This window comes from Schistocerca cancellata, chromosome 2 (genome assembly GCF_023864275.1).
Source record: "Schistocerca cancellata isolate TAMUIC-IGC-003103 chromosome 2, iqSchCanc2.1, whole genome shotgun sequence".
In the NCBI taxonomy this organism is placed as follows: Eukaryota; Metazoa; Arthropoda; class Insecta; order Orthoptera; family Acrididae; genus Schistocerca; species Schistocerca cancellata.
The window spans coordinates 605,887,689-606,176,046 of NC_064627.1; the positions used below are offsets into that span (position 1 = coordinate 605,887,689).

At 42.0% G+C, this 288,358-nt stretch overlaps 1 protein-coding gene across 2 annotated transcripts; it reads right to left on the minus strand.

Annotated features, from left to right (window-relative positions):
* Positions 1 to 24,588: 24,588 nt before the first annotated feature.
* LOC126162259 (toll-like receptor 2 type-2) lies at positions 24,589 to 234,540 on the minus strand. 2 transcript variants are annotated; one of them, XM_049918650.1, is made up of 7 exons: positions 234,358 to 234,540; positions 135,823 to 136,101; positions 122,714 to 122,950; positions 68,500 to 68,837; positions 65,351 to 66,446; positions 28,626 to 28,815; positions 24,589 to 24,995 (listed from the first exon to the last, which is right to left on the minus strand). In XM_049918650.1, the coding sequence occupies exons 1-7, from the start codon at positions 234,489 to 234,491 to the stop codon at positions 24,714 to 24,716; spliced, it is 2,556 nt and encodes an 851-aa protein (XP_049774607.1). In that variant the 5' UTR covers positions 234,492 to 234,540; the 3' UTR covers positions 24,589 to 24,713. The 2 variants fall into 2 exon arrangements, with proteins under 2 accessions (XP_049774607.1, XP_049774608.1); XM_049918651.1 differs by lacking the exon at positions 135,823 to 136,101 and having other exon boundaries at positions 234,358 to 234,539.
* Positions 234,541 to 288,358: the final 53,818 nt, after the last annotated feature.

Sequence of the window (288,358 nt, forward strand, 5' to 3'; positions counted from 1 at the left end):
TGATTACAAAATTTTCATTAAACCTATGAATCATACTTAGGATAGTTTCTTTCTTTTTGCAATTTAGTAGTTAGTTTTTCTTTCAGGCATAATGTACGAGAGATATGCAGACATTATGTATTTGTTTTCCACTGTAAAGATAAGTTTTCTTTTCAGTATACAGAGAATTTAGCTATAGTATGAATGATTTCTTTTAAAATTTTTTTAATTTTTATTTAGTTGATAGTAACTTCAATCAGGTTTCACAATGCATAATGACCATGGGTTAGTAACTCAAATGAATCTGGTCTATGGCAAGATATTTTTTTCTTATGTCAATTTAACAATCTCAATGTATGTTTGCATTTGTTTTTTTTACTCGCTGAGCTGAAGTCATGCTGTTCGGAAGGGGTAACCCGTTCTCAGTTTTAAAAGGACGCATATCACTTTGTTTCAATCTTTTGTGATGAACATTGTCTTTAAAATTGTACTATTGTTGTAACATACCTGTGTATGTAAATTATGTTGTATCAATTGTTGCTCGCGAAGTTACCAACTGAGCGAATGCCTTTCAGTTACAAGCACATCAACAAGTGTTAAAGTCCATCTGAAAGATGACGAGCATAAGTTGACACAGCAGCTCCAGTTGGATTTGTGTATAGTGCATTCTAGGGTTGTTGATAGAAATGAAGAACACCTTACGACTTCCGAATATTTCGAATTCAGGACAGAGAATTAGAAAGAACTTTAATCTTAGATTCTATTTCAGCTCAGCATAGATCAAACACCTTTTCCACGGAACTTACACTGACTCTTATTTTCATGTTAACCATATGCGGAAAACCATAATACCCACGAGGAGACAGTGAAATGGGAATAGAATGCAATCAGTTACCCGGAGATGACTGATAGAAGGGAATCGTAGATGGGCGTAAATCAACGCGTCGACGGTTCACCTCAAGACACAGAAGATTAACAGTGTTGTGTTTCTTTTGTGAACAGTGTTTAAATTCATTCAACAAAAAAAAAAATCCATATTGTAATTATTTTTTTTATTTTCCATTGTAATTCAATTAATTATCTTTGCAAATGAGAAATACGAGGATGGTAAATCTACCCCGAGGTTTTCCTTGGTTTTCCTTTGTGGGGCTTGGCCGAATGGCTAGATTATCCGTTTGAGACATCCCAAGGCGAGTGACAGAAGCTTTGAGTGATGATGAAAAAGGTTTCTGATCACATCTCATGCCATCCTCGACAAATGAATAAAAGCAGCATGTAAGCTATGCATATATGCTGCATCAGGAATTCAGAACAGCCTTTGTCAGCAGTATATGCACCCAAATCTATAATTTACATTTAGATAGTCATTCACTAATACCAAATATCATAAGAAATACAGTGGACATTAATACTCTAGTGGACTTTAATACAGCGTCATAAACAATCATCGATATAGTGTTGTGTGAACGCTCGTGTTTGTTTTTGCCCAAAAACGTTCGTCCACAAGAGGGGCATATATGATGTATCATGCAGCGTAACTTGCTGTGACAGTGCGAGAGAGAGACAAAGATATTGTTTATTACTCTGTGGCGGTCAGCGCTCACATAATTATTCTTAGGATATAGTTTTTTTTGTTTTGTTCTTGTTAAGAGTAATTTGAGGAGAGGAGAGCCATTCTTGTGATGTAAATTCGACGCCATTGCGAGTTTGTGATTCATATTGTAAAATATAAGTGCATATGGAAGGAAATCAGTTAATAGAACAATAAAAATATTGTTCATATCAAGAAGGTACGTCTTATTATACACCCAGCGATATACTACTATTGTGATCTACTAATATCCCATAGCCGAGAACAGTTCCGACGGGAGCGTTCAGTTCTAGTGAAATAGTTCGATGATTTCTTCGGAAAAGAAGTCACTTCATGGATTATTCAAATCCACAATAGTAACTGGACATTTCTCAGAACTGAAAGCAATCTGATTGCTATGCAACAGAGCCCCGAAGAATATTTCTCCGTACTTTGGTTACCACTTTCAGCTCAACACGGTATCTGCAGCATCTGGAGCAGATTTCTACAACAGCGGAAGAGTGTAATCGCTATCAGTTTCACACACCGCCCTGTGTACGCTGTATGTATTTACCCACAACAGTGAACAAACAGTTACTCACACACATAGAAATCAATACTAGGTGGTGTGGAGAACCATTTCAGTATAAAGGCCCTGTAGAGCTAAATAGTAATTAGCCTAGTAATAATAGGAGTCTTTATAAGACAAACCATTCAGCTTCACCATTTGACTGGGGTGGAATGGTGTAGTCACGATGTAGTGGATGCCTGAGCTGGCACAAAACTACTGGAACTCGGCAGTGAAAAACTGTGGTCCATTTTAAACAAAAACTTGTAGGCAAGGCCTGGATTGTGGAACAAGCTGTGATGGAGTCCATCAGCACTATGAATGGAAATTTACTAAAGGCTTCCACAATGATGAGCCAACTTGTGTCCCAAAATGGGCCCTCTAAATCAAGTGTAATCTTTGCCATGGTGCACAAGGTCTAGGCCAGACGAAGAACTTTTGAGGTGGGGCCGCCTCATTTTTGGCCCAAGTGTTAACAGTGAGGAGTCAACTGTTCAATGAGTTGATCCATGCCACGCCATGTGCAGTGATGATATGGCAACTGCTTCATGCGAACAACACCCTAGTGCCCTCGATTAAGGAGAGGGAGCACTGACTGCTGAAGAACAGAAGGAATCGACACTTGAGCTGAATCCGAGTCTGTACACAACAGAATCACACCCTGTTGGACCTTGAGATCATGCTGGTGAGCAGAGTAGCAATGAACCAAAGGATTTTGAATTTGGCGTGCTGAATGTGGCCAGCCATTGTGAATGAAATGCAGCAAATTACACAAAACAGGATCAGAGACCATGACATGAGCAATCGGGTGATAATCGAGAGGAAAGTTCTGCGCCATACCCAAGTCCTGGACATTCAAGAAACAACAAAAACAGCCATAGAATCAAAATTAGAATCAGGGCCAATAGGAGGACAGGAAAATGTGTCAACATTGGCATGTTTAGCCATGCACCAATAGAAAATTTTGTGTTGGTAATTGGACAAAAACGAGTCCACCACTGAAGTTTCTGTGCAGTGCCCTGTAGAATAGCCTTGGATGGACTAAACAAGGTTTGCAGAGGCTTGTCATCTGTCACCAGGAAGAATTTGCGAACAATCACGAACTGTTGAAATTTTGTTACACCATGCACTATGCCAGTGACTTCCTTCTCAATCTGAGAGTAGTTCCATTGAGTATATGTTAACAGTTTGTAAGCAATGGTAATTGGATGGTTGCGAGAACTGTCTCTGTGGGCAAAATGACCCCAGTGCCATGAGAAGAGGCATCAACAGCTAAAACAACAGGCTTTGTCGGGTCAAAATGTGCAAGACAGTCATCGTGAAGCTATGGGTAACAGATCATACAATCTTCGTATTAGGAACCTTTGTATATAAACTCTATATTTATTAAGAACACTGTACACAACACACCATCATGTGCCAAGTGCCAGAATGAAACTAAGAACAAACCATGATGGCCGCATGCATTTGAAAAAGTCAAAGATTTTGGTAGTTCACTCAATTCTGGTGTTTGAAGACCCCACAGACTCCTCCACCTCCCATCCCTCCCTAGTGTGGAGCAAGGGAAGAGGTGGTGATGTAGGTTGGAGTGGTCATGTCGAAAGATGTCCCCACAGGGAAAGAGGGTCTGTGGGTGTAGTTGCCATTAATTATGAAGTTGCATAGCCACATAGGTTGGTGGAGCAGGCGGCCGAACTGAGAAACTGGGATCGTGTGGCCCATCGAGGTGGGGGCGCGGTGCACCATTAGTGGAACGTGAATAGAGAGGTGTCCGTCATCATCAATTGAGATGGTGATGGCTGTCTCCTCAGCATGTGGAGGGATTGCTAATGCATGGAGGAGCATGACATGGGTTATCAAATCATCCAGTGTGCATGGGGGGTGTTTAGGATGAACAGTGTGCCATCATGTAGCTGCAGAGAGAGGATGATGACAGGAAAGGATGACACATTGATGTGGAAGATGGCAATGCATGTGTCATTGGATGGCATTGGCTGGTCAGCAGAATCACTGGGGTGCAGGGAAGGCGAGAGGAATCCTTCACATGCCACCTCCAAGCTGGGTGGAGGACATGAAGAACTAGCATCACACACATTGTCACACACACTATCAGAGCCAGAAGGAGAGCTCGGCTCATTAGGAGCACTGCAGGTGAGAGATCACACATAAGTGAAATCGGGGGGTGGGGGGTGGGGAGTGAGTCATCCTCCAAATTTACGTCTTCGTTGGGCCGACAAGCTGGTTTGAGGTACAAGATGGACAGTGTTTGTTTTTTCCCATGGAGCAGAATGTCAAATGATCTGTGGTGAGTGGCGTAACACTTTATGTGGGCTTGAGTAGGGGGAGAGGGGGGGGATGCAGTGCAGGTCACACCATGTCATCATGCAACATCACATAGTCACAAATGTGTAGGTGTTTGTGCATGAAGACGTGAGGGCTTGTGAGTGCCCTTGGCGGTGGGAGGCATACCTGTGCGGCGAAGTGTTGGACACATTCTACTAGCATCGTACGTTCAGACTGTGCAGTCTTTGATGAATTGCACCAGAAGTATGAGAGGTTCCCCATACAATAAGTCTGCTATGGAGGCTTTTAAATCCTCTTTGTAAGCTATACGGATGCCAATTAGGACTGACGAGAGAGTCTCTGCCCAAGACTTGTCATGGCAGATCAGTGCAGCTTTTAAAGTGTGGTGCCAGTGCTCAACCAACACAGATTGGAAAAAAAAGCCTCAAATTGTCATCTCTGGTCCATTGTGACCAAAGAAAGGCAGCTGAACTGTGTGATCCAGGAAGTGATAAAGGCCCATGTGACAGAGTTGGCTGCTATATCTGTGACCAGAATGGCCTTGACCCATGACTAACATGGTGAATCATAGGATGTGTCAAAAAGCCTCTGAAGGAGGAGCAGGCCAACCATGACAAGATGTACTTGACGGGACCTGCCTTTGGGAATGTCAACCGAGCCCAATGGTGTGTAGTGTGGCGTTCAATCTTTGAGTGTTGGCAGAGTATACATGCATGAGACTAATTTTTGCAGTCTGCCCTAACTCCTGTCTATATGAAATGCTCTGTTATCAGGCACATGGTGGCCCGAATACTTGGATGTGCAAGGTCATGGATAGCAGCAAATATCTTACAGCACAAGACCACCAGAAACAGAGGATGGGCTGTGCCTGTGGAAATGTCACAGAGGACCTGCAGGGAAGAACTTGGAATTCAGCAAGGCTCAATTGAGAGTGAGGCTGACTCACAGTGTAGTAATTGCTGTATGTCATCATCTGTCTGTTGCTGGGCTGCTAGTTCATCAAAGTCACAAGAGAACGAGATTTACCAACTCATGAAATGTAGTTGATGACATTGTTGTCCACATCCATGATGTAACAGGCATTGGTGTTGAAGTGACATATTAGGTTCATGTGTTGGAAGCTTCAGGGAGGGAAGTCAGCTGTTGGGTTACGCACTGCATCGGCCAGCAGCTTGTGGTCGGTATACATAGTCACTGACCTACCCTTGAAGTCCTTGCAGAACTGTCAAACTGCTTCACAAATGGCAAAACATTCTCAGTCAAAAGTGGACCATTTATGCTGGGAGGCAGACTTGTTTTGTGAGAAGAAACAAAGTTGTTGCACGGGACCCTCGACCTGCTGAAGGAACACAGCTCTGATGGCTGTATCACTCATGTCTGCCATGATCGACATTGGAGCACTGGAGACTGGGGGCACAAGAGTGACAGTGTTCTTGAGTGCAGTTTTTAATGCATCGAATGCGTGTCACATGTTGTTACAGCACAGAACCTTGCGAAGTCTGGAAGTGTTCTTTCTCACAAGTGCATCAGTGAATGGTGCTTCCAGGAACCAGCATGTGGGATGTGTTGTAGAAAAAAGTTTATCATGCCTAGAAAATGGCATAGATCACAGTAAGTCTCAGGCAGAGGAAGGTCATGGATAAAGGTGACTCGTTCCAACGTGGGGCAGATTCCTTCCGCAGAGACAGTACAGCCTAGGAATGTCACACTAGCAGCTCACACTTGCGATTTGTCATTACTGATCACAACTCTATTCTTGGAGAGTATATTAAGGACTCTTGACAGATGTTGTACATGGTCCTTGGAGGTAGTTGACAAAATAAGAATACCGTCTAGATATGCGTAACAGTATGGGAGTGAGAATAGTATGGAATCAATATAATGTTGCCAGGTCTGTGCAGCGTTTTTCAGGCCATATGGTTTGTAGCAATACTTATAAAGTCCGAAAGGGGTGATTATTGCAGTCTTTGGTATATTGTCCTTCTGCATTGGGATCTGGTGGTGTGCTTTCTGACAGTCTATAACACTGAAAACTCGCACTCTGTGGAGCTGTTGGGTGAATTCCTGTCTGTGCAGTATCAGGTAGTTATCTAATAGTGTCTGGACATCCAGTTGTTGGTAGTTTCCAAAAAATGAAATGAACCATCCTGCTTAGGAACTAAGTGGATTGGTGAGGATCGGTTACTGTTGGACAGGTGGACAATACCAAAGTCTAGCAGTTCTTGTATGGCAGTTTTTGGATGTTGCAATTTTGTGGCATTAAGGAATCGAGCCTTATGGTGTGCTGATGGGCCTTCTGTGGTGTTCAATTGGTGACAAGTACCATTAGCAATTGCACCTATCACCAATGGGATCCCCTGAGCAGCAACAGTGGGGGCAGATGTAGGAACACTCGCGACAGTAGACATTGGAATGTCACTGACCTGCAGGAGTAGGCATTGCAGTGAGGGTGTCTGTGGCATCTGAGCTATGGCACTATTGGTGTTATCATGTCCCTACGATGTGCCCGTGTCATCTGCTACCTTGAGTGTGCATGTCAGGTCAGCTGATGTAGTGGCGATCAGCTGTTGTAGGTGAGTGTCCTCGGCCCAAAGGTTGGTGGCCTCATGGCGCTGAGTTGTTAGTTGGGCCAGGGTGGCAGTGAGCTCTGCAGTGAGGCGTGCACATTCAATTGTAGTGGCAGACAGGGTGTCACAGTGGGCAGTGGGCAGTGGGCAGTGGAGTGGTAATGAAGGCCCCTGCTGGTAGTGTAGCATGGTGCAGGAGGCCTCCTGCTTCAAGGTCCGGTGAGAACCCGGAGTTGCATAGGAAATCCATTCCGACGACAGGGCAGTTGACATCTCAAATTCATAATGTTCAGCTGCAGTGTAAGGTGGATGAGAGATGCAGATGATGTTTGGCCAAGCCATGGACGCAAATTGCAGAGTTGTTGGCTGCCCGGAACTGCATAGAAGTTTGCAAGAGTGCAGGCAGAGTGCTTGACTTGAGAATGGTGCTAGCATCATTGCCCATCTCTACAAGGAAATGGAACATACTGATCCTGTTGTAGATTTCTCTACAAGGAAATGGAACATACTGATCCTGTCATAGATTTCTCTACAAGGAAATGGAACGTACTGATCCTGTCGTAGATGCACAGTCTACCGGCGTGATGGGTGGCAGGAGTGGTCAGCAGAGGATGTGATCAGCAATCTGAAGTTTCAGTGCAACTCGTGGCACCTATTTGGACTCACACTTCAACATACTGATCCTGTCATAGATTTCTCTACAAGGAAATGGAACGTACTGATCCTGTCGTAGATGCACAGTCTACCGGCGTGATGGGTGGCAGGAGTGGTCAGCAGAGGATGTGATCAGCAATCTGAAGTTTCAGTGCAACTCGTGGCACCTATTTGGACTCACACTTCGCATTCGGTTAGATGTAGGGCATGCGACAAGAACGTGCGGCGTCGCCTTGCCAATCTTCACAAGCCTCATTGTTGAGTACTGCTTGGGTGATGTAGGCTGCTGCTGAGGCAGAGACAGCAATATTTGTTGAGCAGAAACTATCACTGATAGCAGTTGATTCACGGAGTTCAAAAGTGAAGACATATTCTATGCCTGAAACTGTATAAGCAGTGTAAAATTGGCACCGAAAGTGCTGTGGCAGTATGTGGCAAATTTGGTGCAGCCATGTTAAACACGCAATATTAGTACCAACAAAACAAAAGAAACACAAATGCAAATGAATACCAACTCCATGATCTGCAACAAAAAAGTCCACGTACAAACCCAGGTGCGGGTACTGCCATGTAAAAGCAACAGGTAAATTTTTCAATTATTTCACAGAATCTGTAGCGAGAGACCTCATTGCCAACTTACTGTTTTGTCTCTGGTGATGACAACAGTAATTTGTAGACTAGGAAGCAGGAGACAGACCAGGTTAGGTCAGTACACTACAGAATATCAATAGACAGTGCTATAATTGAGTAATCAAACACATTTACTTATCTTTTGAGAAACAGTCATGCAGAACATTAACAAGCATTTCCAATCTCTGAATAAAGTCTTTTGTCAACTCAACGGTAAACTACCTTTCTAGCTGTGCTGTTTCTGACAGACCTAACTAACTATAATGTTGACAGCATATGCCCCTTGGGGCTTAGCTGTTGAACTGAGGTGACAATCTGCACTGACAAACTGCTCTCTGATCGCTGTCTTTAGTGTCTATGCCAGTGCCAGAGAGGGCACTTGTGTTGTGCAGTCTTCCCAGAAATGGGAGGTGGAGCATCTTATTTGTGTACACTGTTACACTGGCACCACCCCTGGGAGTCTGCAGATACTGATGTTCATGTTGACAGGTTTTTGACAGCTAGTGCATGAGTGGTGTCTTATGGTGCCACTACAATTACTATTCAACATTAACAGCAAAGGACCCAACCAGCTACTCTGGGGTACACCCAAAATTAATTCTACATTTCCATACAACTCTCCATCCTAGATAACATGCTGCATCCTTGCTAACAAGAAATGCCTAATCCAGTCACATACTTTGTTAGATACCGTGTATGTTCATACTTTTGATAATAAGCGTAGGTGTGATATGAAGTCTATCTGACTGCCTCGATCCATGGCTTTCAGAATGTAATGTGTTTTACATGATATCTGTCTTTGAAATCCATGCTGGTTGACAAGGAGGGGGTCATTCTGTTCGAGATACCTCATTATATTTGAGCTCAGAATGTGTTCTAAGGTTCTACAATAAATGAATGGCAAGATTATTGGATGGTGTTTCTCAATACCACTGACACTAATATCTACTTCACTCACCTTTTCAGTGGCATAAGAATTTAGTTGGGTAATACCTCTGTTGTAAAGGAACATTTGAAAACCGAGTTAAGCATTTCTGCTTTTGCTTTGCTACTCTCAGCTTCAGTTCCAGTCTTGTCCATGAGTGACTGGACACTAACTTTGGTGCCAGTAACAGCCATTACATATGACCAGAATTTCTTTGGATTTTATGAAAGGTCATTTGACAATATACTACTACAGTAGTCACTGAAGGCTCCACAAGTTTCTCTCTTGACTGCCACTATTGGGTACATATTTATCTAGAGCATGGTTAACTGTAGTTTTAAACTTGAGCCATAGTTCCTCTACATATTCCTGTCTTGAGCTAAAAGTTTCAGTTTCCTCATTGTAGTATCATACTGTTGTTCCTTTGTCTAGAGTGCTGAACATATAAATCTTCCTGCTTGTTTTAGTTGCCCTTTGTGTCTTGGTATTCACTGTTGCTGTAACTGCCTCATGGTCACTGATATCAGTCCTGATGTGGACTTCCTCAAGGAGATCAGGTCTGTATGTTGCCGTTAAATCTAATATATTTCCTTCATGAGTGGGATTCTGAACTATCTCTTCTAGATAATTTATAGAGTATGTGTTTAGTAATTTTTCATGATATGTCTTGTCATGCACACTACTAAAAAAACTATAGTTATCCCAATTGATTGTTAGGTGATTAAAGTCTCTTCCAGTGATTACAGCATCATTAGGGAACTTATGTACAAGTGATCTGAGGTTTTCTATTAAGTTAATCAACTTTGATTCCATAGGAAACCAGTGTGCACAGTGACTACAAGGAAGGATAGGAACACAGCAATTAGTTGCAATCGTACTGCCTTTTTATTATTCTTACTAACTATGTCAGCTATAAATATCCATCTTCAGTGCAGTTGTGTGAGTTACAGTCCAACAAATTTGCAGGCACTGTACTGCTGTATAGGCAGAAATCCAGTTGGCAGGCTGTGCACACATCTGCTATTGTATTGGCAGGCTAGGTGGCATCTGGTGGCGGAATTGAACACAAACTTTATGTGCAAACTATGAAGTACCACACATACAAATCTGGTAGTTATAGCAGTATTTTAACCATGTTGTGAATTTTAATGTAAATCTTCTTAGAGACCAGATGGCTCCTATTTATTATTGTAGGGTATCAAATTTGCCTCTGTTCCATTATTAATTAATATACAAGGTGTCTCATTTGTTATGAACATCTAATATAACAATCTGTCCAGAAAAAAAATTAAAAAAAAATGTATCAAGCAAATGTAGTTATCAGAGGGACATAAACTAGCATGACTGCCTTTTTGTAACTTTGTTCATTACAAAGACATGAAGTGCAGTACTTCTTTTTTAAATAACACCCTATATTTTGTATTCCATAGACCACTTCCACTCCTCAAGACTTATTCAAAAACATATCATTTTGTGCCAGTCACATAAACATGAGGTAACTGACATAATGTAATGGAGGTGATGTTAGTAAAAAAATGGGAACACAAAGAAAATGCACGCTGGTCATTCAGTCAACCATCTTCAGTTGAAGGTTAGTGTGGGTACAGTGTGCACCTTTGAAGATAACATAGAACAATTACTCTTCTATGGAAAATGAAAGTTAGCAGAAAAGTAATTGCAATCATGTTTTCTTATTTACAATACAAGTACATGTAGTACAGTTCTCCATTACTTTTTCAATGATATGGTCTATACAGTAATGACATTGCTTGGTTCAAAATTGCACCGGCATTACTTTCCTCTAATTATGGTTGACAGTAGGCACAATGCTACTCAGGATAGGGACTGAGCAGAGACTGATATCCTGACAAGAACACATGTTTCCAACAAACTTTTTTTTTGTCTTGTTGTGATTGGACATTTCAATCTAAGGCATTGCAGTCATCTTAGAAATTACACAGAGAAATTTGCCGCAGTTACTATTATTACTTATATTGCAATGAATCCATTTATGAGTACACAGCAGCTTGAGCAAGAGATTAGTATTACTATGCTACCAGTTCCATCCTTATCATGTACACTCACACCAAGAATTGCTCATTTTCCAGAATCATGAACAGTTCTGTTAATGGGCACAGCAGCAAATCCTTACCAACCAAACCTCCTTATTTGATGTTCTTTTTACTGATGAGTGTTGCTTCTCAAACGAAGGTAAAAACAAAGTGCATGCATTATTAATCCAGTGAAAGCCCATTATGGCTTAGACAGGTGGAACGTAAGCATCAATAGAAAGTTATTGTCTGTTGTAGGGTGCTTGGTACTACAATTATTGACCCTTATTTCATCAATGGCAATTTAAATGGCAGGATATATGCCACTTACTCACATGAATGCTTCCTTGCCCATTGGATGAAGTGCTGCTGAGAACCAGAATGGTTATTTGGTACTAACACAATGATATCCAGCACATAATGCCTTGCTTGCATGTCGTGTTCTGGACCAAAGTTATACTGTGAGATGTAATGGCCTTGGAGTAACAGTGAATTTGCCTGCTCAATCATTTGGCTTAACTCACGGGACCTTTTTTCTTTGAATATGCATAAAATATTTTGACACCAAGCACATGCCTACTGCAGTAGCACAAGTTTATATGGCAACTAGCTCTGCAGATGACAAAGAAATTGATGAAATGTATGATGAGATAAAAGAAATTATTCAGGTAGCGAAGGGAGACGAAATTTTAATAGTCATGGGTGACTCGAATTCGAGAGTAGGAAAAGGGAGAGAAGGATACGTAGTAGGTGAATATGGATTGGGGCTAAGAAATGAAAGAGGAAGCCACCTGGTAGAATTTTGCACAGAGCATAACTTAATCATAGCTAACACTTGGTTCAAGAATCATGAAAGAAGGTTGTATGCATGGAAGAACCCTGGAGATACTAAAAGGTATCAGATAGATTATATAATGGTAAGACAGAGATTTAGGAACCAGGTTTTAAATTGTAAGACATTTCCAGGGGCAGATGTGGACTCTGGCCACAATCTATTGGTTATGAACTGTAGATTAAAACTCAAGAAACTGCAAAAAGGTGGGAATTTATGGAGATAGGACCTGGATAAACTGAAAGAACCAGAGATTGTACAGAGTTTCAGGGAGAGTGTAAGGGAACAATTGTCAGGAATGGGGGAAAGAAATACAGTAGGAGAAGAAGAATGGGTAGCTTTGAGGGATGAAATAGTGAAGGCAGCAGAGGAACAAGTTGGTAAAAAGACGAGGGCTAGTAGAAATCCTTGGGTAACAGAAGAAATATTGAATTTAATTGATGAAAGGAGAAAATATAAAAATGCAGTAAATGAAGCAGGCAAAAAGGAATACAAATGTCTCTAAAATGATATCGACAGGAAGTGCAAAATGGCTAAGCAGGGATGGCTAGAGGACAAATGTAAGGATGTAGAGGCTTATCTCACTAGGGGTTAGATAGACACTGCATACAGGAAAATTAAAGAGACCTTTGGAGAAAAGAGAACCACTTGCATGAATATCAAGAGCTTTGATGGAAACCCAGTTCTAAGCAAAGAAGGGAAAGCAGAAAGGTGGAAGGAGTATATAGAGGCTCTATACAAGGGCGATGTACTTGAGGACAATATTATGGAAATGGAAGAGGATGTAGATGAAGATGAAATGGGAGATATGATACTGCGTGAAGAGCTTGACAGAGCACTGAAAGACCTGAGTCGAAACAAGGCCCCCAGAGTAGACAACATTCCATTAGAACTACTGACAGCCTTGGGAGAGCCAGTCTTGACAAAACTCTACCATCTGGTGAGCAAGATGTATGAAACAGCCGAAATACCCTCAGACTTCAAGAAGAATATAATAATTCCAATCCCAAAGAAAGGAGGTGTTGACAGATGTGAAAATTACTGAACTATCAGTTTAATAAGTCACAGCTGCAAAATACTAACACGAATTCTTTACAGATGAATGGAAAAACTGATAGAAGCCGACGTCAGGGAAGATCAGTTTGGATTCCGTAGAAATGTTGGAACACATGAGGCAATACTGACCCTACAACTTATCTTAGAAGAAAGATTAGGAAAGGCAAACCTACATTTGTAGCATTTGCAGACTTACAGAAAGCTTTTGACGATGTTGATTGGAATACTCTCTTTCAAATTCTGAAGGTGGCGGGGGTAAAATACGGGGAGCGAAAGGCTATTTACAATTTGTACAGAAAGCAGATGGCAGTTATAAGAGTCGAGGGGTATGAAAGGGAAGCAGTGGTTGGGAAGTGAGTGACACAGGGTTGTAGCCTATCCCTGATGTTATTCAATCTGTATATTGAGCAACCAATAAAGGAAACAAAAGAAAAGTTCGGAGTAGGTATTAAAATACATGGAGAAGAAATAAAAACTTTGAGGTTCGCCGAGGACATTGTAATTCTGTCAGAGACAGCAAAGGACTTTTGGAAGAGCAGTTGAACGGAATGGACAGTGTCTTGAAAGGAGGGTATAAGATGAACATCAACAAAAGCAAAACAAGGATAATGGAATGTGGTTGAATTAAGTCGGGTGATCCTGAGGGAATTAGATTAGGAAATGAGACACTTAAAGTAGTAAAGGAGTTTTGCTATTTGGGGAGCAAAATAACTGATGATGGTCGAAGTAGAGAAGATATAAAATGGCAAGGAAGGTGTTTCTGAAGAAGAAAAATTTGTTAACATCAAGTATAGATTTAAATGTCAGGAAGTCGTTTCTGAAAGTATTTGTATGGAGTTTAGCCATGTATGGAAGTGAAACATGGATGATAAATAGTTTAGACAAGAAGAGAATAGAAGCTTTCAATATGTGGTGCTACAGAAGAATGCTGAAGATTAGATGGGTAGATCACATAACTAATGAGGAATTATTGAATAGAATTGGGGAGAAGAGGAGCTTGTGGCACAACTTGACTAGAAGAAGGGAGCGGTTGGTAGGACATGTTCTGAGGCATCAAGGGATCACCAATTTAGTATTGGAGGGCAGCATGGAGGGTAAAAATCGTAGAGGGAGACCAAGAGCTGAATACACTAAGGAGATTCAAAAGGATGTGGGCTGCAGTAGGTACTGGGAGATGAAGAAGCTTGCACAGGATAGAGTAGCATGGAGAGCTGCATCAAACCAATCTCAGGACTGAAGACCACAACAACAACACAAGTTACTAAGTTGATTGTTGTGTTTGTGTGATTTGTTTTTGAACAGGTGTTCAGGAGAGGAAGTGGGTTACTGAATAAAATGTATAGGCTGCTTTATAATAAACAAAGGTACAAGGAGGCAATCATGCTAGCTAAACAATGTTTACTTTGTTTCTTGACAAAAAGATGTATGTGTACTGTTGAGTAGTTGTCAAAATACCAAGTTTTTGGAAGAGGTCTGTGCAAGATGTTCTAGAACTAACACCATATATAATTCATACAATACTTTTCTGTATTCTGAAAATACCATTCCTGTAAGTTGAATTTCTCCCAAAAATTATTTTTGTTGTTTCTAAATCACCTACAGCATAATCATGCATACTGCAGATATGGCCAAATCAAGGCACTTGATAATTATGTTGTGTTTCTACAATTGAGATTGTTATGCTCAAACGCTTAACACATTATTTGCATACTTTGTGAAGTTCAATGAGAGACAGTGAATTGTATTCTGTGAGTCTTGTTAAAATTTTACTGTAAGCCTTTTGACTTGAACTATTCATTGATATTTGCAAATATTTTACTAGATGCCGTTTCAGTAACATGACAGGCCCTGCTTGCTCTGCACCAAGTACAAACTTAGCGTCTTCTGACAATGCAAGTGGAAGATCATTTACATATAATAGAAACAACACAGGACCTATAATAGTTACTTGCAGTATACCTTTCTGATTGCCTCAGATTCTGAACATGATTGATATGCAACTGATATACTTTACTTTCTGCCAAGCATACAGTATTAAAACAATGAATGTGTTGTGCATACTATTCTATGTTGCAGCTACGCTCTGCAAACTAGAACATGGTAGAGGGTACTCCCTTTTGTACGAATTAGGGCATCTTACTGTTTCATTGACATATGGAGTGCAGGAAGATTTGTTTCATAACTGCCTCTTCACACAGTTTAATTAGTCTAAGCTTTTCTTTGTGGTCCATACAGGAGTGATAAATGGAAGGTTGTAGTATATTCCTCAATTACCTACTGGTTCTTGAAACTTTGTAATTGGGCTTTCACAGGATAGTTTGCATCTGTCATTGATAGCCTAGTCCGCCTTTGTAGAGTAGCGGTAGCTTTACCGCCTACCACGCAGGGGGCCTGGGTTTGATTCTCGGCAGGGAACTGGGTGTTGTGTGTCCTTCATCATCATTTTCCTCATCACTGACTCGCAAGTCACCGATGTGGTGTCACCTAAAAACTGCCATCTACTCTAACTACTACTGAGCTTATGTGATTATTCCATTTCATGTCCCTATGAATTGTTAAACCCAGTTATATGTATGTTTTTTACTGATTCAATTATGATTCATAGATATTGTAGTTAAGGATATTACATCTCTTTATTTTATTAGATGCACAATTTTACTTTTCTGAAGAAACTGCCAATCTTTGCACCAATTTGAAATCCAGTTAAAATCTTACTGAGTATTTATGCAGCTTTTTTCAGACTGTATTTCATTATAGATAATGCATCCTCTTAATATTGTCCATAATGTCACTAATATGCCTTATTTATGAACAACAACAATTGCAGCAAACTCCCATGGAGGACATGTGAGGTTACATCCACATCTGTCAATGACTCTCTATTCAAGGTAAGATGCTGTTTCTCCCTAACAAGAAATCCTCAGTCCAGTTACTAAGGTCACTTGATACCTAATATGATATTACTTTTGATAATAATCATACATTATTCATAGGTGCAGCACTGAGATAAATGCTTTCCAGAAGTGAAAAAATATAGCATTTATGTAACTACCTCAAGCCATGGATTTCAGGATGTCTTGTGAGAAAATAATAAGTTTGGTTTGCGTGACCAATGTTTTTGGAATTCATGATGTTTGGCATGGAGTACGTCATTCTGATCAAAATACTTCATTATTTTTGAGGTCAGAATGTGTTAACTGATATTACGACTGATGAATGTCAATAATTTTTGACAGTGGTTTCTCTTTATTTATTTACATATCAAGTTAAGTAGGACCAAATTGAGGAGCAAATCTCCAAGGTCATGGAATGTGTCAGTACATGAAATTACAACATTCAAGTAATAACACATAAGAATAAATGTTTATGAACCCGAAAAAGTCAGTCCATACATTTAAGTAAACGCAATCAGCAATACAACAAGAAGCAGCTTAATCTCTTAAGGGGCTCCTAGACAGAATAGGAGTGACCCAGGAGGAAACTCTTCAGTTTTGATTTGAAAGTGCATGGATTACAGCTAAGATTTTTGAATTCGAGTGGTAGCTTATTGAAAATGGATGCAGCAGTATATTGCACATCTTTCTGCACAGAACTTAAGGAAGTCCAATCCAAATGAAGGTTTGTTTTCTGCTGAGTATTAACTGAGTGAAAGCCACTTGTTCTTGGAAATAAGCTAATATTGTTAACAGGAAACAACAGTAAGGACTATATATTGAGAGGCCAATGTCAAAATACCAAGACTTGTGAACAGGGGTCGACAAGAGGTTTGTGAACTTACACCACTCATTGCCCGAAGCACCCGTTTCTGAGCCAAAAATATTCTTTTATAATAGGAAGAGTTACCCCAAAATATAATTCCATACGGCATAAGTGAATGAAAATAAGGAAAGTAGACTAACTTTCATGTCGAATGATCACTCATTTCAGGTACTGTTCGAATAGTAAAAATGGCAGCATTAAGTCTTTGAACAAGATCCTGAATGTGGGCTTTCCTTGATGGCTTACTATCTATCTGAACACCTAGAAATTTGAACTGTTTAGTTTCACTAATCATATGCCCATTCTGCGAAATTAAAATGACAGGTTTTGTTGAATTGTGTGTTAGAAACTGTAAGAACTGAGTCTTACTGTGATTTAATGTTAGTTTATTTTCTACAAACCATGAACTGAGGTCATGTACTGCTCTATTTGAAACCAAGCCAATGTTGCACACAACATCCTTTACTACCAAGCTAGTGTCATCAGCAAACAGAAATATTTTAGAGTTACCCGTAATACTAGAGGGCATATCATTTATATAAATAAGGAACAGGAGTGGCCCCAACACTGATCCCTGGGGCACTCCCCACTTGACAGTACCCCACTCAGATTCCACATTACAGCCCTTATCAACATTGTGAATAATGACCTTTTGCTGCCTGTTGCTAAAGTAAGAGGTGAACCAATTGTGAGCTACTCCCCGTATTCCATAGTGCTCCAATTTCTGGACCAATATTTTGTGATCAACACAATCAAATGCCTTAGTTAAATCAAAAAATATGCCAAGCATTCGAAACTTTGTGCTTAGCCCATCCAGTAACTCACAGAGAAAAGAGAATATAGCATTCTCAGATCTTAAATGACTTCTAAAGCCAAATTGTACATTTGATAGCAAATCGTATGATATAAAATGGTCAATTATCCTTACATACACAGCCTTTTCAATAACTTTTGCAAACACTGACGGCATAGAAATAGGTCTAAAATTATCTACATTCTCCCTTTCTCCCTTTTTATACAGCGGCTTTACTACTGAGTACTTTTGATCACTCAGGAAACTGACCAGTCCTAAAGGAAAAATGACAAATATGGCTAAATACAGGGCTAACATGTACAGCACAGTACTTTAATATTCTGCTAGACACTCCATCATAACCATGATAGTACTTAGTCTTCAGTGATTTAATTATTGACTCAATCTCCCTTTTGTCTGTATCACAGAGGAGTATTTCAGACATCAGTCTCGGGAAGGCATTTTCCAAGAGAGTTATATGATTTCCTGTAGAAACTAAATTTTTATTTAATTCACCAGCAATGCTCAGAAAATTATTGTTAAATACTGTACAGATATCTGATTTATCAGTAACAGAAATATTTTTACTGCGAACTAACTTTATATTGTCAACCTTGTGCTGCTGACCAGACACTTCCTTCACAACTGACCATATGGTTTTAATTTTATCCTGTGAATTAGCAATTCTATTTGCATACCACATACTCTTTGCCTTCCTAATAACATTTTTAAGCACCTTACAATACTGTTTGTAATGGGCTAATGTAGCTTGATTGTGACTACTTGTAACATTTTGATATAATTCCCACTTTGTTCTGCATGATGTCCTTATCCCACTATCAGCCATCTGGGTTGCCTATTACTGCTAGTACCCCTTTTAGAATATTCTAATGGAAAGCAACTCAAAGAGCATGAGAAATGTGTTAAGGAAAGCATTGTATTTATCATCTATGTTATCGGCACTATAAACACCCTGCCACTATTGTTCCTTGACAAAGTTAAAAATCTCTCTATTGCTATTAGATTAACTTTCCTACATAGTTTGTAATTAAATGTGACGTTTGTTTGAGTACTAAAGCCTTTTAGTGTTAAAATTTGTGTATCATGGTCGGAAAGGCCATTCACCCTTTTACTAACAGAATGCCCATCTAGTAATGAAGAATGAATAAAAATGTTGTCTGTGGCTGTGCTACTGTTCCCCTGCACCATAGTTGGAAAAAATGCAGTCTGCATTAGATCATATGAATTTAAGAGATCTACCAACATCCTTTTTCTTGCACCATCATATACAAAATCTATATTGAAGTCACCACATATAACTAGTTTCTGGTACTTCCTACAAAGTGAATCAAGAACCCTCTCTAGCTTGAGCAGAAATGCTCTGAAGTCAGAGTTAGGGGACCTATAAACAAAAACAATTAGAATTTTAGCTTCACTAAATTCAACTGCCCCTGCACAACATTCACATATCTGTTCAGTGCAGTGCCGTGATATGTCTATGGACTCAAATGGAATACTGATTTTTACGTACATAGCCACTCCCCCACCCCACAAGGAACTCCTTGAAAAACAGCCAGCTAATCTGTATCCTGGTAAAGGAAGCCTCTGAATTGTCAAATTATTTAAGTGGTCCTCTGAATACCAACAATTTCATAGTCAACATCTATAAGCAGTTCACAAACTTTATCTTTGATACCTCTTATATTTTGATGAAATATGCTAATTCCTTCTCTACTTGGAAACATTATATCCTCTGAAGGTGAGTCCTTAGTTAGATGGACTTCCTTTAAGCAGGTGTACCTGTCAGCTGCCTTCAGTCTAGAAAAGGTGCAGCTCTAACACCAACTAATACAGGAATTTTTCCATGTTACAAGTGTATCTCAGTCTGTATTGTGCAAATTCTTCCTGAATTACTCAAATCTTTTTTCATTTATCGCTTTAGTAGTTTTCCAATTCTTTTGTTTTGAAGCCTTGTGCTCTCATGTTATTTGTCTGGAATTGTATCCTTTCTTAATGTAAGTGGTGACGTCTCCTTTCTCCATACCTGATATGCAGTAACATGTCGCTAAGTTATATCGATCTGTATTCAGCATCCCTACGCAGTGATTAAATGATGCTTAGAAAAACGTGTTACATCTAGAGGATTTGCAGGTTGCAGTTTATTTGAATATTTCAGGCCTTCATTGATTTTATTTTTTAACTTTCCAATAATTTGGTGCACATAGATTACTTCTAACATTTTTATCACCCTGAAAGCTGGGTTTCCCCTAAAACAGGTGCTGTAAAAGTTGATGGATAGGAATTACTAAATCACTCCTGCATATTTAATAATAGTAATAAAAAACAAAAAAATAAAAAATAAAAAACCTTATACATGTTCAGCATGTAGTTACATTTACAAATTAATTTGTGATGTGTGACTAAAATGACTCATTCCATATTAGGGTGATTTATCATGCAAACAATCCATGGAACATGAAACCAACTAACTCAGTGACTCTTGGGATATTTCCATCAAGTAACTGTGTCCATCCCCCTCCACTTCTGTGTGTACACTCACCTTTAAAGATTTTGCTATCAACCCAGCCTATTTCCCTTTCACTTTTGTATTGAGATTTGGGCCATGGGTCAAAGTCCCACCTGTCAATAGTGTCAACAGAAACTAAAACCATGTTCAATTCCATAACTGGCAGAAGGAACCAATCTATCACCATATTGATCTGATTCACGGAACTGTTCAACTGCACACAATCATTATGCCTCAAAACAAGAACAAAAAAGATTTGTTTAGTTCACTGCCAAAGTTCTATTTAACAGGTCATTTACAGTCCTGTAGGCATTATCTCTGTTAGTGCTATTTCCTCCTCCAAGCACTATAGTATCACATGATCTTAATTTCCAAAATCCTTCCACAGAGAAACTGATAGCCTCTACTACATGGTTAAGGTGTGCACTTACTCTGAAGAAGTTTGTGAGCTTCTTCGTGTGTCCTAAATTTTACTGCAACAACTAGTCCACACCTCTTATATACCTGCTATCTAACAGCAGAATTTTCCTCCTGTTTCCTATAAATAGGTTTCTATTAAACCACTATTCCATGTCTAAATCAGCTAGCAGGAGAAATCTTTTTGTTGGTGAAGTGAAACTGTCCAATGCTGTTTTGTTTTTGTGGTCTCTATATCTTGCTGCCACTTCCAATTTCTCATTACCCTTTTCCTCCAGTAACCTGTCCAGTAGCCTTCTAGCATTGTCAAGCTTTGCCTTAAGACACATAATTTTTTTCTCATGTTCAGCTATTTTCCTGTTGCATGCACAGACACTACAATACCATGGAAGAGTCTCACTTAATTCACCCTTTCCCATGTCACTGTATTTCTTCCAACAAAGCCATCCATCACAACAGATGCACTGCACTCCCAAACTAGCATTCCTACTACAGTTCAAACACTTCAATTCCACATGAAGAACTTCATCTTACCTGGTAGCAGCAGGCATAGGCAAATACCATCTTTTGGAACCAGAAGTCCCTTTTTACAGTGAATGAAAGAAGAGGTGACAATTTTAATGCTTTGTCTTAAGAGGGTGGGCAAAAATTTGGAAACACCACATATTTCCATGTGTAATACAGTGTAGGAAAGCTGCTTGCATCCAAAACAGCTTCAGTCATCTTAGAATGGATAAATGCAGGTCTTGTATGGTTTTCAAGGGAATCTTATGGTAATGATAATGGAGGTAGGTTGGTATCATGTGCCAATTTCCTGTTATGGACATTTGCACTACTGGTGAGTGGTTTTGGAATTCCAGCTTACCCTGCAGTTCCCTGCTCCTGGAGTTTCCTTCACACTGTTTTGGTGTTGACAGGATTTGTGAGTGCAACAGCCAGCTCTGCAGTGACTTTGGAGTTATCTCCTCTTATTTATTTGTCACAGTCTTTTTCATTGACCTTCTGTCATGATCACACACCACATACTTTTCTCCACATTGTGACTTAGTGGATGATGTTTTTCCATTTATCCTATATGCCGTATAAATCTTTGATATTGTGCATCTTGAAACACCACAAAGTTCAGTTACCTTGGTGATGGAAGCACCCACCATACGTACACCTATAACTTGCCAACATTTGAATTTACTTGGCTCTGCTATAGTGCACTCACAACAACACAGAACACTGTTCTGACCATATCTGACATTTGCAACATACTGAGGACATTCCACAGATGCCGTTCATGGTCAGATACAACTGCGCAACCTGCAGGCTCGGATAGCATCTGCATTTATGTTCAAGTACGCATTTCTCGTGGTGTTTCCATATTTTTGTTCAACCCCTGTATGTACTTTACAGGGAAAAGCAGAAAAAAGAAAATGTTTTTTCTTGACATTATGATCTTATTATGAGGGCAAGTTCTTACAAAGAACATTTTCATATTACATAGTAATCCATTATCATTTTATCTCACAACAATTAGATCTTAACACTCTAAGCGCCAAGCCCGTAAAATTTACGGGCCTGGGATCGCGCGAAAATCACCAAGCCCGTAAAATTTACGGGCCGCTACATTTAATTTCATTCAAAACACTGCAACGTTATTTCTACGGGTTTGGCCAGCGCTATACGTTTTTCAGATGTTTATTAACAAAATGCGTCCATAGATGTCACGGCAGCGCTGTAATTCATGTTAAAACTTATCTTTGCGTTCTCAGTCTGTATATCATTCAGTTGTTTGTCATCATGTTTCGGCGCGGTTTATCAGACGCAGAAATTGCGGATTTGATCAATCATAGCGACACTCTGGATAATGTAGAGAGTGATTCAGACGATTCTGAATGCAATGGTGTGTTTGAAGGTACGTATTTCCGAATTTTCCACGTAATTGTGCAGTACGCACATATCTGTTGAACATGTGTAAACGATGTATGTAGTTACACATAATGTGATATTCTTTTTAGAAGACGAGATTGATGACAGTTTGTCTTCAGATGAAGACGAGAATGATGTTGAAGGTGTTGCTTCAAATCCAGCAGCTGTGCCGTATCCGAAAGACAGTGAGTGGACTGCAGTTGACACCTACCGACCTCTGCCTGTCAACACGACACCCAGGCAGATACTAGTGGATATTGATGAGTCGAGTTCTGTACTGGATTGCAGTAAAGTGTTCCTTACTGACAGTGACGTAAATGAACTCAAGAGACAGACAAATTTGTATGCATCACAGACAATACAGAAGAAAAGAAGAGGAAATAATCTGAAGCCCCATTCAGTTTTGAGTTCGTGGAAGCCAGTGACTATAAGTGAGATGAGGCGTTTCTTGGGTATTATTTTCCACATGTGTGTTTCGAAAAAGCCCAAAATTGCGGACCATTGGAGCACTAATCCTGTTCTTAGTTGTAACTTTTGTCCCCATGTCATGAGCCGTTTGCGTTTCACTCAGATACTGTCATGCTTGCATCTTGTTGACAATTCAAATCAGAAAAAACCAGGCGAAGATGGATTTCATCCACTTTACAAAGTTTTGCCATATTATAATAATTTGAAGGAGCGATGTATCCAGGCATATCGTCCCTCAGAAAAAGTGACAATTGATGAAGGAATTTGCCCATTTCGAGGTCGTGTGAGTTTCCGTGTTTACATGCAAAATAAGCCTCATAAGTATGGACTGAAAGTATATGCTGTTGCTGAAGCCAGTAGTGGCTATGTTGTAAATTTTGAAGTTTATGCTGGTAAGCATATTGTTGACAATTCTTCGTCTGCGGTTATTTTGCGATTGTTGTCTGACAGCAGCTTGCTGAATAAAGGCCACACTGTGTATTTAGATCGATTTTATTCCAGTCCAGAGCTATTTCAGCAACTGGCAGAGAAAGGCACTGGAGCTGTTGGTACTGTGAACAAATCCAGGAAAGGATTGCCTAAAGATTTAGTATCTGCTAAGCTGAAAAAGGGCGAAATGTCTTTTCGGCGTAAAGATAATGTATTGGCAATGAAGTGGAAAGATAAGAGAGATGTGTATACATTGTCTACAAGGCATCAAGCAACATTTGGTACGCATACTAAGAGAAATGGGTCTGTAGTATTGAAACCACTTCAGGTACTTGATTACAACCTCAATAAAATTGGAGTGGATATTGGAGACCAACGCCTGCAGTACAATCCGTTCCAGCACAGAACTGTGAAATGGTGGCGAAAATTATATTTCCATTTGCTGCTTATGGGAGTATCAAATGCATTTTGGCTGTACAATGCAGTGCACAGGAAGAAAATTACAATAACAGACTTTATAACAGTGCTTGCAGTTCAGCTTGTTGAAGACGACACACTTGAATTCATTCCAAGAAATGAAGGAACTGTAGGTCGGCTAACAAAGAGACATTTTTTGCAGCACATACCTGCAACTACTAAGAAGTATGCTGCTCGTGTGTGTCACGTGTGCAGTTCCAGGAGCAAGAAACAGAGTGGCAAGGCTTCTCGCAAAGAGACACGATACGAATGTGAACAGTGTGGCGTTGCACTCTGCCTGGAACCTTGCTTTAAAATTTTCCACACTAAAAAACAATATGATTCTGTGTGAAATTTATATGTAATACTGTATACTATCAGAAACATGTAATGTAGTGCCACAATTTTGGTTAAAAATAAATCACAATTGTATTCCCTTATTCGTATGACTTTTTCTAAATTCTTAAAACATCTAAGTGATTTCTATAACTGTACCTTAAAGCTGTGCATTGTAAAGTAGTTTCTTTCACTCAGAATTAAAGTAGAAATGTGCAGCTTCAAGATGGTACCAAATTTGCCACAATCCAAACAGTAGATTTGATGCAGTAATTTTTTTAATATTGGTAAAATTGCCCGGTTTCTAGGGACGGGTGCATAAAATAGGCCTGGTACAGAGAGTGTTAAAAGCAAATGTTGCATGTAGACAAAAGAGTAGAAAAAACTGGAAGTTTTGTACAAAGAAAGAAGCTATACACTTTGTAAAATTGAGAGGAACATAATCATTTTCAAGCATTACACATGTTCTTCTTAATCAGGAAATTGATTCTGCATCATGGTGCAGGTTGTGTCCAGCTTTAATCTGAGCAATACTTGGACCCAAAGATTTTCGAAGTCTCTTCCACAGATTAATTTCTGTTTCACTACTCATGTCTTCAGGAACTGGCCATTCTAGGTAAGTTCGAGTATCCATTAGGTAACGTAGGTGTCTTGGCAACTTCTGTCGTTCAAGCCGCTCTAGTTCAATGAAAATCAAGAATTCACGGTCCTCAGCAAACACTTTATGGTTGGCCATTTCAAGTTCCCATTGGCACCACTGAAAAAATAGTGAAACAATTATAATGATTAGAATAACTATATATTATACTGATATTAAGAACTATTGATCACTAGGTGGCAGCAGACAAAAACAAACATAAAAGTTACACAGACACTAACTTTTGGAACAAGAAACTTCTTAGAATGAATTTTCACTCTACAGCGGAATGTGCGCTGATATGAAACTTCCTGGCAGATTAAAACTGTGTGCCAGACCGAGGCTCGAACTCGGGACCTTTGCCTTTCGCGGGCAAGTGGTCTACCGAGTGAACTACCCAAGCACGACTCACGCCCCGTCCTCACAGCTTTACATCGGCCAGTACCTCGTCTCCTACCTTCCAAACTTTACAGAAGCTCTCCTGCGAACCCTGCAGAACTAGCACTCCTGAAAGAAAGGATATTGCGGAGTCTCAGTCCGGCACACAGTTTTAATCTGCCAGGAAGTTTCATATCAGTGCACACTCCGCTGTAGAGTGAAAATTCATTCTAGAAACATCCCCCAGGCTGTGGCTAAGCCATGTCTCCGCAATATCCTTTCTTTCAGGAGTGCTAGTTCTGCAGCGTTCACAGGAGAGCTTCTGTAAAGTTTGGAAGGTAGGAGACGAGGTACTGGCCGATGTAAAGCTGTGAGGACAGGGCGTGAGTCGTGCTTGGGTAGCTCAGTCGGTAGAGCACTTGCCCGCGAAAGGCAAAGGTCCCGAGATCGAGTCTCGGTCCAGCACACAGTTTTAATCTGCCAGGAAGTTTCAAGAAACTCCTTTTCGTATTAACATGGAAGAAAGGGATCGAGGAAATGGGGCTAAGCAGGTAGGTCATCAAAGCTCCTGAAACCCATAGCAACCCGCTGAGATAATATGAATAAAGCTTGACATAGTATAATCTTTCCCTACTGTATTTCTATTGACCAGTACACCTCAGTGACAGTGCTACATTGCCCCATTTTCTTCGACAGTTTACTTTGTTTTGCAAAGGAAGACAATTTTGATTATTATCTTTTGTTAATTCTCATGTCTGCAGTCAACTGAAGAGCAGTAGTGTCAGCTATGTTTATGTAATGTCAGTTTAACTATTATGTAGGCCTACTTTAAGCAGATAATTTCTCATTTCTAGCAGAATTATACTGTTGCTCCCATTATTAGTAAGCACACAAAATAAAATCATATTACAAATCATTACTGGAGACTTTACAGAATATGGAACAAATACAAAGAATATGTCTGGGGAACCAAAATTATCATCAAGAATATCAGAAACTTGATCTCTGCAATAAAATATCAAAATATTTCAATAGGCTTAAATGTGACAAACTGATGAATCATAATTATTAAACTGAATGACACTAAGACTTCCAGATGAATTTATTCTACTCTTTTGTGGAGTATATGATATTCACATATCATACATACAATTACTTTAATGCACAGTTTTCTAGGAAAGAAAAAAATTATGTGCATGTGTTCACAATTTTCATTCTCCTCTTTTAGTATGATATTTGCTGGATACACAATCATTTTGACTAAATATGTTAACTAAGTCATATTAGGCACAGCAAAGACAGAGGTTGAATAGGTGTATAATTAGTCATAATTGATTCAGACTGGACAGCATATTCTGCAATTGATAAATTGTGATTGAAAAACTGGATGGTTGCAAACTGATGACACTTGCATTACAGGTATGGCCAAAGCTGTTCTTTTCTGAGATTGTATTTCTTAACTCACTAGCATGAATGGTGTTACACTCTGTCACAGACTGGGCAGTGACTTTGCCGTTTAGTTTATCAGAACTTTAATAACACTATACAGTAGAATGTAGCTGTCTACTGTACCACATTAAGCAAGGGTAGCAGATAAAATTGACATTGTGTTGGGTGGGAAATTTGAATAGCCAGAATCATTCCAAAGACACATGCAAATTTCATGAATCATATTTCACTTCCCTATATGTAGATATTGTATGAAACATCTGAGACTGTAAATTCCTGAAACTTGAAAAGAATTTCCTCATTTTATGTTATGATTAACATTTGTACAACACAATCCCACAGGCAAGCAAATGTTTTTAGAAAATGTGCAGTTCTTCTTTCATTAAAAAAAAAAAATCCATTCTAATATTAATCACAAACAGAGGAGCAGTATTTGAAGACCGATTATATAATCATCTTAAACGCTACTTTATTGAAAGGGATGGTACATCAATCCAGAGTTTCCTAAAAACTACAGCCCAGCATCTGAATTTTTCACTTGTCGTGTGCTCATTTCTTATTGAGTATCTCTGAACATTCATACTAATGTACTAATATTAATACGTATTTGTAAATAAGGTCACATTTGTAGTTTGTAGGGAATTTTTGTCTACTTATCTACATCACTTGTTGTTTACGAATGAATAGAGAGGGAATTATCAGTTTCTGTGTCACATACTGGTCTCCTGCGAATCCTCCTTACTGTTACAACTGTTTTCATGATGTATCATCTATCTGTAAATGATTACAACATCTGTAAACAAGTGGGAAATCTTGTATTCATGTCTGTAAATTAGGAGCAACATGAACACCATCATGCTTTCTTGAAATGTATCTCATAATATTCATTATTAGTTTCTGTCCAGAATGTCACACTAAACTTATCTGACAAGCAGCCAGTGATCCAATCGTACTGCATCAGATATCCCATAAATATGGTTTTTATACCTGTCTCGGATCTCTGATTTAACCTAATGTACGTATAACATAACATCTACATCCACAGCTCACAATTATGCTGTCTCCTTTACACAAAAAATTCTTGTTCTGCTGTAACTAGAAAAGCACATACTGAACATTTATGCTGTCCCATTGTAGTGTTTAGTGCAGAATGCATCAGTCACATATCTCAATGTCATCATTTATGGAAGTAATGGCAGAAATTATATTCATCAATTTTTTTTCAGTACACTACCTGGAAAATTCTTTAATGTTCTTTTAATGTACACAGTGGAATATCCAGGATGGAATTTAACAATATTATGAAAGGAAAGTTGCCACTCACCATGTAGTGGAGATGGTGAGTCGCAGATAGGCACAACAAAAGACTGTCACCAACAAGCTTTTGGCCAGCAAAGCCTTCATCGAAAATAGACAACAGACACACACATGCAGCATGCCCACACACACACACACACACACACACGCAAACGCAACTCTCACACACACATAACTGCAGTCTCTGGCAACTGAAGCCACACTGCCAGTGTGACTTCAGTTGCCAGAGACTGCAGTCATGCGTGTGAGTTGTATTTGCATGAATGTGTGTGTGTTTGTTGTCTATTTTCTATTTTTGATGAAGGCCTTGCTGGCCAAAAGCTTATTTGTTACAGTCTTCTTGTTGTGCCAATCTGCGACTCAGCATCTCCGCTACATGGTGAGTGACAACTTTCCTTTCATAATATTGTTTTAATATACACAGATATACAACATTCTTGTAAAGTCACTGTGATAAGAGGAGGTGGGAAAGAGCAGGTGAGAAAAGAGGCATGAGAGGTAGAGGGAGAGGGGGAGGGGAGGGAGGGATGGAGAGAGAGAGAGAGAGAGAGAGAGAGAGAGAGAGAATTCAAAGATAATTTGAATAATGCAGTATTTGCAACTTACTTGGCTATTTACAAAATTAGTTGTAAGGATTATGATCGTGTTCTTGCTTTGTTGCATAAAGCTTGCTATATTTCTTGAAATCACTGAACCTAGTATAAAGTCTCTTTCATGAAGACATAACATATATTTTTCTGGTCCATTCTCTAGTTGAGGCACTAACTTTTTGATAACCCAGTTTCTGTCCTTTCCACTGTGGATAGCAAGAAAACAAAATATAAACTATGACATATATACAAATATATGTTTAGAGTTATAACATATGGTAGCAAAAATGTAATAACTAAATGTGAACTGTAATCTGAGTTCAGTAAAAGACTTAACAAATTCATTTTAAATCACTGCATTACTTAAATTCTTATTGACAGAAAGGTGAGTGGTGATGGAGCAATGACTGTTCGTTACAAGGTAAGAAAACTAAATGGAATAAGTTGTGACAGTTACATTTGATTTAAAAAGTGTGATTGGGGAATGGTGAGTTACGCAGATTGCATTCTGTAAAATAATGAAATAGGGTTTACTTTACATGCTTCTCACTAATAAATTGAGAATATTCATTAATTTCTGGTGAACACTCACTAGTCAAATTTTATAGTGTAACCATACATACATTAGCAGACAAAATATCTTCTTTTGCTTACAGGCACCAGTAAAGATATACTACAAGATGCATTGTTCTGTTTAAATAGCAGTAGTGCAACTAATGCATTATTAGATATTGGGTTGTGTTTGGACTCTAATTATCAAGTTAATGATGATCTACATTTGAAATTGTTAATAAATCCTTGAACACTTAGAACACAATTTAAAAAATGATTTAAGCCTTGATGGTAAATATTTCAATCTGAGTGGCTTACAACCTACCCATAGTAGAACTACTCAGCTATAGCTAAAGGACCTCTGTGTTCAATATGTGTTTTGTTTAGACCTCCAGAACAGTGGGATCTACAAGGACAGTTCATCATTTCTCCTTGCCTTAAATTTTAAAAGTTTCATTAAGCTGCATAATCTCAAGCAAAAAGTAAATGGCATCATGATGAGTTGTATTCTTCAAAAACATTTGAACACGTCACAGACAAAAAGGGACTGAGTGTCCATGAATGCTTAAATACAGTATATCACAAGGAAGTTGAAGAAAAGAGTGTGAATCTTCACTCAGTTGTATCAATATTTTTATTTTGCACACAGCATGATTTTTCACTTCTTGGAAAAGTCAATGATGATTCTGTTTTCACAGATATACTGCTGTTTCAAGCTGACTCTGGAAATGAAATTTTGAAAAATCACTTAGAGGTGGGAGGTAAAACCTCCAGTACATACTCATCAAATTCAAATTGAACTGATTGAAACTTCTAGTGGTGTTCTAAGAAACAAAATAATAGAGTAGGCAAAGCACAATTCTATTTTTTCAGTTCTGCTGATGAGAATACTGACATAAGTGATACACAACAATTAGCAATTGGAGATTGATATCTGTGTTATGCTCAAGGTAACTCCAAGAGTTGAAAGCAAAAGCCATTTCAGGGACTGATTAATTCTTCTCGGGGTATCAGCCGAGTGGTGGCGTTGTCTTATCACAATGTTTCAATGAGTTTCGTATCCATCATCTTCTGGCAAAAAAGATGATGGGTACAAAACTCATTGAAACGTTGTGACAAGACAACACAACCACTTGGCTGATAACCCAAGAAGAATTCATCAGAGGAATATGCCAAGAAATATTGCAATCACATACATTTCAGGGACTATTATTAAGTTTTTAGAAGATAGTAACTTCAATTTAAACAAACTTGTTGGTCAAGGATACAACAGCTGTGCTGCAATGGCTGGTCTAAAACATTATTAGAGACAAATATCCCACAGCCCTAGTCTTCCACTGTGCAAGCCATATATTAAATGTCATCAATGAACTGAATTGAGAAATGCTGGTGGTACAACACTGAACATGGTACATTTTTTTTTTTTTTGCAAGTACACTGCGGCAACATAAAATCCCATACGTTCCTCCCTTCTGTGAAATAGTGGACAGCAAAGTACAAGAGTATCAGAAAATTTTCTGAGAAGCTTATTACTGTTATGAAAGCTCTAGAAGAACTTTTGCACAATGCATCAAGCCTGAAAATGTAAATCAAAGGATACATCTCTACACTACTGCAACAAGCCCAGCATATATTGTGATGCTCTTAGTGATTGCTGCCTATTTTGTCAAACTCAAACCCATGTGCAACCAATCATTATAAGTAAATATGAACGTAAAGACAATTCATAACCACCTAAATAAATTAACAGCTGTGTTCTGATTGCACCTTGATAACACCTTGAGAGAGTTCAGAATCATCTTCAGAAAGCTAAAAAAATTGTCAAGAACTGGATATTGAATTTAAACTCCTTAAGTGGTGGCAAGACCAACCTACAGATCAAATCAACCATCTGAAAATACAGAAGAATTCTACAGAATATTTGTCTTCACCTCATACTTAGACTGTAAATGATATATGTTGTTGTTGTCTTGTGGTCTTCAGTCCAGAGACTGGTTTGATGCAGCTCTCCATGCTACTCTGTGCTGTGCAAGCCTCTTCATCTCTGAGCCACTAGTGCAACCTACATCCTTCTGAATCTGCTTAGTGTATTCATCTCTTGCTCTCCCTCTACAACTTTTACTCTCCACACTTCCGTTCAATTCTAAATTGGCGATCTGTTGGTGCCTTAGAACGTGTCCTACCAACTGATTCCTTCTTCTAGTCAAGTTGTGCCACAAATTTCTCTTCTCTCCAATTCCATTCAATACCTCCTCATTATTTATATGATCTACCCATCTAATCTTCAGCATTCTCCTGTAGCACCACATTTCGAAAGCTTCTATTCTCTTCTTGTCCAAACTATTTATCTTTCATTTTTCACTTCCACACATGGCTACACTCCATACAGATACTTTCAGAAATGACTTCCTGACACGTAAATCTATATTTGATGTTAATAAATTTCTCTTCTTCAGAAATGCTTTCTTTGCCATTGCCAGTCTACATTTTATATCCTCTCTACTCTGACCATCATCAGTTATTTTGCTCCCAAAACTACATTCCATTATCCTCGTTTTGCTTTTGTTGATGTTTATCTTATATCTTCCTTTCAAGACACTGTCCATTCTGTTCAACTGCTCTTCCAGGTCATTTGCTATCTCTGACAGAATTACAATGTCATCAGCAAACCTCAAAGTTTTTATTTCTTCCCCATGGATTTTAATTCCTACTCCGAATTTTTCTTTTGTTTCCTTTACTGTTTGCTCAACACACAGACTGAATAATATCATGGATAGGCTACAATCATGTCTCACTCCCTTCCCAACCACTGCTTCCCTTTCATGCCCCTCGACTCTTAAAATTGCACTGGCACTGTACTTCATTTTATGCCACTTGATGTATGTAACATGGCAACTCTGACTCATTGAGAAGAACTGTCACCTTTCTCTCAGTTTTATCCATAGGATTGGCATCTATCTGTTGGAGTGTAACAACCTAATGCTAGTTGCTGGATTGAGCCATGAAGATGATTTACTTTCCAAGTGATCTGTAATCTTGATGCTGTCAGTGATAGCTTTTACCTTAACTATTTTCTTGTATACTCACCTTACTTAAAGTTTTTTTAAGCAGTTGACCTGCTATGCAGTGCCATCAATTCATGCCATACAAGTTTGCCATCTTTTGCTGAGGGTCAAGGGCTGGAAGAAAGCCTTGTAGTATTCAAGATGCTAAATGACATAACCACTCTTTAAATACATCTATATTTTATTGCTCCTATGTAACAATTCCCCCCCCCCCCCCCCCCCCCCCCCCCATGAACCATGGACCTTGCCGTTGGTGGGGAGACTTGCGTGCCTCAGCGATACAGATAGCCGTACCGTAGGTACAACCACAACGGAGGGGTATCTGTTGAGAGGCCAGACAAACATGTGGTTCCTGAAGAGGGGCAGCAGCCTTTTCAGTAGTTGCAAGGGCAACAGTCTGGATGATTGACTGATCTGGCCTTGTAACAATAACCAAAATGGCCTTGCTGTGCTGGTACTGCGAACGGCTGAAAGCAAGGGGAAACTACGGCCGTAATTTTTCCCGAGGGCATGCAGCTTTACTGTATGATTAAATGATGATGGCGTCCTCTTGGGTAAAATATTCCGGAGGTAAAATAGCCCCCCATTCGGATCTCCGGGCGGGAAGTACTCAAGAGGATGTCGTTATCAGGAGAAAGAAAACTGGCGTTCTACGGATCGGAGCGTGGAGTGTCAGATCCCTTAATCGGGCAGGTAGGTTAGAAAATTTAAAAAGGGAAATGGATAGGTTAAAGTTAGATATAGTGGGAATTAGTGAAGTTCGGTGGCAGGAGGAACAAGACTTCTGGTCAGGTGACTACAGGGTTATAAACACAAAGTCAAATAGGGGTAATGCAGGAGTAGGTTTAATAATGAATAGAAAAATAGGAGTGCGGGTAAGCTACTACAAACAGCATAGTGAACGCATTATTGTGGCCAAGATAGATATGAAGCCCACTCCTACTACAGTAGTACAAGTTTATATGCCAACTAGCTCTGCAGATGATGAAGAAATTGAAGAAATGTATGATGAAATAAAAGAAATTATTCAGATAGTGAAGGGAGACGAAAATTTAATAGTCATGGGTGACTGGAATTCGAGTGTAGGAAAAGGGAGAGAAGGAAACGTAGTAGGTGAATATGGATTGGGGCTAAGAAATGAAAGAGGGAGCCGCCTGGTAGAATTTTGCACAGAGCACAACTTAATCATAGCTAACACTTGGTTTAAGAATCATGATAGAAGGTTGTATACATGGAAGAACCCTGGAGATACTAAAAGGTATCAGATAGATTATATAATGGTAAGACAGAGATTTAGGAACCAAGTTTTAAATTGTAAGACATTTCCAGGGGCAGATGTGGACTCTGACCACAATCTATTGGTAATGACCTGTAGATTAAAACTGAAGAAACTGCAAAAAGGTGGGAATTTAAGGAGATGGGACCTGGATAAACTGAAAGAACCAGAGGTTGTACAGAGTTTCAGGGTGAGCATAAGGGAACAATTGACAGGAATGGGGGAAAGAAATACAGTAGAAGAAGAATGGGTAGCTTTGAGGGATGAAGTAGTGAAGGCAGCAGAGGATCAAGTTGGTAAAAAGACGAGGGCTAGTAGAAATCCTTGGGTAACAGAAGAAATATTGAATTTAATTGATGAAAGGAGAAAATATAAAAATGCAGTAAGTGAAGCAGGCAAAAAGGAATACAAACGTCTCAAAAATGAGATCGACAGGAAGTGCAAAATGGCTAAGCAGGGATGGCTAGAGGACAAATGTAAGGATGTAGAGGCTTATCTCACTAGGGGTAAGATAGATACTGCCTACAGGAAAATTAAAGAGACCTTTGGAGATAAGAGAACCACTTGTATGAACATCAAGAGCTCAGATGGAAACCCAGTTCTAAGCAAAGAAGGGAAAGCAGAAAGGTGGAAGGAGTATATAGAGGGTCTATACAAGGGCGATGAACTTGAGGACAATATTATGGAAATGGAAGAGGATGTAGATGAAGATGAAATGGGAGATACGATACTGCGTGAAGAGTTTGACAGATCACTGAAAGACCTGAGTCGAAACAAGGCCCTCGGAGTAGACAACATTCCATTGGAACTACTGACGGCCTTGGGAGAGCCAGTCCTGACAAAACTCTACCATCTGGTGAGCAAGATGTATGAAACAGGCGAAATACCATCAGACTTCAAGAAGAATATAATAATTCCAATCCCAAAGAAAGCAGGTGTTGACAGATGTGAAAATTACCGAACAATCAGTTTAATAAGCCACAGCTGCAAAATACTAACACGAATTCTTTACAGATGAATGGAAAAACTGGTAGAATCCAACCTCGGGGAAGATCAGTTTGGATTCCGTAGAAATGTTGGAACACATGAGGCAATACTGACCTTACGACTTATCTTAGAAGAAAGATTAAGGAAAGGCAAACCTATGTTTCTAGCATTTGTAGACTTAGAGAAAGCTTTTGATAATGTTGACTGGAATACTCTCTTTCAAATTCTAAAGGTGGCAGGGGTAAAATACAGGGAGCGAAAGGCTATTTACAATTTGTACAGAAACCAGATTGCAGTTATAAGAGTCGAGGGACATGAAAGGGAAGCAGTGGTTAAGAAGGGAGTAAGACAGGGTTGTAGCCTCTCCCCGATGTTATTCAATCTGTATATTGAGCAAGCAGTAAAGGAAACAAAAGAAAAATTCGGAGTAGGTATTAAAATCCATGGAGAAGAAATAAAAACGTTGAGGTTCGCCGATGACATTGTAATTCTGTCAGAGACAGCAAAGGACTTGGAAGAGCAGTTGAATGGAATGGATGGTGTCTTGAAGGGAGGATATAAGATGAACATCAACAAAAGCAAAACGAGGATAATGGAATGTAGTCGAATTAAGTCGGGTGATGTTGAGGGTATTAGATTAGGAAATGAGACACTTAAAGTAGTAAAGGAGTTTTGCTATTTGGGGAGCAATATAACTGATGATGGTCGAAGTAGAGCGTTTCTGAAGAAGAGAAATTTGTTAACATCGAGTATAGATTTAAGTGTCAGGAAGTCATTTCTGAAAGTATTTGTATGGAGTGTAGCCATGTATGGAAGTGAAACATGGATGGTAAATAGTTTGGACAAGAAGAGAACAGAAGCTTTTGAAATGTGGTGCTACAGAAGAATGCTGAAGATTAGATGGGTAGATCACATAACTAATGAGGAAGTATTGAATAGGATTGGGGAGAAGAGAAGTTTGTGGCACAACTTGACCAGAAGAAGGGATCGGTTGGTAGGACATGTTCTGAGGCATCAAGGGATCACCAATTTAGTATTGGAGGGCAGCATGGAGGGTAAAAATCGTAGGGGGAGACCAAGAGATGAATACACTAAGCAGATTCAGAAGGATGTAGGTTGCAGTAGGTACTGGGAGATGATGAAGCTTGCACAGGATAGAGTAGCATGGAGAGCTGCATCAAACCAGTCTCAGGACTGAAGACCATAACAACAACAACATGTAACAATTGTAATGTTGGGTGAACAGATCTCTTATTAAAAACAACATATCTGAAGAGATTCTTAGAACAGAACAATAGATTCTCAGATCAGAATAGAATGACATCTCTCTTAAGCCTCTGTCTTTTCTGGGTGTTGTCATTGCCGGCAGCACCTCTTATTCTCTGCCTTTCTAAACACTGCCAAGCTGTGATGTCAAAGTAGAAGTGACACCACCACAGCAGGGGGGACACTTGACTGCTGTCCCACTTTGCCAGGGTCCTGTGCTCACACTTCTTTCACCATGGGTGCATGCGCAGTGGGAAGTTCTCTACTTACAGACTATACAAACAACATTTTTACATGAACATCTTTTATTGGCTTGAGAAAAAGAAGTGTAACATATCCTGCCAGTAAAATTAAAGATGTCATGTAAAATAACTTACTTAACTAATTATCATCCTTTTACAACCTTTAACATTTTGCTAAATTTTTATTACTATCAGAGTTAAGCTCTCTTAAGACCAGGCTCCTTTCCCATTCACACAATAAAAAAAAAAACATGTCTGACCATATCTGTTGTCTCAGTTATTTAACGTTTTGACTATTTTGGCTTGACAATAGTAAACATCATATTATTTAGTTTTGTGATAGAGAATGACATCTCATATATTAATAGAATATTAAGAGAATGTTCCAAATGCTATGACTGGCTTGAGGAGCACTTACAGAAACTAGCTGAACCAAAAATACAAGAGTCTTGGATCTACTACCACTAAACCTATTTTTTTTGGGTGACATTGTAAAACACTGGAAGGAATTTCTAAAGTTCAAACCAGACAATGGAAGTTCCAGGCAGGAATGTCAACAATGTAGGAAAAGGTAGATTCCTACTTACCATCAAGAAGACACATTAAGTTGCAGACAGGCACAATTACAAGACACTTGCATAAAGCTTTCAGTCACAGCCTTCATCAGTAAAAGAGAGACAAGTACTATTAAAACACACAAGCAACCACATCTGAGGCACATGACTGCCAACTCCAGCATCTCGGGCCAGAATGCCAGCCAATTAATTGGAAACCGCCAACTCCAGCATTTAGGGCCGGAATGCAACTATCATGTGGGATGCAAGCAGCAATCTGGAGGAGAGGGGAAGGGATAGTACCATATGGGTGGGGAGAGAGATGAAACCTGTCTGTGGAGTATGTAGGGACTAGACTGCCAACAGGCACAGTTTCAAGAGGCTGTAGGACAGGGAGGTGGGGAAAAAAGGAGCAAAAAGGGAGAGGAGCATGGAAGGGCTGCAAATAAACAGGGTGGGGGATGAGAATGGGAAGGAGATGATAGGACAGAGGGGGATGGAAACTGTTGGGTGGATGCTGTGATGACAGTATGTTACTGTAGGCCGAGGCCAGGATAATTATGGAGCAGAGAATGTGTTGTAAGGATTAACTCCTATCTGTGCAGTTTAGAAAAGCTGGTGGTGGAGGGAAGAATCCAGATGGCTTGGGTAGTGAAGCATCCATTGAAATCAAGTGTGTGATGTTTAGCTGCATGTTGTGCCATGGGGTGGTCTACTTTGCCACAATTTGGTGGTGGCCATTCATCTTGGTTGAAAGCTGGTTGGTAGTCATACCAATATAAAAAATGATTGCAGCAGAGCTGGCAAATGTCATGACTGCTTTCGCAGGTGGCCTGGCCCCTGATGGGATAGGATAAACCTGTGACAGTACTGGAATAGGACACGCTAGGTGGGTGGATTGGGCAGGTTTTGCACCTGGGTTTTCCACAGGGATATGATCCTTGCAGCAAGGGGCTGGAATTGGGAGTGGCATAGGGATAGACTAATTGTGGAGGTTGGGCTGGCGACAGCCAGGGAAGTTATCTTGAGTAGGATGTCCCTCATTTCAAGGCATACTGAAAGGTAACCAATGTCATGGCAAAGGATGTGGTGCAGTTGTTCCATTCCAGGTTGGTACTGGGTGGTAAAGGGGACACTCCTTTGTGGACAGTACTTCGGGATGTTGGGAGGAGTGGGAGTGCAAGGGGAAATGGCATGGGAGAGCTGTTTGCAGACTAGGTGTGGGGGATAGTGTCTGTCTGTAAAGGCCTTGGTGAGCCTGTCAGCATACTGAGTGAGGGAGTTTTTGTCACCCCAGATGTACTATCCCCAGGTGGCCAGGATGTATGGGTAAGATTTTTTGGTGCGAAAGGGATAACAGCTGTCAAAATGCGGGTACTGTTGGTGGTTGGTGGGTTTAAAAGTGTGTAGATGGAGCCATCAGAGGAGGAGGAGGTCACATCTATGAAGGTGGCACATTGTATTGAGGAGGACCATGTGACAGGGATGGCAGAGGTGTTAAGGTTGTGAAGGAATGAAGGTACGGTGTCTTGGCCCTGAGTCTAGAACATGAAGATATCATTAATAAGCCTGAACCAGACCAAGGGCTTGGTGTTTTGTGAGGCTAGGTAGGTTTCCCATAGATGGCCCTTAAAAAGGCTGCCATAGGTGGGTGCCATGTGGGTGCCCATGGCTGTGCTGCTGATTTGTTTGCATACCTTTCCTTCAAAGGTGAAGTAGTAGTGGGTTAGTAAGGTGTATAAGGAATAAGGTAGTGGGTTTGGAGTATGAAGGTAATTGGGGAAGGCAGTGTTCAATAGTGGTAAGACCAGATGTTTCTGTTATCCAGTCACAATTTTGAAGCAATTTAAGGAAGTGTTACCCAAGGTTTGGGGTGATACCACTTAAGTTATGTTTATTTTTAAACATTTACAACAGGAAGCTGTAGTTTAGAGTTCCAAATTGCAAAATAAGTTTAAGACATTGTACCAATATGACATGGCATTAAAGGTGAATTTAAATGTCCCAGTGACTAAAGAAAATATAGTGAATATGATTGAAAATTTAGCTTGGAAAAATATTTAAGATATAAATAATAGGACGATGATGATCTGAGCTTTGAAATCAGTATACCTACAGACTAGGTAAATACAGGTAGTGGCCCTAAGCTGTGTTTATGTTTTAAACATTATAGTAATAAGTATATGAACCATAATGAATATCTGAGTGTGGTATGAAGCAATGAATGCTGTCTACGTTGTGTATTATGTCAATTATCATCACTTAAAGGAGGAAAGTTTGTTAGTAGTAAAATCTGTACTGTTTCACACATTCTGAGTTACATAGATGCACACCATTTATTAGGAAAAAGTGTACTTATTAACATAAAAATAAAATATAAAGACTTGAGATGTGTCTGTTCTCCTGACTATGGAGGAGTCTATTATAAATGAAGAGCACTTACTATGTACCTACATGTTTAGTTTGACATTGATACTACTTCAGAATATTTTATGATCTGAAGATGGCAGTAGCCAAAACTGGTAATAGTGAAGTGTAAAATTTGTGTGATCAAGATGGACCAGTAAAATAAAGTGCCAAAATATGATTATGGACTCATGTTCAGACTCAATGTCTTCAATTTATAAATGATTTTGAGGGCATGAAGATCATTATGGATGTGATGTGCTTCATGTTACCAGTCACAGACCTGGAAAAAGGACATTTATTTATCTCAAAATTATTTACATAAAGTTATACAATGATAGTTACTTTAATTATTTACATGATGTGAAGTTAGCCTTAAAATTCTTATCTGTTCATTGGTCTGTCAATGAGGGTAATTTGAATGTAAATTTATGTATTTATGTAACTTAAGAAATGTTATTACATGTAGATCTGTTTTTGTCTGCTGTAGCAGAAAGTATAGTGCTAAATGTAATTGCTGGTTCAGCAACAAAGCATAAGATTGAAGTTGGAAAATTTTTTCACAAGTGCTATGGCATTGCCCAGTATTAAACCTAGTATTCACTTTGTTAAAATTCAACACTAAGTAGATATTATGAGTGTTGAAGATTTATTTTAGGGATGTGTAAGACATTCTGTACATGAGCTTGCAGCATCACTAGTAAGAGAAATGACAAAAAATTTATCTTAAACAAAATGAAGTTAAACAATAATAAGATACTGATACAAATTTGTGCTCATTTGCAAATTTGGTGGAGCGACATCTGTTGACAGCATGAATTAATTGCTTTGTTCCATCATATTTAGTTTTTTATGAAGCAATTACTATCTCCTCAACTATCCTGTTGTCTTAACAAATTACATGCTTTATTTTAGTAAAAAATATGTGCTGTTGTATGTTTTGTACATATGATTTTCTACCTTTTTTCCTTCTCTTGTAATGATTGAGTTTTGTATGTTTTTTGTTGGGGATGTTATGTAATATCAGTTGTTAAGTATGTACTATAAGTCATTAAATGCAGACATACATATGACCAAGTGCATACATTGGTCAATGGTAATATAATGAGGAACTATCAACTTACAAACTGATGTCTAAAAATTAGTTTCTACTAACATGTTATTACCCAATCTCTATTGGCTACTCAAAGGCGTGTATTTAGGTAGTTAGGATCAATTTTAAGGCCTGTGCAGGTGAAGACAAGACAAGTTCATTCTGTAGGGTGAGCTGATCACACTTTATCCTTTGGTGTCTCAGTGAAGAACCCATCAAGAAGGATACGTTGTGGTGGGAGGTGTGTGGTGGGTATCGGTATTTGTCTTCTTTATTTCTTCAGCCTAACTTACTTTTTCTTACTTTTCATTTCATTTTTCTCCAACAGGAGTACCGATTCTATCTTCCCTCTGTCCAGATTCATATGTTTCTTCATGGAAACCATTCTTTTACTTGTGCAACATTGTTGTAATTACAAGCTGTTTTCACAGGTAAAACTGAAAGATTATTCAAGTAATCTAGGGTAACAAATGTTCAACATACTGACACGGATAGTAACTTTTTTTCATATGATAAACAAGAGTATCATTTGTATTTTGATCTGAAATTAAATGTTAACAATGTAAAATAAACAGGTGGGTAAAGGAAGGGAGCTAATCCCCATCCCTAAAGGAAACTGTGATGTGCTAATATATCATGATATAGTATAACCAGGCAACTTGTTGGGCTGTGGTGGATAGAATTAGTGTTGCCACTAGCAAGAGAGTGTCGAGTGCTAATAATTTATTTAACAAATAAGGAGCAAAAGTAGTCTATAGGACTCATATTACCTTCAATAAAAGTGCATAAAATATTTATTTAAATGGATGGCTCGTGATAGGTATTAATATATTATGTCTTTTAATGTGAAATGGAGTAATTAAAGAGCCATTAAGTAAAGGTTTTGTATCTCATAATTATTAAAAGAGAGGAAGTAGAGATTAAAAACAGTTGTAGGAGTATTCCCAGTAGCAGACGAGAAGCTACATTATCATATATATAAATGATTAATGGAAAATCTCATATAAAGATGTGAAACAAATACTAACAAAGAGATAGAGGGGCTGGCCAGTACTTACCTCAGCTCAGTACAGCCGATAGATACACATAAAACAGAACCGAAAATTTACATTCCTAGCTTTCAGAACAAATGTTCCTTCATCAGGGAGGAGAGAGGGGAAAGAAAGGGAAGAAGGGAAAGGAGATCCTCTGACAACCATGCCTCCATCCTTGCTACCCTCCCTATTTTCCTTTCCCTGTTGCTTCATAGCCTGGGTTGTGAGTAACTGAATCTCCTTTCCCTTCTTCCCTTTCTTTCCCCTCTCTCCTCCCTGATGAAGGAACATTTGTTCCAAAAGCTAGGAATGTAAATTTTCGGTTCTGTTTTATGTGTATCTATCGGCTGTACTGAGCTGAGGTAAGTACTGGCCAGCCTCTCTATCTCTTTGTTAGTATTTATCATATATATAGTAAGTATTGGTGTAGATTTATGAAGAACCACTACCCCAGACATGTAACAGGTCCTTCTGGATGCTACAAAGAGCACAGGGTGCAGCCAGCTGCGGGTGGTGGCTCATGTTGATACCAATGATGTGTGTTGCTTTGGATTGGAAGAGATTCTCTGTAGTTTCGAGCAGTTATCTGAAGTTTGCGATATGAAAGCAGGGCTGATTATGGACTTATGGTACAGAGCCAAGTGGAGGGTCTGAATCAGAGGCTCAGATACTTCTGCAACTGTGTAGGCTGCAGATTCCTTGACTTGCTCAATAGGGTGCTGGGATTTCAGGTTCCGCTAAATAGGTCAGGAGTCCATTACATACAGGGGGCAGCTACACATGTGGCAGGGGCTATGTGGTGTGGACTGGACAGTTTTTCGTTTTTGGTTAGACTGTCTTGGGGAAACACAAAAAGGGCTTCAGTCTCAAAGGTTGCAGGTGCAACACAGCAAAAATGTAGATCTAGGACCCATTGGTCTAACAGTTGAAAATTGTTGCAGCTGTGTCAGGTAAGTACAAGAGCACCAAATGGCAATAGGGAGCACTGATGCTCAAACCATTATAGGCACTCAAAACTGGCTAAGGCTGGAGACAAGTTCAGCCAAAGTTATTTTGAAAGACATAACAGTATTTAGAAAGGAGAGGCTAAAAACAGCTGTCGGTGGCATGTTTGTTGCTGTTGGAAGTAGTTTACCTTATAGAAAAATTGAAGTAGATAGTTGTTGTGGGTTTGTATGGGTAGAGGCCATTCCCGGCAACTGAAATATAATAACAATTGGAGCCTTTTACTGACCTCCCAACTCTGATGATACAATTGCTGAAAGGTTCAAAGAAAACTCGAGTCTGACTTCAAACAGTAATTGACTCATACAATTATAGTTGGTGGTGTCTTCAATTTAGCCTTGATATGTTGGCAAAACTACATGTTTAAATCCAGAAATAGGCATAAAACATCATCTGAAATTGTGCTAAATACATTCTCTGGAATTCCTTTTGAGCAATTAGTGCATGAGACAACTCGAATAGTACACAATTGTGAAAACACACCTGTCCTCTTAACAACAAATAATCCTGTGCTACAGTCTTCTGACTGGTTTGATGTGGCCCACCATGGATTCCTCACGTGTGCCAACCTCTTCATCTCAGAGTAGCACTTGCAACCTATATCCTCAATTATTTTCTGCATGTATTCCAATCTCTGTTTTCCTCTATAGTTCATGTCCCCTACAGCTCCCTCTAGTACCATGGATGCAGTAGCCACCAGAAATATTGCGGGAGGTGCACATTGGCACGGCGTGTCACGGACGGTAGTTGCCGCAAGTAGAGTCCCGTCCACCAGAGGGCACGCGAGAATTCGGACGCGACCTCTGCCGGCGTAACAACAACAACAACTCATTCAGCACGGGCCGTGCCCATTCAGTCAACATCGGGCCTGCCTAGGACTCAGTCCTGGTCTATGCTAAGTGAAGTGCTACGTAAATGTGAACCGTGTTATTACACAATTGGCGACAAGTAGGGTCGTTTTTTCGTGTGTTGCGTCGTTGTTCCAGTTTCGCGGCTTATCCGCGGCATGGAGGATTTAGTGCGGGTTTTGGTTGAGCAGCAGACGGAGATCATGGCCACCATGAAACAGGTGCTTCCGGTATTGCTCTCCACGCCGTCTGCTCCAGTGCCGTTCCCTCCTCCCTTTCCCCCATATGACGAGACGGTGGAGGATTGGGACGCGTATGAACATCGCCTTCGGCAGCATTTCCAGGTGTTTCATGTTGCCGATGTGGAGGTATGTCGTGCTCTTTTCTTGTCTTGGATATCTCCCTCGCTGTATCAAGTTTTGCGGCAGCTAGCACTGTTGCAGGAACACTCGTCCTTGTCTTTTGATGCATTGTGTTCATTATTGTCTTCATATTATTGCCGCCGCATGCATGTTGTGGTGGCTAGGGTCGAGTTCTATCAATGCAAGAAACAGCCCCATCAGTCTTACCAGGCGTGGGCCGCTACCCTGCATGGTCTTAGTTGCAAGTGTCATTTTGTCACGGAGCAGGTGCGAGAGTCGTATGGCCACGTTATGGTGCACTACGTCATTGTTCGTTTGGCCCCTGATAGGGAGGTCCGGCAACGGGCCCTACAGTTAGAAGACCTTTCCCTCGAGGAAGTCCTGCCCATTGCTCAATCGTATGAAGTCTCTCACAGTTGGAAGCGTGGTGCGACGTCGTGGCGGTTCAAGGCGGCGCGGCCGCGTCCACTGCACCCGGGGTGGACGACGTGCTAGCCATACAATCTGGCCGTTACGGCTGCTCCCGCACGGCGCATAAACAGAGTTCCGGCCGCCGGCCCCTGTTACCGTCCTGTGCGTCGTGCAATATACATCACGATCAGTCGGAGTGCCCCCAGTGTTGGGCCGTTTGCCACAAATGTAATAAAAAAGGACACATTGCTAAAGGTTTCCGCTCAGCCTCAAAAGAATTGAAGGAAGCAGTAACAGAGGACATGGACGTTGACATTCAGGAAGTTTCATCGGGTCAGGCTCCCGACGCATCGGCCCACAAACTCTTTATCGAGGTATTGGTCCAGTCACGCCGATTACAACTGCAAGTAGATACGGGCGCAGTGGTTTCTTTGTTGAATGCACAAACTTACTCCGACCTTGGGTCGCCCCCATTAGCGCCAGTTTACCGGCGTCTACGCGGTTATGGTCAACAGTTCATTCCCCTACTGGGTCAATTCACTACCGACGTGACTTACAAATCAGTCACTCGGCCTATTACTTTTATTGTTGTCAGTGATGCGAGCTCCGCTAACCTTTTTGGCTTGGATGCCTTTCAAGCTTTTGGGTTTTCTATCACTGACACCATACAGTTGGTCTCCGAAGACGTTCCCTATCAATTATTAGAATCTTTGATCTCTGACTTTCCGGATATCTTTGAGGAGGGCCTGGGGCGTGTTTCAGACTTTGAAGCTCACTTAACGTTGAAGGCGTCGGCTCGCCCGCATTTTCTGCGCGCGAGGCAGATCCCCTTGGCTCTCCGCCCTCAGGTAAAAGAAGAGCTAGACCGGCTGACAGCCCTAGGGGTCGTTCTTCCCATTTCTTCTAGTGAGTGGGCTTCGCCCCTCGTTATTGTCAGGGAACCCTCAGGAAAGTTACGTCTTTGTGGCGATTTCAAGACCACCATTAATTCCCAATTGGTGGTGGACACCTATCCTTTGCCCTGTGCTGATGAATTGTTCTCCGCCATCGCAGGAGGCCAATATTTTTCGAAAATCGATCTTTCGGAGGCTTATCATCAGATACCTCTTGATGAGGACTCCCAACAGCTGGCAGTTGTCAACACTCCGTTTGGCCTTTACCAATACCAGCGGTTGGCCTTCGGAATCTCCAGTGCCCCGGCGATATTCCAGCGTTATCTTGAGCATGTCACGCCAACAATCCCTCATTGTATTAATTACCTGGACGACATAATTGTCACGGGCCGCAGCACGAAGGAACACTTGCACAACCTTCGCACCCTCTTTCTCAAATTCAGGTCCGTGGGCTTGTGTTGCAACCTGCGTAAGTCAAACTTCTTCCAACCGTCCATTGAGTAAGTGGGCTACACAATCTCTCGGCACAGCGTCCAGCCGCTAGGAAGTTTGGTCCAAGGTATCATCAACCTTCCGCGGCCCGCTTCGCTGAAGGAGTTACAAGCTTTTTTAGGCAAGATTGCATATTACCACCAGTTCATTCCCAGGGCTTCCACCATCACCCGCCCCCTGTACTGCCTTCTGCACAAAGGTGTTCCTTTTGATTGGTCGCCTGCATGCGAGCGAGTGTTCACCTCGTTGAAAGGCCTCCTCACGTCAGCGCCGTGTTTGGCTACTTTTGACCCCCATAAGCCATTGGTCCTGGCTACGGATGCTTCGCAGTATGGGGTAGGGGCGGTCCTGGCCCATTGCAACTCAGATGGTTCCGAGCAGCCACTGGCGTTTGCGTCTAAAACTCTTAGTCCCGCACAGGCCCATTACTCCCAGGTGGAAAAAGAGGCTTTGGCCATTGTCTACGCTGTTACCAAGTTTCACCCTTTCTTGTATGGCACGAAGTTTCAGTTAATCACTGACCATAAGCCATTAGTATCGTTATTTGGCCCCGCCTCTCAGATTCCGGATAGGGCGGCCCACAGACTACAGCGCTGGGCCTTGTTCCTTTCTAAGTACCATTATGACATTCATTTTCGCCCTACCGGACAGCATGCCAACGCAGACGCTCTTTCCCGTCTTCCGGTGGGCCCGGATCCTAAGTTCGATTGAGAGGAGATTATGTGTTTTCATTTGGATGTGGCGTCCCACCAAGCGGTTGATGGCTTCCCGATCACTAGTTCTAGAGTTGCCAAGGAAACGGCAGCTGACCCGGTTCTCCAGCGAGTGGTTCGCCTCATTCAGCAGGGTTGGTCATCCCGACCTCCAGGCCGGGCCTCGGACCCTCTTCGTAATTATTTTGTTCTACGAGACCGCCTCTCCATCTTGGAAGGTGTTCTCCTTCTGGCTGCCGATGATACAGCTCCTTGCGTGGTTGTTCCTGCAAGTTTGCAACAGGAAGTCCTCACGTTATTACATGAGGGGCACTGGGGTGTTTCCCGTACTAAAACCTTGGCTCGCCGACATGTGTACTGGCCCGGTATTGACAGAGAAATTGAGCACTTGGTGGCCGCCTGTTCCCAGTGTGTGAGCCAATAGGCATCTCCCAGGTCAGCGTTCTCTTCCTGGCTGCCTGCAACCCAGGCATGGGAACCTGTTCACATTGATTTTGCGGGCCCGTTTCTCAATGGCTTTTGGTTCATTGTCATTGATGCTTATTCCTGATTTCCATATGTGGTTCACTGCTCCTCAACCACTTCAGAGGTTGTTATCCAGGCACTAGCAAAAATCTTTTCTGTGGAAGGTCTGCCAGTCACCCTGGTCTCAGACAATGGACCTCAGTTTATGTCGCAGACCTTCCAGGATTTTTGTAGGCGCTTCGGTATTCAGCATTTTTGCTCTCCCCCCTTTCTTCCACAATCGAATGGGGAAGCCGAGCGCAGGGTGCGCACGTTTAAGACACAGCTGAAAAAGCATGTGCACGAATTTCCTGCGGAGGAGGCATTGACGTTTTTCCTGACGGCATACCGGACCACACCTATGGGAGAACGCAGCCCCGCAGAGCTCCTTCACGGGCGCCAACCTAGGACTCTGCTGCATCTCCTTCGGCCCGGTCCTCACCAGTCTTCGCAAAACAGAGTACCCAGCTTTCCACCAGGTACGTCGGTCCGGGCACGTGGGTTTGGTCGCAATCCACGTTGGATACCAGTGGTGGTCCTACGCCAAAATGGCCGCCGGCTCTATACCTTGCAGATGGGGGATCGGGAGGTATGTCGTCACCAAAATCAGCTTCGTCCATGTTTGGCCTCCACCTTCTGACCCCTCGGGCACCGGCTTCCCCATTGCCAGCACCTGTGTTGGTTTCTCAGGGGATGCTACCACCCCTCCCCCCTGTGATTCCGCCGCACCGCGATGGCTCTCCGCCTTGGCAGCCTCCGGTCGCTCCAGCACTGGCATCGTCATCATTAGCGATGCCCCAGCAAGAGCCTGCCCCCCTCGCTGGCCCGGTTGTTCAGCAGGCTGGTTCACCTGCGGTCGTCCCTTCCCCATCGTCCCCACCACTGGGTCTTGCCCCTCCCGGGGTGGACCAGGATCCAGAGTTCGATGGCCTGTCTCCCATTCTGTCCCGGGTTCCGGTGGTGGGACGACGGGGGCCTCTTCGTGTGGGTCACTTCCAGCCGTATTCGAAGGTTCCGGCTCGAGGGTTGGCAGATCCCCTTCCGATGGACGTGGAGGTTGTCACTCCTGCACGACGCTCCACCTTCCGACGCAGTGGATCACAGTGGCTTCACCCCCCGAAGGAAGAGGAGTGCAGTAGCCACCATAAATATCGCGGGAGACGCACATCAGCACGGTGCGTCACAGACGGTAGTTGCCGCAAGTAGAGTCCCGTCAACCAGAGGGCATGCGAGAATTCAGACGCGACCTCTGCCAGCATAACAACAACAACAACTCAGGCAACATGGGCCGTGCCCAGTCAGTCAACATCGGGCCTGCCTAGGACTCAGTTCCGGTCTATGCTAAGTGAAGTGCTACGTAAACGTGAACCGTGTTATTACAATGGAAGTCATTGATTCATGTCTTAAGATGTCCTATCATACTGTCCCTTCTCCTTATCAGTTTTTTCCACATATTCCTTTCCTCTCCGACTCTGCGCAGAACCTCCTCATTCCTTACCTTATCAATCCACCTGATTTTCAACATTTGTCTGTAGCACCACATCTCAAATGCTTTGATTCTCTTCTGTTCCAGTTTTCCCACAGTCCATGTTTCACTACCATTCATGCTGTACTCCAGACGTACATTCTCAGAAATGTCTTCCTCAAATTAAGGCCGATATTTGATATCAGTAGACTTCTCTTGGCCAGCAATGCCCTTTTTACCATTGCTAGTCTGCTTTTGGTGTCCTACTTGCTCCATCCATCATTGGTTATTTTACTGCCTAGGTAGAAGAGTTCCTTAACTTCATCTACTTCATGACCATCAATCCTGATGTTAAGTTTCTCACTGTTCTCATTTCTACTATTATCATTACCTTTGTCTTTCTTCAATTTATTCTTAATTCATGCTCTATACTCATTAGACTGTTCATACCATTCAGAAGATCATGTAATTCTTCTTCACTTTCACTCAGGATAGCAATGTCACCAGTGAACTGAGTCATTGATATCCTTACACTTTGAATTTTAATTGCATCATTGCTTCCTCGATGTACAGATTGAGCAGTAGGGGTGAAAGGCTACATCCTTGTCTTACACCCTTCTTAATATGAGCACTTTGTTCTTGGTCGTCCACTCTTATTATTCCCTCTTGGCTGTTGTACATATTGTATATGACCCGTCTCTCCCTATATCTTACCCCTACATTTTTCAGAATTTCAAACATCTTGCACCATTTTAACATTGCTGAATGCTTTTTCCAGGTTGACAAATCCTATGAATGTGTCTTGATTTTTCTTTAGTCTTGCTTCCATTATGTCAGAATTGCCTCCATTATGTCAGAATTGCCTCTCTTGTGCCTTTACTTTCCTAAAGTCAAACTGATTGTTATCTAGTGCATCCTCAATTTTCTTTACCATTCTTCTGTATATTATTCTTGTAAGTAACTCGGATGCATGAACTGTTAAGCTGATTGAGCCATAATTCTCGCACTTCTCAGCTCTTGCCATCTATGGAATTGTGAGGATGATGCTTTTCCGAAAGTCAGATGGTATGTCACCAGACTCATACATTCTACACACCAATGTGAATAGTCCGTTTTGTTGCCACTTCCCCCAATGATTTTAGAAATTCTGATGGAATGTTATCCATTCCTTCTGCCTTATTTGATCTTAAGTCCTCCAAAGCTCTTTCAAATTCTGATTCTAATACTGGATCCCCTATCTCTTCTAAACCGACTCCTGTTTCTTCTTCTATCACATCAGGCATATCTTCCCCCTCATAGAGTCTTTCAATGTATTCTTCCCACCTATCCGCTCTCTCCTTTGCATTTAACAGTGGAATTCCCATTGCACTCTTAATGTTATCAGACTTGCTTTTAATGTCACTGAAAGTAATTTTGACTTTCCTGTATGTTGAATCTGTCCTTCTGACAATCATTTCTTTTTCAATTTCTTTACATTTTTCCTGCAGCCATTTTGTCTTAGCTTCCCTGCACTTACTATTTATTTTATTCCTCAGAGACTTACATTTCTCTATTTCTGAGTTTCACAGAAAATTTTTGTACTTCCTCCTTTCAGCGATCAATTGAAGTATTTCTTCTGTTACCCATGGTTTCTTCGCAGTTACCTTCTTTGTATCTATGTTTTCCTTCCCAACTTCTGTGATGGCCCTTTTTAGAGATAATAATGAGCATCAAAACAGATACAGGGATTCATGACTACAGAACTGTTTTAGCAAGACTGAATACCGTAACACCTAAATCCACTAAAATTGGACAAAAAAATATCTATTCAAAAAAGTGGATAAGAATTCACTTGGTGCCTTCCTGAGAGGCAATCCCCTCTCATTCCAAATTAACATTGTAAATGCAGACCAGATGTGGGTTGAATTCAAAGAAATAGTATTGACAACAACTGAGAGGTTTATACTGAATAAATTAACAAAAGATGGAGCTGATTCTAAAAAAAAAAAAAAAAAAAAAAAAAAAAAAAAAAAAAAAAAAAAAAAAAAAAAAAAAAAACATGCCAAATTCAAATGAACACAAAAACCCCAAGATTGGTGATCTTTTACAGAAGCTCAAAATTTTGTGGATACTTCAATGTGAGATGCTTATAATACTTTCCCCAACAAAACTTTTGTCTCAAAACCTGGCAGTCAATCCAAAGAGATTTGGGTTGTATGTAAAGTATGATAGTGACAAGACACAATCAATGTCTTCTCTGCATGATAGCAGTGGAAATACTATCAATGATGCAGTAGCCACCAGAAAGATCGTGGGAGGCGCACATCGGCACGGCGCGTCACGGACGGTAGTTGCCGCAAGTAAAGTTCCGTCCATCAGAGGGCACACAAGAATTCGGCCGCGCCCTCTGCCGGCGGAACAACAACAACTCGGGCAGCATGGGCCATGCCCAGTCAGTTTACATCGGGCATGCCTAGCAGACAGTTCCGAGTCTACACTATGTGAAGTGTGACGGACAACGTGAATCGTGTTACTACAAATGACAATGCTGCTAAAGCAGAGTTATGATATGGGATCCTTACCAGATAGGATTAACAGAGTACATTGATAAAGTTCAAAAAAGGGCAGCACGTTTTGTATTATTGAGAAATAGGGGAGAGAGTGTCACGTACATGATACAGGATATGGGGTGCACATCATTAAAACAAAGGTGTTTCTCATTGTGGTGGGATGTTCTCATGAAATATCAATCACCATCTGCCTCCTCTGACTGTAAAAATATTTTGTTGATGCCATCCTACACAGGGAGAAATAATCATCATAATAAAATAAGGGAACTAAGAGCTTGCAAAGAAAGACATAGGTGTTTGCTTTTTCCATGAGTTGTTTGAGTGTGTAATAATAGAGAATTAGTATGAAGATACCGTATTTACTCAAATCTAAGCCGCACTTTTTTTCCGGTTTTTGTAATCCAAAAAACCGCCTGCGGCTTAGAATCGAGTGCAAAGCAAGCTGAAGTTCTGAAAAATGTAGATAGGTGCCGCCACAACTAACTTCTGCCGTCGAATATATGTACCGCTACACAGGCATCCTTTGTAGACACAAAGATAAATACTGGCGCCAAAACCTCTGCGTCAGTAAATAAAATTAAAAAAAAAAAAAAAAAAAATTGGAAGACGAGCTTTTTTTCTCCGCCCGAGTTTCGACCACTGCATTTTCATACATTATCCAACGAAGTAAATACAAATTCCGTATTGTTCATCTTCGAATTTCAATGTACTACGAAAATCCGACTGGTAATACTGGGATTTTTGTCAATATGGCCAACTCTACGTTCTGAATTTTTTCCTACCTGTGAGAAGAGATGGTTGCTAATAGGAACCTGATGAAATGTGAATCACATGCAGTATTCTCTTCACCATAAGAATAATACGAATATAAACATTTTGCCATGTATTCTTTCGTGTTTGCTTCTATCCTACGAAACTAGAGTGAGACAACAGCAAACGCGGCAGAACATACGTATCGTGTCATGTTCATATTCGTATTACTCTTATGCCTAATAGTGATATAGTCAGAAATGAAGCACGGCAACTGACTAGATTTTTAAATCTAAGATGACTAATTTCTGTGCAGAATTTGAGGTACTAAAGAAGCGGCCGCAAAGATTTTCAAACGGAGAAAAATTTTCGCCAAACTCTCATTCAGAACATGTTCTATCATACGCAGTCTATTATTTGGTTCTTGTTGATCATTATCAAAGAAAGCAGCAGTGTAAGTAACAACAAATAGCAGTCTCTTGCCATTGTTTCGCTAATGAGACGATTCCTCTCTTTTTTTTAATTGTAGGCGGCGGTAGCGCGCACAAAAGCAAGCCATGCCGCGAGCAGCGACAGGCCATAAACACGCACTATCAGAATGCGACAACAAAGCATGACACAGTACAGTAATGCATTTTCAGCTTGGAGTGACTGACGTAAACACCTATAACATAGAAAACGCCACTTATCAGATCAAAGCAAAATAAGCAATCGATTCATCAAAGCAAAATAAGCAATCGATTCAAACCAGATGAAGCGCGTGAAAAAGGAAGGCATCCGTATAAATACGGACGGAGTGCCTGACGCATAGCAATGGCTACCTGGTAAAGCTTAACTGCTAAGCTTTCGACTCGAACCAAACTACTGTAGCTGTATCGTCATTCATTCGACCTAAATTGTGTCTCATATTACAATGGACCAACTTTGTTTCGATTTGGAGGTGCGGCCTAAAACTTCTCTCTCCCCTTGAATTTCGAGTCTCAAATTTCAGGCGCGGCTTAGATTTGGGAATTTTTTTTTCCTTTATTTCGAGTCTAATTTTTCAGGTGCGGCTTAGATTCGAGTGCGGCTTACATTCGAGTAAATACGGTAGTTCAATGAACCCTCTGCCAGACACATAAGTGCAATTTTCAGAGTAACTGTGTAGATGTAGAAGAAGAAAGTAAGGTAGAACAGTTTAATCCCAGTCATCTCAAGCTGAACTTTCTCATGATTCTTTTAGTGTGAGAGAAAAGTGACCACTTCGATGATCAAGATAGATAAACACAGTAATCTGGTAACAATAAATAGATCTTTGGTGAATATCCTTTGACAACAAATGCAAGAATGTTATGCATGATAAAAGGGAAAATGAATATAGAAAGGATAACATAAGAGAAGGGTCTGTATTGAAAGAATGTGCACGAGTTATGGAATAGTGAAAGATTGCAAAAGAAGGAGTTAGTAACACACGTTTGAAGTGATTGTTTAGTGTCAATATATTACAGAGATATCACTGGCTGGAAGGTATAAAAAGTAGAAGATGAGCATATGTTAAAACTGTTGAAATGTGGTGTATCCAATTTGGTGTATGTATAGGACAGAGGCAGGACCCACAGAAGGGATGATCTAATCCTTGTTAAGGTGAATCATTGGAAGGAATGAAGTGACTATATAATGAATGTGGTCAGGAGTACAGGTTAGATGGAACTGTGGAAGGGATGGCCTATGTCTAGGCCAGGTGAATTCACAGAGGGAATGACCTGAACCATTTTTATATGGAAGGATAAGAGAGAGGAGCACTCATGTAGTAAAGATGTTAATTTACGTACACATTATTAGCCCACTGAAGTAGGCCTAAGAAGAGTCCTTATAAAGGTAGGAAACTGTAGTGTGACTGTGAGTTTCACTAATGAAGTATTCTCCAAAACAGTCAACATAAAATGGAATTATGTGGGCAAGCATTGAATTTCGAATTTTTGTTTCTGAAAATATTGAGTTACAACAAATCTGAGATTTGAAATCGTGGAACATAGCTTGGAGTGAAATGTCAGCATGTAACTCCTTACGGTAAATAAAGACATACACCTTTTCTATCTCAACAAATTTAACAACTTTGTGCTGTTAAATGATTTTAAAACATTTAAAAACAAATTAAGGGCAAATATCTCTCAAGAGGTTTATTTATACACAAAACAGCGTAACTGTTAAGCAAATTGATGAGACACAATATCTTCTGCTCAAGTAACCTGCATTACATAATAACACCTATCTATCACAAAACTAAATAATATGATGTTTACTATTGTCAAGCCAAAATAGTCAAAAAGTTAAATAACTGAGACAACAGATATGATCAGACATGCTTTTTTTGTTGTGTGAATGGGAAAGGAGCCTGGTCTTAAGAGACCTTAACTCTGATAGTAATAAAAATTTAGCAAAACGTTAAAGGTTGTAAAAGGATGATAATTAGTTAGGTAAGTTATTTTACATGACATCTTTAATCTTACTGGCGGGATATGTTACACTTCTTTCTCTCAAGCCAATAAAAGATGTTCATGTAAAAATGTTGTTTGTATAGTCTGTAAGTAGAAAACTTCCCACTGTGCATGCACCCATGGTGAAAGAAGTGTGAGCACAGGACCCTGGCAAAGTGGGACAGCAGTCAAGTGTCCTCCCTGCTGTGGTGGTGTCACTTCTACTTTGACATCACAGCTTGGCAGTGTTTAGAAAGGCAGAGAATAAGAGGTGCTGCTGGCAATGACAACACCCAGAAAAGACAGAGGCTTAAGAGAGATGTCATTCTATTCTGATCTGAGAATCTATTGTTCTGTTCTAAGAATCTCTTCAGATACGTTGTTTTTAATAAGAGATCTGTTCACTCAACATTGCAATTGTTACATAGGAGCAACAAAATATAGAAGATGTATTTAAAGAGTGGTTATGTTATTTAGCATCTTGAATACTACAAAGCTTTCTTCCAGCCCTTGACCGTCTGCGAAAGGTGGCAAAGTTGTATGGCATGAATTGATGGCACTGCATAGCAGGTCAACTGCTTAAAAAACTTTAAGTAAGGTGAGTATACAAGAAAATAGTTAAGGTAAAAGCTATCACTGACAGCATCAAGATTACAGATCACTTGGAAAGTAAAACGTCTTCATGGCTCAATCCAGCAACTGGCATTAGGTTGTTACACTCCGACAGGTAGATGTCAATCCTATTGATAAAACTGAGAGAAAGGTGACAGTTCTTCTCAATGAGTCAGAGTTGCCATGTTACATCAAGTGGATAAAATGAACTACACTGCCACCATGACGACATGGCCTTCCTAATAGGATAATTAGTAACCTAATACCTAGTAGCAAAAGACCATAAATGCATTCTCAGTGAAGAAGTGGGGAATTTTATTTATTCCATTCCACTGTAGCTTATTACCTATAATAACAGGCTGCATTTATTCTTACACAAATTATGTGCTGACATTAATACTTTATTTTATCCTACACAGTACGGCTTCCCATCACCATAACTATTTCTGCTATCAATAATAATAATAGTAATAATAATAATAAATTATTTAAAAATACTGTTTCTACTATGGAAAAAAAGAACAGCTCCTACTACAGGCCTATGTCTGCTACTGTTATAATAACTACATTTTTGTAAGTCTCATTCCACAATGCACTCCATTGCTCCCTGGTCCATAGGCATGCTCTGCCACTTCTTTGGACACTGTGGACGGTGTTGTGGTTGCATCTGATAATTGCATCTGCCTCTTCTATTGTTTGTTGACTCCTTGGCAGCAGGGAAGGATTCCCATGTCCCAAGGGAGCACTATTTCACTGTAAAGAGCACAGCCACATGTCCATCCACATCAGCTTGATCTAGTACCCTGGATGGCAAGAAATGGTCCATGGCTGTGTTTCTCTCTGGTGTTGTTATGTGGGTTGCCTATGGTGTTGGTTCTTTTGCCACAATTGTCGACCTCAGTTGCCTTAGCTATGTTGCTTCTTGATATTCTGTCGCAACCTCTACAGTGCAGGAGATGGGAGTTGACTGATAAGATAATGAATTACCCAAGCCTTTTTCAAAATAGCGATATTGTCTGAGATCTGGCATTCATTTCACAACACAATATCTCCTTGCCATTGGATCTTCCATGCTCATTTAGTTGCAGCTGATCAGTATCAGCAACATTGGCAGAAGGTCTGTCTTCTGTCTGTTCAATGACAGTAGGCAGTGTAGGGACAATGACCAGTCAAGAAGTGTGTCAGGCCCCTTGAGGGATTAAGGTGCTTCATTCCCAGTCTTTGTTTTGTATTTGGCAGAAAGCCATAGGTCTGCCTCACTGCTTGAGTATCATCCCATAAGTTGTGCCACAGGTGAAGGATCTGTTTCTGAATTTGTTAATTGCTTGTTAATTCTTATCAAATTCAGCATTTCATGATATTGTTGTTTTTTCAGACAATACAAATGACAGATGTTTCTCCATATCTGGAGACTGAGTGCCATATGCAGTATTACTTGCAATGCCTCAACTGAAACAACAACAAAATCTCCTGTCAACGGAAGAAGTATTCCACGTTGCACCTTGTTAAGTATCCATACTGGTGTTATGAGAAGTCTGTAGGCTTAAGCATTCTCACAGTATCCCATGACTGAGCGAGATGGCGCAGTGGTTAGCACACTGGACTCGCATTCGGGAGGACGACGGTTCAATCCCGTCTCCGGCCATCCTGATTTAGGTTTTCCGTGATTTCCCTAAATCGCTTCAGGCAAATGCCAGGATGGTTCCTTTGAAAGGGCACGGCTGATTTCCTTCCCCATTCTTCCCTCACCCGAGCTTGCGCTCCATCTCTAATGACCTCGTTGTCGACGGGACGTTAAACGCTGATCTCTTCCTCCTCCTCCTCCTCTAGTATCCCATGATCACAGTTAAGGTAGCTCCATGATATGTTTTTATTGTTTGTATTGCCAGCTTATAATTGTAACTGACAAGACCAATTATTTTGTCCATCATATTCCTGGCTCTCTTGCTCATTTTTTCAATAAGTGCACTACAATTTTGTCATTCACCCAAGAAGACATTTTAGTATCTGGTGAAGGACTTTCTCTTTATAGACCTGTCACTTGATTTCATGATTGGGTCTTTTAAAAGATTCCCTTTTAACAGTATTCACATGGTCTTTTCAGGTGAAACAGACAGTTTGACTCCTTGTCACTACTAATGTAATTGTTTCCTCAGCAGCTTCCCTTCAAAAGGATCCTCAGATAGAGTTGGCATAAATATAAAATTACGCACGTATGAAGGGTTTGCAGAACTTCATCACAGATGCTGTCAGGGTCAGGTGAATTATTCCTTTTCAGTTTCAGGATTTCTTTTCTCACCTCCTCTTCCAAAAATGAATTAACTATCCTGTCCCCAAAGTATGATTTCCTTCTTTTGTTCCACAATTCTCTATGTTCATCAAATCTGTCCACTGCAGTATCATCTGGAAAGAGAGAGCCCATTGGTAACTGTGCAGATTGCTGTCAGTTTTCTGTCTTGCTGCCATCTGCCCATTTTTGAGTGGGGAAGTAGAAATGAAATGAAATGATCATGTGGCAATATTGACTGGGAGGCCTCATTCAGGGAAGTTCTTCGGCTGCTGCAAGTCTTATTTCAGGTGATACCACACTGGGCAATTTGTGTGTTGTGATGATGAGGACAATACAACACCCAGTCCATAAGCAGAGAAAATCTCCAACCCAGCTGGTAATCAAACCCGGGCCTTCTGCATGGTAGGCAAACACGTTACCCCTCAGCTAAGCAGGTGGACAGTGGGAAATTGCAAACACCATATTCACAATTTTCCTTGTAATGTAGCAGAATGTGAAAATACATTAAGAACAGATCTATTGCAAGCTGAGCTTCCTATATAACTCACTATATATGTGAAGTATATTCAGGATCTTTTGTATCAATGTTATTGATATAAAAGATATACTTTACAATATAATTCAATAACTTGGAATGTAATCTGATCCTAACAGAGCAAATATCATACCAAAAACATTTTTATTAGTTCCAGAACATAAAGAAACAGTGATTTTGTAATATCACTATTTCTCAAGGAAATGGACAATATGCAACAAAATAATGCTGAAAACATGTTAACACTAAAAATTATCCAGAAATTACAATGTAATCAACAAACAAGCTGACACAACTGTTTACAGCAGACATTTCATAAAATTTGGATCTGAAAACATATGTATGTCAAATTACTGATTATTTAAAACTTGTTACTGTTATTTGTCAAACAAAATCTCTCGTTTCCTACACTGTTGACATTCCTACCTGGGGTTCCCATTGTTTCAAAATTTTGTAATCAGTTTCGTGAAAGCTCAGATTTCAACTGTAATTTTGGTCTTGTACAATTCTACCAATACACAGAAAGCTTTTGTAAATGTTGTATGTTATATATGCACCAGTGCTGGTAGCCACATTTGTTCAGTCTATGTCGATATTTGTAAAACAAATAGGCGAAAGTTAAGTCACAATGTGTCAGCTACATCATTTAAAAATTACAGTTCCACAAAAACTGTCTTTATAATGCACAGTGTGGATGACAGGCATGTTTTTAAAAAAGAAAATACACTCCTGGAAATGGAAAAAAGAACACATTGACACCGGTGTGTCAGACCCACCATACTTGCTCCAGACACTGCGAGAGGGCTGTACAAGCAATGATCACACGCATGGCACAGCGGACACACCAGGAACCGCGGTGTTGGCCGTCGAATGGCGCTAGCTGCGCAGCATTTGTGCACCGCCGCCGTCAGTGTCAGCCAGTTTGCCATGGCATACGGAGCTCCATCGCAGTCTTTAACACTGGTAGCATCCTGCGACAGCGTGGACGTGAACCGTATGTGCAGTTGACGGACTTTGAGCGAGGGCGTATAGTGGGCATGCGGGAGGCCGGGTGGACGTACCGCCGAATTGCTCAACACGTGGGGCGTGAGGTCTCCACAGTACATCGATGTTGTCGCCAGTGGTCAGCGGAAGGTGCACGTGCCCGTTGACCTGGGACCGGACCGCAGTGACACAGGATGCACGCCAAGACCATAGGATCCTACGCAGTGCCGTAGGGGACCGCACCGCCACTTGCCAGCAAATTAGGGACACTGTTGCTCCTGGGGTATTGGCGAGGACCATTAGCAACCATCTCCATGAAGCTGGGCTACGGTCCCGCACACCGTTAGGCCGTCTTCCGCTCACGCCCCAACATCGTGCAGCCCGCCTCCAGTGGTGTCGCGACAGGTGTGAATGGAGGGACGAATGGAGACGTGTCGTCTTCAGCGATGAGAGTCGCTTCTGCCTTGGTGCCAATGATGGTCGTATGCGTGTTTGGCGCCGTGCAGGTGAGCGCCACAATCAGGACTGCATACGACCGAGGCACACAGGGCCAACACCCGGCATCATGGTGTGGGGAGCGATCTCCTACACTGGCCGTACACCACTGGTGATCGTCGAGGGGACACTGAATAGTGCACGGTACATCCAAACCGCCATCGAACCCATCGTTCTACCATTCCTAGACCGGCAAGGGAACTTGCTGTTCCAACAGGACAATGCACGTCCGCATGTATCCCGTGCCACCCAACGTGCTCTAGAAGGTGTAAGTCAACTACCCTGGCCAGCAAGATCTCCGGATCTGTCCACCATTGAGCATGTTTGGGACTGGATGAAGCGTCGTCTCACGCGGTCTGCACGTCCAGCACAAACGCTGGTCCAACTGAGGCGCCAGGTGGAAATGGCATGGCAAGCCATTCCACAGGACTACATCCAGCATCTCTACGATCCTCTCCATGGGAGAATAGCAGCCTGCATTGCTGCAAAAGGTGGATATACACTGTACTAATGCCGACATTGTGCATGCTCTGTTGCCTGTGTGTATGTGCCTGTGGTTCTGTCAGTGTGATCATGTGATGTATCTGACCCCAGGAATGTGTCAATAAAGTTTCCCCTTCCTGGGACAATGAATTCACGGTGTTCTTATTTCAATTTCCAGGAGTGTATATATACATTTTTTGAGGAGTTACACCACCCATTTGTCAAAAAGCAAATATTATGGTTAAGTATTAAAGAGTGTTCCCAGAAACATGACAACATTATATATTGACTTTTTTCACAATCTCAGTCAACTGCAGCTCCAGGATATGGATATTATGGTAACTTTTCAAAGAAATCCCCATCTTCACAGGAGTCCTACTTTCTGATTCGTTCAATGTAATCACAGAAAGGTTCAAAGATTGCTTCAAACAACTTTTTAGGTGTATTCTGATGGTAACTCATTTCCTGTTCGTCAGAAAATATTATGAACAAACCGGTGTCATGGCAATGGGTAGTCCATTATCACCTGTTGTGATGAACTTATTCACGGAACAAGCAAAGGCACCAGAATCCACTAAGTTGAAACCAACATATTTCTATCAGTATGTGGATGACACATTTTTGGTGTCCGCAGCTCGTGGTCGTGTGGCAGCGTTCTCGCTTCCCACGCCCGGGTTCCCGGGTTCGATTCCCAGCGGGGTCAGGGATTTTCTCTGCCTCGTGATGACTGGGTGTTGTGTGATGTCCTTAGGTTAGTTAGGTTTAAGTAGTTCTAAGTTCTAGGGGCCCCGATGACCATAGATGTTAAGTACCATAGTGCTCAGAGCCATTTGAACCATTTGAACCATTTTTGGTGTGGCCACATGGAGTGCAGAAACTTGTCAGAGTTCCTGGAACATTTAAACTCTATTCATTGTAATATAAAATTCATAATGAACTTGAAAAAAAAGGGCAAGCTATCTTTACGTGACATGTTAGCTAAGAGAAGAACAGACAAGGAGGGATGCAAGGAACATCAGCAACACACCTGCCTAAAATAACCAAAGAAATCAACTGTTGCTGAGAACTGTATTGAATAAAATCGTGAAGCAATATATGAAGGACTGGGACTGTGGTACAGATGCTGAGTTCCTGGGACAGAATAATTAAGGAGTGTATTGAAATAAGGATATCAGAAAACCTAATAAAAAGGGATGTAGGATTCAATTTAAACAAGGATCTGTGTGTAGCACTCAGATTATTAAAATCTCACCAGCCATCACATCCAGAAGAGCTGGAATATACTGAGAGAATTTGCTTTTCATGAAATATCCGTGTGGTCTCTGAAGATCATAAGAGCATTAACGGACATAGTGAGCAACGTGTCATTAGCGACAGAATTATACCAGCCGAAAGTGGCACTCCTTTTAACCTGTGAATATCTGCCTCCCCATGAGTTTTGCATACTCTAGAAAGTAAACAGCCAAATAATTGTGGCAAGGAGAATTGTCAATATTATGACTGCTCATTTCATCTGCAGCAATTTAAGCTGTCCTCTTAGGTTCATATCTAGACACACACCCAGAAATTACTATAGCCAAATATTTATTTCACCTTCATTTTCTAATGAGACAGAAATATAAATAACATTGAGTATTGCAGCACATACTTGAACATTCATAATACATTACCAGAATGTCTTAAAAACATAAAGGCAGAAAAAATAAATTAGCATGTAGTGGGATGCGAACCTACTTCCTTTGACGCTGCAATCCACATCCTTATCCACTAAGCTACACTGAAGACATGCAGTTTTTATTTTTTGTGTCAGTTATCATAGTATGTACCTACTGAAGGCTTATATTGTTGATGTATCATTATTCGACATTTAATTTTAAGGCTGACATGTTTGCTATAAATCTTCACTGTGCCATTGCCCCAAAATGGCATACTGCAAGTTATAATAGAAAACATCTAAATACGCCAAAGTCAATATGGCTTATGCCACATTGAGTGACATGATATTTTGACACCACTTCCATTGGTGTAATTCTGCTTTTTACATGTACTTAGTGGCAGTCAGGAATCCAACTCTGCTATAAATAGTACAGCGAGATCAACAGTGGTTCACAATCTGGTTAGGGCCTGTGCAGTGAATAGATATAAGATCAAAACATACAGCACCTGAGGACAACAGCTAGGTTGGTCATTGAAATATTATGCCAAAAATGGAAACAATAACTCAGCAGAACCTCTGGAAGCACGCCGTTAAGCATTAACAAGGCTTTCCATTTGAGTATGCTGAAGGTTTTTTCTAAGTATCGGCTAAGAGATGCTTATTGAAATGTCCCAAAGAGTATTTATGACAATGCCATCAACTGCAGCAAGTTGTGAACTATCTGTATGAAGTCTGGACAAGGGGAGCAAGGGGAGGGTGGGTGTAACTTTGTCAGTTCTGCCAAGTAGTCAGGATTACTTAAGTGTGGCTCTGGTTTTCAGGACAGGATACTGCCCACAAAAATAAGATGAACAAGTTTTTGCAAGAAACGTTATGTGAAACTAGATGTAGCTTCTTATTGAGCCCCTATTAGCACACGATAAGTAATGCTGGTCATTGTAACATTGATCATTGTACAGAGTTCTTAAAATCATCAGGCACCTACTTTCGTATTATAAGAGGTGATCAAAAAGTTTCTGTTCAAAGGTCATACAGCCAAGAATCAGTCTGCCAATTGACTAAATTTGCCATGAGCACTGAGGCAATTATCTCACTGACACTCCAGATTGAAGATACCCATTTGGTAAAACACCATGTCCTGCTGGATGAAGAAGTCCGTAACCTGGCTGCTGCACATACCCATGTGACAGGAACTGTTGACCCTTCAAGGCTTTTCTTAAGGGACCTAAGGAGTAATAATATGAAGTGGAGAGATCAGGACTGTTGGGCAGTGCTCAAGTGCCTCCCACTTGAGTTAGCATAACTTCTGTGTTACAACATTTGCAATACGGAGACGTGTTATCGTGTAGCAGCAACAGCCCTTGTTGCAGTACCCCTTCCACAACAGTGGTTTTAGACAGACATGCTGTCTTATATACATCCTTCACTTTCCACTGGATGTCCACTGGTGTTTTTCCCTAAGCAGCCAAGAAAACAAGAACAGCACATGGGTCCTGCTTGGATGCATTTGCCAATAATGTTACCATAGTTCATGATTCTGCATTTACTGCACACATGACAGAAAGACATGAATGCCACATTAACTCCGTGCCTATATGTCAGTATTTATAAACCCTCATCGGAGTCATGCCAAATTGCATATAAACTTTAGCAGTGTTCTCAAATGGAAACATATTGATCAACCCTTATGTAAGAAGTATAGTTCTAGATTATGTAAAGTTACTACAAAATCTATGCAGAGAAGGGCAGCATGAATGGTCACAGGTTTGTTTGATCCATCAGAGAGCATCACAGAGATGCTGAAGAAACTGAACTGGCAGAGTCTTGAAGATAGATGCAAACTATCCCAAGACAGCCTCCTTGCAAAATTTTAAGAATTGGCATTAAACGATGACACTAGGAATATACTACAACCCCATATGTAGCACTTTCATAGGGAATGTAGGGACAGGATGAGATTGATTACAACACACACAGTGGCACTTAAATGATCATTCTTGCTGTGTTCCACATGTGAATGGGGTGAAAAAGAAACCTGGTACCCTCTGCCCCGCACTTCAAAGTGGCTTACAGAGTACAGATGTAGATGTAGTGTAGATCAAAACATTTTCATCTGATGTCCAAAATAAATAATTCTGAGTAAAAAACAAAACAGGTATGTGCTGTTAAAAGAGAAATGAGGAATTACTAAACGAAACTCAATTACATTTTATGCAAGTAGCAGTAATACATTTGAAGGCATCACACTCAATCCTTATCATTACTACATAGATAAACAACAGAAAACAAAACTTACTGGCCGCTAGAATGGTGAAATGATGAACTACAATTAAATGAATGGTGTGGGTTCAATAATAAATATCAGAATAGCATACTTTATATTATTTCCAGAATGAATCAGTAATGCTTAATTTGAAACTACCCATGTCACATGTAACAGTAACTATAGCTTTAACACTTTAACTGTCTGCAATATTATATTTTTAAAGACGAAGGAGGGAGAGGCAAGTTTTGCGAGGTACAAGGCAATCTTTTCTGTGTTTAATAGTGTTATTAATGTAGTAAGTTTATGACCATAAAACATTACAGTAATTTCATAGTGAATGGAAATGAAGAACAGTCTAATATATGCGAAAGGATAGATGACCACTCATCTGACATAAGACATAATGAGCAGCTGACAGGCATGTATAAAGGGTAGTAAGTTGCTTAATTTTTGGAAAAAGTTTTCTTCTGAATTAAAGGGTATTTTGTACACTTGTGTGTGTGTGTGTTTGTGTTGTAGCTCAGAAGAGGTACTTTATCTGAAACCTAAACAATTTTATCGACTTTTCTGCAAGTCCATACTGCAAGGTCATCTAGTTGTTGAATAGTCATCTATCTCTATATATAGTGTGTCCATAATTAAATTTCCAGCTTGAAAATGGTGTAGAAGGAGAACCACTGCTCAGGATGATATCAAATTTGAACAGCATATTATTGATTAAAGGGAAAACATTATTTAAAAAAAAAGAGATTAATGACAATTTTACCAATAGATGCCACTGTAAGTATATTAACTTTAATGGGCCAACTACAAATGACAGATGAATTGCAGTACAATCCCTAGTTTGAGCTGCACATTACACCATCGATATTGTTCCATGTGCCTGACAGCACAAGTTCAGCAGTCAACAGTTGTGGCACTGTTAGTTGGGTGAGCCTATCCACCATGGTAAGATCATACCACATTGGATGGGAAAAATGGTTTTTAGTTGTTCTGAGGCTAAAAACTGCATAAAAAGTAAAATGACATTGGTTTTTAGCTGCCATGGGGACAAAAACCACATAAAAGCAAAATAACATCAGTTGTAATTGTCGTGGGGCGAAAAACCAAATAAAAATCAAAATGACATCAGTGACTGACACAAGACATGTTCAATATGCTGTCCACCATGAAATCGAGAAATGGCATTTTCCACACCAGATTAAAGTGTCTCGGGGATCATATTAAGACTGTGTTGCACAGTGCATGCCTTCAGTTCAGCTATGTTCATAATTTGACCACTGAACACAATGTTTTTCAGATAACTTCACAGCCAGAAGTCACACAGATTAAGATCAGGTGATCTGCACATACAGGCTGTACAGAAATGACTGCTGATAAGTTTAGCATTTCCAAAATTTCTCTGCAGCAGTGCCTTTACTGGTTGTACAATGTATGGACAAGTGCCATCTTGTATAAGAATGATCCTACCCACACATCCATGCTGTTGAAGGGTTAGAACGATGATGGTGCACAAAAGGACTCTCATAGCACTTAACAGTGATGGTACAGGTAACAGAATCTGCAGGACTCACCTCCTCAAAAAAATTTGGCCCTACGATAAGAAATGCTGTCAATCCACACCATGCAGTCACCTTTGCAGAATGAAGTGGTATTGAGTGGAGTGTGTGGGGTTTTTTTATTGCCCATCTTCTACAATGCTGCATATTGACATGTTCTCAGGGGTGGAAATGGGCTTTACCTGTCCACAGAATGTTCCATGGCCATTCCTTGTCCATTTCCATGCAGGGAATAAATTCTGCAGCAAACATTTGCCCTGCTGGTAGGTCAGCAGGAAGCTACTCTGAAACATGGGTAATTTTGCATAGATAGCAATGCAGGATGTTTTGTAGGATTTTATGCACTGTGCTCACAGGCATGTTCAACAAATGAGAAATTCCCAGTGCACCACATGTTTGCACACCACCTCTCTACCCTCCTGTAATGCAGTGGCCACATCTTCAACAGATGTCAGATCTTCTGCTCTCCTCCCTCTGCCAAACTGTGCTTCAAAAGAAACTGTTTTTTTTTAATAATTTGGTAATCACTTTTTCCAGACCTGAAATTGGTCCAATGCCTTTTTTCATATCCCTGAGTATTCAGAACTTCTGCAGGGCCACTGATGCACAGTCACCATTCTTGCAAAAGAGCTTTCCAGCAGTGCACAATCCTTCATGGAGTCATGTTAGCCATCTTGGGCACAAACTGAGGCACAGCTGTGTGCTGCACATCTGTGATGTGCATATTCTGACACTTGCAGCACCATATGTTCATCAGACTTTAATTTTCTTCCCCATGATGTTTCTCCTTGAGTCAATAAAATGCTGTTCAAATTTAATGTCATTCTGAGCAGTCTGTGCCTTTCTACAGTGTTCTGAAACTGGAACTTTTAAGTATGAACACCCTGTATATATTAATACTGGTAGTTGATGAAAAATTGTTGTTATTTATTCTTACCTGTAGCTGACAAATGCATCATACTGGAAATTTCTTGTCATTGCTGCATTCGCCAGTCTCAACTTTCTTATCTTCACAAGATGTAGTATGTATGTTATTTCATATCGGTAAAAATGCAAAATGAATATTGAGAAAGCTCCTAAAGCAATAACTGTGAGCAATGGAACACCAATTAAAATTATATAATTTGGCTCACAATGTGAAAATTCATCGACAGAAACAATAAGCCTTTTTGCAAGATTTTCAGGATGGACACAAGTTAAGTCATCATGTTTTCCATGATTTAATAAATTAGGGTGGTATTTTGTTTCATTGATTGACAGGAGCCAACCTCTGAAATCTGGCACTGAACAGTCAGAGCAGTCAAATGGATTCCCTCCCAAGTCAAGTTCCTGGAGGTATTCAAATGATTTTTGCATTTCCTCAGTTACAACATTGATCTTACAGTCTGAAATATCAAGTCTTGATAGCCATACATTGTTAGGATTATCATTTAACAAAAATATATTCGAATTATTCCAAGGGTAAATATCATTTCCTTTTAGGACCACAAATTCTGCTGATCCAGTCTCCACAATACCTTCAGGACTATCAAAATTGTTGTAAGACAAATCTAAAACTCTAATACCATCTGGGAGATGTAGTCTAAGATGTTTGTTTAAATTATTGTGGGACAGTTGCACAGTTTCCAAGTGAGACATTTCTACAAAAATATCACTGGGCAAGGTATACAGACCATTATATGACAAATCTAAGAACTGAAGTTCTTTCTGATGTCTTAATGGACTTTTGTTGTCTGTAGGCTCCAGCTCAAAAAGTGAGCAATCACTGACATTAAGAAAGTGTAGCTGTACCTCACTGCTAAGATTCCCTATGAAAGCAGACAAATCACCTATGGGATTAGCAGCTAGATTTAACCATTTAAGATTACTCATTGAGGAAAGTACTGTAGTGTAATATGAAAAATTAATTGCATTGTGTGACAGATCAAGAGTCACCAAATTTTGAATTCGCTTCACTCCTTGTGGTATAGCTGTCAAGCTGTTGTTTTCCAGGCTCAGTGATAGCAGGTTCTGAGTGGAGAAAATAATTTTTTCTGAAACAGAAATAGAGCAATTGTTGATGCTGATTGCTGAAGGTTTTTAAATTTAAGCTGTTTTACTGAATAACATTACTACATATTAGTATTATGTTGCTGGTACATACCTGTGCATAAAACAAAAATTCAAGAATTTTGAAAAAATATACAAGTGAGATATTGAAATGTTATGAATTTCAGTGTATTCAAATTATATAAAAGAGAGTTAGTATTAATTTTATAAGCAGAACATACCCAGGAAGTACTGTTTAGTAAAAGAATTCTCACAAACAATGCGAAAGAAAAAAGCTGAGACAGAGGAATAAAAATACTACAGGAAATATGGTACTCAGGATAGTAGTTATGTATAACAACAACTAAAAGGTCATATGAGTCCATACAAATAATTTTATCATCCTACAAGGTATAAAACATGTTGTCACAAACATCAATCAGAGCGAACTAACTGCAGATCCAGAGAGGTTAGTTGAGCTACCTCAGGGCAGTGATACTGTTCTGGGAAAGAAAACATACAACTAAGTTTTATTAAAGACTGGAAATTGCTGCTTGTGCTTCTCCTACCCAAGAAAAGTTTTACAAATTTAGCTGATTGCACAAATTTCAGGAAAATAAATGTACAAAGCTATTATTTCTTGTGCTGTATTAGTATTTCTGAACAAAATGCTCAAATGACTTGACTGCAGTTTTCTCCATCTTGTGTGTGTGTGTGTGTGTGTGTGTGTGTGTGTGTGTGTGTGTGTGTTTGAGAGAGAGAGAGAGAGAGAGAGAGAGAGAGAGAGAAATCATTCATCTCTCTGTATTCATATATCTTTACATCTGCATTTATATGCAATAATATGATCTTGAATATGTAGAATATTTTACCCTGAGATTTGTATGCTGCATTTATACTTTTAAAATCATCCACATAACATTACTGAGATTTTACACAAACACAGATAGGATCCACCATCTTGCTTAATAAAGGATTGGGATAGGTAAGTAACCAGGCAACACTCAGCAGTTATCTACCTGTAAATAAAGGTACAAGTGCGGTTCAGAAAATAGATCACAATAACTCATAGAGTCTCTTGATTCTTTCAAATCTCTATTATTATCCTTGGCTCTTTGAAATTCCTATTATAGCCACATCAGATGATCATAGCATTAGATCTTTGCCATTAATTATGAAATTACTGATGTCACAGAAATACAAACATAGAAGTGCACTGAATGATACAGTTCACTTGAGCTGCATGCTGCTAATATAATCTCAATAAATCAGAGTAAGCTTCATGAAGAAGGCTTGATAAAGACTGGAAAAATGTGTGTGATGAGCAGTTATGTAAGTGACTATGAATCACAGATGCCACATATGAATTCTGATTTATGAAAATCATTGCATTTTACTGGATGATATTACTGATGAAGTGTCCATCTTCCTACCAGTATTTGTGTGCTAATCAGTCAACGCAAGACATGTTTATACTGGGTAGCATGGCAGCTCACAGAAGATTGAAAATCTGCTTGAGAGGGACTATGTATCATGCATTTGGCACAGTTCAATGTGACAGAAAAGCCAGTCCTGCACTACAGCATTGTAGGAAGTGATAGATCAATGCACCATACAATTCTAAAGGTAAAGCAAGAAACACATTTTTTCCATAGAAACACATTTTTTCCGTATCACCTAAAAACATCAGAACTGCTTTAACATTGGAAAAATAATGATGATGATTTATTGGGACCATACACAATTATGTATTTCAATTGTCTTGACAAGAGAGCCAAATAGTGATTCACTGGGGTTATTACAGGGAGCAATTTGCAAAATATGACCCACATGTTGCTGCATGACAGTGTCCAACTACAATCACTTAACAGCATGCACAAATTGTGGCACTAGAGATGAAAGCCTCTGAATATCTCTCCTCTGGGTCTGTTTGAATAGCAAATTGTTTATATTTGTTTTACATCAGTTAAGTATCTTGGAATGGAGTTTTTCAGTGATTAATCTAGTTACATTACTTTCTGAATCACTCTTGTATTACCAGTAGCAAATAACACATACCTGCTTCATCAGTGCTAAGTTCTGAGCCCACTAATTTTAATTCTTCCATCTTCTGCTGTTCACTCATTGCAAAGTTGGTTAAGTTTGTATTTATTAAAACTAATCTTTTAAATGTTGTATTTGTAATAAGTGGTTGAAGATAGTGTGGTGTGTCCAAAAAGAGGCCTTTCTGAACCTCTACATGTAATGTGATGTTTTCTGCTTTCAGTTTCTTGAGATGAATTTCTCTGAAATTATCCCAATACTTTTTGGTGTACGGCCCATCACTATGTGCTTCTTTGTAATCTGGCAGCAAAATCTTCTGAGAAACATGGGCTGATTTGATACAACCAGTGCTCCTGTATTAACAAAGAACAACACACTTCAATTTACATTACACACTGTAGGTTCTTGGTGAAACATTATATCAATAAAATGAAACGAATTTTTTCCTTGTTTCTCAAGGCAGTTTCTTTTGAACTGATTGGCATTCCCAGTTTTTTGATTCCTGATAGATGGGAGCTTGAGGAATACTTTTTCATCAAAGTACATAACTCCACTCTCACTGTATACAAGAAGGTAACAATTAAGAATTTTTTATGTTCTGTATTGTGATACACCTGAAACTTGTTTTCAAGATCAGTAAGAAACACTATTAAGGAGTAAATGCACTGGGAAATGAGTGGAGTGCAAATATTCCAAGGTCCTTAAAGAGACCTATAATGTGCAGCTATTTATTTTCCACAGTAGTCATACTTCCCATTTATTATGAATAAACACTTTACTTGCTTCTGGTGCACTGCTCTAGAAGATAATTCCATAAGATGACAGGGAGTCTTGAAGAGCAAAACATTCTACATAGGGCCTCATGATTAGTTTCTCTCTGTGTTAACTCCATTTTTACTTTTATTTATTTATTAGTATTGGTCCTGTGTATCATACAATTTGTACAGTAAAGTACATCATGATATAGGACAAGTCAGTTTGAAAATTATGTTGAGATGGTGTATGATGAGAGATGATGGTAATGGTACATAACTCACATAGCAGAATAAATATAGGATTTGTAGACAAAATATAAAAAGATGGTGTGTGATGAGAGATTACAGTGGTGGTACATACTACACACAGCTGAATACATATAAGAGATGCAGTCAGAATATGAATAACATACAATAGTTAAATTATCTTACTAAGTAGAAATACCTACAAGTGAATAAACAGCTTATTGCAAGTAATTAAAATTTTGTGGTACATACTTCACATAGCAGAATACATATCTGAGATACAGACAGAATGTAAATAAGATACAACGATTAAATTATCTTACTAAGTAGAGATAACTACAAGCGAATAAACAGCTTATTCCAAGTAATTAAAATTTTCTTTTGTCATCTAGGTGAACATGAAGGAATTTTATGTAGTATTTCATTTAGTGCAAGAGAATTAATATGTACTTCTAGTGCTAACACATAATTTTGCTGGTCTGAAATCACATCATATGAGTATGAGATTAAGACAAACTGTTTGCTGTGAACCTTTTACAAGCCCGTTCGGCAATCATCTGAGCTTTGTAAGATAAGCTTGAGTTCAGAACCTGGATTAGTATGCTTACGTCATCAGCAGAGATTACAATTTTTGAATCATTATTTAAAATCACTGGAAGACCATTTACATAGGTTAACAACAAGAGCAGATCCTGTATCAATCCTGATAAAATCCAACACTTTATGTTCCCTCATTTAAGTCTGTCAATGTGACTCTCTGCTTTTTGTTATGAAGGTGAGACTCGTCCATGAAAGAGGGTTGTCATTCGTGCAACAACATTTGAGCTGGGCAAGAAGAATTTGTGGTCAACACAATCACAAGCATGAAACAGAATATTCCAACAGTGTTACAGTAATGAGACAAACCATTATGACCAGCTGGCACCATGTAGCACAGGATGTCTACGCAGGTCATGCTATTTTCATAAATTACAGTGGATTGTAGGCATGGGGATTCACTGTCATACCCTCAAACCACTGTAACATGATTCTGGCCTTACCATGCAGACAGTTATCTTGGTGGAAAATGCCTTCATCTTCAGGGAAGACATCAAGCATGAAGGAATGCTGGTGCTCTGCAACAGTGTTGATGTAATCCACAGCTGTCATGGTGCCTTTGATTGCTACCACAGCTCACAAGGGCCCCAGACAAATGTCCCCCACAGCATAATACTGCCTCCACCAGCATGTGTCTGTGGTGTGGTGCATGTTTCAAGCAGCCACTCCACTGGATAATGGTGTATGACAATCAACCTGGTGTAACAACAAATGTGATTCATCCAACCAGGCACCATGTTTTCACTGATCCATTGTCCAATCTCTGTGATCCCATGCACACTTCAGTTATGGGATCAACATGGGATTACACATGCCAAAGGTGAGCTTTGAAACACTTGTGCCCTCACTAGCATTGTGCTGTCATCAGGTCTGTTACAGATTGCTGCCTATCCAGATATAAATAGTGTTCATGCCTTTGACTTCCATGTTTCCAACATCCTTCATCTACCTTCCATAGATACTCACGATAGTAGCATGAGAACATTTAACCAGATTCACTGTTTATAAGATGTTCATTACCAGGTACCAGCTCATAACAATCTGCCCCTTGTCAAATTCATTTATCTTAGTGGATTTCATTTATGACCTGTATCATCACTAGCATGAGTCTCCATTCATCACTGCTTTGTTTATATACTTTCCTTACTGCAACACGTGCCAAAAACATCATCAGATAGCAATCAATCTCATTGTCGGCAGTGATCATAATAATTTTGTCTCATCAGCTCTTGTCTAGTTGAGAGATAGTTGCCTACATGGGGAAGCGTTTATGAATACCAGTAGAGAGGAAATTAACAATTTCTGCTCTGAAAAATGAGACAATATTCTAACATGCACCACGTTCTCAAAAAAGTTTGAAAAGGCTGGAAGGAGTGATATAGACCTGTTATCAAAGCTGATTTCCCATCTGCAGTATTATAGATGAGTGTTACTACAGAATGATTAAAGCTGTCAGGAAATGTGTGCTGACATCAACTGTTCCCAGAGGTTTGGCATAAGTTTTATGCTCACACATTATGACTAAAACTCCATGCAATTTGCACATTTATTTATCATATGTATGAAAGCTGACTTCCAAATTATATTTTGTATGCAAGTGCATGTGCCATATTTGTATGCTGAATTCTAGATTCAAATATTTTCCTGTTCACATCGGTTTTGCATCACCTCTCATTGATTGTGTCAATGCAAATTTGTATTGTGATATATTGCAAAATTTTGAACATTTGTAAATGCCGCAATAAACTCATACCGATACTATGAGGGTCACTCCAAAAGACATGCACACTATTTTTTTAAAAATCCATCTTTTATTCTACATGTTTGAAAGTTTTACAGTGTGTAGATACATGCTTTAGGAACAATATTTTCATTTCTCCACATAATTTCCATCCCTCTCAACTGCCTTATGCCATCTTGGAACCAGCGCCTGTATACCCGCACAGTAAAATTCTGGACCAACCTGTTGGAGCCACTGTTTGGCAGTGTGCACAAGGGAGCCTTCATCTTCAAACCTTGTTCCACGAAGAGAGTTTTTCAGTTTCCCAAAGAGATGATAGTCACACGGAGCCAGGTCAGGACTGTAAGGTGGGTGTTTCAGTGTTGTCCATCTGAGTTTTGTGATCGCTCCCATGGTTTTTTGACTGACATGTGGCCGTGCATTGTCGTGCAACAGCAAAACATCCTGCTTTTGCCGATGTTGTTTAACACCACTCAGTTGAGCTTGAAGTTTCTTCAGTGTCATCACATATGCATCAGAATACTTGGCATGAGGTCCACAAGCAAGAGTCCTTCGGAATTGAAAAACACCGTAGCCATAACTTTCCTGCAGAAGGTGTGGTTTTAAATTTTTTTTTCTTGGGTGAATTTGCATGATGCCACTCCATTGACTGCCTCTTTGTCTCTGGTGAAAAATGATGGAGCCATGTTTCATCACCTGTCACAATTCTTCCAAGACATTCATCTCCACCATTCTTGTACTGTTCCAAAAGTTCATTGCATACAATTTTTCTTGTTTCTTTGTGAGCCACTGTCAACATCCTTGGAACCCACCTGGCACAAACCTTCTTTAACACCAACATTTTCAGTATTCTGCAAAAACTTCCTTCCCCTATCCCAAAATAGCATGACAATTCGTTCACTGTGATGCGTCTGTCAGCAGTCACCAATTTGTTAACTCTCAGCACATTGTCTGGAGTGTGTGCAGTATGAGGCCTGCCACCGCAAGGACAATCCTCAATATTGCCGTGCCCGCTTTCATCACGTAACCTGCTTGACAACCGACTAACCGAACTACGATCGACAGCAGCATCTCCATACACCTTTTTCAACCTCTTGTGGATGTTTCCCACTGTCTCATTTTCACAGCACAGGAATTCTATGACAGCACGTTGCTTCTGACGAACATCAAGTGTAGCAGCCATCTTGAAGACATGCTGTGACAGCACCACTCATGGGAACAGGTTGAACTAAGGTTGAAAACAAGCGGGAAGGATGTATCTGCACAATGTAAAACTTTCACACATGCAGAATGAAAACTGTATTTTTACAAAAATAGTGTGCATTTCTTTTGGAGTGACCCTCGTGTTATCATCAATTGTAGGCCTAGGCCCAAACTTAAATTGTAAATCTAAAGTTCATCAGCGATGATTTTCCGTGGACATGTCATGGTTGTTTACGTGATGAAACGGCCAATCTTGTAAGTGCAGTTGATACAAAAAACGAAATTATAAAGTTACTACGAAGTGACATTGAGGCATTAAAAACCGAACTTTCAACCATCGAGAAAGAAAACGATACATTAATACAAGAAAAGAAGTCCTGTGTGTGTAAAAGCCATCAAACGGAAAAGCAAGAAGATCGCGAAAATATGAATGACCGATCGTACTTTAAAAACAACATTTCAAGTGTTCCCGTTGATGTCTCGGTAAACTCAGTACGCCAAAAACCGGAAGATAAATATAAGAGGAAGGTGGTGACATACAGCAAAAGGAAAAACAAGGCGACAGATACACAACAAAAGGAAAATGACTTTTTAATAATTGGCGATTCGCTGCTGAAGAATATCGCTGTCCCCAATTGCAAGATCGACGTACGACCTTGTATTAGAACGCATCAACTCGGTAAACATTTTAAAAATATGGTAAATGCAAGACAAGATACTACAGAACCAGATTCTGAAACCAGACATAACTATAATGGGGTGTTTATACATGTTGGAACGAATTCGTTAAGGAGCAGCAGTGAGGAAGAAATGGCAAGAGAAACAAGAAACATGATTCGTTCTGTAAGAAATATGTATGCAGGATCTCGTCTGATACTTAGCGGAATCATAAACAGAAGGTCGGTGAGTGAAAAATATATCGCCAAAATAAACTGTGCTCTTAAAGAACAATGTGATCGTCTTGGGGCAATTTTTATAGACCCAAACAAATTCCTATGTGAAAACTCACTAGCGAAGGATGGCTTGCATTTAAATAGACTGGGGTCTGTAACGTTCATCAGAATGTTTGCAGATGTCTGCAAAATCATTAGATGCAAGGGAAACTAATATGGCCTGAAGGGAGTGAAAAATCATACACTCCAGCCGGAAAAGAAAAATATAAGCACCATACAAAAAAAGACGATACTAAAGAATTTGCCCCAGAATACAGCTCACAACATGTAAACCAACAAAAGAAAAATTACATAAAAGTACTTCATCAAAATATTCAATACTTTGGTAACAAAAAATTAGAAGCAGAAGTACTCCTGAGTGAAGTAAGACCAGACATATTATGCATAAGTGAACATGGACTAACTGAAAGTAAAATACATAATGTGGCATTAAAGGACTACAAACTAGCTAGTTACTTCTGCAGATCTAAATATAAGGGTGGTGGCGTTTGTATATATATTAAAACAGGTACTCTATCAAAGAATGTAAACAGTGAAGCCGCTACATTTCCCATAGCTAGAGAAAAAGACTTTGAAGTTACTGGTATAGTGGCAGAGGATTTTAGAGTGTTTTGTGTGTACAGGTCACCATGTGGCAATATTAGCATCTTTCTAAAAAAAAGTTGCTAGCTTATTGAGAATGAATATGAAGAGAAATTTTATTATATGTGGAGACTTCAACATTGACATGGGAAAAGACACAAAAATGAGACAGGATTTTGAAGAATTGTTAATACAGCATAACATGAAAGTGACAATAACTGCACCAACAAGAGTGACTTCACAAAGTGAGCCAATTATTGACAACATAATTACTAATATGTGTAACTATGAGTCACATGTAGTTCAGACAGAAATATCTGATCATCATGGACAACTAATCAGCTTTTGCAGAAGTAATGACACAGTATCATAACCAAAACAAACAACCAAAGAAATTAGGATCATCAGTGAACAAAATATCAACATCTTTAGAACAATGTTAAGTAAGGAAACCTGGAATGAAACCCTACAGGCCCAGAGTGTCAATGAAAAATATGATGCATTTATTTCAACAATTAAGTACCATTTTAATGTAGCATTTCCCAAAGTAAAGAGACAAGAAAGGCAGCAAGATCAAACACAGTGGATTACCAGTGAAATACTAGAACAGCGAAGGAAGCTTCAGGACATGAGATGGATGGGTGAAGCTGAAAACTGTAAAATGTTAAAAAAGAAGTATAGAAAAACAATAAGAGAAGCGAAAGCAAGAGCAATTGACACCACTATAGCGAACTCAAAAAACAAGGCAAAGGCAGCTTGGAATGCACTCAATGCTGAAAGAAAGGAAAAAGATGGGTCAAACAAAGAAGAAGGTATTAAATCAATTAAAGTAGACAACACAGTGGTCACAGATGGTATGGAAATACCAAACATACTGAATAATAATTATATCAGTGTAGTAGAAAACCTAAAATTGGAAAGAAATAGTAAAAAGCAGAAGGGTATTAAGGTACCAAAAAGATCATGCAGTACTATGTTCTTAAGACCAGTCATGGAAGCTGAACTGCGGAAAACTATACAGAAACTGAAGTCCAAGAAATCAGCTGGTGATGATGAAATATCAAATCATGTAATAAAGCTGGTATGTGAGGAGATAATAACACCACTGCTGAACATAGCAAACTGTTCTTTCAGAGATGCAATTTTTCCAGAAAAACTGAAGATAACGAAGGTAATGCCAGTGTACAAGAAAGGGTGTAAGGATGATCCCAACAACTACAGACCAGTTTCACTGATATCAGGTTTCTCAAAAATCCTAGAAATGCTTATGTATACCAGATTAGTTAACTATTTGGACAAACATAACATTCTTGTGACCTCACAACATGGTTTCAGAAAGGGTAAATCTATAGAATCAGCAATTGTCAGTCTAACAGAATACATTTTACAGTCCTTCGATGAGAAAAAGGTTGTCTCTGCAATGTTTCTGGATCTTTCAAAGGCATTTGACACCATTGACCATGAAATGCTGATACAAAAATTAAGCAACTATGGCATTCAGGGGCAACCAGGTGAATGGATACAATCATACTTGTGCAACCGCAAGCAGTATGTATCATTAGGAAACTTGTACCAATCAGAAACCAAATCCATCAAATATGGAGTGCTGCAGGGTTTGGTAATGGGGCCATTGTTATTTAATGTATTTGTTAATGATATAGGTGTTGAGGAGGAAGAAAAGAAAATATTGTATGCTGATGACATGGCAATACTAAATAGTGACCAAAATATGGAACAGCTTGAGAGAAGAGCATACATATCTGCAAATGTCACAGCTCAATGGCTGTTGGAAAATGAACTGGTTATAAATCTAAAAAAGACTATGTATGCAGTGTTTAAAAACAAGGAAAAGGCTGTAGACGTGGATTTAGAGGTTGATGGAACAAGGCTGGAAGAAGTAGAATCTGCTAGATTCTTAAGTATTCTTGTGGATAATGAACTGAAATGGAAAAAAAAAATATTAATAATGTCTGTAAGAAACTGAGCTCTGTCATATTCTTAATGATGCAGCTATCACAGTATTCAGACAAGAACCTTCTGTGTACAGTGTATCATGGACTTTTTGAACCATACTTACAGTATGGAGTGACTGTGTGGGGAAACTCAAACAAACAAGAGACAAAACGAGTGTTCACATTACAAAAAAAAAAAAAAAAAAAGCAATTAGGGCCATTTTAAGAAGAAAGACCTCTGAAACATGCAGAAACTGTTTCAAGAATTTAGGTATCTTAACTTTTTCATTGTTGTATATATACAAAACAATAATGTACATCACAAAAGGTAGTGAGGACTGGATTACAAATGCTAGTGTACACACCCACAATACAAGAAAGAAGAATGAAGTACGGAGCATACCCCACCGACTGGCAATGCTAGAAAAAGGATCCCAGTACTCTGGTATCAGACTACTAAGAAGTCTGCCCAAAACCCTGCAAGATAGTGTACTTCACAATGACCTTCCAAAGAAACTTAAAGGCTATCTCATTGAAAAAGAGTTTTACAGTGTTGCAGAATACTTATGCCATTAAATTTGTATATATTGTTACTCATTATCAGTGATGTAAAAATGTAAGCTAAAGGTGTAGAAAAATAAGTGATAAAGAATGTTAATACTTTGACATGTCCTATATTACACATACATTTACTGTACACAATGTAATCTTACAGGATCAAATAAAATTCAATTCAATTCAATTCAATTCAATTCTCATTTAGAAAATTTTGACAACAGTTGGCCTACCCATGTTCATAAACAATTGTGCTCTGACTTCATTGTACAATTTGCATGAGAGATCAGTTTGCTTTTGAGAATTTCCAGACATTCACAAAAGCATATTTTTGAAAATTCTTGTGAGTTAGAACTGTTGTGGATAATAATTTATGTCATAGCAAATCAATCTTTGTGATTTACTTTTATAGTCAACTAACATATCGTATTACCATCTACCTTCACCTTTCAAGAGGAGTTTATAGTACCTACATTTATTGTCAGCTAACATAATTTTCTCATTTATTAGCGACTATAACATAAAAAAGTTAGGAAATGGTTTTTACCACAGTTAATTCTGTTGGCTTAAGAGACATCTCCTTTCCTGTACTAATTGCTTCACTACTTAAAGGTGGGTGTGAGATGTGCTTGCTTGTGTGTTTGAATGTGTGTCTCTCTTTTACTGATGAAGACTGTGGCCAAAAGTTTTAAGTATGTGTCTTTTAATCATGCTTGTCTGCAAGGTGATGTGTCCTCTTTACAGTAAGCAGCACTCTGTCAAGGAACATAGAATAAGCAATCTGTCTTTTCCTACATTGTTGATATTTCTACCTGGAGTTTCCATTTATGATTTGCCAAACAGCTTTCTTCCATCCTATAACCCTGTGACGTTTTCCTTTGTTACTCTTCTCTATAGCAGCATTACTCTCCTCAGTGTCTCTTCCTTCTCTACTTTCCTGTGTTTATTCACCGCCTTCTAAACCGCATCCACTTGCGAGCCGTACTGTCTCAACGATCATCCGCACATAACACACACTTTCCGATGGCACTGATTGTTGAAGCAGCTTCTAATGCCCCAGATCCTTTCCTCCATTAGTTATAATTATATTTATTCCTATTGATTCCACTTTCCACTTCATCCCTCATTCTGACGTACTTTACCGCTTTATTTTCTACATTGTTTGGTTTCCACACCTGCTCGTGCCACACGAAATTTTGATCCTCGACCTAACCCTTACCCCCCCCCCCCCCAATACTTCTCCCTTTACTTATTGCAACACACATGCGCTCTCATACCTCATCACTCCTTTTCGCCCACCTTTCTGTATTTTTTAACGTAGTTGTGCCTATTTTTACATGGTTTCACGCGGTTTCATGTACTTGCACTTATTTTGACGTGCCTGTGCGTGTTTCTGCGTGTCTTTACATATTTTTTATGCATCTTTACGCGTATTTTCTCTTATCCAGCTCCTCTCCAGTGCAGTAATGTGTTCATTGTAAATAAGTATTTAGTAGTTGTATTACACGTTTATTACCTTATAAATAAAAAACTTTTTTATTTTAAATTTCGTGCATTAGTATTTGTAAAATGATTCTTTCATATAGCGTTCATTAAAAAATGATGACTATGCCACTTGAGACCTGTGGAATGGTTCATTAGCTTATTTGTTTGAGTTGTAAATATTTGTCATGCATTGTTGTTTTTCTGACATGTTCTACATCCTGGAGGACCTCCTCACTACGGATCAATTGGAATGAAAGTAAATCTAATCTAATCTCACAACCATCAAGACCTATTTTGCCCATTTATACGTCATTCTCGTTTCCTTTACACCATCCATTTCACAACGGACCCTTGCTCCATCTTTCTGCACCATTCACAAAAGTATCCTTTTCTATGGCTAAAACGCAGTCCCATATCCTGTTTCTCAAATGCTGACAAAACTATGGAATCCCCCCAAATGACCTAGCTGTAAAGATTTCTTTCTCTGGATCCCACCCCCTCCTTCCACAGTGACCCACGCCTTTTCAAATTATGCCAATCCCTGGCGCTCACAAACCTGGTAGTGGGGGGAGGGGGGGGGGGGGCGGGAAATCTCCATGGCACAAGCATCCCACAACCATCTCACAACCACTTCTGCTCCTCTGCAATCCCTACTCCATAAATCACATCACTGAAATTGATTCCCTTCCTCTCCAGCATCTGGAGGAGCATTCCAGACACAACCCCTATAAGTTATCCAACCTGATGACATCCTACTGCTGCCACAGTATGAACCACTGTGACTCCCTTGAAGAAGGTCTCCGCCAATTAACTGATGCCTCCACCTATAAACTCTGCCAGAGTGATCCCAGAACACCTCCCCTGAATCCATTTCCTTCCTCACCCCTATGACACCAAAATCCACAACCCAACAATCCTGGTTGCCCTATTGTGGCTGGTTACTGTATCCCCCACTAAAGAATTTCAGCCTTCATTGACTGACACCTCCAACCAATTGCCCATAATCTAACCTCCCACATCAAAGACACTAACCACTTCCTTCAATGACTCTCCACCATCCCTACCCCTTTACCTCCTATACCCCTACTCGTCACTGTTGACACCACCTCCCTATACATCAATATCCCGTATGTCCGTGGTCTTACTGCTACTGAACCATACCTTTCCCAGCGTCCTTCAGACTCCAAACCCACTACCTCATTCCTCAACAACTTACTAACTTTATCCGAACTCACAGCTACTTCTCATTTGAAGTGAAGGTATATAAACAAATCCATGGCACAGCCATGGGCACCCACATCGCACCCTCCTTTGCCAGCCTTATTGTGGTCCATCTAGAGGAGACCTTGCTAGCCTGCCAAAACACCAAACCCATAGTCTGGTTCAGGTTCATTGATATTTTCATGATCTGGACACAGGGTCAAAACACTCTTTGTTCCTAGACAACCTCAACACCTTCTCTCCCATCCACTTCATATGGTCCACCTCAACCCAGGGTGCCACCTTTCTAGATGTTGACCTTCTCCTCTCTGATCACTCCATCCACATCCCTGTCCACATTAAATCTGCCAACCACCAACAATACCTGCATTTTGACATCTGTCATCCCTTTCACACCAAAAATCCCCTCCCGTACAGCCTGTCCACCTGGGGGGCAGTGTATCTGCAGTGACAAAAGTTCTCTGCTCAGTAAGCTGAACGTCTCACAAATGCCTTCACAGCCAGGCACTATCCCCCAGACCAAAGCCTTCACAGACAGGCTCTATCCCCCAGACCTAGTCCACGGAAAGATCTCCCCTGCCATTTTCCCTCTCATCCTCAATCCTCCCACCACCTCCAAGAACCAGCCACAAAGGAGTCTCCCCTTCATTACCCACTTCATTACCCAGTACCACCCCTGGACTGGAACAACTGAACCAAATCCTTTGCATGGCTTTGATTACCTTTTGTCATGCCCTGAAATGAGGGACATCCTATCCTACCTGAGATACTTCCCACCCTTCCTAAAGTGGTGTTCCATCACCCACCCGACCTCCACAGCATCCTAGTCCACCTCTATGCCACTCCTAATCCCAACCTCTTGCCACAAGGATAATATCCCTATGGAAAACCCAGGTGCAAAACCTGCCCAATTCACCCACCCAGCACTTTCTTTTCCATTCCTGTCACAGGTTTATCCTGCCCCATCCCTCCACCACCAGCTTTTCTGAACTGCACAGATGGGAGTTATCCTTACAGCTCATTCTCTGCTCTGTAACTATCCCAACCTCAACCTACAGTAACATACTGCCCCCAAACTCTCTACCCAACAGTTTCCATCCTCTCTGTCCTATTATCTCCTTCCCATTCTCATCTCCTACCCTGTTTATTTGCAGCCCTCTACCAATGCATCCACTTGTCTATCCCCACTCCTCTCCTTTTTTTCTCCCACCTCCCTGCCCCACAAACTCCTGACACTGCACCTGTTGGCAGTCTAGTCCATGCACACTCCATCAGTTTGTCTCTCTCCCCAGGCCGTAAACTATTACCCCTTCCCCTTCCCCACCCCCTCCAGATTGCTGCTTCCATCCTACGTGATCTACGCGATAGTTGCATTCTGGTCCGAGATGCTGGAGTTGGCGATCGTGTGTGTGTGAGGTGTGCTTGCTTGTGTGTGTGAATGGTGTATGTCTCTCTTGTACTGATGAAGCTTTAAGTAAGTGTCTTATTTGTGCCTGTCTGCAACCTTATGTGTCTTCTTTACGATAAGTAACACTCTCTCGTTACCTATATTGTTAAAGTGAATTAGTCATATTTTAGCTCAACAGATTAAAAGATAATCCGCAGGCTTTGTTTAAAGATATTTGTTTATTGTCCAGTAAAACATTGTCCCAGCCGCAATATAGTCCCACTGTGAATGTTGTTCTAAAACACGGGATGAGTTAGTTGATGTTCATAAGTGGCTGGAAATCATCCTGACAACTGTCAAATGATTGGCACCTGCTGTGAGATGTCATGAGTCATGTACCAGAGTTACCAAAGATATTTCAAGTAATACCCTCTCCAGTGAATCCTGTCTCCCTGCAGGAAGTATGGGGTCTGTCACTACTCGTCCACTTGATTTCAACTGGACTAGTGTGCCAGCGGTGGTATAGGGATTATGTTCAGGTTAGAGAGAGACCAGGGAGGACTCAGTATGTCCTCCTAACCAACTGGTTCGACATGCTGTCTTCCTTTGAAACTGAAACTGAGCCAGAGAAATTTACTTCAGCCGCTGGGAACCCTGCTATGTGCTGTGTCAAGAAGAGTCAAGTGCAAAAGGGTAGGAGTCTATTAATCATCAGTAGTTCAAACATACAACAAATAATGGTACTCTTTAGGGAGTGGCAGCAAGAAACAGGAAGGGAACACCAAAAGCATTCAGTGTTTATGCCTGAAAGCCTCATTCAGCATGTTGAAAAGATTATTCTAACAGTCACAGAAGTAACAGTGTACAATAATCTGCAGATTGTGTCACACACTGGAACAAATGATGCCTGTAATCAGGGCACTGAGGTCACACTTGGATCATTACAGTGAGTGGCAGAGAAGGTTGAGAAGACCAGTGTTGTGCACGGAGTTTCAACAAAGCCATATTTTGCAGTATTGCCCTCAAAACTGATTGTGGCTCCCTGGATGTGAGCCGAGTGGAAGGACTGGATCAGAGGCTATGAAGATTCTGTGACAAGCTGGGCTGCAACTTCCTAAAACTCTCCATCCAGTCTAGATGGATACAGCTGTAGGAGACCCAGATATGGCATGGGTGACAGTATCAAAATCCTATTAATTAACTGTAAAAACATTAGCAACAAAATCCCAGAGTGTGAAGCACTCTTGAAAAGCAGTGAAGTTCACATAATTCTAGGCAGAGAAAGCTGATTAAAATCTGAATTTTATAGCAGTGGCATTTTTGGGGAAAGTTTATGTGCATATTGAAAGGACAGCATAATGGGACACTGAAGTGGTGTATTTGTAGCAGTAGACAAGAAACTCAAATCTACCCAGTTGGAAATTGAAGCTGCATGCAAAATTGTGTGAGGAAGACTCAGTATCAGTGGTGGGAATAAAATCGTAATTGGATCCATCTGTCAACCACCAGACTCACCTCCTGAAGTAACAAAAACTTTAGAGAAAAATCTGTTTCCTTGTGTATAAGTTCCCCATCAGTTGGTAGAAAGTTCACGATGGGAGGGACCCTCCAGTGTACACAGTCACAGTAAAGAAACTTCTAAAGAAACAGTGACTACTGCATAATAGGTATAAAAGAAGGCATAGGGCTATGTGTTTGGGAGTCAAGAGAGCAATGTATAAATCCTTCAGTGGCTACCACAGCAGAATATTGTCAAATGATCTTTCACAAAACCCCAAGAAATTTGGATCATATGTAAAGGCCATTAGTGGCACCAAAGTTAGTGTACAGTCCCTAGCGAATGAGACAGTTTCCAAAATGGAGGGTAGCAAAGCAAAAGCTGAAATGTTTAATTCTGTTTTCAAATGTTCCTTTACAAAGGAAAACCCAGGAGTATTGCCTAAATTTAATCCTTGTACCATTGAAAAGGTGAGTGAAATAAGTATTAGTGTCAGTGATTTTGAGAAACAACTGAAATCGTTGAAATTGAACAAAGCTCCAGGGTCTGATGGAATCCCTATTAGACTCTGTCCTGAATTTGGAGCTGAGTTAACCCCATTTCTAAGTATAATCTATTGTAGACCCCTCAAACAAAAACCATGCCCTGTAATTTGAAGTAACCACAGGTCACATCGTCTACACAAAGGATAGCAGAAGTGATCCACAAGACTACCATCCAATTACTCTTGACATCAATTTTTCGTAACTCTTAGAACATATTCTGAGCTCAAACACAGTGAGATGTCTCATATTGAATGACCTCCTCCGTGCCAATCAGCTTTGATTTCAAAAACATCATCATGTGAAACTGAACTCAGTTTCCTTGCATGACATATTGAAAGCTTTGGATCAAAGCAGTCAGGCAGATGCAGTATTTATTGATTTCCAAAAAGCATTTGACTCAGTACCACATCTACACTTATTGTCAGAAGTGCAATCATATGGGGTATCAAGTGAAATTTGTGACTGGACTGAGGACTTTTTGTAGGGAGGATGCAGTATGTTGCCATGGATGGAGAGTCATTGTCAGAGGTTGAATTAAGTTCTTGTGCTGCCCCAGGGAAGAGTGCTGGGACCTTTTCTGTTCAAGTTGTATATTAATAGCCTTGCAGAGAATATTAATAGTAACCTCAAACTTTTTCCAGATGAAGTAGTTATCTATGAAGAAGTACTGCCTGAAAGAAACTGCATAATATTCAGTTGGATTCTTATAAGGTTTCAAAGTGTTTCAGAGATTGGCAACTTGCTTTAAATGTTCAGAAATGTAAATCTGTACACTTCACAAACTGGAAAATGTTGTACCCTATGACTATAATATCAATGAGTAACAGTTGGAATTCACCAACTCATATGTCATTGGTGAAGCAGGAGGCAAACTTCAGTTTATTTCTACAATACTGGGGAAGTGCAATCAGTCTACAAAGGAGGTTGCTTACAAATCACTCATGCGAGCCATTCTAGAACATTGCTCAAGTGTGTGGGGTCCATGCCAGATAGTACTAACAGGAAATATTGAATGTATTCAGAGAAGGGCAGCATGGATGGTCACAGGTTTGTTTGACCCATGGGAGAGTGTCATTTGGAAAGTGAACTGGTAGACTCTTGAAGACAGATGTAAACTATCACGGGAAAATCTACTAAGAATGTTTCAAGAAATGGCTTTAAATCATAACTAGGAATATACTACAACCTCCTACATATTGCCCACATATGGATTGTGAAGACAAGATCAGAATACTTACAGCATACACACATGCTTTCAAACAAACAATCTTACCATGCTGCAATTGGTACAATGGGACATACCCTCTGCAATGCACTTTACAGTGGCTTGCAGAGTACATGTAGATGTAGATAAAGAAACTTCTAAAGAAACAGAGACTACTGCATAATAGGTGTAAAACAAAGCATCAGGCTAAAATAGAGAGATGCTAAACAAAACACATTTGACTATCTAGAGAGCAATGCTTGAAGCCTTCATTGACTACCATAGTAAATAGAGACTGTTAGTACAACCAACTTAAGTGTTCAGTCATTAATGGATGAGACAGGAACTGAAATTGTGAATATTAAGGCAAAATCAGAAATGCTTAAATTGTTTTCAAACTTCCACCACAAAGGAAAAGGCAGAATTGCCTGAATTTAATCCTCATACCACTGAAAAGATAACTGAAGTAAATGACACTGTCAGTGGCACTGAGAAACAGCTGAAATCATCAAAATTGTACAAATCTCCAGAGCCTGATGGAGTCTGTATCACATTCTGTACTGAATTTGCAGCTGAGTTAGTCTGTCTCTTAACCACAATCTATCTTGGATCCCTTGAACAAAAAACTGTGCCCAGTAGTTGAAAAAAAGCACAGGTCACATAAATTTTCAAGAATGTTAATAGGAGTGACCCAAAAAATGACTGTCCAATATTCTTGATATTGCTTCAGTGAAGAATCTTAGAACATATTCTCAGCTCAAACATAATGAGGTATGCCGACTGTCATGGATTCCGGAGACATCGATCATGGGAAACCCAACTCTTGGTTTTCTCATATGATGTACTGGAAGCTTTGAATCAGGGCAGTCAGGTAGACACAGTATTTCTTGATTTTAAAAAAGCATTTGACTCAGTACCACATCTACACTTATATTCAAAAGTACGATCATATGGGGTATCAAGCGAAATTTATGACTGGACTGAGGACTTTTTGTAGGGAGGATGCAGTATTTTATTTGGGATGGAGAGTCATTGTCAGATGTAGAAGTAAATTTGGGTCTGCCCCAGGGAAGTGTGTTGAGACCCTTACTATTGATGATGTACATTAATGACCTTGCAGACTATATTAATTGTAACCTCAGATTTTTTACAGATGATGCAGTTATCTACAATGAAGCAGTGTCTGAAAGAAGCTGCATAAATATTCAGTTGGATTGTGATAAGATTTCAAAGTGTTGCTGAGACTAGCAACTTGCTTTAAATGTTCAGAAATGTAAAACTGTGCACTTCACAAAATGAAAAAAAAAAAAAAAAAGTTGCATCCTATGACTATAATATCAATGACTGACAGTTGGAATTGGCCAACTCATAAAAACACCAGGGTGTGAAATTTTGTAAGGATGTGAAACATAATAACCACATAGACTCTGTCATTGTTGAAGCAGGAGGCAAACTTCAGAATACTGGGGAAACTGAATCAGTCTACAAAGGAGACAGCTTACAAATCATTCATGTGACCCATTTTGGAATATTGATCAAGTGTTTGGGACCCATACTGGATGCGACTAACAGGGGGTATTGAATGTATACAGAGAAGGGCAGCATGAATAGTCGCAGGTTTGTTTCACCCATGGGAGAGTGTCACAGAGATGCTGAAGAAACTGAACAGGTTGAATCTTGAAAGTAGATGTAAACTGTCCCAAGAAGGCCTACTTACAAAATTTCAAGAAATGGCTTTAAATGATGACTCTAGGAATATACTACAAAACCCTACATATTGCTCCCAAAGTGTTCATGAGGACAAGATTAGATTAATTACAGTATACACAGAGGCATTTACAGTCATCCTTCCCACACTCCATATGCACCTTGAATGAGGAAGAATGCTAATAACTGGTAGAATGAGACATACTTTTTACCGTGCACTACAAAGTGGTTTGCAGAGTGCTGATGTAGACTTCCTGCAGCCCAAAAATTTCCTCAGTAGGTGTCAACATGGACCTTGCAAACAACAGTCAAGTAAAGTACAGCTCTCTTTTTGTCCATGAGGCCTAGAATACAGTAGATACCAGAACCCAGATTGATGCCATGCTACTTTCAGAGTGAGGTGGCACCATAGTTAGCACACTGGACTCGCATTCAGGAGGAGGACATTTCAAATCGATGTCCCACCATCCAGATTCAGCCTTTCTGTAATTTTCCTAAGTTACTCCAGGCAGATGCTAAGATGGTTCCTTTGAAAGACCCTGCCCGATTTTCTTCCCCATCCTTGAAACAATCTGAGCTTGTTCTCCATCTCTAATAACCTCGTTGATGGGATGTTAAACTCTAATCTTCCTTCTTCCTTCAATGTTCCTTGACTTCCAGAAAGTTCACAGATACAGTTCCATACTGTTGCCTAGTGAAAAAAAATAAGAGCATACAGAAAATCAGACCATCTTTGTCACTTGATTGAAGAGTTCCTAGTAAATAGAAAACAGCATGTCATTCATAACAGAGCTAAATCTTCAGACATATATGTAACTTCAGGGAGAGTTGTAAGATTGATACTGTTGACAGTATCTATAAATCACATAGTGGGAAATGTTTGAAGCTCAATGAAGCTGATCTGGGACAATACCATTGTATACAGAGCAGTTGCAACACTAGAACATTGTAGCAAAGTGTAGGAAGATCTACAGAGGACCAGTGCTCATGTGATGAATATGAAGTTGACTCTCAACATAACAAAATGTAACATTCTGCACATAAATAGGTGGAAAGACCAATTACAATATGATTATACTATTTGCTGAACAATCACTGGAAGCATCCACATTCATTAAATATCAAGGAATATGAGTGGTCTACAGCTACCAGTTTAAGGCTTAATCTCACAAAGACTCATATTATGCACTTTCAAGCAAGCAAGCCTTTGGCACCAGAAGTTGATGTTAATGGTCATACACTGAATGAAGCGCAGAGTAAAATTCATTGTTGTCTAGCTGGATAATAAGTTAGAATGGAGTAATATCTGGATAAATGGATCAAGAAGCTCAGTTCAGCATGTTATGCCCTTAGAAGCACCTCTCATTGCATTGACTTAAACATAAGAGTATGGGTTATTTAGCACATTTTCAATCCCTGTTGTCTTATGGTTTTGTCTTCTGAGGTGGTGATCTAAAGTAAGTAAAGTTCTTATTCAGCAGAAGAGGATAGTGAGAATATTGTCTAAAGTATATAAGGGTACATTTCGCAGAAGTGTTTCTGATGGTCTTGGAGTTCTTACACTTACTTTCCAATACATTTGCTCCTCAACTGTTTCAACTAAATTGTGATGTACACAGTCGCAATACAAGACATAACAACAATTTTCACGACTCCTTGTCTAGAGTTCAGAATGGAGGTAAGTAGTCTGGAGGTGAAATATTCAATAATCTCCCTTCTAGTAGAAAGTAAGAAATTGGAAATGTCTACCAATTAAAAATAAAAACATATCTTGTTAGTCACTTTTTATACAAATTATCTGAGTATGTTGATTCAGAGACTGAAAAGTTCTGTTACGCAGGCAGCAATGTTGTTTTTATAAGACTGCTTGACAAGTAATACTGGGACGCAATATTAATAAATCTAAAAAACATATGTTTTTAAAATACTGTTGTAATCAAGTAAATATTCTACATCTTTATCTATGTCATTACTCTGCTATTCAAAGTTAAGTGCCTGGCAGATGGTTCAATGAGCCATCTTCAAGCTGTCTCTCTACCATTCCACTCTCGAACGGTGCGCAGGAAAAATGAGCACTTAAATTTTTCTGTGCAACCCCTGATTTGTCTTATTTTATCATGATAATCTTTTCTCCCTATGTAGATGGGTGCCAACAGAATGTTTTCGCAATCTGAGGAGAAAACTTCATGAGAAGATTCCATTGCAATGAAAAACACCTTTGTTTTAATGATTGCCACTCCAATTCAAGTATAATATCTGTGGGATTATCTCCGCTATTTTGTGATAATACAAAATGAACTGCCCTTCTTTAAACTTTTTCAATATCATCGGTCAGTTCCACCTGATACAGATCCCACACTGCACAGCAATACTCCAGAATAGGGTGGACAATTGTAGTGTAAGCAGTCCCTGTAGTAGATCTGTAGCACCTTCTAAGCTACTAATGGCAGCTTAATACCAGCTGTATAGGAAATCTGAAGGGGCAGTTGCTGTTTCAAAGTAGCAGCTTCTTTACTAATTAAGAATGAACAGCACTAAGCAATATAGTGACAGCTTATTGTTAATACAGTATACAGAATAAATTTCTATGTCTTTGCCTTACATTAATGTATACCTTGACTTTTTCCTCATCCTTGAAGGTTCTCCTTCTTGTTGGACTCCATGGAACAAAATGAATGAATGAACTGAGAGTTGTTGGAAGAATCCCCAGGAAGTGTACACCATCCATGAAAGTGGTAACCTACAATACCCTCCTTCTACTCCTGCTTGACTATTGTTCATCAGTCTGGGATCCTTACCTGATAGGACTAATAAAGGAAATTGAAAAGATTGTAAGAAGAGCAGTGCATTTTGCCACAGGTTCATTTATTACGCAGGAAATCATCAGGGGATGCTCATCTGACCCCATTGGTAAATGCAAGAGAAGCACTGTGCATCATGGTGAGGTTTACTGTCAAATTATGAGATCTTATATTCTTGGGAGTTCTGCCTACATATGTCTTGTAAAACCATCTTGAAGGTAAAATGAGGATCACCAACAATTAATCTTCCTTTGCATCATTCATGAATGGAAGAAGAATGGAAGGAAGTGACAGTTGTACACAAAGTACCCTCTGCCACACACAATAAGATGACTTGCAGAATACAGATGCAGAAGTAGACATAGATGCAATCACTGAATCTGGTAACCAATGATTTCAGTATTTATCATTTCTGTTGCAGCTGTACTTTAGGGGCTCATTTACGAGTAATTTGTATCACAATTTTTATTTGTCTTTTTGTTTGATGAAGTTCTAGACTTTTTGTGTTTTATTCTTCAGGAGTTTTGTGTTTTCAGCATAGCACCTGTGTTTCACTTTTTAATAACTGACTGGAGGATTTTAAAATACTGGTGATGATGCAGTTTCAACTCTTGACTACAGCTTGACCTGTGAGTTATGTAGGAATACATAGCAATCATTCTTCTTGCATTTTGTATGCAAAATGGAACAGGAAGAAACCTTAATGGGGAGTACCCACTGTCATACACTTCACAATAGTTTGCAGAGTACATAAGAAGATGTAGATGTACATGAAGTTATACTTAAGGAAGAGTAAGATTTTCCTTTGCATTCTTTGCCTAACAAAATCTTCCCTGCATTCTTTCCATAATTTCTCTCTAAACACTGTGAATGAGTAATTGTTTTTGGTTATGTGATACAATACATTTTTCTATGATTTGAATGCAGCTGCTCAGCATATTTTATTGTTAACATTTAGCCACCATGCTCAGGTAAACAACTGACTGCTGATTTTACATCTAGGTCACTGATTGTACTTTGGTTTAAAAACAGATTATAAATGGCTGTTACACTATATCCTTCAGTGCTCATGAGCAATCTCATTGCAGTAAATAATACATAGTTGGGGCTTGACTGTTATGAGTGTCTGACAGAAAATCAACATTAAAGTCTTTACAGACATTGATTCTCTATTTAAATCAGCTCAATCTTATGAAGCTTAAAGTGTTTTGGTGCCTATTAAACTAGCAGTGAAACTTCTGATGTTTTCTCCTAAAGAAAGTCTAGGAAACATTTTGGAAATCTCTGAAATAGGGTGGAAGCTGCATCAGTTAGACTGGACAGTTCTGGTAATAAAGTTATGCAAGCAGCCTGCTGTTTGCAATGCAGCAAAGTAAGGTGTGAGGCATTAATCAGATATGCGTTTGAATACTCTTCTCTTTTTTGATTGATTTTCAAAGCACAGAATTAATGTATTCACAGACCACCTTATGCATCAATAAATACTGTGAGAAAGAAAGGCTGTATGGTATGAGGAAAATTTAGAAACTGCAACAAACAACTTCAAATAAATATCAACTGTGTCTTTCAACTGGTGTGGAACTGTGCAATATGGAATAGAGGTGAGAAAGCATTTGTCTACAACAACAGGAAGGAGAATAGACAGAGAAAATGGCCATACTACAGTGTTAATGCAGTAAAACATGAAAAATATACTAAACCAACAAGAACAAAGCAAAATCAGCTTGTGAAAATAAAAAAACATGTTAAAGGAATGAGTGACAAGTGTCCTTCACAAAATGTCCACAGTCAGTGTTGATTCCTGTACTAAATGTTTTGGGGAGGAAAGAAATTATTTGAGTAGAATGTAATGGAATGCAAAATTTTTGATGCAGTAAAGAGTATCCATCAGTGATGGTCAATGAAAAATTTGCAAGAGAATGAAAATTTGCTTAGTGTAAGGCCAGAACTCAAGTTCAGATTTCTTATGTATAAGGCTATTTAGTATAACTGAGAAAGATGCAGCTCTTTTCCAAAGTAGCAGTATTCCTAATGATTAACTGGCTTACATTTTGCTGGCATAAACACAAATAGTATCAAACAGTACAGTGATAATTTGTTGTTAATAGAGTGTACATACTCAGTTTCTATTGCCGTCTTGTTTCTTGTTCATAGAAATTAGTTGAACAGTTGTTACAGGGAGAAAAGAGTAGGAGAAGATGGGAAGGCAAGATAGACCCCTCCTAATGTGTCTCTTAAAACTGGGTATGGGGAGAGTGTAGATGTATTTGTATAGATGTGGTACCATACCACAGCTGGAAATTAGAGGGAGAACAATGGGGTTGTCAAATTCAACTTTGTGGGATATATAGTACCCATAGTGTTGTTCTATGTGTTTAAGGAGCAAGAGAGAGCAATAAGCTGGTAATAGATTTGTGTAAGTAAAGGTAAATGTATGTGGAAAGCAAGGCAGGGAGCATGGTGTTCAAGGATTTGGAGAGACTTATAGAACTTTGGCAGAGCAGATGTTTAGGCTCTATTGTCAGAGAAAGAGAATGGACACACGAAGGCTTTGAAGGCTTTGTAGATGGGGAGAGTGGTGGAGGTATGCAGTCCCATGTTAGGCAGATAGTAGTTTAAGTATATTGTAGACTTTTCGTTTGATGGTTAATAGGTGGAGTTTTCACATTAATTTAATGTCAAGGGTTAGTCAAAGTTATTTTAGTGTGTTAGCTAATTGTGTAAGATGGTTATAAATGGTTTGGAAAAGTCATGGAGGTGGAAGCTGGGGGGGGGGTTCATCATTTTGGATGGGCTTATCTTCAGGAGCCATTGGTTGTGTCGAGAGGTGGACTGAGGTGGAATTGAAGGGATCATTTGGATTTGTGGATGGTATTGGAAAGGGCTAGGAAGGCAGTCTCACTGGAATATTATAAGATATAAACAAGAGGTGGTGGTTTAGGCATGGCAGCAGTATAAAGAATATAAGAGTGGTGATGTACAGTACCTTTGGAACTCTCCTGGAGTAGGATTAAAGATGTGGACAAAGGGTTGTTTATGGTACAAAGGGATGGTGAGTTAATGTTTTGTGGTGGATTTAATTAATTAGAAGTGTACAGATCTGGAGTTCGAAGAGGAGACTGGAATGCTACACTTAAGTTACTAAAGTAATGGAATAGCAATGTGCACATATACACATGGAAGTGGTATTGCGTATACAAGGTATAAAAGAGCTGTGCATTGGCAGAGCTGTCATTTGTATGCAGGTGATTCATGTGAAAAGCTTCCCAAGATGATTGCGGCTGTACAATGGAAATTAACAGACTGTGAACATGGAATGGTAATGGAGCTAGACACATGGGACAGTCCATTGCAGAAAGTGTTAGGGAGTTCAATATTCCAAGATCTGCAGTGTCAAGAGAGTGCTGAGAATACAAAATTTCAGGATTACCTCTCACCATGGGCAATACAGTGGCCAACGGCCTTCACTTAATGGCCGAGAGCAGTAGTGTTTGTGTAGAGTTGAGAGTGGTAACACTACATGAAATGACCACAGAAATCAATGTGGGATGTATTACAAACACATTCATTAGGATAGTGCAGTGAAATTTGTCATTAATGGGCTATGGCAACAGATAACCAATGTGAATGCCTTTGCTAACAGCACATCATCACCTGCAGCACCTCTTCTGGGCTTGTGACCATATCAATTGGAACCTAGATGTTGAGAAAACAGTGATCTGATCAGACTAGTCAAGATTCAAGTTGGTAAGAGCTGATGGTTGCCATTTGAGTGTGGCACAGATTCCATAAAGCCATGTACAAATATCGTCAACAACACACTGAGCAACCTGGTGGGGGCTCCTTAATGGTGTGGGCTCTGTTTACACGGAATGGACTGTGTCCTCTGGTCCAAATGAGCTGCTCATTGACTGGAAATGACTATTTTCAGCTACCACTGCAGCCATTAATGGATTTCATGTTCCCAAACAGCAACAGAATTTTTATGGATGATTATGCACCATATCACAGGCCACAATTGTTTGAAATTGGTTTGAAGAACATTCTGGGCAATTCAAGCGAATGATTTGGCCATCCAGATTGCCCAACATGAATCCCATCAAACATTTATGGTACATAATCGAGAGGTCAGTTCATGTACAGAATCCTGCACTGGTAACACTTTTGAAATTATGGACGGCTGTGGAGGCAGCATGCCTCAATATTTCTGGAGGGTACTTCCAATGATCTGTCGAGTCCATGTCATGTCAAGTTTCTGCGCTATGCCGGGTAAAATGGGGACCAATACAATATTAGGAGGTATCCCATGACCTTTGTAATCTCAGTGTATACTGAGTTACAGGCTTTTTCAAGGTAATTTCATACAAAAATGGAAGATTTGTAGTTAATACACACATGAAATAGCAGACAGGTGAGGTACAGGAGCTGATCATCAGAGGAGAAGTTGAGATCGAAGCCACATGTTTAATAGTACGTGATAGATACTTGTTGAGATGTTTATGGATGTGTTGTGAGTGGATCAATTCAGAGACGCTGCCAAACACTGAGGTGAGGCCAATGGATTGATATGAGTAGATTTCTCTGACAGGTTAGTTAGATTTGAGATAAAGGAGAATTCAGAAAGTTTTCTAGAACTCAGGAAAGTGTTGTTGGGAGAATAACATTAGGGAGAGTGGCAAGGATTGCTAGTAAGGAATGTGGGCATTCTTTCAAGTATTTATGGTTGATATGAGTCACCAGAAGAGATGTTTCATTTTTCATGATGTATGTGACTTACATATTTTTCTGTATTTGGTGTGTTAAATTCTGCTTGTGGGATGTTGATCAGGTACTGGAATCAAGAGTAAAATTTGGGCAAAAGTACTGATGTGTCCATTGACTGTTGGGCGAAAGGAATAAGGTATCAAAAAATATCATTGAGAGAGGGGGCAAAGTGCACTGTGATTAGCTGCACAAACATCATCAGCCAAAGAGTCATTATTACATAGATGTGGCTAGTAGGATGCAGAGTTTTTGCCACTGAGACAGGGGAAAGCTTTCCAATAGTTAGAGAAGTTTATAGATAGTGTGGGTTTGTGAGCTCCCGTCTCTCAGCAACAACATTAATGTTAAAAGTTGCAGCTGAAGTAGCAGAGGGTCGGGTGTATATGCAGCCTGCTAGAAATTTTTGTTTTTGACATTAACAATTTGTCAGCTAGGTTCATATGAGCATGCAGTATAGCTAGCAGTATTATACATCAGAACGGGAGTGGATAGTAAGGCGCAGAGTTTTCGCCATCGAGACAGGGAAAGCTTTCCAGCTGTTAGAGGAGTTTATAGATAGTGCGGTTTTGTGAGCTCCCCACTCCTAGTAACAATATTAATAATGAAAGCTGCTGTTGAAACAGCAGAGAGTCAGGTGTATGTGCAACCTGCTAGAAATTTTGGCGTTTTAACTTTAATAATTCATCAGCAAGTTTCATATATATATGCAGTATAGCTAGCAGTATTATACATCAGGTCTGAATGCAGTGGACTGCCATACCAAGAACTGATCAGATGTGGGTACTCAATTTCAAAGTCTGAAAGCTCAAGGAAAATTGAAAATTAAAGTTCATTTGTATTTTCATTGTATTTGCATTTCTTTATTCATCCTGTAAATCACGATTAAGTACATAGTGTGTGCAAATGATATAGGATAAGTCAGGTTTGATAGACTACTTACAAGTTTATACCTGCTGTGATTTGGAAAACAACAGTTGATATATGTTGAATAGTGGCAACATAGCTATAAAAACAATAAGATGATTGAAAGAATAGTATTGTTAAGAATCATTACACGATTAATTACACTACATTTTCTTGGTGCAAGTACATTGCAATTTTGAAATGTACTTAAAACTTACACTATTTCATATAAATTGAGGGAATCACAGATTGCTATAGATATTGCAGTGGTTGTAATGACTGAATGTCTCATAGCAATTTTTATTTCTTGAGAAGCAATAGCGGCTGGTTCAACGTTGTGTTTCCAGATTGCGTGAAACGTTGATCTTTTCACATTCAAGACAAGCAGCTGGTGAAAACTGTCGTAGAAATAAATTGTATTTATATGCATTCTTAAATTTTGTTTTCGTTATCCTTGATCACTGGTGACCACACATTAATAATAGCTCACAACAGTTGTGAGTGAAACCCAGCTGACTCGGTAGTAATTTTTACATGCACCGCTAAAACCATGCAAAATTATGCATATAAATTAATAAATTGTGTCTAGCAATAAATGAAATGGGGAAAAGCCTTTTCAGTTTTAAAAAAACGTTCCCTTTTCTTGCTTTTTGAGCAGCAAAGACCTTCAACAGTTTCTCTGTGTTGAGTGAACCTACACTCTTTCTTTCCCCTCCTATGAGGGTTGTCCATAAAATAAGGTTTCCAGTATTTTTCATAGTAAAAAACATGTTTATTGACATTGAATAATACATCTATGGAAAGCTTAGACTTTTACCTATTTTTTTGACTTAATGGCCTTTAAGATCAATCGTATTTGCTTGCGGTGTACCATGCATTCCACCCCAGCGTTTCTTCAATTCAGAGAGGAGATGGAAGTACTTGGGGCTGTTTATGGGCTGCAGGGCGGATGTGTGAAAGTATCCCATCCAAATTTGTTGATGAGATTGGCTGTGACGCAATGTGCGCACGAGTGTTATGCTGACGGAACCACATTCTCTTCATGAGCATGCCTCTCCTCTTGTTTTGGATCGGGTGGCGAAGGTTTTCCAACCTTTCACAGTGGCACTCTGCAGTGATTATCCTACCGGCAGGCAGGATCTCGTACAACAGTAACCCCTTCCTGTCACCAAACACGATTGCCGTCACTTTGCCGGCGGTCAGTGTTTGTTTAAACTTCTGTGGCTTCAGCGATGCTGGATGTTTCGCCTGGCAGGATTGTTGTTTTGTTTCCAGTGTTGTTTAGTGGACCCAGGTCTCGTCCTCAGTGACAACAGAGTCCAAGAATTCCTGGCCATCAGTTGCATAAGCCTGCAGAAATTTGCGGGCTGCTTCCACACATTTCCGTTCGTGGTCTTCCGTAAGTATTCTTGGGACCCACCTTCCACAAGCCTTGACACACACTAAATGGTCTGTGACAATTTTGTCAATGCTGGTCTTGCTGACATCAGGGATCATCTCGCAGAGCTCCCGAACCATCACCCTTCGATCTTTCAGCATTGCTTCTCCTACTTTCGTCATCTCATCTGAAACCGATGGCCGTCGAGAACGTTGTTCGTTATGGACGTCTGTACGCCAGTCTCTGAATTCTCTCCACCATTTGCGCACACGTTATACGCTCATACATGTTTCTCCGTAGACTTCATCTAGTTGGGAATAAATGTCCACTGGCGAAGCCTTTTTTGCACACAAAAACGAATCACAGACTGTAATGCGCACCTGGCATGAGACGTCAGTGGAAGCTCCGTCGCTATCAGCCGACAAGCCAAGATTGATCGTCGCAGACAACTCGCCAGGGCGGGAAATAGATCCCGCGTAATAGCATTCCTCACGAATGCAGGTTCTTGGGAACCTTATTTTATGGACAACACTCGTATTATGGGAAGACTTCTTAGCTACTCGTTGCTCATTGAAGATCTGAGATAGTTTCTAATGATCTTTAACTTGGAAAAGCTACTTTCCACAGAAGCGACAGACACTGGCATGCACAAAAATATTCTTAACACAGTAGTTACACTTGGGAAAACGTCTTGAACGTTCATTTCGAATATGTAGCCTACTGAAATATTTCTAAACATGTGTTCACAGTTTGTGGAAGCATAGGGAATAACAATTCCAATTCAGTTGCAAGACCCTGCGAATGTGTGTCCCCTAAACACATTTCAGGGTCTCTCAAAGCTTTTGCAAAATTTGTACATGCTCTGCTATTTCTTTGTTGCCAGGTTCTTAGTGTCAAAATAACACTAACCACGTCACAGCAGTTACTGAGCTGCTGAAACCTTTCTTTCAAAGACATAATAGCGAAGTCTGCCACAACATAGAAGTAGTTTCGCCTTAAGCGGCTCTGTTCCCCTGGAATGGGTTCATCCTTATTTTCGTAAGAAAACTGCCTTTTAATGGTTGCAAATCTGGATTCTGTTAACTCAGCAACATTTCCTAAACATGCAGACAATTCCTCTGCTTCTTTCTTAGCCTTTCCTGGCTCTATATTCTTCAATTTTCATACCTTCTTGCTGAACTGCTTTGTTGACTTTGTTGACATGGCAAAGGAAATTATGCCATATCACAGCACACAAAGAAAACTTAAGTTTTGAAATTTATTTCAACTGTCCAGTTCCTTCACTGAAACACACTGGAACATTTTTGCACGCGTTCTTTAACTCTGTTAATGCAAGCTCAGATCTTACAACCAGAACATTTTCATTCCTTGCCTCCCATCTTGTATCACAAAGAAGCTTCAGAGTCAGATTTACGTGATACTTGAGTGCTTCCCAGAGGCAAAAAAAAAAAAAAAAAAAAGAAAAAGAATCTTTGAACTACGAGGGCAGTTCAATAAGTAATGCAACACATTTTTTTTCTGAAACAGGGGTTGTTTTATTCAGCATTGAAATACACCAGGTTATTCCCCAATCTTTTAGCTACACGACACTATTTTTCAACGTAATCTCCATTCAATGCTACGGCATTACGCCACCTTGAAATGAGGGCCTGTATGCCTGCACGGTACCATTCCACTGGTCGATGTCGGAGCCAACTTCGTACTGCATCAATAACTTCTTCATCATCCGCGTAGTGCCTCCCACGGATTGCGTCCTTCATTGGGCCAAACATATGGAAATCCGACGGTGCGAGATCGGGGCTGTAGGGTGCATGAGGAAGAACAGTCCACTGAAGTTTTGTGAGCTCCTCTCGGGTGCGAAGACTTGTGTGAGGTCTTGCGTTGTCATGAAGAAGGAGAAGTTCGTTCAGATTTTTGTGCCTACGAACACGCTGAAGTCGTTTCTTCAATTTCTGAAGAGTAGCACAATACATTTCAGAGTTGATCATTTGACCACGGGGAAGGACATTGAACAGAATAACCCCTTCAGCGTCCCAGAAGACTGTAACCATGACTTTACCGGCTGAGGGTATGGCTTTAAACTTTTTCTTGGTAGGGGAGTGGGTGTGGCGCCACTCCATTGATTGCCGTTTTGTTTCAGGTTCGAAGTGATGAACCCATGTTTCATCGCCTGTAACAATCTTTGACAAGAAATTGTCACCCTCAGCCACATGACGAGCAAGCAATTCCGCACAGATGGTTCTCCTTTGCTCTTTATTGTGTTCGGCTAGACAACGAGGGACCCAGCGGGAACAAACCTTTGAATATCCCAACTGGTGAACAATTGTGACAGCACTACCAACAGAGATGTCAAGTTGAGCACTGAGTTGTTTGATGGTGATCCGTCGATCATCTCGAACGAGTGTGTTCGCACGCTTTGCCCAATGACTCACCATGCTTTTGTCCACTGCCAGGTCACCGTAGACATTCTGCAAGCGCCTATGAATATCTGAGATGCCCTGGTTTTCCGCCAAAAGAAACTCGATCACTGCCCGTTGTTTGCAACGCACATCCGTTACAGACGCCATTTTAACAGCTCCGTACAGCGCTGCCACCTGTCGGAAGTCAATGAAACTATACGAGACGAAGCGGGAATGTTTGAAAATATTCCACAAGAAATTTCCGGTTTTTTCAACCAAAATTGGCCGAGAAAAAAAATGTGTTGCATTACTTATTGAACTGCCCTCGTATACAAAATGTTGCGCAGTTATAGATGATTTAACCGCTTCACCAACAACCAAGTTCAAGCTATGAGCACAGCAAGGGATCCAATGAGTTTTGAATGTTCTTCAGTGACACGAGACTCAGTACCACTCTTGTTGCCCTTCATGTTACTCCCGTTGTAATATTGTCCCATACAGTCAGCACGTGTTATGCCAAGGTTATGTAGCAGAGTCTACGCAGGACACGGTGAGCGATACGCAGTGACCAATTTTAGTCTAAACCGCCGGGCGAGTTAATTCGTTTGTTCAGAAGGGGAGGCCGACAATGTTTGCCACCTTTCAGCCAGTCGGCGATGACAGAATAGAGGTGCATGTCCTGCAATTTTTCTCAAACGATTTTATGGAAACTATTCGGAAAAAATTCATTTTTGCGCTACTTATAGCATTATATGTCAGGTTCATGATGATGTGACCATCATTTCGTTATGGGTCATAGTTATTGTGATATTTACATGGAAGTAAGACATTGCAACAAATTCGAAAACGTTTGCACTGAAAAATAAATGTCGCTATGATTTTGCGTTTGGTGCGTATTACATAATATATTGCTGTGTATGAAATTCAGCTACCATATAGAATTTTTCTTTAGACTTGGGTAGAGGTATCTGTCACCAATCTCGAAAAAACTGATCTGACGTAACTCACTCATTTGCGATCGCGTCACGCCAGTGTTAAAACCAGAGTGAAATATCCACAACATTCCTCATCTTGCATTAATGGTTTGCAAAATATCGAAATGGGATTTTGGAAAGTGATAGCACACAAAGAGAATAGTATTTTGCCTTATGTTTATTATACAAAACTTAATAATCTAGCGTATTATTCCACTAATTACACACTTTTTAATGAAATAATTTAATTTTTAAGGGCCATCGATAGCTGGTGAAATGAGAAATGCTATGGCTTTGGGAACAACACACACTATCGGCCATTAAAATTGCTACACCAAGAAGAAATGCAGATGATAAATGGGTATTCATTGGACAAATATATTATACTAGAACTGACATGTGATTACATTTTCACGCAATTTGGGTGCATAGATCCTGAGAAATCAGTACCCAGAGCAACCACCTCTGGCTGTAATAACGGCCTTTATACGACTGGGCATTGAGTCAAACAGAGCTTGGATGGCGTGTGCAGGTACAGCTGCCCATGTAGCTTCAACACGATACCACAGTTCATCAAGATTAGTGACTGGCGTATTGTGACGAGCCAGTTGTTCGGCCACCATTGACCTGACGTTTGCAATTGGTGAGGGATCTGGAGAATGTGCTGGCCAGGGCAGCAGTCGAACATTTTTTGTATCTAGAAAGGCCCGTACAGGACCTGCAACATGCGGTCGTGCATTATCCTGCTGAAATGTAGGGTTTCGCAGGGATTGAATGAAGGGTAGGGATACGGGTCGTAACACATATGAAATGTAACGTCCTCTGTTCAAAGTGCCGTCAATGCGAACAAGAGGTGACCAAGACATGTAACCAATGGCACCCCATACCATCACGCCGGGTGATACGCCAGTATGGTAATGATGAATACACGCTTCCAATGTGTGTTCACCGCGATGTCGCCAAACATGGATGCAACGATCATGATGCTGTAAACAGAACCTGGATTCATCCAAAACATTAAAACTATATTTCGACATTCGTGCGCACAGGTTCGTCATTAAGTACACCATCGCAGGCGCTCCTGTCTGTGATGCAGCGTCAAGGGTAACCGCAGCCATGGTCTCCGAGCTGATAGTCCCTGCTACTGCAAACGTCGTCGAACTGTTCGTGCAGATGGTTGTTGTTTTGCAAACGTCCCCATCTGTTGACCCAGGGATCGAGACGTGGCTACACGATCCGTTACAGCCATCTCGACTGCTAGTGATACGAGGTCGTTGGGATCCAGCACGGCGTTCCGTATTACCCTCCTAAACCCAACCATTCCATGTTCTGCAAACAGTCATTGGATCTCGACCGAAGCGAGCAGCATTGTCGCGATACGATAAACCGCAATCGCAATAGGTTAAAATCCGACCTTTGTCAAAGTCGGGAACGTGATGGTACGCATTTCTCCTCCTTACACGAGGCATCACAACAAAGTTTAACCAGGCAACGCCAGTCAACTGCTATTTGTGTATGAGAAATCGGTTGGAAAGTTTCCTCATGTCAGCACGTTGTAGGTGTCGCCACCGGCGCGAACCTTGTGTGAATGCTCTGAAAAGCTAATCATTTGCATATCACAGCATCTTCTTCCTGTCGGTTAAACTTCGCGTCTGTAGCACGTCATCTTCGTGGTGTAGCAATTTTAATGGCCAGTAGTGTAATTGAAGACATTTAATCTTTATTTTGTACTGACAATGTGCTTTTTCATAAGCTACTTTTCCTCCATTCCTCACTTAATAAACGTAATAAACCACTGTTTCAGAATTCTCTCGTAACTGTGTCAGCACAACATGTCAAATAGAGAATCTCCATCACTACCGCTCTCCCTATACGTGCACTGCTAACTGTGCAGTTACCTGCCGTGGTATTCTGTGCGGGTTCTATCTGTAGTAAAAATTCTCTAAGACCCTTTTCAGTAGTGCTGTTTGCTTAAAAAAAACCAAAATAATGTTCTTCAGAAACAACTGGTTTGGAAAACACCTGTACCATTGTTAAACTCACACTTAACTGTTCCTTGTGACTTAAATCTGGTGTACAGTCCAGTATTATTGAATAATATTTATTTTCGAAAATGATATCTTCCGTGATACACGCAATCTCATCAGAAATTATAGTAATGATTTCATTTTGTAAATCCTTTCTTAACCAAGTAACCAGAGTTCCACGTTTAGTCACACGATTAATATGATCAGTTAATACAAGATCGAACTTGACTATTAATTCTGTTGTCCGCCCCAGTAGCTGAGTGGTCAGCGTGACGGATTGCCGTCCTCCGGGCCCGGGTTCGATTCCCGGCTGGGTCGGAGATTTTCTCCGCTCAGGGACTGGGTGTTGTGTTGTGTTCATCATCATTTCATCCCCATCCGGCGTGCAGGTCGCCCAATGTGGCGCCGAATGTAATAAGACCTGCGCCAAGGCGGCCGGACCTGCCCCGCGAGGGGCCTCCCGGCCAATGACGCCAAACGCTCATCATCATCATTAATTCTGTTTGCCCTAAAAAGTTTCTATTACTTGGATTTTCTAACATTTCATGGTCGCCTCTTAATAGAAGATTTCTTTTGGCAAGGAAACATATAATGGAAAATAACCTTAACAAAACACATCTCTACCTCTATTCTTCCTGGTCACTTTGATCTTGAGTTGCGCGAGCAAATAATTTTCAGTTTTTAATTCTTTGCGAAAGCTCTTTCCACTTGCAATAGTATGATTGCGGTACAGTGTGTCGTTAGAGAGAACTTTTGACAAGTTTTGGCAGCCACTTAAACCATTTCTTGTGATAGTGTCAGTACTCGAATTGAATGACTCGTAATGAAATCAATACGCAGCATCTTCTGTTCAAAATTATACGAGCCACATTTGCTTAACTTTTTCATTACTTGAAAGATGGCGGAAGCAATGAAAAACAGTAAAACATCATCTTCTTTCCCTGTCCACAGAAAATGTGACACTTTCTTCACTAATTTCTTGTGGGCCTTCCTTAATTGTTCTCAGCCTAAAATTTTCATTTATAATATCTGGCCACGTTCCTGGATAACTAGGATCATCAGTGACCTGAAAGATGTTGCCTTCCTTGGATGACCTTAGTTTCTCTCGTAGGTCTTGGCCTGCTACGGTTTCTTCTTAAGTAACACTGTTATTAGCTATTTTTCGCTAGTGGAACAACTTCATCAGCCACTTCCTTCATGCTTGCATGGAACATGTGAATCTTCAGCATTATCAACTAATGAGGCTTTAGTAACGTTACATTCTTTCATATCACGCTGTACATTCACTGAAACACTGTCAATTTAGTTTAAAAATTTATTTAATGAACCCTTTTGCCGTTACTGCTATTTTAGGTTATGTCACAACTATGTTTTCTCTCTGTGGCACCTTTTAGTGTTTAAGGTCCATTCCTTATGCTAGCATTATAAAAAATCACAGGTTCCGATAGCACCAGACACAGTCCACAGACTGCCTTCGTACTTCACACGCGACTGAATTGCTGAATCAAGATAACCGAAAACATTACAGCCCTTAACTCGAACACGCCCACTTGTGGATTAGCAGTGGAAATCCCAAACCACTTGCTGGCCTACACGGCGCACTTTATCTAGCAGGCAAGGCATACCGCGCCGGTCAGCGACATCAAGCATTTCTGGTATTTCTGCACAGGTTGGTGACCGCCTGCAACAGAAATGGAAATCTCTGTTTTCGTCAGTTCACTGGCAGGGCGACTGATGTGGCATTAATCGAAGCTGCCCAGTTTAAGAAAGAATAGAATCAAGAGGAAAATTTCTCTGGACAGCAGGAGTAGTGCGAATAAAGGCTGTTACCATTCTAAATTTGAAGATTTTTTTGTTTTAACAGGAAACCAGACTTTATTAAGTAAGGACAAATATTTACAGGGCTCATGGCAGGTCACCCGAAGCTCGGGGTCACCCACGACTGTGGTGATTGATGTAGCCTTAAACCGACCGTGAGCACAATTGACGAGCCTGACATCTGAACAAATGTGTAGCTCTTCAACAAACTACTAGAAATAGAAATGAAGGACACTGATGATGCAAAACATAGAAAATTGAAAAACACAACCTACATTCTAGTGAATTCCGGCGCCTATGGAATACCCATATTCGTTGATTCCGAGGATATTAATGTGTATGTAATTTTTTATGATTTAAGTTGCATAAACATATTTTTTATAAAATAAAATGCAAATGATGCACTGTAGTTAATTAACCTTCACATTACGAGTAAGTACCTCCTCTACGCATTACTTATTTTCAGGAATAATCACTGAAACGCTTTGTTTTGAAATGCGAAATAAATAGTTGAAACTGGTACATAAGTTGTGGTTTTCAGCTGCCGTAAAGAAATGTTTTTGCCAGTCGCATCACTGCAGTTTCATAAGCAGAAAATCCAAGATCTCGCTGTGACTTTCTTCTGAAATCTGCAAACAAATCGTTGTCGTCGCTTTGTACTTCTCGTATCTCTGTTATTTATTTTCTTCTTTATCTACACTTGCTTCTGAGTTTTCTTTTTCTGTCGCCTTTTCATCACAGTAAACGCAGCACAAGTTCCCAAACAAAGAAGGGGATCCAGAGCAGGCAACTTGCGCAACGAGGCGACATGTGGACACGAAAGCATACATGCGTTCTTTCCGCAAATTTTTGTGTATACCCTTAAACGCCCGCCCGTCTGCAACTGCACACGAGAAAGGAGGCATCCTACGGACAAACCTTTGCACCAGTCAAAATATAATGTACTCGTAGTCTGCGAACAGCTACCGCCCTAGAATGATGAATTAAGATAGAGTTTAACAAATAGCTTAAAATTTACACTCTTTCACACCCGGCGCATCCGATATGCCGCCCGAAAATGTGTCTCCAGCGTTACCTATTGTCAAACTCACTTCTAGGCGCACAGTCCGGAACCGACTGCTACGGTCGCAGGTTCGAATCCTGCCTCGGGCATGGATGTGTGTGATGTCCTTAGGTTAGTTAGGTTTAAGTAGTTCTAAGTTCTAGGGGACTGATGACCACAGATGTTAAGTCCCATAGTGATCAGAGCCATTTGAACCATTTGATTCAAACTCACCGCCGAGACTGCGACAGCGACCGCGATTGAGACACAAAAGGCCGTGCAGAACTGGCCCCGTCTCGCTCGTACAGCGTCGCTGACGTCACACTTCGCTATTAGTCACAACGAAATTACTTTTGCAATCACTATTCAAACTTTGCAGATTAAACATTAAAACTATATTTGTATAAAGAAAGCCCCCTCTCCTGCTGTCATTTGCCGCCCACAAACTACATTACCGGTACAAGTCTATTTTCTCTTGCTGTTAACAAAATACACACTGAAAACATTTTGCAATGTTAGATTAAGCCGGGCTTCTACAGGCATGACTTATAAGTGAACCGCACGCACCACGACTCTTACATGCAAGCTAATATTTCCACGAGCTGGTTACGCTACTCCCAAGATGGTGGCAAGTGAAATTATTCGTGAGGAGTTGCGCTATTTTTAGCCGAAGAGCTTATAATGTTGTGTATGGAAATGGGCATCTCGTAGGAATCGTTTGCAAAACATGCAGTCCGCTAATAAGGAAGTTATCAGCCGAGGACGACCTTCCATTCGAAAATCACTTTCGAATGAGTAAAATCAATTTTGAAATCTTTTTGATCCATATTTCTGGCTCTACACGAAATTCTAATAAACGTATGCAAGGTGCTGTGTAGCTATCATTAAATTATAAGTGATATTGAAATATCTGACAGCTGGAGTCACTGCAATAAACGAAGCGCATTCTGAAGAACGCAATTTCTAAATTTTTATGTTACCTGTAATAAACTGAAAGTTCAAGGCTTTTGTCCCAAGAATTCGGCTTTGCTTTTATTTTTAGAATTATTCAGTGTTCTCACGGGTCACAGGTCCTGTAAATATACTTTTTATACCAGTATGGTACTTAATATTGTAACCTAACTTTGTATTACTGTGTGAATAGTCATTACTCAACGACAGCGCCAATTCGAAAACTCTTACATTGACAAAGGATTTTAGTGAGGATTAAAGTAGTTTTAAACCTCTATAGCCACAAATAAATTTCCATTTCACCGTAATTCACTCTAAGGGGAAAAAAGACGCACTATGAAGGAATTATCCGAATGGGATGTAAATAGATAGAGTTAATCTTGGATACGATAGACACTGAAAGGTTTGCGTAAGCAGACCACTAAAGGGGACTCCACAACAAAGGAGAGGAGACCCTGCTAAACATAAGACCAGTGAAAACAAACACTTTACAGCTATAACTGGTCCTATAGTTTGTAGCTATGATGGTTCAAATGGCTCTGAGCACTATGGGACTTAACTGCTGTGGTCATCAGTCCCCTAGAACGTAGAACTACTTAAACCTAACTAAACTAAGGACATCATACACATCCACGGCCAAGGCAGGATTCGAACCTGCGACCGTAGCGGGTAGCTATGAAACTTGCTTGCTGTAAGAGGGCTGCCAGGTTCGATTTCTGGGCTCGAGAAAGGTGTCTGTGTAGAAGAGTGATTGTGTCTGACCCAAGCAATACGCACAAGGGCCAAAGCATATTAATCATCTTTCTCAAGGCATATCAGCATATAACAGCTAATTTATTAAAAACACATAATGCACCAGTTCGTGCTTCAAAACTGGCAGTATTAGATAAATGCTATTATATCTTTGACTGCAATAAAGAACAATGAATTTAATGAATACAGTAAATGATGTTCCGTTAAACCTACGTTATGGACTGACAGATCTTTATAACCGCATTATTCACAATACATAGGCCCAAATGTATGTCCGCCTTGTTAGATGCATTGATGTGAGCTCCTCTCGGTATTAGCACGGACATCTCCTAACATCGCTGCAGATACTGAAGCGCAAGCATCACTATTCGTTCTTGTTCTTGTAACATTGTTGAGATATTCCCGAACGCCTCTACACTAATGGGGTGATGCACCATCGTGCTAAAACCAGTGCCTCACAGCTAACCGAAGTGGGATGTCTTCTAGGAGAGGCCCAGGGTTCAGCTCGTTCTATAGGAGTTGAAAATACAGTCGACCAGTTAGCCTGGGAGGCAAATAAACTGGTCCTTTGCTGTGGTCTCCTAGAATGCAGCACCTACGTTAACACCCCAATGCGCTTGCATGCGAGTGATGTGGTCGTAATCAGTGAGGGTTTGCACGATCCAAACAATGTGTATTGTCTCTATTGGCAGAGGCGTGAAATAGCATTCATTTCCCCATAAAACCTGCCTGATGTAATCCGGAGCCGGCCGGAGTGGCCGAGCGGTTAAAGGCGCTACAGTCTGGAACCGCACGACCGCTACGGTCGCAGGTTCGAATCCTGCCTCGGGCATGGATGTGTGTGATGTCCTTAGGTTAGTTAGGTTTAAGTAGTTCTAAGTTCTAGGGGACTTATGACCACAGCAGTTGAGTCCCATAGTGCTCAGAGCCATTTGAACCATTTTTTGTAATCCGGATTTGCGGCTACTTTATTTACGAGACGTCGGCACAAGGATACCCGATTTTGGAAATCGTTTCCATATATTTGTTACTGTAGCTGCTGCTTACTGGTAGAAGCCGACCTCGGGGAAGATCAGTTTGGATTCCGTAGAAATGTTGGAACACGTGAGGCAATACTGACCTTACGACTTACCTTAGAAGAAAGATTAAGGAAAGGTAAACCTACGTTTTTAGTATTTGTAGACTTACAGAAAGCTTTTGACAATGAGGGACACGAAAGGGAAGCAGTGGTTGGGAAGGGAGTGAGACAAGGTTGCAGCCTCTCCCCGATATTATTCAATCTGTATATTGAGCAAGCAGTAAAGGAAACAACAGAAAAATTCGGAGTAGGTATTAAAATCCACGGAGAAGAAATAAAAATTTTGAGGTTCGCCGATGACATTGTAATTTTGTCAGAGACAGCAAAGGACTTGGAAGAGCAGTTGAATGGAATGGACAGTGTCTTGAAAGGAGGGTATAAGATGAACGTCAACAAAAGCAAAACGAGGATAATGGAATGTAGTCGAATTAAGTCGGGTGATGCTGAGGGAATTAGATTAGGAAATGAGACACTTAAAGTAGTAAAGGAGTTTTGCTATTTGGGGAGCAAAATAACTGATGAAGGTCGCAGTAGAGAGGATATAAAATGTAGACTGCCAATGGCAAGGAAAGCGTTTCTGAAGAAGAGAAATTTGTTAACATCGAGTATAGATTTAAGTGTCAGGAAGTCGTTTATGAAAGTATTTGTATGGAGTGTAGCCATGTATGGAAGTGAAACATGGACGATAAATAGTTTGGACAGGAAGAGAATAGAAGCTTTCAAAATGTGGTGCTACAGAAGAATGCTGAAGATTAGATGGGTAGATCACATAACTAATGTGGAGGTATTGAATAGAATTGGGGAGAAGAGGAGTTTGTGGCACAACTTGACAAGAAGAAGGGACCGGTTGGTAGGACTTTTTCTGAGGCATCAAGGGATCAGAAATTTAGCATTGGAGGGCAGCGTGGAGGGTAAAAATCGTAGAGGGAGACCAAGAGATGAATACACTAATCAGATTCAGAAGGATGTAGGATGCAGTAAGTACTGGGAGATGAAGAAGCTTGCACAGGATAGAGTAGCATGGAGAGCTGCAGCAAACCAGTCTCAGGACTGAAGACTACAACAAGAACAACAACAAGGTGCTGCTTAAAGAAATGCCATTTTCGTTCCTCCAGAATCGTTTGTACCGAAGACCTCGATATACCCAGGTCCTCTGCAGTTTTTCTTTGACCTAATTACGACGAGAAATAGGTATTATTGGGCGAGATCTGATGAAATTCATAATTTTAATAATAATGACCTTAATAGTATTAATATTATTACTATTAGAGGTGCAAATAATGCCGCAACCTAAATGCAACAGCGCGATAACAGGTTCGTTTATACTACATTGTATGTAAGCGTTTTTTTTATTTTTTTTTTTTATTTTAAGCTATGCCTACCGTGTGTGTGATGTGCTCCAAAATACTGAATAACGTTCCGGGCACGAGCGGGTGTATCGTGGATTTGTTTTTTCACGACAATCTGTACCTGGAAAGCTCCCTCGGTTCATGCGCAGAAGGTAGATGTTACGTTGGAAAACATTGTGAATACAGCCTTTGGGTCTCGGCTGCATTGCGGTGCATCTCCCCATAGAGCAGTATCATATCGGTGTTGTCTTCACTGGAGTACATTGTAGTTGTTACCTGTATGACTTTAAGACCTGACACGAACTACAAACAGACGGCCATGCGACATTATCAGAGCAGAATCAGGAGAAAAACGCACGCAGACGGCGGCACAGCTCGGTGGACGTTCACTTGTACGTGCACTTCCTCTTTGGATAGCAGCAACGATGCAACCCTTTTGGTTGGTTGGTTGGTTTGGGGAAGGAGACCAGACAGCGTGGTCATCGGTCTCATCGGATTAGGGAAGGATGGGGAAGGAAGTCGGCCGTGCCCATTCAGAGGAACCATCCCGGCATTTGCCTGTAGTGATTTAGGGAAATCACGGAAAACCTAAATCAGGATGGCCGGACGCGGGATTGAACCGTCGACCTCCCGAATGCGAGTCCAGCAACCCTTTTGGCACTAACGTATGCGGGAAGCATAGAACTACAGAGGACGGCTTGCTTGCGCCACCTGGTACAGACAAGCAAATGATTACAATTTCGGAGAAATTGGATGATTTACTCAAGAGAAAGAGATTCACAAATTGCACAGGTCAGTAATGTGTTGCTTTACCTCTGGCCCATATGGAAGCAGTTCTTTGGTTTGGCATTGATTGACAGAGTTCTTGAATGTCCTCCTGACGGATACTGTGCCAAATTCTATCCGATTGGCGTCTAAGATCGTCAAATTCCCGAGCTGGTTGGAGGGCCCCCATAATTCTCCAAGCGTTCTCATTGGGGGGGTGGGGGGGGTGGGGGGTGGAAGGGGCGGAGGGTGAGATCCGGCGACCTAGCTGGCCTAGGTAGGGTTTGGCATTCACGAAGAAATCAGTTACTTCAGACGTACGCAGGTGGTTGTTACCTTGCTGAAATGTAAGCCCAGGGTGGCTTGCCATGAAGGGCAACAGAATGGGTTATAGATTATCGTCGACGTACTGCTGTGCTGTAATGGTGCTGTGGATGACAACCAAAGAGGTTCTGCTATGAAATGAAATGCCAACCCAGACCATTACTCCTGGCCCGCCATATGGTGGGCGACAGGTGTCTCCAGGAACGTCTTCGGCCTGGAATTTCGTTGACTGGAGTAGCACTGTCTTCAGTGATGAATCCTGCTTCAAACTGAGTCCTGATGATCCGCCAGAGCCTCTGTTCCCTCTTCTGCTGTTGAACCTCGCCAATGGGCCATTGCTATTCCTCTCCAGTCTCCTGCCTCTGTGACGGGTAATTATTTAGTAATATATATGAACCTCCCCACAAAGGTGTACAGCCAGCTCACGTGCTCGGCTCGACCGGCGTGCAAAATCCAGTTGTGCATCCCCAGAGATAACATTCTAGCCGATGAGATCGTTGGTGGAGGCGGAGAAGAGAGCGGTGGCAAAGGGGTGTCCACTACTCTGAGCACTGGCGTGTATCTGCCAAAGCCCCTGCTTTACCTTCTACTGTTGAACCAGGCCTGTGAGCAGGTCTTCTTTCTCCCCAGTTGTTCCACAAACATAACACATAAATAGCAGATTCTGACTCTTAATTCATATCTATAATTTATAATATATGGTGTGTCGTTGATCCCCAAGAGCAGTTATATTTCTGAAACTTCCATAACAACGAGAGTCAAGTCAGCAACGATAAACAGGAGGTTTTCTTATTTGTTGTAGTCACGTTACCAATACTGTGACCAGGTTTACCGTTTGTCACATGGGAGAATCCGAAATGCAATTCTCACTTTGAAAATGTGAGTATTCTTGTGTGCAGTGTTTAAAGTGTGAAGTCAATATGTTCGATAACTCAGTGCAGAGGCTTAGGGAGAGTGGTTTCTCTTCCATGTCACTTGAAGATAAGCTCCGTATCATGGACTTTGAGATACCGACGTGGAAGAAAAATAAAAATACAAGTAAAAAAAATGTAAGAATTTTCAAACAGGTCATTTATGGGAAAGTTGATTAGATATTTAGTTATGGTATCACAAACAAATTGTACTTTTTTCCGTGTTTGTTGTTTGCAAAAGAAAATATGGAGTGTGAAATGACTTTGACGCTAATAGGCATTGATGATCTCTGTCATTTATCGTAGAAGATAAAGAAACATGGGTGGTCTAAATCATATATGACTGAACAGCTAGGGCAGGGTCTTTTAGGGAAACACAATAGTAGACAATGATACACAATCTCCTTGACCTTCTCAGGCAACGAACCACCTTCAAAGACCAAGATGAAGGCCCTGGTATCCACTCTATTGTCTTTTGGTCCCCAATGGACACAACGGACAAAATGCACGCCTTATCACTCCGAATTAGCGAGAACTCGTCATCAGTCTGTAAAAGGAGATCTCAGTGGAAAATGATACCCTGTACCATATTCAGACTTTCATGGAGGTAGTTGTTACAGGTATACGACCCAGGTTGTCACAGACGAGCAACATTCATGATTGAGTGGGGGAGGCTATTTTAAGCAGAACAGAGCCACTTTTCATTTCTGAAATCGCTGCCTCTTCCCCAAATCTGTTCTCGAGACGTTCAATGAAGGACAAAGGCTTTTTAATCAAAAAGGAATGCCTGTCCGTCCTAGAAGAAACTAAGTATGGGAGGAGTATTTCTCGCCTTCTCCTTAAGCCCTACGTTCCTCCCATGGCGTAGCCAGGGCAGGGAACATTTTGGGGTCGTACCTCTCCGCATTTTAATCTGCCTTTGACTAGGCCTAGAAGAGACTACTGGGGCTGAGTGGCCACCAATTAAAGGAAGTTTGATTGACTTCATGTGCCAATCTTCCACTCTGGTACCATCCACTCCAAACAGGGGCTCTCTCTATGGACCCCACCCAGCCACAGTAATGGGTACCTGACCAGTAAACCATTGCCTGGAGGCCCCATGCCCCAGCCATGATGGGCACATACTCCATGGCTTGCATGGGGAGTTTCCAACAGAGGCACCAACAGTGCAATCCCTGTAGGGTTATGGGGCTACCACCGTGCAGGTGTATGACGTTCTCCCCCCCCTCCCCCCCACACACAATGGGGCGACCATCCCTGCCTCATCAGCACGTCTGCAAAATTTAGAGAAGAAGTAGCAAATCCAACGGAAAGGTAGAGAGAAAACAAAAAAAATGACAAGAAGCTAGACTTGCAGTACGGAACAGGAAGCAGCAAGGTCTGGAACCCCGCAGTGGCCAAACACATACTTAAAACAGAGATATGAGCTCTTCTGGGGCAATCCGTCAGTGAGAACACTCTCTGCATATTGGCGTTGTGACCCGGAAGAGAGAAAACAAAGAATGTCACAGAGTTCACATTCCGCTTCAGGTTCACGTCGACCTCTTTTCATTGACGGAAATTATCTGGTGCATTCATCTTCAATGGGTGTTTTCCGTTTTTTTTTTTTTTTTCATGGCCTTAAAAATTTTAAATACACTCGGTGAATCTGACCACTTATAAGAATATCAGACTGCATGTAATGGATTCCTAGCATATTCTTCTTCTTAAAACATAGAACGTTGAACAAGATTCTTTCCAGTACTCTAGTTGAAAAGGAAGTGGTGACACCAGAAGAACATAGAGAGAGAGACGATAATTTCGATAGTTTACTTACTTCTCACTAAGGTAAAATGTAATCGAAAACTTTTGAGACTCGACCATTGAAATTAATCGAAGTTTAAAGAAATCGGGTGGGTGTTTAAATTGTATTTCCTTGATATCTATATGAAGAGATTACTTTTTAAAAATGCGGGAGTTTTACTCAGCTGGACAGGTCATTTTCTACAGTACTCAAATTCGAGACAGTCATGGTTTTCCAAGACCTATGGCAAACCTATCCGCATGTAAACTGACTTACAAAAGTAGTGGTGGAGGAATGCACTTGTAAGTAATTCAGGCCTGTGGAAATCCGGCTTTACACAAATAAAACATGTTTATAAATTAATGTATAAATTAAGAGATGAGTTATCGCAAATCTTTTTTGCAACCTTTCACCTAGTGCCCACGGAATTAGCAAAACATGTGCGTTACTCACATGGCAAAAGTCTTTATTCAAATGGTTCAGATGGCTCTGAGCGCTATGGGACTTAACATCTTAGGTCATCAGTCCCCCAAAACGTAGAACTACTTAAACCTAACTAACCTAAGGACATCACACACATCCAGGTTCGAATCCTGTGAACATCATATGCTGTTTCCATGTACCGCGCCAATGCTGGATATGGTTGACTTTCGGCCATCTAGTACCTGTGCACGGAACCAACATTGTGAGTGTTCCTCCAGGTTGCTTAGTAAACCCTTTTTCTAAAATTCTTTATTCAATCATTATTATTATACAAATTAACCTACTACCTAAATACATTAGTAGGTCCTATTTTTAACTATTACAATTTAAATCTGCAGCTTTACTTTCTAACACTACAGGTTAATACTATAATACCTTCACCACTATGGGGATTATTCTACTGTTATTTACTACGCATGTTGTTTTGATTATTGGATTGAAATTTTCTGCTACTGTTAGACTTTGATACTAATTTTAACAAGTTACTATAACTACTCTACCTGCAGCGTCACAGGTGTGCCAGAAAATAGAAACCTAATTTTGGTGGCCTTTCCCACTGAGCTAATCCCAGTGGGAGTGCCCCTGCACTGGGCTGGCCGATGACTTAGTCGCTGCAGTTCTATACTAATCTTATTATCCTAATTCTGAACCTATAACTAATCTATATCCACTGTCATAATCGATGCGTTGTCAAGTCCGGTGATGATATACTAACCCCCCCCCCCCCCCACCTAATCCTAAAACATGGCGGGTTCCAGCCGTGAGGCGGCTGGCCAAGTCCATGTCCTGGCGGAACAGGGAGGGTGTACGGAGCGTAAGTCTGGTGTTTTTCATTGGTTGTTTCTCAGGTACTCTTTGAGGACTTTGCCTGAGATTGCATCTGCTAGGTTATTCAGGACGTTAAAAGTGTCTTCTTGCCTGAGCAAGTGGTGCGTGTCGTTGTTTTGTAGTTGTTCCCTAAATTGTTGTGCAACGTCGTCGAAGAGGGGGCACTCGCACATCACATGGTCTGGGGTGCCCTGCACTGCTCCACAGTCACACGCTGGTGTTGCCCTCTTCCCGAACCGACACAAATATGTCGGGTAGGGTCTATGCCCAGTAAGAAAGTGCAGCAAGCCTCTAGTTGGTTTGATGTATGTAAGTTTTAAACATTCCTGTATGTTTGGAAATAACTCATGTGTTCTTCGCCCTGTCTCATCGTTATTCCAAAGATCCTGCCATAATTCAATCCCCCTTCTTTTAATACTTGGTTTATCTCCTACATATACAGCCATGATTTCTTCTATTTTTTCTCTTCTGTCCTTCTTTATCTGATACCAGGTGGCCTGTTCCCTTATTTTTATGTCCATTGGACATAACCCCATTAGTACTAAAAGTACACCTCCCGGAGTTGTTCTATATGCGCCTATTGAACGTAGGAGCATATTTCGCTGCACTCTTCTTACGGCCGTGGCAGGCATGACCCTCGTGAGCCTGTGTGCCCAGGCCGCTGACCCGTAACCTAGTATGGATGTAAGAATGCTGTTGTGATACAATTTGATTAGATCAGGTGGGAGATGGAATCTTTTGTGTCCTATTCCGATTAAATTGTTTAGTACTGTTAGTGATCTCTGTGTTACCGTGTCAATATGTGATGCATAGTTCCACCTCTCGTCGACGATAACACCAAGGTATCGGGCCTCTCGGCGCCTGAGAACCGGCAAGCCGTTTATTCTAACTGTTGGATTTCTTAGTAGTTGACCTCTGAGTAATAGGTAGGTGGACTTATTAGGTGCGATGGTCATTTTTGTTTTGTGACACCATGTGGTCAATATTGCTATCGCTCTCTCTACCTTTGGCTCTAAATCTTCGCGGCTACGGCCATCGACCAGCAGGAGGAGGTCGTCTGCGTAGGCTATGACCTCTAGCACATCTTCACTGCTATTTAGTTCGTCTAAGAGTGGCTCCATATTTATGTCCCAAAAGAGAGGCCCCAGGACGGAGCCCTGAGGACACCCCTTGGTAATTTTCTTGCTGACTTTGTCGCTAGGGGCCGATAGCCAGACCTCCCTTTCTTCACAATAGCTCCTGAGACAACCATACAACGGCCCTAGACACTCCTTCTCCCGCAGGCAGGATGATGTCCACCGTGATGCCGACAACGTACTTGTGCGGGGCAGAGTCACAGACATCCGCAGCCAGGGCGATTGCGTCAGACGCCGATCGCCCCGACCGAAAACCGAATTGTCTGTCACCCATCCCGCACAGGACTCGGTGTGCAGCCAGTCTGTCTGCTAGCAACCTCTCAAAAAGCTTGCCGAACAGGTCCAGTAAACAGATGGTTCTGTACCCTTTTGCTCCTAGTCATCATTAGTCATCGCACCACTTGGATGTTTGTTCCTCTGTCCCTACATCTACAAGAAATGATGTACCACGTGCGGTAATATAACACAGCATAAGAACAATGGTCGTAAACAGATACCAACCGACAGACCGGAGACGAGTGTCACGACATGTCAACGGCAGGAGTTGCCGCTCTCGAGCAGTTTCTGTGCGAACACTGCATAGTAGATGCATGAAATAGACATTTGCAGTTGGGTACCTTGTAAAAGACCTTTGCTCACAACAGAATATAAAGTCTTCAACGCACCAAACAACCAGAAACTGACGGTAGGCGTATAGTGTGGTCTAAGGAGCCGGGCGTTTGTCTCTTCAGATGATATAAGACGATGAGTACGCGCCGACCGGTGTGACCGAGCGGTTCTAGGCGCTTCAGTCTAGAAACGCGCGACCGCTACGGTCGCAGGTTCGAATCCAGCCTCGTGCATGGCTGTGTGTGATGTCCTTAGGTTAGTTTCCTTTAAGTAGTTCTAAGTTCTAGGGGACTCATGACCTCAGATGTTAAGTCCCATAGTGCTCAGAACCATTTTTGATGAGTACGCCGACGACCCAATGAGGCGTTTAGTCCGCTGTCTGCCCAAGGTGATACTGAGACGTTTGGGGGATGTTCTTCATATCGTGACGTGGGGCCATTCAGACGCTTTCGAGATAAAGCCCGAGAATAACATGGGCAAAACATTATTTTAAAAGGACCGTGCCCGAGTATAGGTTGGGGCGCGATTTTCTCGACGTGCGAGCCACCTATCGCTCGAAAACTGGACTCATTTCCCACGAGAACAACGTACGGACGTCAGTTGAGCGCGCGATGCCGATGAGTGCGGACAACGGAACGCGCGCTTCCGAGCCAGCCGGCTCGGTCGCGCCGGGGCTGGCCGCTGGCCGGTCGGTGGGGCCTGCCCCGCCGGCCGTCCCGGCGGCCGCTCCCCACAGGACGGGTACAGTGGCGACGACCCCTGCAACGCCAACGGATTCTGACAGGCAACATAATGAGGACGGGACCACGACGAGCGATACGCGAATGCAGAGCGGAGGACAACATACGTCAAACCCCTCTGACGAGAGACATCAGACAACACAGAACGATCGGCAACAACGGGAACTGAGACGTGAAATACAACACATGATTCTGCAAAGTCAGCAAGTATACGACAACCGCACTAGTACAGTTCCTCCTTCACAGCATGAAGACCAAATAGACAGCGTGGAACAATTTTCTCCACCAGACGACGACGACGACGAAATGGAGGGAGTCTCCTCTGAAGAAGTTTGGACCATGCAGCCCACCGACGGAGAGGGCGATTTTACACTAGTTCGCCAAAGAAAACGGCCTAACGCTTCTCCTAAGCAGACAACTCTCGGAAGCGACAACGTCCAGAAGAACTGAAAACTTCCAACCGTTATGCGGCTATTGCGGCGGAAGATACTACAGATGCTCCAGAACGTATGGACCAGACGAGTGATGTCAATCTCGATGCAGATAAAGAGGGGACAGATAGCTCTGGCCGGAACTTACTACGCAAAGTCCCGCCCGTTACTATTTACCATTCCAAGAACTACATGGAACTCAACAAGGCGCTGAAAGCGAATATTGACGGCAGTCTTAAGGCCATCTACCAACGAGACAGGATCAAATATCACTTTGACTCCTATGAAGATCAACGGCGGGCTATCAATTTCTTTGTGTCGAATGACATCCACTTTTTTACACATCAGGCCGCGGAGGACAAGGACCTCAAAATGGTTGTCAAACGTCTACCTGCCGAAGTTACGGAGGAAGAACTGAAAGACGCACTGATAGAGAAGGGTTTCCCTGTCATCATCGTCCACCAGTTTAAAAATCGAGATGACAAGACGAAGGAATTACGACCTCAAGATGCTTACTGTGTCACGTTGCCAGCCCAAAAGGAAAACTACAAGATTTACGACATCAAATACCTTCTATATACTAAAGTCGTTATTGAAACCTACAACAGACAAGAAGGACCTGTTCAATGTCGCCACTGCCAGCGATTCGAACATACAGCTAATTATTGCAGCTTGCCTGCTCGCTGCGTTCGATGTGGAGGGCAACACCGATCTTCAGCATGTACTCATCCCCGAGGGGCTCCGCCGAAATATGCTAACTGTGAAAAGGACCATCCTGCCACGTGGCGTGGCTGCCAGAAGTACCAGGAACTTCTCAGGAAATACACACAACGGTCTTCCCCGCAGCCCTCTCAACGGAGGACTCGTGTAATACGGAACTCCAACCTGACGCCACACCCTCCGCCCCACCGTCAGCAAACGCCACAAGAACAGCCGGCGGCGACACGGCAGCCAGTAACACAGCCTCCTCCTGAACCACTTCCACCTCGACAGCACCGCCAGCGTTATTCATACGCCCACGTAGCATCACCACGCCGACCGGAACCGGAAACCTACGTCTCACCAGCTCATTTGATGCAATCTATAGCTCCAGCGCTCTCTGATGTCGCGAAACTTCTCACCGCCGTGCAGCAACAACTAGTGGGGATACTTTCTTTAATCGAAAGTGTATTGAAGGCCTTTGGAACACCTTAAGATGGATCGCCCTGGGACCACGAGAAACCTGAAAATCTGTATATGGAACGCCAACGGAATGAAACACAAGAAAACAGAATTCACTGAATTTTTACAACGTCACAAAATCGACATCGCACTTGTATCGGAGACGCACCTTCGTCCAACAACTGATCTCAGATTTCGTAACATGTACGTCTATAGAACGGACAGACAAGGCCAACGAGGTGGAGGGACTGCAGTTCTGCTTAAAAGGGAACTGCGGCACCATCATGAAACACTACCACACCTCCAACATCTGGAGGCAACAGCAGTAACGGTTCGATCGGCGGCAGGCAACATCACTTTCATTGCGGCGTACAACAGCCCCGGAAAAAACCTGGAGCCAGACGACCTACGGAGTATCTTCACCTATTTTGACAAAATCTTCCTAGGAGGTGACCTTAATAGCAAGCACGTCGCGTGGAATTCCCGGCGTACGAACCCTCGTGGACGAACTTTGATTGCCATGGAAGAAGTACTGGGCATCACAGTCCATGGCCCACGAGAGCCCACACGGATTCCTTACGTCGATCGGCAAGAAGCAGACGTCCTAGATATTGCTGTCATCAAAAATATTGAGACGAACCTCCAGCTCCGCACCGTCGACGATCTTTCGTCCGACCACCGACCTGTTATCAGTATAGTGGAAAACGCAACGGCCAACCTTCCGCCCCCAACCTCACAAAATCTGAACTGGGGTCAATTTCGGACATATCTTGACAACAATATCTGCCCGACGCAGGACGTTTCAACACCGGAAGCCATCGACATCGCGGTACAAACTTTGACGCAGAAGATAAAGGTAGCCAAACGGAGGGCAACTACTCACACGGTCTACCCTGTAGTAGCTTTCGACGAGTTCCCGCCTCTACTCCAAGAACTGAAGACACAGAGAAACAAGAGCAGGCGACGTTGGCTCCGCTATAGAAACCCGATCGATCGACGAGAAACACACGTCTTAACACGAGAACTGCACAGGAGAGTGGCCGAGTGGCGACAGCAGGTCTGGGAAGATAAGATGGATGAATTCTTACTTCGAACCAAGAACGAATGGCAGGTAGTCAAGAACATACGACACCAGCGGCCACCTAAACGAGCCATCAGAGGACCAGATGGCCTCCTCTATGACGAACTCGCCCAGGCAGAGCTGTATGCTACGACTTACCAAGAACAGATGTCTACACCAGCGACCCCCGTGAACGACGTCCGCCTGCAAGAACAGGAAGCCGTCGTTACAGCAGCACGGACTGCTCTTCGTGCTGCGCCTGTGCAGAGCCGCCCACAACTCACCACACCAGCAGAGATCCGTAAAATTATCCGGAAGACTCGGAATAATGCGCCGGGCAACGACTCCATAAGCAACACCGATTTGAAACAGTTGCCCAGGAAGCTAACTGTGCTCCTTACCCGAATTCTCAACAGCTGCCTTCTGCAGGGATATTTTCCTACGGCATGGAAGACGGCTCGAGTAGTTCCAATACCCAAGTCAGGTAAAGACCCAGCAGAACCCAACAGTTACCGGCCAATTAGCCTCTTGCCGACCCTTGGCAAGGTGCTCGAGAGAGTGCTGTTGCAGAGGCTCCATGGCACGCTTACAGCGCATGATGTTATACGACCCGAACAATTCGGTTTCAAGGACAAGTTGTCTGCCGAACTTCAACTTCTACGGATCACCGAACGCATACAAGAAGGATACAACAAGCAGCACTTCACGATTGGTGTCTTCCTTGACATCGAAAAAGCTTACGATAAGGTGTGGCGGCCCAACCTTATCGTCAAACTGCATCGCACTACCCCTATTGCGGATTTTTACATTAGACTCATAGACAGCTTTCTGCAGGACAGGAAACTGTATGTCCGAGTCGACGATAAAAACTCCGAAGTGAAACTGATCTCCGCAAGAATTCCGCAGGGCTCTGTCATTTCGCCTCTACTTTTCAACTTATATATAAATGACATCCCAACAGTCCCCCTTGTTACGGCGAGTTTTTATGCGGACGATACGGCCTTTCTGACAACTGGACGACACTTGGACCAGCTAATCGCTAGGATGCAACGGCAACTTGCTGTAATGGAACGCTGGGCGCTGCAAAATAAGATAACGATCAACCCGACGAAGACGGCAGCAGTTCTGTTCACACGGAGGAAACCAGTTCTGAACGACAGACTCCAAATAGCTGACCAATTTATCCCATGGTCACCGGGAGTGAAGTATCTCGGTGTCTACCTTGACAAAAAATTACTCTTTACGCAGCATATTGACGACAAGAAGACGGCAGCCCAGAAGATGGCCAGGTCGTTGATTCCGTTCCTGAAGAGTAAGTATCTCAACCCTAAGAGTAAACTCCAATTGTATAAGGCAACGGTGGAACCCACAATGTTGTATGGCTCCACCTCGTGGGGAACTACGTGCGTCTCCAACTACAACAAACTCCAAGCGCTGCAAAACATTTGCTATCGATGGATCACAGGAGCTCCATGATGGACAAGAAACGTCGACATCCGCACCGCACTCCACGAGACCACTATACAAGAGAAGGTCCGTGACAAGGCTCTACGAGTTTTTGACAAGATCGATGCCCTTAGGGACGAAGTTCGAGAATTACAATCGGTAGGAACGGTAAATCCTGCAAGATGGCACAAGTATCGCGTACCGAAGTCAATAACGTTTCACCCCCCATAGGCAATCTGTGATAACACGAGGAAGCAGTCACACATAACAGCCTTGACACATTTCACCCTCCACAGGAGATAGACATCACCAAAGACAGCAGGCTAAAGGGCTCATTGCGTGCCCAAGCCTAACTGAATGCGTAATAAATAAAGTGTTTTCCTTTTATCCTTACATCCCATCCTAGAAGAATAAGTCATCAAGGATGATCTCTTCAGTCCACACTACACACACACATAAAAAAAAAAGTACGGACGTCTCGCAACCTGTCTCTTGATTGGTGCTGCCTTCTGTTGTCAATTTCAAGAATTATTTCGAAAGAAAAGTTAGCGAATGTAAAAGCTGGAGTCGCGAATGGCTGAGCCAATATGTGGTCGCATTAACTCAGCGTTAGGTTTCGCAGTTTGCTGTAATTCTGCTACAAATGCGTCACGTTTGTTGGCTGAGCAAGAAATTTTGAAAGTTCAAGCGCGAGAAATTGCTGAACATCTCACATCAAACTTTTTTCTTGTAAGGATAATTGTATTTTCTGTCACAATTATTTTAAATTTGTAATCTTTCAAAGAAAGAGAAACAGGCTAAATCCTTGTGTAGTATGTATGACTCTTGAAGATACACCAATTACATGTGTGCCAGTTACGTTTTAGATAATAGCATAAATGGTCAGTTTCCATGGTCTGATATTCTTCTAACAAGGGAACCTCCCCATCGCACCCCCCTCATATTTAGTTATAAGTTGGCACAGTGGATAGGCCTTGAAAAACTGAGCACAGATCAATCGAGAAAACAGGAAGAAGTTGTGTGGAACTATGAAAAAAATAAGCAAAGTATACAAACTGAGTAGTCCATGCGCTACATAGGCAACATCAAGGATAGTGTTAGCTCAGGAGCGCCGTAGTCCCGTGGTTAGCGTGAGCAGCTGCGGAAAGGGAGGTCCTCTGTTCAAGTCTTCCCTCGAATGAAAAATTTACTTTCTTTATTTTCGCAAAGTTATGATCTGTCCGTCCGTTCATTGACGTCTCTGTTCACTGTAATAAGTTCAGTGTCTGTGTTTTGTGACCGCACCGCAAAACCGTGCGATTAGTAGACGAAAGGACGTGCCTCTCCAATGGGAACCGAAAACATTTGATCGCAAGGTCATAGGTAAACCGATTACCCAACAGGAAAACACGTCTGATATATTCTACACGACACTGGTGACGGCATGTGCGTCACATGACAGGAATATGTTGTCAACCCACCTAACTCGCACTCGGCGAATGGGCAAAAAGATTCTTCTACCTTGCCCGATTTAGGTTTTCTTGTGGATGTGATAATCACTCCCAAAAAAGTGATGAAAACATAAGAGCAGTTACCTCGCATCGGACGGACGTACGGACAGATAATAATCGTCTGAAATAAAAAAATAAACTTTTCACACGAGGGAAGACTTGAACTAAGGACCTCTCGTTCCGCAGCTGCTCATGCTAACCACGGGACCACGGTGCTCCTGAACTTGCACTGTCCTTGTTGTTGCATATGTTGCGCATGGACTACTCAGTTTGTATAGTTCGCATATTTTTTTCATAGTTCCACACAACTTTTTCCTGTTTTCTCAATTTATCTGTGTTCAGTTTTTCAAGGCCTATCCACTGTGCCAACTTAAAACTAAACCTGAGGGGGGCGCGATGGGGAGGTTCCCTTGTAAGTGGCCGGTCTCCAATGTGTTAAGGTTACAGTGAAAGTGAACCAGGATTTTTGTTTCAACGTTGTTGACGACCAAGTGCCGCCCTTTCTTCTATATGTTATGATGAAAATACTATGGACACTCCCATCTTGCAAGATGATACTAGTTATGTTCACAAGGTTGAGTTGGATTGTTTGGTGGAAGAGACAAAACTGCGAGGTCATCGGTCTCATCGGATTAGGGAAGGAAGTCGGTCGTGCCCTTTCAAAGGAACCATCCCGGCATTTGCCTGGAGCGATTTAGGGAAATCACGGAAAACCTAAATCAGGATGGCCGGACGCGGGATTGAACCGTCGTCCTCCCGAATTATGTTCACAAGGCTGTACGTACATGTTCGTGGTTTGATGAGCACTTAGGCACCCAGTTCACCTCGGCTGGTCCGCTATATCATGAAATCTTAATCCTACAGAACATGTCTGATACTGTCTGTAACAGCAGGTGCTATGTAGCTAACAATATGACAGTAATTAGGTAGCTCACTGGATATGACATATCTGCAGAAACTTGTGGATTCTCTTCCGTGCCAAATAGTGGCTGTTATCAACGCTAGGTGTGACGTTACACGGTAAGCTAATTATTTGTCTTTTGTGCTGAAGTCTTACCATTTCCGGCCAGACATCAATTGTACACAGGAACATCAATATCTTTCTCCGGCTAGATATGCAGACAGTAGTAGACTACGCCCTTTTATAAAGAACAGAAAGATGGAAAAGGGAAACTCTCGAGACAGTCTACGAACCTTTGCTGGTACCAGCATGTGGCATTGACGGTCGTCGCCACGGCTGACGTCGTTAGCGGGTAGGTTGCGGAGGCGCGGAACTCCTTCACAGGGTACAGCAGGTAGACACCGAAGCTGTCCAGGTGCGGCCTCTGGCGACTCCAGTCAACGGCGGAGTTGTTCTCCACTTTGCTCACCTCGATGGCTGACAGCGACCAGCACACGTCCCGGTCGCCGCTGATGCTGCTTTCAGAGAAACTGTAGCAAAAAGCACAGCTCACACTACACAGTCATTCATTTATGCACACATGGTAATCTATACATCTCATCATCCAGTATGACCTTTACTGATCAGAAACAAGGCAAGATATAGCCTCTTTCGTTACCCTAAAGCTTACTCCCTCTAGGACACGGTCCAACTTTTCTGAATTTGACAAATTATTTAACTTTGTGGCGGATGCCCTTGCCGACGCAACAGGCATCAAGGTGAGTGGAATGAAGTAGCTTGCATATCTGTCCATGTAAACTTCGCTCTGTATGTTTTTGCATTTCAACTGTTTGCTCTAAGGAGGAATTTCGGGTACTAGGCCAGCTTTTGCCTAAACGAACGTGGCAAACTGCCTAAAAACCGGCATGGATTTGACCAGGGTCTGACTTACCTCCGTGTCTCACAAACTAGTGCAATGTGCCTTATGCTATACGAGCAGGTGAAACAAGACAAATTAACAGAGCAAAATGGCTGTTAGAATTTATTTGTACAGCCACTGTTTACAATCAACTAACGTTAATCTTATATGAGCTCTGAGTGGGAGTCAAATAAAACCTTAAAAGTGTAATTAAAAATCGACATTTTGCGCCATAGTTCTGTAAGTTGACAGTACTGTTATCAATGATGTAACAAATGCCCTACAGGCGGCGGTATACTATAAACAGGAGAAACACGGACATAGTACCAGTTCAAAATAGCTGCCCCACTTACGACATGCATCAAGGAAGAACAGTGTCCGGTCATACGTTTTCTGAACAGTGAAGATACCAAGCTATTGAAATCAATTGGTAAATGAAGATACAGTTGGTTGATAAATGTTTATCACTGGAGCAAGTGTACGAATGGAGTTGAAAATTCTAGACGCTCAGCAGCCGGGTAAGGTACACTCCACTGTGACACCAGTCTACAGCAGCAGTTGAAGCCGCTATGGTGCAAAATCGCTGGGTGGTGGTGGATGAAACTGCCGCAAATCTGAACATTGGCCATGGCGTCACACATAACATGATTCATGAGGTGCTTAAGTTTCACAAAGTGTCTGCAAGAGGGTGCCACAGCAGCTCACTCCAGAACATTCTGCCACCTCCGTCACACCCACCAATCCTCGCACTGAGTGATTTCTACGTGTTTGGACCCCTCAAAGAGGCAATGAGAGAAAGAAATTTCATTCCGATGAAAAAGGTGGCATCAGATTGTGCACGAGTGACTATGCGCACGATCCCCCCCTGAGGAGTATGTACACTTTCTATCCAATGAAGGAAGAGTGTTGAACAACAGGGAGACTATGTCGAAAAAAAATAAACTTATGTTCCACTTTTGTTCAATCATTTGACACCCGCTAGTACTTATGTTAAAGCAGCTGAGCTCTGTTTCACATCTACTACGCTTGAAGTACATTTTACATGACTACATCCACGTACTGCTCCTCACGAAGTGCATTCTTAGTCGCTTTATTGGTCTTCTGTTATGCTGCGAGAAACCCAGCGAGCACGCACCTCTGAGTACCCCAGCTGGTGGACGAGTGTGACAGTACTATGAACAGAGACGTCCAGTTGAGCAGCGAGTTGGTTGACTGTGATCCGTCGATCACCTCGAATGAGAGTGTCCGCACGTTGCAACAATGCAGCAGTCCTAGCTGTGTGCGGCCAGCCGGCACGCGGGAGTTCGGACAGGTTTGTGCGACTTTGTTGCAATGATGACAGACGCTTCGCCCAACAAGTCACTGTCCTTTTATTCACTACAATGTCTCCGTAGACATTCAGCAAGCGCCTATGAATATCTTCGATGCTCCAGTTTTCCACCAAAAGAAACTCAATGACAGCTCTCTGCCTGGAAAGCACCTCCGTTACAGAGGCCATTTTGAAGGCTACGTATAGTGCTGCCACATATCGGAACTTCATGAAACTATAGGCGCTGAAGCGGGAATGTTCCGCGATGCCCCACAACGAATTCCACATTTCTACAACCGAAATAGAATAGGCCTCGAAAAAAATGAATGCCCGTCGTAAACGTAGCGCTGAGCTTACTGCAAATCAGTTATTGAAACTTAAAAAAAACGCAGTATTTATAGGCTGTAACAAAAATGTACAGGACAAATTGCAGGACATTCCTCACACCCAGACAAAGAAATTATGTTATATGAACATGGTAAGGAAACGTTTTGTCTCCATGTTACAACTCATTTTCTCCAACTTATTAATCATGGGAAAGACGCACGAACGGCAAGCAGCAGCATACCAGTTGCAAACCTTTCCCACAGGAGACGTTCATTGTGCCCTGGGCATTAATACATGCATCAACTGTCAGTCGTAGTGAATCTCGGATGCGCTGACGTATCCCTGGAGTATTGCGTATGGTTTCACAGCATTCCATAATACGGGCACGGAGAGTCTGAACATCTTGTAGAACGTCTTGTATTGGGGTTCCATACACAAGAGCTTTCAAATAGCCCCATAAATAAAAGTCCAGTGGATTTAGGTCCGAGGAGCGTGGAGGCCAGGCAATTGGTCCTTTTCTATCTATCCACCCGTCACCGACTCTGTTATTTAGAAGCCGAATCATGGGGAACAGGCACTCTAGGTGACGTCTGGTTACGTTCAGCACATCCAGTGTTTTGTTTTACATTTCCCTGTTGCCATGCGACGTTCGCCGTTGCTTGTTTACAGATAACATCAGCTATTCTGGCGATCAGTACGACCGTTGTAAGCACACGGACTACTGTGTAGAGTTTATCACAGACTTGGCTCGTGCAATGGCAATTCTGCAGAGATGGCACATGCCCTTTTCATGTATGAATCTGCTGACAGCAATGGTACTCACGCTTAGTGTGTGTATCTGGAGAGATTTCCAGGACGAAGGTGCGCCAACAGGAAAACATTTGAAGCCAATGATGGTCGTCTTAGGGAACATGCTGCATTCAAACCACATATTCGCGAGCGGAGAAGGCCTAGAAGCACGAGGACACCTCAGTGGAAGGTGGCAATTCTTCTTGCAGTTGACGACGACCCTAGTGCCAGTACAAGACATGTAACTGCAACACTGAATGTTGACAACATGAATCTCTGGCGACTGTTACACGAGGAGCAGCTGTATCCCTACCAGACACAGTGCGTGCAGGCACTATCAGCAGCTGAGTTTCCTGCACGGGTATTCTTTTGCGGCCGCACGGGGTAGCCGCGAGGTCTCAGGCGCCTTGTCACGGTTCGCGCGGCTCTCCCCGTGGGAGGTTCGAGTCCTCTCTCGGGCATGGGTGTGTGTGTTGTCCTTAGCGTAAGTTAGATTAAGCAGTGTATAAGCCTAGGGACCGATGACCTCAGCAGTTTGGTCCCAAAGGATCTTACCACAAAAAAAAAAAAAAAAAAAAAAAAAACAAACAAACTTATGCGAATGGTTTATTCAACAAAGTGTCAACCCTTATTTTAGTGCAACGGTGCCTGTTCACACATGAAGCGTCGTTTCAACGAGATCATATTGTAAATTTTCACAATCAGCAAGTATGGGCAGACATCAATCCTCAAGCAACTGTTCAAGAAAGTCATCAACAAAGATTTTTTGTCAATGTTTGGGCCGTCATTATTGACGACTGTTTGGTCGGGCCTGACTTTCTTCCACCTGGGCTCAACGGACAAAGTCATCATAATTTCGTAGAGAATGTTCTATCTGTTCTGTTAGCAGATGTGACTTTAGCTGTTCGACAAAACATGTATGTCATGCTCAGTGGACCCCTCCTCATTTTAGTGTTAATGAGTTGGAGAAAATGAGTTGTAACATGAAATAAAGCCTCTCCAGACCCATGTTCATATAACATAATTTCTTCGTCTACGTCTGAGGAATGTGTCCTACAATTTTTGTTACAGGTTCTGCTTGCAAAATATTTTTGTTGGAGAACTAAGTTTTAAACAACTGTATTAAGATTAAATTGATTGTTTTAAATAAAAAAAAATGTAGAGACCATTCAATGCTTTTCAGATCTTTCAAATAGATACCGGCACTATAGTAAATCAGTTGCAGGAATGCTCGTCGTCTTGACCGGATTAAATTCCTTAAAGATCTTTTTGGCAGCCGTTTCAGGGGATATGTGCTCTGAAATTGGCGTACACCCTTACAAATTATGGCAATCGTTGACATGTGTTTGATATGTAAAGTAGATTCTAAAGAGTCTCAAAAGGCATGCCACAGTTGTTACACCATGCAGACTCCCATCCCTCTTCCTCCTCCAGCCCTATCTCAAATGACCTCGACTTTCGAGGAAGTATCATAGTCTAATCTTCCTCCAAACAATACCAAAAAACCTCCAAGCTCACCGCCCCTGCCACACAGATGAATCCCCGACAACAGTGTCACATAACCCTCACTCCAAGAGAGACTACTTACTTATTATACATAACGGCCTGTTAAATGGTATTTTACAATATGCCAAATTTTGTATCTATAATTATATTTCTACACCCATTTTCGGTAAAATAATAAAATCCCTACGCTATAAAATAAAGCAAAATACCATTATTACTATTTTCAATATTTAGAACCATTGTTCCTCAGTTGGTACTTCAGTTATTTAGAGTGTCCATAAAAGAATATGTCAGTTTCAATGGTAGATTATAATGGTTTAATTTAGTCTATTTACTACAAGTCATACATCAAATTGAAGGTAAACTAGCCTAGTTTTTCCTACAAATGTTCAATATGTACACCTTTAGTTATACGGCATAAGAGTACATCCAACATAAAATCCAATTCTTCCCACACTTTGCTTAATGAGTTTGGAGTAATGGAAGCAATGGCCTATTAATCTCTGTGCCCCATCCTGGCAAATCGTTAGGTACTGGCGGAACGTATACACGATCTTTTATAAAGCCCCAAAGGAAAAAAATCGTATGGCATGACATCAGGCGAACATGTGGGCAGCGGAAAAGAGTTCTGTCATATTGACCATTACGACCAATCCAACGGTCACGGACTTCGATGTTCAATCATTTCGTACAAAGAGATGCCAATGGGGAGGGGCTCCATCTTGTTGCCAAATAAGTTTTTCAGGTTCGCTTACTACTTGGACAAAAGAGTCATTTTTGCAACATATGCAGGTAATCCACAAATGTCACAGTAGCATCGGAGGAAAAAAAAAAGAATCTGTAAGTCAGGGACTTGTGTTCAACAGTATATTACGATGCCGATCCTGATTAATTAAATTTACGATTCCATTTTTCAACTATTTTTTTCGAAAACTGTAACTCTGACGTTCAGTAGGAGAGTCTAAAATAGGATCGATGTATTGTACGAGCATATTCATTTATAATTTCATTCGTTTTCATGTTTTATACAATATTTTGGGAACCTATTATTATCTCTGATTTTAAAGAAGTTAATTATCCAATAAATTCCGATTGTTTCCTTCGCCTGTAGCTGGCACAAATCTGGTGTTTTGCAATGTTTGACCGCAGATACACCGTTCCAAAATTGTGTTCAAAAGTATAATTACATAATTTTTACAAATTTTGTTTATATTCTGAATCACGTTTTCTCGGTAAGAGTTAATTCAAGCTTAGAAAATAAATATTTGTTTATTTTTAGTTTTGAAAAGACATAGACATTAACGCTGTAAAAATGTTCCGCTGGTGCTTTCCACGAAAGAGTTGTGCTACCTTTCTAGCCTATAGTGTTTCATGTAAGAAAGTCTAGGTTCAGCTTTCGAGGAGAACAATATTGCCGATGTTATGGAGTGGAGTTTTATTTTTGCCTGATTGCTGTGAAGTCAGTGTGAAAAATGAATGTCATTTTTATCTAATTCTACGACTGTTAATGAAACGTGGAAGCTGAAATGCATTGCATAACTCCCGTTTGGAATTCGTATTCATTTAACTGTGGTTCTCTTTTCAGCGAAGTTCATTAAGTTATGGCGGATTTGGAAATAAACCACAATGTATTCAAACTGTGAATTAATATATTCGCTTATATGTATAAACCCGTACTTCAAGACTCATCCCTTAAAGTGTATTAAGACGAAGAAATGAGCCGCAGATTCTTCGAAAAATCAAGATCAGTATCGAAATCGTTTTTGATTAGTGCAACAATCATTTTATAAACCGATATCTTACATAGGTGTTTCCCATCGCATTCTGTTTGACATTTACAAATCAGATAGTTCTGGCAAAGAAATGCATATACTTCACTTTACATTATTGTAATATATTTTTTGTGATTGGACTGAGGGAATGGTACTGTTAGACAGCAGATAAAATCTCTTTGATATCATACAGGTTCATGAGGAAGTGCTGACCTCCAGGTACGAATATTATGGGTATTTATATTCCCACTTAGATGAAAAGTTGCCTGATCACTGAACACCACACGATCAAGAAAGCAATCTCCTCACTGCAACACTCCACTTGCGAAGTTATACCATAGTCATCTGTCTTTATAGCATGTATCAACTGTAACCAGTATGGACACGTATGTAAACGTTTTCATAAAAGCTTCCACACTGTCGTCTTTGGCAACTGAAGTTCAAGACTTATTTCCAAACAGACTTCTTAGGACTATTATGTTAATATGTTTTGACGCAGTCAACATCCACTTCAGACACTTTTGGTTGTCCCATGTTTTTCCCTTTACACGCGCATTTGGTCGTTTCGAATTGATTGTGCCATCGGCAGATGTTTTTACCACATGAGGGATCACTATTAAACTTCAAACAAAACGCACGTTGACCTGAAATAACAGATTCGCTTTTAGTAAGATGCAGGCCACAAAACACTTTACACTCAGGAATCGCCATTTTGCATATGTTGCGCTGCAAGTGCGAAAACAACATAGCAGTTCTCGTACATGCACTTATCTAAAATTGTTTTAGATTTTTCTGTAATTGTGGCCTTGACCCAACACTCTACCACGCTTACATTTAGTAGTATTAAAATTTGTAACTGGGGCATTCTTTTACGGACCATTTGTATCTATGACGCAGATAAGAAAAATCCTTCTTTTACAACTCAATGTTTTATTTTTACACAATCAAACAATTTTCGCCTATTCATGCATGGCTTCATCAATGATCTATAATATAAAGAAAAGTATTTAACTATATAAATCTCTAGTAATTTTGGCAGATCATTTATATTATCTACCTGTTTACAAATATATGGTTGTGTTTCATCATTTACAATCATTTTTCTGTCCTTTTCGTGTAACCATGTGTTCTTCTGTAGCTACTAAATGGATACAGTACTAGTTTCCAATTAATAGGTCACATGTATACGTCTCACTTCTTGTAATCTATCCAAGAACATGTGCAGCCTGCTACAATATAGATTACATGTGGTGTAAAGTATAAATGTAACATATAAGATGAACATCAACAAAAGCAAAACGAGGATAATAGACTGTAGTCGAATTAAGTTGGGTGATGCTGAGGGAATTAGATTAGGAAATGAGACACTTAATGTAGTAAAGGAGTTTTGCTATTTGGGGAGCAAAATAACTGACGATGGTCGAAGTGGAGAGGATATAAAATGTAGACTGGCAATGGCAAGGAAAGCGTTTCTGAAGAAGAGAAATTTGTTAACATCGAATATAGATTTAAGTATCAGGAAGTCATTTCTGAAAGTATTTGTATGGAGTGTAGCCATGCATGGAAGTGAAACATGGACGACAAATTTTTTGTACAAGAAGAGAATAGAAGCTTTCGAAATGTGGTGCTACAGAAGAATGCTGAAGATTAGATGGGTAGATCACAAAACTAATGAGGAGGTATGGAATAGAATTGGGGAGAAGAGATGTTTGTGGCACAACTTGACTAGAAGAAGGGATCGGTTGGTAGGGCATGTTCTGAGGCATCAACAGATCACCAATTTAGTGTTGGAGGGCAGCGTGGAAGGTAAAAATCGTAGAGGGAGACCAAGAGATGAATACACTAAGCAGATTCAAAAGGATGTCGGCTGCAGTAGATATTGGGAGATAAAGAAGCTTGCACAGGATAGAGTAGAATGGAGAGCTGCATCAAACCAGTCTCAGGACTGAAGACCACAACAACAACAACAACTGGGTACTTGTACTGTGTCCATATAGTACACGAAAGAATCCTAGGATAAATAAAAAGACAGAAAAATAAATGTAAGTGCAAAATCGTAACCACATATTTGTAGATAGATAATTTAAATGAACTGACAAGATTCACTACTGATCTCCTAACAAAACAAGTATACTTAAATAATTTTCATTATATTATAGATCACTGATGATGCCTAGCATTAATAGGTGGAACAGCTTTCGTAATATATACAAGTAAAAGATTCAGTCGCAATAAACGGAATTTTTAAAACTACAGGAAAAATGCTATAACGATTACCGCTTCTACTGCTAATAGTATGCTACTGTGTCTACATATTCCTAAGTCTACGATATTATTATTACTTCTACTAACTTAAAAATACTCACTTCGCTTGATCTTTATTTTAATTTGTTTTCTGAGAACATTCTAGATCACTCGATAACATTCGACAACATCTTAAAAATGAACGTTCAAAGAATCATAAAAATGTTAGTATTTCAAGGTCAAAAATTTAACTTTGTATCACTTTCACTTTTGTTTGATCCGCTCTAATCGAGTTCTAAAAGTATACTGACACATGTGTCTCTGCATCGCCTATATCTATCTTTCTGAGCTGGAATGTATACCCACCATAACAGGAACATTCGAGAACATTCTCAAACATTGTGAAAAATTTTAGAACATTCTAAAACAGTCCCAAAACTTCTGAAAGATACAATAATATTCTTGAACATTCTACAACTATTCGTCACGAGAGAACCAGCAACTGGATTTATATTTAAAATAATTCTCATCTATTCCTCAGTCTCAGTTGTATATTTTCAATTACGTGAGATTTAATTAAAAATGTGCAACTGAGGCTGAAGAATAAATGAGAACTGTTTTGAATTCTCGAACATTCTAGGAGGAAGAACTTTGCCCAGTGTCGGTCACTTCAGCACTCGATACCCAGAAGCTCCATTCTCCTCCATAACAAGTCCACTGGTAAGATGCCCTTTTTAGACATCCTTATCTTCTAATCCAATTATCTGCAGTTCCCAACCGAAACCTTTTTCATGGATGGTGAGTGAACAGCTAAGCAACATTCACGAACAAACTACGTTTACATTTCTTGTATACCAGCTTAGCGCCCGCTGCATCGTTCGCGTCTCCGCAGTAATTACAGCAAAAATTAATGTATTAAAGAACTCCTTCTTTTTCTATGCAATTTTGACAACGCCGGTTTGTCGTGGTGACTGTTAAATAGCAGCTTCCTTTGATTAGTTCACAAATTGCAACGCCTTCTGAACTTTTCAGACTAATTAAGGCAAGAAATCATGATCTTCTCGGAATGTACAACTGACCAAACCGCTATTCTGGTTATTGGAATCGGAGGTGTTTTTTTCCGTTTAGGTTTAAGAATGTTGTAATATAACGATTTATCTTCAAAAAAATTTGCATCGTCTATTTCAGCCCCTTAGGGGGTGATGGTTGGTGGTTGGGTGGTTTGTGGAGGTTAAAGGGACCAGACTACAAAGGCCATCGGTGAATTTACGAAAGTGTTGAAAGATGTATTTTTATATTTCGGACCGAAAACCTATTAACAATTTTGCTTATTAAATTGCAGTCATGGATTCATATTTGTAATGTCATTACAAGACTTATCTCACGCTGCGACCCAGAAGAACTTAAAAGAATAAGTAGATAATTTCAAAGAAGCATGAAAGTTTGAACGTCCATGTACAAATGTAAACTGATGATGAAATGTATTCGTTTGATGACGTAAATTCTTTTCTTACTTAAATGTGCTTTTCCTCATTCTCCTATGTGAAAAATGCCTCATTATTTTAGAAAGATCAATATTTCGTGTTCTTTCATTTTCTACGTAACTAAAATACATCCGCATCTTCACCTGTACTCTGTGAATCACCGTAAACTATGTGATAGAGGCCATTATTTACTGAACCGCACATGCAAGTGTGTTCCTCTTGCATTCGCGGTTGGAGCGTGGGAAGAATGGACACTTCTGCTCCTCTGTGCCAGCTGTTATTTCCGTAATTTTATCTGCGCAGTCTCAACGGGATAGGCACGCAGGGGGCTGAAATATGAGGTTTGGTGTGTTGCAGGTTCTTGAGAGAAGTGCGGCGCATTTATCGGGGTTCTGAAAGCTGAGATTTGTCAACATTTCTGTTACACTCTCTCGCCAGTCAACTAACTTGTGACCATTCGTCCCACGCTTCTCGTACTGATACTGTTTCCAAACCGGATAACCATTACTGATTCACTGCAGTATGTAAATATTCTTAAAAAAGTTTATCTTTGAAAAAGAGCGTTCAGACTTTGTAACAGTCGTGGGTATGTTAGATACATCAGGACATCTTTAAAAGAGAAATGTCACCGAGAGACCTAAGTTCTCATTTTTAATGTATTCGTCACAGGCGATAAGAAAAAGATTCTACTGTTACTTATGCGTCTGTAATGTATTTCATTCCTTAAAACCAGTCATTTAGTTGCGAACCGCAGTGTGAACCGCGCCTTACAGTAAACATATCACAACGCGACGTTGCCCTCAACAATACAAGGGCCTCTGCAGCGGCGCATGCCGCTGCGAGCAACATGAATGTATCCGTCCCTCGTCGCCAAACCCTCTAAATGCAGAAAGATTACAGCGCACCGATAGCAATCAGAAAGTACGCTATTAACAAACGTGTGAGTTCCGCCAATCCGTGGACCCAAAACACACGGGAGTAATCTATTGCACCTTTATGCGGACGCATGAAATTAACTCTCAGAGACGTGTATATTTATTGAAAATGGAAGCCTTCGACACAGGAGTTATGTTCAGAGTAATGTTAACTGTGCAAACCAGTCACCTAGACTGTTTACCAAGGTTTGTCTGTGGCAGTTTGTGTTGGGGGAGTATGAATTTTATAAATGTTATAGTCACAGTAAAAATGGAATAGTGTCAATTGTGCATTGTCAAACACAGCTTTTGTGCCAATGGATCTCTGTATTCGCTCATACAGACATTGCTAGAAATGTTGCATGTGTCGCCGTGGTGTCTAGAAAGAGTTTTTACCACGCACATAAAAAATAATACAGTCTTATAAAATTTCTAACGATTATAAACGAATTTCAAACATTAAGATTTATTTTTGTCAGAGGACTAATTTGCTCTTCCAATCAAATTGATGTTATAAAAGGAATCAAATGAGACTGGAAATTGTTGTTTCTGGTTATGTGTAACTAGCCGTAAATAAGGATAGTCAGCTTTCATCTTTGTGCCACTGCAGTTTGCATCTGAAATCCCAGTAAAACGCGTCCACGTATTCTAGACTTCTCGCCTCCCTAGTACTGAATCGGTAGAGAACGCTGAAATTCGAGCTGCTAATATGTTGGCTCTTTCCGCTGCCTACTAGAATCACCTGATAGTGTGTGCAATAGGCATTACACTACAGTGGTCATTGTTTAATACAACGTTTCATTGAGCAGTGACTGACAGGAGTAGCTGTTTTGATGGTAGCCGGAAGACGATGTATGACTTTGGACTGAATTCACTTGTTTCTAGTCTCTCACGATCTTATCTTTCAATATCGACTATTAAGTATCTTCTTTGAACGTGTTGATAAATTTAAACCATTTCATATTCAGCTACGTATAACTTATTTGTGATCTTTAACTCCGCGTGTTATGTCTGTTTTCGTTTCGCAAGTTACGTTTGCTTTTGCTTATGAGTGCACAGACGCACTGAATAAGCCGTTCTCTGCTATCTAAAGTTGACTAAATTATTCGCATATCTTTACGTCAGAATGATTTCCCAGAATGAACATTGATATTATTTCAATATAGGGAAAGACTTCTCTTGATTGTTCGAATTTACTAATTTTTCCATTTTAATTTTTAATTATTTTCTTCGTGTTCTTCTTTTGACAGTGAACATGACAATGTGTCATGATGTTTGAATTCGGCCGGCCGGAGTGGCCGAGTTCGGGACGGCTCTTCTTCCACGTAATTTACCCTGGAAGGAACACACATCAAGGATTTACTGAATGATTAATTTGGGTCTGGGAAATGATGATGAGGAACCGGCTGCAGAAGAAGAAAATGTGCATGCTGAACTGCCACCAGTTGAAGGTGACAGCGAAGGTGCTAAATTGTGCTACTGCTAAAGACTCATTCTTTGAATGCTGTAATTTATGACTGCAATTATCTGTCACCTTATTTATGTCCTTAGGTTAGTTAGGTTTAAGTAGTTCTAAGTTCTAGAGGACTGATAACCTCAGAAATTAAGTCCCATAGTGCTCAGAGCCATTTGAATCATATTTTGTTTGAATTCGAATTAATGAGTGGCCCGTTACGAATTTTAATTTTGTGTTCAAGTTTTGTAAGGCGTCTACCTGAAGGGATGCCCGGACCTAAAAGATGTTCCATACTGAGTCAGTGGCCCAACAATAGTCACGTCCGCAGAGGAAATTCCCATTCCACTGCATTCCTCTGCAGTGCCTTCTCTGCTGACGCATTATTTTGTTCCTTTCCTGCTTATTCCGTGTAAATTTGCTGTGTAAGGACAGTACCCTCTTAAGGGCTTATAGTATCATAAGACGAATCTTTGTTTTTGATTGACTTTGGAGGGGTTTGGGATATAACCTACAAAATTTGGGTGCAGCCTAGTGATTATTAGGGTTGTAACCACATTCTACCAAGTCGAGTGCCACCACACCAGTTGACGATTATCAGTTACGGAGGTGGATGTAATTTTATATTCAGTGATGTGATAAAATTCAACTTTTTAGTTTCGTTGCTGCAACAAATAGCAAATCGAGAAGTGATGGGTACCGGTACCTTGTATCTGGTATTTCGGAGAGAGTCATGTTGACGAGCACAGCGAAACCGTAGGATGCGAAGGGCTTGTAGTCGAGCGCTCGGTAGAGGAGGTAGCAGCGGAGCTGGCCCTCGCTGGTCATCTCTGGGCACTCGAGGTCGGCGTCTTCGAGGTACTCGTAGGGGCAGCTGCTGCCGCCGCCTATGAGAGCAGCGTGGGCAGTGCCGTCCACCTCCGGCGTCGCCTCCGCGGCCCCCAGCAGCAGCAACAGCACTGCCGCTGCCACGCATCTGTAGGCACTATGGATCAGGATGCAAGTCTACTAAGCTGGTTTCCACAAATCACGGAAAACCAAGAAATCAATAACTCAGGAAAACAAAGCAACAGACCAGAGAACGCTGTGCAGTGTTGCGCCAACCTAGTGAGTCAGTGGTGGCGCATGGATTTCTTGATCCATGAAGTTCCAGGGATACAACTGTAACCATATCGTCCTTTTTGCTGATATTTCGATTGCAAAACGTTGAATCATCTTCTGAGTCAGCCGTAAGACCGACTTCACAGGCGTCCACCTAACTCACAGACTCGGAAAGTATACCAAAACACGTGCTGCTAAGACATGCATTTCCTGTACACCCTCTACAGCATCAACAGATACCCTGATGATGATCGAATCCCAAAAAGGATGAGATTGATGCCAGCATTTCACCACTGCCATAGTCGTTACAGTGGTCCATCTGAATGCAGTGTACTGCGACAGTTGCTTGGTTGGACAGTAAAAGTCATGTACAGCGTCAATGTTCCAAGCAACATTCTTGAACGGTTTATGAGGTTTGTCCAACGTAGGAAAGTCCAAATTTAAACGAGATTTTACATACGCCACCTACGACAACTGCTCCTTTGTCGATGAAGACGAACTGGTACTTTGTAAGGCAGTTATGTATAAAATTCCACGTGAATGTGGACTTTCCTACATCGAAAAAATGGCACGTATCATTCAAGAACTATACATGGAACATTAATGCTTCAACCGCCTGCTACACGCCAGCAAGCCAGTGGTAGAAGAACATTGCACTGAGATGGGCCACTCCATGGATTACGGCACTGTCCAAATACTGGCATCCAGTTCATCGTTCTTGGATTCAGTCATCAAGTTCTATATTGAAATCTGCCTGAGAAAGGTCTTATTCAGCTGCGATATCCACTTCGGTTTGGATAAAGTATGGAATCCAGCAATTACAATTATCAACTCATAGACAACGATACATGGCCCCTTTATAGTCTGATGCATAAGACCGGAGTTCATCACCAGGTATGTCCATCGTAGAGGGCACATATCTCTACAGCCCAACTGGTAAGTCTTCAACAGCTACTGTCTGTGGCCGCATTCACATTGGTGCCTTACACAAATATAGAAGGCACGTGAAAGAGCTGTACCAATCAGACGTTTTGGATCCAAAATATAGCAACAAAAGAAGAATTAGTTACAGCTACAATCCCTGAATTTCATGGACCAGAAGTGTCCAATATAATCCCATCATCTCTACATGGAAGACCACTACATGTCTGTGATGAATGAAGAAATACGATATGCGAGCGGAAGAAGACATTTACGATAGCTATCTTGATCGAATAACGTGGAGGAATCGTTTAGTGGACGAATTGCGATGGTCGGCCGTTGGCAGGTTGGAGTGGTCAGAGTCGGTGAGAGATGGTCAATTGGTTCGTAGACTGTAGTAGCCATTTCTAACTTTGGTTTTGACAATCAAGAAGCGTAGCTGAGAGCTATGGTACATGCTGACAGCTGGTAATTCCTGTCATGCATTTGAAGAATTAGGACAGGGAGTGTAATTTAAATACAGACTGGACATGTTGCGGCCTTCGAATGGCCATTTAATCAAATCTTTATTTTTTATTTATTTATTTATTTGGAAATTGGTGGTAACGTGTTATGGGACCAAACTGCTGAGGTCATCGGTCTCTAAGCTTACGCACTACTTCATCTAACTTAACTAACTCACGCTAAGGGCAACACACACACCCATGTGGAGGGAGGACTCGTACCTCCGACGGGGGTAGCCGCGCGGACCGTGACAAGGCGCCTGAGACCGGGCTCTACCCCGCGCAGCTTTTCACCATGTCCTGTGCGCTTAAGGCTATACGATGGATAGTGGTATGAAAACTAACTTACCAGGCAGATGTCTCTTGCTCACTACTCATCACAGGAAATAAAGATCACGGAGGATAATCCAATAAGTACACTGAGTCGCCTATCAATGAAGGACCATTTCCTTTATGAATGAATCTTTTTCTAGCGTACAAAGTGACAGCGGTGGATTTTGATTTTGTGAGAAGCCGAAACCTGATCTTATCCACGAAATACCTGTAAGGACATAGTTCCGGAAGAGACTTTGTGTCTGTATGTGGTATATTTTTAGGAGGACGGATAGACCCCATGTCGATGTATGCAGAACTGTGACTGCTCAAGTCTACAGAGACGACGTCCTTGATGTTTATGCATTCTCTTGTACCGACGCATAAGGCCATGGTTTCATTTCACGAGATGACGACGCTCGATTACAGAAGGATCATCCCATGAACGAATATCTTCAACAGAAAGCAATTTCACAACGGAATGACCAGCAAGATATCCCAAACTTACTGCAACGTTTGGCATACTGCTGACAAAAACGGAAGATTACGACTTAAAGTAGTTCTATCGACGTCGAGGTCAGTTTGGATGGAGAACAGGTTCCGGCAGAAATAAGTTAGCGCGGAAATGTAAAACAGAAACATTGGAGGGTGAGGGAAGGCATTTTGATTGTGGAAATTACGATCGATCACGTCTACCAGCTAAAGGGTGGATCTCCACATTGTGCACAAAGCACGCCATAACCCCTTCACATCTGCTCCTCCAGTCCGAGGGCAAGTGATTAACTCCCTACGACACTCAGTGTCGTCCCGCACAGTTTATCGGACACTAGCAGCAGCTGGGCTAGGGAATTACCGTTCCATATGTAGGCCGCCTTTAACACCATAACACAAACGGCTGCTTTTGAATTGGTGCCATGTCAGGCTGTTACGTTAAATTATACTGTTCTCTTCTCGTGGCTGCGGTTTCGCCGTTGTTTTGGGGGATTGCTGAAATGAGTACCCGATCTTCCCCCTGTCGCTTACTTGTATAGCCGTTAATAAACTACAAAAGGGACAGTTCCAACACCTAGTATAGTAAATACGAAGACACATTGTACTTGCCCTACACGCGTCCCCAATTCCCACAAGAACAATCCCTTCGCTTATGACATCCTACTTCGAACAGTGCGTTTGCATCTGACCATTCAAGGCTTGATGAGACTTCATTCAGCTTTAGACTGTAGGGTGACTGCAGTAGAGTATGGAGAAGACAATGATTCTATACTGTAAGTGCATTCACTTATACTTCGTCTGCGGGCACAAAAACAGACAAAATTCTAATTTCTGCCCTCCACAAGAGGAAAAAATAGGAAAATAACAAGGTTGGAAAAGTGTTTGGATATTCTTAAACTACATGGTTCTTAAGCTGTATGAGGTGCAACCGTGCGCGAGATCCAGACAAAAAGGTTTGAGTTCTGTAGTGCAGTTGCCATCTCTGCGCAATAAGTGCCAAGCCAGGGAGACGAAGGTTATTTTGGCTGAGTCCTACGCTGTTAAGAGTTTGTTCCTGCGACCAGTCTGATGGTTGTTTGCGAAACTTTCCTACAACCATGTTTATGTTAATAATATAAAAAGGTGAAATTTAAGTTCAAAAAATATTGACTAGATAACTACAAACGTTTAAGATAAAATGAACTTTGTGTATTTCGTGTCAAGTTTACTTATTAGGGCACAACACCTTCTCAGACTCAGCTAATGAGTTGTATCAAAAATGGAACTTTTCCAATCTTGACCCCACTTGTATAAATTTCTGCGGCCATCCATGCCTGTGTGTCCAAGTTCTAGATAGATTATGCAGTGACAGTGATCATATGAGATAGTATTGTAATGTCTCCGTCTGTCGGTAGAGATGCATGGATCTAAAATGTAAGCCACTGTGAAGCTATTATGAAGTAGCGTAAGCATGATAGATTTCCTTGGCATGAGGTACCGACATTCACTTGGCAATACGTACTGGTCTGGTTAAAAAATGGTTCAAATGGCTCTGAGGACTATGGGACTTAACATCTGAGGTCACCAGTCTCCTAGAACTTAGAACTACTTAAACCTAACTAACCTAAGGACATCACACACATCCATGCCCGAGGCAGGATTCGAACCTGCGACCGTAGCGGTCGCGCGGTTCCAGACTGTAGCGCCTAGAACCGCTCGGCCACCGCGGCCAGCCATACTGGTCTGGTAAAACTTGTTTCGTGCACACCACACTACCTGTTTGACGTAGAAACTTGTTACCATGAATCAAATTTGCACTCTAAAGTGAATTCTAAGTCGGACGTACTAGAGGGAATGTTACCCAGTGTAACGAAAATCTTATGAAAATAGTGCACCAAGTGAGTCCGTTTCTTACAGAAGGCGGCAACAATTTTTCTCTTCGAACGGAGAACGTAACCAACAAATGGGGATGCTGATCCCCCTCATCTTTGGACAACACTTTCATTTATGTACATTATTATTTCACTTTCTATGCATATCTGATGAATGTAATTACGATAACTTTTTAAACGTGAGGATGCAGGCGCACCACGGGCACCTCTTTAATTCCTTTCTCCCTAAGGTAAGAATCATCCGAATGGAATGGTCTGCACTGTCCGCTGACACGATTCCGCCTGAGCATGCTTGGAACCAGTTGAAACTTGCCATGCGCCACTGCAGGAACCATCCTTATACACTGTTGATACTATGACCTCAAGAGCGCTATAACTGAGTAGTAGATCAGACATGAACAGTGACGTCTCGACCAAACAGTGGACAGCAAGCCAAGGAGGCTCCAAGCACGCCACAACCCACGGAATAGAGCAACATGGTGCTGTATTATACTCAGCAGTTACTTCTGTACTTTCGTACGGTTTACTTTTTCAATTGTTCGCACTCGTGAATCTTGGCCCACGTAAGTTCGCAGATGGTGCAAAACCTTTTTTAGCCGATCTTCTAGCGAATTAGAAAGCTATGTAACACGTACGAAAAGAATTTTCTTCGCAATAGCAAAATCCACAGAATCTCATTTTAGATGTGATACATCCTCTCAGAGCCTCTTCCTTGCTCCGCAGACGCTGGTGAAAGCTGCCTGTTTGGTCGAATCCGTCTGCTCTACTAACAACGTGATAGGGTCAAATAACACAGCACTACGCCAGGGCCGAGAGAGCGTAAATTCGCCGCTAGGGAGACGAAACATACAGCATTCCAATTACTGTTTGCTTAGGAGAAAGCATATGAAAACTAGAGAATAAGGCATATTAATTTTTATTTCAGAATAATACATCACTAACAGATCATAATCGGATAACTTACACTGTTGTTGTTGTGGTCTTCAGTCCCGAGACTGGTTTGATGCAGCTCTCCCTGCTACTCTGTGCTGTGCAAGCCTCTTCATCTCCGAGTAACTACTGCAACCTACATCCTTCTGAATCTGCTTAGCGTATTCATCTCTTGCTCTCCCTCTACGATTTTTGGCCTCCACGCTTCCGTCAATTCATAAACTGGTGATCCGTTTGTGCCTCAGAACGTGTCCTACCAACTGAATCCTTTTTCTAGTCAAGTCGTGCAACAAATTCCTCTTCTCCACAGTTCTATTCAGCACCTCCTCATTAGTTACGTGATCTACCCATCTAATCTTCAGTATTCATCTGTAGCACCACATTTCGAAAGCATCTATTCTCTTCTTGTCTACACTGTTTATCGTCCATGTTTGACTTCCATAAGTGGCTACACTCCACACAAATACTTTCGGAAAGGATTTCCTGACATTTAAATCTATACTCGATGTTAACAAATTTCTCTTCTTCAGAAACGCTTTCCAAGCCATAGTCAGTTTACATTTTATATCCTGTCTACTTCGTCCATCATCACTTATTCTGTTCCCTAAATAGCAAAACTCATCTGCTACTTTAAGTGTCACATTTCCTAATCTAATTCCCTCAGCATCAACAAATTTAATTCGACTAAATTCCATTCTCCTCGTTTTGCTGTTGTTGATGTTCATTTTATATCCTCCTTTCAAGACACTGTCCATTCCGTTCAGCTGCTCTTCCAGGTCCTTTGTTGTCTCTGAGAGAATTACAATGTCGTCGGCAAACCTCAAAATTTTTATTTCTTCTCCATGGAATTTAATTTCCACTCTAAATTTTTCCTTTGTTTCCTTTACTTCTTGCTCAATATACAGATTGAATAACATCGGGGATAGGTTACAACCCTGTCTCACTCTCTTCTCAACCACTGCTTCCCTTTCATTCCCCTCGATTCTTATAGCTGCCATCTGGTATCTGTACAAATTGTAAAAACCTTTTCGTTCCCTGTCTTTTACACCTGCCACCTTCAGAATTACAAAGAGAGTATTCCAGTCAACATTGTCAAAAGCTTTTTCTAAGTCTACAAATACTAGAAACGTAGATTTGCCTTTCCTTAATATATCTTCTAAGATAAGCCGTATGGCCAGTATTGCCTCACGTGTTCCAACATTTCTACAGAATCCAAACTGAGCTTTCCCGAGATCGGCTTCTGCCAGTTCTTCTATTCTTCTGTAAAGAATTCGTGTTAGTATTTTGCAACCATGACTTATTTAACTGACAGTTCGGTAATTTTCTCACCTGTCAACAGCTGCTTTGTTTTGGAATGGAATTACTTCATTCTTGTTGAAGTCTGAAGGTATTTTGCCTGTCTCATACATCTTGTTCACCAGAGGGAAGAGTTTTGTCATGGCTAGCTCTCCCAAGGCTATCAGCAGTTATAATGGAATGTTCTCTTCTCTCGGGGGCTTCTGGTGACTAATCTCTTCGAGTGCTCTGTCAAATTCTTCACGCAGTATCATATCTCCTATTTCATCTTCATCTACGTCCTCTTCCATTACCATAATATAGCCCTCACGTCCATCGCCCTTGTGTAGGTCCTCTATATTGTATACTCCTTCCAGCTTTCTGCTTTTCCTTCTTTGCTTAGGATTCGTTTTCCATCTGAGCTCTTGATATTCGTACAGATTCTATTTTCTCCAAAGATCTCTTTAATTTTTCTGTAGGCAGTCTCTATCTTACCGATAGTGATATATCCTTACATCCTTACATTTGTCCTCTAGCCATTCCTGCTTAGCCATTTGGCACTTCCTGTTGATCTCATTTTTAAGTCATTAGTATTCCTTTTCCCCTGCTTCATTTACTGTTTTTTTTATTTTCTCCTTTCATCACTTAAATTCAATATTTCGTCTGTTACTCAAGCATTCCTACTAGCCCGCGTCTTTTTACCTACTTGAGCCTCTGCTGCCTTTACTATTTCATCTCTCAAAGCTACCCATTTTTCTTCTACTGTATTTCTTTCCCTCGTTCTTGTCAACCGTTCGATAATGCTCTCTCTGAAACTCTCTGGTTCTTTCAGTTTATCCAGGTCCCATCTCCTTAAATTCCTACCTTTGGCAGTTTCTTCAGTTTTAATCTACAGTTCATAACCAATACATTGTGGTCAGAGTCCACATCTGCCCCTGAAATGTCTTACAATTTAAAACCTGGTTCCTAAATCTCTGTCTTACCATCATATAATCTATCTGAAACCTTCCAGTATCTCAAGGCCTCTTCCACGTATACAAATTTCTTTCATATTTCTTAAACCAAGTGTTAGCTATGTGTAAAATTCTACCAGACGGCTTTCTCTTTCGTTCCTTATCTCCAGTCCATATTCATATACAACTTTTCCTTCTCTTCCTTTTCCTAATGTCGAATTCCAGTCTCCCATGACTATTTAATTTTCGTCTCCCTCAACTATCTGAGTAATTTCTTTTATCGCATCATACATTTCTTCAATCTCTTCATTATCTGAGGAGCTAGTTGGCATATAAACTTGTACTACTGTGGTAGGCGTGGGCTTCGTGTCTATCTTGGCTACAATAATGCGTTCACTTATGCTGTTCGTGGTAGCTTAATCGTGTTCCTATTTTTTTATTCATTGTTAACTGCATTACAGTTATTTGATTTTTTATTCACCTGACCAGAAGTCTCGTTCCTCCTGCCACCGAACTTCACTAATTCCCACTATATCTAGCTTTCATCTATCCATTTCCCTTTTTAAATTTTCTAACCTACCTGCACGATTAAGGGATCTGATCTTCCACGCTCCGATCCGTAGAACACGAGTTTTGTTTCTCCTGAGATCCGAATGGGGGACTATTTTACCTCAGCAATATTTTACCCAAGAGGAAGCCATCATCATTTAACCATACCGTAAAACTGCATGCCCTCGGGAAAAATTTCGGCTTTCAGCCGTTCGTAGTACCAGCACAGCAACGCCTTTTGGTTGATATTACAAGGCCACATCAGTCAATCAACCCGATTGTTGCCCCTGCAACTACTGAAAAGGCTGTTGCCCTCTTCAGGAACCACACGTTTGTCTGGCCTCTCAACAGATACCCCTCCGTTGTGGTTGCACCTACGGTACGTGTGTCTGTATCGCTGAGGCACGTAAGCCTCCCCACCAACGGCAAAGTCCGTGGTTCAGGGGAGAAATCTTATACTAACAACCCAATAAAATTGGTGCAATGCCTAACGCCAATGCTTTTTCTGGCTATACAGGGCGGTCATAACAGTATGAAAAGCTAATAAGTGTGTTACAGGGTTGTTTGTACTGAGAAATAATTCTTAAGCAAAAAAAGTCGATACCTTGCGAAGTTTCCGAGTTAATTATCAGTGAAGTTAGCCAATCAGGCAGCTGCGAGTTCAAATTGAAGCGGTCCGCTAGATACAGTTATAGGGTCAGTTGTTCTCACAGCGTAGATGATAGCGCACGAGACTGCTCAGCCTGTGGGTTGGGTTCAGTCCTTACTACCACCCCACGTCAAATTTATTTACGGTTTTAGGAAACCAAACGAAGAACGTATTGGCGACTCTGACTCCGGCGGGCCGCTTGAACTTGTGCTCCCGAATGCCTGATTCGCTCCTTTCATGTTAACTGACTCGGAAACGGCGCAACGTATGGAAAAATTTTTCTTAACAATTATTTTTCAGCACAACTTACCCTGCAACACTCTTCCAAGCTTTTCACACTGTTTCTGATCGCCCTGTACAATGCAGGATGCAGGTAAAACATCAAAGAAATCATTTCTGAATCAGTGTTGGGTGCACGTTTGCAGCAGTATTTTGTTTGGCATACAAGTTGTAACGTCGGCTGCTTCAGTACTGTTTCGCGTAATATTTTAAGTTTATCTTTACACTCACGCTAACCGTGCGTATGACATAGTTAGCAGACAACTTTTAGTACTCGAAATTCGGTTATAGATATTGAGGAAAAAAACCATTTCGACGCACGTTCCAATTACAACTACAGCAATATCATCTCAAACTTCCACTGAATAGTCTTCTATTCTTCAGAACTCGGATTCTTTTTAATCTTGTCACGAAACTGAAATCTGCCTCCACTAATTGTTCTCTTGAATTCACTGTCTTTATTTATCTTTTGTTTCTAGACGGTACCTAAGATTTCTTGCACTTTCGATAGAACTGAATAAACATGATTAATTATCAGTTTTTAAGAGGTTACAAGAGAAATTTCGTAGTAAACGCACTACTGAAAAATATTTACCTGCTGTGTTCGAAGATTGGTTCGAACACTGCAATGATTTGGTAAGCATGGTCCTGCCAAAGAGGGTATACCTTTTCTTCCCTCGGACTTTCGAGCTGACTTTCCTAGTCAGTTATAGGGGCATCTACGATTTAAAGTGGACTCTGGTACACATCGCAATTCATCTAATTTCAGTTATTCTTAGAGGTGTTACAGTGGATAAATGACAGAAAAAATTGTAGTACAAACTGGGCGTTGAATGGTGGACATTGGATTCGTTGGTTGAAACTTACCCACCGAGCTGCCAAACCACACTTCCGTATGATAAATGCAAATCTTGAAACGGAATTGGTCGAGAGGAAATCTTGCATTTACATGCTCTCTCCGCCTAGTTGGTCAGCTTTACATTGTATTCAAATGATACGGAAAATGTGACATGCCGGTGCAGTGAGGAGTAGACAGGGAACACGTGCCATTTATTGCAAGAAAGTACGATACTGGCCACATGGACTGTCGCAGGCACACTAACAGCGGGGCCGTACGAACTTCCCCTCGCCGATTTTGATCTATGTTGACAGGCTGTGTAGGGTACGACTAGGACTTCATCCTACGTAAATTGCAAGACGTAACTCTAAACCGTTTTCGAAAAAATCGGGTTTGAAAATTTTACACGTGCTTACATACTTCTACATCTACATCATACTCCGCAAGCCACCTAATGGTGTGTGGCGGAGGGTACTTTCGGTACTACTATCTGATCCCTCCAGCTCTGTTTCATTCGCGAATAATGCGTGGGAAGAATGATTGTCGGTAAGCCTCTGTATTGGCTCTAATTTCTCGAATTTTCTCCTCGTGGTCAATACGCGAGATGTAAGCGGAGGAAGTAATATGTTGTCTGACTCCTCCTGAAAAGTGCTGTCCCGAAATTTCAATAGTAAATCTCTCCGTGATGCACAACGCCTCTCTTGTAACGTCTGCCCTTGGAGTTTGTTTAGCATCTCCGTAACGCTTTCTCACCAGCTAAACGATCCCGTGACGAAATGCGCCTCTCTTCGTTGGATCTTCCCTATCTCCTCTATAAGTCCTGCCTGATAGAGATCCCAGATAGATGAACAACACTCAAGAATCGGGTGAACAAGCGCCTTATAAGCCACTTCTTTCGTGGATGAGTTACATTCCCTTAAGATTCTTCCGATGAACCTGGGTCTGGTGTCTGCTTTTCCCACTACCTGTTTTATATGGTCACTCCACAAGGTCGCTCTGGATAGTTACGCCTGTCTCCAGCTGTTTGTCATCAATAGTGTAGCTGTACAGTAGTGGATTTCTTTTCCTATGTATGCGCAATATGTTACAATTATTTACGTTCAGGACAACTGTCAGAGTCTGCACTATTCATCAATTCTCTACAGGTCGTTCTATAATTTCTTACTATCTTCTGGCGTTGCTACTTTGGTATAGACAACTGCATCATCTGCGAATAACCTTAAAGAGCATCCGACGCTTTATGCTAGATCATTCATATATATTGTAAACAGCAACGGTCCTATCACATTTCCCTGTGGTACTCCGGATATTAACTTTACATCTGTCGATTTAGTTCCGTTAAGAGCGACGTGTTGAACTCTATCTGCAAGAAAGTCTTGAATCCAACCGCAAATCTGCTTCGATACTCCGTAAGCTCGTATTTTTTTCCATTAAACGGCAGTGCGGTACGGTGTCAAAAGCCTTACTGAAATCAAGGAACACTGCATCAACCTGAGCGCCGTTGTCCACTGCGCTGTGGATCTCATGGAGGAACAGAGCGAGCTGAGTTTCGCAGGATCTCAGTTTGCGGAATCCATGTTGATTTTTATAGAGGAGCTGTTCATTTTCCAAGAACGTCATAATTCTTGAGCATAAAACATGTTCCATAATTCTACAACAGATTGACGTCAACGATATCGTGTGATCACTAGTAATCAAGCATTCTGCAGCCAAGCGAGTAAGCGCTTAATTCCATAAGCGCGAGGCCGGTGTATCGGATCTCGCTTCCGTTACCCTTTTATTTCATTCCGACGTAATTCTGACAGATATGTGCGGTACTCAGCGAAACTGTGTGATGACCGAGAACTGCTTATGGGTGTAACCCAAGTTTGTTTTGCAACAGTCACATTGAAAAATCATGCATATGCAAGGATTCGGCGTTCATTACAAATGCTGTATGTCGCAATAATCATTGTTTCCCGTGTTTCTATGATCATGACCATCCTGATTCGTACAGAGCTCCATAGGCTACAGATTATATAGACTGTGTCGAAAAGGACTTTACAACTTTGCAATGATATAGAAATTTATTGTGGTAACTAACAGTATCGGTAGATGTGTTATTTTGTAGCAAACAACGTCAATTGCAACGCATCAGTCTGCATTCCGTCGTCAGGAGCGCCAGCGTAGTGCACAGTTAAAATTTCTACTTTCACTGGTGTGAAGCTCGCTGACTGTTTGTTTTAAATTCATGAAACGAACTCTGCCAGAACTGTTCGGCGTAATCTTCGCAACGAATACGCTAAAGAACCTCCAGGCAGGCCTACAATTTGCTCTTGGCACAAGTTCGAGGTTTTCTCGATGATATCTACCCAGGTCGGTGGACTGGCCGTGGAGAGCCAATTGTAACACCACCTCGCTCCCCAGACTTGACAGCACTGGCTTTCTTTAACTGGGCTCTAAGAACTGTGTGTAATTTCCTCCCCTACCAAAGAATTTAGACGACCTGAAAAATCGAATCTATGCTGCCATTGTACAAGTTACGCCCGATTTGCTACAACGAGTGCGGGAAGAAACTGATTCCCAGTGGGATGTTTGCCGCATCACAAGTGGTAGTCGCATCAAATCAAAATGACACGTGACACTTTTATGTGAAACTTGAGGTTGTTTGCTACAAAATGACACATCTACTGATTCTGTAAGTTATTTCAATGAAATGCTATATCATTACAAAGTTGTAAAGTCCTTTTAGACTCATCATGTCCTTGCAACACACGCAGACAAAACAATAAAGTGACTATACTGATCTGATTGGAATTCATGGCGAAATTTTTTCTCCTTTTTCAGGATAAATGTTATCAAAATAGTAAATGAATCACTCAGTGATCCATAGTGTGCTGGCATAAGCTGTCGCCAGCACACTAGTCGGCAAAGGTGAAGAGAAGATCGATCAGTAGGCGGTGGATCAAGCACTCCTACCACGAGAGAGGCCAGAGACACAGCGAGAAGCAACACGCCGCCAATGTCCTCTCGACAGCATGTATTTAGGCTGCCGCCACTGATGGGAGGACGTCACTGACTCACCCATCGAGTTTGGCGTCTGTCGGTACATCCACAGAGTGGGCTCAGTTCACACCACAGGCTACAACGATACATATGGACCAGATTAGTGACTGTAGCGAGACTAAAGTTTGTTATAGCAGGATTACCGATATTGTCTGCAAAACGACTATCACTGATGACCTTGTACCACAGAATATGGACTCTATTCCAGTTAAGAAGTTTATGTAAATGAAGAACCGTATTAATCCATGTGTGCATTTGTGTGGTACAAAGAGGATAACAACATTCCCTCCCTTGCTTCCTTGTGGTACATGACTCTACACATAGACCTAACTTTCCTGAAACTGACGGCTTAACACCTCGGCTGCGGACTTCTTGAGTACTAGCAGTCATATAAAATACATAAATGCGCGTAAAATTTTCAAACTCAATTTCCTCGAAAACAGTTGAGAGTTGCGTCTTCCTGTTAGATATGTTGAAGTTGTAGTCGTGCCCTCCACATCCTTTCAATATAAATCAGATCGGTGAGGGAAAGTTCGTTCGGTCCTTTTGCAAGCAGATATCTTGGGTGCATTGCTTCCGAATACTTGTGTGCATTTGTATTCAGTTTTAGAGGCCTAGCAGAGCAAGAGCAAATTAATCTGGACGGCGTTATGGGTAACAGTGGGGAGGGAAGATTCAACAGCAGTGTGAGCAAGGTCGACGACGTGGTACAAACCGCTGCCAGGATCTTTATCTCGCGTTTAACGACCGAGGTGTCTATGCAGTTCCCTGGCTAGAAATACTACGGCAGCCCGTGGGTGACGTACCTTCTATCAGAGTGAGTCTTGTCGAGAAACGCTCTGCTCGCTCAGCAACCTGCTAGATGCATTACTCCCACACAGAAGTAATGAGTGGCTTGCAGAATGTGGTCTGTCGCCAACCGTGAGTGGATCTAAGAACAAAGTCAGAGTTCTGTTCGTGGCTAGAGAGTGATTCTCGTCGTCTGTTCGTGTGGCGCGGTACTGGGACACTCCAAAACACTCACTGTTGTGGAATGCGATCGATACTGAGGCGCCAGCGTCTTATGACTATCAAGGTTTATGGTGGTGGTTTCCTGCAGGGATGTCTACGCCGTTTTATGGTGCATATGGAACACGGTTTCATCTGATGAGCATAATACCCGACCTCTCCAGTCTAGCTTCGTCGGCAAGAACCTTCGACATGAAGACATTACACGTCTGAACTGAACAGCCCACTTCCCGGACCCGGAGTTATTCAGGTTGAACCTGGATGGGACGCTGTAGGCCGTATAACGCACTATACCGCCAGTGCGAACCGTTGTTGACACGCTGGGAGCATTTGTCCAACAACGGGAGGTGTTGCTGCAAACCTTGCTGGACAGCGTGGTTCATCTCTCGTTTGTTTTCGACTTTCATGCACTTGGCGACTTTTCTTGTCAACGGCTCTGTCCCCATCTGTTTTCTCATATTAGAACCTTGGAAGCTCCATGCTACCATCGCAAGCTCTCGCCTTTGAAGATTCTTCAGCATCAACACAAACAACAATGTTCCTTCCACTCCTATCTCCACCACCAATGTCACCACGCATTACACCATCGTCAATACTTTCATTAAATTGTATTAAAATTCCGCCATTAAAGCTAATGTTACTACAGTAGATCAGGCAGTTCAAAAATGCGTTTTCACACTTCCTCAGTTGGTAAAAATCACTTTTAGGTCGGTCCGTCCATCCGTACGTCGGTCGGTCCGTCGGTCTGTCTGTTCAAAATCCATTTTCTCAACAATGGGTTGACGCATCAAGTTGAAATTTGTGTTACACATTAAGGTCTACTGCCCCTTGGCAATGTAAAAATGTGAAGCTTCTAAGTCAATGCAACAATGAGTTGCGGCCATTTACATAATATATTTTGACATTCGCAAACTCATTAGAACTGCAGGGCACTTCATGTTAACCTAGAATCATGAAATTTTGCAAGAAGTAAGGTTTCACACTACAACCAAATGGCAAAATCTGAAATTTGCTAATCTGTAATTACATCACACGACAATACATTGTTGGTCTTTTTATTAGTCTGTCTGTCAGTCCATCTGTTAAGTCCATTTTCCTCAGGAATGTTAGACGTATCAAGTTGAAATTTAAGTCACATACTAAGGTCTGTGGTCCCTAGGCGGTATAATAAACGTTAGCTTATACGTCATTGCAGTCAAAAGATATGATCATTTGTGCCCATGGTTTGATAATCGCAAACTCACTCATTAAAACCTATAGGGTACTATCCCCTGCCGTAGAATGATGAGATTTAGCAATAAGTAAAGGAAAAAGGTCGGAAAATTGTTAATTTGTAATTATATCTCAGGAAAAAATATTTTTGTCATTTGGTATCCGACTTTGAAGTTACAACATTTTCAGAAGTCTTGGATTCCCTGGAATGTCGATAACAGACAAAAGTCGTCGAGATCCTCGACTCCCGGAATGGATGAACTGCCTATATACGTAATTAAGTTTCTACGGAACTCTCAGTGCGCGAATCCCACAGGCACCCGCCCAATTTTTTAGTTTGAACGGCATCTTCCTTTTTTCTTTCAGTATTTCGTTTCCTATTTTGTCCGTCATTCAGCTTCATCAGGCTGTTCATCGTGTTGGATATATTACTTTAAAAAAAAAAAACAGCTAATGATGGAAACTCACAACCAAAGCAATGTCAACTGATACACCAGTCGATGCGAAACGTAACTGTACGACAGTTCCGATAAGGGACGTCATCAATCGCGCTGCAGCTGAAGTAAACAGCGAAGTACAGGCTTTTTGCTTCGTTGGTTCACGGGCGTCGCGTCGGGTAATGACGTGGAAGCTACACAATATTGCAACGAGGCAACTACTCGTGATCCTCATGTCCATATTGACGTGTTGCTGCATTGGCTTGCCAATATATACGCTGGCTCGCTAGAAATGCTCAGGCGCCAGGGAGTGGGGGTATAACGTTATCGTAGACGAATCATAGAGATCGGGAACATCCAGTGCCCCCTGCCGGAGAAACGCCACGGTCCTCATATGCGCGACGTTGGAAAAGCGCGACCGCAGCCCAGCGCGCGCGCGGGCAGAGTGTTGGCGCCGAATGTAAGTGTGCGGACTCCGATTATGTTGACTCGGATTCGTACGTCCGCGGCCGACGATGACTTAGTACCGCCAGTGCTGGTCCCCGCGAACTGCTGAGCTGAAATCTCCTGTGTCTATTAATCTCAAACAGCTCATACAGGCTTTTTGTTTACTTTGAGTGTGAGCGAGTATACCAAAAAAACAAGCACCGTTCGGAGTCTTCCGGGCACCCTAGGCGCTGATCTACCTGGTCTGTCTGTTCGTGAGATCCCGGACAGGGAGCTATTGTGTACCATGTATTGTCATGCGAATACATTACAAACCATACTGACGTTATGTACATTACCGGCGGAGGGGCACCACTCACGGACCACGGCTGGTTTCTCAGTTCACCTTGTATCGGTGTCACTATGACATGCCGCATAGTTTTCAGGGTTTCATTTAGCGCTCACACAATCGCCGTGCGTCATTTTCTTTCGTAGGTCTCAGAGGTCACTTAACTTAATGACATAAAATAATGTGTATCTTATAATAAGGTGCTTAAAGAAAAGAAAAGAATAAGAAAAAACATTAAGAAAGTACTTGTCGTTTAGCGGAGGAAAGACAATCTGTTATTCGTGTATTCGTATGAAAACTGCTTCTGATTATGTTTCCGACATAATTGCAATTTGATGTTGCTGCAATAACGGACTATACTCTTGCGGAATTTCTGTTTATGCCCGAAATTTAGTGGTATCCGCTGGATCAGAACCGCTTTTTCATTATTTCCTAAGTTTCATTTGCAGCTGCAAGAGTGTTATTAGAAGTAGTTAAACATTCATTTCAGGAGAGCGACTGATTTTAAAGATAATTGAAATTTGAACTAAATCTAGAAAATTTCGTTTGTATGCTACCCAGATAAAGACCACAAAGAACTGTACTTTTTACAGCGTCTCTGTAGTTGGCACAAAAATCAATTAGACACCTTCAGCGATCCGAAAACAAGTTGCTCAGCTTAAAAGTTTATATCAACACATTATTAACAAATAGTAAGAGAGGCGAGATATTATCAATCGAAAAATATTTTGTTGCAGATGCAAGCTGTTCCATAGCACTCGTCTTTGCAAGCGCGAGACTCTTCCGCTGTGTAAATAGCTGTTTATTTTTAAATCGTTTCTGCAGATGAGCTGTAAACCTTTGATAAGATGTCCATGGGAGAGGAAAAATATATTCCCTAACGCAGCTCGAACTTAAGAATTTCTTCTGTATAGGCTAATCATCGAATTTTATTACTGAAGATTGGAAGGGTGGATCGGATAACTAATGGAGAACCGCTGAATCCATCTGCGGAGAAAATAAATTTATGGCACAATTTGACTCAAAGAATGGATCGGTTGGTAGGACACATCTTGAGGTATCAATCAACTATGAATTTGCTGGCGGAGAAAAGTTTACAGGGTAATGATTGCAAAAAATGGCTCTGAGCACTATGGGACTTAACTTCTGAGGTCATCAGTCCCCTAGAACTTAGAACTACTTAAACCTAACTAACCTAAGGACATCACACACATCCATGCCCGAGGAAGGATTCGAATCTGCGACCGTAGCGGTCGCGCAGTTCCAGACTGTAGCGCCTAGAACCGCTCGGCCACCACGTCCGGCGGTAATGATTGCAGAGGGAGATTAAAGCTTGATTGCAGCATGTACAAGTTAATTTAGGTGGCAGTAGGTACTGAGATATGACGAGGCTTACCTGGGAGACTATCGTCGGGAGTTGCATTAAACCACACAAAAACGACTTTAATTAAATGATAGTTGCTAAAGATCTAAGCGTGTCACACATTGGTTCCTTTCTACAGCTGTGTGTTCTGTGCTCTACAAGATGCCATTGTTGCTCGCACAGTTTCCTTTTTGCATACAAGCTGGAAATACACGTATTAAATGGTGGAAAGAATAGAAGAAAATCGCTACATATCTGTCGCAGAACCACTGTTCCAGTTTAAGTGTAATCCTTCTGATACTGATTATAGTACGGCGCAAGAAAACTATTGTGTTAAAACAAATGCCCTTATTCGTCCATTAATAATCAGGCTTCCCTTAGGGCTCTCAAAATACACTGAGGTAGCAAAAGTCATGGGACACCCCCTAACATCGTATCGGGTCTCCTTTTGCAATTCGACGTGGCATGGACTCAGCAAGTCGTTGGAATCCCTCTCAGAAATATTGAGCTATGCTGCCTCTATACCTAGCCATAATTGTGAATGTGTTGCCGGTGCACGATTTTTGTACACTAACTCATCTCTCGATTATGTCCCATAAATGTTCGATGTGATTCATGTCGGACGATCTGGGCGGCGAGATCAATCGCTCGAACTGTCCAGAATGTTCTTCAAAGCAATCGCGAACAATTTTGGCCAGTGACATGACATCGTTGTTTGGGAACATGATGTCCAAGAACGGCTGCAAAAGGTCGCCAAGTAGCCAAACATAACCATTTCCAGTCAATGATCAGTTCAGTTTGACCAACGGACCCAGTCCATTCCATGCAAACACAGCCCACACCATTATGGAACCACCACCAGCTTGCACAGTGTCTTGTTGGAAACTTGTGTCCATGGCTTCGTGGGGCCTGCGCCACACTCGAACCGTACCATCAGCTCTTACCAACTGAAATCCGGATCTATCTAACCAGGCCATGGATTTCCAGTCTTCGGGGGTCCAACCGATATGGTCATGAGCCCAGGAGAGGCGCTACAGGCGACGTCGTACTGTTAACAGAGTCGCTCAAGTCGGCTGTCTGCTGTCAAGGCCTATGAACGCCCAATTTCGCCGCACTGTCATAACGGATACGTTCATCGTGCGTCCCATTTTGATTTCTGCGGTTACTTCACGCAGTGTTGCTTCTCTGTTATCACTGACAGCTTTACGCGAACGGCGCTGCTCTCAGTTGTTCAGTGAAGGCCGTCGGCCACTGCATTGTCCGTGGTGAGAGGTAATGCCTGAAATTTGGTATTCTCAGCACACTCTCGACACTCTGGAGCTCGGAATACTGAATTCCCTAACGGTTTCCGAAATGGAATGTCACTTGTATCTAGTTTCAACTGCCATTCCGCGGTCAGAGTCTGTTAATTCCCGTCGTGCAGCCAAAATCACGTCGTAAACCCTTTCCCACGATTCATCTAAGTACAAATGACAGTTCTGCTAAAGCTCTGCCACTACCCTTCTATACCTTGTGTACGTGATACTACCCGCATCTGTATATGTGCATACCGCTATCCCTTGACTTCCGTCACCTAGGTGTATCTCTCATAGTGCGAAAGTCGGAAAGAAAAGAATCGAAGCGTTTGAGATGTAGTGCTATAGAAGAAAGTCGAATATTAAATGGACAAATAAGATAAGAAATGGCTAGGTTCATTGCAGAACTGGGGAGGAGAGGAACATGTGGACTACATTCACAAGAATAAATGACAGAATGATAGCACACGTGTTAAGACAGAAGAAATGTAGAGCACTTGAGGTGGCTGAAGTGAGTAAAAACCTTAGGCGAAGATAGGTATTGGAATATATCCAACAAATAATTGAAGACGCTAGATGCTGTGCAGCTGTGAGATGAAGAGGTTGCTTGGCACATAAAAGGAATCCGTGACGGGCTACACCAAACCGGTTGGACGACCGATGATATAAAAAAAGAAAAAAAAGTATTTGTCACAGCAAACAAATTGATTGAGTATGTGTGTCCATTGTTATATCTGTTGGAACACAATTTACAGAAGAGCTAAATATACCTTTCATATATCAGAATAACATAAGCAATATAATGTATGGTAGACGCTGCGTACTAGACATTTTACTGGAAAAACCTCTTGTGTACATTATAGTCTTTTGTGCCAAGGGCGCCCATACCCGGGGGGCTGCACCGAGAGGCGAGGGGGCGCTGCCCACCCCTTGTCACAATAACTCTCAGGCAAGGGACAAAACATAGTGTGGTCGGGTGTTTTACTTTCAAGAAATGATGGAAAAGTCGGTATTAGGCAGGTATTTAAGAAAGCTGGAAGTGGATCTTTTTAATGGCTATTTACAAGTCGCCCTAGCTATTCAAAACATTAGAAACACTCCGTCACCCCAGGTGTGTGCATCCCCCCCCCCTCCCCCTAAAAACTATCGTATGGGCGCCGTTGTTTTGTGCATAACATTTATATACTTTATGTGAAAATTACTATCATGTTCCTGATATTCGAAAATTTCCATTTATGTTCTGCTCGTCCTTTTCACAGATGAATATTCATCTTTCCGTGGTCACCGTAAAAAGCTTGGTTTGTGGCTCTGGCTCTGAGCACTATGGGACTTAACATCTGAGGTCATCAGTCCCCTAGAACTTAGAACTACTTAAAACTAACTAACCTAGGGACATCACACACATCCATGCCCGAGGCAGGATTCGAACCTGCGACCGTAGCAGTCGCGCGGTTCCGGACTGACGCGCCTAGAACCGCTTGGCCACCGCGGCCGGCCTTGGTTTGTGTGTGTGTGTGTGAGTGTGTGTGTGTGCGTGTGTGTTGTGCAACCATTACTTCTGTGCAGTAGCGCGAACGCGAAGTATCCTTCTGGCGAGCTGGCGACGTCCAATGTCGACTGCAGACAGGAGCTGTTTCACACACACCTAGGTCAATAAAGGGGACAAAAGCTAAAGTTGATCGCCACATGGAATGCGTGAATGTATAAACAAAACACAGAGCTGCAAATTACAGGCTAGTCTTTAAATTTTCACATCTACATATGCACTCCTCAAGTCACCGTTCGGTATGTGATAGAGGCTATACAGTGTACGAGTATAATAAATATGGGATCTAAAATGCATATTTTAAGAGCTTACAGCTTACAGCACTCCTTCAGTAAAAGAGCTGTGTTTCGCAGTTGCGAAGATGAACAAGTGCTCATAGCTTTTAAGGTATGCAATTTAGACTTCTTGCTTCGAATCCTGTCATAACCATGGATGTTGACCGTTCCCTTAGGATACCCTCTAGAATGATGAAATTCTGAGTAGCCGAAGTTCCAAATTAGAAGATGCTAGTGGGAAAAGAAGAGAAACGAAGTTTATAGAAAAACTTTACCAGAATAAAGAAGTTCATATGAATTGTATTGTAATTGAATTGTAATTTATATAGCACTGGTTAAAGCAGCACCATCAGAACTCTTTGAGATATTGGCAATGATTTTTCACAAATGCCTTAGAGGTGACGAAGCCCCAAAGAAGTGGAAAAAGGCAACAATTACATCAATATTTAAGAAGGACAACAGAAGAAATTGTGCAAACTATCGTGGTATTAGTGTGATGCCATCCAAGGCGAGAGTCTATGGCCGTATCCTAAAAAAGAGGATAGAAGAAGAAATAAATGAATCTGAAGTACAAAATGGATTCAGATCTGGTCGCCCCTGTACTGATGGAGTATTTACCCTCAAAAACCTAGTGGAGAAAAGGACAACAAGGGGCCTTACGACCCACCCTGTCTTTGTAGACCTCCAGAAAGCTTATGACACAATTCCACAGAACAAGCTATGGACAAGTATAATTGATAAAGGCCTCTCACCGGGCTATGTGAAAGCTGTCGGACTTCCCTATGCAGGTTGCACGCCAATGGTAAAAGTGAGATTGGAATTGGATTGTTTGGGGGAAGAGACCAAACTGCGAGGTCATCGGTCTCATCGGATTAGGGAAGGACGAGGAAGGAAGCCGGCCGTGCCCTTTCAAAGGAACCATCCCGGCATCGGTAAAAGTGAGAAATCAACTATCTCAAAAGTTTGACGCAACAAAGGGCATACGCCAGGGATGCACACTCGCCCCTACACTCTTTAAGATCTACCTAGAGGAGGCACTAAAATCCTGGAAAAGGAAATGCGGAGGAATGGGTATCCCCATAGACGATGAGATCTTGTTCACTTTATTTCTTGATGACGACCAAGTGTTAGTAGCTGGAGATGAGGAAGATGCAAATTACGTGTTCTGCAAATTAAAAGAAGAATATGGAAAACGGGGTCTTGTCATAAACGTATCTAAAACAGAATATCTGAAAGTGGGAGAAAATGCTGTTAACGACTTACAACTCGGTGCTGATACTGTTAAAGGGTGTCATAATTTTAAGTACCTGGGAGTGACACTGTCGATCAATGGTAGAAGTATGGATGATATAAACAATAAAATTGGCCATGCCATAAAACAACTAAATGGTATTCTATGGAACAGATACATAACGCGCAGAACAAAACATACCACCTACCATGCAATTATTGAAAGTATCACAACATATGGTGCAGAGTTTTGGGAACTAATTCAGAGGCAGAAAGATCGCCTTCTGGGTGTCGAGATGGATTTCTGGAGACGGAGTTGTGGATATTCCCGGCTTGATCATATTAGAAATGATAGGATCAGTGAGGTTATGAATGTCGAAAGCACAATCCTAGACTACATAGGAAGGAAGCACCTACTCTGGTATGGTCACTTACATCGTATGCCAGACACAAGATGGCCAAAACGTGTATGGCAGTGGACTCCACATCAAGGAAGAAAGCGCTGTAGACCTGCGAGACGCTAGAAAGACGACGTCGACGAAGCAATGGCGGCAAGAGATCTTAATGAAGGAGACTGGAACGACCATGAAAGATGGAGATTGGGATGCGAAAGTCGGCCGCAGCCATAGAAACCTCTCTCATATATGTAATAATTATTCACTACTCTTCGGATGAGCAATATATGAGAAATCATCAGAAGCAGACAAAGACTGGATATGTAAAACTAACTGCCCAGGATGATGGGGTGTAGCAGATATTCTTGAACGAAAACGTTAGGAAGAGCGAGGAATAGGTCACGGACAGCATGAAACTAGTCAGTGGAAAGAGTTAAGATGCAAAGTAACAACGTGAAGAATACAGCGAGTAGCGCCATTCAGGCGTGTTTACGGCCAGAGTTCTGGATGGGGCTTAGCGATTGGCAACCGTCCAGGAGTAGCGCACACGACTGCGTTTGCTGTAATCATCCCATGTAACTGAATAGCCCTCTAGCCACCAGTGAATACACGTCAGAGTTCTTAGTCTGTTACTGCTACTGCACAGAACGCAAATACGAGACGCCAACTGCTGAATCATCGATCGTTGCACGATAACACTGGTTTGGGATAGGTGCAAGGTATACCGCTGGCTATCAGAACTGCAACACCAGGGAGGATAGCAAGTAGCAAAATTTTACTTCATGTGGGTGTAAGGTGTAACAGGCAACATGCACGACTAAATTTATAGCAGGTATGAGGTATGAAGAGTAGGAAATTTAGTGCACAGAACTGCCACCTCTGCCAGCAGCAACGGCTTTCAACCAGGCTGGCCTTCTAGTCCAGTTGAGCTTGGATGATAGACAAGTGTACGTCCTTCCATGCTGCTACATCTCTACGCCAGAGTTCGTCAATCGTAGTAGCTGTCAAGTATTGGCATGCCAGTCTCTCGCCAACTCATTACCAAATGTTTTCAGCGGCAAATGTCAACGATTGCCTGTATCGAGGTAGGTCAAGTCTGCACAGGCGACGAGCGGCTTTGCTTTGTTGTTGTTGTGGTCTTCAGTGCATTGATGCAGCTCTCCATGCTACTCTATCCTGTGCAAGCTTCTTCATCTCCCAGTATCTACTGCAACCTACATCCTTTCGAATCTGCTTAGTGTATTCATCTCTTGGTCTCCCTCTACGATTTTTACCTTCCACGCTGCCCTCCAATACTAAATTGGTGATCCCTTGATGCCTCAGAACATGCCCTACCAACCGATCCCTTCTTCTAGTCAAGTTGTGCCACAAACTTCTCTTCTCCCCAATCCTATTCAATACCTCCTCATTACTTATGTGATCTACCCATCTAATCTTCAGCATTCTTCTGTACCACCACATTTCAAAAGCTTCTATTCTCTTTTTGTCTAAACTGTTTATCGTCCATGTTTCACTTCTAAACATGACTACACTCCATACAAATACTTTCAGAAACGACTTCCTGACACATAGATCTACACTCGGTGTTAACCAATTCCTATTCTTCAGAAATGCTTTTCTTGCCAATGCCAGTCTACATTTTATGTCCTCCATATTTCGATAATCATCAGTTATTTTGCTTCCCAAATACCAAAATTCATTTACTACTTTAAGTGTCTCATTTTCTAATGTCGTTCCCTCAGCATCACCTGGTTTAATTCGACTACATTCCATTATCCTCGTTTTGCTTTCGTTGACGTTCATCTTATACCCACCTTTCAAGATACTGTCCATTCCATTCAACTGCTTCTCCAAGTCCTTTACTGTCTCTGATTGAATTCCGGCCGGCCGTTGTGGCCGAGCGGTTCAAGCCGCTTCAGTCCGGAACCGCGCTGCTGCTACGGTCGCAGGTTCGAATCCTGCCTCGGGCATGGATGTGTGTGATGCCCTTAGGTTAGTTACGTTTAAGTAGTTCTAAGTCTAGGGGACTGATGACCCTAGATGTTAAGTTCCATAGTGCTCAGAGCCATTTGAACCATTTGATAGAACTACAATGTCATCGGCAAACCTCAAACTTTTTATTTCTTCTCCCTGGACTTAAATTCCTTTCCTTTACTGCTTGCTCAATATACATACTGAATAACATCGGGGATAGGCTACAACCCTGCCTCGCTCCCTTCTTAAGCACTGCTTCCCTTTCATGCCCCTAGACTCTTAGAACTGCCATCTGGTTTCTGTACAAATCGTAGATAGCATTTCGCTCCCTGTATTTTACCCCTGCCACCTTTAGAATTTGAAGGAGAGTATTCCAGTCAACATTGTCAAAAGCTTTTCTAAGTCTGCAAATGCTATATACGTAGGCTTATCTTTCCTTAACCTGTCTTCTATGAGGAGTCTTAGGGTCAGTGTTCCTTCGCGTGTTCCTACATTTCTCCAGAATCCAAATTGATCTTCCCCGAGGTCGACTTCTTTCAGTTTTTCCATTCTTCTGTAATCTTGCGTTATTTTGTTGAAAGATAACGTAAAGGAAAGCTTGAAGATACGATACTGATTTGATCGTTCTGGTAAAGAAAAGCAACTAGAAAAGTTTGTTTGTAAAAAACTCACCTCACTTCTCTCCTTTGAGGGACATACGTTTTCTCCAGCAAGCCTTCACCTCTTTCATAGCATCGGAAAAATTGGTTCTGTGAAACTCTGCAAAATACTCATTGACTGAAACTGTCACTTCCCCATTTAAAGAAAATTTCTTCCCACCAAGCCAAAGCTTCAAATCAGGGCACATGAATAAATCACTTGGGGCTACGTCTGGTGAAAAGGGAGGATGAGCAACCAGTTCAAAGACCAATTCATCCACTTTCGCCATTGTTACTACTGATGTGTGGGATGATGCGTTATCTTGGCGAAAGAGCACTTTTTGTTGCAGATCTTGGTCTTTTTTCAGCCAACGTAAGTTTCAGGCGACCCAGCTATGAAGCGTAATAGGATCCACTTATGGTTCTGCCTTTGTCCAAGCAATCTATGGGGAGTATTCCGTGGAAATTCCAAAGAAAAACAGTGATCAACACAAAATGGTCTTTGTCCTCGTCGGTACATTTTCACCAGCCTTTGTCTATCGTTTTGACTGCCTCATTGACGCTGTTGTGCAATGATGGACCCAGGTTTCACCAACAGTGACAAATCGGCGCAAAAAGTCTTGCACGTTGCTATTAAACGTCCCCAGAAATTTTGTTGAACTGTTGTGCCGGATGCGCTTTTGTCGACTGTGAACAATCGTGGCATCCACCTCGCACACAGCTTTTTCATGGACGATTCTCCGCGCAGGATAGTATGCACTCGCTCAGCTGAGAAGCCTACAGTCTCAGCAATGTCATAAATTTTTCTTAGGTGGTCTTGCTTAACCATATCATGGATTTTGTCAACTGTTTCCTTTGCGATGACCTCAGTTGATGGCCAGGCGCATTTCGTCTTCAGTGCTTTTCTGACCACGTTTAAATGCATTAATCCAAAAGTAAATGGTCTTCAATGATAGTGCCCGGTCCGCATGAGCATCACTCAATTATGTTTTGATTTGCGCTGCTGTCCATTCTTTAAAATGAAAATGTTTTAATAACAGCAGAAAACTCGGACGTCTACATTTTCAATCGCAGTCGTCAGACACTACGTTTACATGCGACACATCTTCTGAAAAGACGAAAACCGAATTTCGGAAGCTGTTTTTCGCTGTCGTGTTAACATGTTAAGGTCTGATGCGGATTTGCTAGCCAGTTAAATATGGCGCCTGGAAAACAGCTGTTACAGTTAATGATTTAGGCAACACAATTGTTATTTCTCTCCAGTTAGAAGAGGTGTGAACAGCTTCAGTCTAATACTTTTGCTTATCCTTCGCCGTACAGAAAGCCACAGCGTCCATATTAACCGAAAATTTTTAAAAACAAGACGAGCCTGACAGCCCAAACACGTTTCAAAACCGGTTGCGTTCACATGGAAGCGAAAATCGATTGCGGAATTGAAAAACCGACAACCAGAAGCGGATTACCAGAATCGGATTTGAAGGGTTTATGTGACCACCCAGAAGAGGTATTGGAAAATCGCTTAACGAAATCCGGTTTTGGGAGCCCATTGTAAACAGGGTAAAGTGACCAATTCAGACAGCTGTCAACAATAAATTGTACGCTGTACATCGTTGAAATTCCTTATACGGTCCTTGGAATAATCAAGCTTACCAACGTGAAGGCGCGACAAAAATGTTCCATTGTTTCAGGGGAATTTACCAAACTTACCAAATCACTCCTGCAGTTCCTTAACATGTTAGATTATGACAGCTGATGTCCAAATTACCGGCTCTGTGAGCCAGAGATGAACACGTTGTGTGTACCCAGTGCACTCTATACTAACACAGAAGTTGCAAAGCCCATATGGCTATGATGACTACTATTTGCCAACATTTGTTTCCTTTGGCGCCAACACACACTTATAAATCCATCGCGATGCTATATGTTGAACGGGGACCCGACTGTGAAGATGATCTTTCCTGAGTTGTCGTCGGGCGCACCACAGTCGATGATGATATTTGGTTTGTGGGGCGCTCAACGGCGAGGTCATCAGCGCCCGTACAAATTCCCAACCTTTGCTCAGTCCCATCTCGCCAATTTCATGAATGATGATGATATGATGAGGACAACACAAAGACCCAGTCATCTCGAGGCAGGTAAAAATCCCTAACCCCGCTGGCAATCGAACCCGGGACCCCGTGCTCTGGAAGCCAGAACGCGACCGTGAGACTACGAGTTGCGGACACCACAGTCGACACACCTCTCTCTACAGTTTCAACATTTTATTGACGGCGAACCAGCAACTACATTAAATTCCTTAAAGCGTTTGTTAACGATTCTGCCAACAGTTGTTGTTCTCTGTGTTGTCGCATTAAATAAGCCACAACAATAGGCGGTGTGCCGACGGCTCGTAGTGCTCTAGATTAAGTCGCACTGGCTATGTGGATATTTTTCTTGGCGTGCCCATTTCCTGATACGGCATGCAGCTGTACGATCCTGACCGAGCGAACATTGTCTGCCCGTGGGGTGTTAGTCGCGTGGGTCCGTTGAGAAGCTGCATGGCGTTGAATATGGCCCTCGTCAGCCCATTGATTCCGTATTCTAATAACTGTCATGGGTTGCAGGACCACGCGGGCAATAATACCGTGAAACAACGAACCGCAGCCTCAATAGTCCATGAACTTGTCGCCTCAATAGTCCATGAACTTGTCACTAGAATTCTCACATGTAGACTTATCTGCTTCTCACACGAACTTTAACAGGTTGTTCTCACAAACAACCAAATTTTCGAAAGTTACTTCTGAACGAGAAACCTGCAGCAAAACCTTTCCTTGTATACAGAACGTAAATGGCTTACTCCTACCTACTTTGTGCAGTTGCACTGAACTGTTAATCATTCGCATATTCAAGGAAGGAGAACATTTGACTCCATATTTTGATTTTGGAACTTATATTGTGTTCCAACATTATAGATTTAACACAAAGAGAACGTTCTTTTGACATATAGTCAACACGGATTTACAAAACTTTGTTCTTGTGAAACACAAGTAGCTCCTTACTCACATGAAGGCTTTTAACAACCATAACTCACAAGTGGATTGTAATCAGATGGCGTGGTTATGGAATATCGTTTCAGTTATGCGAGTGGATTCGTGATTTCCTGTCAAAGAGGTCACAGTTCGTAGTAACAGGCGGAGAGTCATCGAGTAAAACAGATGAAATTTCTGGCGTTCCACAAGGTAGCGTTTTAGGCCCCCAGTTGTTCCTTACCTATATAAACGATTTAGGAGACAATCTGAGCAGCAGTCTTGAGTTGTTGCAGATGATGCTGTCGTTTATCGTCTAGTAAAATCATCAGAAGATCATAGCCAAATGCAAAACGATTTAGATAAGATACCTGCATGGTTCAGTAAGACATGTGAACAAGCTGTGAAGGCCAGGAAGAGGGCATGGGCGGTGCACATGCTGGACAGACAGTGTGCGGTACAACAGGAAGCACTCAAGACCGTAAGAAGAGAAACAAATACGATTCTGAGAACAGAAAAAAAGAAAGTTCATGAAGAATATGATTGATGAAATCGAAAAGGGCAATAGAATATCAGACAGCAGGAAAATGTTTCAGATGTTGAAAGATGTGAGGAATTGTTACAGAAACGAAGCTTTAGTTATTAATGGTAAGGATGGAAATATGCTAACAGACAAGAAAAAAATTCTGAATAGATGGAGAGAATATTTTGAAGAGCTATTTAATGCTGAAGATCCAGAGAGTGTCTTTCCACATGAGAATAATACAGAGGGTGAAGGAGAAGCAGCAAACATTCAAGAGGCTCAACAAGATGTAGAAAGAGCAATGAGGAAACTAAAGAATAATAAGGCACCAGGAGAGGATAGGATAGGATAACGGCAGATATGTTGAAGGCAGGAGGAGAAACACTCCAGGAAGAGCTATACAATCTCATAAAAGAAATATGGGAAAAAGAGGAAATCCCAGAAGAGTGGAAATCAGCCGTCATTCTCCCACTGCATAAAAAGAACAGTAATATGAACTGTAACAACTGCAGAGGCATTTCTCTCCTAAGTGTACCTTACTAAATTTTACTTTAATAATACTTGAAAAACTTAAGCCATTTGCAAAAGATATTGTAGGAGAGTACCAGGCAGGCTTCCAAGAAGGACGGTCGACCATCGATCAAATTTTCACCATGAGGCAAATCTGGGAAAAGTGCTGGGAATTCAACCATCGGTTTCTGGTGACGGTCGTGGACTTCTCAAAGGCTTATGACAGTATCCAAGATTAAGTATGTACAACATACTGAGAGAGCTTGGTATATCAATGAAGTTAATAAATATGATCAAGGTGTGCACAGTGGAGACAATAGCCAAAGTCAAATACCAAGGGGAGTCGTCTGAGGAATTCCATATCAGAACGGGCGTGAGACAAGGTGATGTTATTTCACCACTGTTATTTAATCTGGTACTAGAGAAAGCAATCCGATAAATGAAAAGAGAAAACAAAGGGGCGACTAAATGGTAGGACAGATTTATTGGGTTATGCAGACGACATCGCAGTTCTAGCAGAATCAGAGGAAGAGATGGCAGAAATGGATGGAAATTGCACAAGATCGCCGTCTATGGAGGAGCATTGTGAGGTCGGCGCATGATCTACAGGGTTCTCGATCGCCGATTTGATTGATTGATTGATCTGTATGGTGAAAAAATTGGAATCTGACCCTAAATAATGAAAAGTGAGAGATCATCACATGAGTGCTAAAAGGTATCCGTTAAACTTCGGTTACACGATAAATCAATCATATTTGAAGATTGTAATTCTTAGGTATGGAGTTGAATTTATGATTACGTAAACTTAAGTTGGAAAGAACACATGGAACATATTGTGGAGAAGGCGAAGCACAGAGTATGTGTTATTGGCAGAACACTTAGAAGATGCAACATACTTACTAAATAGACTGCCTAAACGATGCCTGTCCGTCCTCTTTTGGAGTACAGCTACGTGGTGTGGCATCCTTATCACATAGGAGTAACGGAGTACATAGAGAAATTTCAGAAAAGGGCAGCACGTTTTGTATTATCGAGAAACAGGGGAGAGAGTGTCAGGGACGTGATACAGGGTTTAGGATGGATATTATTAAAACAAAGGCGTTTCTCGTTGCGGCGGGATCTTATCACAAAATTTCCATCACCAACTTTCTCCTCCGAATGTGTCCGCTCCGATAGCTGAATGGTCAGCGTGACGGATTCCCGGCTGGGTCGGGCATTTTCTCCGCTCAGGGACTGGGTGTTGTGCTGTCTTCATTATCATTTCATCCCCATCCAACGCGCAGGTCGGCAATGTGGCGTCGAATGTAGCAAGACCTGCACCAAGGCGGCCGGACCTGCCCCGCAAGGGGCCTCCCGGCCAATGACGCCAAACGCTCATTTCCATTTTTCCTCCGAATGTGAAGATATTTTGTTGACGCTGACCTATTTAGTGAGAAAAGGTCATCATAATAAAACAAGAAAAATCAGTACTCGCATGGAAAGACATAGATTTTTTTTCCCATGCTCTGTTCGAGACTGGAATAACACAGAAACATTGTGAAGGCGGGCCGATGAATCGTCTGCCAGGCATTCACGTGTGATTTGTGTAATGGCCATGTAGATGTAGCTGTAAACATTCTCACGTTCGTCGCATGCCACCATCGTGTTGTTAACAGCTTTGATGGCGAACAGTCTGCTTACTTTGTGAAGGCTGCCATTAAATGTGACAATGTTGCGCCTTTTATCGTATAGCCGAACGTCATCTATTAATGATAGGAAACGAATCACCAATACTTTCAATACTTAAGTTATTTTTGTACAGGGTGCCCCAGAAGGAACAGACAATATTCAGCGATATGATAGGAGCGATCATTCGAAGCAAAAAAGTCCAGTAAACGTGGGCTCTAAGACACAGTTCTCAAGTCTGTGGACTCGCATTAGGGAGAATTAACACTGAAAACAAATCAGTACTGATCCTCGATTTCATTACAAATCCTCGGATATGGGGGTCATAATTCAGAATAGACATACGCATATGAAAGAGCAGAGCAAACAAATGAAGTTCCTGTACATGCATACTGTACCTGTGACTCTGAAACATCATAGTAAAAGGAGCTCAGATTTTCTGGTGACAGATAGCACCTTTGATAAATGTCCTCGTAGTGACGGTCGTGGTAATGAAAAGATCCAAAGCATCAGAGACAAACAGGTCGATCTGTCTAAAATTAAAACCAGTAAATTGATAAACACAATCTTCAATTGTGGGCTACCGATTTGCTGAAGGACATTAAAATCAACAATCATGTAAAAACATACAGAGCAAAAATGACAATTTGCGAAACACTGAAATTAACGGAGAACATTCCTTTTTTTTTTGCCTTATAAAGTAATAGACTCCACAATGTGACAAACACAGGAGGATAATACACATGAGGTACGATCCAATGTAATAAACAGCTGAATATCAGTAAACTCGAATTGCGTGCGTGGGCGGTGCTTTTGTTTGTTCAAATGGTCAAATGGCTCTGAGCACTATGGAACTTAACTTCTGAGGTCATCAGTCCCCTAGAACTTAGAACTACTTAAACCTAACTAACCTAAGGACATCTCACACATCCATGCCCGAGGCAGGATTCGAACCACCGAACTTTGCGGTCGCGCGGTTCCAGACTGTAGCGCCTAGAACCGCTCGGCCACCACACATACTTCCTGTAATTACCAAAGTAATAGATGCCCCAGGATGTGTCCTCTCAATCATTCCCTTATTTTAGCCAAATTATTCTACAAATTTCTTTTCTTCACAAATAGGTACAGTATTTATTTACTAGTTATCTCATCTAACCACCTAACCGTCAATAATATTTTCTGCCTTGGAGCATCATAGTATTATTTATCAATTCCGAAGTACGTCTGGCCTTCGAAACTCCAGTTAGCAGCCTTTGTTTCACCACTTGACATCCTGTTTTAGCCCATCTGAATTTAAAAAACGGGACCATCGGTAACGATCTCACTTCCTTTCTTATAACAACAAAAGGGCTCCGACACGGATGCATCCTATATGAAATTCTCATTGACGTGATAATTTGTTCTGTACGGATGCTCTCATTAGACCCCTTGTTAATAAGAGTGTTGACGCTCAACAGTCGACGAGAACTAATTTGGTGATATGTAAATTACCGTATAGTTTGCAGCTCATTTCTGGCGGCTTGTCGATAAATAATCCCTTTTAAGCATCGTTGAATTGCGTGAGATAGCGGAGAAGACATGGTTTCCGCTAGTACCACTCGCATAGTGTTTATGTAGATGACATTTCCTCAGAATTATAGAGATCCTCAAGAGAGTCTGTTATGACAAAACTATTCCACTTGGTTTCCAAAATGGGCTAGCGAGAAGAAATACACTTAGATTGTAGAAGGCTGTAATAACTCCTATGTTCAGACGAGACAGTTACTGGCAGGTGAACATAACCGAACTATCAGTTTAGTAAGTCATGCTTGCAAAACACTAACACGAATTATTAGCTGAAGAATAGAAAAACTGGTAAAGGGGACCACGACGAAGACCGGTTTGGGTTTCGGAGAAATGTAGGAAAACGCGAGGCAGTCCTGGCCCTGCGATAAGTTTAGAAGATCGACTGAAGAAAGACAAACCTATGTGTGAAGCAGATGAAGATTTAGAGAAAGTTTTCAGTGATCGTGACGGTAATATTATCTTTGATATTCTTCATGCTGCATGATTATAGAACGGGAAGCGTCCGCCCTGATACCTGAGTGGTCAGCGTGATGGATTGCCATCCTACGAGCCCGCGTTCGATTCCCGGCTGGGTCGGGGATTTTCCCCGCTCAGGGACTGGGTGTTATGTTGTCTTTATCATCATTCCATCCCCATCCGGCGCGCAGGCCGCCCAATGAGGCGTCGAATGTAACAAGACCTGCACCAAGGCGGCCGGACCTGCCCCGCAAGGGGCCTCCAGGCCAATGATGCCAAACGCTCATTTCCATTTCCATGGAACAGGAAGCGAAGCTTTAATAGTCGAAAGGCATGAAAGGGAAGCAATACTTGAGAAGAGAGGGAGGCAAGGTTGAAGTTTACTCCAGTGTCACTTAGCAAGCTCTGAACAACTCCAAGGATAATTTTAGAAAGGAACCAAAGTTTAGGGAAGAGGAATGAAAACTTTGAGGTTTGCAGATGCTACGGTAATTCTGTTACACACGGTCAAGGACTTGGAAGATTGGAGTAGCAGTGAAACGCAATATCTGGTGTTTTGAAAAAAAAAAAGTACTATATATATGCAGGGTGGTCCATTGATCGTGACCGGGCCAAATATCTCACGAAATAAAAAAAAAAAAACTACAAAGAACGAAATTTATCTAGCTTGAAGGGGAAAACCAGATGGCGCTATGGTTGGCCCGCTAGATGGCGCTGCCATAGGTCAAACGGATATCAACTGCGTTTTTTTTAAAATAGGAACCCCCATTTTTATTACATATTCGTGCATTGAAAAAGGAAATGTGAATGTTTTAGTTGGACCACTTTTTTCGCTCTGTAACAGATGGCGCTGTAATAGTCACGAACATATGGTTCACAATTTTAGACGAACAGTTGGTAACAGGTAGGTTTTTAAAATTAAAATACCGAACGTAGGTATGTTTGAACATTTTATTTCGATTGTTTCAATGTGATACATGTACCTTACGTGAAATTATCATTCCTGAGAACGCATGCTGTTACAGCGTGATGACCTGTAAATATCACATTAATGCAATAAATGCTCAAAATGATGTCCGTCAACCTCAATGCATTTGGCAATACGTGTAACGACATTCCTCTCAACAGCGAGTAGTTCGCCTTCCGTAATGTTCGCACAAAATGCGCTGACGCATATTGTCATACGTTGTCGGTGGATCACGATAGCAGATATCCTTCAACTTTCCCCACAGAAAGAAATCTGGGGACGTCAGATCCGGTGAACGGGCCATGGTATGGAGCTTCGACGAACAATCCACCTGTCATGAAATATGCTATTCAGTACCGCTTCAACCGCACGCGAGCTATGTGCCGGACATCCGTCATGTTGGAAGTACATCGCCATTCTGTCATGCAGTGAAACATTTTGTAGTAACATCGATAGACCATTACGTAGGAAATCAGCACTATGTAGATCGCCATCGATAAATGGGGACCAGCAATCCTTCCTCCCTTAATGCCACATCATACATTAACCCGCCAAGGTCGCTGATGTTCTACTTGTCGCAGCCATCGTGGATTTTCCGTTGCCCAATAGTGCGTATTATACCGGTTTACATTACCGCTGTTGGTGAATGGTGCTTCGTCGCTAAATATAACGTGTGCAAAAAATCTGTCATTGTCCCGTAATTTCTCTTGTGCCCAGTGGCACAACTGTACACGACGTTCAAAGTCGTCGCCATGCAATTCCTGGTGCATAGAAATATGGTATGGGTGCAATCGATGTTGATGTAGCATTCTCAACACCGACGTTTTTGAGATTCCCGATTCTCGCGCAATTTGTCTGCTACTGATGTGCGGATTAGCCGCGACAGCATCATCATTTGTTGCAGGTCGTGGTTGACGTTTCACATATGTCTGAACACTTCCTGTTTCCTTAAATAACGTAACTATCCAGCGAAGGGTCCGGACATTTGGATGATGTCGTCCTGGATACCGAGCAGCATACATAGCACACGCCCGTTGGGCATTTTGATCACAATAATCATACATCAACACGATATCCACCTTTTCCGCAATTGGTAAACAGTCCATTTTAACACAGCTAATGCATCACGAAGCAAATACCGTCCGCACAGGCGGAATGTTACGTGATACCACGTACTTATACTTTTGTGACTGTTACAGCGGCATCTATCACAAAGCGAAAAAAGTGGTCCAACTAAAACATTCATATTTCTTTACGTACTACACGAATATGTAATAAAAATGGCGGTTCCTATTTAAAAAAAAACGCAGTTGATATCCGATTGACCTATGGCAGCGCCATCTAGCGGGCCAACCATAGCGCCGTCTGGTATTCCCCCTTCAAGCTAGACGAGTTTAGTTCTTTGTAGTTTTTTCGTTTGACGCTTATTTCGTGAGATATTTGGCCCGGTCACTATCAATGGACCACCCTATACATATATACATAGATCTATTGTTGCAACCGTACGTATGGAGTGCATGAAATGACTACATTTCAGATAAATGGCACAAGAGGCTCTGTGGTACCAGGTATCGACCCATGCTGAAACACCTATTTTAGTGGGGACTGATGACCATAGATGTTAAGTCCCATAGTGCTCAGAGCCAACCTATTTTAGTACGTAGTGTGGGCTCCACAGGCGGCAACGTAGGCGATAACTCTGGTATTCAATCGCTCGTAGAAATGGCGAATAGTGTACCGGGATAGGTTATGCCACGCCTGCTCGAACATTTCACGTAGTTCCGCAAGAGGTGCTGGCTGGCGAGTCGCACGAGTCATTCTCGTCCCATCATACCCCACACATGTTCGGAGATCGTGCTGGCCAGGGAAGTTGCTGCACGGTTTTGCATTGCACCTTGAATTTCACGGGAAGTGTAGGCGAGCATTATCCTGCTGGAATGACACATCGGCTTCCTGCTGCAAGAAAGGAAAAATAACAGGTCTAACAACATTCTGAACGTACCGAACGCTGGTTAGCGTCTCCTCCAGAAACGCTCAAAGGTGAACAAGAGTTGTAGCTTATCGCAGCCCAGTCCATTACGCCAGTGTGTCCTGGACGAATGCCTTCTACGAGACGGCGCTCACCACGTCTACGTTGTACACGCAAACGTCAATCACTTGCGAGCAGGCAGAATCTGATTTCATCGCTGACAATCATGCAAGTGATCCTTTGATGGCACCAGTCAAGCCGCGGACGTCGATGCTGTGGCTCGAGTGGAAGACGGGCTAGAGGTGTGCCTGTCCGTAGTCCTACCGCTAATAACCGGTTCGCTACAGTTCGTGTTGACGCACCTGGGTTTACAAGCCCTCTTATCGGTGCTGTGGAGGCTGTACGATCTGCCATTGCTGCCCTTGCAATACAACGATCCTGGCGTGCGTCTGTGCTGCGTAGACGTCCCGACTGTCGTCTACGAGTGTCAGAATGTTCGCGTGACCATTGGTACCAGCATCGTTGCACAACTGACGCAGCGCGTGCAGCTTGTGGGGCAATTCTCCGAAAGGACATTCCGCCACTCGCAGTTCCACAATTTGACTGCTTTAAAAGCTCGCTCAGTTGGCTGTAGGAACCACGAGTGCTTCTCTGTGGCATGGTTCATACGTTTGTACCACTCTGAACATTCTGGCTGTGAGTATTTTCTATTACGGGATAGACACGGACGGCGCTCTGGTCTGGTAGCTGTACCACTGCGCTAACTGTTGGCCGAGGAGGTTGAAAACATTATCAGTACATCTACTGTCCACCAGGTGGCAATGCCACTTCGTATCAAAGACGACGTCGTTTTTCCAGGGGTTCTAATAATTTTTCCGGCAGTGTATATAAGTGGAACATCGGCAAGTGTAAAACAGGAATGGTGGACTCTAATCATTTGGTTGTAAGATCTTATAGGACCAAACTGCTTAGGTCATCGGTCCCTAAGCCTCCACAGTAGTTAATCTAACTTAAACTAACTTACGCTATGGACAACATACACACCCATGACCGAGGGAGGACTCGAACCTCCGATGGGGGCAGCTGCGCGTACCGTGACAAGACGTCCCTAGACCGCGCGGTTACCCCACGGGGCTGACTCTGATCAGGAGATACTAAATCGAAAAAAATGTTCCAATGTGTGTGAAATCTTATGGACCTTAACTGCGAAGGTCATCAGTCCCTGAGCTTACACACTACTTAACCTAAATTATCCTAAGGACAAACACACACACCCATGCCCAAGGGAGAACTAGAAACTCCGCCGGGACTAGCCGCAGAGTACATGACTGCAGCGCCTCAGACCGCTCGGCTAATCCCGCACGGCTACTAAATCGAACTGAAGAGAAAACAATTCATGATACACTAAAAGAAGGGGCGGTTTCAGAACAGATAATAAAACATCAAGGAACCGTCAACGTTGTAACGGAGGGAAGTACGGGACATAAAAACTATATAGGGAGACTGAGGGATGATTCCAGTAAGCAGATTCGAATGGTTTTAAGTTGTAGCAGTTAAGCAGAGATGTGCTAGCGTGGGAAGCCGCATCAGACAAGTCTTCGGACTGAAGACCACGACCACAACAACAACGACGACCTTAGTGTAAAAATAAGCACTGCAGCTACCAACACGTAATATTCCTGTACGACCTCTCTCCTGGACATGAAAGAGGATAGATGGAGATAAGAAAACCGCAGAGGACCTGAGGCAGTGATATGGAGAAAGAGCAGAGAGTGTTAGCGAGCCGGCTGCAAGCCGCAGAGCGGCCTTGGCGTCACGACCTCAGCGAAGCGAGTCCCTGTGATTTAAGCCGTGTGGGCGTGCGTGCACGGCATACGAACGAGAGCCGTGGTTTCAGCACGGGCGGGCGTTTCGGGGTCAGGCGAGGCGTTCCGCTTCTTCCTGGTATTGTAGTCGTACACACGGGACAGATTCATTAATATTCACTATTGTGCGAGTCATGTTGTGGTGCAAGGCGTCGTTCTGACACCGACATAGTGGAGGTGGGCCGGATGATCAAGTATGGCATTATTCCCAATTTTTCCATTCTTTATCCCGAAGGGCAAAGATTGAAAAGAATAGTTCGATATCTGTAGCTAAGTACAGGGGCTCGACAAAAATATGGAAACAATAAAGCGGATTGTGACGAAAAATAATAGAACAACAGCTGCAAAAGTCACTGCAGATATCAATGACGCACTGGCGAACCACGTCAGCACCGAAACAACACGAAGGGAGCTCCATAAGCACGAAGTTGCAGGACGAGCTGGAAGTTTAAAACCACTCATTAGTGATGAAAATGCCCGTAACAAGAAAAAGTAGTGCCGATGCCCTAAAACCTAGATTATTAACCAATGCAAGAAATGTGTGTGGTCAGATGAGTCTTGTTGCAAACTGTTTCCAGCTTGAGGCCGAGATTACGTTCCAAGAGTGCAACATGGCGTGGGTTTGGTGATAATTTGGGTAGGCATTTCGTGGCTTTACAATGGGCCCATGATTACTGTGCAAGGTTACATAACTACCACGGATTATGTGACCATTTTGGCCTATCGTTGTATCTTAGTTATTACTCGAAGATGCAATGCTACGCTGAACACCTTTGGTAAATGCAGGAAGACAGGATGTACCTGTTCATTTGTATCTACAATATCTGAGATACGAATGGTTTTTATTGAGTTGTGCTGATTCCGTGAGAGAAGTCTTCTTTCCTCCAGATTCGTCACGAGGTTCGAGTTCAGAATGTTCTATAGGATTCTGTAGCAGACGAACTTCAGTGGTGTCTGTCTCTAATTTTGCACATGCTTTGCTTCATCCTTTTTGTAAACAGGATTGATCTTATTTTCCAGTGACGCGAGACTGTTCACTATGCAAGAGGTTCTTGACCTATTCAAAGTGGCTAATTTCATAGCATATTGATTGTAAAATCTGAAGGATGGTTGGCCCGCTAGATGGCGCTGCCATAGGTCAAACGGACATCAACTGTGTTTTTTTAAAATAGGAACCCCCATTTTTTTATTACATATTCGTGTTGTATGTAAAGAAATATGAATGTTTTAGTTGGACCACTTTTTTCGCTTTGTGATTGATAGCGCTGTAATAGTCACAAACGTATAAGTACGTGGTATCGCGAAACATTCCGCCAGTGCGGACGGTACTTGCTTCGTGATACATTATCCGTGTTAGAATGGACCGTTTACCAATGGCGGAAAAGGTGGATATCGTGTTGATGTATGGCTATTGTGATCAAAATGCCCAAGGGCATGTGCTATGTATGCTGCTCGGTATCCTGGACGACATCATCCAAGTGTCCGGACCGTTCACCGGATAGTTACGTTATTTAAGGAAACAGGAAGTGTTCAGCCACATGTGAAACGTCAGCCACGACCTGCAACAAATGATGATGCCCAAGTGGGTGTTTTAGCTGCTGTCGCGACTAATCCGCACATCAGTAGCAGACAAACTGCGCGAGAATCGGGAATCTCAAAAACGTCGGTGTTGAGAATGCTACATCAACATCGATTGCACCCGTACCATATTCTATACACCAGGAAATGAATGGCGACGTCTTTGAACGTCGTGTATAGTTCTGCCACTGGGCACAAGAGAAATTACGGGACACTGACAGATTTTTTGCACGCGTTTTATTTAGCGACGAAGCACCATTCACCAACAGCGGTAACGTAAACCGGTATAATACGCACTATTGGGCAATGGAAAATCCACGATGGCTGCGACAAGTGGAACATCAGCGACCTTGGCGGGTTAATGTATGTTGCGGCATTATGGGAGGAAGGATAATTGGCCCTCATTTTATCGATGCCAATCTAAATGGTGCAATGTATGCTGATTTCCTACGTAATGTTCTACCGATGTTACTACAAGATGTTTCACTGCATGATAGAATGGCGATGTACTTCCAACATGAAGAATGTCCGGCACACAGCTCGCGTGTGGTTGAAGCGGTATTGAATAGCATATTTCATGACAGGTGGATTGGTCGTCGAAGCACCATACCATGACCCGCACTTTCACCGGATCTGACGTTCCCGGATATCTTTCTGTGATCCACCGACAACGCCTGACAACATGCGTCAGCGCACTGTCAATGCATGTGCGAACATTACGGAAGGCGAAGTACTCGCTGTTGAGAGGAATATCGTTACACGCCTTGCCAAATGCATTGAGGTTGACGGACATCATTTTGAGCATTTATTACATTAATGTGGTACTTACAGGTAATCACGCTGTAACAGCACGTGTTTTCAGAAATGATAAGTTCACAAAGGTACATGTATCGCATTGGAACAACCGAAATACAATGTTCAAACGTATCTACGTTCGGTATTTTAATTCAAAAAGTCTACCTGTTACCAACTGTTCGTCTAAAATTGTGAACCATATGTTTGTGACTATTACAGCGCCATCTGTTACAGAGCGAAAAAAGTGGTCCAACTAAAACATTCACATTTCCTTTTTCACTGCACGAATATGTAATAAAAATGGGGGTTCCTATTTTAAAAAAACGCAGTTGATATCCGTTTGACCTATGGCAGCGCCATCTAGCGGACCAACCATAGCGCCATCTGGTTTCCCCCTTCAAGCTAGACAAGTTTCGTTCTTTGTAGTTTTTTCGTTTGACGCTTATTTCGTGAGCACGTTTCGTGATGGCTTGAAATGTCTGCTCCTAGGGTTTTATGAAAGGGCACAAACAACTTGCCTTGGCGCATGCACTGCGGTCTGAGGTTTGGGGACAATATGTGTGCACTGAGTCTAACAGAGCAGTGTCCGTGGTCCGTGATTCATTTCTCAGCAGGGGGGTCTGGATCCCAACTGCTCTTGTGCTAAAGTTACAGCCCCTCTCCCACTTCAAACGCCTGCACAATTAGTCAACTGCCACATAAGTACTCTCTCCACAGTATCTCCCAACACTACCCACAAAAAGATGAAGCAGACGGAAGACATGGTCAGATGTCAGTATAGCAGAGAGAATGTAAATCATTGGAGTTACAATTCTCTGTGATAGGAAGAATGGACATCAGAGCGAATTAGTGTTGTGCATACTACCAGACCTGATGGATATATAAGGAAGGTGTGAGAACAGCAACAGATGCTGAGTGATCACTACGAATGACACGGAGATGTCGCCTATTCGTGTGAGACAGCGTTATCAGCGTCTGAAAGAGTTTCAGAGGAGCCTCATTGTGGGTCTCCATTTGACTGGCTGGTCGAATCGTGCAGTATCCACATTTTCAGGGTACTAGGATGTGACAGAGACTCGACGGTCTGCATGGAAACTCGATGGTTGGTTCTTTTCGTTCATGCCTGACCACAATAAGGAGAGATCGCCGTCTTATGCACCAAGCACATCGAAATCCACATCTGCTCCTGCCATCCGACAAAAAGTAATGGACTCGTTGCAAGATTCTGTGACATCCCACATCATTGGTTGGAGACTCACAACAGCAGAAGTAGGGAAGTACCAACTGATGTGTGAACTCCCGTAAACACCACAGCACAAACGGCTACACTTGGAGTGGTGCCGTGAGCGAATTGCATGTAATACTGATGAATGGCGTCGCACTGTGTTCACCGATGAGTCGCAGTTCTGTACTATCCCAGATGATCGTCGGCGGTGAGCATGGCGATGACCTGGGGACAGTTCCTACCCTATTCTTCCATTGTTTTGGAAGGGCACAGCGTCATGGGGTGAGAAGCCATGGCTGGTAGTGACTGACGAAGTGACAGTACAACGAAAAGTCACTGACATCCTGTGCTCTCGCATGTTACCTCTCCTGAATAGGTATCGTAGTGCAATTTCTCAACATGACAATGCTCTCCACACATGATACAGTTCTCTATGAACTGTCTTAGCGATGTTGAGGTACTCACTTGGGTAGCAAGACCTCCTCATCTGTCCCCGATAGAGCATGTGTGGACCTTCTTGGATGTCAACTTCGTCCAAGTGTCAGTTTTCGGGATGTCAAGGTCCAGTTACAACGGTCGTGGCTCAGCTTGTCTCAGGAGAGGATGCAGCGCTTTATGACAGTCTTCACAATCGAATAAGTGCATGCATAAGGCCAGAAGGGGCGCAACGTCATACTGGTATGTGGGCGCATACTGCCAGGTTCTTTATAAATTTGACTCGCTTTCGTAATCATTGACAGAACATCACACATCCTCTCTTAGCGAAAAGTTTCACTTTGTTTTGTCCTCTCTTTCTGTGTGCTTTACTTTTTATGTCAGGCAGTGTACATCGGCGTGAGACCAACAACAGTCTATTGTCGGTTGAATCCAGGCAGCATAAATTGCAGCATCTGGAGGAGACTACAGGGTCAGTCGTCGAAATGGATGAACACCCATAAGCACGCCATTATTGGTTATTCTTGTTTCACCAAACCACCTTAGAGCCGTCATTGCATACGTCCTCAAGGTAATTACCACTGAGTCTTTTTTACCATACTCGACACCATTTCCTATAGACGTAACCCAATCTGTAACTTCCCTCCTCAAGTTATACAACATTGCGCCCACGCAAACGCGGATAGCTACGAGGCCTCCATCCGTATCAAAATCGGAAGCCACAAAATTACCCCATAAAATCCAGATTGTACCCGGTTTCCTCCTTATCATCTGTAACCATTCCGTTTCTTAACATTACTCTATGATTCCTTGCACTAGTTCTCGTCCACAGAATAGACTGGACAACACAATATTACAAATCACATCTCCAAAAGGCTTACCCAACACATCTTTACTTTGGCTCTTCACATAAACCGTCCACTCTGGCTCGCATTGCGTATCTGTCTTCATTCTCCCCTCCCCACCCAACGGTGTGTGGCGGAGGGCACTTTACGTGCCACTGTCATTACCTCCCTTTTCTGTTCCAGTCGCGTATGGTTCGCGGGAAGAACGCCTGTCTGAAAGCCTCCATGCGCTCTCGAATCTCTCTAATTTTACATTCGTGATCTCCTCGGGAGGTATAAGTAGGGGGACGCAATATATTCGATACCTCATCCAGAAACGCACCCTCTCGAAACCTGGCGAGCAAGCTACACCGCGATGCAGAGCACCTCTCTTGCAGAGCCTGCCACTTGAGTTTGTTAAACATGTCCGTAACGCTATCACGGTTACCAAATAACCCTGTGACGAAACGCGCCGCCCTCCTTTGGATCTTCTCTATCTCCTCCGTCAACCCGATCTGGTACGGATCCCACACTGATGAGCAATACTCAAGTATAGGTCGAACGAGTGTTTTGTAAGCCACCTCCTTTGTTGATGGACTACATTTTCTAAGGACTCTCCCAATGAATCTCAACCTGGTACCCGCCTTACCAACAATTAATTTTATATGATCATTCCACTTCAAATCGTTCCGCACACATACTTCCAGATATTTTACAGAAGTAACTGCTACCAGTGTTTGTTCCGCTATCATATAATCATACAATAAAGGATTGTTCTTTCTATGTATTCGCAATACATTACATTTATCTATGTTAAGGGTCAGTTGCCACTCTCTGCACCAAGTGCCTATCCGCTGCAGATCTTCCTGCATTTCCTACAATTTTCTAATGCTGCAACTTCTCTGTATACTACAGCATCATCCGCGAAAAGCCGCATGGAACTTCCGACACTATCTACTAGGTCATTTATATATATTGTGAAAAGTAATGGTCCCATAACACTCCCCTGTGGCACGCCAGAGGTTACTTTAACGTCTGTAGACGTCTCTCCATTGAGAACAGCATGCTGTGTTCTGTTTGCTAAAAACTCTTCAATCCAGCCACGCAGCTGGTCTGATATTCCGTAGGCTCTTACTTTGTTTATCAGGCGACAGTGCGGAACTATATAGATCGCCAAGTCAAGGAAAATAGCATCTACCTGGGAGCCTGTATCTAATATTTTCTGGGTATCATGAACAAATAAACCGAGTTGGGTCTCACACGATCGCTGTTTCGGAATCCATGTTGATCCCTATAGAGTAGATTCTGGGTTTCCAAAAACGACATTATACTCGAGCAAAAAACATGTTCTAAAATTCTACAACAGATCGACGTCAGAGATATAGGTCTATAATTTTGCGCATCTGGTCGACGACCCTTCTTGAAGACTGGGACTACCTGTGCTCTTTTCCAATCATTTGGAACCTTCCGTTCCTCTAGAGATTTGCGGTACACGGCTGTTAGAAGGAGGGCAAGTTCTTTCGCGTACTCTGTGTAGAATCGAATTGGTATCCCGTCAGGTCCAGTGGACTTTCCTCTGTTGAGTGATTTCAGTTGCTTTTCTATTCCTTGAACACTTATTTCGGTGTCAGCCATTTTTTCGTTTGTGCGAGGATTTAGAGAAGGAACTGCAGTGCGGTCTTCCTCTGTGAAACAGCTTTGGAAAAAGGTGTTTAGTATTCCAGCTTTACGCGTGTCATCCTCTGTTTCAATGCCATCATCATCCCGGAGTGTCTGGATATGCTGTTTCGAGCCTGATTTAACGTAAGACCAGAACTTCCTAGGATTTTATGTCAAGTCGGTACATAGAATTTTACTCTCGAATTCACTGAACGCTTCACGCATAGCCCTCCTTACGCTAACTTTGACATCGCTTAGCTTCTGTTTGTCTGAGAGGTTTTGGCTGCGTTTAAACTTGGAGTGAAGCTCTCTTTGCTTTCGCAGTAGTTTCCTAACTTTGTTCTTGAACCACGGTGGGTTTTTCCCGTCCCTCACAGTTTTACTCGGCACGTACCTGTCTAAAACGCATTGCCTTGATTGCCTTGAACTTGATTGCCTTGAACTTTTTCCATAAACACTCAACATTGTCAGTGTCGGAACAGAAATTTTCGTTTTGATCTGTTAGGTAGTCTGAAATCTGCCTTTTATTTCTCCTGCTAAACAGATAAACCTTCCTCCCTTTTTTATATTCCTATTAACTTCCATATTCAGGGATGCTGCAACGGCCTTATGATCACTGATTCCCTGTTCTGAACTTACAGAGTCGAAAAGTTCGGGTCTGTTTGTTATCAGTAGGTCCAAGATGTTATCTCCACGAGTCGGTTCTCTGTTTAATTGCTCGAGGTAATTTTCGGATAGTGCACTCAGTATAATGTCACTCGATGCTCTGTCCCTACCACCCGTCCTAAACATCTGAGTGTCCCAGTCTATATCTGGTAAATTGAAATCTCCACCTAAGACTATAACATGCTGAGAAAATTTATGTGAAATGTATTCCAAATTTTCTCTCAGTTGTTCTGCCACTAATGCTGCTGAGTCGGTAAAAGGAGCCAACTATTAACCTAGCTCGGTTGTTGAGTGTAACCTCCACCCATAATAATTCACAGGAACTATCCACTTCTACTTCACTACAGGATAAACTACTACTAACAGCGACAAACACGCCACCACCGGTTGCATGCAGTCTATCCTTTCTAAACATCGTCTGTGCCTTTGTAAAAATTTCGGCAGAGTTTATCTCTGGCTTCAGCCAGCTTTCTGTACCTATAACGATTTTTTAACTTCGGTGCTTTCTATCAGCGCTTGAAGTTCCGGTACTTTACCAATGCAGCTTCGACAGTTTACAATTACAATACCGACTGCTGCTTGGTCCCCGCATGTTCTGACTTTGCCCCACACCCTTTGAGGCTGTTGCCCTTTCTGTACTTGCCCGAGGCCATCTAACCTAATAAAACCACCCAGTCCACGCCACACAACCCCTGCTACCCGTGTAGCCGCTTGCTGCGTGTAGTGGACTCCTGACCTATCCAGCGGAACCCGAAACCCCACCACCCTATGGCGCAAGTCGAGGAATCTGCAGCCCACACGGTCGCAGAACCGCCTCAGCCTCTGATTCAGACCCTCCACTCGGCTCTGTACTAAAGGTCCGCAGTCAGTCCTGTCGACGATGCTGCAGATGGTGAGCTCTGCTTTCATCCCGCTAGCGAGACTGGCAGTCTTCACCAAATCAGATATCCGACGGAAGCCAGAGAGGATTTCCTCTGATCCATAGCGACACACATCATTGGTGCCGACATGAGCGACCACCTGCAGATGGGTGCACCCTGTATCCTTCATGGCATCCGGAAGGACCCTTTCCACATCTGGAATGACTCCCCCCGGTATGCACACGGAATGCACATTGGTTTTCTTCCCCTCTCTTGCTGCCATATCCCTAAGGGGCCCCATTACGCGCCTGACGTTGGAGTCCCCAACTACCAGTAAGCCCACCCTCTGCGACCACCCGGATCTTGCAGCCTGAGTGGCAACCTCTGGAGCAGGACAAGCAGCCATGTCCGGCCGAAGATCAGTATCAGCCTGAGACAGAGCCTGAAACCGGTTCGTCAGACAAACTGGAGAGGCCTTCCGTTCAGCCCTCCAGAATGTCTTTCGCCACCTGCCACACCTCGAGACGACCTCCCACTCTACCACAGGTGAGGGATCAGCCTCAATGTGGGCAGTATCCCGGGCAGACACAGTCGTAGTCCGATCGGGGGGTGCGTGGGACGAGCTGGCCGTCCCCGACAAATCCCCATCCGGACCCCCACAGTGATGCCCATTGGCAACAGCCTCAAGCTGTGTGACCGAAACCAACACTGCCTGAAGCTGGGAGCGAAGGGATGCCAACTCAGCCTGCATCCGAACACAGCAGTTGCAGTCCCTATCCATGCTAAAAACAGTTGTGCAAAGAACGTCTGAACTAATCTACAGAGAGCACAAACAATTCGACACAAAATTTAAACGGTTATTAAAATACAAGATTGCCTAACAGATGCAGTAATGCTGCTACTTGCGAACTGCTGACACACTGCTCGGCGGCGGAAGGAGACTACGCGATTTTACACTATTCAGGTACTAAAACGCAATGCTACACTCTCAAATACTATAATATGCCCGAAATTTATGAATTAATCAATGCAAGTACCAAAAACACGGAAAGAAATTAAGAATTAAACTATGTAACAAATAAGTGAGCTAAGAGTATACGACTTGCTGCTGCAGCTGCTTATCCAACGGCGGCAGGGAGCACACTCTAGGAGCATACTCTAGGATGATCAAATTCCCTCCTCCCCTTAATTTCCTAGAACGTCTTAGCAAATTCTGTATCTCCTGTAAACTCGGAGACAAAACCCTTTTCAACCATGGTACCAATATCCAACTTAGCCTCCTATTAACACAGCTCAGCTCTCGTTTCTAACTCCCATTAACTCCTACATACCGCTCACTCACTTACCAACGCCTGTCAGACATTCCCATCCCCATTTTTAATCACACCATAGAGACATATTCATATTGTTCCGTATCTGTCAATCGTCCCACTTATCAAAGTTACCTGGAGCTGTGTCATCGCCATTTGCCAGCGCGCTTGCCATATAGGCGTGAAGCAGGGCGAGGGGGCGTTGGGGGAGGGGGGTTGTGGAGGGACAAGATTATCAGCACAGAAAAAAAGAAAAGAAAACATATCAACATCTGAAGATGACGAACAGGTCTCCTGTAAAAAAACGTTCAGTTTTTGCAATATCCAGCATAACATACGAGAATTCTATAGGCGTTCGGAAATTTCCGTTACAAGCTTCTAAGACTCGTAGAAGGGAATGAGTACATAATATTTTGAACAGGAACTCGTGTCCGAATACGTCATCCAACGACGCTACAGAGCGTCGCAGTCATAGGCGCCGGTGATTGTACATGTATGTATATACTGGGTGAATCCGTGATTATGTTACAAACTTTCAAGGATTATGCAGCAGGATAAATGTACAACTTGATGTAAGGGTCCCTAGTTCGGCAACGAATGAGTCTAAGGCTACAAGCGAAGATCATTCTGATACCTGTGCTAGTGGAAGACATGAACCGGTAAAAGTCGTTGCTAAGAATGTAGGATAAGCAACTTTCAGAGATGGTAGTACGGACCTAAACAAGAACAAAATGTCTAATAAACATGGACTTTAACTTGAAAGCCTTAAAAGCTATGAGCACTTGGTCAAACGAGGAGTTGTGTTTTACATTAGCGAAGATGGTTCAAATTGCTCTGAGCACTATGGGACTTAACTTCTGAGGTCATCAATCCCCTAGAACTTAGAACTAATTAAAACTAACTAGCCTAAGAACATCACACACATCCATGCCCGAGGTAGGATTCGAACCTACGACCGTAGCGTCGCGCGCTTCCAGACTGTAGCGCCTAGCGAAGATGAACAAGTGGTCATAGCTCCTCATGTACGCATTTTACAGCCCATGTTTACTAGATACTTTGTTCTTGTTTAGGTGCATACTACCACCTCTGAAAGTTGCCTCTCCTGCATTCTTACCAACAACATTAGCGGTACATGTATTTCACTCTCAGGGGTATACCGAGCGGGGTGGCGCAGTGGTTAGACACTGGACTCGCATTCGGGAGGACGACGGTTCAATCCCGCGTCCGGCCATCCTGATTTAGGTTTTCCGTGATTTCCCTAAATCACTCCATGCAAATGCCGGGATGGTTCCTCTGAAAGGGCACGGCCGACTTCCTTCCCAATCCTTCCCTAATCCAATGAGACCGATGACCACGCTGTCTGGTCTCCTTCCCCAAACCAACCAACCAACCAACTCTCAGGGGTATCAGAATGATTTTCGCTCGTACGTTTCCTAGCCAGGTACCCTTATCTCAAATTGATTCATTTATCCGTCTCCATCATCCTTGAAACATCATCACGGAATCACCATGTATATACATACATTTACAGGCACCGGCGCCTATAACTTCGATGATCTGTAGCGTCGTTGAATGACATCTCTCAAGACGGGTCCCTATTCAAAATATTATGTACTCAGTCACCTCTACCAGTCAGAAGCTTTCAACTTGGATTTCAGAACACCCAATATAACACGCTCGCGGTATCTTGACGAAGCTACAATGAATCGCGCAGCTCTTTTTCGAATTGTATCCTATCTCTTCCTTTGATCTAACCAGCAGAGTCACAGATCACTCAAAAATCAATCGAGCAATGATTTTTCAACTTACATTTCCTTACGATCCTTACAAAGACAATCAGTTTTGCAACTGCCTTCCCACAACTAAATTTATTTGATTATTCCATTGTGTCTTTGCCACTATTTACACATGTTACATTCAAATTGCTAACGTCGAGAGCAGCTGTCGGCTTTTGCATCAAGGATTATTATTTTCAAATCTTCCTACGCGTTACTCGATTTCCTAAATATGTTCAAGATTTTTTTGACTTGCTCGACACCAGTGAGAACCATTTCCCTTGGGATCTGTGGAAGGTACATTAGCATACCTGTTTATCTTCGTAAATATTTGTTGTGTTCAAAATGTTCAAATGTGTGTGAATTCCTAAGGGACCAAACTGGTGAGGTCATCAGTCGCTAGACTTACACACCACTTAAACTAACTTACTCTAAGAACAATACACATGCCCGAGGTAGGACTCGAAACTCCGGCAGGAGGTGCGGAGCAATCAGTGATATAGCGCCTCAAACCGCGCGGCCATTCTGCGCGGCTATTTGTGGTGTCTTCTTGTTTTTCTGACACGTTCTACGTTCTGGAGGATCTCCTCACTCTGGATATATCGGAACGAAAGGTACATCTAATCTGTTAGAACTATGCATTCTTCCAATATACACTCGTCGTGGGCTATCTTTTATTTTAACGGTTCTCGAGTTTTTTGTCCTGGCCCACCGCTTGGAAGCTAGGTGAACAGATATTTTCCTATGTTTTGAAGATTGTTCCCAGTATCTGAACGAACGCAGTATGATTGTAATACGATTTTGCTGTTCTTAACGGTTACTATTTAACCTTTGTAGCTATCGAAAAGATTACTGACGCTGTCCGTCAAATCATTTGCACCTGGTGTCTCTGTTTCGGCAGGCATTTGCAATTTCGTCTTTGTATTCTGAAGCTGAAGTCAGTTCAACAATAATAATAATGGCGTGTGACGAGGGCCTCCCGTCGGGTAGACCGCTCGCCTGGTGCAAGTCTTTCGATTTGATGCCACTACGGCGATTTGCGCGTCGATGGGGATGAAATGATGATGATGAGGACAACACATAAACTGCAGTCACGTCTTTTATGCGACACCCAGTATCGACAGAAAGCGTCGGTTTGTTTTCCAATAGAAACAAAATTATTTTAAAATCGGAATTTTATATGCACATTCGACAGAGCGCTCCCAACTTAGTCTAGATTGATATTCGTTCTCTCGATATATATTAACAGGGGCAGTGAAACACTAAGAATAAACAGCAATCCAGCAGGGACTCAGCTGCGCCGCGTGCTTGGCAGGGCCAGTCAGCGCGGGCCAGGACAGTGCTTGTCGCTGCCCCAAGTAATGGTTTGCTTTTAACCCATAACGATAAAACAAAAATCGGACTAGACTAATACGCGATCACTCTACCGAATGGGTACGTAAAACTTCGCTTTAAGAATAATTTTGTTCGTAACGGGAAACAAACGGACGCTTTCCGTCGACAGTGGGCGTCGCATGAAAAACGTGATGAGCAGTATGCATTCGGGCTGAGTCCTGCTACACACTGCAAAAAAGGAAACTGCAAATATCTGCCGAAACACCAGAGAAAATGCACCTGCGGTTCTTAGGAGAGAGACCCTGTATAGTGTCAGTCTCATCACACTTCTTCTTAAAACGGCCGACTTTACACGCGCTTGTGACAATGTCAACACTGAGAACGAACAAATGTCCTTCCCGCTTCACACTGCTCTTTCGTAATAGTCTCGTGATTTTCCTACATTGTCAGTGAAGTTTTCAAATGGTTCAAATGTCTCTGAGCACTATGGGACTTAACATCTGAGGTCATCAGTCCCTCAGAACTTAGAACTACTTAAACCTAACTAACCTAAGGACTTCACACACATCCATGCCCGAGGCAGGATTCGAACCTGCGACCGTAGCGGTCGCGCGGTTCCAGACTGAAGCGCCTAGAACCGCACGGCCACACCGACCGGCAGTGAAGTTTTCATGTTTAATAGACAGTCAGTGGTATGGGTCACTAGATCAGGTGATTATATCACCGACTTATCCAGTTCGGATACTAGTGATACCAAAAATAATCGTCATCAGTGTATGAGTTGGAATTAGGCGTATGAACCAGTTTAAATCAGGGATCCTTCCGTTATGTTTCATTCATCTACATCTACATCCACATCTAGATGGATACTGCGCAAATCACACATAAGTGCATGGCAGAGCGTTCGTCAAACCACCTTCACAATAATTCTGTGTTATTAAACTCTCGAACAGTGCGCGGAAAAAACGAACGCATATATCTTTCCGTGAGAGCTATGATTTCCCTTATTTTATTATGACGATCGTTTCTCGATACGTAGATCGGCGCCAATAAAATATTGACGCATTCGGAGGAGAAAGTTGAGGATTGAAATTTCGTGAGAAGATTCGCCCGCAACGACAAACGCCTTTGTTTTAATGATGTCCATCCAAAATTCGGTATTATGTCCGTGACACTCTCTCCCTCGTTTCTCGATAGTACAAAACGTGTTCCCCTTCTCTGACTTTCTCGTTGTACTCTGTTAATCCTATCTGGTAAGGATCCCACACCGCGCAGCAGAGGACGGGCGAGCGTAGTGTAGGCAGTCTATTTAGTAGATATGTTGCATCTTCTAAGTATTCTGCCAGTAAAATACAGTCTTTGGTTCGCCTTGCCCACAATATTTTCTATGCGTTCTTTCCGATTTAAGTTATACGTAATTGTATTCCTTGTTATTTAGTTGAATTAACGGCCTTCAGATTTGTTGATTTATCGTGTAACTGAAGTTTAGCGGATTCCTTTTAGCACTCATGTGGATGTTAACACACTTTTCATTATTTAGGGTCGAATGCCAATTTTTGTACCATACAGATATCTTATCTAAATCGTTTTCCAATTGCTTTTGATCTTCATATGACTTTACTAGGCGAGAAACGACAGCATCCTCTGCAAGCAACCTAAGACGGCTGCTCAGATTGTCTCCTAAATCGTTTATATAGATAAGGAACAACAGAGGGCCTATAACACTACCTTTGGGAATACCAGAAATCACTTCTGTTTTACTCAATGACTTTCCGACTATTACTACGCGCTGTCACCTCTCTGACAGGAAATGACAAATCCATTCGCATAACTGAGACGACTTTCATAAGAATGCAATTTGATTACAAGCCGCTTCTGAGGTACGGTCTCAAAAGCCTTCTGGAAATCTAGAAATATGGAATAAATTTGAAATTCTTTGGTTTTCTATATCCGTGTTGACTGTGTGTCAACACCGTTCTCTTCAAAGAAGTTCATAATGTTAGAGCACAATATATGTTCTCAAATCCTGCTGCAGATCGACCTTTATCATATTGGCCTGTAATTTAGTGGATTACTTCTATTGCCTTTCTTGAATACTGATGTGACCTGCGTAACTTTCCAGTGTCTGCTTGCGGATCTTTCGTAGAACGAGCGGTTGTATATGATTGTTAAGTATGGAGCTATTGCATCAGCATACTCTGAAAAGAACCTAACTGGTATACCATTTGGACCGGAAGATTTAAAGATTTGGTTTTATGACGTGATTTAAGTTGCTTCACTACTTCGAGACTATCTACTTCTCAGTTACTCATGTTGGCAGCTGCTCGTGAATCGCCGGCCGGGGTGGCCGAGCGGTTCTAGGCGCTACAGTCTGGAACCGCGCGACCGCTACGGTCGCAGGTTCGAATCCTGCCTCGGGCATGGATGTGTGTGATGTCGTTGGGTTAGTTAGGTTTAAGTAGTTCTAAGTTCTAGGGGACTGATGACCTTAGAAGTTAAGTCCCATAGTGCTCAGAGTCTCTTTTTTTGTTCGTAAATCGAATTCTGAAATATTTACTTCGTCTTCTTTTGTGAAGGAATTTCGGAAGGCTGTGTTTAGTAACTCTGCTTTAACAGCACAGTCATCGATAGTATTTTCACTGCTATCCCGCAGAGAAGGCATTGATTGTGTCTTGCCGCTTAAATACTTTACATACGACCAGAATCTCTTTGTATTTTGTGCCTCTTTTCGAGACAAAGTTTCGTTGTGGAAATATAAGCATCTCGCATTGAAGTCCACACTAAATTTCGAACTTCTGTACAAGATCGCTAGTCCTGAGAGCCTTATGTTCGTTTAAATTTCGCATACGTTTTTCGTTGTTTCTGCGAGTGTTCTGACCTGTTTTGTGCACCTTGAGGATCAGCTCCGTCGTTTGATAATTTATTTGGTACAAATATCCTAATTGCTATTGATAGTATTTCATGAATTGCAGACACATCTGGTCTACACTTACATTTTTAATTTGGAACAAAAAAAAAAAAATGTGTGAAATCTTATGGGACTTAACTGCTAAGGTCTTCAGTCCCTAAGCTTACACACTACTTAATCTAATTTATCCTAAGGCCAAACACACACACCCATGCCCGAGGGAGGACTCGAACCTCCGCCGGAACCAGCCGCACTAATTTGGAAGAAGTGGATCTTGTCTCTCAGGAAGGCGTCAAGCGAATTTTTATCTCCTGCCTTGAATAAATACATTTTTCGTTTAATTTGGAAGTTACGGTATTCAGTCTCGCTACGACAACCCCGTCTTCACTAATCCCTGCATCAGGTAAAAGAGGGACATATGACGCGGTAGGACTGACGCAGCACTCCCAGGAAAAGTACTTACTTGTTAGTAGACGTTGCTGTGCGCGCGATGCTCATTGTTGTGATAACTGATGGTGAGATCAGTTTACTCGCAAGTTTTTGTACTTCAGAAGTTGAAAATTGACGAGAAATTTAAGAAATTAGAATTTCGGGATTAAGATAAGTCAAGAACAGTCTTCATGATTCCTTTTTGATAGTAGGTATTAGCAGATACGGGCCTGGTAGCTTGTAACTCGTATTTATATTGTGCAATAGAAACATTGTAGGTTATGGAGAACGAGTAATGGCTTCATTCGCTAACATCTTTGTTGAAAATGGAGGTGCGGCATTTTTACCTATGAAATCGGCAGATACGCACTCTTATGTGGGACAAACGCCACGATGCTTTCAGCGCTAACATGAGTCCATCCGATTTTGTTTTACAGATAAAAGCCGAGAAAATGCATTAGGACAACAGACAAGAGCAAATGGACTGCAGAAGATCTAACAGAGGCGGTGAGACGTGGCAAAGAGTAAGGTAATACCAAAAAGGAAAGCAGCTCGAATGACAAACATAGCAGAAAGAACGTTAAGGAGAAGACTTGCTACGTGCACATCATGCTTGAGTGAAGATGCAGAAAGGAAATTACTTGCCCATCTAAAGAAATTGCAAGCATCTGGCTTTGCTCCTAAACCGCCAGACCTAAGGCAAATAGCTTTCAGTTTAGCTGATAAAAAACAAGACGCTGAAAACAACATGCCTCCAGGATCAGTTGTTGTTATGAGAAGAGAATCCGCTCATGTCAACACTGATATTTTCATGGATTAGTTCAAAAACCATTTCCTTCCTAGAAAAGCACGTGGCTGTGCTCCGCTTTTGCCAGAAGGTCATGCCTCCATATGAATTCTGTCGCCCCTGTGGATCTAGCTGCTGGACGGTGTGACCGAGCGGTTCTAGCCGCTTCAGTCCGGAACCGCGCTGCTGCTACGGTCGCAGGTTCGAATCCAGCCTCGGGCATGGATGTGTGTGATGTCCTTAGGTTAGTTAGGTTTAAGTAGTTCTAAGTCTAGGGGACTGATGACCTCAGATGTTAAGTCCCAAAGTGCTTAGAGCCATTTGAACCATTTGGATCTAGCTGTTGAAAACAAAGTGTTGATAGTTTGTTTGCTTAGTCATACGACACACTTTTTACACCCACTAGACCGATCATTTTTCAAGCCTCTAAAATCTGACTTTAAAGAGGCTTGTTATTCATGGACTGCAGGTAATGCAAGCAAAGACAGAAATAATTACAAGGCAGCAGTTTGGAGAGTTGATCTTCAAAGTAGGGACTCCCGTGCTGCAACTGTCCGGGTTAGTGTATTCTGATTTAGAGTTACTGAAATCATCCTGCTTGATAGAGCAGTAATTCCTAACCATGCCTGTTTTTTGAGAGATTAATAATACTGAGACTGAAATCCCAACTACTGAAGATGTCTCTAATGATTTGACTGCATATCAGCCATCAACATCAACGTCTGAAACAAATTTGCTTTCTACTTGCAAATGCTGCACATATTTGGCTACTGCTCTACCAACTGCACACGGAAATTGCAGAGTAAATGACAACTCAGTGACTCCTCAGGAGAAACTCCATCAAAAGAAAATAGTCAGCAATGAATCTACCACCCGACGAGTTTATAGCAACGATAAGAAAGAAAATTATTGAACGAAAGAAGAAAGGAAAAACCTGTCCACAAAACAATGTAGCAGGTAAATAAATTATATCCCCAAAACAACAGGGAAAAAAGCCAAAGAAGCGACTGTTTGAAGACACAACTTCAGAAGAAGATGATGATGATATTTCCATACTCAGTAGTTTCTCTGATGAATTGAATTTTGAAGAAAATGAGTGTCTAGAGTGACTTGAACTTAATCAAGAAACGTCGTCGGCCTCTGATTGGATTCAATCTGTGGGATGTTCCAGATGACTTCATAAATCATGCACTCTCTATGGGAACATGTGTCGTTTGTGTGGACGATTTAAAAATAAACGCGAAAAACAGAAATCAAAGCGAACGTCTTGTTCAATGTCTTGTGCAATTGGCCACCTGTCACTCCCTTCTCGGCATCTTGCTTGCCATGTAATATTTTCTTGAGACTTACAAGCCATATGCAAAATGGCTAAGCAGAGGACAAATTTAAGGATGTAGAAGCATATATCACAAGGGGAAAGATAAATGCCGGATAGAGGAAAATTAAAGCGACCTTTGGAGAAAAGAGAACCCCCTGCATGAATATCAAGAGCTCAGATGGAAAACAGTCCTAAGCAAAGAAGGAAAAACAGAAAGGTGGAAGGAGTATATCGAGGGCCTATGCAAGGAGGGTGTTTGAGAACAATATTATGGAAATAGAAGAGGATGTAGATGGAAATGGAGATGAGATGGGAGATATGATACTGCGTGAAGAATTTGACAGAGCACTGGAAGACTTAAGTCGAAACATGGCCCCAGGATTAGACAACATTCCATAGAACTACTGATAGCCCTGAGAGAGGCAGCAATGACAAAACTCTTATAGCTGGTGAGACAGGCGAAATACCCGGAAAGCAGGTGCTGACAGGTGTGAATATTACCGAACTATCAGTTTAATAAGTTACAAAATACCAGTACGGTTGCTTACAGAATAATGGAAAAACTGGTAGAAACCGACATCAGGCAAGATCATTTTTGATTCCGGAGAAATATAGGAACAGGTAAGGCATTGCTCACTCTACGACTTATCTTAGAAGATAAGTTAAGGAAAGACAAACCTATGTTTATATCATTTGTAGACTTAGAGAAACCTTTTGAAAATGTTGAATGGAATACTCTCTTTCTAATTCTAAAGGTGGCAGGGGTAAAATAATGGGAGCGAAAGGCTATTTACAATTCATACAGAAACCAGATGGCAATTACACTCCTGGAAATTGAAATAAGAACACCGTGAATTCATTGTCCCAGGAAGGAGAAACTTTATTGACACATTCCTGGGGTCAGATACATCACATGATCACACTGACAGAACCACAGGCACATAGATACAGGCAACAGAGCATGCACAATGTCGGCACTAGTACAGTGTATATCCACCTTTCGCAGCAATGCAGGCTGCTATTCTCCCATGGAGACGATCGTAGAGATGCTGGATGTAGTCCTGTGGAACGGCTTGCCATGCCATTTCCACCTGGCGCCTCAGTTGGACCAGCGTTCGTGTTGGACGTGCAGACCGCGTGAGACGACGCTTCATCCAGTCCCAAACATGCTCAATGGGGGACAGATCCGGAGATCTTGCTGGCCAGGGTAGTTGACTTACACCTTCCAGAGCACGTTGGGTGGCACGGGATACATGCGGACGTGCATTGTCCTGTTGGAACAGCAAGTTCCCTTGCCGGTCTAGGAATGGTAGAACGATGGGTTCGATGACGGTTTGGATGTACCGTGCACTATTCAGTGTCCCCTCGACGATCACCAGTGGTGTACGGCCAGTGTAGGAGATCGCTCCCCACACCATGATGCCGGGTGTTGGCCCTGTGTGCCTCGGTCGTATGCAGTCCTGATTGTGGCGCTCACCTGCACGGCGCCAAACACGCATACGACCATCATTGGCACCAAGGCAGAAGCGACTCTCATCGCTGAAGACGACACGTCTCCATTCGTCCCTCCATTCACGCCTGTCGCGACACCACTGGAGACGGGCTGCACGATGATGGGGCGTGAGCGGAAGACGGCCTAACGGTGTGCGGGACCGTAGCCCAGCTTCATGGAGACGGTTGCGAATGGTCCTCGCCGATACCCCAGGAGCAACAGTGTCCCTTATTTGCTGGGAAGTGGCGGTGCGGTCCCCTACGGCACTGCGTAGGATCCTACGGTCTTGGCGTGCATCCGTGCGTCGCTGCGGTCCGGTCCCAGGTCGACGGGCACGTGCACCTTCCGCCGACCACTGGCGACAACATCGATGTACTGTGGAGACCTCACGCCCCACGTGTTGAGCAATTCGGCGGTACGTCCACCCGGCCTCCCGCATGCCCACTATACGCCCTCGCTCAAAGTCCGTCAGCTGCACATACGGTTCACGTCCACGCTGTCGCGGCATGCTACCAGTGTTAAAGACTGCGATGGAGCTCCGTATGCCACGGCAAACTGGCTGACACTGACGGCGGCGGTGCACAAATGCTGCGCAGCTAGCGCCATTCGACGGCCAACACCGCGGTTCCTGGTGTGTCCGCTGTGCCGTGCGTGTGATCATTGCTTGTACAGCCCTCTCGCAGTGTCCGGAGCAAGTATGGTGGGTCTGACACACCGGTGTCAATGTGTTCTTTTTTCCATTTCCAGGAGTGTATAAGAGTCGAGGGCATGAAAGGGTAGCAGTGGTTGAGAAGGGAGTGAGACAGGGTTGTAGCCTGTCCCCGATCTGATTCAATCTGTATATTCAGCAAGCAATGAAGGACACAAATGAAGAATTCGGAGTAGGAAAAGAAACAAAAACTTCGAGATTTGCTAATGAGACTGTAATTCTGTCAGAGCCAGAAAAGAACTTGGAAGAGCAGTTGAATGAAATGGACAGTTTCTTGAAAGGAGGACATAAGATGAACATCAACAAAAGCAAAACGAGGATAATGAGTTGTAGTTGAATTAGATCAGGTGACACTGTGGGGATTAGGTTAGGAAATGAGACACTGAAAGTGGTAGATGAGTTTTGCTATTGGCCAGCAAAGTAAATTATGATGTCCGAGATAGAGAGGATATGAAATGTAGACTGGCGATGGCAAGAAAAGTTTTTCTGAAGAAGAGAAATTTGTAAAAATCGAGTACAGATTTAAGTGCAGGAAACTTTTCTGAAAGTATTTGTATGGACTGTAGCCCTGTATGGAAGTGAAATATGGACGATCAACACTTTAGACAAGAAGAGATTAGACGCTTTTAAAATGTTGTGCTACAGAAAAATGCTGAAGATTAGACGGGTCGATCACGTAACTAATGAGGAGGTACTGAGTAGAGTTGGGGAGAAAAGAAATTTGTAGAAGAAGGGATCGATTGGTAGGACATATTCAATGACATCAAGGGATCACCAATTTAGGGCTGGAGGGAAGCGGGAAATAAAAATCGTAGAGGGAGATGAAGAGATGAATACAGTAAGCAGATTCAGAAGGACGTAGGTTGCAGTAGTTACTAGGAGACAAAGAGGCTTTCACAGGGTAGAGTAACATGGAGAGCTACGTCAAACCAGTCTTCGGACTGAAGACCACAACAACAAGAGAGAGGCATCTAACAAATGGACTTCACACTCTCGCAACATACTACCAAACTAACTACCTGAAACCGAATCCAGATAAAACTCAAGTGTGCAGTCTTCATCCACTAGAGAAAGAAGCCAATAGAAAATTAAAAGTCGTATTGGAGCTGAAGCACTGTTGTAGTCCGAAATATCTAGGGATCACACTGGACCGTACGCTGACATTTAGGAAGCACTGTCTAAACAGAAAAAAGTATCCATCCGCAGTAGCATTATCAGAAAGCTCTCGAGTAGCTTATGGTGCGCCTAACCGACAGTACTCAGAATATCAGCAGTTGAAGATTGTTACTATGCCGCTGAATATGCCTGCCCTGTTTGGCACAATTCTGTTCGTACCGGGAAAGTTGATGCTGCCCTCAAGGAGACATGTAGGATAACACTAGGATGTTTGTGGGCAACGCCTACCTACAAATTCTACAGCATGGAGGGGATAGCCCCAACAGATATTAGAAGGGTAGTTTCTGTGAACACAGAGAGGCAAAGTGGAACTAAAGGCTGCTATTTTTTTGCATGGATACAAACCTTTCCTACGGAGGCTGAAATCAAGGAAGAGCTTTCTAAAAGTTTCCGTCAATGACAGTGCATCACCGTCAATCGCGCGGCGAAACATGTGGACAACCAGAAATGCAGATATCGAACAATGGATCCCAACTTCGGAGGCCCTGCACCCCAGGCGAAAATGTCCGTACCAAGCACCTGTCAATATTGTCCTCAGTGCCTAATTTCCTGCACGCTGGAGGACCGATTGCGGGCCGGGACGAATGCCATCGAGGCTGCTAATTTTTTATCTGATTACATTTGTGTTTATATTCTGTTCACATGTGACTATTATTATATGATTCTAATTGCCTCGCGTTGTATCTACATTTACTTTGTGTGTATTAATTTTACCTGTTTTTTTTTTCTCTTTTTGTCTATTTTACATGCAACGCATCTGCTACGCATAAATAAAAAAAACATGTTACACAGTAGTGGAGACCCATCCGAGCACAATGGGTTTCTTCTGCTGGCACTCTAGAATCTTCTTCATTTTGTGTTTTTTGTTGTTAGGTATTAATACACTCCTGGCCATTAAAATTGCTACACCACGAAGATGATGTGCTACAGACGCGTAATTTAACCGACAGGAAGAAGATGTGATATGCAAATGATTAGCTTTTCAGAGCATTCACGCAAGGTTGGCGCCGGTGGCGACACCTACAACTTGCTGACATGAGGAAAGTTTCCAAGCGACTTCTCATACACAAACAGCAGTGGACCGGCGTTGCCTGGTGAAACGTTGGTTGTGATGCCTCGTGTAAGGAGGAGAAATGCGTACCATCACGTTTCCGACTTTGATAAAGGTCTGATTGTAGCCTACCGCGATTACGGTTTATCGTATCGCGATATTGCTCCTCGCGTTGGTCGAGATCCAATGACTGCTAGCAGAATATGGAATCGGTGGGTTCAGGAGGGTAATACGGAACGCCGTGCTGGATCCCAACGGCCTCGTATCACTAGCAGTCGAGATGACAGGCATCTTATCCGCATGGCTGTAACGGATCGCGCAGCCACGTCTCGACACTTGAGTCAACAGATGGGGACGTTTGCAAGACAACAACCATCTGGACGAACAGTTCGACGACGTTTGCAGCAGCATGGGCTATCAGTTCTTCCCTTGGCGCTGCATCACAGACAAGAGCGCCTGCGATGGTGTACTCAACGACGAACCTGGGTGCACGAATGGCAAAAGTCATTTTTTCGGATGAATCCAGGTTCTGTTTACAGCATCATGACGGTCGCATCCGTGTTTGGCGACATCGCGGTGAACGCACAGTGGAAGCGTGTATTCGTCATCGCCATACTGGCGTATCACCTTGCGTGATGGTATGGGGTGCCATTGGTTACACGTCTCGATCAACTCTTGTTCACATTGACGGCACTTTGAACAGTGGACGTTACATTTCAGATGTGTTACGAACCGTGGCTCTACCCTTCATTCGATCCCTGCGAAACCCTACATTTCAGCAGGATAATGCATGACCGCATGTTGCAGGTCCTGTACGGGCCTTTCTGGATACAGAAAATGTTCGACTGCTGCCCTGGCCAGCACATTCTCCAGATCTCTCACCAATTGCAAACGTCAGGTCAATGGTGGCCGTACAACTGGCTCGTCACAATACGCCAGTCACTAATCTTGATGAACTGTGGTATCGTGTTGAAGCTACATGGGCAGTGTACCTGTACACGACATCCAAGCTCTGTTTGACTCAATGCCCAGGCGTATAAAGGCCGTTATTACAGCCAGAGGTGGTTGCTCTGGGTACTGATTTCTCAGGATCTCTGCACCCAAATTGCGTGAAAATGTAATCACATGTCAGTTCTAGTATAACATATTTGTCCAATGAATACCTGTTTATCATCTGCATTTCTTCTTGGTGTAGCAATTTTAATGGCCAGTAGTGTAAGTACTTGTAACAATGTGTTCACAAACCCAAGTGGAATTTGGGGCACAGCGTGGTTTCTCGGCGAAAAGAGGTGGTTTCCGTTAACAAAAGCATTAACTGTGATGGTGAGCCGGCCGTGGTGGCCGAGCGGTTCTAGGCGCTTCAGTCTGGATCCGCGCGACCGCTACGGTCGCAGGTTCGAATCCTGCCTCGGGCATGGATGTGTGTGATGTCCTTAGGTTAGCTAGGTTTAAGTAGTTCTAAGTTCTAGGGGACTGATGACCACAGCTGTTAAGTCCCATAGTGCTCAGAGCCATTTGAACCATTTTTTTGTGATGGTGAACACTGCATATCCGATTAAAAAAGCGATAGCAGAGACTTGTGGTAAGGAAAACTATTTCGTTTTCTGTCTGATACCAGTCTCCTGCACTGCTATTGCCTTGACAACAGCAATCAGCAGCTCCAGCCGCTGTCAAAACAAGGCTGTCAGAGGACGTTCTCCGTTGTCTCGTAAAGTCAAGGCCACGCATTCCAATCTCGCCTTAGGATTCATAGAAGATGTAAAGAAGATCCAAAGCATAAAGGCGATTTTCGTCGCGGGTTCACCCATTAAACGCAAGGCCTGAGTGGGACGTGAGAGGTGTTATGAGTAACGGGAAGATTCAGTGTTAAAATTCCGAGAGCGAAGGTTCCAAGAAGAGACAGGCGACACAAATTACTTCCTCCCACGACAAGAAAAATCGGAGAAACTGGAACTAAGTTGGAGGCTTAACGCCAGGCGCCCTTCAAACGCTCCATTCGCGAATGGTGCAGCAGGAAAGGAAGGGAGAAAGGGGAGGGGGATGAATGTTGTAGTAAAAGTACCCTACGCTTGCAGAGTACACCTAACTACACAACTACGATATTATTGACTTCGCATCCAGTGGCCGCTGTCGGAAACACGTGGTGATCTTACAATAGACAAGTACAGTAGTGACCAAGGAAAACGCATCGCTCTGTCAATGCTTTCAGGTCAGCGGTGCATATACTGTAAAGACGTTCAGCGTGTCCTCGTGAAATATCAAGATAAAAACTCACGATAAGCCGACCGAAGCGTCCTCACTCACACGTGCAATAATATTGTGGTCGAGTAATAGAGGTCAATGTTGTTGTGTATGTCCTCATTTCACATTAAGAAACAAATTTACAGAATACAGTAGATTCTAATTTAAAAGTGGAGTGCAGCCTCTAAATTCGTTGTGTGCTTACAAAGAAGGACCGAGGCCTCCATAGAAACACTGAGATTTGGTTATGTGGCTAAGTTACGAAACGCTAATTTAAACAAATCAATTAAACAAACGCAGTTTGAGCACTTTGTGGCTCTTCGTGATGCACAACAGCAGCGTAAAATATCTCGGCTGTGACCAGCACGATCGAACACAGCCACTAAGCGACGTTGCGAAACACAGCTTCATTGAGAAGCAGTTTGCGATTTTTTATTTATTTTCTGCTTGGGAGTTTCGCGTCTTATTAGAGTCAATGTTTTCTGAGAACAGTCGCACTTCCTGACGTCTCATCTACAACTGCATGTACATCTACACTCCGCAAGTGATTTTACGGTGTTTGGTGGAGGATACTTCTCGTATCTTCCCCTATTCCTCCCCCCCCCCCCCCCCCCCGCCAACAAAAAAAAATCCCTACTCCATTCGCGAATGAGGCAGGAGGGAAAATAATTGCCCACAAGCATCCGTATTAGCTCTAATTTCTTTGTTTTTCTCGTTGTCGGAATTTCGTAAGACGTATGTAGTAATACCTTGCCTGACTCTTGCCAGAAAGTATTCTTTCGGAAATTCAACGCCGCTCTTGTTCCGTCTGCCACTGGATATTTTTGAAGATATCGGCAATACTGTGACGAAGTGTGCTGGTCTTGCTAGAAGCGGTGTTCACGAATCGGTCGAACAGATGTTTTGTAGCCCACTTCTTCGACGGATGAATTTTCCTACAACTTGTACTGTGCGTTCATTCCACTTTAGGCCGCTCCGTGTGGTCACTCATAGGTATTTTACTGTTGTTACTGTTCCCAGTTATTTGTCGCCAATGGTGTAATTGTACAGTAGTTAATTTCTTCGCTTATTTATGTGCACTACGTTACACTCATTTACGTTAAAGGTCAGCTGGCAGACCCTCCGCCAATATCAATGTCATCATAATCTAAGCCGAGTTACGCCGTATGCGTCGTCTCTCAGACAAGTTAGTAACTCAGATTTGTCCTTTTTAGTTTGTGACATTGTGCTTCCGAGGCAGAAATGGATGACCATCCCGACATTGTCAGTCAAACATATGTGAGAAAGCACCTAAGCAGGACGCCCACGATGACTGATATTGTAGTCTTAATATTTCCTAATCCAGCATATGGACCCGACCTGCGTCTATATCAGCTCTCTGTCTCGCTAACTACCGCTCTTCGCCATACGGCATACAGGGTGTTACAAAAAGGTACGGCCAAACTTTCAGGAAACATTCCTCACACACAAATAAAGAAAAGATGTTATGTGGACATGTGTCCGGAAACGCTTAATTTCCATGTTAGAGCTCATTTTAGTTTCGTCAGTATGTACTGTACTTCCTCGATTCACCGCCAGTTGGCCCAATTGAAGGAAGGTAATGTTGACTTTACAAGTACGACACAACATGTGGTTCATGAACGATGGAGCTCCTGCACATTTCAGTCGAAATGTTCGTACGCCTCCCCATAACAGATTCGGTGATCGATGGATTGGTAGAGGCGGACCAATTCCATGGCCTCCACGCTCTCCTGACCTCAACCCTCTTGAGTTTCATTTATGGGGCTTTTGAAAGCTCTTGTCTACGCAACCCCGGTACCAAATGTAGAGACTCTTCGTGCTCGTATTGTGGACGGCTGTGATACAATACGCCATTCTCCAGGGCTGCATCAGCGCATCAGGGATTCCATGCGACGGAGGGTGGATACATGTATCCTTGCTAACAGAGGACATTTTGAACATTTCCTGTAACAAATTGTTTGAAGTCACACTGGTACGTTCTGTTGCTGTGTGTTTCCATTCCATGATTAATGTGATTTGAAGAGAAGTAATAAAATGAGCTCTAACATGGAAAGTAAGCGTTTCCGGACACATGTCCACATAACATATTTTCTTTCTTCGTGTCTGAGGAATATTTCCTGAAAGTTTGGCCCTACCTTTTTGTAACACCCTGTATAGGCAGGTTCAGCAACACGAGGGCCGGCTGCGGTGACCGAGCGGTTCTAGGCGCTTCAGTCCGGAACCGCGCTGCTGCTGCGGTCGCAGGTTCGAATTCTGCCTGGGGCTTGGATGTGTGTGATGTCCTTAGGTTAGTTCGGTTTAAGTAGTTCTAAGTCTAGGGGACTGACGACCTCAGATGTTAAGTCCCATAGTGCTTAGAGCCATTTGAATCATTTTTTGAATAAAGGGAAAACGCCGCTCTTCCTGCAGCCGATGTGGACAGTCTCGGTGACTGAATATTTAGTTTTCGCCAAGGAGACTGAACACTCCCGCCTGGGCCCAAGGCGAATGACAGCCTCTGTGACCGTAAACATGGTTCAAATGGCTCTGAGCACTGAGCACTATGGGACTTAACTTCTAAGGTCATCAGTCCCCTAGAACTTAGAACTACTTAAACCTAACTAACCTAAGGACATCACACACATCCATGACCGAGGCAGGATTCGAACCTGCGACGGTAGCGGTCGCGCGGTTCCAGACTGTAGCGCCTAGAACCGCTCGGCCATCCCGGCCGGCTGTGACCGTAAAGAAATGTGTCTGTTGTAACGCAATATCGCTAGCTGTTACTGGGTATACGGAAACCAGATAAATCAAAACCATGTTTTATTGGTATCACATTAAATGAGAGCGAATAGCAGAGGCGAAACACATCACAAAAATCATTAAATAAAGATGAAAAACCATTCTCGGACCCACTAGAGAATCACGCCGCCCCCCCCCCCCCCCCCCACCTGGCAGTACACGTGCAGGCTTCTACAGAATAAGAAAAAGGCTAGAGTTTCCATCCCTAAACAAGGACGGAGGCCCAGCTCAGCTGGAGAGAGCTAGGGAAGCGGATCAGAACGGCAATATTTGAAGAAGCGCTGTGGCAATCGCTTGGAGGTACCGAGAAAAACCACGATACACTTGATCCAGAATTGGATGACAAAGGTGTGAATCTCGCTCTTTCCAAATATAATCTATTACTTCAGGCACTGAGGCAAATCAGCTCTGAGTGTCCAGTAATAGTACGATTTTGGAAGCATTTCGCCGTACCATCCACATATTATGTATGATGGGTACTTTGTTTCTATTTATACAAAACTCTTGCTTACGAGAACGTTCATTAATTATTGCACATGGAATATCTTACTTTGGTAGCTCACAAACATGCATAGTCTCACTCATCCATTCATTCATACTCTAAAAGCTAACGCCTTTTCGGTGCAGGTTCTAGTCATTACTCATTCCTGTTATCCTAGATACTGGAATGCCGTTATTTGGAAGAGATATGTGGAACGTCTGGAGGTTCGGTCGTTTCATGAGCTCTGAAAAGTTCGTGGTGTCTTCGTCGAGCTCTGCAGTGCAGTCCAGAGAATTTCAGCGAGTGTTGTTTCCGAAGTCAGGGAATATTAAACTCGCAAATCCTCGCGAAATCTAAGCAGTGGATAAATGATACCTCGGGAAACCGAAGCTATAACTCATGACTGATTAACTAATAATCGGAATAAACTGCGAAAGCAAACCTTCGAGAAGACGAACTTCGAAGCCGTCTGAGAGCTGATAGTGTTGTCGCGCACAGAAGGCGAGAACAGGGCGTGGCCTCGGAGCCGTTCCACTATACGTAGTCACGTAGTCTCAGTATACTAAAATCGCTTGATCCATAAAGTAGTACTGTTCAAAATTCTTCGTAAAACTTGGGAGTTTTACTGTTGCAACTTTATCTTAACACATTTCATATCACTTAAACATCCTATTACGTGCCATGTGTGAGATACTGTGCCTTTACAACGAGCTACGAATTTCAAGTCAACTTAGCATATCAGCTCGTTACTGGCAGCTACAAGAACTACCACCGTGAGCAATGGATCTAGGAAAGGTAATTGTTACCGAAGGTCAGCGTTAAAGCCTGCAAATTTTGAAACTTGTTGTTTTCTTGTTGTTACTGTCACTAGAATGCAGCACACCATAGATTCGAAGTAGCAGAAACACTACCTTCAGTCTCAAATGTCAGGGTTTTATTGTATTACATTAGATATTTCAAGCCCTGTGACTCATTCTTCAATGTGTACTTTTTTCCCTGTATCATTTTCATTGCTCCTGAGTAACTTAAGCTATTGGAAAATGTATTTGAAATAGAGAAGAGACACATTTCTTGACTTCATATAATCGAGTAGTGTAGATCCGTGCGTTACGCCATTACACGTCGTCACAGATAGCCTATAGATTAAATGTTTTGGTCGGTAGATGAATAATCTAGGAAAAAACTAAAACGCAACTCCGCTGTCAGGCCCTGTAAGACCACGCGATGTCGACCGGCCGTCGTGTCACGTTCTGCTATGTGGCATCATGCGGATGCGATATGGAGGAGTGTGTCGTTAGGACATAGATCTCCCGGCAACGGCTGCCGACTTTCTAGACCTTGGGGTCGTCACTGCTCACTCAGTTGGCATCACGACTCCTTCCACCAAGGGCAAATCCTTGTTAGTACCAGGGATAGAACTTTGGTCCTGCACCTGAGACTCACATGCGCTGACCACTCGGCCACAGAGACTGACTCAATAATGTAGAAAGATACCATATATACACGCAGAACGAAGGACTAACAGTTGCCGAAATGCATAGCAAGATACAATGAAACGTGAATACTGGTAAACTGATATTGTAGCTTCCTGGCAGATTAAAACTGTGTGCCGGACCGAGACTCGAACTCGGGACCTTTGCCTTTCGCGGGCAAGTGCTCTACCAGCTGAGCTACCCAAGCACGACTCACGCCCCGTCCTCACAGCTTTAATTCCGCCAGTACCTCGTCTCCTACCTTCCAAACTTTACAGAAGCTCTCCTGCGAACCTTGCAGAACTAGCACTCCTGAAAGAAAGGAAATTGCGGAGACATGGCTTAGCCACAGCCTGGGGGTTGATTCTAGAATGAAATTTTCACTCTACAGCGGAGTGTGCGCTGATATGAAACTTCCTGGCAGATTAAAACTAGAGCACTTGCCCGCGAAAGGCAAAGGTCCCGAGTTCGAGTCTCGGTCCGGCACACAGTTTTAATCTGCCAGGAAGTTTCATATCAGCGCACACTCCGCAGTAGAGCGCAATTTTCATTCTTGATATTGTAGGTCCTGAATACCCAATGCATGCACGTCTGCAACTGCTGGTTATGGATGAAATTGAATGTACTATACCATTCACACGCAACATTGTTATAGTCCTTAACTAGGCTTTGACCTCTTACAGTTCTTTGAGCATGTTACAAAAAAATGGTTCAAATGGCTCTGAGCACTATGCGATTTAACTTCTGAGGTCATCAGTCGCTTAGAACTTAGAACTAATTAAACCTAACTAACCTAAGGACATCAGACACACCTATGCCCGAGGCAGGATTCGAACCTGCAACCGTAGCGGTCGCTCGGCTCCAGACTGTAGCGCCTAGAACCGCACGGCCACCCCGGCCGGCAGCATGTTACAAACGTCACCCTGTGATTTTGCGCTAACCTATAACCTGTTGGCCGATAATCTTGTAAAATGGCTCTATTTTTCTTTTTGAGTAATGCCTTATGACTAGTTTGATGCAACCTATCACGGATGCCTTTCTTGTGCCAACTCGGACAGATGGTTCTGAGATCCGAGAAAAACAAGGGCACACCACTGCATATAGTACCATGGCTAGTGAAGCCCCGTGTTTTTGAAGAGCAGCTTTACTTTATGCCAGAGGAGGCAAAGGAAACGTCCAAGCCACGACGTAGCAGGGCCAAGGAGTGGCGAAGGTGCAGGCTATCACTTGACGGCCAGTTCTTTGTTCCCTGTGCGCCCTTGAGGCTGTCCTACAACTTGTTGGCGTCGTTGAGGACGGAGATAAGCAATCGGTTCCTAGAGTGTAGATTGTTGCCGAGCTAATGAGCAAAGTGTTAATTGGATTTATGTGAACCCGCAGTGTTGGCAAAGTATACAAACTTACTCGGATATTGTAAAATTCCTAAGAGTTTATTTTACATATTTATTGTAATTTTTATTGCCATTTACATTTACATTTACATTTACATTTATACTCCGCAAGCCACCCAACGGTGTGTGGCGGAGGGCACTTTACGTGCCACTGTCATTATCTCCCTTTCCTGTTCCAGTCGCGTATGGTTCGCGGGAAGAACGACTGTCTGAAAGCCTCTGTGCGCGCTCTAATCTCTCTAATTTTACATTCGTGATCTCCTCGGGAGGTATAAGTAGGGGGAAGCAATATATTCGATACCTCATCCAGAAACGCACCCTCTCGAAACCTGGCGAGCAAGCTACACCGCGATGCAGAGCGCCTCTCTTGCAGAGTCTGCCACTTGAGTTTGTTAAACATCTCCGTAACGCTATCACGGTTACCAAATAACCCTGTGACGAAACGCGCCGCTCTTCTTTGGATCTTCTCTATCTCCTCCGTCAACCCGATCTGGTACGGATCCCACACTGATGAGCAATACTCAAGTATAGGTCGAACGAGTGTTTTGTAAGCCACCTCCTTTGTTGATGGACTACATTTTCTAAGGACTCTCCCAATGAATCTCAACCTGGTACCCGCCTTACCAACAATTAATTTTATATGATCATTCCACTTCAAATCGTTCCGCACGCATACTCCCAGATATTTTACAGAAGTAACTGCTACCAGTGTTTGTTCCGCTATCATATAATCATACAATAAAGGATCCTTCTTTCTATGTATTCGCAATACATTACATTTGTCTATGTTAAGGGTCAGTTGCCACTCCCTGCACCAAGTGCCTATCCGCTGCAGATCTTCCTGCATTTCGCTACAATTTTCTAATGCTGCAACTTCTCTGTATACTACAGCATCATCCGCGAAAAGCCGCATGGAACTTCCGACACTATCTACTACGTCATTTATATATATTGTGAAAAGCAATGGTCCCATAACACTCCCCTGTGGCACGCCAGAGGTTACTTTAACGTCTGTAGATGTCTCTCCATTGAGAACAACATGCTGTGTTCTGTTTGCTAAAAACTCTTCAATCCAGCCACACAGCTGGTCTGATATTCCGTAGGCTCTTACTTTGTTTATCAGGCGACAGTGCGGAACTGTATCGAACGCCTTCCGGAAGTCAAGGAAAATGGCATCTACCTGGGAGCCTGTATCTAATATTTTCTGGGTCTCATGAACAAATAAAGCGAGTTGGGTTTCACACGATCGCTGTTTCCGGAATCCATTGCTTCGAGCCTTTAGCTCGATATCTATAAGGGGCAGTCAAAAACATGGAACCACCAAAAACACATTACCATGCCCAGTACGGTGCAGGAAACCAGATTGCATTCAGGACAAATTTCGGTCGTCTCGGACTGGGTAAACACTGGTCCAGTATGCCTCTCAAGGGAATCTTGTACCACTGTTCCTGGAACAGGTAACGACGATAGAGGCGGATAGCGATCAGGCACCCTTCTCTCCAAAGTAAACCACAAACGCTCAATAATACTGAGGTCTGCTGACTGTGATGGCCAGAGAGATGTGACAACTCATCCTCGTGCTCACAAAAGCAGTCTGGACGATGTGAGAGGTGTGAACAGGGGCCCTGTCGCTTTGGAACACAGGATCACCACTGGAGAACATGCATTGTACCATGGGATGGCCGAAATGCTCACATAATCCTTGGCAGTGATGCGACCTTGCAGAATGACCATGGAGCCCTTGGAATACCAAGATATGGCTGCCCAGATCATCATGGAACATCCGCCATGTTGAACTCTTGGGATGTAAACTCGGCCATAAGTTGGAAACAGCGTGAAACAAAACTCATCTGGCCAAATGACATTCTTACACAGCACATAGCCCACGTTTTATGACTTCGGCATCACGCTTAAAGCATTTACATTACTGAGGTGTGATTTTGGAATTCCAACTCGCTCTGAAATTCCCAATTTATGAAGTTCAGTTCGTGTTGTTTTGTTGCTGACAGGGTTTGCGAGTTCATCAGTCCATTGCACTCCATTGCTCAGTGACTTTTGCAGCTGGTGTCCTCTTATTTTTCGTCTCAATCCTCCTCACTGCCCGTCTTCCACGATTACTCAACCCATACTTTAGTTCTCTGTAAGATGGCAAGAACTATGCCCCTTACATGAAGTCATTAAAGGCACCTAACTCACGTTGAGCGAACAGTAGCGCTGAACAAAAATGACTGAGAAGGCACAATGCATCTTGTAGAGGGTATAGTATGGATGTATTGGAATAATTAATGTTGGGTGATGGTTTTAAAGTAATTCACATGACATGAAAGCTTTGTGGAAACGCGTCGATTTACTGGAGGCTAGTTTATCCCAGAGAAGTGTACAGAGTTGACCGTGGCCAGCTGGGGAGTGGCGAAAGGAAGCGACAATATGCAGCTTAGGGCGGCTTAAGCTCTGAGAAAGCGGTAACGGGGCGCGGCCTCCAGCTGCCTTAAGATGAGTGACAGTGAGTGGGTGGTTGACCCCATGCTGGTGTACCGGGAAGCAGACGGAGAACTTGTACGCCTGTTGATAAATGTCCGTCGTTCCGTTTTCAGTGAAACATTCGAGAAAGCCACACAAAGCTATGGTGGAGCAGTCAACAGAGGCCAAAATATGCATGTTCGTGACTATAGCAACTTCACGCTGAATTCTCGGTCCACAGAGTCTGAAGTAAATCAGGTGAAGAGCGTCAGAATGAAATACGCCGGCCTCCGATGGGAACGTAGGACCAAGGAATTTGAAGTACTCTCCTGGGAGTCAGAATTCCGGAAAAATTGTTGTTTTGTGCAGACGCTAACCTTGACAGGTGGCCTGGGAGGAGCTAAATAGCAGAAGTTGAGAGGAAGGGAAATTTTGTGGGAATTTGTTCACTTCCCAGAGCAGGCATTGGTCGGCGCTGTGAAGCGACGCATAAGTAACGCGACTTGCACTGCAATTGGCGTAAGTGATTTTGCTGGAGGGGAAACCGAGGTGAAGAGTGGGCTGGGAGAAGTCTCTGTAGTGGTCTGCCCTTCCCAGCTTCCCTAGAGTGCAGACATGGCGTTCTTTACTCAGCTTGCCTGAGAAAGAGTGAGCATCTCTGCAGTTTAGGACTTAGCAAATGGAACGATTGAGCATGGAGACAGGAAGTTTTGGTTCAGCTATGTACTGAGCAAGATACCTAGGAGTGAGTAAACGAGCACAGCCTTGCAGCACCACGAGGTCGGCCGACGTCCGCATAACGACGACGCCCCGCCATGCTGAATTCGGTGATATTGCGCCCGCTCCGGCCACTGATTAATTTGTTGGATCACATCGGCAAAGTTTCCACGAGGGTTTCATGGGCCATGTATTGTAGAATTCTTCTCGCACTTCGCATTACACCTGGGTCAGTCGATAGGAATTACTTTTGATTTATCGCACTTTACTCCACGCAAACGCAATTTATTACCACTGCCTGTTAGAGTCATGTACTGTGATGATTTAAGGTCGTGAGTTAAAATAAATGTGTGCTAATCGACTGCATCTGTTTTCAATCAAGTAGTTGAAATCCCAAGTCACTTTCTTAATTAATTTTATGTTCAACATTTGCATCTGGTGTTCAATACCTGAATATAACATCAATGTGCACCCCTTTTTAATTAATAGGGATCAATTCTGAATCAATTAATGTCAACACTGCCACTGCAGTTCAGTCAGGAGTCATAGGGCCTTATTACTTTCTTTGCGTTATCCAACATTGCGGCAGTTTTGCACTCTCTGTTGATCTGTTAGTCAAGTGCCTGGGGTGAACACACACCAAAACCAGATAAGTGATGGGTGGGGTGTTACACCTCATTGTCACTTAGCAGGTCATGTTCTTCAGCTTTCCCCGTGTGCGGCTTAAATCTTCGATATGATGTCTCTTGAAGCACCAAACACTTCGACTATCGGTTATGGAAGCACCCACCATACGAACACCAATAATTCGCCCACGTTCGAACTCACTTAGCTCCGACGCAATGCACTCACACCTACACAGAACGCTGTTACGACCACAACTGACACCTGCAACGTATTGAAGACATTGCACGGATGGGGGTCGTGGAAAGATACAACAGCGCACCTTGAAGGCTTGTCTAGCATCTGCATTTATGTTCAAGCATGCATTTCCAGCGGTGTTTCCATATTTTTGGCCACCCCTTGAAATGGAACCACTTTCCCATTTCTATCCTTCCCATTACTATGTGCAGATCTTCGTGTCTACTTTGTTTTATGCAAATAACTTTTATATAATAAGCAGATCTTAATTAAGAATTTTCTTGTATGACATAATTTTTTATATTAATTTTAATTGTTAATTCAAATAACTTTCATATTATGTGCAGATCTTAATTACACATTTTCTGGTGTGACATAATTATTGATATTAATTTTAATTGTTAATTCATTAATCTTCCATTTCCAACGATGTTGTAGGCGACTCGCCTACAACAAATAATTGCATAGCCGTCCGGTATAATGAGTTAACGGAGTACTATTTATTCGTGAAAACTCACACTGAGAAGAAAACTAAAAACAACAGAGAAGTAACAAAAACTAGAAGATTCTATACTCTTACGGTAAAGATAAAAACAACACATGACCAAAAAAAACTCTCGCGCACTTTTGATCTCACTTTGCACTAGACATGAAAAATATCACTGCCACACAGCCCCCTCCCCCCCCCCCCCCCTTAAAATGCGGAGCCCCAGGGATATTTTGATACTTGAATTTTATTCGACGTCCAGCTCTGGTGTGCGTCGGGTGTCTCGGGGGCGGTGACGTTGTTGTTGGTGGTGGTGATTCACCTGTCTCGGACGATGTACTGAGCGGTGTTTCGGTATGCTCTGCGTCCATCATGTGTTGATGCACAGGCGTGGTGTCAGAGGTCGGAGAGGGTAAAACCCATGCTGGCTTGACACGTTCAATCGATACCTTTGTCGGAACACTATTGTACATTATGTCCACGGTATGCTTATTTCTACTCAGCACCTGTAATGGGCCCGTATATGGTGGTTGTAAAGGCGATTTGACTGAGTCTGTTCGCAACATTACGTGAGAGCAATTGTACAAGTCTTTGTGTACAAACACCTTACGGTTACCATGGCGAGAAGGTGGCGGGCAACGTATATTTGTGCAGTGACGTTTTAGCTGCTGCACCCACTGTTGAGGCCCTCTGATCCAGGTAGTAAGGTTGGTACTAAATAATCTGCAGGAATCCGTAGTGGCTCGCCGTAAACCATCTCGGCAACTGATGCACCAATATCGGGTTTGTGAGCTGTCCGCAGGCCTAACAACACTAATGGTAATGCTTCCGTCCATCTCTCTTGATGACACATCAATGCTGCTTTGAGTGTTCTGTGCCATCGTCCGACCATACCATTACTGGCAGGGTGATAGGCAGTCGTGTGGTGGCGTTGGAAACCGCACATTTTGGATAGCTCGAGGAACAACGTAGATTCGAACTGACGTCCTTGGTCAGTTGTGACATGAAGGGGGCATCCAAAACGGGCAGCCCACGTACACAGAAACGTCTTAGCAGTAGTTTCGGCTGAAATATCGACTATTGGAGTTGCTTCTGCCCATCTTGTGCACCTATCTATGGCCGTAAACAAATATCTGTAACCCTCTGACTGTGGGAGAGGTCCAACCAGGTCTACGTGAACGTGTGCGAATCTAGCAGAGGTACCTTTAAAATCTCCAATATCAGCACGCACAAGTCGTCCTACTTTACTCTGTTGACAAGGAATGCAGGAACGTACCCAAAGGCGCGCGTCTCTTTCCATAGAAGGCCACACATAGCGGTCTGTCAGCAGCTTTATTGTAGCGTTGGCTCCCGGGTGCGATAGTGTGTGGACACTGTCGAATGCCGTCTTGCGCAGTATTTATGAAATGAATGGTCTTGGTCTGCCCTGAGAAAAGTCGCACCACAGCTTCCGCTTGGAGTTAGGCACCAGAATTTGCTCGAACTTCAGACCTGTAGACGGGTCGTTTAACAGCTGTCGTAGCTCTGCATCCTTGGTCTGTTCCACTGCAAGTTTATCATAGTCTATAATTTCTGAAATCCCGCAAATACGTGAAAAATAGTCAGCCACTAAATTTTCTGCGCCTCTTAAATGGCGTATATCTGTCGTGAACTGACTTATGAACTCAATATAACGGAACTGTCTTGGTGAGCACTTATCACTGGTGTTTTTAAAAGCCGATGTTATGGGTTTGTGGTCTGTAAACACAGTCACTGGTCTAGCCTCTATTTTTGGGCGGAAGTATCGAATTGCTTCGTAGATCGCGAACAATTCTCTGTCATACGCGCTCCACTTCTGTTGTGCAGTCTGTAACTTTTTAGAGAAAAACCGTAGTGGTTGCCATTGCCGTTCTACACGCTGGTGCAGCGCCGCCCCTATTGCTGACTGGCTCGCGTCCACAACAATAGCTAATTGTGCGTAGTGAACTGGGTGAGCGAGCAACACTGCTTTGCTGAGGCTTGCTTGAAGATCGTTAAATGCTTTGCCCATTTCTTGTGTCCACTTAACTATTCGTCGACCTTTGGCGTCGTGTCCCTTGAGTGCATCAGTGAGTGGTGCTTGCACCGCAGCCGTTGCTGGTAGGTGACGTCTATAAAAATTTATTAATCCCATGTATCGTCGTAGCTCTTGGTAGGTTGCCGGTTTCGGAAGGGCCTGTATCGCCGCGATCTTCTCTGGCAGAGGCAATATACCTTCTGATGACACAGTATGGCCGAGGAAAGTGACTTGGTTCTTGTGCATGACGCATTTATTTTCGTTTAAAACGACTCCGTAGTGAGATAGACGCTTGCGAAGTTGACACAGATGCTGTTCATGTGTTTGACTATCCGGAGAGAAAACCAAAATGTCATCAAGATAAGCAAAGCAAAATGTTAATCCCTTTATCACCTCGTCGATAAATCGCTGCCAAGTCTGTGCTGCGTTCTTAAGGCCAAAAGGCATAAATAAAAACTCGAATAACCCAAATGGTGTAATCACTGCTGTCTTCTGAACATCTCTTGGAGCCACCGGTATCTGGTTGTATGCTTTCTTGCAATCGAGGGCGCTAAAAATTTTCGCGCCGGCCAAAGCACATGTGAAGTCCTGTATATTAGGTACTGGGTATCTATCTGGAATGGTTCTTGAGTTTAATGCTCGGTAATCCCCACACGGTCTCCATGATCCATCTTTCTTACGTACTAAGTGTAGGGGTGAAGACCACGGACTGTCTGACCGGCGAATTATTCCCGCCTGTAACATTTCCTCGTATATCGCCTTTGTTTCTGTCACTCTCTCTGGTGCGATTCTACGTGCTGGTTGTGAAACTGGTTGTCCTGGCGTGGTTCGAATATAGTGAACCGTACTATGTTTAACTTCTTTTGTCTGTCCGTCAGAACATCTCCGAATCTTCTCTTCGTCATGTAGCTCTTCGACTACAGAGTTGCCAATCGCTTGTAGCTTCTCACAAGTTGTATGCCCTTTAGTGCTTGATATTGCACTGTTGTCCGTCAGATTTAACAAACGTTTTCCTTGTAAGTCGACCGCCAACTCGAAATGTGCCAGAAAATCAACGCCCAAAATAGGTTCCGATATACCAGCTATCACAAAAGACCAGGTAAACTGTTTGGAAAAACCCACATCAATCTTGCACACTTTACATCCGTACGTGTTAATCACCGAGTTATTCACTGCCTTCAAACGTGGCTGTATGTCTTTTTCGTTGTGTGGCGCATGGCTGACAGGAAGCGAACTAATGTCTGACCCAGTATCCACCAAAAACCTTGTACCCGTAAGTACGTCTGATACATACAATCTTTTCGAAGCAAGAGGCATATGTATTGACGACTGTTGGCGCTGACATGAAAACACTGCACTGTTTCTGTACATACCTTGGTTGTCTGAGTAGGCGCATGGTGATGTACATCTTGTAGCATTTCTCCCAAAACGTATATGGTACCAACACACCTTACGCTCGTCCTCTTGTTGACTTCGTGTTTCACGCCCAGCCCGGTCTCTCTTGCGCTTAAAGATAATTTGTGGTCGTTGTAGCGTGCGTAGTTGCGCTCGCAAATCATCTATTGCAGTTTTTAAATCTCTAATTTCGTTTGAACTTTTTGTTGTTTGTCGCGTTGCGACCGCGGCACAGTTTACTGTTATATCGTCAGTTTGGTCTTGCTGGTAATGGTAGTTACCGCACGTGGCATCTGTCGACGTCATTGCGACTATTGCAGTAGGCTCGTGCGTCTCGTAGATTCTGTCTGCAGCGAGCAGCAGCTTGTCAACTGATCTTTCGTCGTATATAGCTAGTGTAGTTCTTACTTGCATTGGTAGCTGTTGTTGCTATACGTGGAGTAACAGTCTATCAGAGACTGTCGATCTATCTACCAGGCTGCGTAAATGACGCCAGTGTTCTGACGGGGTCCTATCTCCCCGTTTCTCTTGGTACAGTACTTGTTTGACTCTGATGTCGACTGACTTCACACACCGAGAAATTAATTCTTCTTTCAGTCTACAGTATGCTCCTTCAGTAGGCGGGTTCACTATAATGTCAGATACCAAAACCGAGGTCTGATGGTCCAAATTACTTATCACCAAGGTGAACTTCTCGTGATCACTGAATATTCTTTGTTGTAGAAATATATTTTCCATTACCGCGAACCATGTGTGTGGCTGAGAAGGCATGAATGGGGGCGTCCGTAATTGCAACCGTTGAGTTGGTGAAGTGTGGAAACCAACGGGTACTTCCGTTGCTGTTACTTGCTGTGGTTGTGCTGCCATGGTTGTTGAACCAACGTCATTCCTTTGGTCCGGTATATGCTTTAAGTTCATATCTTTCGAAATATGCAACTGTAAAGTTTCTATCTCATTCTGAAGCCTATGAATTTCTTCCGTTATCGAACCGTATCGTTTGCCGTCGTCGGTCATTGCTTCTGCAGTTAATGTTCGACGTAGCTAACGAAAGATTTATAGTTCCTTAATCGGAGGTCACCAATTATGTAGGCGACTCGCCTACAACAAATAATTGCACAGCCGTCCGGTATAATGAGTTAACGGAGTACTATTTATTCGTGAAAACTCACACTGAGAAGAAAACTAAAAACAACAGAGAAGTAACAAAAACTAGGAGATTCTATAGTCTTACGGCAAAGATAAAAACAACACATGACCAAAAAAAAACTCTCGCGCACTTTTGATCTCACTTTGCACTAGACATGAAAAATATCACTGCCGCAATGTTAATGTTTTGGCAATTGTTCGTTCTTTGGAGGAGATGGGTTTTGGAGGGAAGTTGGAACAGTAGTTGAATGCACGTGGCTCATAGTGATGGAACGATTTGCCAGTGGAAATGTTTTGTATTTTTCGTAAATAAACGACGATGACTCAAAAATTCTGCAGATAATTATTGTAACATACACATAGAGAAAGACCAGCTGCAGTAAGACCTAGGATTCTCTTTCCTAGCGGAGCAACATATATCCCAAGGAATTTAGATTAAGTATTGCTTTTACCAGCAACTGAATCTATAAATATAAGTTTTTTAGTTTTTCTGGATGTTCATATGGTGGTGAAGGAGGCAAAGAAATATACGTCTAATTCTCTAAGTGCTGACATTACTATTTGGTGCGATGCTTAACGTGTGAAGAACCCTCTCATCACATCGATAGTAACTGGAATGCTTCGCAAGGTAACGGGGACATTTCATCCTTACAAATTTAGGGGAGACTCCACCAAAAAATTTCTACCATGTAAAGATGTAACAATACCCAAGCTTAAAGGTCCAGAAGTTCACTGACTTTTGAATTTTTAATATGAGTTTAATGGTGTTCTTGTAAGCCAATTTTTGGTACTCAAACCTCAATTTTCACAGTCCTTATATTTTTTAGATTCATTCGCAAGACATAGTTCAACAGTTCTATGCATTCATTTTCTGAGAAGTGTTATTAATTTACTTTCGGTATTTTTTTCAAATTTCAATATTTTTCTTTAATTTTGTTACATAAATGTGGTAGTAAAACAGATAAACTACATTTTTGACAATATTGGTGAATAGAAGTATGCAAATACCTCAAGACTACTTCCTGCAAGAGTTTCATCGAGAATGGTCAATATTTGGGGTAAAAAATTTGACATTGCACTTAGAAATACAAACTCACAGCAAAACGATTTTAAAATTTTATAAAAAAAAGTGTATGCTAGTACAAGACAGACGCCCATAAAAATTCACCAGCACCATACGTTTATCTTCCTGCTCCTGTAAGGCTTCTTCCGGTAATTTCAAGACCAGGGTAGCCCTTTTCCAGAATTTTTCTTTCTCCAGGCAGCAAATTGTGGACTGCTGATCTGTCTTTGATCTCTAGATAAGCAGATCTTCTTCTGGTAGGTTGATAAGGGTGAGTCCGACTCTGCTTTCTTCTGTCTTCAAACATCCCATACTGAACCCAGAAACAGCTTCTACAAAACCCAAAAGTATCTTATTTTTAAACACAATTTTTTTTGGAACGATTGGACCAGATGACACTACGGAAACTTTCATTTGTAGTTTGTATCTTGCCATTGAAGATGGCATGGGAGATACGATACTGCGTGAAGAGTTTGACAGAGCACTGAAAGACCTGAGTCGAAACAAGGCCCCGGGAGTAGACAACATTCCATTAGAACTACTGACGGCCTTGGGAGAACCAGTCCTGACAAAACTCTACCATCTGGTGAGCAAGATGTATGAGACAGGTGAAATACCCTCAGACTTCAAGAAGAATATAATAATTCCAATCCCAAAGAAAGCAGGTGTTGACAGATGTGAAAATTACCGAACTATCAGTTTAATAAGCCACAGCTGCAAAATACTAACGCGAATTCTTTACAGACGAATGGAAAAACTGGTAGAAGTGGACCTCGGGGAAGATCAGTTTGGATTCCGTAGAAATGTTGGAACACGTGAGGCAATACTAACATTACGACTTATCTTAGAAGAAAGATTAAGAAAAGGCAAACCTACGTTTCTAGCATTTGTAGACTTAGAGAAAGCTTTTGACAATGTTGACTGGAATACTCTCTTCCACATTCTAAAGGTGGCAAGGGTAAAATACAGGGAGCGAAAGGCTATTTACAATTTGTACAGAAACCAGATGGCAGTTATAAGAGTCGAGGGGCATGAAAGGGAAGCAGTGGTTGGGAAAGGAGTGAGACAGGGTTGTAGCCTATCCCCGATGTTATTCAATCTGTATATTGAGCAAGCAGTAAAGGAAACAAAAGAAAAATTCGGAGTAGGTATTAAAATTCATGAAGAAGAAGTAAAAAAATTGAGGTTCGCCGATGACATTGTAATTCTGTCAGAGACAGCAAAGGACTTGGAAGAACAGTTGAATGGAATGGACAGTGTCTTGAAAGGAGGATATAAGATGAACATCAACAAAAGTAAAACAAGGATAATGGAATGTAGTCGAATTAAGTCGGGTGATGCTGAGGGAATTAGATTAGGAAATGAGACACTTAAAATAGTAAAGGAGTTTTGCTATTTAGGGAGTAAAATAACTGATGATGGTCGAAGTAGAGAGGATATAAAATGTAGACTGGCAATGCAAGGAAATCGTTTCTGAAGAAGAGAAATTTGTTAACATCGAGTATAGATTTAAGTGTCAGGAAGTCGTTTCTGAAAGTATTTGTATGGAGTGTAGCCATGTATGGAAGTGAAACATGGACGATAACTAGTATGGACAAGAAGAGAATAGAAGCTTTCGAAATGTGGTGCTACAGAAGAATGCTGAAGATAAGGTGGGTAGATCACGTAACTAATGAGGAGGTATTGAATAGGATTGGGGAGAAGAGAAGTTTGTGGCACAACTTGACTAGAAGAAGGGATCGGTTGGTAGGACATGTTTTGAGGCATCAAGGGATCACAAATTTAGCATTGGAGGGCAGCGTGGAGGGTAAAAATCGTAGAGGGAGACCAAGAGATGAATACACTAAGCAGATTCAGAAGGATGTAGGTTGCAGTAGATACTGGGAGATGAAGAAGCTTGCACAGGATAGAGTAGCATGGAGAGCTGCATCAAACCAGTCTCAGGACTGAAGACCACAACAACAACAACATCTTGCCATTAGTGTATCTTGGCAGTAGTGTGTCAGATGCAAGCCTGTTATAGACAGGTACTATCTTAACTGCAACGTCCGTCATTAGAGGAGTGTAAATATTATTTCTGTAGGTCCTTGGTGTCTCACCAAGCGCAAAATTCCTATTGTAAAAACACCACGACAGTTCATCTCGGATATTTTTTATGCTGCGATTTTTTTTGTCAGTGCTTATACTGATGTAGTGCAGCATACATTGCTGAATTCATGTCATTTACATCTGTAACGTTATTGACAATTGCTGTTATGTAATAATCAGTCAAGTTGTCCTATATTCCTTCATTGAGTTGCTAAGACGAGTGTCGAGACGCTCCGCTATGAGGCTGACATATTCATGCTTCTCGACTGTAGTATTTCTATCAATTCTCTGGGTCTGGAAGTGTAAATGTGTTTTTGCATCTGCTTCTGAAATGATAATGCTGTACCTAAACCCGAGTTGTTCTGACTGCCTCCACAGTATCTGTGCTGCATGCATCTCCATGAGAAGAGAATAACCAGAGAAATTCTTTTTAAATCTGAATTTATGCCTCCAATAACAGAAAGATAACTCTGCACTGCCTTTCCTCTATTGATTTTCTGAAATAGCACAACCATGACAGTACTTTAAACATCACTTCAAAACCCATGAAAAGACCAGTCATAACATCAACGCATCGTACACCGAAATTACTTTTACGCCCCCTAGTGTGTGACGTACAATGATACCTAGCTGAAAAGTCATTTATTTTTCTATTTTCCAATTATGAGTTTTCTTCGATATCGGCAAGCCTCATCCACTTCCTAGCACTTTCAATTGTTCTGTCATCACATAAGACAGCTTCTTTACATATCGATTGAACAAGTTTACAGCATATAGCAGTGTTCATAGCACTCGTGTCTATCCGTATGCAAAACTAATGCACTGCTGCATATATCCCCCCAGATCTAGAAAATAACTTAATTTTTTTTTATTTACAGATAATTTTTCATGTCTGTTTCCATCGCTCTCTTTTAGTCGGCGGCTGGAAAAATTTTCACTTTTCACTAAATTACAGTTTTATGGCTAATCCGTGCTTCTCTCTTCTGTCTAATACAACAGTATTTTGGGAACACTCTTTACATGGGTCGTCTGTGAAGAGAGAAGTTTGAAAAACTATAAGAAAGAAGAGGTATTCACAGTCTTCCTGTGGAGATGCATGGTAGGGGGCATCTGACTGTAAGCCAAAGCCTATTTTCTTGGGACTTGTATTCGCTATATTTATATTTACACAATCAACAAGCATAGTAATTGACTTTCAGCGACTGGCTGCCAATTGTTTCGCTTTAGTTTTTCAGGTTATGTCAAATTCCGTGTACACTGTTGTTATACTTCTAAGTATATACACTATCTAAACTTTTTTAAACAACTTCCTCACAGCATTTACCCTAAGAGAATTAACAGAAGTTACTATTTTCACAATGAGACAACATATCGCTGCTTCTACCATGCTGGCGGTTCTTCCATGTTCACAACGACACTGCACTGAGGTGACAAAAGTCATGGGATACTTCCTAATAACGTGTCGGACCTCCTTATGCCCTGTGTAATGCAGCAACTCGGCGTGGCATGGACTCAACAAGTGACTGAGAGTCCCCTGCAGAAATATTGAGCCATGATGCCTCCGTAGCCTCCCATGATTGCGAAAATGTTGCCGGTGCTGGATTTTATGCATAAAATGACCTCTCGATTATGTACCATAAATGTTCGATGTGATTCATGTCGGGCGATCTGGACAGACAAATCGTTGGAATTGTCCAATTGGGGCCTGGTGGCATGGCGCATTGTCGTCCATAAAAATTCCTTCGTGGTTGGGGACATGAAATCCATCAATGGCTTCTAACGGTATCCAAGTAGCCGTACATAGCCAGGACCCTGTCCATTCCATGTAAACGCATTACGTAGCAACCACCAGCTTGCACAGTACCTTGTTGACCACTTGGGTCCATGGCTTCGTGGGGTTTGCGCCACAGTCGCACCCTATCATCAGCTCTTACCAACTGAAATGGGGACTAATCTGACCAAGCCGCGGTTTCTCAGTCGTCCATGGTCTAACCCATAGCCACGAGCCCAGGACAGGCGCTGCAGACGCAAGGGCACTCGCATCGGTCGTATGCTACCATAGCCCACTAAACGCCAAATTTCGCCGCACTGTCCTAACAGATACGTTTCTGCGATTATTGTTGCACTGACAACTCCACGCAAACGCCACTGCTCTCTTTCGTCAAGTGAAGGCCCTCGGCCACTGTGTTGTCCGTGATACGAGGTAACGCCTGAAATTTGGTATTCTCGGCAACCCCGTGACACTGTGGATCTCGGAAAATTGAATTCCCTAACGATTTACGGATTGGAATCACCCCTGCGTCTAGGTCCAGCTACTATTCCAAATCTGTTAATTCCCGCCGTGCGGCCATAATCACGTAGGAAACCTTTTCGCTTGATTCAGTCGAGTACAAATGACAACTCCGCCAACGCATTGCCCTTTTATACCTCGTGTACACGATATTACCGCCATCTGTATATGCATATCTCGCTATCCCATGATCTTTGTTACCCCGGTGTACGTACGAGACTGTGATATACTCTTAGATTCCTCATTTAATGCTGGTTCTTGAATCTTTTTAAATGGGCGTTCACGGTATGGCTTTTGTTTGCCTTAAAGCGTCTGGCAGTAGTCGTCGTTGGACTGTCTCCCTGGCGGCAGGTATCTGACGTCTGACTGGAAGAAGTAGACTGCCACTACACCTGCGGCTTTACGGGGCTCTTTTAGTTTGGGCGGTGCCGCCGCTTGTCTCAAAACACCAAGTAATTACAGAGATCGCTGGGTGCTGTCGCTGTGTAGAGAATGGTGAAGATGAAGCCCATTGCCCCTGACAGCCTACACATACTAACAGTCCCAAGAGAGCAGTGCGAAGACAACGGAGTTCTGCTATTCGTGGAGCAAAATTTGGTAAAGGTTTACTGCTAAGACAAGAACGTTCATGTGTCAGACTGACCCGTTACTAAATGAATTAATTATTACTTCACATGGAATTGAGTTGCTACAGGGAAGATAAGCTTGATTTTGCTTATTGATAGCAAAGAATCTGCAGCAGTTCACACCTTCCATCGAATTACAAGTTTCACCGAGAGAAGCAGCTTAATATGCCACAGAGTTAAGCTCTCTTCTCGAGACTTGGCTACGACGCTACTATGCGACGTTTTCAAAAGTTTTCATTTGCTGTTGGGAGGCAGGTCGAATGGAGAAATGTCGCTTAGCTACAGAAACGTTTACTGGTGTTCTCACTTAATGGACGTATTTAGTGCTGGAAGCGATCAGATAATCGGCCATGTTTTGGGTAAACAAGGTAGAGATGTTTACGTAAAGCGTGTAGGTATTGGGTTGGTGTATAATTTCGAAGCGTTTTTCAGAAGTTTAATGAACACGACAGATACTCATAACAGAGACTCTGGATATCAATGACATTCTCCTTCACTATTTACAACCATCTGCCAACGTTGGGGTAACTTTTCGATTCCACAACTATAGAAATCAAGTGATTTTCAGGTGAAAAACTCGTCGAGCCACGTTCGGAGCGCATTTTCATCCGTAAAGGAAGTTCTTTGAAGGTTGAAACTTCCTGGCAGATTAAAAATGTGTGTGCCGGACCGAGACTCGAACTCGTGATCTTTGCCTTCGCGGACAAGTGCTCTACCATCTGAGCTACCCAAGCGAGGTCCCGAGTTCGAGTCTCTGTCCGGCACACAGTTTTAATCTGCCAGGAAGTTTCATATCAGCGCACACTCCGCTGCAGAGTGAAAATTTCATTCTTTGGAGGTTGTTTGATAGAGAACGGAAAAGGTGAAAATCTGAGGCCGCAAGATCGGTGAATAAAGAATCTGCGGAATGAATTCCCAACCCGACTCCTTAGTCAGTTTAGCAGAATGCGGGCGGCCGTTAACGTGGAGTAGCATCACTTCACGCAGTCTCCCTTGGCCGCAAGACGTCCCAGTTGTTGACAATAAATGTCAGCAGTGTTGGTTACACCTCGGGGAAGCATTTCACAGTACACCACACTGTCGCTGTTCTACCAGATGCATAACATTTTCTTTTGTGGAAGTCTGTAGGTATTTTTAGTGGGAGTTGCTGCTTTGTTTGGGCTAAACGATTCCTTTCTTTTCCTTATGTTATCATAATGACAGCATTTCTCGTCACCAGTAACAATATAGGGTAGGAACGAACGGTGTCGTTCACGAACCATGGACAACGAGTGAGCAGAAATGTACTTATGGCCACGTGCTGATATTTGTGATTTTGGCTTACAGCATGTGGTACCGATGTACCCCATTTTTGAACCTTCCCAATTGCATGCAAATGTCGCACGACGGTGGAATGATTACAGTTCATCACATTTGCCACTTCTTGAGTACACTGACGTGGATCGTTGTTGATTAATACGTTTAAACGACCTTCGTCAAACTGTGACGGTCCTCCTGAACTTGGAGAGTCACTAACGTCAAAGCGATCCTTCTTAAGACGAGAAACCATTTTCTTGCCGTGCTCTGTCGCATTATCCCCATACATCGCGCAAATGTTTCTGACCGCCTCCTCTGCTGTCACCCTCTATTGAACCCAAACAAAAGAATATGGCGGAAATGTTCCGATTTCTCCACGTGGTGCTCCATTTTCTAGCGCCCACAGCTCCACTCACTACCTACAAATGACAAAATGGCATCATGTAAACTCACATAACAGCACTGAACTACAAATTAAAAAATGACAATCGATAAATAAACCCTAGCAACCGGAATACCTACAGGCAAAACAGAAACGCTACGAACTTATGCATCAACCTAATACGTTTCCGACCAGGAAGCAATTACGTCCGAACAATGTGGCAGTGGGGCATGCTGATGCTCCAATGTTATTACATTCCCCACCAGTGTTCGCATCTGACTACTCTCCGTGACCTCATAGTCAGAGAGACTCTCTTCACCTGAGTGACCCAGTTGAAATTTGCCCCCAGGTGTTCATCCGTGTCCAGGTCTTGGAGCAGCTTGAAATATTACCGCTGGCAGCTTTCTTTTTCATCCAGTATTCAGTCAGCCGCCGCTTACTTGCGTTGCCAAGTCCTAATTCTCGAATACAAGGAGCAGGCCAGCGCCTATCGCAAATACTTCTAGCAAATGATAACATTTCGTTCCTTGGTTTGTAATTGAGTCAGAACTTTGACTTATTTTTACAGAAATTAGAAATAAGAATATTTTAGGCAGTGCTTCAGTTGTTAATAATGACAACTAGGAGACAGTTGCCATGAATAGCCGAAATCTAATGCTATGTTGAGCAATATGGAGAGGGTATTTTCTAATGATGTACTGATGTACCATTTTCATTAATCTGGCACTTGTAAAAATGCCATTGCCCTACTTTTACTCGACAGTGCAAAACATGGAATTTGTAATTTTGCGTAGCCAAAATATTACGAATTCAGAAAGCGAGACGCAGCACAAGTGCAGGCCCCGTCCAACAATAACAGCTAACGCAGGTGACTCAATGGTTCCATGAGTAAATTATTAATAATTGTAGTTTAGGAGGCGTAAAAAGTCAAAGCCAGTGAACTTACAACTCAATCGAATTATTGACTAACGTGATGTTTGTGAACAAATAAATTTTTGAGAAAAATTTTACAGTTCTTTAAGACGTCCATAAAACACGATAGAAACATAAAGAGATGTCTAATCAGCAAAAGATAGGCAGTGGAAATATGTAACCCAAAGATCCGATTTTATGAAGTTCTATTGTTTTGCGACTATATTATGTTTTGTATCAAATATCTGATGTTTATTGACTTTGATATCACAGTAAAAATCCACTGACTTCAAATACGAAACAAGCAATAAATGTGAAACCATTTTCATTGCTCAGGCGCCTCTTCAATCCTACTGTCGCTATCAGAACATGTAGTATTGCTATCTCTCAGTAGCTACATATAGTAGAGGGCAAAAGTAAAATAGAAGTTTAGAGTAGCTTTGACAACCTAGTAAACTAGATTCTGAGAGAACGGAACAACATTGCTCTCCAAAAGTGCAAATAAGGAGATACTTAAGCAGCCGGCACTGGGAAATCGTAAGTCATTCAGGAAACGGATTTCAGCAAAGTCACGGGACGTTTCGGCCGCACGACGTTAGTTGGCAATAATTGTGGTAAACAAGGCGTGCTTAGCCAGGATGTTCCATATATCCCCTATCTCTAGGGAGATTCCATACAGCGAGTGACTGCGTGACACCCGATAACAGACGTTTCAAAACTTCCGGAGGAGCACTGCACTTCTGCCGCTGACACCCGCTTATTTGGTGACTGTAACAACACATATCGTTTCTGCAGGTGTCGCAGCTTCTAGATCACCGAAGGCAGTCGCCTTTTCCTGGTAACAGAGAGTTCTAATAAAGCATCCATGAAGATTAACGCCTCCCCTTGAATGCGCACGCCCTGGCTAAAAAGTGTCTTACAATGCCCACGAAAAGTTTATTAGATCTATGGCTCTTATTACTATTATCTCTTCAAAACATTGTGTGATAAAGCGGAGAAATAAAGTTTCTTTGAAACCTTTAATTGCCCCGGCAGGATATTCATTTTCTAGCGGCGAAATCCGTGGCCTGCCTGAAAGTCCTTATCCAGACAGTTTCGATCAGGTTTCTGTAGTGTTGTGGAAGCATGTCCCATTTGCATTGTTGGATCAGTTGTCCTTCCTCTGCCAAAAACAATATATCTTTTTTCGCCACCCACATTCAATACGACTCGCCAGGCTTTTCAAATCTGGTAGGATGTAATCGTCAACTCGAAAGAAGAAGACAACCTGATTGCTTCTCATGAAAGGGTCTCCATACTTAGCAAGATGTTAGAAAGGGACATTAACTGATGTTGTGTGGGAGATATCATACCAAGCTAGGGTTTCCACGTAATGTATAAACATTTACTACGAAGGAAGGTAATGGTTTAACGTCCTATGGACCGACATGTCAATAAATATGAAGCATAAGCTTGAGTTGAAGAAAGATGTGAAAGGAAATTGGCCGTGTCCTTTTTTAGAGGAACGGCTCCGCATTGGTCATAATCAGTTTATCGAAACAACAGACTATGTAAACCTTACGGGGATTCAAACCGCACTCCTCCCCAATGCGAGCCCAGTTTCTTATCGACTGAGCCACGTCGCTCTGTGAATTCAGTACGTTCGTGATTATGATTCTGATCGCTTTCCGAGAAAAAAGGCACTTTATATTTGTCATGAAATCGCTGTCCTGTTAGTTATGCTGTTTGAGTAATGTTAATGAATGTTGTTTCACGTTTAAATTTCACATTGTAACTATGCAGGCTAGTAGGTGCCATTCAAACGTTATATTCCGCCGAAAGTGACATTTTAATAGAGGGAAACAAAGTAATTAAGATATCAATACCATAGGTGAGAAATTAGACGTAATTCGGTGACGTCAGTGCGTCATTACATTTTAAATCAAGAGTGGCAAAAACCCTCTGCTTAAAGTAATTCTAACAGCGCAAAACACACATTACCTACACTCCTGATAGTGCTTATATTAGTTCTCACAATGCAGATGGGATTTCGATGAAGTGGTTAAAACAAAGTGGAAGAGAACAATATGTACGCCTCACTGAAGCCACATTTTTATATTCAGTCACTTTCGCATTCAAGCTGTCCAATATCAAAAGCCACACTAATTACATTTTCACATGATGATGTGGGTATGTAAGTGTCATAACCTGGCTTTCGCCAATTATGTTTCAAGGTAGACGTATACTTTGGTGCAGATAATTGAGTGTAACTCACAGAGTGAAGGTTGACGATGAAATAACTTACGGTTTGGCACACTGTAGTTTGATGCGGCCCGCCACAAATTCCTCTCCTGTGCCAACCTCTTCATCCCAGAGTATCACTTGCAACCTACGTCCTCAGTTATTTGCTGGATGTATTCCAGTGTCAGTCTTCCTCTACAGTTCTTGCCCTCTACAGCTCCCTCTAGTACCGTGAAAGTAATTCCTTGATGTCTTAACAGATGTCCTATCATCCTGTCCCTTCTCCTTGTCAGTGTTTTCCACATATTCCTTTCCTCTCCGATTCTGCGCAAGACCTCCTCACTCCTTACCTTATCAGTCCATCTAATTTTTAACGTTCATCTGTAGCATCACATCTCAAATGCCTCAATTCTCTTCTATTTCGGTTTTCCGACTGCCCATGTTTCATTACGACACAATGCTGGGCTCCAAACGTACATTCTCAGAAATTTCTTCCTCATATTCAGACCTGTATTTGGTACTAGCAGACTTTACTTGGCCAGGAATGTCCTTTCCGCCAGTGTTAGTCTGCTTTCGATATCCTCCTTGCTTCGTCCGTCATTGGTTATTTTGCTGCCTAGGTAGAAGAGTTCCTTAACTTCATCTACTTCGTACCATCAGTCCTGATGTTAAGTTTCTCGCTGTTCTCATTTCTGGCACTTTTCATTACTTTTGTCTTTCATCGATTTACTCTCAGTCCATTGTACTCAACAGATTGTTCATTCCATTCAGCAGATCATGTAACTTTTCTTCAAAAAATGGCTCTGAGCACTATGGGGCTTAACATCTGAGGTCATCAGTCCCGGCCGGCCAGGGTGGCCGAGCGGTTCTAGGCACTTCAGTCTGGAACCGCGCGACCGCTGCGGTCGCAGGTTCGAATCCTGCCTGGGGCATGGATGTGTGTGATGTCCTTAGATTAGTTAGGTTTAAGTAGTCGTAAGTTCTAGGGGACTGATGACCTCAGATGTTAAGTCCCATAGTGCTCAGAGCCATTTGAACCATTTTTTCATCACTCCCCTAGAACTTAGAACTACTTAAACCTAACTAACCTAAGGACATCACACACATCCATGCCCGAGGCAGGATTCGAACCTGCGACCGAAGCGCCTAGAACCGCTCGGCAACAGCGGCCGGCTAACTCTTCTTCAGTTTCACTCAGGACAGTAATGTCATCAGCGAATCGTATCATTGATATTCTTTCATCCTTAATCTTAATTCCACTCCTGAACCGTTCTTTTATTTCCCTCATTGCTTCTTCGATGTACCGACTGAACAATAGAGGCGAAAGACTACATCCCTGTCTTACACTCTTCTTAATCCGAGCACTTCGTTCCTGGTCGTCCACTGTTATTATTAGCTCTTGGCTCTTGCACATACTATATATTAACCGTCTCTCCTTTAGCTTATCCCCATTTTTCTCAAAATTTCGAACATCTTGCACCATTTTACATTGTCTTTAGTCTTGATTCTATTATCAATCGCACCGTCAGAATTGCCCTTTATTGCAAGCCATCCTGATCTTACATTTCAGGTAATGCCCATCCGCATACGGTGAGATTTTCTAACTGCTTGTCTTTGTGCTTTGCGAACCCTACCTTGGCCAGCAAAGTCGCCGGATCTCTCACTAATTGAGAACGTTTTGAGCATTGTGGGCAGGGCCTTACAATCAGTTCGGGATTTGTCGATCTAATGTGCCAATTGAAAAGAATTTGGCACGATGTCCCTCAGAAGGACATCCAACAACTCAATCAATCAGTGCCAAGTCGAATAACAGCTTGCTTAAGGGCCAAAGATGGACCAAGGCGTTATTGACTTGCTCGGTTTATGAAGCTCTTTCTCTTGAATAAAGCATCCACTTTACCTGAAATTGTAATTATATTTTTGTGTGTACATGTACAGCACATCTACGGATTTCCATCCCATTCGGATAATTCCATCGGACCAAGGACGATCAGTACAGGGCCACTCCTTGTTGTTTAACATTTATACTGTCCTATGAGACAGAATTAGCTTACTTCAATACGTCGAAGATCTGCGTGTTTCAGCGATTAAAAATAGCTTGATTGAATCAGTACGCCACTTCGAACACTGACTACCGATGAATGGATTAAGATAGCAGTCAGCATATTTTAAAACGTTTGAAGCCATATGACTAGGTGATTACCAGATTCTCTTTAAAGGATGTGTTAAATTTCTGGGCAGTCATATAGACACTAAGATTTGATGGTCCCGCCAATCAGCCCACGTCAAAGCTAAGTGTGGAAGTGCTCTGAATATACTTTGTACCACGATGGGAAACATATGGAGTATGAATCCCACAATAGATTTACAAATGTATCACGTGCTGCTGTGGCCTCTTCTAGATTACACCTGCATGTTGTATGTCTCAGCTTCCAGGAAGCTGCTGCAGACATTTGACAGGTATCGATACGAAGCACTGTGATTGTGTATAGGAGCTCTAGAATCTATTCCGTTGATGGTACTTTTGGTTGAAACAACTGAAGCGCCCTAATTACTGCATAGAAAATGTCTCAGCAGAAAATTTATTCTAAAACACCAACAACGCACTGGGGATGAGCTGACAATATTTGTGATCTTACGAGGTGATGCTACACTGACTGTTACTAGACCCATAAACCAGCACCAGCATTTGTGGAGAGTCACCTGTGCTAAATTTAGAAATCGGTACTAAGTTCAAAACAGTGGGAAATTAAAAAATCATTGATTTTTCCCACTTCTATGGCATTACAGTCCACTTGTGCTATGCTCACATGTAATGTTTAAACAGCTACCACTACTGCTGGGACAGGATAGGAATAATTGCATCTTTATCCAAACAAAGACAGCACCATGGTGTGCCCCTGGACTCGCATCGCACCAAGTGGAGCCGACTCAGTGTTATTGCTGTCATCACAGCCATTATCTACCTTGTCCTCATCATCCTGGAGAGAAGTGTACAGGGAACTACCACACAAATACTGCTGATTCGGCTGCCTAACGTAAAGTGCAGGAGTTTAGTTCCAATTCACACCGTTATTATGTTATTTGTGATTGCACTGCAATTATACCCCATGTAATTTAATTTAAAACGAGGGGAAGTTTGAAAATACACAAATCACACATATACTTTAACCCACCTCGAAAATTTGTGGGAAATTCAAAATTCTTCTAAGTTTAAAATGAACGATAGCCCACACATACATCCTGCAGGGGAAAATAAAAAAAAATCACAGATACAGATTGTCCTTATGGGGAATATTTGTGCAGTGGCTCAAGAGCAAAAGAAAAAAAAAAGATTTAAGTACAAAAAATCCTGTGTGGAATGGATGGCAGCTGTGTCAACAGCCATCCCGAAAGATGCATTCAAACATTTAAAGATTATATATATCAGACTTCTATCAAGCACACTGAGAATGAAACACATTTATACAGAGTATCAAGTTGATATGTAACCATCAAAATCGTAAAATACAGACGTCTAAAATAGGGACATTCTGATGAGAGACATTTCATGAGGAAAAGCTATCAATAGTGGTATGGGAAAGACTCCAGTACCGTCTGTCAGACAGGGTATGAATGCAGCAGTCCTGTGACACAAACTCTTTAACATGCTGCATGTTCAAATGCTTCAAATGGCTCTGAGCACTATGGGACTTAACATTTGAGGTCATCAGTCCCCTAGAACTTAGAACTACTTAAACCTAACTAACCTAAGGACATCACACACATCCATGCCCGAGGCAGGATTCAAACCTTCGACCAGAGAGGTCGCGCGGTTCCAGACTGAAGCGCCTAGAACCGCTCGGCCATGCTATATGTATTGGTCCTTGGGAGCAGGTGTCCTGTGATCATATCGCTTCCATAGGTGTACCAGAAACTGTCCCAATTTTGCCACTTGTATAGCCGGCCGTTGTGGCCGAGCAGTTCTCGGCGCTTCAGTCCGGAACCGCACGACCGGTACGGTCGCAGGTTCGAATCCTACTTCGGGCATGGATGTGTGTGAAGTCCTTAGGTTGGTTAGGTTTAAGTAGTTCTAAGTTCTGGGGTACTGATGACCTCAGATATTAAGTCCCATAGTGCTCAGAGCCGAGCCACCTATACTGGATGAATACTACAGAAGTTTTATGTGGAGCAAATTTAATGAAAAATACGTTGATAAAAAAAATCACAGCACCAATATTGAATTGTGTGGTGTGTACCTACATCTGAGATGTGGTGTCCATTCAGATTTGGAGCTAGATGCATAAGAATTCCGCTAGTAGCGCCACTATGAGGATACAAATAAGGGATTTTCTTTAAATACACGAAGTAACGGTCGTGAGCATTAGTTGCCTTTGAGATGGGACATAGTGAGTCGATGTCAGTCAAGAAAGCCTTTAAGGTGACAAAGATGCTATTATCAACACCTCCCTGAGTTTGAATGGGTCATGTAACAGGTCTACAAGAAGCTGGAAGTTCCTTCCGCAATACTGCAAAAAGACTTGGCAGGAATGTAGCCACTGTTCATGACTGCTGGCAGCGGTGGTCATGAGAATGTTGGTCACACGAAGACTGATGCCAGATGGCCCACTGAGAGGGAAGACAATCATGTTTGGCTTATGGCTATGGCTCATCGGCAGCTGCAATTTCAACAGCTGTAGCCATCTCAGTGACCCAATGAACTGTTACAGATCGTTAATTCAAGGACAGCTCCGAGCCAGACACCCAGTAGCGTGCATTCCAATGTCCCCAAACTACCGCCATTTGCGATTTCAGTGGTGTCAAGCGAGAGTTCATTGAAGAGCAGGGCGGAGGTCTATTGTGTTTTATGATGAAAGCTGGTTCTGCCTCAGTGCCAGTGATGACCATGTGTTGGTTAGAAGGACAGTTGAGAGCCTGTAACCAACCTGTCTGCATGTTAGACACACTGAACTTATACCTGGAGTTATGATCTGGGGTGCAATTTCCTATGACCGCAGGAGCACTCTCGTGGTTATCCCACACAGCCTAACTGCAAATTTATATGACAGTCTGATTATTCGATATCTTGTGCTGCCATTCATGAACAGTCTTTCAGGAGATGTTTCCCAAAAGGATAACACTCACACACATACCATGGTGTGACCCAACATGTGTTGCAGAGTGATGACCTGTTGCCAGGGCCTGCTCAATCACCAGATCATCTTCAATCTAGCACATATGGGACGTCATTGGACGACAACACCTGCGTCTCCACAAACCGCATTAAGCATCCATGTATTGACCGACCAAGTGCAAAATGGATGGAACTCCATTCCAAAAACTGACATCCAACACTTGTGAAACATAATGCATGCACGTTTGCAAGCTTGCATTCAACGTTCTGGTAGTTACACTGATCATTAATGAACCAGCATTTCACATCTGCAGTGGATTATCTTGTGTGTACATTAACCTGTGGTCTTTCAATGTTAATCACTTAAATATATTAGACAGACAAATGTCTAGTCGAAAGGACTACTCCAACACTCTAGGACTAGTTGTGGCACTTGAAGGTATAAGACAGTCACGCTACTTTTACCAAGGTACAAGTTACGACCTTAGAAAAGCGGCTATATGGATCGGTTCAGTGTTGCTTTAAGTGGGATACAAAGTGATCAGAACTACTGAAAAACCTTCATCCAGAGTCATGTGACTGAAATCGTAAACACTACATCGACTTCTCAATAGGTCCACTGTCCTAAACACGATATTCTTGCTGAAGTACTCTCGCGTTGTCTAACTGTAAGGTTACTATGATGATCTTCCTTACTATGACAAAATTCATTGATTTCGTTACAATATTCGCCAATTACAGCAGAAAGTAAACCGATTTCGAAGTAAAATTAAATGATTCCACCGCAGATTTCTCCGATTTTGACTCTGAATTGCTGCGATGTCTTCCTTTCGTCCGACTGTCTCGTTAGAAAGTCCATTACGCCATACAGTAAATGCAGAAACTACTGTACTGAACGGCATATTTTCCGAGAAACTTCATTTAAAAAAATAAAAGACCGTTATATCACACCACTCCTTCTCAAATTTTTCCGTGGTCTTTGCTACTATAGACACTTAGGTAACTATAAAAAGTGTAGCACGTCGGGACGTCGTAGGGAAGGCGCCAGCGAACGTGTAGAGGGCGAAACGCACACGTCATCCGATCGTGGGGAGCCTTCAGTTCCCGTGCCTGCTCACAGCTACCTGGACGTGGCCCGGTAATATGCACCTCCGGAATGTTCTTATGAACGGGACAAGCACTTGGTGTGTCTTTGGGCTGCTGTATCCACCTTCCGTCAAACAGGTAGCATTGGAGCCTTGTCCATAGCGCTAATAATAGTTTTTAGTTATGAAATGTCTCCCACAGATAGGTTACTGAATATTACTCTCATAAAATTGTCATTGTTTCAGACACCTGTATTTGTAACATTTTGAAGATTACGTATTGACTCAGCACTTCATATATCATCTTTCGTTCTCAGTGTGCTTGGTACATGTCTGATGTAGATAAGCTTCACATACTTGTATGTATCTGTGGGTCTGGCCATTGACATGGCAGCCATCCACACCACACATGATTTTTGTGTGGTAAATTTTACGAGAATGGTACCTAAATCATTTTTTTTTCTCCTGAGTCATTTCACAAGTCTTCTCCATGAGGACAAAGGAGCTCCTGTGAGTTTCTGAATTTCTCCTGCAGAATGTATGTGTGTGCTGTAGTTCATTTTAAACTTATTAGAATTATGAATTTCCCACCATGTTTGAAAGTGAATTAAAATATGATTATGTTTCTTACATTTACAAATTTTCCCTCCATCTTAACTTAGGTGACATGAACTGTAACTCCAGTTCCGTCACAAATAACGTATCAGAAGTGGGAACTGGAATTACAGTCCTGCACTTCACATTAGGCAGCTGAATCGGTAGTATACATGTAATATGTCTCTGTGTGGTTCTCTCCAGTGCAACATGGAGGCTGGTGGCTGTTGCGATGATGGGGCAATTCCAACAGTTCAACAGCATGACCTTCCAGGCGACAGCAATGCGAGTACGCTCCAGTTGTTGCGATGTGAGTCCACAGGGCACTCAACAGTGTGATGTTTATTTTAATAAAGATACAATTATTCGTATACTATCCCATCAGTGGCGGTAGTTTTTTAAACATTAAATATGGGAATTGCACAAGTGGACTGTAATGTCTTGGGAGTGGGGAAAACCAATGATTTTTTTGATTTCCTCCCATTTTAAACTTTGGAACAAATTCTATGCTTTGCACGAATGACACAGCAAGAATGCAGGCTGTGCCCATATCCCTCAGATCCAGTATACTGGATTGTGACATCATAGTGGTGTGTCCATTTTTACAGGCCCTCCGTCTTTGATTGTGAAATCATAGGATTGTGCTCATATTCCGTGGCTCTGCCATCTTGGATCACCACCTTGAATTTTTAGAATTTCGCTCCATTAAGACAATGTCCCCTCTTGGAATCTTTGAACTTTCTGTCGTTTTACACTTAGGTCAATTGTCCTTTTTCCACAGTGATATCACAGGAGTGAGAGAAAATTCCGTAATGCAACTGGATTATTTTGAATTCCTCACCATTTAGACATAGGTTAGCTGGACATTTGCAGAGGGGTGGGCGTGGCAGGAACAGTCTAGCAACACTACATGAAATCACTGATGATATCATTAGGATAGGGAGAGGAGGGAAATGTGGCAACAGTGCAGACTGCACTTGAAGTCTCATAGCCCTACTACTCCTGTTTGTTTACGTGAGAGGCCACTGTATGTGCTATTCACCATGTCACTGAAATTTGTTTTTAATTTCAAGAAGTTTTAGCCACAATAGTCTGATGCTTACAAAGTTTAGACTGGCTGTGATCGTGTCCCCAAAGGCCAACAAATAAATAAAAAAAGAAACTTATTGTCACATGGAGGGGAAACGCGGAAGAAATCAGGACATGTAAAATTAACAGTCGCTGATGTCAACTTTTAAATAAAGATGGATCAATCACGGCATGAGAAACATCAGTACTACTGCGTTCAAAAGAAGTATGGTTTGTAAACGAATATTTATATATGTGCTGCAGAAAAGGCCACTCCAAAACGCTGGAAACCATTCCAGTTTATTCATTTGCCCAGCGAAAATATTAGAGCGCAAGCTGCGCAGGAACTGTACTAGTTTCGCTGGAAAGTCTGTGTGGAAGGATCAAGAACCCATGTTTAATAGCATCCTGCGTTATGCTCTTACCTAGGTCAAATTGAGGTGTAGATTGTAAGAGTAGCGACATGTTTATATTAAAAAGTTCAAAAATACTGTCGTTACACCTGTAATTATTTCTTGTGGAGAATGATTGCAAATGAAGTCAACCGAACTGATATCCTAATAGGTACTCATCGTGAGTTCTGCTTGTTACCTGAGGTTTAGAATTTGTTTGACACACTTCTCAAATCTAGTTTGAAACAAAGAAGTTTCCATTTCGGTGTGTAACACTTGTTCATGTTGATATATCAATGCTTGTATGCCGCGAGATAGAAATACCGGTAGTACCTAGATGGGAGCTCGAGCAGAATCTCATTTGGCTTCTGAGCCAGGTAATTTTTCCTAAATGCTGCATCACCGCTCGAGTGACATTAAAAGCATCCCCATTCGCTTACAATTATAAAAGTGACCGCTCTTTCTCTGTGACAGAAAAACAGAAATATTTAGTGTCTGTTTTACTCATTAGCCATTAAATATTGATTCGCACAGATTTTTATTGCCTCGTTATCAGGCCAGTTATTCACAATTTCGGCGTATTCTGTTACAGAAGAAACATCAAGATGCGTATTGTAGTCAGAGACTGTTGCGCATTACTAAACTGTGAAGAAGTTCCTTGTTTTTATATTACGATACTTAAAACTGAGGACTCTTGATATGCTGATACGTGAAAGCTCCTGTACTTCCTCCTCTTTGTTTTATTTTTGTGGTTTTTTTTTAAATTATACTTTGTTTTCTTTTCATCAAACAGTCACGGATGTTGACTTTGATAGATGGTAACAAAAGCCGCCTGAAGTCTATCGCGATGTAGTGAAGGCCGTCCAGTGGCTGATTCACATCTTCTTCGCCTATTTTTGCAAGAGAAACAAGTACAGTAGGAGATAAAGAAAAGTGTACTGGAACACGTGAAATAAAGCTTGTCAGCACACATTCCACCCCTCCCGGGTTCGATTCCCGGCGGGGTCAGGGATTTTCACCTGCCTCGAGATGACTGGGTGTTTGTGTTGTCCTCATCATTTCATCATCATCCAGGAAAGTGGCGAAATTGGACTGAGCAAAGATTGGATAATTGTACGGGCGCTGATAACCACGCAGTTGAGCGCCCCACAAACCAAACATCATCATCATCACACATTCCACCCTGAAAACCCAAGACACTATTACGAGTTGATCGAACGAAATACACATTTGATGAGTATGATTTCGAACTCAGTCGACCTGCGAAGCAAACAACGAAACAGTCCCTTACTGTTTGCAGTCGTAACTACGGGAGTGTGTGTGTGTGTTCATGCTAGCAATGTAGGTTCTTATGTGCGCACAAAGGTGATTAATGAATATTAAAAGAAATTGTTGTGAGCCCATACATTTCAAGAAATTTTAATACACGGTAAATTACTGATACATTTGTTCTCACCCTAAAAATTAATTATATACTGTACCCAGACGAAAAGGAAGGAAAGAGATGTAGGGTGAAGGGACTGAGTATAAGCCCCATATGGCCCAGAGACTCCACTGTACCTTTTCAAAGGTACCATGGCGATTTTCCAAATGTTTTTTAAAAACAGTACATTTCTATGATGCACTAAAAATAAGCGATTTAAAGATGTGCATTTATGGCAAAAAAAATCTACCGTTGTTGTTTCCACGTTCGTTTAATTAAAATGCAACGAAAAAGATCCTACAGCAGATGTAGGCAGTATAGCGTCCATTTGAGCGTTTAGGAGCTATGCACTTCTGATGATACCATTTCGCGGCACTCGCAGTTTCTAAACGCAGAGGAGTTTGTTTGTGAAGCTGTTGGTGCGTGAGGCTTTTAGTACACAGGAGAAGCAGGGAGTGAGCGCTGCGGTGTGCTCACCTGCTGGCGAGCTTCCGGGTGTCTCCTGGCAGCATCACTCGGCGAGAGATCTCCGCATAGGTGCGCACTAATTCCTCTGCTGGAGGCCACGGCGCCCGCACTGAAAGCAACGACGCACGATTGCAGCACAACATGCGGCAGGAAGTGCGGCTCTGGCGCGTAGGAACCAACCGGCTGAGCCTCCGTGTCGCCGCTGTTGGCAGCACTGCCAAGTCGTTGTAGCAACTTTCCAGGAGCTGACGTGCGCGCGTGCGTTTCGCGGGATTTCCGTGCGGCTTCTAAGGACAGGTTCTGCTGCCAGTATTACTGTGATGTTCGATAGAAACTAGCAAGCTACGCCAAACGAAACTGCAGTGTCAATCCTACGAGTATTTATCCTGTTTTCCGGAGTCACGTATGTTCGTCAGTGTAGTAAAGCAGCAACTTGGAAGGAATTTTGTGTTTGTTCTATGGAGTAAGTGCTTTAAAAAGACTTTCGTTAGTCACCTTGGGCCACTGCAGCTGTGTCTTCCTTTCACGACAGACGAAGTATCGGATTTCACTTCCAGGTCCTCTTTTTGCTGGACAAATACGTCAACTGATTTCCTACTGCGGTGTGTATTTCAAGTGTCCCAATTTACATCACATACACTGCCGTAGTTTCGCATTTAAGGGAGCTGTTTGCGTGAACAAACAAAGGTACTGCATAGTTATGTATAAATATTTGAATCAATATAAGAAAGACTAATTTATTAACACTTGACTGGATTATATGAGAATCAAATCAGTGTTCAGTAAGGACTCTAGTTTTATGTAGGCTTAAGCTCACACCGGAATTAAAAAATAAAAAGTGTAGTAATGGACAAAAATAAGGAAGCGAGAGTTATTGCTGTAGGCCACCAGAACAATATGAATGAAATGAAAAATGTATGCATTATAACAAAGATTTTGGTCTCACTGCCACTATAGTTTCCAAAAATATATCCAATGTTTTGTAAACTGTAACAGTCTACTAAAGAACACCGTCTTATAGATGAGGCTGCCTTTTAAGTTCTTTTTTTGGGTTAATTAGTTATTTTCAAGGTCCATGGACCATTAGTGGGATTAATTGTAAAGATGCAGAACCAGTCATTTTGGATCCACTTTACGCATACATCTGTAAAATTGCTAAATGCCGATTACCTACAAGATTTTATTTTTTTTTATCTATTATTTATTTTGTAGTTACAGACTTGAGATACCGTATGAGTTACGAATTCGTACCCACCATCTTTTATACTTTACGAAAATAGAAATTCTAATATGGAATTTAAGGAATTGCCAAAGAGAAGCCTCTTCAGTTTGTTTTCAAATTTAACTTTACTGTCTGTCAGACATTTCGTATCACAAGGTAAGTGATCAACTTCTGCTTGTAGCATTGTGCACCCATTTTCGTACTAAAGGCAGCATTAATGTGGAGTAATAAATGTCATTTTTGTCTTCTTGTATTAGAATTACGTACATCATCGCTCCTTTTAAACTGCAGAGCATTATTTACAACAAACTTCATGAAAAAAATGTACTGTGAAGTAGCTGTTATAATGCATGACTCCTTCAGCAGATGTGATTATCATTTATCATGCTTGTTTTATGGGATTTCCTTCCCTCAATAGCTTTCCCCCCTCCCCCCGGCACACACACACTCTTACTCTATCTCTCTCTTCTCAACCTTCTTTCTTTCATAAGTTGTGACATAGTCATGAAAACGTTTCCAGTAATACAGGGAAATATTTGCTTTATTATAATTCCCATCTTGGATCATAATGTTTATTTGTAATCAGGTTATTAATATCGGTCGGTAATGACCATCTTCAGATCTAGAAAATATAAGCACAGAAAGATAGCCTAATTTACAAAACATTCATAACTATATGAATGTAAAGAAGAAACCAAACATAAAACTGTACTACATAACCATACCTGAGTCAAAACGTGTTGCGTTACGCATATCACGCTATTACATGTGATCGAGCAATCAAAATAATTAGCCATTTCGGGTTCGTCAAACATATGATATTTTGTATATAAAGAGCACAATTGAAGCGTACGTACTGCACACAAAGAGAGGGTCAGTTTCAGTTTTACTGCCGTGCAGCGGCAAGAAACGTTGACGCCATCCAAGCCCACTAGATGTCGCCGCTGCACGCAGCTCACATCTTTTCAGAAAAGTACATTCCTTATACTCAAGTATATGAAAACTTCGTACACATTTTATAAAGGGAATGTAGAAGATAAAACGGAAATGATTGTGCTTACACATCATATAATAAATTTAATGGGAAAGAAGACTTTATTAAAACAAACACCTATGTTAGAAGATTACACATTCTATACAATCGAAACAATTAAGTTACAGAAAGACTTATAGTTCACTCTCGAAAGCATTATCAAATACGGACAATGCGCTCACGCAACACACTCACCAGACGGGAGCTAGCAATAAAATACAGGCACGACAATAAAATTGACGCACAGCACCACTGCCACACGTCATCCACACCACAACGATAATTATAAGGTGTCAATATGTTGAAATAGGTGTTATAAAACTATATTGTCCGAAAAGATATAATAACATATTATAGAGTGGAAATCAATAACATGCTAAGTGCCAAAAAAATGCGGAAAAAAGCATTCTAATGAACCACATGTCGCCGGCCGGTGTGCCGAGCGGTTCTAGGCGCTACAATCTGGAACCGCGCGACCGCTACGGTCGCAGGTTCGAATCCTGCCTCGGGCATGGATGTGTGTGATGTCCTTAGGTTAGTTAGGTTTAAGTAGTTCTAAGTTCTAGGGGACTGATGACTTCAGATGTTAAGTCCCATAGTGTTCAGAGCCATTTGGACCATTTTGAGAAACAAATGTCAACAGTATTTTTATTTAATGTCTACAGTAAGACTCACACAACTATTGCAATATTTTTTAGTTTACTTCTTTTTATCAATAAGAATAAATATTTTATTCTGAAAAACGCAGAATGTGCTACGTATTGGCGAGGTAAGTGCCAATCATGGAGGTAGAATAAGGGGAGATGGCACTACAGACTTACGCTGTACGTTGTTTTGAAGCCAGTGGGCGGGGCCTGCCGCCATCTTGGATACCCCAATTCATTACCAGACGAGTCTTTACAATTGCTTCTTATTCGTCATTTCTGTCTTGTGCACGCGATATTTGTGTTCTATAGTAAATGTTACACAGTTCTAGTGAACAACACAGCATAAGGAACGCAACTTCAAACGTTTTTCTTGTCTTAAATGCGTATTCGATACAGTAATACGACACGAAAATACGACGCATCTGGCCTCAGTACTGTAATTCCTTTTTGTTTATACACTTCGAATAACCGAGAAGAGAAGTATGTGCTATGAAAAGCGTGCTTTCGTAATCCATTTCTATCCATTTTCATTGTGTTTTTGTCGATTATTGATAAAGCCAGAACGCCAAAAGCAATGATTGATAGTTTAGAGACACCGATTTGTATTCGTCGCATTTTCAAGTCAAATGCAAATTTTAAACGTTCAAGTTTGCAAGAAACTTACCTTCCTTACTTTCCTTTGGTGTCCCATAGACGTATACAGGGATGATATAAACAAGCCAGCTGTCATGTCAACAAACTGAAAGATTCGTGTAGACGAGTGTTTACAATTGCTTCTTGCTATTTCTGTCGTGTGCACGCGACATTTGTTTTATATAGTAAATGTTACACTGTTTGAGTGGACAACACAGCATAGGGAGCGCAACTTCAAACGTTTTTATGGTCTTAAATGCCTATTCAATACAGTAATACAACACGAAAATATGACGCTTCTGTCCTCAGTACTGTATTTCCTTTTTGTTTATACATTTCGAATAACCCAGAAGAGATGTATGTGATATGAAAAGCCTGCTTTCGTAATCCATTTATATTCACTTTCATTGTGTTTGTGTCGATTATTGATAAAGCCAGAACGCCAAAAGCAATGATTGGTAGTTTAGAGGCACCGATTTGTATTCGTCGCATTTTCAAGTCAAATGCAAATTTTAAATGTTCAAGTTTGCAAGAAACGTACCTTATTTCCTTTGGTGTCCCATAGACATATACAGGGATGGTATAAACAAGCCAGCTGTTATGTCAACAAAGTGAAAGATTCGTTAAATTATGAAGGAGAAGAACTGAATTTAAGATTGTCAGGCCCATTGTAGTTTACACGTCTGCTTTGTTTTTAATTTGTACCTACCAAGTGACATTCAGTGCGGCAAATAACAGCAATTTACAGGGTAACACGACAGCACAGTGATTAATGTAATGATCTAAATAGCCTGGACTTAGATAGGGAACTTTGCTTTAACAAATATATAACCCTTTAAGTACTTATAATTTAACCACAGTAACGGGTGTTCCACAAATCTTACTCGAGATTTAATTAACTACATGCAGTTACATCTTTATATTAAATTATTGCATTTTAAAACATTAGTCCCCATTTCCAGTATATTTCTTGCCAGGACTTTTCGGTTACTTGGGAATAACCAAACAATGAAAACCAAGTTTATTGCTTACCTCCTTCCAATTAATTTTAAATTCCATTTTGAGGGTTTTAGATTACACAGAGTTACAGCAAATAAGTCAGTAACAATATTAATATCCCATGAAATTACTTTTATTTATTCATTCTTTCATCCATCCACTACCCAGATAACATTTAGTACATTTTCATTACAACACATTAGTGAACACAAGTATGAAAAATAATTTATTTTTTCTCTATACTGAGTGGACAAATGCTGACATGGCAAAACATACATAAGCAGTTAAGAATTTACTTTTTACAGACTAAACTGAAATGAGACAAATTTGATGAATGCAATACAATACAATATTAAGAAGAAAAACAATCTTTCAATCTTTTACACGATATTGCTCTAAGAGAGAATTCTCCAGTTTCAAAATTCACATTTCAATTGCATGACATTCTGTGCCAACATGCTGCCAATTTTAATCACTTGTACTTGACAAAGTTACACAGTTCTTTGATTAACATTTTCAATTCTAAGTAAAAAGTGTTTGATTGATGCAACTGGTAGTCTACAAGATCTGACTCACTGACAAATTTTGAAAGTGTTTTCCAAAAATATTAGTCAAAGTCAACTCATCTGGGCATAGACACACAAATCTTGGATAACACACAGTATTGAAAATCTTAAAACATACCTGGGAAATAGTTTAAATAGAAACGAAAAAAGATTTAAGGAACAGGGTATTATACTTAATGATGAACAGCATTTTACCATTATTTATGGTGTATTAACAACATACAGAAAAAATGCTCCATTGAGAGAGAACTTTCAAATTCATTGGCCCTTAAAAAGCACCAGCTTTGTGTATGCTGATCTCAACTTTTTTGCATGCAGTGCGTCTGTTGCACATTTTGCAGAGTGTTTCTGCCGTGTCAGCAGATACCTTTTGGCAATCGCCTTGATAAGCAGCAGTAAATGATTGTCTAATGGATGCTGATCCTTCATGTGTTCTGTCAGCAGTAAATGATTGTCTAATGGATGCTGATCCTTCATGTGTTCTGTCAAGTCAGTGAATATTGGTCTGTACGGAAATGTTGTGAGTATTTCTGACACACACTTAGTATATAGGTGCTTCTTTGGAACTTCCCAATCTCCAGCAGTGTATTTTCTGAATGTCTTTTCTGCAGAAAGGCAAATGTCAACAACATCATTTGATGGTGAAATTAAACCACCTCTACTCTTCATATGTATAAGGGAATATAAGGTATGACTGCCATCACCTCGCAACACAGATAAGCATTGTTCACACTGAAGTGTACTTTCTAATTGGCGAACGACAAACCCTGCAATGTACACTACAATATGGGCAGCCACTTCAGAGAGAAACACACCAGCTTCAACCTGGTCATGGTCATGAGTCACTAAATAGCTGTCCATGTCTACTGTGAGCGAGTTGAGGTGAGATTTGTGTGTTCTTCAATACTCTGGCCACAGTAAGTCAGAATAGAGATATCTTCAAGTGCTATATAATTGCCTTTCTGAGACTCGCGAATCTCATTGTGTACTAATAGTCTTTTGTAGGCAGACATGAACTGACGTGCAGTTGGGTTATTATTGACCCACCACGACTACGAATAGCACTGAAAAACATTTCTAAATGGTCTTGAGAGCACTTGTAAATTGGTAGGAATTTCAGCAAAGCCGCAGAAGATTGAGGCTCAGCTAGCTTCGCATACAAGTGTAAAACACTGTGTATACAAATAATAAAGCCAACGAATCCCGTCTTCCTGTTGGAGCCCACAAGTTTTGTGTTATGAGGCACTGGAGACACTGAAAGTGTTTTGATGTATTTCTCTGCATCCAACAAAAATCCTTCCACAACTCTAAAGTTATGAACTGTCAGAGGCTTCTTCCACTGATTCTGGATTAGGCTCCTCGAATTCAGCACATCGAAAATGTTATTGAATATGCGGATAAATTGTATAGTTGCAGATGCATCGTCAAAGCCAGGGATCTTCATATCACAACAATATTGCATTGCATCTGCCACAGAGTTGCTGAGCAGCTGGGCTGCTAATCTAACTTTCATTTTGTTGCGTAAAAAATTTATATGAGAGCCTGTAATGCTGTTGCCTAAATGAAGTCCTTCTTTTACCTGTATCTTATGAAGAAGTTCAAAAAGGTAGCAAGAAATTACACCACCTTTCTCATCCCAGAAATGTTTCTTATCTACTAAGGAATTTCTCGCTAATTTCAGCATATGTGGAGGATCTAGCATAAATGCCACTTCACAAGTGGTACCTTCAACAATAAATGTTGTCTTTAAATTATCAAGGACAAGATTGCATCCCAAGTATTTGGCCATGGATAAATTTGTGGCACAACCATCACAAGACAGAGAGACCACCTGAACACCACTGGCACTGGCAAGGCTAATGCATTGTTGAATTATTTGAGCTTTCTGCTCCCCCGTTATCCCACAAGTCAAAAAGTACCCCACTAGTAGCTTCCAAGAGGCATTAATAGCGCACAGCATCAGTACAAATGCCTCTTTAGCTACAGGTAAGCTATCCATGGCTATAGAGGACCCCATATCAACATAGCCATAGAACTGACTACCATCAAACTCAATGTGTTGCCTAATTGCAATCTCATCAACCAATAGGCTGCAGAGAATACTCTTACCTGATCCTGATGCTTTAGATCTAATTATGGCAAAAGCTTCGGAAGTAAATCCAGGTGCCCCACCCACACACTGGTACCACCTTGATAATGTTCTAGGGTGTGGTAGACATGTATTAAAAGTATTTCTGACATAGTTATATGCTCTTGGAGAGTAAAAGTGTAAGGTTAATGCAAATGATCGTAGTTCGGGTCTGTACGTTCTAGGCACACTCTGACAGTTTGCTTTTCCAGTTTGCCGTTGCAACAACTCCTTCTGCATTCCAGGAATACTTTCCAGGACAGTAAGGCCACTTTCATCAATAAAATTAGTTTCCTTAAGCTCATTAATAACACTGTTCAAAGATGTTACTTTCTTTTTTAGACGTCGTTTTGACTGGTGAAGAACTTTTATTTTTTTCTTGTATTCTTCATTTTTTGATGATAAAAAACTCACATCTCTCTTGAGTTTTTCTTTTACCGCAACTGATGCTTCGTCATGTCTACTACTCGAACACTTTGTGGTCTCAGCAGCAAGTATAGACACTTCAGATTCAGTTGCAGTCTTGGTGGCTAGATCTGCAGTGCTTTTTGTAGCCATCTGCCTTTCTGCTGGTGGTGGTCTCTTCCTCTCTTTCTAAAAAAAATGAAAACAAAAAACTTAGCTATAAAATTGAAACTGAAATGTGTCACATGTAAAAAAAAAGAAAAAAACAAAACCAAACTTGCCTCACAGCACTCTAGAAACTCCAAAGTTAAATGTAAAATGTCACATTCTCATAGAAACTTATTAAAGGAACATAATAATTATCTTGTGCACAAACAGATTTGGTGCAGTATCAAGAATAATGAAGGGACATGCATATATGGTAGAGAAGACACTGAACACTGGTGCTTAAAGTTCATTAATCAGCTAGGGACAGAGCATGTTTTTGAAATTTCTGCTACAGAAAGAAAGTTAAATATAATCGTGAAAGTGGAAATGATTGTGCAGTAGAAGTCAAGGAAGTGATTGCAGTGTCAAAGTGCTAAGCTGACACAGTCTGAAGTTATTTGGCAATCTCGTTTTTATTATTATTATTTTTTTTGCTAGGAATGGCCTGCCAGTTTAAATGCAATTAAATATAAATTTTTGTTTAACACCTACAGCAGCAGAAATAAGATCTGTAATCTTGCCAGAAAACAATCAAACAACAATATATGACAATAAAGGACAGTAAATGTTGATTTAATTTGCCTGAAAACTTCTAATTAAAACAAACAACTACCAAACAGTGCAGAAATAATATATGACACACACACGCACACGCACAGAGAGAGAGAGAGTGTGTTAGCTTAAGGACATTAGTAAATGAACTGGCATTAATGTAAATGAACTTCCCCTTCAAATATCTGTAAGGTGAAATACAATAACAAAGTGAAATTAACATATCTATGAACAGATTCTACACTTTTATTACATACAGTTAATTCCGTTGCAATCTCCACATTTCAGTTACTACACTTGCGTAACTATTGAAATTGAAATCTCCAGACAAGTAGTTCCGGGTATTGAGGCTTTATACCGTAATTTTATGGCAGCTGAATTCCATATTGATATGCTACATTTCACGAACCTTTTGCAAGTGAGCAGGATAAGCGGGAAAAATTGATGGCACAGCATCTTCCCTAATGCGGACTGACGAAACTGATGTTCGATCAATATCTTCCTCCCGGAAATGCTGCGAATATATTTTACTGTACTTGGTTGGTTTCCAATCTTTCCTTCTCAAAGCGTTCATCCAGAGAGCTCTTCGCGTTGGATTGATAGGAAATCTAAAGTCAAATCACAGAAATAAAACCATACAGTAAAACTTTACAGTGCATCAGAATTTCAAGTATATATAAGAAAATAGCGCTTAAATAAGTCCACTTACGAATGAAATGTGATTTGTTTAAACTTTAGACTACAATCAGAACGATTAGTACACCCGTAAGCGACGCAAGCCGGCATTTTTTTTGTATCAAAACTCTTCACGACCACACGGAATCAAACCACCAAATGCGAATATTTTGCGGTAGGTAACATGGCGGACCTTCACTTGGGTTGGCTTCAAGTTTGTGACGTCATGACAACTCCTCTTATTTTTACCTCCATGGTGCCAATGCAAGAGATCTCAAGCATTTGTCAGTTCTATTAATAATAAGCATTTTACAAATACACTGTCCTGTGATTAAATTATTCTTAATCCTTCTTTTAATTTTTTAGATCACAAAACAGTTTTAATTGATTAACTGTTCGAAAAATGCAGATCCTTTATGTTTTCAGCTGCCGTCGTTTTTACCGTGATGTGATGGTAAAACGAAGTTCTTTATTATGTCAGTGGTAATATCTTTCTTGAAAATCTTGTAGGTACTCCAGTCGTCAAGTTCGTTAAACAATGCTCTCGTCTTGACGACACTAGTGTAATTTTTTGCACTTGAATCCAACTACATTTGGGAATACTTATTTTCGTTGTGTTAATATGTGTATCGCCTGCATTTTTTTAAAAGGCTGGAGCATTGTAACGGTAAATGAATTGTTAGGTGTTGCGTTCTCCGTAAGTTTTAAAAGGTCCTTAGGTACTTGACGCTCTGACATTCTTGCAGCCTCTTATGTTTTTCAATCAGGGCAATATCTCTGTCACATGCTACAAACAATTACAAAGCTTTGCGGCACATAGCCCGCTTTAGCCTCGCCAGTGACTGGCCGTCACATACGCTCATGTTATCTTTCGGCGCTTATATGCACTACTAGAAATGATCGTAGCGCTTAGCCCGCTTTTCATATTGTTGGCAACAGCTCTTATCTTGGTTTTCGGGTCTAACTAAAAAAAAATGAAATTTGGCTCTTAGCCAATTATTGATTTCCATTCTACATACACATGGAAAAGCTAAAGAAACCGGTACACCTGTCTAATATCGTTTAGTTCCCCCTCCCCCGACAACGCGAAAGTGCCGCAACACGACGTGGGGGCATGGACTCGACTAATGTCTGCCGGGAACTGACAGCACGAATCCTGCAGGGATGTCCATAAACCCTTAAGAGTACGACGGGATGGAGATATCTTCTGAACAGCAAGTTGCGAGGCAGTCCAGACATGCTCAATAATACTCATGTCTGGGGAGTTCAGTGGCCAGCGGAGGTGTTTAAACTCAGAAGAGTGTTCCTGCAACCACTCTGTAGCAATTCTGGGCGTGTGGGGTGTCGCATTGTCCTGATGGAATTGCGCAAGTCCGTCGGAATGGACATATGGACATAAATGGATGCAGGTGATCACTGATCAGATAGGATGCTTACGTATGTGTCACCTATCAAGTCGTATCTAGACGTATCAGGGGTTCCATATCACTCCAACTGCCCACACCCCGCATCATTACAGAGCCTTCACCTGCTTGAACAGTTCCCTACTGACAGCAAGGGTCCATGGATTCATGAGGTGGTCTCTATACCCGTACACGTCCATCCGCTGGATACAGTTTGAAACGAGACTCGTTTCCATATTCCCAGTCATCAACAGTTCAATGACGGTGTTGACGGGCCCAGGCAGGGCGTAAGGCTTTGTGTCATGCGGTAATGAAGGGTACAGAGTGAGCCTTCCGCTCTGAAAGCCCATATCGATAATATTTCGTTGAATGGTTCGCACGCTTGCACTTGTTGACGGTCCAGCATTCAATGATTTTCTTCAGTCGTCGTTGGTTCCGTTCTTGCAGGATCTTTTTCCGGCCGTAGCAATGTCGGAGATCTGATGTTTTACTGGATTCCCGATATTCACGGTACTCTCGTGAAATGGTCGTACTGGAGAATCCCCACTTCATCGCTACCTCGGAGATGCTGTGTCCCATCGCTCCTGCGCCGACTATAACACCACGTTCAAACTCACTTAAATCTTGATAACCTGCCATTGTAGCAACTGTAACCGATCTAACAACTGTGTCAAGACACTTGTTATCTTATGTAGGTGTTGCCGACCGCAGCGCCGTGTTCTGCCTGTTTACGTATCTCCGTATTTGATTACGCATGCCTATACCAGTTTCTTTGGCGCTTTAGTGTATGCTACATCTGGAATCCCACGCCACTGTACAATACAGGTATAAATATTTAGGATATTTCAGAAATTTGGCTCGCAAATGGAAGACATTTTTTAGTGGTCAGGCTACACTCGTGCATTCCATTCGCTTACTCAAGAGTGGGCAAAATGGGCAACAGAAAAACAATAGGACGACACAAAAAAACATCACTGCGAAACAGCACTATCCACTCTTATGAGCATGTATAGCATTTTTATTTTTTATATTGTCAAATAAATTAAGTAATTTTGCATACTATTCATAGCATCTTTACACAAGGCAATCATTATACAAATACATACAAAGAAATAGAGGGCAAGGGAGGGAAAAAGAGAAAAACTCTTCAGCTCGATAAATAAAACCAAGAAAATATATCGAATGGACATGCGGTGTTCACACAATCCGTTCGACAAATTTGAGCCTCCAACAGAGATTTGCCAAAACACGATAAAATATTAGAATGTCATTTGACACAAGGGCCTCGTCATACCTCATCTACTTTCAAACACAAAGTGTAACTACAGTTTGGCCGGCCGCTGTGACAGAGCGGTTCTAGGCGTTACAGTCTGGAACCGCGCGACCGCAACGGTCGCAGGTTCGAATCCTGCCTCGGGCATGGATGTGTGTGATGTCCTTAGGTTAGTTAGGTTTAAGTAGTTCTAAGTTCTAGGGGACTGATGACCTCAGAAGTTAAGTCCCATAGTGCTCAGAGCCATTTGAACCATTTTTTTAACTACAGTCAAAACTTTTTATAGTAAATGTGCTACTTGAGATATCAGAAGGATTGGATTATACAAAGGCATATCAACTGAGAACCTTTTCATGTTTTGGGCCACAGTCATTTAATAATGTTTGAATTATATTTCCTCCATTTCACTGTACAAACTTCTTCAGATTGCATCCAGGATTTCGGCGTTAAACTGTTATTGTTGTTATTATAGTTCTATGACTGGAAAACAGGTCTGCTACCAGTCTGTCAAACATTTCGGTGATTTTGTACTTATTTACGCGCCGAAACACTCAGTTCAATAGATCTTGACGATGACTTCACTTAACGAAGTCTAATTATACCAACATTGTTGTACCTGACAATGGCTTAAGGCCGAAAGCGTGATAGTAATACAAAGTAAAGAAATTTATGCAGTCAAATGGGGAAATATCATTCAAACAGTGACCAAACATTTGGCCAATTCAATGACCATACGTAAGATCACAGATGTTTTCTTTTGTTTTTGTGCGTTGTGTGCGTGCGCGCTATAGTTGAAGTTTAGTTTCTTAACTTCGTAGATATTTTTTCTTCATAATAATCTATGGTGCACGGTCCCAGTTGCAAGTTGCGTATCTTCTCTTTCAGGGACAACAAGAAGTTGTTTTTCAAGCCGGCCGGGGTGGCCAAGCGGTTAAAGGCGCTACTGTCTGGAACCGCGCGTCCGCTACGTTGGCCGTTCTATTCGTACAGCGCATGACAGGTGTGTGGAACATCGCCATCACACGAGGCTACAACAGCCGGAAAAATCGACGGTAGCAGAACACTGCCTAAATGAGGGACACAAAATGAAATTTGAGGAAACTGTTTTGGTTGCCAACATTTCCGGGTTTTGGAACAGTGTCTATAAAGAGGCGATTGAAATTAGGTTGGCTGATAATTGAATCAACAAAGACAATGGATTTCCTCTAAGCAAAACGTGGAATCCTGTATTATCTCAGATCAAAACTGAACGTTCTTCGATGCGGCCTTGATTGCGATATATTGTTGCCAGCAGTGTTTCACTAAGGGCGGCGCCACCTCCCTGTTTTGGAAGGCAGAAACCGTGATGGGCCGCGCATGCGCCGTGTACTGAGCGGTGGCCTATATAGGACGTCGATTTGCAACCTGGCGTCAGTTCTCAGCGGGACTCATCAGCAGAAGCAGCATTTCCTGAAGATGGCGAACAGTTGGATCGCCGAAATATCTAGTCAAGTTGCTTTTAGGATCCGGCAGCAAACCCGAAGAGACTTTCATAACATCTGGTAGCTTTTGACTACAGCCTTGCAGACCTCATGTAATTGATCAATGTCTAACTGTTGCTTTAGGCAACGAAACGACATGGGATGAACACACAAAATCACTTGTAGTGAGACGAAATGGATGCTTTAGAAATATTAGAAGAATTTTGAAAAAGCGCAGTACAGTTGCAAATGAGACCATATATAGGGTACATGTGCAATTTGGACGACGGGTAGTCATAAAGTTTTGTTTCTCACCACGAAAAAATTACGCTGTGACCATGAAAGTTAGTAATGGTGTTAATCCTTCTGTACATATTCACAAGGGCGTACCCAGGATCTGAACTAGAGGGGAGGGGGGGCAGGTCATACTAATCTCAGATCTCAGGAAACAAGGACTCGAGACAACATACAGCACTTCTTATTAAATAAAACAGTAAACCAGTGAAAAACTGCTTTTAATAAACATTTTAAATACAAGAATGCACTTGTACAATCCGAGAAAACATGCAGCATTTCTTATTAAATAAAGCAGTAAACTAGTGAAAAACTGCGAAGATCTTCTAGGGGGGGGGGGGGCAGCTGCCCCCCCCCCTGCCCCTCGCTGGGTACGCCCATGCATATTGACCCTTCAATTTGACACACTTTTCCCAACGATTGATGGCTTGGCAGAGACCTTTTTTGTAGATGTCTGTATTTTTGTTGTTCAGGAAACGTGACACCACGAAAACCACCTCATCGCCATTCCGGAAACGCCTGACACGCAATGGTTTCTTTATCCGAGTATAGAAGAAAAAGTCGATGGGTGTCGTGTCAGGAGAAAACGGTGGTTCAGGCAAAATTTGATAGCCTAAAGAAGCAACATATGTCCCTATCGTGTGCAGAATGGGCTGTGGCTTTCCGTGAAGCAAAACATCCCCATGATCGACTTCTCTTGATGCTTCCTATAGACAGCCTCCCTTAAACTTCTCAGATTTCAGTAGTATACTCCTGCGATGCTTTGCTCCATGTAGGCATAATCTTTTAGCTCCACGCCTTAGCAGTCACAAAAAAAAACCTCTGTGCATCACGTTTCCCGATTACGGAGGGACGTGGCCTTTCTTGGCGGCTGAGAATCCGCCCGTTTCCACTGTCTGCTTTGGTGCTATGTATCTTTCATAGTGATACATAACGTTAAAGAAGTCATCTAGGTTGGCCTGAAACAGCTGCAACATTTTCGTTGCTTCCTATGTTTCGGCGTGTTTCTTGAATAGATGTGATAAGTTACAAAACTCAAGAGGAGGAGGAGGAGGAGATTAGTGTTTAACGTCCCGTCGACAACGAGGTCATTAGAGACGGAGCACAAGCTCGGATTAGGGAAGGATGGGGAAGGAAATCGGCCGTGCCCTTTCGAAGGAAGAATCCAGCGGACGGCGACCTTTGTAATGTTCAACATGTGCAAGATTTTGAACGACTGATTTTTCACTTTCTTCACTATCGCCTCGACTGCGATCAGGTCTTCGAGAACCAAGGCCTCCACTTCCCTTGTGATTCCCAATTCTTGACAGAGAGATGCTGTGCCACTTCGTTCTTCGTCATTCGAATTGGTTTGATAGCACTGGAAGCGTCTACACATCTAACTGGTCTCACATTACAGTGAATTTTTGCTCTACATGTCCATTAACATGTCACGGGTTTTTACAGTGTTGTTCCTCTTTAAATACTGAAAACGAATTACCGCGCCTTACTGCAGTTTATAAATGGCCTGCACCATATTATGTTAGCTCCACTACGTACAATGGCGCGGAGATTCAGGTATGTACCAGGACTGCAAACATGTATCTGCAAATAAACAAAAACATTAATTGCATGATTTTATTTTTGGAAGCCTTAATTAAAATTGTATGATTCTCTCGTACTCGTTCCTAGAGTGTTAGGAATTCCCACCATATCGGATAACAAGAAGCGATCAAAGGGACACAGAGGAGTGCTGTTAAATTTTTATCCGATGTGTTCAATCAGGAAGGTGTGTTTCGGATATTCTCAGGGATCATGCACAGAGATTTACAGAACAGGATGAAGTCCTAGTTGTGAAATGATTGTAGATAATCTTAACTCTTTCAGGCACACGGATATGAGACAGATTTCGATTCTCACTGTGCAAGACTTTTATTTGTTGAACAGTTTTATAAAAAATTGTTAAACGTTGTACAATTACATTAGAATAGAAACATTAACAGATATTAGATATTTTGAGAACACTTTTTCGAAAACAGATGTGGTACATTTTGTGTGCCACGACTCTTCAAGTTACGTGACAGTATTGGTTCGATGCAACAGTTATTCTCGCAGAAATAGAGGAACCTGCCACTTTAAACATTTCATATAGTGTGGAAGTCTTGGAAGCAATACTTGTTTTTTTCTAAGCGGAGAGATATATGGTACGCAAAACATCCATTTGGATATTAGGGACTTCTGAAATTGTCATCCACCACAGACAGAAATGGTCCTAACTTGTACTGCTTGTCATAACTCTTCTCACCCTGCTTTGGTATGCAGCTGGCATGTAATCTAGGTCGTCATCACTACAGTATGCTTCTTCATCTGAGGAACAATGAACTACACGTATTTCAGAATGGAGTACTGCCATTGCCTTGTCATTCAATATTTCCCTACAGCGATTCATTACAAACTGAAATGGGAAATAATGTGTCGAATTACATATATGAAGTTCGTTTACTCTTCAATGCAATTTTACAGCACAAACAATGCACCAAATGTGTAACACTACTCGATGTTCCACGAAGTATCTAACGTAGTGGAGGAACGTTGATGAATGGTGCTGCATACTTTGGATTCTTGAAATAATCGTCTTCTGCAGAATGTATCTAGTAACGGTGAATTCTACGATGATTTTAAATGTATATAAGTCATTATTTTACCTGTAATAAAAAGCTGAATCAACAATATATCACATAAAGACGGAAAAAATTACGCTCACGGTCGCAGTGGCAAACATACCTGCATGCTGGAGGAGGCCGGACTTCTCAATGAAATAGAACGTTTATTGTACCACTATGATTTAAGCGAGGAGGAATGGTGGTTCACACACTGTACCACCCAACCTAAGAGAGTTACATAACTAACTGTCAAGACAGACTGTAAAACGGTATTCTTGACGTCACTGCGTACTTTCATTCAGGATTCAATCCCAGCAGCCTGTTACCCACAATTGCAGGACGGACATGTGCAGCCGTCGCTGTTGCATAAAGACCAGACAACTTCTTTCAGCACAATGGTGCCCTACCTCATTACGGATTTACTGTCCGCACATATCTGGATATCCAGTTTCCCCGGAAACAGCTAGATCGTAGAAATCTGGCGGAGTGGCCGCAACGTTCGTCTGAATTATGTCCATTAAATTTATATCTGTGGGGACACGTGAAGATAACTGTGTATGCGGCGAGAATGAAAAACCTTGCGCATCTCGTGGAGCGATTGTTGATAATTGTTTGCATTCCAGTACGTGTTTGGTTATAGCCCACGAGCACTAGTTGAAGTGGATGACAACGACGTACAACATGCTGGACAACACGCTGAGCATGTCATGCAGTGTTTATGTATTAGCACCAGGTTTGATGTGTTCTGTACAAAATGCGACCTAACTTGAGAATGTATAAAGCTATGCACAAATGAAAGACAGCACTGTTTTTCTTGTGTAATTCTCCGTCTGTTTCATATGTCACATGACCTCCAGATCAGTATGAAGTTACGAATGACATCCAGGACGGCGACTTACAAAATGGCTGCCTTGTTGGTAATATAGCCTCACAAGTTTTCCCCTCTCCCATCTCATACTTGTTTCTGTCTCATACTACTTTCTGTTTACCATTTCTTTTTATTTTAAAAATGTGGTTCCACATGTATGGGCCACCCTGTATATTGATGTCTGTTGATTCCACCGTTTCCCTGAGGAAACACGAGTGATACTTCATCACCAAAGCGAGAACCTGCGTGTTGATGAATTTTATAGACGGCGGTCTTTTTCTTTGTCGAGATTGCCGAAAACATTGCAAAGAGCCAGACGGGGACTAAACAAATATTTTTTAGTTCTGTCAGAGGGGCCACTTTCTAACCTTGTTTCTCGGAATAAAAAAGAGCTTGTGACTGTTATAAAAAGCTGTTGTTTTGGTGGACTTAGCCCGGAGATTGGTTTGATGAACCTCTTCACACTAATCTGTCTTGAGCAAGCCTTTTCATCTCAGAATAACTGCTGGAACATACATCGATTTGAACCTTCTTACCTTATTGGAACATTTGTCTCCGTCTACAATTTTTATTTCCCCCCCCCCCCCCCTTCCTACTACTTCCCATTACCAAATTGACGCCGGCCGCGGTGGCCGTGCGGTTCTAGGCGCTTCAGTCCGGAACCGCGTGACTGCTACGGTCGCGGGTTCGAATCCTACCTCGGGCATGGATGTGTGTGATGTACTTAGGTTAGTTAGGTTTAAGTAGATCTAAGTTCAATGGGACTGATGACCTAAGATGTTAAGTCCCATGGTGCTCAGAGCCATTTGAACCATTTTTGAACCAAATTGACATTTGTGTGAAGCCTCTGCAAGTATCATTTCAACAGATCCCTGCTTTTTTGCCCTTTCTGCCACAAATACAATTTTCAACGTTCTTCTGTAACACCGCATTTCAAAATCTTTTTAAATTTTTTATTTATTTATTGCAGTTCTGTGTGTCTAATGCAGGTCGTACAATACGTTCAGTGCATCGAAAATTCTCCACATGCAACGGGAAGCGTTCAATAAGTAATGCAACACTTTTTTCTCGGCCAATTTGTTGTGGTATATCGTGGAACATTCCAGCTTCAGCTCCTACAGTTTCATGAAGTTTCGATTGGTGGCAACGCTATACGCGGCGTTCAAAATGATGTCTGTAAAGGAGTTGCGTTCCAAGCAGAGACCTGTCACTGGGTTTCTTTCGGCGGAAACCCAGAGCATCGCAGATATTCGTAGACACTTGCAGAATGTCTACGGAGACCTGGCAGTGAACGAAAGCACGGTGGGTCGTTGGGTGAGTCGTCTGTCATCATCGCAACAAGGCCGCACAGACCTGTCCGATATCCCGCGTGTCGGCCGGCCGCATACAGTTGTGACTGCTGCAGTGTTGGAATGTCAGGACACTGTCATCCGAGGTGATCAGTGAGTCACAATCACAGTCAAATATCTCACTGCTCAACTGGACGTCTCTGTTGACATACACAAGTCTGCGCACACGAGCGGAGCTCACATAACTTCAATGGACTGTTCTTCCTCCTCCACCCTATCTATACCTCGGATCTCGTACCTTCTGATTTCCATCTGTTTGGCCCAATGAAACATGCACTCCCTGAGAAGCAGTACGCGGGTGAATGGGAGCCTCCTTATGCAGCAAGATGTTGGCTCCGACTTCGAGCAGTGGAGTGGTACCATGCAGGCAGTTGGGCAGTTGGAAATGAACAGAGTGTAGCATTGTGCAGTTGGAGATGAGCCGCCAGCAGTGATGGATGTGGGGAGAGAGATGGCACAATTTTGAGAGCGGGCGATTGTTTGTTCTCTACCAAAATCTTTCATTTGCTAACTATGCCTGTCAGTAGTTAGCGCCTTCAGTAGTTAGAATCTTTTATTTAACTGGCAGTATTGGCGCTCGCTGTATTGCAGTAGTTCGAGTAACGTAGATTTTTGTGAGGTAAGTGATTCATGAAAGGTATGGGCTATTGTTAGTCAGGCCCAGTCTTTTATAGGCATTATTGAAACTCAGCTTGCTTTGCGCTAAAAAATATTGTGTGCCAGTTTAGTGTTGATCAGAAAAAGTAAAGAGAGAAATGTCTGAGTACGTTCAGTTTTGCTCAGCTGTTTGAAAATCAAATAACGTAGAGGTTTTCCAGCTCTGCCATTTATAAATTTTCCAAAGGGGACGTTTCAAGCTGAGTGGAGAAATGGCCTAAACTTCAGACACCTGTTCATTTCCTACATGTATTATACCTACACATCCAACCTGCAAAATTTAAACTGTAATTATAATTCATTGTCCAGTTGCTGAGCGACTTGGCAAAAACATCCAGTCGTCACAGTTACTTGTAAATGACAATACCATGCAATTACTAATAACTAATGCATTTATATTAAACGAAATTGCAGTTAATATGCTCCTATTGCCAGGAAAAACAGGACAATTCACTGATCGCATAGTCTTTTTACGCTACTTGTGAGTTAACATTTGCTTACCATTGGCACAACCGCCGTGCTTTCATCATTCGCGCATTTCCTCTCACTCCCCTTTCTTCTGTTAATGTCTCTTATAAGCATATTTTCGTCTTTAATATCTATTCTGAACTTGTTTAGTGCACTCCTAGATAAATTATTTGTGACTATGTTAAGTAGCATAGATATGTGGTTTCTGTTCTGTCCGACAAGTCCGACAGAACAGACTCCACTGATGGCACAGCAGGCGTAAAGAAACTTCAGCAGCCTACACGCCCAGCAGAATAGACACCATACATCTCTGTAAATACACTCCTGGAAATGGAAAAAAGAACACATTGACACCGGTGTGTCAGACCCACCATACTTGCTCCGGACACTGCGAGAGGGCTGTACAAGCAATGATCACACGCACGGCACAGCGGACACTCCAGGAACCGCGGTGTTGGCCGTCGAATGGCGCTAGCTGCGCAGCATTTGTGCACCGCCGCCGTCAGGTCAGCCAGTTTGCCGTGGCATATGGAGCTCCATCGCAGTCTTTAACACTGGTAGCATGCCGCGACAGCGTGGACGTGAACCGTATGTGCAGTTGACGGACTTTGAGCGAGGGCGTATAGTGGGCATGCGGGAGGCCGGGTGGACGTACCGCCGAATTGCTCAACACGTGGGGCGTGAGGTCTCCACAGTACATCGATGTTGTCGCCAGTGGTCGGCGGAAGGTGCACGTGCCCGTCGACCTGGGACCGGACCGCAGCGACGCACGGATGCACGCCAAGACCGTAGGATCCTACGCAGTGCCGTAGGGGACCGCACCGCCACTTCCCAGCAAATTAGGGACACTGTTGCTCCTCGGGTATCGGCGAGGACCATTCGCAACCGTCTCCATGAAGCTGGGCTACGGTCCCGCACACCGTTAGGCCGTCTTCCGCTCACGCCCCAACATCGTGCAGCCCGCCTCCAGTGGTGTCGCGACAGGCGTGAATGGAGGGACGAATGGAGACGTGTCGTCTTCAGCGATGAGAGTCGCTTCTGCCTTGGTGCCAATGATGGTCGTATGCGTGTTTGGCGCCGTGCAGGTGAGCGCCACAATCAGGACTGCATACGACCGAGGCACACAGGGCCAACACCCGGCATCATGGTGTGGGGAGCGATCTCCTACACTGGCCGTACACCACTGGTGATCGTCGAGGGGACACTGAATAGTGCACGGTACATCCAAACCGTCATCGAACCCATCGTTCTACCATTCCTAGACCGGCAAGGGAACTTGCTGTTCCAATAGGACAATGCACGTCCGCATGTATCCCGTGCCACCCAACGTGCTCTAGAAGGTGTAAGTCAGCTACCCTGGCCAGCAAGATCTCCGGATCTGTCCCCCATTGAGCATGTTTGGGACTGGATGAAGCGTCGTCTCACGCGGTCTGCACGTCCAGCACGAACGCTGGTCCAACTGAGGCGCCAGGTGGAAATGGCATGGCAAGCCGTTCCACAGGACTACATCCAGCATCTCTACGATCGTCTCCATGGGAGAATAGCAGCCTGCATTGCTGCGAAAGGTGGATATACACTGTACTAGTGCCGACATTGTGCATGCTCTGTTGCCTGTGTCTATGTGCCTGTGGTTCTGTCAGTGTGATCATGTGATGTATCTGACCCCAGGAATGTGTCAATAAAGTTTCCCCTTCCTGGGACAATGAATTCACGGTGTTCTTATTTCAATTTCCAGGAGTGTATGAGCGAGGATGGCTCTAGGTACTTTCAGTGAGGATGCATCGTATCTTCCGAACCCCAGCGGGACTTAGCGAATGCTAAGAGCACTGGCGCTAATACGGCTAAGGAATGGGGGCGCTACTTGCGCGTAGCAGGTTGAGAATTTGAGTTGGACGGGAAACGCGTCCGGATGGCCGAGGCGGTTAAGGGAACCTTTCTAGACGAGCTTGAGCATCCGAGTTCGAGTCCCAGTCCGACACAAATTTTCACTCACAATCACTGATTTATTTCAATGGTTGCAGGCAACTGAAATCCTGATCTCGTAATATATGTTCAGTAAGTAGAGTGTGTCAGTATTTCTAATTAGGAACGTCTGATCGCCCTGAGGGAGTTCATGTCTCTTAACTTCCACATGAAATGAGTATGTGAACACCACACGCCCAGGGGATCTTAAACCACACAATGCTGATGAACTCTTCCCTATTCTATGTACGTATTGGGGTTAACAGCCATGCCCTGTCATAAAATAAACCGCCACTCTGCTGCAGACAATGTTATTCATTTGTATTCTTTGTTTGATGTCCAGAAGGAGACAGTAATCCGCTCCGTCCTATATTTCCACTCTCACAATCCCTCTCCAGTCTCGAAGATCTAAGAGTGCGCACTGAAAAGTAATGCCTTCGAATTTTCGTAAAATCACTTAAAGCTTTTAAATTACACACATCAAAAAAAGTTTTGCATCACCCCAATTCCCAGAACTCCTGAAGATAGACGTTGACTGTGGATATTGTATCACAGACACAGTCCTTCTGGCTGTTCAGTGATGTCACTAAACCCGCCCAAAAATGTAAACAACCATGCATGTGCAGAGTCCATTAGTAGGAGGGGTTCCGACTGCCTATCAGTTCCAGTCATTCCACCAGGAAGGAGGTACACGGCTCTTGCTGTCTGTAGTTCAACCATGCCTAGACGGTCAATACCGCGGTCGATCGCGTCCGCATTGTTACTTTGTGCCAGGAAGGGCTTTCAACAAGGGAAATGTCTAGGCGTCTCGGAGTGAACCAAAGCGATGTTGTTTTGACATGGCGGAGATACAGAGAGACAGGAACTGTCGATGACATGCCTCGCTCAGGCCACCCAAGGGTTACTACTGCAGTGGGTGACCGCTACCTACTGATTATGGCTCGGAGGAACCCTGAAAGCAACGCCACCATGTTGAATGATGCTTTCCGTCGTTTTACGACTCAAACTGTGTGCAATAGGCTACATGATGCGCAACTTCACTCCCGACGTCCATGGCGTGGTCAATCTTTGCAACCACGAAACCATGCAGAGCGGTACAGATGGGCCCGACAACCTGCCGAATGGACCGCTCAGAATTGGCATCACGTTCTCTTCACCGATGAGTGTCGCAAATGCCTTCAACCAAACAATTGTTGGAGACGTGTTTGGAGGCAACCCAGTCAGGCTGAACGCCTTAGACACACTGTCCAGCGAGTGCAGCAATTTGGAGGTTCCCTGCTGTTTTGCGGTGGCTTTATGTGGGGCCGACGTACACCGCTGGTGGTCATGGAAGGCGTCACAACGGCTGTACGATACGCTAATGCCATCCTCCGACCGATAGTGCACCCATATCGGCAGCATATTGACAAGGCATTCGCCTTCATCGACGACAATTCGCGCCCCCGTCGTGCACATCTTGTGAATGACTTCCTTCAGGATAACGACATCGCTCGACTAGAGTGGCCAGCATGTTCTCCAGACATAAACTCTATCGAACATGGCTGGGATGGATTGAAAAGGGCTGTTTATGGATGACGTGACCCACCAACCACTCTGAGGGATCTACGCCGATTCGCCGTTGAGGAGTGGGACAATGTGGACCAACAGTGCCTTGATGAACTTGTGGGTAGTATGCCACGACGAATGCAAGCATGCATCAGTGCAAGAAGACGTGCTACTGGGTATTAGAGGTACCGATGTGTACAGCAATTCGGACCACCACCTCTGAAGGTCTCGCTTTATGGTGGTACAACTTGCAATGTGTGGTTCTCATGAGCAATAAAAAGTGCGGAAATGATGTTTTGTTGTAAATAATTCTCTGCAGTTCATAAGGAACAATGATGTCCATAATTGCAATACCAGATGGAAAAAGACATTATTTAGTTCATATTACAGTTGTCTTTAGAACAAAAAGAGGTCTACAACTCTGCAACCAAAATTTTCGATCTCTTACCCATACGAAATTTGTGACAGACAGCAAAGTTAAATATGAAAACTAACTGAAAAGATCTCTTCTTGACAGATCCTTGTGTTCCGTAGAAGAATTACTATTATTGTAATATGTGAAAGGTTTTGGCAAGAAATTACTAACTCATATCTGTTTATTTAAAAATAAACTTATAAATGTTCAATATGTAGCCTTATTTGCAAATTAATCTGCGACGTTAGTGTAAATGACTTGTTGCACAACATTACGATTTATCGTGCAAATGATCCATGGAAAATGAAGCTAACTGATGGAAATCGACAGGAGTATGCGGCCAGAGGTCTCAGGTAGACTATCCAGATTGAAAGAAGTCATTTCGGCAGTAGGTGCATTCCAGTTTCCTCTCTTCAGATCCCAACCTTCCAGTTCCCTATCGTCTTATCGTCTTCACTGCATTTAAAGTTATCAGTTATTGTTCTGATACCTAAGACTATGACACAACGCTTGCCAGTGATGATTTGTTGTTTAAAAAAAGCTTCTGTCCTCTTCTTAAGGAGAAATTTAGGACATTTGTGGTAAGGTCTTATGGGACCAAACTGCTAAGGTCATCGGTCCCTAAGCTTACACACTACTTAATCTAACTCAAACTGACTTACGCTAAAGATGACACACACACCAATGCCCGAGGGAAGACTCGAACCTCCAACGGAAGGAGCCTCGCGGACCGTGACAGGACGCCATAGACCGCGCGGCTCCTCTTCTTATCCGAATTGCTTGTCGGCCACGTTCAACACTATGAACTAACATACCAGAGCAGAGAGTTGGTCTTGGTCCACCGATAAAGAGCTCTTTCACCAACAGAAGTGTTGTTTCTGATACATAGGCATCAAAGATCTGGACTGCATGAGCACGGAAAGCTTTCGCTTCTTCGACCTGTTAAGAATAGGGACGCAGATTGTTACCGTGTTTCATTCGTAAACAGAAAGTAATATTGTTACAATTCTCTTTCGAACAAGTATTGATAATCTAGAAAAAATTGGGAAGTAAAATACAAAATCAGCACACGATTTGTTACTTGAGATAACACAAAGCAGCTTGTTCCAGTTTTGACTACCAGCTTCACAAATGGCACACTTCATCTCATGGAGTTCCAGGAAGCGTGGCTGCTCTGTGATGCGGCCGTCCAGACGTTGTAAATCTTTACGCAGCTGCCATCTGGACCATGAGCATCTGAACCCAGTGGCGTAACTAAAGTTTTGGGGTCTCTCCTGCAAATAAACTTTGGGGGCCTCGTTTACCATAAAACATGACAATTATGAAAACATTAGGCATTCACGCACCGTAACTGAGGTTAAAGTGAAACAAACTCACTAACTGCACCCTTTGTGGAACAAACAACGTCTTCAGTTTTGTGAAGTGCGGTTACATACCGAAGCTTACCACTCAAAAACTTTTTGACAATGTCATCCAAGTTAAGAAAACGACATGTTTCATTTTCAGTTCTTAGAACGGCTAAAGCACTTAATCATGGCTCCGATATCGACTTTCTAAGAAATGTTTTAGTTAGTTTTAAGTAAGAAAGTTATCTTTTTGCTGTAGAAAGAGTAACTGGCAGAGTCAAGTACGAATAGAGATCTGTGCATACCTCAGGGAGACTATTTGCAAGAAAGATACTTTCAACAAACAAAAACTTTTGCGAGATCATTAATAGACAACATGTTTCTTTTCCGAATTCTTTCGACATCACTGTTTTTAGTTTAATAAATTCATGTGAAAGATTTAAGGTTAAATCTGATTCGTTCATTCTAACCAGCTATTCTACTTTTTTCTGAATATCAGTGTTATGAAAAGAATAGTTGCTACTCACCATATAGCGGAGATGCTGAGTCGCAGAAAGACACACTAAAAAGACTATTGGGATATCTTTATTTTCTGACTATGTAAGAAAGAGAAATAATCATTAACATTTTTAGCCTGGGTAAAACATTTGTTTAATTGTTGATTAAAATATCAACGAAAGCTCTGAAAACTATGACTTGAAACGACTTTAGTGTATCCACAATTGTATGACGTGCAGAAAACTTGTCAACAAATTTCTTAATTTTTTGGGTTTCTTTTGAAGCCAACTTAGGATCAGTGCTCCAAACTTTCGTTAGTATTTTCGCTTCTTCTACTAATACTTCAAGATTATTTCATAAGGTGCCTAGTTTGTGTCTTAAAGTTGGAATAACGTGGGGGGCATTCTCTATATCAGCATTAGAGGACTGCAGTAGTTCGGAAACTATTATTTTCTAAAATCTTACGCTGAAGTACAAAAGATAGGGTAAAATCAAAAGTTTCCATATTTTTCTTACAGGTTGAAGCTTCTTCCCTCTCTGCTTTCTCTTACTCTTAAACATGATAGGGGATAGAACTTTCTAACAGTGTAAGAAATTCTGTTTGATTGATAACAGTGAATCAAATCTGGCAGACATGCAGTTGGGCACAGTTTCTTCGAGTCATTGTAATAGGCTGTCAGTTGCAACAGTTTCATTTACTTGTTGCCATCGAAGCACAGAAGCTCTAATTAAAACGTAAATGCATTGTATTTTATTATAAAACTGTCACAGTTGCACTATATTCATGACGGAATCATTTAGTACTGAATTTAAATTATACGTTGAGCAATATACAAGCTCAGCATTTGGGACCAATGCTTTAATTCTTGACTGCAGACCTGAATGTCTGCCACCCATAGATGCAGCAACTCTGTACATATCCAGTTGTATGTTCATCTTGTCACAATCAGTTAATATTTCTTTTTTAAAGCTTTTAGCATCATGGCCCACTACCCCTTGGAATTCTGAATCGGCTTCCCTATTTCAAACGCCTTTCTATGTGATTTGCCTAAATCTAAGTGCAAATATCGGATCTTGTATCTACATTAAGTGAAAGGAATGGCTGCTGCTTAATTGCATCGATAATCTGCTATGAAACGTCCGCCTGCGTAGTTGGGCGGTAATGTGCTCGCTGCCCATGCAAGCGGGCCCGGGTTCGATTCCCGACCGACTTGCAAATTTTGTCTGTTCGGGGATTGGGTGTTGTGTTGTCCTCATCGTCATTTCATCTTCATCACCGGCGCGGAAGTCGCCCAATGTGGCGTCGACTGAAATTAAGAGTTGCTATTGGCGGCCGAACGTCCCCGGATGGGGGCTCCCAGCCAACTTTGCCACACGCCCATTTCATTTCATTTGCTCTGAAACACAATGACTTAACAGTTGTATCATCTCATTTTGAATTAGTGGGCTCAAATCTCCTGTTTTAGTTTTTTCATTTGGAAGATACACCCTCAGAAGTGGATCATACCTGGAGAGGAGGTCTGTTATACGAGGTTTGCCCAGAAAGTAATACATCAGATTTGTTTTCTCACCCGAAGACAATGCTACGAATGCGGAACGTTACGTGTGTATTGTTGGAAGTCTCCTGAGTGAGCGCGCCAAGTTTCCGTCATTTCCGACAGCTGGCGTAGCTGCTGGACAGTTTCGAAATGGCGTCTGTAGATCACGTTCGTTACAAGCAACGTGCCATCATTGAATTTCTCAGTGCAGAGAAAGAAACGGTGAGGAATATTCACAAACGCTTTTGCAAAGTCTGTGGAGCATCTGCTGTTGACAGAAGTACAGTTAGTCGCTGGGCACGGAGGGTGACATCATCAGAAGGCGGTTCGGCGGAGCTCTACGATTTGCAGCGGTCGCGGAGGCCATTCACAGCTGTTACACCGGACACTCCTGACCTAGCACCCTCGGACGTCCACTTATTTGGGCCATTAAAGGATACCATGTGTGTCAGACATTTTGAGTACGATGCCGAGATGATTCACACAGTGAAGCACTGGCTGCGCCATCATTCCAAGAATTGATTGCGACAGGGCAAACACGCCCTTGTCTCGCGCTGGAGGAAGGCCATAGAACGGGATGGAGATTAAGTGGAAAAATAAAGTGCGTAGATAAAACACCACCCTTTCGTGTGTGTAATACTCATTATGTTCAATAAAAAATTGTTGTAGAAAAAAAATGCGCTGCAGTAATTTCTGGGCAACCCTCGTATATCAACAATTGCCACTTTGTTTCCCTGTTACAGTTTCACGGTGGTGTTTCCCTATTACAGTTTCGGGGTGGCCGCGAAAAGCATTTTGACATAGAGCTTATGTCCTTGTTACATCCAATACTCTGGAAATTACAGCTTTCATTTGGCCATTCCTCTCATCTTAAAGAGTATTCGTGGATTTGCCGTATTTCCACATGCTGTAACTAATACATGCATTTAAATGTGTAGTCCAAGTTTCGTGCCCTGTTATTTTCTTGCTGCCAGCCTTTCCCAAACTGTTCTACACAGAACTGGTGTTCCGTGGGACGTGAATAAGAGCTCCGCGAAAAACTGTTAATAACATGTAGTTTTTTCGACATCTTGACGATACCAGTTATTTTTTAATGTATTTATTTGTGTGTTATTAGTTATAATTTAAAACTGAATTATCACTGAATAAAACAAGTTTTCCTCTTTTTAAAGATTTTATTAAGTTTCGAAGTATCAAGCTGGTCAGTCAACGTACCAGGAATCTCAAACTGTTCTGTCAGATTTGTCCATCATGCCATTCATTTTCTCCACTTCCGAATAACAAGCGCGCTACGCAGTATGCTGAATTTGAAGTAGGGAAACAGCAAAGCCAAAACTGTTCAATCTTCTGATGTGTTTTATATAATCATAATATCACCGCAGGTAAACGATATTTTAGTTTTAGTGTCTCTAGGGAAAGGACCCCGAGGTTTGCATGCCCTGCTATTTATAATTTTTGGTTTAGTCTCTTCATTCAGTTCACCTTGGAGTAAACCTCAATTAGTGCTAAAAGGTGCATTTTGGTGATTATCTTGAAGTTGAGAAGAACTGTCCATCTGTGGTGAACGGGCGTGTAATGTTGACGGTTCGTTTTCAAACTGTGTATCACTAGAATTTACGCTCGATCTATTTTCACAGCTGGTATCGTGTCTTCTATGAACTTGCAAACTGTCATAATCTTCCCCCGTTTCGTTTTTGGAACTGTAGTGAGTTACAGTTTCAACTTTTCAATCGCCAAACTTTTCTGCAGTGTCATTTTCATTACTAATTTTAGTGCAAGCATGTTCTGGATGTGTAGATGATCGGTGGAAGATTGTATCTATCTTCATTGTCTTTTTAACTTCTTCGTCCCGACAGGCATTTGATTTTCCCTCTTGTGGACCACTTAAATATGACCTATTTCTAGACAATGTGGTTTTAACTTAGTGCAAATATTCAAGAGCGCCCCATACAAGAAAAACTAGCAATATGCTTTATATTGATGCGTGTACAGCTTTGATGAAGAGAAAATAAACTGAATTACACAGAGACCTTACGTACGCAATTGTAATTTCCGATCACTTTCTGTTAGGAGATTACTTCCATTGTAATACTGTGTCCATCACAAAACTAGACCTACAGAAAAACGTAAGCGATTGTTAGTAGGAGAGCCTATTGCTGTCGACACCATCTGAAGAAAACACAAAATGAAGGCAGACAGTCCAGAGCGCTAGCTTGCGTATGGTACCGGTCGCTGCTACTGTGGAAAAACACCGCTAGTGGAATCTGTACGCTACGCGCAGTGCGCGCCGCTACAAGCTGTGGCATTGCTGTTAACATTAAAAAAGAAAGGATACGAAATGCTTGCCGGTACATTTGTGTTCGCTTCTCCTTAATGAGTACCCACGGGCAAATTGAATATAAAAATAAATTTGTAAATAAATCACTGACGTCAATTTGTGCTCCCTCAAAATACAGTACAAACGCCATCCCCCTCCTTCCCTCTCCCCCCCCCCCCCCCCCGGCGCAAGTGGGGTCTGCCGGGCCGTTATTTACGCCCCTGTCGACAGCACTATAGTTCGTGTAATTGCATTTACAGTACTTTACCATTGTTTCTACGTCACGTCTGTAGTGGCACGTATTTTATTTCCTGTTAATGTGATTGCAATAATATCAACATCACTGAACATCGAACCTCAGTATCTTGTTGTGGTAGGGCGATTTGGTATATAGTCAGACCGAAGACCGTATAAGTGAAATACATGTTAAGGTATTATGTGGAGAACGCCTATAGAGGCTGGAATCCCAAGCATTTTGCAGGGACTTCAATCCGTTTACTCGCCTTATCGCGCTCTTGGTTGCACAGGCTACGTCTACTACACTGTTGGTTAATAATCGCTGCATCTTCCACACTTCGACTTCCATGAGGTGTTACGACTGAGTGAAAGCGTCTAAAAGAAAAACATATTCCCACTCTTAAGCCGCCTGCTACAAACTTAATTTTTCAGTTTGTCTTTCACCACTATGGACGAAGTCCCGTTTCTTTAATGTATAACGCCTCCGTTTCGCTGACCGCCATTTCTAGGTACCAAGTTTCTACGTAGGCTGAAGGAAAAAGCCATGTGGCTTGCTCGTTCTGATTCATTGTCAGAAGCACTTGCAGCGTACTGTAGAGTGTTGCAAACGGACTTCGGAACTTGCTGAATCAGATGAAACGTCAGTGCACGTAGGAAAAAAAATCACTCCTACTCAACACAAACTATTCCACTGACTGCATAACGCAGATTTCGCACCTTTAATATAACACAACTCTTAAAATACATCATATTCTGTCCTGTTACTTTGATACAGATGTGTTCGAAGAACAGTGCAGTTTCACGAGAAAAGAATAACGTCCACTGAAAATGATTGTGATAATTTTTTGAAAAAATTTACTGGCCCCATCTGTTGAATAAATTTTAAAATATTTCTTTTGCATAGAACCGAAAGAACACTGAGTACCTGTTACGCTTACAGAATTATGAACACATCTTTGTTAGTCGTCCTTTACGGTGTTATATATCCCAACCGAATTATACCACCAATACCTCTTATAAATAAATGCACTGACGGAAAAAATCGTAACATCAAAAAATAATTAATGTAGAGTAATGAAATTTCGGGAATACTTTTGTCCAGTTAACATATTTAAATGATTGACATTGCAGGATCATAGGTAATGTAAGTGCGAATATGCCACTGCAAATACGAAATGCTGCTACGTTAATAACCACCACAACGTTGAACGCAAGCTTGCAAACGTGCGTGCACTGTGACGCACAGGCGCCGGATGTAAGTTTGTGGGATGTAGTTCCATGCCTGTTGCACTTGGTCGGTCAGTAAAGGGACGATATTGCTGTTTGTGGATGACGCTGCAGTTCTCGTCCGATGACGTCCCATATATGCTCGATTGGAGACAGATCTAGTGATGGAGAGAGCCAAGGCAATATGTTGACACTCTGTAGAGCATGATGGGTTACAACAGCAGTATGTGGGCGAGCGTTATCCTTTCGCAAAAATGATGTTCATGAATAGCAGCTCAACAGGTAGAATCACCAGACTGACATACAGTTTTGCAGTCAGGGTGCGTGGGATAACCACGAGAGTGCTCAAGTGAGCTCTCGCTTGGCACCTCGTAAATGGAGGTGGTTTCTGCTCAGTAAAATGCACGCTACAGGGCGTCTGGTTCGCAGCTGTCCTTGAAGTAACCGATTTGTAACAGTTCGTTGTGTCACTGTGGTGCCAACAGCTGCTACATCAAACTGTTGCTGCAGATGCAGTTACGATGAGCCACAGCCATACGCCCGACACGATGGTCTTCCCTCTCGGCAGTGCCACGTGGCCGACCGGAACCCGCCTTCTTACTACCGTAGATTCTCGTCACCACCGCTGCCAGCAATCATGTACCGTGGCTACATTTCTCCCAAGTCTTTCTACAGTATCGCAGAAGTATCTCGTAGCGCCATTGCACGACCTCCTTCATACTCAGTGAGGTGTTGATTCAAACTCAGTGAGGTGTTGATAATTACGTCTTTGTCTCCTTAAAGGAATTCTTGACTACCATCAACTGACCACATCCAATCTCAAATGTAACTACGCTCACGACCGTTACAGCGTGTATTTAAAGCAAACCTGATTTGCATTCTCATAGTAGCGCTATCAGCGCCACTTTTATGCGACTAGCGCGAAATCTGGATATACATCATCTTTCAGATGTTGAAAGAGAGGGGAGGAGAGATCAGTGTTTAACGTCCTCTCATCAATGACGTCATTCGAGACGGAGCATAAGCTCGGATCAGGGAAAGATGGAGAAGGAAAAGCTGCCGTGCCCTTTGGAAAGAACCATCCCGGGATTTGCCTTGAGCGGTTTAGGGAAGTCACGGCAAACCTAAATCAGGATGGCCGGAAGCGGGTAAACCGTTATCCTCTCGAATGCGAGTCCAGTGTGCTAACCACTGTACTACCCCGCTCGGTAGAAACACGCTTACCAGTTCGCCTACCAATTTTCGTTTGTGTCGCACATCTCCTTCTCGGTGTTGCGATTTCTTTCCGTCAGTGTAATACAGTAACATTATTATGTATACTGCATCACCGTTACCTGAGCATAATGAGTCCAGCTATGATTGGTGCAGAAAAACATATATTTATGTATATATTATCGATATTTCCACCACATGTAGCCCCCCAACATGAAACAATCGATTTCTGATAGCGTTCTTCTTGTACGAAAATATGTTTTTTGCTAAAGCATTGGGAATTTCATTACAGACTGAGAACAATAACGCTCCTTTAAAAACACTCCGCAAGTTATAGGTAGTGACAGCGGATGATAGTTCGTACGAATATTAGCGAATTCTGACTTGTTCCACTCGCGTATTGACTGAGGGAAACCTGGGTGGCTATTGGAACCTTATTCTCATGATCCCTGCTTGAGATATACTATGAAGGTCCAGCAATATTCGTTCAGTCCTCCTTGAAAACTGGTTCTGTAAATTACCCGAGTAGGGTTTCGTGTGAAGAACGAAGCATTTCTTCTAAAAAGCCCCTCCCAACTTCCCAGTGCATCTCTGTTAGACTTTCGTCTAAGCTACGAACCTAGCCGTGTGTATCTGTGTCTGCGGTCATGTCTACTTGATAAATATGCCAAACGCCGGAGGAGCACTCTAGAATTGATCGCACTTGCGTCTTGAGCGCGATCTCCTTTATATAGGGTCAGAACTTTCTTAGAAGCATCCCAATAAATTCGCCGAGCAAGGGCTATGAGAACCCCTCCATGAAGGTTCGGAAATTTAACATTCAATAAGGCTTGCCCAGTGGGTAACGCATGCAACTTTCACGTCATGACAAGCTCATTTCCAAGACGTGTGTACGAACTTTGATTCTTAGCTTATTCCTCAAATGATAGTCGAGGGTATTTTCCAACAGTACTAACGCATCCAATACACATTTTGCAAAGGGAAAGTGAGAATAAGACGAGAGGCATTTGGGCGTATCCCACGAATGCATGAGGACAGAAGGTCGCAAACATTCACACGAAGTGTACACTAACTTACAGAGTGTATATGTAGACGTAGAAGGAGATCAAGGATAATGAGTTTACCTAGAGTTTGAGCAGAAGAATACCTCACAGAATGAGGAATCTGGCGTACAGCAAATTTTTCCCACGGTTTGTTCTTTCTCGGTTGATTTTAAAATTACTTTCTTATAATACAATAAGTACTCCAAATCGCATATTTCAAGAAATATTTAACAGCCTCTAGAATTTTTTCACAGCCTCTAGAATGAGCCGATGGTAAGCTATATTCTCTGAAGCGTTCTTTAGAATTTGTGTTGCTAGTGACAAAACCGGTGGAGATTAATGCTGGCGTGATTTGGAATTTCCCAACTGAGCGAAATGCCGCGGCAGTGAGACATTGTACTCGCATTCGTGGAACGACGGTTCAAATCCCAGTCCAGCTTTCATGATGTAGGTTCTTGTTTTTTTCCCTTAAATCCCATAAGGCAAATGCTCGGATGGCCCCTTTGGAAAGGATATGCTTGATATTCTTCTTCATTCTCCCCCAATCCGAGTTCCTGTTCTATCGCTAATGACCTCGACGACGACGGGACGTTATGATCTAAACTTACATTTGGCTTGTCTACTACAACTTCTGCGTGTTCATATTGTTGTGTGTCCCTCCTTAATAGCGCTGCTGAATATTTAATACTACCGCTAAGCCGTGCGTACACCTCATCGGCGGTTAACTAAATGATTAAGTTTGTAATTCCCTGTGACAGGTAGATTGGTCACCAGAGTGCATTACTTTTGTTCGTGTTTAGTGCTGTCACCTGGTACTGTAACAGCAGCGTCAGATTGGAGCGATCAGTGCGAAGGACCATGAAATGCTCTGTACTTGTGTCAGACAGCGTTATCAGTATATGGCATTCAGACGTGACAATGGCCCAATGTTGCAATGCGTGGACACGTTACCTCATCCTCAGGGTCGAGGTCGACCTCTTCTAACCACTACAAGGGATGATCACTGTACTGTGCACCAAGCAGATCGCAGTCTCTTCATATCTGTGCCTGCTATCTGAGAACAACTAATGGGCTAATGGACTCCCTGCAATATTCTCCTACACCAGTGGTCAGAGACTATCAGTAACCTGACTAGGGAATTACCATCATATGCGTCGGATGCCGTTAACATCTTAAGCCAGAAGTATGAATTTTGAGTGGTGTCATAAGCTGCAAGAATGGACTGCTCTCAGTGTCATGTTGCGTTCAGCGATCAGTTGCAGTTCAGCACTACCCCAGAACACAATCGTTGGCGAGTATGACGGCGACCTAGGAAGACGTCCCATTTCTCCAATGTTTTGGTAAGGCACAGTGATATTGCTCCTGACGTCATAGCGTGGGGAGCCATTGGAAATGACTTTAAGTCATGGCTGGTAGTGATTGAGGGAACTCTAATGGGACCAGTACATCACGAACGTCCTGTATCTTCATGTATTACCTACCACGCAACAGTATTGTGCAGTATTGTGGGTAGTATAATAGTGAGAGAACAGGGACAAACTATGCTGTAACCCACTACACCTCCCCGTATGATGTAATAAATCACGTAATCGGTGAGTTATCCGATTCCCACCTCTGACAAAGGCCAATTGCTGTGTGTATAAAATGGTGGGAAATTCAAAGTTCAGCGGAAAATTCAGAAATGTCAGGGTTTATCCTCTTCCTATGACGTCACTGTGGAAGATGTTGTCTTAAGTACAAATTGGCGAGAAGTTTAAAGAAAAACAGGCAGATCTACTGTGATACCAGTAGAAGTACGTCACTTGTGCTAAGTACAGAATCTAAGGCAGCTGATCAAGGCGTACTGGCACAAGCACTATGATGTCAGACTCCAAGCTAGCTGACATGGAATACTGGCACAGGCTCTATGATGTAAGAATCCAAGATGGCGATGCAAATGATGTCTGACCTGTAGTAGAGGTCCAACTCTATACTATCATAGGTGACCTAATTTGGGTCAGAATCGAAGCAACTTGCACACTAGAAAGCATCGTAGCAGATAGGCCAATTGCTCTATGTGTGGAATCTCATACCACCTGTCCTAAGATAAACAATTCCTCTCTGACGTCACCATTTAAATAACTGCCACCCTAAGCTTCAGTTCTGCCAGCACATATGTCATCATCAGTACCACTCTCAGCACTCTCACCACCACATGTTTCCACACTTTACGGTGGTAGTTGGCAGTCTTAGAGTCACACCAGTACAATTGTGTCTTACTTCGAGTCGAGTTGGAGCTTGCTCGTTACTTGCCTTAAAATTCCTGCATATGAATCTGAGCCGAAAATATGTGCACTCCAAATGTTTATTGCTAGGTATTATTACTGTAGTTAAAGTTTCCAGCGACAGTGTATAGGATTTGAAGTCCTATTTATGCGTACTAGTTAGATTTGGTACCCTCCCTTTCATTACCAGCTTCTTGGAGATAGCTTCATCACTGGTAATATCTTATATCCAAACAAAAACCCAGCAAGCTGGTGTGCAGATTATTGTGGACGGTGCATCATACCAGTATTATCAATAACCTTCCCATCCCACTCTCACACACTGATTGATTAAAAATGATTGTCTATAAATCCCATCTTACATACTTAAATACAGTCACACTATCAGCAGTTAAGGGTTGAACATTGCAGTTATTTGTGTTGAATTCCTACATAACTGATATCAATGATGATCTGACAGTACTACTTTCATGTCAGAAAACAGTGGATTTTCATAAATTAATACTACAGGCCCATGTCACTAACGTCGATTTGCAGTAGGGGGTTTGGAACATATACTGTGTTCGAACATTATGAAGTACCTCGAGGAAAACGATTTATTGACACGTAGTCAGCACAGATTCAGAAAGTATCGTTTTTGCGAACCATAACTAGCTATTTATACTCATGAAGTCGGGACTGTATGGAGGATGATCGATGAAGGTGGTCCCAAGGCGTCAGATTGCTGCAGAACTCGTGTGTGGTCTGACATTGTCATGCTGTAGGAGAGGATGCTCCGTATGTGAACGAAGTTCCCTGCTGGTGAAAAACAGCACGCTTCTCACTCACCAATATTCTGTTACACACTGCAATGTTACACGCTGCAATTCGGAGTCCTGTAGCGGCAGAAGGTTGCAACTTACGTCAGCTCAGCAGGAAAGTCAACTGAGTAAGGTTCATGACGTAATTTGTCGAACGATATCGAGACCAAATTTTTTTTAAAAAATCGGAGGCATTACTTTGCAGCACTCCCTTGTGTAGCCGGTCGGAGTGGCCGAGCGGTTCTAGGCTCTACAGTCCGGAACCGCGCGACCGCTACGGTCGCAGGTTCAAACCCTGCCTCGGGCGTAGATGTGTGTGATGTCCTTAGGTTAGTTAGGTTAAAGTAGTTCTGAGTTCTAGGGAACTGATGACCTCAGAAGTTAAGTCCCATAGTGCTCAGAGCCAGTTGAACCATTTTGAACTCCCTTGTGTAACTGAACTGATCGAAGAGTCCACAATTGTACTGCCAATTCATAGTGTCCAGCGGGGCACAGTGTTTCAGCGAGCAGGACATGTCTGGATACCACGAACCGGCAATACTACGTGGACTGTTTGAGCAACTGATACGCCGATAGAAATTGAAGACTCATCTAACAGAATTATTCGAATGCAATAAGAAAAGAATAATATATTAAACAACACATTATCTACATCGAGACAACATAACAGAGAGAGCGGAAGTGAGACAACTTCTGCAACCAAGTCCAGATGGTACAGGACAGCTTGATAAAATCGTAGGTTTTTCTCTTAAAAAGTAATTACGCAGACGGTGGCAGACAATATGGATTATTTTCTTAGTTCACAGTTAGTGGTACTAAGTCTGAAAAAACCACTGACGTCTCCTGAAAAGTACGGTAAGTTCGATCCTGGCACAGTTGTGAGAAGTTACAAGACTCGAAGTGCACATACAGAGGCTCAGAGCCTCTTGGAGAAGTAAGATGAAGTGGCGTCGCTGACAATTGCCGGCTGCGGTTGGCGTCGGAAGGTGTCAGCCCTAAGGGGATCGCCGCAGCTTCCGGAGGACAGCGGCCTCGCCGACGCCAGGCCGAGAGGTGGCCGGCTGGTGGCGACGTGCGGGTAGCGCTGGTGCAGCTGCAGCTGCCGCAGCTGGCGGCTCAGGACGGAGGCGGCGGCCTCGCTGGAGCGGAGGGCGCTCTCCTTGCTGGCCAGCTCCAGCTGCAGCCGGTCGCAGTCTGCGCTCTTCTCGGCCAGCTGCGCCTCGAGCTGCTGGCAGCGCGCCTCGGCTGCGGACGTGCGCTCGCACTCCTCCTGCAGCCTGCGCTCGCCTGCGGCAGCCGTCAACCTCTGTTACTAACACCACCCACGACGCAGTTTTAAATTCACAACGTTATTTCAGTCAACAATGATTTCCAAACGCCGTTTTAGGTCACTAAATGCCCTACGGAAGCAAAAACCGACCGACCGACAAATTGGACGTTAGTAGCAGTTTTGCCCAAACGACCGACCGACCTTTCTCGTCAGAGCGTCGATTGCGTACGACCACCCGACAGCCGAACCAACCACCAATTCATCCGATAACTTGGCGCCGTTGAGAGCTGTTGTCCCAACCGCTCGTTTTTTGTCACTGGGCGCTGGATTAAATGCTGTTCTAATGTGCCGGGTGATCAAAAAATCAGTATAAATTTGAAAACTGGATAAATCACGGAATAATGTAGATAGAGAGGTACAAATTGACCCACATGCTTGGAATGACATAGGGTTTTATTAGAACCAAAAAATACGAAAGTTCGAAAAATGTCCGAAAGATGGCGCTTCATCTGATCAGAATAGCAATAATTAGCAAAACAAAGTAAGACAAAGCAAAGATGATGTTCTTTACAGGAAATGCTCAATATGTCCACCATAATTCCTCAACAATAGCTGTAGTCGAGGAATAATGTTGTGAACAGCACTGTAAAGCATGTCCGGAGTTATTGTGAGGCACTGGCGTCGGATGTTGTCTTTCAGCATCACTAGAGATGTCGGTCGATCACGATACACTTGCGACTTCAGGTTACCCCAAAGCCAATAATCGCACGGACAGGTCTGGGGACCTGGGAGGTCAAGCATGACGAAAGTGGCGGCTGAGCACATGATCATCACCAAACGACGTGCGCAGGAGATCTTTCAAGTGTCTAGCAGTATGGGGTGGAGCGCCATCCTGCATAAACATCATACGTTCCGGCAGGTGTTTATCAGCCAGGCTGGGGATGATGCGATTCTGTAACATATCGGTGTACCTCTCACCCGTCACGGTAGCAGTTACAAAACCAGAATCATGTATTTCCTCGAAGAAAAAAGGCCCGATAACGGTAGATGTGTTTAATCCAACCCATACCGTGACTTTCTCATCGTGCAATGAAGTTTCCACGACAGTTCTAGGATTTTCGGTAGCCCAAATTCTGCAGTTTTGGGTGTTGACATGAGAGGTGGCAGAAGCACCATCTCATATTTCTATCTTACTCTGAGTAATTCGATTTTCCTCTCTAATTGCATGCAGTGAAATGTTGCTATTCCTTCACATGCGGACGTCCCACGCAGCGTCTCTCATCACCCGAGTGGTCCGGTGACAGGCGGGCTCTGCTGATCTTGAGAGGGTTAAGCCGACGGGTGTGAGGGAGTCAAGTGAATGCTTTCCAGACGCCGACATTGTCATAATAGCGGCAGAGACACGCCGCAGGGGCCTGAAGGAGCGGCTGGGCTAGAGATTCCGTTACTTTGCAGAAACTTAGCGAAAACACTTTCTGGCGGGCTACCAGTCTTGGCGGGCAAATTCCCGCGTTTTCTGCAAAATCGTAACTGTGAATGGCTTGCTCAGGGCATAGCTCCGTGACGTAGCAAAATCGGCGCAGAAATTGGCGCCAAGAATCTCCATTGGTGGGATGGTAGTGCTTCGGCAATAGAGTGGCATTTTCCGCCGGTTTTCGAGTTGCTGATTGGAACGTTTAACCACGGCCACTGTCGTGGGGCGGGAATGTTCTGTGTTCGGTTTGTACGGGTGCTCTTGTGGGGGCCGGCTCTCGCCTTTCGGTCGGAGTAGGTTACAAGACTGAATTCCTACTGCTCTGGACAGCCTGCCTTCCGTTGGCTGTCTAATATACTTTTAATTGTAACTGTTTAATGAAGTTGCTGAAGTTTCGACTTCAACGTAACTTTCAGAATACAGTTGGCAATTGGGCGTTCTGTGTACAAGTGGCCTATGTTGTCTGTCTTGGGCAATTTTGGCTAAAGTTGACTGTATCGGAGTTACTGTGTGACTTCGCTTGTTAAAATCAATCACTGTACCGTCAGTGATTGTGTGGCGAGCCTTCTTTGTCTCCCTCAGAGGCACATTTGTATTCCTAGGAAGTCTTTAGTCTGGAACAACCAGACCAGGATAATTTGTTTCGGGCTATACTCGCGACATAATCATCACCACGACGCGCGACATAATCAGCACCATGACGGGACATCGAAGCAAACAGCCATCGCCTCCGGTACGCCAGATCGTGTCCTTGCAGTATTGAAGACAGCTTGGTAATGTACGTCCGCAGCACCGGCAAAGCAGGCAATTTTGCTAGGTGATAATCAGAGCTCAGCAGAGCGCGCCTGTTCGTCTTTTCTAACTTTGTTCTGTCTTGGATGTTCATTGTCTGAGTTCTCACTACTGTAGCAGCAATTAATGTTGGGTTGGCTGTGCTTTTCTCTTAAGTTGAGTTGCAAGGAATTGGCTCCACATACCACTTCGTCATAAATGTCACAATCTAGTTTAGGGACAACTTCACCTTCACAGCATTTATTTGAGTATCCAATTTGAGCCAATTTGATGTATTGTAAATGTTTCAAGTGTTTTGTTTATTATTTTGTTTTTAGTAATAATAAATCCTATTGTTATTTTGGACAGAACTTTCATTCTGTTGATCGGTAGAGCAACCCTTTCATTTCTCACTACGTTAATGAAACTTTCCTTTATTTAACTTATTTATCAAATTAAATTATTGCAGGTGCCAAACTCTTTTCTACTCCACTTGCAGGGTCGATTACAGTCAGTTCGCGTTTCTTTTTAATCCATGTGCAACAGCAAAAGTCGGAGTTAGAATACTGGGGGGGGGGGGGGGGGGGTTAGAGCACCATTTATAAGATTCTCGAAGAATTTAGTGTTAAATACACTACTAGTCCCGGCACCTCGCAGACAGACACTCGGAGCGTGAAATGAGCTTCGTCGGTCCACAACACGTTACTCAACCAATCGTCATTTTCCACTATCTTTTGAAACGCCCACACCGCAAATGCCCTCCGCTTCACTAAATCGCCAGGTAACAGTTCATGATGCCGATGGATTTTGTACGGATAGCATCGGAGGGTATGCCTAAATGCCAACCAAACAGTAGTGTATGGAGTGCCGGTGCCACGTGCGACTTCCCCGTGCATAGACGACCTCGCTACAGTCTCCATTTCTTCCTGAACTGTCTCAGCAGCATTACGCCTTGTGCTCGGTCAGCCACTGCGGGGTCTATCGTCTAAACAACTCGCGGCTTCGAACTTCGAAATCATTTTCGCCACAGCTGCATTTGTCAACGGACCTTTATCGGTTCGAATCCCCTTCCTATGGCGATAGGATCGTAACGCTGAACTAGCACATTCCCCATTCTGATAATGCAGCTTCACTAAAAGCGCTTTTTCAGGTTTTCAACTTGCTGCGACTGCTGGCGCATCTGATTCTCTCTCTTTTTTTTTTCCTTTATTGAGTTTCGATTCCCCCTAAAGGGGGCGGGCTGGCAGCAGCTTATTACGCCGCTCTTCAGCCTACAGAATTTGTTTTAAAAAGATGAAGATAATAAAAAATAATAACAGTTGGCGATAAAATCGGTGACTTAAAGGTAAAAATGGCAGAAAATTCTGGAGCGTAAAACATAAAACACAGGGTCGATGAAGCTAATAAAATACACAGGAAGCAGAAAAATAATAGACAGACAATTAAAAAAACACGGCGACAGTCTGGGTTCTGTTCGCAAGAGATATAAAAATCACACCCAGCGACAGCATGATTTCTGTTCGCAACACTGTGGAAGGACGCACAACACTGAACACTCACTTAAACACTGCGCTAAAAGTTGGCACAAATACGACATACCACACCCGAGAGCAGGTGGGGGGAAACTGGTCAGATGACGGGAAAAAGGGTGGGGAAGGAGAGGAAAAGTGAAGGGGGAGGGGGGGAAAGGAGCCAATGGAAGAGGAGGATCCATAAGAGGGGTGGTGGTGCTGAGCAGACAGGGAGTGGAGAAGGCAGAGGAGGGGGATTCTCTCTCTCATTACAGCTCCTTTTATGCACAATTGTCATGCACAGTCACTGACGTTTTGCTGTCCAGCGCCGTATGTCGGACATTTTGTAAACTTTGTTTTTTTTCCTAATAAAACCCCATGTCATTCCAAGCATGTGTGTCAATTTTTAGCTCTCTATCTACATTATTCTGTGGTTTATTAAGTTTTCAAATTTATACTGACTTTTTGATCACCCGGTACATGGCAGGGTGCGAGGTGGACAAAAGGGAATTCAATTAAAGTTTCTGGAAAAATTTAATGAATGCGGATGTTTGTGGGAAATGGAGATGTAGGAAATCAAGCAATTGTTTCATTTTTAACGATTCCACAATGGTTTCATGTGGCACATAGAAAGAGTAAAAGGTATATATTACACGAACAAAAGTCCGTCGACCTTTTGTATTTCGTTTTTTTTGTTTTATTTCGATGTTTAACGGAAATTATATCTAAAAACCGAAACTCAGACGGTTTAGACCTTAGATTTAGTTTTCGATATGTTTCGGAAATAAAACTTAAAAAAACCGAACTACATACAGTCAATGGAGTTTTATTCGTGAAATGTGCCTTTTCCATTGTGAGAAGTGTTCTGCTATGAAGAAGGCTTGGACTGTTTGCGTTTCTAGTTGCTGTATGCTTCATTTCTTAAGTGTCTGCTGTATTTTTTTTACATGATATGTGTCATCATCATTTGTAGCCTTTCTTTTTCTTATTTGAAATAAATTTGTTAATATTACAGGGGACATTTTATTCTGCATATCTAAACTGATAACATTTACATGAACATCTTTTATTTTATTTATTTTCTTTACCTTGATGTAATTCCTCTGGAAACTATAAATCAAGTTGCAGTTTCAAGTGTCATTTTAGATAATAATTGTGAACATACAATTGCAGTGAATTTGAGGTCATCGTAGCTTCTGCCAGTGGCTAGAAACCGTGATGTAGCTAATAGCCAGTCTTCGCAGCTTATAGCCTGTCTCATGACTGTCTTCTTTTTGGTTAAGAATAGTCTGATGATGTTCAACAGCTCAGAAAAGCTTGTTTCGTCCCTTCTTAGATAATTACGAAAGCCATCGTCTCTCAGCTTCTCAAGTAACAGAGAGTCGGTGAATTTCTTTCTTTGCATTAGCCACTTCTTTGTCCACAGCTTTCTTTCGGTTCTTTTGGCCTTATTACTCCTAAAACAGCACAATTTCTGAGTTTCTGTAAAACCAAGCGGCGTCTCGTCGAACATAGCCTTATGAACTTACTGTAAACATTTAGCTACCGGCGGTAGGAACAGGGCGGCGCTGTAATCGTTGAGTGCAGTCGATCTGGACGTATGTAGCCCGATAAATTGGTGCGTGCGTCGGGCCGTTAAGAATCCTCGTGTATTTTAAATGGCATTGCTCCTATCAGGAATCTATTGCCTCCACATAGTTGGCAGCATCTATCACTTTAATGCAATCTATTGTCATCTGGGTGCATTCATTAAGTGTAAGAAAAAGGAAGATAAGTGTTTAATGTCCAGATCACAACGACTTCACAAGACACGGAGCAAAAGCTCGAATTAGAGAAATGTGGGGAAGGAAATCGGCCATGCTCTATTAAAAGAACCATTCCGGAATTTAGGGAAATCTGGGAAAACCTAAATCTGGATGTCCGAACTGGGATGTCAACCGTCGTCCTCCCGAAAGCGAATCCAGCGTGCAAACCGAGCCACCACGTGAAGTCACACATAGGGCTACAAATGGGGTGACTACTTAGTCCATAAATCGTTAACACAGGAGAATTGTAAAAACACACCATCATCTGACCATCGAACAGGCTCCCGTGTGGGCGACGTAGTAATAAGTATCCCTGACGTACAGAAACAATTGAAAGCTTTGAAAGCAAATAAATCATCAGTTCTGGATGGAATCCCAATTCGATTTTACAAACGCATTGACCCATTACAGAGCCTGCATTCATCGTGAATCTCTCGCCCAGCTCAAAGTCCCATGCGACTGGAAAAAGCGCAGGTGACTCCAATATAAGTAAAAAAAAAAAAAAAAAAAAAAAAAAAAAAAAAAAAAAAAAAAAAACGGATCCGCAAAATTAAAGACCAATATTCCTAACTTCGACTTGCTGCAGAGTCCTTGAACATATTTTCAGTTTGAATATAACAGACAATCCTGAGACTGAAAGATGTCCACGAATCAGTATGGTTTTAGAAAGCATCACTAGTGCGACACTCAGCTTGCCCTTTTCTCACATGATGTACTGCGAACTATGCATGAAGGGCAACTGGCAGATTCCATATTTCTAGATTTCCAAAAAGCGTTTGACACGGTGCCCCATTACAGGCTGTTAACGAAGGTACGAGCATACGGAGTAAGTTCGCATATATGTAGGTGGGCCGGCCGGGGTGGCCGAGTGGTTCTAGCCGCTACAGTCTGGAACCGCGCGACCGCTACGGTCGCAGGTTCGAATCCTGCCTCGGGCATGGATGTGCGTGATGTCCTTAGGTTAGTTAGGTTTAAGTAGTTCTAAGTCTAGGGGACTGATGACCTCAGAAGTTAAGTCCCATAGTGCTCAGAGCCATTTGAACCATTTATGTGGGTGGCTCGAAGACTTCTTGAGTAATAAAACTCAGTATGTTCTCATCGACGGCGAATGTTTATCAGAGACAAGGGCATCGTCAGGAGTGTACCAGGCAAGTATGATAGGACCCTTGTTCTTCTCTATATGCAGGGCGGACAGCAATCTGCGTCTGTTTGCTGATGATGCTGTGGTGTACAGTAATGTGTCGAAGTTGAGTGACTGCAGGAAGGTACAAGACGACTTAGACCAGTTGGTGTGGTGAATGGTAGCTAGCTCTAAATGTGGAAAAATGTATGTTAATGCCGATGGGTAAGAAGCACAAACCTGTAACGTTCGGATACAGTGTTAGTAGTGTCCTTGACACAGTCAAGTCGTTTAAATATCTGGGCGTAACGTTGCAAAGCGATAAGAAATGGAACGAGCATGTGCGAACTGTGGCAAGGAAGTCGAATGGTCGACTTCGGTTTATTGGGAGAATTTTAGGAAAGTATGGCTGGTGCGACCTATTCTTGAGTACTGCTCGAGAATTTGGGTTCCGTACTATGTCGAATTGAAGGAGGACATTGAACCAATTCAGAGGTGGACTGCATAATTTGTTACCTGTAGGTTCGAACAACACGTAAGTGTTACGTAGATGCTTTGGGAACTCAAATGGGAATTCCTGGAGGAAGGCGACTTTATTTTTGAGAAACACTATTCAGAAAATTTAGAGAACCGGCATTTGAAGACGACTGCCTAACTACTGTACTGCCGCCAACACACATTGCGCGTAAGGACCACAAAGATAAGGTATGAGAGATTAGGGCTCATACGGACGCATGTAGATAGTCGTTTTCCCCTCACTCTGTTTGCGACTAGAAGTGGTACAGGGTATCCTCCACGGCGTACTGTGCGGCAGCTTGCGGAATATCTATGTAAACGTAGATGTAGATGTAGAGATGATTAGCCAGTACCGGTTTTATTTGGGACACCCTGTACTACTACTTCTACCACTACTGCTAATAGCAAGCTATGTGTATAAAAATAAAATAGATTACTGCCTCATTCACTTGCTTGTTTTCCCACTATGCGTTTCGGTGGATCACCAACCAGCTCCAGGTGGCGAATTGTGCAGTTACATTCCTGGTGTTAGTGTAAAGCCTTGAAGTGTTTTCACAGTAGGAGACCAAGTGCAAGACAGGTTATAACTCCTCTTTTGACTCGACTCTTCAAAAGACGAAACATAACGTGACTTGCATTTGACCTGCTGCTATGAAAAGACGTCAGGGCTCTACACTAATAGCAGGAATGTAATTACACAATTCTCTACCTGAAGGTGATTGTGTGAACTATCTAATCGCGTGATTCCTATTTATGGGGCACAGTGAAAAGCAAAATGTATGCTGATAATCCTCGCACAACAGACGATCTTAAACGGAACATTACTTTATAAATAACATCACGCCTGCAGAATAACAGCGTGTTGCTGGTAACGTCATCATACGAAGTCAATGATACCTGAATGCCCATGGCCACCGCTTTCAGTATCTCTTTTAAACATGTAACTATATTTTTTTAACGTTAGTATTATCTATTTTTTTTAGTTAGTTCACTGTTACTTGAACCTCGGGTGTGGGGCGTACCGGCTATGGAACACCCTGTAGTCCACTTAATAAGACGATTGAGGGTATACCCCGTAATTACAAAACAGTGTACGTAATTTCACACCGTCAACTTGTTTGGAGCTTCTTTTGGTACGGACTAGAAAGTAACTGCAGTTAGCACTTCTGTGTTCACCTCTGATGTCCTACGCGACCCACTATTGTGGTCAGTTCTACAGGCAGCTAAATAAGATATGAAGAAAATGGGACGTTAGACACAGTAAACTTCAGGCGCTTTCCGGTCTCTTGGAGAAGTTCAAAAGGACAGCGCCTCCAAACGCACCAAAAAGTGAAAATGTAAAAGAACAAAAACGGTATTACAGCATACAAATGCACTTGACGGTAGAAACCAATGTAATTTTCAAAAGTTGGACTGTTGTCGAGGTTTCAACGATTTACGAACATAATCGCTCTAGTCTGAGGATATAACACAGTTGTGAAACAGCTACTGTAATTATCTATTTTAGACGAATTAAGTGATAAGGACAGTGAAGTTATAAATTCAGAACGTTGAATCAAGTGTGCCACTTTTCCTTCTTTTGTGACTGTTAACGTTAACATCAAGGTTTTTATTAATAAAAAAACCGACACATTGGAAGTACTATACAATTTATATACCACAGGACATAGGAAGAAAAGACCGAGACCCTATAATAAGTAGTTAATTTAGTTAGTAGCTGGTAAAATAACGTATTATAATAGAAATACCACACATTGCTTTAATATCGTAGTCAACGTTAGCTTTATCCAAGTTGTTCAGAAAGTGCGCAGGATACAGGATCTTGTGCCAGAGCCATGTTGTTAATGTAGTATCATGGAAACAGCTAGAGAGACATGTTCGCAGTGCCCAGAAACGACCAAATCGCGTTCAAACGAAAGTACTGCACTCATTTGGCTTTGGGAATGTGAAATTTTCTAGGCGTAAAATAATACACAGAAAAACGCGTATTAGCCGGCCGAAGTGGTAGAGCGGTTCTAGGCGCTACAGTTTGAAACCGCGCGACCGCTACGGTCGCACGTTCGAATCCTGCCTTGGACATGCATGTGTGTGATGTCCTTAGGTTAGTTAGGTTTAAGTAGTTCTAAGTTCTAAGAGACTGATGACCTCAGAAGTTAAGTCCCACAGCGCTCAGAGCCATTTGAACCATTTGAAAAACGCATATTCATTGAAACAACTAATCGCCAGGTATTTTTAAACATTATTGTGTGTGGAATTTCTTTTTTAATGACCAGAAGCAGAGGTTTTGTTGTATTTAATTGTTGTCGGGCATTATGTGAGACGTATGCGGAGAGCCGCGAGGTTGCCTCCGTGATTTCACTAAATCGCTTCAGGCAAATGTGGGGGTGGTTCCTTTGAAAGGGCACTGTCGACTTCCTTCCCCAATCCGATGGGACCGACGACCTCGCTGTTTGGTTCCCTCCCCCAAATGAACCAACCAACCACGAGACTGTGCAGTCATGACTACAAGCGGTCTGTGAGCTAGTACGTATGCAAAATTTTGAGGAATTGGTCTGTGTCTTGAATTTATTGACGGTATAATACAAATATAATAAAGTAAAGAGACAAGTGTAATTTTTTAGTGTAACGGATGAGATGTAACTTGTTTTAAAGTTGAGGTTTAAAAGTGGGTACGTCAACATGCTAAGTGGTGCTTGCAATAATATTCCAAATAAACTGTGATTTTGAGGAGCAAGCTTCAGGAAGGAAGGCTAATGACATACTAAAGCAATGAACTTACATCGAAGTACTGTTGAACAGTTCGAATGCGTCCTGATGCCACAGACGCTGAAATTAGTGCACAGGTACCGGTATCATCGCAAACAGGCAGCGACATTACAGCGACAGAGTAATAAAGTGATGGTAATACAATGTATGGCTTACCACAGTATGATTGACACGTTAAGTAGAGAAGGACTGTTCTACAATGTCCTTTTGTTCAGCTGGGCGAACTGCCGCAAGTAGGTGAAATTTTGAGATTCATGTGAAAGCTGCTGACATTGTCGTGGTGAGTGAATGTCTTCCAGTACACAGCGATGAAAATGGTCACACTTAAAATCCATTATGAAAATCATTATAAAACAGTAACGAAGAAGACTTTATTACTAATGACAGCAGTGTAACTGACTGTTAAGGACTGTTCCATGAGAACACGGACAATACAATAAAAATGAAAAATTGTCTTCTACAAATCTGATTACCACTTCTACTAGCTGAAACACTAAACTTTTCAATATGAAATTCTGTTTTTATGTTAAGAAGTGCTGGAACTGAACAAATGGGTTTATGACTTAACTAAAATGTCAGCTGCTAGTTAACCTTGAAAACTAATTTCTTAAAGCAAAGCACATATTAACAAAATATCTCTGAAAAGTTGTTGACATGTCTTAAGCTAGTTCATTTCAACAGCTTTTATTGAATTTGTTTAAATAGTAAGATCACCGGGATGATTTGTTTTTTATTGACCTCTCCTGTCATTCCGTTACTAAAAAAAAGCCTAGAAGTTCTTTTTCTGTATAAAAGGTAAGTTTATGGAGGACTGAAAATCCACATGCATACGATTTATAGAATAAATAGAGTCTCATAACAGGAAAATAAATATTCACCTAAGAATATTTTATATTGGCAACAGAATGACGCAAGTGCACTAATGAAATGGCATTAACGCCGTAATAGAGTCACATAAATGAAGTCATGGTATGACATTACTTTTAAATATGAATGAGAGTTTCGTGACTGAATGACTGATATTCCTCGACTGATGTTCCATATCAAATAGGCGTACTGTTATATGTTGGCTATACTGCAGCTTTAGGCATTTGTGTTAGCTATGCAATAAGTAAAAATTGGAGGGAATGTTTAAGAAAAGGAGGTAAATCAAGGACATAATTTTCAGAGAGAAAAAAGAACTTCTATACAGCCTGCCTGAAGACCATCTGCTGAAAGATCAGCTAATAATCCTCATTACTAAAGATTTACAATGAAATAAGTAAATGGAAGAATACTACACATGTAGAATGTAGTTATTTATTTTGAAGAACTGGCTCTCTTCTTCCCTAACCAAGTTAATAAAATACTCAATGTGGAAAACACTGCAAATGCTGGATTATAAATAAACTCAGTATAGCCCGAGGGAAGAGGGGGCCGGGGGTGGGGGAATTACTGACTTTATTTATTGCGACAGAATGTTGGCTGTCTTCGAAGATCTCTATGAATTATGCCTAAACAATACTGCCAAAGGCATTTTTATGTATTGTGATGTTTAAGTTTACTGTAGTGATGTCGCACATTTTTCCAGAGAACGCTTTGGAATAAACAGAGCATGGCACTTTTCTGCCGCATCGCTCGGCAAAGGTATCGTGGATGGGAGTGATGGAATTGTGAAGCGTGCAATCTGGAATATCTGCAAAGCAGGGAAACATACTATCCAGAGCTGAGGACTCCGTAAAATCTACAAGTGAAATATTCGCAGTATAAACATTTTTTGTATCTCTGCCGTGCAAACTGCCGAGAGTAAGAAGGAATTAGTTCAAATATGGATGGGAATAATTCCAGTGGAACAGACCAAAACCATCCACGTTGTTACGCTTATTTCTCCTTTTATTATTGCGTACCAGTATTACTCATTATCGCACCAGTGGTTAGCACCCAGTTTCAGAAAGCAAGCTTCAGTGAAAGCAAATTCACAGGACCTGATCAAACATACCGCCTTGCTGGGAAAGAAAGCCAAAATTTTTTTGTGTGGCAGGTGATTTATGTTGAGGATGGTTATGAAATTTCATTTCTCATAAGGAATGACGCAAACAGAAAAGATGTTTACATTTAACTCAAAGTCAGGTAAATGCTGGGGGGAAAAGACCAAAAGAGAAACTGGCTGCAACTACTGTGGATCAGAGGACTAAGTACTATTTTCCCCATGCAGTAACAGCACAGAACGAAACGTAATTTTCAAGTGAAATTGTCATTCCGTTACTGTGAAGTATCGTATGTTACGGGAGAATTTTTAAATTCCATTAGTATTTGTTTAATGCATTTATCTAATATACAACGTTGTTTTTCAGTTATTCTTCACAATAACAGAATTTTTGTGAATTTTTTTAAAATTCCATTAGTATTTGTTTAATGCATTTATCTAATATACAACGTTGTTTTTCAGTTATTCTTCACAATAACAGAATTTTTGTGAATTTTTATAGGAAATTGGTGAGCTGAATATTTGTTGTATTTTAAATGAGAACAATGTGCATCTCTCAAGTATGTCATTCCATTACCAGAAAGTTATTTTTGCACAAGTCTCGTTCTATGTTAACGAATCATAAACTGTTACACTAAGAAAATTATATTTCTTTGCTTATGTAGAAAATACAGTATTTTTGCACAAGTCTCGTTCTATGTTAACGAATCATAAACTGTTACACTAAGAAAGTTATATTTCTTTGCTTATGTAGAAAATACAGTAAAAAAGTTTGTCCTTTATAGTGATTCTTGGTATTTTTTACCCTTAAAGAGACAAAAAGTTTCATAGACTGTCATTCCATTATTTCGTGGAACTCCCCTTAACACAGTTAATCCAAGATAACAATTACTTCCGTGTATATTTATTCGTAATTATGTCCTTTGTTTTAAGACAGCTGTGATTTGGAATTAGGTTTCATGTCCAATTTGAGTAGGAAGGTATATACCAAAAATTTGTCAATGGGCAACGGATGGAATTACTCGACTGTACTGTTTTATTGAAAAAGCAATCTGTCACATTTGTTAAGATGAATTTATTTTTTTAAATCATTACTGGTTCCGAGTATATCCTGCTCATCTTTCGGTAGTATAAAGTGGTTACGTACATATGGTGCATAGGCCTATTCACATTCATAGTATTTTACCAGTGTATTCCTTTTAACATTATTATTGGTGGAAATTTCATGTACAGCATTCGTTTCTCAATTATTTCATCGAAATTATATTTTACTACAAATGTCGCTACAAGGACAAACTTCAGAAATCTCACTCCCTGTAAATGTGTGTTCATTTTTTGTTTTGCACCCTAGGAGTGAATATAAGAACATTACATTACTATACAGTGTTTATGACAAATGCTCGCTGATATGGAATGTGCCACCTTTGTGAAATAGAAGCAGCCACCAAATAAGTTTCAATGCAGTTTTTGATCGTTATTTCATAATTAGGCCGGCTACTGGTTATAACACATTCCACGTAAAACTGTTTCACACTTCTACGTCCGCCTACTACGTACCACAAACGTGCACCATCCGTGTAGAATATTACATAAATACTGTAACCTAGAGTAGGAAATGTGCTAAACCGGTAATGGTTCAAACGAATAAATTCATATTAACGAACTTAACTGGTTGCTGCCTTTTCACAATGTCACTGCAAACTTGACTTGCCAATAATATATTAAGGTTTGCAACTTCTATTATGGCGCTGAATTTAAATAATTATTGACAAAGCTGTGAAGAGTCTTCAGTTAGCAAAGCCAAGAACTCATGCTAGTTCAGTTACCAGATTTTAATTGTTTGTCGCGACTAACCAGATGGTTGGTCGAGAAAATAAGGTTGTATTCCTACATGTATATTAGTAGTTGATTAAATAAATGAAACTACCTTCATCAACCTGATTCCGGAGCTTGGTCTCTCGCTTAACCGCACTGTCCAGCTGCCCCTGTAAAGTCTTCACTTTCTCCGCAGTCAGACTGAAGTCTCGCAGCAGCGCCTTGTACTTCATGACGAGAACTCTTCTGGTAGCTTGCCTCTCCCTCATCAGTGAATCTTTCGCTTCGAGCTGCGATTGCAGCTTTGTTATTTCTCTTCCTGTACTTCTTTCGATCTCCTGCAATTTCTCAACGACCCCACTGAGTTCCTCATTATCGAGTTTCAGTACCCTACATTTCTCGTCACTTTCACACAGCTTCGTTTCAGCTTCTTTCAGAAGATATTCCAGATCGTGCTTCACTCGTGTATGTTGTTCCTCCATCTGCACTAATTCAGCTTTATGTTTCTCGTTACACTCACTAAAAATTTTATCCATCCTTGCTTTCTCTCTAGAAATGGCATCATCATACTCTAATCTCATTTTTTTAACATCTTCCTCGAGTGCTTTATTGACTGTTTCCGAAGTAACAATTTTTTCTTGAAGTTCCCTCTTCAACGTTTGTAATTCGTCTGTCTTTTTCCGCACTTCTTCGCCTAAACTCTCGTTCACTCCTTGTAACTGCTTGAAACTTTTGCAGAGGGTTTCTTTGATTTCTTTATCGCCACAAGCGGCTAGTGAAATTGACAAATGACAAAACTTTCTTAGATGATTTGTCTCCATCACTTGTAGAGAGTACTCCGAGGTTTCGCTACTAGCGTTGTAGTCCAACTGCAGAGTATATACCATTTCTTCATCCTCGCTATTTTTGTTGCACTTTTTCAAAAGATTAATCAAGTAACCAATGAAATCTTCAAAGTCGATTAGCAGGCCATGTTCTGCCTTTATTTTCTCATAATCAGAGCTGTTAATTTTTCCTGAATAAAAAGCGAAAGAACTCAGCATATCATCCACTTTCACTGTAATTGAACTAGTTGTTGCATTGGAACGGTGATCTCGTTCAACGGATACGTTGAATGTATTTCTACTCGAGTCTCCATGTTTTAGTTCGCAAGATATTTCTTGAGTATCAGAATATAAACATTCACTCGATGTTTTCTTCTCGAATTTCATTGTTTGCAATTACAGCCCTGGTACTTTATCTTTTACACGTTTAGAAACAACCACTATACTGCTTCTGTCAAACAGTAATACTGTTAACTGTCATAGTTAATATACTCACATACTGCTCTAATAATGTCTTTGGTGTACGACAACGAACGTATAGGTGAGCACAGAGAAGTTACAGTATTTTTATTTCATTTATTTGACCTCGGTTCTAGACCATTTAGTCCTTTCTGAGTAATAATCATGGAGCTAAAATCATCTACATGGTAATAATAAATACAGAGGAGTCCAGAAAAATGTAGACACTCTTTGATAGTTGGTATCTGTCGAACAAAATGACATTTTTGTGCGATAGCGCTGCCCGTTGTTTTCTCAACAGATCTTGGCGCGCTTTCTCCAGCAGATGACATTATAGCAATGAATTATAGCAAAGATTGTCGTTTGAGCAACACAAGGCCTATTGAAGTGGTAATGGAAGTAGGAAAACATGACAGAGGTTCAACGGCAATAGCATACTGTGTACGGAACTCAGTCACCAACACTTAGAACAATTTGTTGTATTCGGAATAGATTTGAAGCCAATGCATAATTCAGTAAGTGCATAAGGAAGGGTTTGACCGACCAAAAACATCGAAGTCCAGCTTCCAGCGCTGCTATATTGCAACATTTTACTAGGTCACTTCAAAAATCTGTGAAGCAGAAGAGGGGTAAGCCGATCAAGCGTACGACGAATTCTGAAGGCTGCAAAGTGGAAAGCGTACATTCCAATATCGCTACACGATAGAACGAGGACGACCCGAATCGAAGGCTGGAGCACTGCGAGTGGTTTGAGTGCATGCTTTGCGAGGATGAACGGTTTTCAGGGATTATCTCATCTGGCGAGGCGAAATTCAACAGAACGGTACTGTAAATCCCCCAACTGCGTGCACTGGTCACCTAAAAATCCTCACGTTCACGTGGACAAAGATGTTAATCCATCGGGTCTTAATGTGTGCTGCGGTCTATCATCGCGCAGTTTGATTGGCCCAGTCCTCTTTGAAGGTACCGCAACTGGTGAGGTGTATCTTCATATGCTGCAACATCGATTTTATTTACCATCCGAGAGGTGTTTGAAAATGAAAGATTTTACCTACAGCAAGATGGAACTTCGCCTCACTTCCACAGTAATGTCAGAACCTTCTTGGATGAAAATCTACCTCTACGGTGGATAGGTTGAAGAGAAGTTGTTGAGTATCCACCATGGTCTCCAGACCTTCACCTCTTGACTTCTAGCTATGGGGAGACTTTGAAAAATGAAGTTTATCAATAGAAGCCATGTACACAGTATGAACTATGGGGAACCATCAAGGAATCCTGCGCGGCTGTTACTCCAGCAACACTGACAGCCTAGTTCGGTCAATACTTCAGCGCCATCGACGTTTTTTAACTGGTCTCTTTGAACGCATAAAATAACCTTTCCCCGTGCAAGAATTGTAACGTTATGTCATTTTGTTCCGTTAATACTGACTATCAAAGAGTGTTTACATTTTTCTGAACCAATTCGTACATTACAAGCATAATACTCACTTTTCGTGACGTAAGTTGAACTTCAATGTCCGTTGTACAGTGATATCGATCTTTCAATCTTGACATTCCTAATATATAAATTTTCGATTATGATGTTGTAGCTTTTTATACTAAATGTATAACTCGGGCTTAACTGACATTGGCTGTGATGCATCATTATTAATTATATCGGTTAGGAACATATTGTGGTAGCCCGTGCAGTTTCGTCAGGAGAAACAGATAGATAGGTTTGTAATTAATGCCCGAAATGGGCACTGTAATAAGATATGATTTGCATCCCGATGTGTCGGACGATCACAGTCGCACCCTGGAGTTTGAATTACACGTGATCGAAGGAAGT

Excerpts from the sequence above, each read along its gene's own strand:
- LOC126162259 (XM_049918650.1), bottom strand. The coding sequence starts at position 234,491 with ATGTTGTGCTGCAATCGTGCGTCGTTGCTTTCAGTGCGGGCGCCGTGG. Across the intron at positions 66,447-68,499 it reads ACTTAGCACTGATGAAGCAG|AAAAAATTATTTTCTCCACT; the intron begins GTATGTGTTATT and ends TTTCTGTTTCAG. Across the intron at positions 28,816-65,350 it reads GATGCATTTGTCAGCTACAG|TGGAAAGGACAGAAACTGGG; the intron begins GTAAGAATAAAT and ends TGCTATCCACAG.